This window comes from Etheostoma spectabile, chromosome 7, assembly GCF_008692095.1.
Source record: "Etheostoma spectabile isolate EspeVRDwgs_2016 chromosome 7, UIUC_Espe_1.0, whole genome shotgun sequence".
Taxonomy (NCBI): domain Eukaryota; kingdom Metazoa; phylum Chordata; class Actinopteri; order Perciformes; family Percidae; genus Etheostoma; species Etheostoma spectabile.
In genome coordinates, this window is record NC_045739.1 from 29,402,858 (window position 1) to 29,690,077 (window position 287,220).

At 40.7% G+C, this 287,220-nt stretch overlaps 11 protein-coding genes, 6 long non-coding RNA genes and 1 pseudogene across 21 annotated transcripts; 11 read left to right on the forward strand and 7 right to left on the reverse strand.

Annotated features, from left to right (window-relative positions):
- Positions 1-7,303: 7,303 nt before the first annotated feature.
- Positions 7,304-11,016, reverse strand: LOC116692836 (uncharacterized). The gene is made up of 5 exons (XR_004332795.1): positions 10,914-11,016; positions 10,461-10,507; positions 9,996-10,027; positions 9,718-9,744; positions 7,304-8,006 (listed from the first exon to the last, which is right to left on the reverse strand). It is a non-coding gene; the product is annotated as an uncharacterized LOC116692836 (long non-coding RNA).
- A 12,208-nt stretch (positions 11,017-23,224) lies between these two features.
- Positions 23,225-33,729, forward strand: LOC116693120 (uncharacterized). Its single transcript, XR_004332853.1, has 3 exons — positions 23,225-23,351; positions 33,348-33,431; positions 33,600-33,729. It is a non-coding gene; the product is annotated as an uncharacterized LOC116693120 (long non-coding RNA).
- LOC116693118 (uncharacterized) lies at positions 24,106-28,272 on the reverse strand. Its single transcript, XR_004332851.1, has 3 exons — positions 27,872-28,272; positions 27,714-27,777; positions 24,106-24,327 (listed from the first exon to the last, which is right to left on the reverse strand). It is a non-coding gene; the product is annotated as an uncharacterized LOC116693118 (long non-coding RNA).
- A 4,733-nt stretch (positions 33,730-38,462) lies between the features above and the next one.
- Positions 38,463-44,566, forward strand: LOC116693121 (uncharacterized). Its single transcript, XR_004332854.1, has 4 exons — positions 38,463-38,730; positions 39,552-39,678; positions 39,769-39,902; positions 44,256-44,566. It is a non-coding gene; the product is annotated as an uncharacterized LOC116693121 (long non-coding RNA).
- Positions 44,567-45,465: 899 nt separating this feature from the next.
- LOC116693137 (zinc finger protein 436-like) lies at positions 45,466-46,755 on the forward strand. Its single transcript, XM_032521848.1, has one exon. The coding sequence runs from the start codon at positions 45,481-45,483 to the stop codon at positions 46,753-46,755; it is 1,275 nt and encodes a 424-aa protein (XP_032377739.1). The 5' UTR covers positions 45,466-45,480.
- An 8,693-nt stretch (positions 46,756-55,448) lies between these two features.
- Positions 55,449-94,890, forward strand: LOC116693138 (mucin-5AC). The gene is made up of 53 exons (XM_032521849.1): positions 55,449-55,509; positions 55,622-55,696; positions 56,135-56,396; positions 57,106-57,220; positions 58,292-58,382; positions 58,463-58,569; positions 59,269-59,497; positions 60,470-60,595; positions 60,687-60,804; positions 61,397-61,535; positions 62,028-62,138; positions 63,480-63,549; positions 64,373-64,510; positions 65,253-65,417; positions 65,497-65,591; positions 65,703-65,829; positions 67,996-68,251; positions 69,527-69,579; positions 71,210-71,310; positions 71,484-71,635; positions 71,792-71,930; positions 72,199-72,309; positions 72,413-72,592; positions 72,711-72,950; positions 73,313-73,469; positions 74,388-74,516; positions 74,708-74,858; positions 74,957-75,050; positions 75,082-75,307; positions 75,402-77,893; positions 78,262-79,223; positions 79,556-79,662; positions 80,408-80,736; positions 81,553-81,702; positions 82,516-82,918; positions 83,831-83,967; positions 84,163-84,334; positions 84,521-84,768; positions 85,070-85,253; positions 85,444-85,660; positions 86,413-86,591; positions 86,713-86,782; positions 86,894-87,024; positions 88,035-88,069; positions 88,171-88,339; positions 89,273-89,455; positions 89,754-89,830; positions 89,917-90,102; positions 90,847-90,942; positions 91,861-91,989; positions 92,091-92,130; positions 93,893-94,016; positions 94,419-94,890. Exons 1-53 carry the CDS (start codon positions 55,449-55,451, stop codon positions 94,642-94,644), a joined length of 11,064 nt encoding a protein of 3,687 aa, XP_032377740.1. The 3' UTR covers positions 94,645-94,890.
- A 2,875-nt stretch (positions 94,891-97,765) lies between these two features.
- On the forward strand, positions 97,766-102,585 carry LOC116693113 (zinc finger protein 135-like; annotated as a pseudogene).
- Positions 98,107-116,503, reverse strand: LOC116693117 (uncharacterized). Its single transcript, XR_004332850.1, has 3 exons — positions 116,493-116,503; positions 115,574-115,584; positions 98,107-98,515 (listed from the first exon to the last, which is right to left on the reverse strand). It is a non-coding gene; the product is annotated as an uncharacterized LOC116693117 (long non-coding RNA).
- On the forward strand, positions 113,758-130,726 carry LOC116693112 (zinc finger protein 599). Of its 2 annotated transcripts, XM_032521829.1 has the most exons (3): positions 113,758-114,007; positions 120,616-121,161; positions 129,747-130,726. In XM_032521829.1, the coding sequence occupies exons 1-3, from the start codon at positions 113,815-113,817 to the stop codon at positions 129,968-129,970; spliced, it is 963 nt and encodes a 320-aa protein (XP_032377720.1). In that variant the 5' UTR covers positions 113,758-113,814; the 3' UTR covers positions 129,971-130,726. The 2 variants fall into 2 exon arrangements, with proteins under 2 accessions (XP_032377720.1, XP_032377719.1); XM_032521828.1 differs by lacking the exon at positions 129,747-130,726 and having other exon boundaries at positions 120,616-121,794.
- LOC116693119 (uncharacterized) lies at positions 123,356-156,348 on the reverse strand. The gene is made up of 5 exons (XR_004332852.1): positions 156,241-156,348; positions 142,021-142,104; positions 129,672-129,755; positions 123,688-123,724; positions 123,356-123,435 (listed from the first exon to the last, which is right to left on the reverse strand). It is a non-coding gene; the product is annotated as an uncharacterized LOC116693119 (long non-coding RNA).
- LOC116693109 (zinc finger protein 70) lies at positions 134,253-160,837 on the forward strand. Its single transcript, XM_032521825.1, has 4 exons — positions 134,253-134,585; positions 141,121-141,507; positions 155,377-156,945; positions 160,318-160,837. The coding sequence occupies exons 1-3, from the start codon at positions 134,393-134,395 to the stop codon at positions 156,636-156,638; spliced, it is 1,842 nt and encodes a 613-aa protein (XP_032377716.1). The 5' UTR covers positions 134,253-134,392; the 3' UTR covers positions 156,639-156,945; positions 160,318-160,837.
- A 9,107-nt stretch (positions 160,838-169,944) lies between these two features.
- On the reverse strand, positions 169,945-178,790 carry LOC116693145 (neoverrucotoxin subunit beta). Its single transcript, XM_032521869.1, has 6 exons — positions 178,779-178,790; positions 178,047-178,206; positions 177,806-177,854; positions 177,339-177,512; positions 171,556-171,602; positions 169,945-171,052 (listed from the first exon to the last, which is right to left on the reverse strand). Exons 1-6 carry the CDS (start codon positions 178,788-178,790, stop codon positions 170,520-170,522), a joined length of 975 nt encoding a protein of 324 aa, XP_032377760.1. The 3' UTR covers positions 169,945-170,519.
- A 275-nt stretch (positions 178,791-179,065) lies between these two features.
- Positions 179,066-180,932, reverse strand: LOC116693146 (protein NLRC3-like). The gene is made up of 3 exons (XM_032521870.1): positions 180,837-180,932; positions 180,498-180,726; positions 179,066-180,344 (listed from the first exon to the last, which is right to left on the reverse strand). Exons 1-3 carry the CDS (start codon positions 180,930-180,932, stop codon positions 179,092-179,094), a joined length of 1,578 nt encoding a protein of 525 aa, XP_032377761.1. The 3' UTR covers positions 179,066-179,091.
- A 9,652-nt stretch (positions 180,933-190,584) lies between these two features.
- Positions 190,585-192,663, forward strand: LOC116693115 (uncharacterized). The gene is made up of 6 exons (XM_032521832.1): positions 190,585-190,774; positions 191,216-191,403; positions 191,494-191,781; positions 191,864-192,022; positions 192,119-192,199; positions 192,439-192,663. Exons 1-6 carry the CDS (start codon positions 190,733-190,735, stop codon positions 192,608-192,610), a joined length of 930 nt encoding a protein of 309 aa, XP_032377723.1. The 5' UTR covers positions 190,585-190,732; the 3' UTR covers positions 192,611-192,663.
- A 4,106-nt stretch (positions 192,664-196,769) lies between these two features.
- Positions 196,770-199,389, forward strand: LOC116693114 (uncharacterized). Of its 2 annotated transcripts, none has more exons than XM_032521830.1 (2): positions 196,770-196,863; positions 197,540-199,388. In XM_032521830.1, the coding sequence occupies exon 2, from the start codon at positions 197,589-197,591 to the stop codon at positions 198,525-198,527; it is 939 nt and encodes a 312-aa protein (XP_032377721.1). In that variant the 5' UTR covers positions 196,770-196,863; positions 197,540-197,588; the 3' UTR covers positions 198,528-199,388. The 2 variants fall into 2 exon arrangements, with proteins under 2 accessions (XP_032377721.1, XP_032377722.1); XM_032521831.1 differs by having other exon boundaries at positions 196,784-196,886; positions 197,542-199,389.
- A 1,865-nt stretch (positions 199,390-201,254) lies between these two features.
- On the forward strand, positions 201,255-206,533 carry LOC116693110 (gastrula zinc finger protein XlCGF57.1). Of its 2 annotated transcripts, XM_032521827.1 has the most exons (3): positions 201,255-201,760; positions 201,855-201,903; positions 204,979-206,533. In XM_032521827.1, the coding sequence occupies exons 2-3, from the start codon at positions 201,864-201,866 to the stop codon at positions 206,316-206,318; spliced, it is 1,380 nt and encodes a 459-aa protein (XP_032377718.1). In that variant the 5' UTR covers positions 201,255-201,760; positions 201,855-201,863; the 3' UTR covers positions 206,319-206,533. The 2 variants fall into 2 exon arrangements, with proteins under 2 accessions (XP_032377718.1, XP_032377717.1); XM_032521826.1 differs by having other exon boundaries at positions 201,255-201,903.
- Positions 206,534-255,049: 48,516 nt separating this feature from the next.
- fam43b (family with sequence similarity 43 member B) lies at positions 255,050-257,319 on the reverse strand. Its single transcript, XM_032521572.1, has one exon. The coding sequence runs from the start codon at positions 257,098-257,100 to the stop codon at positions 256,120-256,122; it is 981 nt and encodes a 326-aa protein (XP_032377463.1). The 5' UTR covers positions 257,101-257,319; the 3' UTR covers positions 255,050-256,119.
- A 15,592-nt stretch (positions 257,320-272,911) lies between these two features.
- mul1 (mitochondrial E3 ubiquitin protein ligase 1) lies at positions 272,912-279,126 on the forward strand. 2 transcript variants are annotated; one of them, XR_004332805.1, is made up of 6 exons: positions 272,912-273,142; positions 274,880-275,025; positions 276,057-276,144; positions 276,317-276,437; positions 277,465-278,304; positions 278,365-279,126. XR_004332805.1 is itself a non-coding variant. In XM_032521442.1 (5 exons), exons 2-5 carry the CDS (start codon positions 274,906-274,908, stop codon positions 278,192-278,194), a joined length of 1,059 nt encoding a protein of 352 aa, XP_032377333.1. In that variant the 5' UTR covers positions 272,912-273,142; positions 274,880-274,905; the 3' UTR covers positions 278,195-279,126. The 2 variants fall into 2 exon arrangements, 1 of the variants encoding a protein (XP_032377333.1); XM_032521442.1 differs by having other exon boundaries at positions 277,465-279,126.
- The last annotated feature ends 8,094 nt before the right edge of the window (positions 279,127-287,220 follow it).

The following is a 287,220-nucleotide window of genomic DNA, read 5'->3' on the forward strand; positions in this document are numbered from 1 at the left end:
TTTGGGTTTTTTAAAACTTGGTTCGGGATCTACTTGGTCGAAAAAAACAGGATTATCCTGATCCGATTAGAAGGGTGGATCCAGTGATATTTTGAACCAGTTAACATCAGAGAGGTTTATTTTAAGTGAATCATCATGAGATAAAGGTTTAGAGATGATATATAAATGTCTTTATATTTGAAGCATATATGAAGCATGTCACATCTAATGAGGTTGTATTGTATTATTATTATTATTTTATTATTAATCCTTTATTTAACCAGGAAGTCCCATTGAGATTCAGAATCTCTTTTACAAGAGAGACCTGGCCAAGGTAGCAGCCAAATCACAACACATACATAAACACCAAGTTACATTTTCAAGGTAAAAAAGAACAAAATGTTAAAAAACACAATTAGACTCTCAAGAAAAACAAGAACATGTCTCCATCACAACCTTCCTTACAATAGTTTTAAATTCATTAATGGACATAAGGGTTTCTAACTTTAGTACTTTCTGTAGATTATTCCACCCCCAAGGTGCTGAATAATAGAAAGCAGTTCTTCCTAATTCGGTTGCAACTCGTGGCACGTTAAACAGCAACCACTTTGAAGAGCGTAGCTGATAGGTACCAGAGCAGACAGAGAGAGATTACAGAGGTACAGTGGAAGTTTGCCAAGTATAGCTTTATAAATAAAGATATACCAGTGTTGTTGTCTACGAATAGTATTGTTTTTGTTTTGTTATTTCACGTTATAACAAAATAAGGAATGTAAAATGTTTCTGATCATTACAGTGTTTCTGTTTCTTGATGATGGCGGCGGTGGTGGGTGCCGCTGGTGGAGGCTCAGTTTGGCCCCGTACAAAACCTGCAATCTACAAAACTGGTAACGGGAAGGTCATAGTGGAAGATGAACTGTTAAACTTTATCGTGATTAAAATGAAGACACTTTGCCATCATGAAATTGTTTTGTTGGCAGCAAACAACTTTTCATCTGAGTGGATTGAGGAATCGAAGCAGCTCTTGTTTGATGTATGCCTGAAGGTTGGGTTGGCGAATTCCAGGAGGGGTAGCCACTAAGTGGGATAAAAAATATGACCAGTTGGTTAATGTTATAATATTGGGAGTTGACTGGGCTATTGGGCTTGAGCTGTGTTGTAATGATAGGAAGATAATCAATTTGAATGTATATATGCCATATGAGTGCATACAAAATGAAGATGAGTAGCTCAATAGATTGGCATTTATCATGTCTTTTATACAGGACCATTCTTCTACCTGCATCTATGTTGGGCATTTTGGGCTCATCTGTTGACATTTCCAAATGCCTTATTACAGTTGCTTAGTAAAAGCGTTCCACACAAACAAAGGTACATATGTGTCATTAGTATGAAAATTGAGATATGAGATTTGAACTGTGTCGGGCTTGGACATAAACATCCTAAGGCATCCAGCTGCATGTTTGGTTAAAGACCAGATTTGATGGGCAGTTTTGGAGGTAGGTCCTTCCATCCCAACAATTGTAAAAAAAGAAAGAAAATACAGGTGAGCAGGGTTGGGGAATTCCTGCGACTGTGATTGTCTACCCCGCCCCTAATTGGTTTCACCCGTTTCCCCCCCACCTCTTGTATAAATAGTCCTTGTCTCCCTTTGTCTTGTGCCAGGTCGTCTTGTTCTGTCCATGTGATAGTGTCAAGAGTTTTATACCAGCTCTTTAAGAAACCAGGTTTTGTTCTTTGATTTTGTACAATTGTTTGATCCTTCATGTGAACGCTTTTCTTTGTTTAAACCTTTGCAAAGTAAACTTTTTGTTAAACTTTCCTCTGTTTTATGAGTTGTGCATTTGAGTCCACCAGTGTTGCGTCTAAGGTCGTTACAAGTGCAACGATCAATGGACATCAAACCCTCACTCAGTCTCACAACAGGTGAACATTATTTTTTTAACATTGCAGAGTAGTTCATCTTATAATACAGTAGGTGGCTCTAACGTCAAATGTTTGAAAAATAAATTTTTCTCCTTTGTCTTCAAATTTTTAACTTTGTTTGCAGAGATGGGAAGTAACAAAGTGCAAAGACTTTGTTACTGTATTTAAGTAGATTTTTCAGATATTTTTACTTTACTATTTATTTTTGTGCCGACTTATGCTTTTCTGTTGTTCAGACATGGCTACATTCCCTTAAAGTATCCAAAGTGCACAATACTCCACTCTACTCCGTTCAGTTGTTTACACCAAGTACCTCCATTGTGGCCGCACATCTGGGTTACTGCCCAGAACGTCACGTCGGTGAAAACCCTCTATAACTGATGTTGTCAGTTCATTTAAGCCTTTTGTTGTATTGGTCTATAGTTCTTGGACATTTAAAGTAAGTTAGCTAGAGATTCTGTCTGTGTTCTTCACCTGTTACCTAGGTTACACGTTGCATCAACAGAGAGAAGTTGTCTCCGTCTGTGTTTTAACAAACACACCTGGGGCGAAGATAGAAACCAGAATTTGTTAGCGTCATCAATACGGAATTACACTTAACGCACCACTAATACGACTCAACAGATTCGGTAGCATTCAATTGATGTTAACATATAGTAGTATGCACGGTGACTTGATTGAAAATGAAGAAAACAGAGATCCCAGAGATTCAGCAGACAAGCCGCAAGACAATCCCGATCACCCTTGGCCTTATCTCAGAGAGATGTTTGAGACAGTAGGCATCAGGAATGACTCCTGGCCAATGTGCTGGGGAACTTCTTCATTAGTGTCTGTTCAGCAATTCATAATTTATCCTTTATTTTCTTTCCAAAAGCTATATTTGAGTACACACACATAGATTCCTTTTAATGTTAAGGGGAAGATTAAAAAAGAGAAACTGGATCTGTGAATTCTCACACAATCACAACGGAATTCATATCTTGCTGCTCAGTCCGAATCTTATGTTATCTTATATCTCATATTGTCTCTGTCACAATAATCATATATGGGATGTTTTAGGCCTATTGGCAGACAACCATTTCAAGTGTAGGTAATGCCATATAAAGAGCCTTTTTACAAACCGATTCCAAAAAAGTTGGGACCCCTGTACAAATTGTGAATAAAACAGAATGCAATGATGTGGAAGTTTCAAATTTCAATATTTTATTTAGAATACACATAATGACATATCAAATGTTTACACTGAGAAAAGCATAATTTTAAGGGGAAAAATAATTTGATTCTAAATTTCATGCACAACACTGTCGAAAAAGTTGGGACAAGGCCATTTTTACCACTGTGTGGCTCCCCTCTTCTTTTAATAACAGTCTGCAAACGTCTGGGGACTGAGGAGACAAATTTCTCAAGTTTAGGAATAGAATGTTGTCCCATTCTTTTCTGATACAGGCTTCTAGCTGCTCAACTGTCTTAGGTCTTCTTTGTTGCATCTTCCTCTTTATGATGCGCCAATGTTTTCTATGGGTGAAAGATCTGGACTGCAGGCTGGCCATTTTAGTACCCGGATCCTTCTTCTACGCAGCCATGATGTTGTAATTGATGCAGTATGTGGTTTGGCATTGTCTTGTTGGAAATGCAAGGTCTTCCCTGAAAGAGACGACGTCTGGATGGGAGCATATGTTGTTCTAGAACTTGGATATACCTTTCAGCGTTGATGGTGCCTTTCCAGATGTGCAAGCTGCCCATGCCACACGCGCTCATGCAACCCCATACCATCAGAGATGAGGGCTTCTGAACTGAGCGCTGATAACAACTTGGGTTGTCCTTGTCCTCTTTAGTCCGGATGACATGGCGTCCCAGTTTTCCAAAATGAACTTCAAATTTTGATTCGTCTGACCACAGAACAGTTTTCCACTTTGCTACAGTCCACTTTAAATGAGCCTTGGCCCAGAGAAAATGCCCGGCTTCTGGTTCCCGTTTAGATATGGCTTCTTTTTTGACCAATAGAGTTTTAGCCGGCAACGGCGAATGGCACGGTGGATTGTGTTCACTGACAATGTTTTTTGGAAGTATTCTTGAGCCCATGTTGTGATTTCCATTACAGTAGCATTCCTGTGTGTGATGCAATGCCGTCTAAGGGCCCGAAGATCACGGGCATTCAGTATGGTTTTCCGGCCTTGACCCTTACGCACAGAGATTGTTCCAGATTCTCTGAATCTTTGGATAATATTATGCACTGTAGATGATGAGAACTTCAAACTCTTGGCAATTTTTCTCTGAGAAACTCCTTTTTGATATTGCTCCACTATTTTTTGTCGCAGCATTGGGGGAATTGGTGATCCTCTGCCCATCTTGACTTCTGAGAGACACTGCCACTCTGAGAGGCTCTTTTTATACCCAATGATGTTGCCAATTGACCCAATAAGTTGCAAATTGGTCCTCAAGCTGTTCCTTATTTGTACATTTAACTTTTCTGGCCTCTTATTGCTACCTGTCCCAACTTTTTGGGAATTTGTAGCTCTCATGAAATCAAAAAGGAGCCAATATTTGGCATTGCAATTCAATATGTCTCACTTTCAACATTTGATATGTCATTTATATTCTATTGTGAATAAAATATATGTTTATGAGATTTCTAAATTATTCCATTCCTTTTTTACTCACAATTTGTACAGTGTCCCAACTTTTTTGGAATCGGGTTTGTGTATGTCCACTAAAGTTTATCAGTGTGTACTCTAGTAACGTGTGTGGTACAGGTAGCTTTGCATAAAAAATAGGCTACTTTTACTTGTATACTTAAAGTACCATTTCCAAGCCTGTACTTTGTTAAATTTATTTAAGTAAAGAAGTTAAATCAGTACTTCTACTTGTACCAGAGTATTCTTTTAGTATCTGTACTTCTACTTAAGTACGGGAGGTGAGTACTTTTGCCATCTCTGTTTATTTGAATCACTTTTTTGCAGCTTTTACCCCCACCTGATATACAAAGATAAAATCATAAAACAACAACAACAAAATAATGTGCCAACATGTATCAGGTAAAATTATAGTATTTTATTGATACATCATTTCATTTTTATTAACTAATTCATTTTTGTAGTGTGTATTTACATTTAGACACACAGCATATACATGTATGAAATATACAATATCTGTGTCATAATGTAAGTTCAATCATGCAATAATTAAATATAAACCAATAAGAACACACCCATACAATATAGTGAGATTCAATGAATTGTGTGTAGCGTACACCCCTATGTTCAACGTATAACTCAAAAGGGAAAAATCCAAAGAAACTGTATCGTCACCTTAGACAATGAAATTATTCCTGTTTACAATTGTTAACTGTATGCATTTGTTTTGAAGACTAAATGTGAAAGGTGTTTTTTAAAGGCAAAACATGATGTAGCCTAATATTTAATTTTAGTGATGGAATATGCTATTCCATCAATAAAATTGTGTGATTAATGTGGGTCATCAGCATTAGTGTATTGCCCATTGCTCCTTCCACTGCAGGACTTTCTGGTATCTGTCTGATTGTTTTTTGTGGGCTAGTCACAGTAGCTGCGTTTTTATTGAAAGATCCGATATGACGGGCATTTTTCAATGGTTCCTCTGCGATGTGTACCCTTGTAAAAAGAATTGTACAAAGGTACATGGGTCATTAGTTTGAGTAAAAATGTTGATTAACTAGGATAACTAATTTAACCAATTAACTGTGTCGGGAGAGGGTCAGGCTCGGACATGACTATCTTATTTCGTACTCTAGGGTTAGTCACAGCAGCTGCATTGTTGGTTGAAGACCAGATTATTTTGGCAGTTTTGGATGTAGGTTCTTCCCTCCCAACAATTGTAAAAAGAATGTGGGTCAGCAGGGTTGGTGTATTGCCCATTGCTCTTTCCCTTACAGAAGTTATCACTTCGTGTTGGAATTGCAGTTGTAGTAGGTGGAGTTATAGTTGTGGCAGGGGCAGATGTGGTTGTGCTAGGGGGAGTTGTGGTAGTAGTAGTGAGAGTTGTAGTAGCTGGAGTTATAGTTGTGGTAGGGGCAGATGTGGTTGTGCTAGGAGGAGTTGTGGTAGTTGTAGTGAGAGTTGTAGTAGTTGGAGTTGCAGTTGTGGTGGGGGGATGATCATAATGCTTACAGATGTTTGGTGTAGTTGTAGTAGGAGGAGTTGTAGTTTTGGTAGAGGTATGTCTTCTAGTTGTGGTAGTTTTGGTAGGGAGATGTTTTCTAGTTGTGGTAGTTTTGGTAGGGATATGTTTTCTAGTTGTGGTAGGGGGAGTGGTAGTTGTGGTAGGGGGATTTTGGGTTGCGGTAGATGGAGTTACATCATAGTCACAGCAGCTGCATTGTTGGTTAAAGACCAGATTGTTTTGGCAGTTTTGGATGTAGGTTCTTCCTTCCCAACAATTGTAAAAAGAATGTGGGTCAGCAGGGTAAGTGTATTGCCCATTGCTCTTTCCATTACAGAAGTTATCAGTTGGATTGGTCACAGGATAGTCACAGCAGCTGCATTTTGGGTTAAAGACCAGATTTGGTGGGCAGTATTGGAGGTGGGCTATCCCATTACCACAATTGTAAAAAGAATTTGGGTCAGCACGGTTGGGGAATAGCCCACTTATCCTTCCCTTACAGATGTCTGGTGTAGTTGTAATAGGTGGCGTTGTAGTTTTGGTAGTTCTGGTATGGATGTGTTTTCTAGTGGTAGGGGGAGTTGTAGGTTTGGTAGGGGGAGTTTTGGTGGTGGTAGTTGTAGTACGAGGAGTTGTAGTTTTGGTAGGGATATGTTTTGTGGTAGTTTTGGTAGGGATATGTTTTCTAGTTGTAGTAGGGGGAGTTGTAGTTTTGGTAGTTTTGGTAGGGATGGGTTTTCTAGTTGTAGAAGGGGGAATTGTAGTTTTGGTAGGGATACATTTTCTAGTTGTAGTAGGGGGAGTTGTAGTTTTGGTAGTTTTGGTAGTGATATGTTTTCTAGTTGTAGTATGGGGAGTTGTAGTTTTGGTAGTTTTGGTAGGGATATGTTTTCTAATTGTAGTATGGGGAGTTGTAGTTTTGGTAGGGATGTGTTTTCTAGTTGTAGTAGGGGGAGTTGTAGTTTTGGTAGTTTTGGTAGGGATATGTTTTCTAGTTGTAGTAGGAGGAGTTGTAGTTTTGGTAGTTTTTGTAGGGATATGTTTTCTAGTTGTAGTATGGGGAGTGGTAGTTTTGGTAGGGATACGTTTTCTAGTTGTAGTAGGGGGAGTTGTAGTTTTGGTAGTTTTGGTAGGGATAGATTTTCTAGTTGTAGTAGGGGGAGTTGTAGTTTTGGTAGTTTTGATAGGGATATGTTTTCTAGTTGTAGTAGGGGGAGTTGTAGTTTTGGAAGTTCTGGTATGGATATGTTTTCTAGTTGTGGTAGGGGGAGTTGTAGGTTTGGTAGGGGGAGTTTTGGTTGTGGTAGATGGAGTTAAATCATAGTTACAGCAGTTACATTGTTGGTTAAAGACCAGATTATTTTGGCAGATTTGGAGGTAGGTTCTTCCATCCCAACAATTGTAAAAAGAATGTGGGTCAGCAGGGTTGGTGTATTGCCCATTGCTCTTTCCATTACAGAAGTTATCAGTTGGTGATGGAATTGCAGTTGTAGTAGGTGGAGATGTGGTTGTGGTAGGTGGAGTTGAGGTTGTGGTAGGTGGAGTCACAGGATCTTCACAGCAGCTGCATTGTTGGTTAAATACCAGATTATTTTGGCAGTTTTGGAGGTAGGTTCTTCCATCCCCACAATTGTAAAAAGAATGTGGGTCAGCAGGGTTGGTGTATTGCCCATTGCTCTTTCCATTACAGAAGTTATCAGTTGGTGTTGGAATTGCAGTTGTAGTAGGTGGAGATGTAGTTATAGTAGGGGGAGTTGAGGTTAGGGTAGGTGGAGTTACAGGACCTTCACAGCAGCTGCATTGTTGGTTAAACACCAGATTATTTTGGCAGTTTTGGATGTAGGTTCTTCCATCCCCACAATTGTAAAAAGAATGTGGGTCAGCAGGGTTGGTGTATTGCCCATTGCTCTTTCCATCACAGGGGTTTGGTGGCATTGCAGCTGTATCCGTGAGGCCAGGATATCCTGAAGGAATCAGATCAGAGAGTCATATTGCTGAGATTTCTAAACAGAAAGAGCATACATTTTCAATCGGCAAAATAAGATGTAACAAAGTCAATAAGAAGCAGTCCCTCCAGGATGCCGCGATCGTGCCAATTCACACAAATTCAACCAATCACTGTGACTTTGGTGCAACACGCAATTTTGACCAAGCAAAGGGGGGGCTGGTGCTTGACTAACATGCACACACACAAACACATGGTGGATGCTGGATAAACCAGAGATGAGGACAGTTACGTTCGTTATTGTAAGTGCAATGAGGAGTTATCGCCTGAAGCACCAAACCCCCAACTGCTCGGGGCGCCTTTCAATGGGCGGCCCCCCCACTCTGACATCTCTCCATTAGTGCATGTATAGGTACTGAGCATGAGTGTGTAATTCAGGCCTGTAATAACAACAGAGTGATGAGAGAAAGAGAATGCCGCCAAATCTGTTGAGTTGTATTTGTGGTGCGTCAAGTGTAACGTACAGTATAGTCCCATCCAATTTTATTGAATTAGGTATTGATGATGTGAACAATAATAATGACAACTCCAGTGAAATTAATTTAAACTTGTTAGTGAGGACCAGTGTTGGGCAAGTTACTTTTAAAAAGTAATTAGCTACAGTTACTTCTTCCAAAAAGTTACAAGTTACTTCAGAAAGTAAATAGTGTGTTACTTTCAAGTAGGGATGAGCCGAGTACCCGGCTGAAACGAGTTTCCGGTACGGATAAAGCACTTTTGCCGAGTAGAAGTATTATACGAGTAATGCGAGAGTGGTATCTGTGGTTGGATTGAATACAAATTCTCAGCTGGCAGCGCAGCGTTCTGTGATAGTCACAGCGCCCCCCCGCCTACACACACACGCTCGGCTCACACACACACACAGAACGCGGAGAATAGCAGCGCTCTCTCTCTCTCGTTCGGTTTAGTTTGTTTGTTACCATGACAACACCATTGATCTGAAGCTTGATGCTCTCATGTAAATAGTTTTCTAATCAGCAATAAATATAACAATTTCTGATCAACCCATGTCAATGGCATGCTTAAAATAACATATTGTTAAAGCCCCGCCCATTTGAAGACAACCCAACCCACTTCCGGGTTAAATTATGTCCACTTCCGGGTTAGGTCTCGCCCAGTCCGAGTACAGATATGGATACAGATAATTCATGTGGTAAACAGATACAGATACAGATAATGCTGTACTCGCTCATCCCTACTTTCAAGTACATTTTTAAATGCTCAAATGTGACCCCCCCTTTCCCCCCCCCCTCTTTAACAAAACATAAGAATACATGTGCATGTTATGGTACATCTGAATATTAATAATGAAATGGATACTTAATACATTATTAACATAAACTGTACACACATATCGTTTAATGTTGCTGTGGGACAAAGTGAGACTAGCCTCCAATCAGATGCCATGTACGAAGATAGTAGTCTACAGTAACAAAGTATTTGTACTTTGTTACTTCCCATCTCTAATTAATATGAATGACATTAAATTAAATACACACTAAGAACAACCACGGCATGACAGGATAAGATATGAAGTTTTGAATTTTGGTTACCAAGAACCAGAAGATTTTGCAGGAGGCTGAAAAATGAGTTGCCCTGTTTACATAACTGTCCACCTTCATTTATCTGCTTGTGCTATTAATTATGTTTAAAGCATGTTATGAACTTACCCAAGCTGGCGATGATCAAACAGAGACCTTCAAAATGACAGACTGGTTATTATTTGGTTAAAAAAACAAAGCTTTGAAGATCAGTTTACCTAAATTAATGGTAAGAGTGACACTGTTTTCTGTAAAGAGCTGAACTAAATGCAACTTTTCATAAAAGCCACTGTAATCTCAAAGAGATAAAAGATTGTTAAACAAAACCAAAACTATCTGCATGGCTAGATACCACTGGAGGTAAGTGAGAAAATATGCATTACAATAACTTGTCCAGTGTGCCTTACCTGCCGTTAGAGGGAGTTTGCACATGTTGCCACTATGTAGAGAAGCAGATATAAAACGAATTGTATTAACATGCAGCTGAAAAGTATAAACATGACTCAAAAAAAAATTCTTACCCTCAGCTAATACTATTATTATTATCATCATCAAAACTGTTGCCACACAAATTGCAATTCATGTTGGAAAACTGCACATCTTTCCTGTTCAAAATGGTCTTAGAAAGTAGGTCAGTTTCAGATTCTGTGGTGTGTCTATCAGTGCCACTTAGCACTTAGCACAGTTTGTGGGTTTACTTAGTATTGGAACTCTTATTTTCATACACGTTACATACACAGCTGATGTGGTTTTCGTTTAAGACGTAGGTAGGAGTAACTGACGAAAACGCAACTGTACCATCACATAGTCAGACCCAGGCTGCTGCTTGAGAAATTAGACTGTTTTACAGCACCAATTATATTTTCACTTACCTTTATCAGGATGGTGGGTAAAGATTCAATCAGTGATTAAACAGCACCTGTAATCATTAAAGAACACAATCAAAACTCTTAATACACAAATGTAATTGAAACGGAAAGAAATTAGTGATCAAAATTTTGATAAAATATGAATTAAAACATTATCAAAGGTATAGGGAGCAGAAAGGACATGGCGCTCAGATCAGGAGGGATTTGACTGAACAGGTTGGTGACTGTATGATTATAATCAATCAAGTTTGATTAATAATTCCCTGCATCATGTATGACTGAAAATGATCACATGTACATTATTGGGACCACAAACTATAATAATAATAATAATAATAACATTAGAAAGCTACAACAAAATACAAAGAGAAAGCAAGATATAGCACTACATATAGCAACAACAAGGAAATCAAATGAAATGTAGTTTGTCAAAATCAGAGTAAAAGGGATACTTACAAATGTAGTGGTGAAAGAAGCGTATAATGTCTGATGGATGGCTGATGGATGTCTGGTGGATGTGTGGCGGAGCAGTTTATATTGGGTTGACAGCTGAGGAAGCTGGAAACAGGGTGTGGATAATTACTCCATGTTCCAGTAGTTCTTGGCCAGTTGCTAATAGAATTCCTTTGATCTATAAATATTGTTTAAACAATATATGTACAATGTCAGCACGTGGCAGTTATATAGGGAGGGGTAATGGCTGCATTGTTGCAATGTCCTAAGTCTAATTTTACTGAATCTTGGTCTGTATCAGGCTGATGCTGTCTGCAAGGCAAGGGGGGGTCACACCAAATATTGATTTGATTCAGATTCCTCTTCTTTTCATTCACTGCATTTTGTTAATTAACAGAAATAAACTATTAACACTTCCATTTTTTCAAAGGATTCTTGTTACACGGAGTGACTGAACGGACTCAAACGGCAGGCTCAAAATACTTTTATTATGGATTAAAACGGGGGAAAGGGAAGTGGGGAGGCAGACGCCAGGGACAGGGAGGCTGTAAGCAGGCGGTGGGGGAAACTTGAGGGCAAGGGTGCTCGGGGGAACACGAGGGAGCCGGGACAGGGGAGCCGAGGGGGAGACACTGGGACTGGAGAGCAGGGGAAGACAGGAGATGGGAGCGGAGATGGAGACAAGTAGAAGCAGGATGCCGTGAGAGGGGGTCCGAGTGGTGGATCCAGCTGACGGAGATGATGGCTGGAAGTGGAGGTGATGACTTCAGGGAAGAAACCAAAAAAGGGTAAGTAGTACAGGAGAAGGACAACACGCATGTTTACCAGGGTGACTGGAGCAACGATCAAGCAAAGACGGTCTGAAGAGCCAGGGTTGAAATACTGATCTTGATTGTAGAGGGGAGGCAGGTGTGAGCGGCGGGAGAAGGTGATAGAGGTATGTGCTAAATGTTGAATCTAAATATTAAATCTAAAACAACGCAGTGTATCATCCAGAAGAACATCAGCTGCCATTGTGAACTAACGTGCTATCGCAGCCGAGTAACGTTCGTAAAAGAAGATCTCTTGTCATGCGTCTCAACAGACCCACGCACCTCCATCCCACCGCAAGGTCAAGCACGACAATACTATAAATGTTTAGAGATGGAGTGTATGAGATCACACCTAGAGTGGGGGGGGGGGGGGGGGGGGCTGTATTATCCACTCAAACACATCTCAACAAATAACTCTGTCCGCCCCAATTTTCCCTTTTCATACATCATTTTAGGTCAAAATGTAGGAAAGCGGACAGACATGTTGAAATTACAGCGCTGTGGCAACTACTATAGAATCGACCAGCTATAAATATATTTATATATGTATATAAATATAAGGAGGCAGACAGTGCCATTTTCTACCCTGCTGTGTTGCATATCGATACCACACACCACAACAATGTGTTTAGCAAATACCTTTCTCTCTGGTTAAGCAATTAAGGAAGGCATTTGAGATGCATTGTTTAATCTCAATAAATAACTTTTTGATCAGTCAAAGATGTTGTCGGCTACTCCCTCCTCCACTCCCTCACTGAGCCCCAATTTCCATAACAACCAGCGCTACTCCACACACACACACAGCCTCTGAATCTCATAAACAAGAACACAGTAAACATTATATATCAGCGTCTTCAATGCAGCCATGTGAAGTTCATGGAAAAACAGATTTTTCAAAATGACTTTCAGTTTTGAGTAGTTTGGATGAGTGCCAGATTTGTGCTACTTAGACTGCTTAACTCTGAGTCTATTATCCATTACTAAAGACTTTACTACTACTACTACTTCTATTAGTACTACTAATACTACTACTACTTATGTAGGCCATTCTGTTCATGTTTGACATTTCAAACAGCAGCTCTGAGGTGTACAGTAGCTCAGCACAGGTGTTACTAATACTAATCTCACGCTGAAAACCAGATTAACTGGACAAAGCTGGAGGTATTTGTTTTCTTGGGAGCACTGATAAATGGAGTTGGAAGTTATAGGAGAACTGGCAATAGCAGTGGCAGCAGGACTCGTACTGCGGGCTGAGCCAACAGGTTTTACTTAATAAAACAGTGTAATGTAAATATTTTACAATATAATTCCTGGCTGTTCATGCACATCCCAATGCTAATATCAGCAGGTAATGTACTGGTAATTCATATTGGGTTCTTGACTATGTCTACTTCTTTCTTTTCATTTCATCTATACAGTAGAGCAAAAGTGCAAGTGCACTTTCTCCAGAAATGCTCATCCAAACAACTTCAACTCAACACTGCTCTTCCTTGGCTCCTGAGCAATACACCCACCATGACTACAGGGATTAAGTGCATTTTTTAGCGAATGTATGATTCCAGTGAATAATTCCCAGTGAGAAACATGCTGTCTTCACTTAGCAACTTTATTTTACAGAGTAGCACAGAGGAAAGCTTTGTCATATGTTGCAACGGCAATCACCTGAAGCTCAAGAACAAGATACAATCACCCCAGTTTTAAGATTAGTGTCACCAATTCATTATCCAACCAAATATGAAATATGATTACAATTTCCCCTTCTGTTTCTGAGTTATGATGCTGGATATAGACCAGAAACACATTTTTTTGTAGAACATAAATGTGTCATGGTAAAGTTGACCTTTAATCTTCTGGATATAAAATGTCATCACTTTGTCAATTTTTCCTATCAGACACTTTTATAATTAACGTAGAAACACCTGAGTAATGGTCAAAAACATGTTTTGTGAGGTCACAGTGACATTGACCTATGAACCCTAAAATATATCCACTTCATTCATGAGTTTAAGTGGACGTTTGTGCCAAATTTGAAGTCAATCATTCAAGGCGTTCTTGAGCTATCACATTCACGAGAATGGGATGGACATATGGACGAATGGACAGATGTGCAGAAAACCCCAAAACATAATGCCTTCAGTCACGCTGTTGCAGGTATAAAAACAAAGTTAAGCCGCTGTGTTGTGTGCCGCTGTTTTGATGTTCTTAACCTACTACATACATTAGCTACATACTTTGCTAAATTTATCAATTTCAAGTTTTTATAAGTGGTCTGACTCAGTCTCTAGTACACATTAGTAATGATGACTGCAGGGTTCTCAGTCCCCCAAAAGAAAACTTTCAACAGACAGAAATTTAAACATGATGCTATCATATTTTTCCTTTTACAATTTGAAATCAAAGTAACAAGAACATGGCATGAAGTGACTCTGGTCTTTTGTATACAATTATACAAGAGTACAATTAGAACAATTCCATGCATCAATGTATCAATTACCCTTCCCTAGATAATTGCCACATGCAGTCAGCTTACTATGAGTAATAACTATGCTATAAAACCTTTTTTAAGAAACAATCTGCAGAATGCTTGTGGTATATCTTGGACAACATTGTTTAAGTTGGTGCGGACTACATCAATTACTCCTACCTACGTCTTAAATGCAAAAACACAGCCGTGTATGTAACGCGTACAAAAATAACCCCCAAATTCCACAGGATGCGGAACGGCTGTGGCTCGGCTCCGCTCCGTGCTCCGCCGTCCGTCAGCACCCACCAGGTCCGGATTGGTTGAGGAACGGCCGTGGCCGTGACTGACAGCCGAAGTCACGAGATCTCGCAAATTCACGTAGAATAGAACCACAAAACCAATTTTGAAAATGAACCAGATGTTTTGTTTCTGTGCTCAACTTCCTGTCCCGCACTATCTGCCATGTGCTTAATGACTGCGGGGCTCTACAGAAAACAATAGTTCTGCGTATCTGCTTCGGATCGCCGGAGGGGTCAGTTTAAGGCCCGAAATGGTTCATTCTTTACGTAAATGACATTTGCAAATTATCTAATACTAAAATTTACTGTTTTTGCAGATGACACAAACATTTTTTGTTGTCGGGATAACTTGCCGCTGATGCTGGAAATGGTCACTAATTAAATTAATAAATTAAACCTTGATTAAAATAAATTATCTTTAAAATTCATGACATTTGGAAATCATACTATAAATACAGATGTTAAAATAGTAATTTATAACAAAACAATTGAAAGAGTCTATGAAAGTAAATTTCTGTGTGGAAACTGTGCTGGAAGCCCTACATTTAACATCTGTGCATGAAGATGGCCAGGAGTACATAGTAAACTAGAAACATATTAAATACAAAATACATCACTCTTATTTTATCATACAGGTTATATTGTGTGGAGGTTTGGGGAAATACCTACAAAAGCAACTTACTAAATATTTGCTCATTGCAAAAAAGAGCAATCAGGATAATAAATCACACCGGGTATTATGAGCACAGTAATCATCTGTTGTTTAATTCACATTTGCTGAAATTTATGGACATTGTTACATTCCAACCTGCTCAATTTATGTAAAAAGTAACATACGCACAATGTTTAATGAACAAGACGGGGATTATAATTTAAAGGGGACAGTGTATGTTCAAACAAGCTTGTGTGAATTACTGTTAAAAACATGTGTTTCAGTTTGTGGGGTGACCTTATGGAATGGACTGAACAATGACATCAAACAGAGTAATATCGTAATATCGCCGTAATATCGTTCATTTCAAAAATAGATTAAAGAAATCACAACTTGAACAATACAGAAAAGAACAGACCAAAACATAGGATGGGAAATGTAATGTAAAGGTATTGTTGTATATTATTGTATTGGAAGTTATTGGAAGATCTGAAATATTGTATGCTGTATTTGCATATGTACTTACTTTTTAATAAGATGATTTTGTGAAATAGGGGCAGGACCAAGTAAGCTTCCGCCTGCGCCTTCTTGAACTAATCTTTATATATATATATATATTTTGTGTGTGTGTATATATATATATATATATATTATATTATTATATTTTTAAATTTATATGGGTTTTTGTTATTGTTGTTAAATTTTAATTTACCATTTCATTTAGTGGTTTTAATTTATTTTTTTTGCCTTGCAACACTGTTAAATAAAAATAAATAAAGCCCTTGAAGAAATTGTTGAGTTAAAACCAATCAAAGTGCTAGATAGATGATTAATATGAATGTCAGACAGGCCAAATAGTGAGAAATTATAAGCAAAAGAATGGGTTGGTGTCATGGGAAAATTACATTCTAATACTGATCTTCTTTTTTTTGTCTCTCTTTATGGTTGATTCTCACATGCTGAAATGAAAAAGGAAGCTTGAACCTTTTGTGTGACTTTTGTTTTCCGTACAGGACTAGATAAGGTACAAGGTCTCCGTAAACTATCTCTCCCTGCACATTCTTTCGCTCCTTGGCAGTTGAGATAAACAGGATTGGTAACCTTGGGCTGAATGGTGTGCAGGGGGTGGGGGGGGGAGAACTGGTGGCACCAGACTGTCTAATGTGTTTAGATTGTCTGTCAGAAATGCTGAGTCATGTTAACAAAGGGGTGCTCTTTGACTCTGGGATGTACATAAGACAGTTTTTTCGTCTACCTTGAAGACTTTTCCACATTGTGCTGCTGTGCTGTGTGAAATAGTTATCCCTATACCTGCAGCTGAAAATAAAATACAAAGACCAAACTCGGTTTCAGTTCTTTCTCTCTCTTCACTCTCTTATTCTGGTTTCACTCTCAAAAACACTCTGTTGCAACAGAAACTTTCACAACAGTAAGGTCATGATTAACTTCCTAAATGCTGATTTAATCCTATCAATAAGTTGTAAAATAACCCCCCCCCCCCCCCCCCCCCAAAAAAAATAATATAGACCTGAAATTGGCAGACGTTCAGATCGAGATTATGAGAAGCCGCCAAATTTGCATTGATAGCCCAAAGAAGAACACTACTAATTGCATGTGGATTTTCAACGTCCATTGCTACACAACCAGGCAGGCGTTCTTACTGGCTGCGGGGTAATCTCGCCCATGGTCGGGGGCAGAAAGATTTGCTTTTCCAGTTGCTGTTTCAACCAGGTAACTTTGGGCTGCTGCCCCTTTTTGCTGCCCCGTGTCAAATCTTGATCACAGACCTATTTTGAGTGTTATAATAATGATAATATAATGGGTGATCTTACATTCTTAGTTTGGAAGTGTGGTGGTCTCAATGCACCTCACAAGCGAGACAGCACCCTAGCCTTACTTAAAAAGAGAAATGTTGACATTGCATTATTACAGAAGACCCAATTGCTACAGACTGATCCCAGCCGTTTAGCCAACAGATTTTATCATACAATTGTATCTTCCTCAACAAGCTCAAAAACAAGGAGTGGCAATAATTGTCAAATGGAATCTTCCGCGTAAAGTTTTGTTGCCTTAGTCAGACAATACAGGCAGAATTGTGATTTATACAATAGAGTATAGTTTTAGGAAAATTGCACTTTTGTTATGCACCTAATATTTTTTATGGCCGTTTCTATGGTACTCTCACCAATCAAATGCAGAAGTTCTTTTGTTGTTAGTGCGGACTTTCAACGCTGTGTGGGACCCAAATAGTGATTGGTCGAACGCAAAAGTCACTGGGGTTCAGGGGAAACCCACAAATATTCTGAAATCATGGGCTAGCAACTTGGTTCTTATAGATATTTGGCATGTAGTTAATCCCAACTGTAAGGATTATGCCTTTTTTTCAGGTAGGCATATATCTTTTTTCCAGAATAGATTGAAGAATAGATTATTTTTGCATCCATTTAATTCATTCTATTCGAAAGCATTGTTACTCCCTATGGCATTTTCTGACCATAAAGGGGTCCTCTGCGTCACCACCAGGGCATGAATTTAACACCCGCCCACCTGCCAAATGTGGGTGAATTTTGCAATTGGCGGGTAACACTGTCAATCTACTTGCCATGTTGGCTGGTAGCCAATGAGAATTGAGTGATTCAGACGCTTAACCATCAGTAAGCAGGGTACACAGTTGCTTAGGGGACCAGCATCACTGGCAGCCATTGATTGACAGCCAGTCTCCCCATCGCATTTTCATTACTCGCAACAATCCCACCAATATGCATTTGTAATACACAGCATCGTTGCTCATATTTTTAGAAAACCTCTCTCAGTCTTCTCCTCACCTTCGATCATTATGCGAGGAAGCTTATCAGGCTTTAAAATTAACTGGTCAAAGTCTGCACTGCTTCATGTAAATGATCCTGATGATTCAATCATCCCTGCTAACATCCCCAATGTTAAGCATAAACATACTGGTGCTCAATTTTTTTGAAAGACATGGAAAAATGGATGGTTCTTCTGATGTCTATTCAAACCTGTATCTCAGTGGTTAAAATGAATGTTTTACCCAGAATTAATTTTGTGTGCTCTATTCTACCTCTCACTCCTGCTGGTTTTTAGCATAAATTACAATCAGCTGTATCTAAGTGAATCAGGAAAGGAAATGGCTAAAGAAAAAAGAGATTGGCTGAAACATACTGCCATATAACTATTAACTGGCAGAAAATTCCCTTTTATTCATTAATACAGAACTCATGATTGGTGGGAGGCCTATAACAATTCCACAGTGTGAACAGAGGGGGGTTAATTGTCTAAAAGGCATATTTAGCAAGGTTGGATTGCTACCCTTTTCTGATTTACAAAAATGCACAACCTACCACGTTAGGGTATCCTATCCGGACTATGCAGCCAAAAACCTGTGGTATGGTATCAAGGCTTTATCAGTTCTTGGTGATATCTGGCCACTCTGCCCTTCCTATTGAGAGGATATGGGTATGTGATTTCCCAGGACTGAGTATCAATCTCGACTGATATAAAGTATGGTCTAGCATCCCACAAGTATCACGCAATCCAGACCATCAGCAGATTCACCACAATTTCATTCATAGAACACATAACGTACGCGTTACGGTCAATGTTTTGATTTGTAATGGTCTGTCAGCTGTCATAAACTTCAAAAACGTTCTGTTTTTGCTGGCCAAGAGAATGATTGCAACCCGTTAAACACCACCTCATGACTTGTCTATTCATACTTGGACCCTTTCCTTGCTGGATGTTGTGGATATGGATCTCTCCACGGCTCGCATAGGTGGAGCCCCGGGAAGGACTTTGGGCCCTTGGATCACCATTGCTGTGTCCTTGAAGGCCGTGCTATAGATTTTTACTACGTCCTTCTCACTTCGGTCTCTGTGTTTGTGTTTGGTCCCTTTTGACTTGTGCCAGTCTCCCTGTCAATGCCTCTTGTTGGTTTGCTGTATTTGTCTGTTTCTGTGTGTCTTGTTTGTGAGCAGCGGGCATCGTTCTTGCTGTTGTGTTTTTGTGTCTCCCTCCTTCCCGCATTTCCTCTCTTTGTTTTAGAGTGAAACATTTGTTCGCAAAGAACGATTGTGGAAAAGGTGAACTGTGCCTTCTTCTCTGTGTGTAATGTACTTTTCTATATGTTGTCATCTGGACCAAAGTTCTGCACTTTTGTTTGGCTCTTTAAATAAAAAAGAATTTGATCACAAAAAAATCAGTCTCAGGATCAGAAGAGTCTCATGCCTGGTCTTCAGTCTCTGGTTGTAAAAGTGGATGTGAGTTCCTCGCTGGTTCTGGTCTCCACACTCCTCTCCATCAGCTTCTATCTCCATCGGACCAACACATTTATGTGTTTTGAACTGAGATCGCCAGGCAAATCTTTTGTTACAAACACTGCAGCTGAATCTTTTCTCTCTTGTGTGGACAGCCATGTGTGACCATAAATCTCCACTCCGTGCAAAAGATTTCTTACAGACTGAGCAGCTGAAAGGTTTTTCTCCTGTGTGAGTTATCATGTGGTTCTTCAGGGTTCCACTATCACTGAAAGTTTTACCACACTCAGAGCAGCTAAAAGGCTTCTCTCCTGTGTGGATCCTCATGTGTTTTTGTAAATTTCCATTCTGTGTAAAATATTTCATACAGACTGAGCAGCTGAATAGTTTTTCTCTAGAATGAGTCATCATGTGGGTCTTCAAGGTTCCACGTTCAGTGAAAGCTCTACCACACTCAGAGCAGCTAAAAGGTTTTTCTCCTGTGTGGATTCTCATGTGTTTCTGTACACTACCTCTCTGTGTAAAAGATTTATTACAAACACTGCAGCTGAAAGGTTTTTGTCCTGTGTGAGTTATCATGTGATCTTCCAGATCTGACTTACGGCCAAATTTCCTTTGACACTCAGAGCAGCTAAAAGGTTTTTCTCCTGTGTGGATTATCATGTGTCTCTTCAGATGTGACTTGAAGTCAAATCTTTTCCCACATTCTAAGCAGCTGAATCGTTTCTTACATCTTGAATCATGTTTCAGAGAGTTTAAAGCTGACTGGGGTTCTCTGGTCTCCTTCCAATCAGCACTGTCATCAGTCTCAGGATCAGAAGAGTCTCCAGTCTGGTCTTCAGTCTCTGGTTGTAGAAGTGGATGTGAGTTCCTGGCTGGTTCTGGTTCTCCACAGTCCTCTCTGTCAGCTCCTGTTTTCATGTGCTGAGTTTGTCTTTGATGAAGCTGTGAGATCTGAGCATCCTCTTCATCATCTTCACTCTTCACAGGGACAGGATTGAATGGGAACTTGGTGATATCAGCCTCCTTCAGCCCGTGAATCTGCTCTCCCTCCTGATGGCTCCACAGTTCCTCCTGTTCCTCTTTAATGTGTGGGGGGGGCTCTGGTTCCTGCTGGTCCATACTGGCGCTACACACCAGCAGCTCCTCTTCACCAACAATCACTTCCAGAACATCTGGAGGTAAAGCTGAAACAGAGTGAATATTTGTACAAGTTAACATCTACAATTCCATTAAACGTGGCAATTATTCAGCAACAATTTTAAGAATACGGTTCCTCAAATTTAAGGATATGTTGGTTTTGTTTGTCTTCAGTGACCACAGACAGACAGACAGATATATATGGGGTTTTGTTAGCAGTTAACCAGTTTTTGTTGTTAGTCCGAAGGAAGCGTAGCTCTAAGACAAAACCCACATTTCACCACAAACCTGTTTCTAAAGGCTGCTTTAGGTTTCAATCACACGTCCTGTATTGCTGCTTCGGAGTAGATTTAACACCAGGACCGGTTCTAGCCTGCTATATTAGGGTGGGAAGGTAGAAGAAATAGGTGGGCTGAATGCTTATTAGCTAAATGCAGGGGTTTCCCTGCTAGTATATGACTTAGGCGCAACGCCTAACTTGTGTTGTGCACCGCCTACGCTTATGAATGTAAAAACAATGGGAGAGCATTTGGAGAATGAGCCTGGCATCATAATGGTACCCCTACAGCGGGCCGGTGGTTCAGCAGCCAGTTTTTACAAACCTATGGCCTATATAATAAACACAGTTACACTTTTTGGAACTACTTCAGCTTGTGTAGGCCTATTAGTGCTTTCTGAACATACTGAACACACCGTGATTACACAGAAAAACATGTAATTTTGGTCAAAATAATCGTGAGGTTACATTTTCACAACATTAAACAATTGACATACGTAATGCAAATGGAAAGTGTGTGTAATATCTTTTTTTTTTTTTTGTAAGAATGCCTAAACCTTATTATTCGCATTAAATAACTACTGACTATTTTACACCCCAATGGTATCCTGAAGTTTGTGTTAAATTGTGTTGGGGTGGTTACTGAAACTGAAACTGACTGATTATGGCACAACCCAACCTAGGATATTTTTCACCATGCGCCACATCAAAGCTTTGTATAAGTGGAACATTCCCTTTTACCAGCCACGGAAACAGCTTCTATATGTACATAGCTTCTATATCCATGTATACACAGATATCTTATATATGTAAATTACATCTGAAATATATAAAAAGGTGTGCCACCTGTCCCCTGGTCCGCTGCCAGCTTCCTCTCTGACTTCATGTTAAAGTTCCTCTTCTCCCCGACCTGTTTTAGAAAATACAACACGTTAGCAGGAACTAGCTGCGGCTAACCTTAGCTTTAGCACCGACTCCCTGCGACATTAAAAAAGAAACCTAACCTGCTCTGTGTAGCTTAGTTTCAGCTTTTAAAACCACATCCAGCAGTTGGGACGTTTCTTTCTTCTTAAGAAACTAAACACTGACGCGTTTTACTCCGCCGTCCTCAACACGATGTGACAGTTAACCAGCTAACGTTAGTTCCGGAGACGGACGCTATTACGCGTCGTACCAACAACGCTTTCCTCCAACAACAAATCTTAGTTTACTAATGTAACCGAGGGTTTCTGACGTTACCTAGACTTCAGAGGTTCGACTGTAAAGTAAAGAAACACGGGCGTCCAATGACGGAGACTGCACGTCTCACTTTATTCAACCACAACACAGGCAATTCAACACTTTGTCCACTTCCGCTTGTCCCTTCACAATAAAAGCTCTACTGTTTACTGTAACTTCTTACCACTCCTGATGTCGAGAACGTCTCTTTAGGTGTTACATCTTTAGATGGAGCTGAACTGGTGATATTTTTACTTCTAACAGTCCTCTCATCTTACCTTTCTTAAGTACACCGAGGTTGTTTTGATCCAGACAATAACTACTAATGTACATGCTAGTCAACAGATGGTTTACTTCAAATTATTTCATCCTAGTAGGGAATTAGCATGGCCTGGGGTACCACACCAGTCATCTCAAACGTTTTTATTTCTTTACTTTATTAGCTTTACCATGGCCTAATTACTGGCATAGGATACACTATATATGTCATTAATCATTTTTGGTGTTTTACCTTGGAACATAGCAATGAACAAGTGAGTTTTTATAGTTTTATACAGATCATAATATGGCCATCACAGCTTTGTTCAAAAAAAAAACTTGTCCACTCCCTGACAGAAACACCTTGCTAGGCTAACTTCCCTATGCTACCTCCCTCACGTCTCCCCTGTTTAAACTAAAGATAGCTTTCATCCTGCACTCTCTGTCTCCGACACAGAGAGACTGCTGGGCCTAATGAGTAAATCTTGCTAAACATACGTTCCTTGGAATAAAGTAAATATACCGTATGTGTTGTTTTGTGCCCTATAAAATATTGGATATTCACATTTGTCTGATTTCTTAGTTATAATTGATTGCATGACAGACATAAGACAAAACAATATCTAATAAAATATTTAAAATAAGACTGTATTTTTTCCTACCCCACAATATATGTTCTATCTGGATGTTGATACATATACAGTAGATTATTGTTTGATACTTAAGAAGTATTGCTTGGACTTCAAAGGCACTTAAAACATTAATCCATGTCGTCAGTCTCAGGATCAGAAGAGTCTCCAGTCGGGTCTTCAGCCTCTGGTTGTAAACGTGGATGTGAGTTCCTGGCTGGTTCTGGTCCTCCACAGTCCTCTCCATCAGCTTCTGTTTCCATCGGACCGACACATTTATGTGTTTTGACATACGAGCGCCAGGCAAATCTTTTGTTACAAACACTGCAGCTGAATCTTTTCTCTCCTGTGTGGACCGCCATGTGTGACCATAAACCTTCTCTCTGTGTAAAAGATTTCTTACAGACTGAGCAGCTGAAAGGTTTTTCTCCAGAATGAGTCATCATGTGTTTCTTCAAGTGTCCACGTTCAGTGAAAGCTCTACCACAGTCAGAGCAGTTAAAAAGTTTCTCTCCGGTGTGGATTCTCATGTGTTTCTGTAAACTTCCTGTCTGTGTAAAAGATTTCATACAAACTGAGCAGCTAAAAGGCTTCTCTCCTGTGTGAGTTATCATGTGTCTCTTTAGGTGTTGACTTTCAGTGAAAGCTTTACCACACTCAGAGCAGCTAAAAGGTTTTTCTCCTGTGTGGATTCTCATGTGTGCTTGTAAATGTCCACCTTGTGTAAAAGATTTCTCACAGACTGAGCAGCTAAAACGTTTTCTCTTCTCTCCTGTGTGAGTTCTCATGTGTTTCTTCAGGGTCCCACTATAAGTGAAAGCTTTACCGCACTCAGAGCAGCTAAAAGGTTTTTCTCCTGTGTGAGTCATTATGTGTCTCTTCAGATGTGACTTGAAGCCAAATCTTTTCCCACACTCAGAACAGCTGAATGTTTTCTCACGTCTTGAATCATGTTTCAGAGAGTTTAAAGCTGACTGGGGTTCTCTGGTCTCCTTCCAATCAGCACTGTCATCAGTCTCAGGATCAGATGAGTCTCCAGTCTGGTCTTCGGTTTCTGGTTGTAAAAGTGTATGTAAGTTCCTGGCTGGTTCTGGTTCTCCATAGTCCTCTCCATCAGCTTCTGTTTTCATGTGCTGAGATTGTCTTTGATAAAGCTGTGAGGTCGGACCTTCCTCTTCCTCATCTTCAATCTTCACAGGGACAGGAGTCAATGGGAACTTGGTGATATCAGCCTCCTCCAGCCTTTGAAGCTGCTCTCCTTCCTGACTCTTCTCACAGTGCCTCCTGTTCCTTTTCAATGTGTGTGGGGGGCTCTTGCTCCTCCTGCTTGACACTAGGGCTACACTCCTGCTGCTCCTCTTCACCAATGATCACTTCCAGAACATCTGGAGGTAAATCTGAAACACAGACAGACATTTATTAATATGCATCTAAATGATAACCTTAAAAAAACCATGGCTCCACTCTGCTGAGAAAATCTCCAAGCTGGAAGGTGAGATAACTTGCTGCACCATTTAGAAGGTATGAGGCCTTGCTCAGTTTCATGCTAGGCTTGGGCTGGTATAAACTTGTTCTAACCAATTTGATATCAAGCCAAACACCGGACCACTTGGTGTTGCACTTGTCTCAGTTTCTCCCGAGTGAGACTGATGAGAGAGTTCATAATGAAGTGTAGCATCTCCAGACCACATGGTGGCAGCAATGCGCCTCTGAGCCAAGACTTTTACTGGCAGTGAGCTTTAATCACCACTATATCTGTGTATCAACAATCCCACAGTCTTTTAGCGGTTTGTCTCAAGTGTGAAAATAAGGGATATACAGTCCTGTTTTAGCTTGTCTGCATTGGCTTCCTGTAAAATCCAGAATATAATTTAAAATCCTTCTTCTCACCTACAAAGCTCTTCATGGTCAGGCACCATCTTATCTTAAAGAGCTCATACTACCCCACCAGAGCACTGCGCTCCCAGAATGTAGGGTTACTTGTGGTTCCTAGAGTCTCCAAAAGTAGAATAAAAAAAGGCTCCTCTCTTGTGGAACCAGGTTCCAGTTTGGGTTCAGGAAGCAGACACCGTCTCCACATTTAAGAGTAGGCTTAAGACTTTCCTCTTTGATAAAGCTTATAGTTAAGGCTGGCTCAGGCTCAGAGTCCTGAACCATCCTTTAGTTATGCTGCTATAAGCCTAGACTACTGGGGGACTTCCCATGATGCACTGAGCACCTCTCTTCTCCTCCTTCTCCCCATCTGGATGCAACCTCATCCCATTAATGCATGTTACTAACTCGACTTCTTCCCTTTCCCGTAGTCTTGTGCTCTCTCGCCCCCGTAGTTGCCCCTCTCCTCTCATCACTTCCTGCAGGTGTTTCTGGCTCTGGATCTGTGGTTGGAGTCACCTGCTGCCTCCATGTTCCTGTACAACACCCTCTGCTACAATTCTCCATGTCTCTCTGTCTGTCTCTTCTCTGTCTGGCTGTCTCTCTCTCTCTCTCTCTCTGTCTGTCTCTTTCTCTCACCCCCAACCGGTCGAGGTAGATGACCCCCCCACCCTGAGCCATGGTTCTGCTCGAGGTTTCTGCCTCTTAAAGGAAGTTTTTCCTTGCCTCTGTCGCCTAGTGCTTGCTCTCGATGGGAATTGTTGGGTTTCTGTAAATAACATCACAGAGTACGGTCTACACCTGCTCTTTTATGAAAAGCGCTGAGATAACTGTTGTTGTGATTTGGCGTTATATAAATAAAATTTAATTGAATGTAGATACAGTCCTACAAAACCGATATGACTATCTAGTGATATTGTAAGTGCTGTGAAAGTGCAGCTGGCTTCTAGGGACAGCATTGATTCAGCAAGAGTGGGGGGCGGGAGATGGCTTCTCAGTAGACAACTCGTTATCGACATGGGAACGTATGATGACCAGAATACCTGAGACTGCAGCAGCTGCAGCAAGGCACAAGCTGCATATGTGGCTGGGAAAAGGTTACCTCCCCCACTGGTTTAAAGATACATCAGGGCAGGAAAGGGTATCTAAAAAAAGGGTAACAGGGTATTCTCATGAACCACTACTTTCTGAGAAGCAGCTCGAGTCAGTCAACTAAAGTTCAGCAGCTTTGGCTCAGTCCCCCACTGCAAATGGTAAAACCGGTATTGGGGGAGAGTAGTTAGGAGAAATGTTTAGAAGTGGACTATTCCTATAACTACGTTCCTGTAACTACATGGTCGGAAAGCGGCCATTGAACAGTCGATAAGTTCAGGAATGAGATAGTCACCGGCCTGGAGAACATGAAGCAAAAAGCGACAGAAAAAGCGGTTGAAAAATGGGTTGATTTCCAGGATTTTTATCCAGGAGGAAAACACAAGGAATAACAATGATTTCAATATTGACCCAAATAACTGAAAATGTAAATGGACTCACTCACACACATTTCCTCTCCGATAACGCAGCAACTCGTATATATAAACACAAACATAGCTTCTATATACAGTACATGTACACAAATATAGCTTCCATGTACATGTACACACATAGCATCTATATACATGTACACACACATAGCTTCCATGTACATGTACACACATAGCTTCTATATACATGTACACACACATAGCTTATGTACATGTACACACATAGCTTCTATGTACATGTACACACACATAGCTTCTATGTACATGTACACACATAGCTTCTATGTACATGTACACACATAGCTTCTATGTACATGTACACACATAGTCTATACTAATAGCCAGTACATGTACACACATAGCTTCCATTACATGTACACACATAGCTCTATATACATACATGTACACACACATAGCTTCCATGTACATGTACACACATAGCATCTATATACATGTACACACACATAGCTATATGTACATGTACACACATAGCTTCTATGTACATGTACACACACATAGCTTCTATGTACATGTACGCACACATAGCTTCTATGTACATGTACCCAGCAGCCACATAGCTTCTATATACATGTACACACACATAGCTTCCATGTACATGTACACACATAGCTTCTATATACATGTACACACACATAGCTTCTATGTACATGTACACACATAGCTTCTATGTACATGTACACACACGAAGCTTCTATGTACATGTACACACATAGCTTCTATGTACATGTACACACACATAGCTTCTATATACATGTACACATAGCTTCTATATACATGTACACACACATAGCTTCTATACATGTATACACATAGCTTCTATATACATGTACACACACATAGCTTCTATACATGTATACACATAGCTTCTATGTACATGTACACACATAGCTTCTATATACATGTACACACACATAGCTTCTATACATGTATACACATAGCTTCTATATACATGTACACACATATCTTCTATATACATGTACACACACATAGCTTCTATACATGTATACACATAGCTTCTATATACATGTACACACACATAGCTTCTATACATGTACCACACATAGCTTCTATGTACATGTACACACACATAGCTTATATACATGTACACACACACATAGCGTCTATAGGCATGTACACACACATATCTTCTATACATGTACACATACATAGCTTCTATATGCATGTACACACAGCTTCTATATGCATGTACACACACACATAGCTCATACATGTACACACACACATACTTTATATATAGATGTACACACACAGCTTCTATATATGTACACACACAGCTTCTATATCCATGTATACACAGATATCTTCTATATATTTCTATATATATTTCAGATGTAAAGATGTCCCACCTGTCCCCTGGTCCGCTGCCAGCTTCCTCTCTGACTTCATGTTAAAGTTCCTCTTCTCCCCGACCTGTTTTAGAAAATACAACACGTTAGCAGGAGCTAGCTGCGGCTAACCTTAGCTTTAGCACCGACTCCCTGCGACATTAAAAAAGAAACCTAACCTGCTCTGTGTATCTTTGTTTCAGCTTTTAAAACCACATCCAGCAGTTTGGGACGTTTATATCTTTTAAGAAACTAAACACTGGCGCGTTTTACTCCGCCGTCCTCATCACGAAGTGACACACAAACAGTTAACGTTAGTTCCGGAGACGGACGCTATTACGGGTCGTACCAACAACTTGCTAGCAACTGTGTCACACTCTAAGCCTTTGTCCAAAGTCCCATTCTAACATGTTTTGATTAAGTAGTAATTTATTTAGTAGTAGTCCCACACTAACATGTTATTAAGTAGTATTTTTAGTAGTAGCCTCACACTGACATGTTATTGATTAAGTAGTAGTGAAAGAGACAGAAGATGCTGCTGAAGAGAGAGAGAAAGAGATGGAAGATAAATGAAGATAAATATGGTGCAAAAAGGTGACAGGTTTTTATCTTTGTGTGACTTCAAATTCAGATCATATGTATGAATATTTTTTGCAAGTGCAAATTTTTATGTCTACAAGTGCACATTTTAACATGCAAGTTCAGATTTTTTGTTCTGCCAATTTTCATATCATATTCTACAAGCTTTCACCTTTTGCACCATATTTACCTTCATACTAACTTCAGCCTGTCAATACCAGAGAAGCTACTGCATACTACTGTAGTAAACCGGCAAAACGTCCCTGAAAGAAATGCTCCCGTGTTGTTAATTGAGTTATTTTCTTTGCATGACCAACATGTACCTCCAGAGAAAACCCTATATTAGGATATTATATTTAAAATAATTTGAGCCGATTTATATTTTGGCGGTTTAGGATGCAAATGAGCGTTTGTCCCCTGATTTATGCATCAAACTATATTACACGTGACTGTAGTGCAACTTAGCATTTAAACAACAATAGATTAGCTCAACTAAACTAAACTAGGATTAATTAAAGAAAACCACAAACAAGGTCCTGGTTTTATACTCACGGCAAACAAGCCACCAACCTGCTAAAACCGGCTCACAGGCCACAACAAAAGATGGAGATGCACAGCAACGTGACAATAATAAAGTGACATTTATTAAATAATGATGCAAACGAGAGAACAATGAGCATCAGTGATGAATGAAGGTGGATGGATGTAATGGAGAATGTGAGGTGCATGTTGTCAGTAGTTAACAAAGGGAAAACTCAGAGAGAAAAGATGTTGGTGCGCCGTCGGGAGGATGCAGCCGCCTGGTCCCGGGGCAGGCGGGATTAAATAGTCTGGAAGGACCGGCCAGGTGATCACAGTCATCTCATTATCGCCTCCGCTACAACTGCAAGTTAACAAGACAAGCGACAGTACACATGTAGGACAGGCCCAAGGCCATCACACCAACAAACATGACATCATTTTTAGAGCTAGTGTTTGCGTGTATGCAGTAGTTATTATATAGTTGTGAGGAATAGTTTGTTTTCTTACATCACCACAGGTTTGTTCCCCCTAGTTATAGTACCCCCCACGTGGCTGTGGGGTTGCCTTCTTTCTCCTTCCCAAACGTCTTCTGCCTACGCCGCTGTTGGGGTCTTCACTATTTACCCACAGCTGGGGCTATTTACCCATAACTGGGACAGTGGTTGACGGTGCATGCCACGTCTCTGGGGCCCACTGCTGCTCCGAGATCCTGTACAACTTAGCCTGGAACCACAAGGGACCAGTTACCATGTGTGCCACAAGGAGGCGTGTACGAGGTCTTGGCAGTGGAGAGGCTATGTACCGGCGGAGGAGGCTTACACACTCGGCTCCTCTTTCCTCTGTCCCGTGGCAGTAGCTGGAAGCAGAGAGTGGCGAGCAGAAGCAGCAAGCAGCATGTAGCATGTAGCACTCACTGACTACACGCACTATTCCAACACTACTGCACTGACGCATCACACGCCCTGTTAGCAAACGCGCACGCACACACCCACACAGACAGACAGACAGGCAGGCAAACACACACACACAAATAGACAGACAGACAGACACACACACGAGATAGACAGACCAACACACACAGACAGACAGACCCCCCCCCCCCCCCCAAAAACACACACACAACACACACTAAAGGCCAACAGTACCCAACCCTACAGACAACACAGTCCGATTGAATCATTAAGATAAGCTAACTGTTCATGTTAGCCTATCTTACCTGGAGACTCAATCAGGTAGCTAAACAAAAAAGTCGGGAAACGACACCTCTGGTTGTTTTGTTGAATTGTTTGTCTCGTCACTTATAACGTACGGACAATCCAACCCAATACCGCTCACTTTGTTTCACGTATCTTACTCTGTCAAGCTATAAAAGTGATTTAGAGTAGCCATACTAGGTTAACGTCATGTTATCCAGTCTGGGGTAAAGGACTGTTTCCCCCCACGGAGATTACGCCACAAACCCCGCCCCCAGCGATGACAAGTCACCGACCAATTTCAAACCTTTGGTCACAAACACTGCAGCTCAATCTTTTGTCTTCCGTGTGCATTGCCATGTGTTAGGTCATATATACATACATACATACATACATACATAATGTATATTATTCACTTTATTTGATCAGTACATCACATTGAGATCAAGATCTTATTTACAAGAGAGACCTGAGTACAGAGTGAAATATCAAACACGAATCAATCAAATGAAAATACGAGACAACAGTATGCACGTGTAACTGGAAAAAATGTATAAACCTATTCACACAAATAAGTTAAGAAAGTGACACCCCATTTATAAAAAGAATTGTGTAAAATGATGTATGACTATACTATGTCAAACAGTCAATTAAAATGAACGAGGTCCCTCATCAGAATGTTGAGTCGACCCATCAGTATCAGTGCATCCAACTTTAGATTATTTTTAAATTATTCCAGAGGAACGGGGCAAAATATCTAAAGTCTGTCTTGTCCAAGACTACTTTTAATTGCATGGACTGGAAGCAGCAGCAAGGAATAAATGGAATTTTGAATTGAACCTTGCCGTTTACCCGTTAACATTTCTGGTAAAGGTACTTGATTGTCACTTACACACACATGTAGCCAAATCCATTGTCTGAATAGACAAACAGGAGTTGAACCATCCCTTAGTTACGCTGCTCTATGCCTAGACTGCTGGGGGACTTCCCATGATGCACTGAGCACCTCTCTCTTCCTCCTCCTCTCCATCTGTATGCAACCTCATTCCATTAATGTATGTTACTAACTCAACTTCTTCCCTTTCCCGGAGTTTTGTGCTCTCTTACCCCACCTTCCTGCAGGTGTTTCTGGCTCTGGATCTGTGGTTGGAGTCACCTGCTTCCCCCAAGTTCCTGCTCAACACCCTCTGCTACAATTCTCCAAGTCTCTCTCTCTGTCTGTCCATGGTTCTGCTCGAGGTTTCTGCCTCTTAAAGGAAGTTTTTCCTTGACTCTGTCGCCTAGTGCTTGCTCTTGGTGGGAACTGTTGGGTTTCTGTAAATAACATCACAGAGTACGGTCTAGACCTGCTCTTTTATGAAAACGCAATGAGACAACTGTTGTGATTTAGCGCTATATAATTAAATTGAATTGAATTGAATTTCACCTATCCCTCAAGGGAGCAGTGGGCAGCCAATCACAGCACCTAGGGTCCAACTCCAGATCTGAGCCAGTGCCTTGATCAAGCTGACTGGAGAACCTAGTACAAGTTTTTTGATGGTGGGAGAAACCGAAGTACCCGGATGAAACCCTCACAAACATGGGAAGAACATACCAACTCCACACAGAAAGGCCCGGAACGACCTGGATTAGAACCCAGAACCTTCTAGGAAATTGGCCCACCATGTGCACTTTTGGATTTAGCTCCTTTTTGATAATCTTTTCATCGTCTATACCTCGATTGATTCGCACCCTTTCCTGCTTTGCATTTCAACTGCTATAAAGACACATGAAAGGAAGGCAGAACACCGGATAAGTGGGTAATTAGCACTGCATGATGGGAAATATTTAAGTATACGGGAGACTTGAAATTTCTCTTTGTAACTTTCAGTTTGTGTTGACTTTAGGTGCCAAAGCGTCTTACCACACCTGTTGTCGTAATGGTGTTTCTTTATTAGGCTTTTCCTAAATCTGTGACCAGTCAGAATAGACTTGGTCGGCATTACCGGGAACGCCGGCTTAAACCTACTTTCCATTAATGCCGTGGGGGAAAAAAACATTCTCAGTAAAAGGTGCTCTTTGCAATGTGGTGCGTTTAAAGGCTACAACATTTTTTTGCTACAGAGAGCAAATATCTCCACTCTCCACTAGCTGCTGTCCCCAGAACACTGTAAAACTGCGGTCTCTGTAGACAGCCCAGGCTCCACAAACAGCAACAAAAACAAACTGCGCCAACCTGCACCGCCAAACATAACGAATAGTTTTCCAGCCAATACCTGACCAGAAGGATTTGGGGGAGGGGGTTGGGGGGTTAGTGCACGGAAGGGAGGGGAAGTGGATGGGATGGGGCTTTAGTTCGGTTTAATCGAACTAAAGCGTTTGTTTGCCCCGCTGATGCAGTTTGTTTTGGCAGTTGGCAATCAAACTCTGGTGTGAACCAAAAGCGGTCCAAACAAGCGTACCGAGACCTGCTTGAAGAGGTGGTCTCGGTACGCTTTCAGCCCAACTCTGGAGCAGTTCAATTGTGGTGATCTGTACTCAAACCGCACCAACTATACAAACTCCTCTGATCATTTGTCTGATCATTTTTAATGAAATAAGCTGGTTTGACCACTAGACCACAACACAGGACCTTCTTTCTGTATTTACTTTCTTGTTTCTGCCCCCAGACATATCCAGCCAATAAGAGGGCTGGACGTTTTTTGCCTGATTTGTGATGACACAATTTGGTACGCATGGATTTTTCCAGGTGTGAAACTAAACCAAACCAAACCGACCGAAGGCAAATCGCTCCAAGTTTACTAACTCACCAACTGATTCGGACCAAGGCATAGAGATGTGAAAACGCCCTTAAAGCACCTTTAAAGAGCATGGACCTTGTTAGCTGTTAGTCTTTGTCATAGGATTATTCTTTTGTTTGGTACAATGCTGAAAAGTAGCTGTGTTGGCTGTGAAAAATCCTGATCTCAAGTTGTATATACTGCTGAATAGACAAACAGGAGTTAATGCCACTACTGTCTAATGGACACACTCTTATGGGAGGGGCTAGGTATTCTAGAGTTTACCTCCTATTACTGACAATACGTTTCATCCAGAAGTGGTCCATCTAAATGGTATCACACAGTGGGGGGGGGGGGGGGGGTTACTTAATCAGTTAGCTAAGGTTAACAAGTAATGTTGGGAAATGACACCTCACCAGTTGAATCTTTGGTCACAAACACTGCAGTATGAGTTCTCATGTGTGTCTTCAAATGTCCATTTTCAGTGAAAGCTTCACCACAGTCAGAACAGTGGAAAGGTTTGTCTCCTGTGTGGATTCTCATATGTTTCTTCAAAGCTGACTTGTAGCCAAATCGCTTATTACAAACTGAGCAGCTGAAAGGTTTTTCTCCTGTGTGAGTTATCATGTGTTTCTTCAGGGTTCCATTTTCAGTAAAAGCTCTACCACACTCAGAGCAGCTAAAAGGTTTCTCTCCTGTATGATTTCTCATGTGCGACCGTAAATTTTCACTCTGTGTAAAAGATTTATTACAAACCGAGCAGCTAAAAGGCTTCTCTCCTGTGTGAGTTCTCATGTGTTTTTGTAAATGTCCACTCTGTGTAAAATATTTCATACAAACTGAGCAGCTAAAAGGTTTTTTTCCTGTGTGACTTATCATGTGTGTCTTCAGATGTGACTTGAAGCCAAATCTTTTCCCACACTCAGAGCAGCTGAATGGTTTCTTACATCTTGAATCATGTTTCAGAGAGTTTAAAGCTGACTGGGTTCTCTGGTCTCCTTCCAATCAGCACTGTCATCAGTCTCAGGATCAGAAGAGTCTCCAGTCTGGTCTTCTGTCCCTGGTTGTAAAAGTGGATGCGAGTTCCTGGCTGGTTGTGGTCCTCCACAGTCCTCTCCATCAGCTTCTGTTTCCATGTGTTGAGCTTGTCTCTGATGAAGCTGTGAGGACCGACGATCAACACAATGATGAACTTTGAGGCTGGTGGACCAGGGAAATCTTTTCTCACAAACACCACAGCTGTATGGTTTCTCTCCTGAGTGGTGGGCCATGTGTATCTGTAAACGTAGTTTCTGCGTAAAAGCTTTACCACACTCAGAGCAGCTAAATGGTTTCTCTCCTGTGTGAACTCTCATGTGTTTCTGTAAACACCAACTCTGCGTAAAAGATTTCTTACAAACTGAGCAGCTGTAAGTTTTTTCTCCTGTGTGACATTTCATGTGTGTCTTCAGATCTGCCTTGCAGGCAAATGTTTTCCCACAGTTAGAGCAACTAAATGATCGCTGTCTTGTCTCCTTCCAAAAATCACTATCAACACTGTCATCAGTCTCTGGTTGTAAAAGTGGATGTGAGTTCCTGGCTGGTTCAGGTCCTCCACAGTCCTCTCCATCAGCTTCTGTTTCCATGTGTTGATTTTGTCTTTGATGAAGCTGTGAGAACTGAGCTTCCTCTTCATCATCTTCACTCTTCACAGGGACAGGAGTGAATGGGAACTTGGTGATTTCAGCCTCCTTCAGCCCTTGAATCTGCACTCCCTCCTTACTGCTCCACAGGTCCTCCGGTTCCTCTTTAATGTGTAGGGGGGGCTCTGGCTTCTGCTGGTCCACACTGGAACTATACTCCTGAGGCTCCTCTTTACCAACAATCACTTTTAGAACGTCTGGAGGTAAAGCTGAAAGAGAATGAATATTTGTACAAGTTAACATCTACAATTTCATTAAACATGGGATATGTTGGTTTTGTTTGTCTTCAGTGACCACAGACAGACAGATATATATGGGGTTTCAACAGTGTCAACAGTACTTTCCTAATTAGCTGATTTCACTGTGATAAGGATGCATCTTCATAACGAAATCATCGGATTTATCCCAGGTCCCCAAAGGTCATCATACAAGACTGTTCTGTTAGAATACTCCCCCTAAAATAAACTAATTCTTTCACTCTGCTCCGCCTGGTGCCTGAGCTGAAGAAAACATTTGAATGCTTAGAGCCAAACTCAAGGCATGTGGGCTAAATCTGGCCCCTCGAAAATTTTGATCCTAGCCAAATACAAAATTAGGTTCACATTTAATTTTGGCAAAACTAGTTGTGTGCCAAACCAAAAAGACAGGTTTTTTACACTGTAATTATGCGACACTTTGAGTGGATTTACGCAGATTTGCCGACTTTAAGACTGAAAAATCCGCAAGAAGCAGAAAGTTTCCTATTTAGGCTGTGAAACAGGCTGCTAAGAGTTAGCTCTGTTGTAGCTGCTTATCAAAAGAAATCTTTGCTTTGCTTGATTTACTGAATTCTACAATGGCTAAGAAACCTTTTTGCTAACTTTTTTAGGGCTTTAAGTAAACCAAACTGTAAGTGAGAAGACTATATGAGACATACGATAACATGTTAATAAGCTATACATATCTGGCCCTTGATGTGATTCTCGTTTCCTGTGAGACAACCCTGGCTTAGAGTATGTGTCAACTAGGGAAGTCACAAGAACCAACGCTACCGATACCTTCTGGTTCTAAAATTACAAAATACCAACGATGCCCTTGATTTTGAAGCACCGTAAGCACTGTTAGCGACAATGCTAGTGTTAGCAGCATCGGTGCTGCGCCTATTCCGGGATTGATACAGCAGTAGTAGTGTTCTAGTCCATACATTCAGAGGAAGGACTAATGAGAGTCAACTCTACTCCAGCTAAAAAACAGCATGTTCACTGCAAACTCACGGTCTTCAAATGTAGCTTGCACAGTGATAGCGTTAGAGAATGTAGCTGTAGTCTCGCGCTGAAGTCCCGTTGTAGCAGGAAAAGGGAAAGCGCTACTTTTTTTTAGGAGGGAACAAACTTTAAGACGTGACATGACCTGTCCTCTGGAAGACATGGCCACACCACCGCCATTCCGGGATTGTCGTCGGGATGATTATCCAAAAAGCCTGGCTGAACACACTCACCGGACGGCACTTAGCGTAGCTGCTAGCAGCTACAAGCTACCAGCTACCGGCAGGATGGAGAGACACCAGGGTAGGATAATATAAACAGTGTCTGACTTCAAAACGCATATTGTTGTCACGTTCATGTTGCACAGACATTTTAATTGCATTTTATGCCTGTTTTTCACGGTTATACCATGATACCTTTTACCATATAAGCTCTTTTCCGGTGATGGCTGAGCGTTACTGCTTAGCATCCAACTGAGCTTGAAGACGTAGATGTGACGTGAGCAACCTGTCTGAAAGTAGTAAATCTTCTAATAGCTGTGCCAAGAGAAATCTCAATCATTCCCAATCAGCAGAGACGGAGAGCGGAGGTATATGTAAGGAGAGAACATTGGCACAGGCTAATTACTGCTAACTAACATGCTAGTTAACATTAACATAGGCACAGACTAATTACTGCTAACTAGCAGGCTAGTTAACATTAACGTTAATTAAACCTAAACAGCTGATGGAAGTCCAAGCTGTCTGCGTGCTTCTCCTGACAATACGGTAATTTGTCGACTACGCAAAGGTAAGTCGAGTGGTTATGATGCAATCATTAGACTATTTTTACAAAAACATCTGCTACAGAGCCAAAGGGGGAGGTACAAGGTAATGGAGCCTTTTATACGTTGTTGTGTTTCCTTAAAAAATAAACAACGGACAAATAGAGTCTTTAAACGCTTCAGAAGTACAGTTATTTGCTGTCAAAGTGGCACCAAAATAAATGGGAGTCAATAGGATGCTTAATGCAGGTGATGGCTTCGTAACATTAAAATGGCGGCATGGGAGCTACACTAAGAGAGGAGAGGCTTGCCCCCTTGAGGCAGCCCGGTTGCTTTTCACATATTGCAAGACCCACAGAGACACAGAGCATGCTGGGAAACGTCGCCCTCTCATGGCCCACATGTTGTGTGGCATAGTGACGTTTAGAGACTAAATCTGATCATCCTAAGGATCCAGTGTTGCCAAGTCCGCTTATTATAAGCGACTTTGGGCTTGTTTTTTTGTAAAGTCGCTTACAAATATTGGTAGTCGCGGGTTGCGTTTTTTTTGGGCTTGTCACTAAAGTGTAGTTGCTTATTTGGGCTTGTTCCCACCTTGTTCTTGCTGGTTCGCTCGATCCCGCCCCTTTCCCCATAAACACTATTGACAGCAGCGTTATTTCCCACCCACTTCCTGCTTCTAATTGGCTCTGACCCAGATGGAAACGAGTACCAGCCAATCAGAGGCAGAGCAGGGCAGTCTGTTGTTTTCTGGTTAGGAAAATGCTCGAGTAGCGACCGATGGTGAGTGGACTGTAGGAGAGTTTTTGGAGGAATAAATGCCCGGGATAAAGTGGGTGAAATACGGGAAGAAGTATAACAAAGACTGGGAGAAAGAGAAAGGAGGAAAAGAATGGATCCAACCCGTCGTGGGGAACAAGAACAACTCAAAATCACTGTGAAAAAGTGTCTATATTTCAAATCCCATCAGTTTTCTAATGTTAAATAATGTTAAAAGGTGGTTTAACTCCCTCCTGTGGTCATTGTCCTGAAGCTCAGGGGGAGAAAATAAATAAACTCTAGCCTACCGTGTGTACAGTTTACCAATCTGTCCCCACAGATTGGAAAACCGTGCACACCGTTTGATTTATTTTTCTCTTCCAGTATCTTAGGGGGGCTCCGTAGAAAAAGTCGCTTATTTTGGGCTTGTTTTCACAGGCCTGGTTGCGTATTTGTCTCGCAAGATCTGGCAACACTGTAAGGATCATCTACAGTCTGTTGTTAATAAACATCAGCAACAGATCACATGAAGAGCATTTTGACAGCTACTTTGTCATAATAAAAACTGGAGACTGTGTATCAGCTGATATGTGGGTCTGGTCACATTTTATTAAATCGGAATCAGACTTCAGTGTTTCTGTGACTTCTTGTTCAGCCTGAAGGCTGCTGGACTCGGCTGGAAACCGTCCGACTTTACCGCAGATCTTTGACACCGCCCCCGGATGCTGCCGCTGACTTAGCTCATCTCAAACGAGCCTGTTAGCTTCAGGAGCTAGCTACATGCGGCTAACATGCTAACGTTTGCTTAGCGTGATTAAGGGAGGAGTTGGACTCTCAGACTAACCTTCTCCCCGCGGCTTGGTCTCCTCCAGCGGTCTCCGGTGTCGCTCCATCTCGGATGAACAAACTAAGGACCGCTGTTTGGGAATTCTCTGATTCGGATTCAGCTAACGGCGTCTCTCCTCACTGCTCCAGCTTGTCAGCACGGCGAAACAACAACAACACCACTTCCGGGCGACCGCTGTCAAAATAAAAGCCTTCTTCATTCTCTTAATTTCTTTCATGAGTGTATATTTAGTTACAATTAAGAATTATGTTTTACTGTTGTTAAATCAAGAGTTCTGAAAATGTATTAAAGTATTCTTTCAAAGTGTATTTTAATCATTAATCTTCTTTGACTGTATTTCTCAGGAAGCCTTGAACACCTCCGGACCTTTATTTTGTAGCTCAGCAACCTCACCGGAAGCTATAGTATTTACCGCGGCTAACTTCCCTTTGACCAAGACAGCGGCTAGCAGAAACGTGTGTTAGCAGACCGTCGTAGTTGTGTTGAGAAGGAGGTAAAATGTGTAAAGTCCAGTGCTGAGAGCGTTGGTGGAGCAGCGACTAACTGCGGCTGCTGAAGAGATATTTGGGCTGTTTGAAAGAACGATAGCAGAGTACGAGGAGGAACTTTGTCGTTCAAAAGAGGAGAACGTGCGCCAACGGGCACAGCTGGACGCTATTTTCAAACCTCAGCTCCGGTTACACAGAGCAGGTTTGGTCCATTTACTTCTAGAAACTCAGCATGTTTGCATTTAATTTATTGTTTCGTTTATTACACATTGGAAAAAACTGACCGGTAGATTTGGTATTAATAATATTAATGCCGTAAATCGTAACACCGGTGTTACGGTTTAACTGTTTTTGAATTAACTCGTGGTCCTCCAGATGTGACGTGGGCGTGCCATGAGAAACTTTCTAGGTAGTTGTACAGATGCCTGTTTTTAAATACGCAAACGTCAAAAAATAGCCAAAATGTTAATGTTGTCATTCTTATTTCTGTCATAATCCTTTTTAATGTGTTTGTAATAGGCTGAAATAAGCAGAATAGATTAACTTGTGTCACAACGGGTATTACCATCGGTCATAACGCTCATATCGTTCATTTACACCTACAAAGATCTAATATTTAACATGGGCAACACAACAGCTGTGGTGTAGAAAACCAAAAACAGAGTTTTCACACGTCAACATGGCGCTCCAATTCAAACTCCACCGGGAGGTTTGTTGGAGTCTCAGGTGGGATTTTGGAGCAAGGACCATGTGAGACTGATAACCGATGCTGTTTGTCCGGTGCACTCGATAGTATCAATTCCACCAACATCCGAGTTTTCTCCTGAATCTGGCGCGGGCAGGACAGGAGGACCAAGTGCTAACACAAGCAGTGTGTTAGTGTTTAATAATTTTCAGAATAGAGAAGCGATTTCAGTGTGTGTGTATTGGGCAATCCGCCATCTAACAAGGTAGCTAGTAACATACATACATACATTGGTTTAGTTGTGGTACCTAATACTCAATTCTACTATTTTCCTACAGACTTCTCATAGCGGCTCTCCACTTCACTAACAATGGAGACAGAGACGTAACCCGAACAATCAGTGGTGAGGCAGTCCGTTACCCCCGGTTACGTAAGGGTTCGACCCATAAAAGAAAACATCATACGGTGAGTCATTTCATTTTGTTTCAAAAGATAAATTTGTGGGTGACTCAGTCAATGAATGTGATCTCAATATTTGTTTCCCTTGTCGAGAAGATGCATCGGCCCTGATGGTCTCACTGAGAGAGGGATACATAAGGTCACCACAGGAAATCAAAGAAGACAGCCCCATCCTGTCCTCGGCTGGACCTGCCCCTCTTTCCACGCATCACAAGGTCGCCAAGGATGAGGTAGACGGCCACCAACTTGAAGCAGCAGTAGTAGTAATATAACACATTACTCATAAAATATCAGTAATGTACCTGTTACAGTCTCAGTAATGCAAGTTTCAACGCATTTCAACTCAACATTTAGTGGTGTTTTTGTTTTTTAACCCTTGTGTTATCCTTGGGTCCAATTTGACCCATTTTCTTTTTATATCAGAAATATGGGTTTCTTACAACCATATTACCCAAAATAACATGGATGCATGCACGTTGTATGGAAGCCATACAACATTTTTTGCAGGTACAATTGATGAATACTTTCATTGAATTTTGAGGTGTTTTAGTCAATTTCATAGCATTTGAAAAAAAGAAAAAAGAAATGGTTTCAAAACATATCCTGACAAACTTTGACAGATACCAGTCTGATTCACTCAACATCCTTTGATCTATATTATTCAAAACAATTCATAATGTCTACTTTTTTTTTCTAAACTCAAATGAGGTATTTCATATGAATTAGGTGCATGGAGCATGAATTTAAAAAAACAAAACGTTGAAAAGTGACAAAAACGTTTTGGAAAAGTGTCAAGAACAATTCATTTTCAAATTTTGAGCCAGAAGGACAACAAATTCCTGGTGGACGGGAAGACAACACAGGGGTTAAGAATTCCCCAACACTGCAAAACATTTCGGCACCAAAAAAAAAAATGATATTAAATTATTTCCTGCTGCTGTATTTGAGGATTGAGGTGACTGTAGAGACGGATACATTTGTGAGATGGATATTATTTTGCAGAGGTACTTTTAATTATGTGTTATTTTCTCCTACTTGCTATTTGTACGTTTTACTTCTTTGTATAGATTTAGTTACTTTGCAGATTTATAATAATTATACAAAATATTACAAATAATCTATGATGTAATAAAGTGGATAAAGAGGAGAAATTCACACGCTAGCTGCCAAGTCAAACCGCCGTTATTTAGGTGAAAGAAACTCAAAAGTAATGCAAAAGTAGTGTAACGCATTACAATCCATAGACAGTATTATTGTAATATAACTAATTACTCTCAAATGGCCATAACTTGCTACAGACATTTCTATAAATTTGTTTAATTTTATGAATTACTTTCTGCTTCTGGATGTCAAAAGTTAAATTATGTTTTTCTTTTCTATACATATTATTAAAAGGGAATGGACATTGGACATCTATTGATGCAAACCTTTGGTTCTGTACAATTCTGATGCTAACAACTGTAATTCCATTTGTACTTGTTAATTGATGTGAAATTTCCCATTAAAAAGATAATTATATATATATATATATATATATATATATATGTGTATATATATATAAAAAAAACAACTAGTAATCTATGATCTGTTACATTTTGGAAGTAGCTTGCACACTTAACACTGCTAGTTACCATCAATTAAATGAAAAATACATTTTAATTAGACACTTTGTGTGATCATGTGTTCATTTTGTAAAAAAACAAAACAGTTTATCTATTGCCTCCCATATGGGGGCCAATGGAAGCCTCTGTAGGTCCCTCCTTCCTCTGGAAGCCGCCTCCTGATTGTGGCCACAACACAAGCTGGTCTCGCCTTCCTGATCTCCCACATGCCCATCGGACCACCTGTCTGGGGGCTGTTGCCTAGAGTAATGAAAGGGGTGCAATGTTAATATTGATAATCCTGTTAACATAGTCAATACGATCAAGAGTGATAGAAGTATGTGATGTAACATTTTCTGTTATTCTATTCCATAAATGTATGCATGCGCATCTGAGTTTAAAGATCTGCTAAACCCTCAACATCAATAATACACGTTAGATTAGATTCTACTTTATTGTCATTGTGTAAAGTACAAATGAGCTACAAAGACGACGAAATGCAAAAAAGCATAACTATGGCTATGTAATATTAACAACTTGTACAGATACGTGCAATGTAGTAGCAGTAACATGATAGCTAAGAATAATATAGATATATGCATTGTATGAATGGAATATATAACAGGATAAATATGGATATTCAGCATGAACCATATAGACAGATACGTACAAATATGTGCAGTGAGGTAACAGTACCATGGTAGTGCAGAAACTAACATAAGAATAGTAAGGATAAGTGTACTGTATGTGCAGGATGAGTAATATGAAGAGCAGTAGAATATGGCTATAAGTGTAGTTAACTGCCCCTAACTCCCTCCCTCTAGCAGGCAATACCACATACTGGAATTTAATAGACATTGTGAGATGATTGTTAGACTGTAGCTAGTGCTAACCCGCTTGGGTAGACTGCACAGTCCCTATATGTATATATGTGTATGTATATATGTGTATATATATATATATATATATATATATATATACACACAAGGATGGATACCCGACCCGAGCCCGACAGGACCCGACGGTACCCGACGGGCCGGGCCGGGTTCAAACAGATTTTTAGAAAGGATGCTCGGGTTCGGGTCGGGCTCGGTCACATCAGCGCGATAAGGCATTGAACATTTTGAATTTAAAACACCTTATTATGTAGGTAATGGCGCTTGTTGCCCCGTGTGCATTGATGCGCTCATCTGTTGACATTTCCGAATGCCTTCCTACAATTGCTTAATAAAAGCGGGCTTTCCACACAAACAAACGTACATGTGTCATTAGTATGAGAAACAAATGCGATTTTAAGTGTGTCGGGCTCGGGTCGGGCTCGGACATAAATATCTTAATGCCTGTCGGGCTCGGGTCGGGCTCGGACATAAATATCTTAATGCCTGTCGGGCTCGGGTCGGGTTCGGTTACTGCTCTGTCGGACGCGGGCCGGGCTCGGACAGAAAGATCCGGCCCGATCCGCACTCTAATACACACACACACTTGCCTCATAATGGTTTGGTCCACTACCTGATTTACGCCCATGATGTTTTTTCCTCCAACTTACAGGTTGTGGTTGACTAGCTGGACCTGCTTTGGTTGTTAGATAAATTAATCAACATGGATTGTGATTGGTGGTTGGCCACACTAGCAACAAATTGGGTATCCAAGATCCCTTAAATCAGAGAGACCCTGTAGGCTACTACATTTAAAAATTATTTATTAAACACTAAATGTTAAATATAATTAATTATATCTATATGGCCATCAGCCACATGGCGAGAAAATGTTTGTTCCAAAATAGTTCTGTTTCTTCTGCTCCTCTGCAGGTCGGAGGTTGGCGGGTGCGGGCCGACACACTCGCACACAAACACTGGCGCACACACACTAGACACTATATCACTTCTGTTTACTGATCGGTAGCGTTTAACTCAGGCTAATTAATTGACTAGTAAGTGGCGATTTTTGGCAGCGAGCTTTCCAAAGGAAAGTACAATTAAATTAAATGTTAACCGATCATTAACTGTTGACCACAAGCAGGAAACAGAGTCTCAGTTCACCATCCCGGAAGGCTCTGACACAATTTCCGCACTCCGTGTCCGCAGACAGCTGTAGGCTTGACCGGTTAAAGTTCTGTGCATTGTCAGACACATGCAGTCACTTTCCTGAAACCGCTTGCAAGACTGACACAAGTCTACAGTGGAGCGTATGTCCGAGCCTGCCTACAACCGCCTTCACCTGCCGGTTGTCAGCTTTGTTGTTTGGAATGAAAGGGAGAAAACCGAATCCCGAGTAACATGGTAGATATCGCTAAGGCGGCAGGCGTGTCTTGCTAAGGCGGCCGCTTTAACTGCAAAGTGCTGCGGGAAAAGTAATGAAATAACTTCATGTCATAGCTATTTTAACTTTTATGTCAAGAACTTAAGTAAAAATATTGATTCTCCAAAGTTTAGTTAAAAAATACTTTAGAATAATATGCAATTTTTTTAGCTTTAAAGTCTCTGAAACAAGATTCGAGATGTAAGAAAACATTCAGCTGCTCTGAGTAATGGCTAGCAGTGGAAATAGTTGGATAAAAGTACTGTCAAAACAGTTGAAAAGGTTAGCTAAAAGTACTGACTAAAGCAGCTGTCTGTACTTCATTCTGTTTTATGTGTTCCTGCGTTCCTTTTCTATAAAGCAGAAAATAATTGACTTAACAATGCATGTCCTGAGATGTTGCTTTAAAAAAGAGGGAGGCTCAGGACTGTATTGTAAATTATTGTAAATGATATACTGCGTGTAAAACAAAACAAACAGACACAACCTAACTTTCAGGTTGTGGTCGACTAGCTGGACCTGCTTTGGTTGTTAGATAAATTGATGAAGATTTGTACATACAGTATGCCCATCGCGATGTCAATGCGGAAGCAATTTTATCAGCCCTTGAAAAACCACACATTGTCACAACCCTAGTTACCATGAAGTCGCAGCTTTCCTCAATGTGTTTCCTGTTTCCTTCAGATGTTCAGCAGTTGTTGATGGTTAAAGAAGAGGTTCCCCCTGAGCAGCAGGAGTGTAGCTCCAGTTTGGACCATCAGGAGCCAGAGTCCCCCTCACACATTAGAGAGGAACAGGAGGAACTGTGGAGCAGTCAGGAGGGAGAGCAGCTTCAAGGGCTGGAGGAGGCTTATTTCCCCAAGTTCCCATTCACTCCTGTCCCTGTGAAGAGTGAAGATGATGAAGAGGAAGCTCAGTCCTCACAGCTTCATCAAAGACAAACTCAACACATGGAAACCGAAGCTGATGGAGAGGACGGTGGAGGACCAGACCGAGCCAGGAACTCACATCCACTTTTACAACCTGAGACTGAAGACCAGACTGGAGACTCTTCTGATCCTGAGACTGATGACAGTGCTGATTGGAAGAAGACCAGTGAACCTCAGTCAGCTTTAAACTCTCTGAAACATGATTCAAGATGTAAGAAAACATCCAGCCTCTTTGAGTAATGGCTAGCAGTTGAAATAGTTAGCTAAATGTACTGACTAAACATTTGAAATAGTTAGCTTAAAGTACTGACTAAACAGTTAAAATAGGTAGCTAAAAGTACTGACTAAACAGTTCAGTTCATTCTGTTTTGTGTTTCCACTTTTTTTTTTTCTATGAAGCAGAAAAGAAATTGACTCAACAACGCACGTCCTGTGTTGCTTTTGCACCAATGCACATTGCAATGTCCATGCTGAAGCGATTTTATCAGCCCTAGAACACAACTAAACAGAAGAAATAGTTAACTGAAAGTATTGTCTAAATAGTTGAATAACAGTACCGTCCAAACAGTTGAAATTGTTAGCTAAAGGACTAACTACTGACTAACAGCAATGTCAATGCTGAAGCGATTTTATCAGCCCTAGAACACACACACTGTCACAACCCTAGTTAGCATGAAGTCCCAGCTTTCCTCAAGTGTTTCCTATTTTTTGCAGATGTTCAGCAGCTGTCAGTGGTTACAGACGAGGTTCCCCCTGAGCAGCAGGAGTTTAACTCCAGTTTGGACCAACAGGAGCCAGAACCCCCCACACACATTAGAGAGGAACAGGAGGAACTGTGGAGCCATCAAGAAGGAGAGCAACTTCAAGGGCTGGTGGAGACTAAAATCACCAAGTTCCCATTCACTCATGTCCCTGTGAAGAGTGAAGATGATGAAGAGGAAGCTCAGACCTCACAGCTTCATCAAAGACAAACTCAACACATGGAAACAGAAGCTGATGGAGAGGACTGTAGAGGACCAGAACCAGCCAGGAACTCACATCCACAAACACTTTTACAACCTGAGACTGGAGACTCTTCTGATCCTGAGACTGATGACAGTGCTGATTGGAAGGAGACCAGAGAACCTCAGTCAGCTTTAAACTCTCTGAACCATGATTCAGGATGTAAGGAAACATTCAGCTGTTCTGAGTGTGGGAAAAGATTTGGCACCAGAGGACATCTGTATGATCACATGAGAATGCACCCAGGAGAGAAAAAATACAGCTGCAGTGTTTGTAACAAGAGATTTATCTGGCGACAACAGGTCAGAAAACATAAATGCGTCAACCATCAGTCCTCGCAGCTTCATCAGAGTCAAACAGAGGAGAACAGAGAGGCAGCCAGCAGAGAGACTCAACACATGAAAACAGAAGCTGATGGAGAGGACGGTGGAGAACCAGAACCAGCCAGGAACTCACATCCACGTTTACAACAACGTTTACAAGACGAGACTGGAGACTCTTCTGATCCTGAGACTGATGACAGTGCGGATTGTAAGGAGACCAGAGAACCTCAGTCAGCTTTAAACTCTCTGAAACATGATTCAAGACGTAAGAAACCATTTAGCTGCTTTGAGTGTGGGAAAAGATTTGGCTGCGAGGGAAGTCTGACTAGACATATGAGAATCCACACAGGAGAGAAACCTTTCAGCTGCTCTCAGTGTGGGAAAAGATTTGGCACCAGAGGACATCTGTATTATCACATGAGAATGCACCCAGGAGAGAAAAAATACAGCTGCAGTGTTTGTAACAAGAGATTTATCTGGCGACAACAGGTCAGAAAACATAAATGCGTCAACCATCAGTCCTCGCAGCTTCATCAGAGTCAAACAGAGGAGAACAGAGAGGCAGAGCCCTCAACCAGTAGAGCCACTCAACACATGGACCAGACTGGAGACTCTTCTGAACCTGAGACAGACGAGTGTGGGAGAAGATTTGGCTTCAAGTCCGATCTGAAGAAACAGAGAGCTTACACAAGAGAGAAACCTTTTAGCTGCTTAGTTTGTAAGAAATATTTTACACAGCGTGATCATTTACGGTCACACATGAGTACTCACAGAGAAGAGCAGCCTTTTAGCTGCTCAGTTTGTAATAAATCTTTTACACAGAGAGGAAGTTTACAGAAACACATTACAATCCACACAGAAGGAAAATGTTTTAGCTCTCAGTTTGTAAGATATATTTTAAAAAGAGATGACAGTAACAGTCACACATGATAGCCCACACAGGAGAGAAAAGATTCAGCTGCAGTGTTAATAACAAAAGATTTGCCTGGTGTCCTGATGTCAAAATACATAAATGTGTTGGTCCGATGGAAACAGAAGCTGATGTAGGGGACTGTCGAGGACCAGAACCAGCGAGGAACTCACATCCACTTTTACAACCAGAGACTGAAGACCAGACTGGAGACTCTGAGACTGATAACATGAATACTGTTTGTGCCTTTAAGTTCAAACCAAACTTCAAACAAAAATCTTTATGCATCAAAATCTATATAGAATACATTATATTGTGTGGTGGGAAAAAGTACACTCTTGTTTTAAATATTTTATTAGATATTGTTTTGTCTTGAAATGTCTGTCATGTAATCCATTAAAATCAAGAAATTAGACAAATGTAACCACCCGATCGTTTATAGGGCCAACACATACAGTATATTAACTTCTTTCCAAGGAACATATTCAATATTAAGATGGGATTTTATTCCATACACATTGGGTTCATGTTTTAAATGGTGAATCGTGTTTAAGAACAAGTTAGGCCCAGCAGTCTCGCTGTGTCAGGGAGACAGGAAGTGCAGGTTGAAAGTTATCTTTAGTTTAAACAAGGGAGACGTGAGGGAGGTAGCATAGGGAAGTTAGTCTAGCAAGGTGTTTCCTGTCAGGGAGTGGGGGAGTTTTTTCTTTGAAGCAAATCTGAGATGGACATATTATGATCTGTATAAAACTATAAAAACTCACTTGTTCATTGAATAGTCATATCTCACTAATTAGGCCATGGTAACGCTATAAAGTAAAGAAATCTAATCGTTTGATATGACCGGTGTGGTACACCAGGACAGGCTGAGTACGCTCCAGGAAGAAATAATTTGAAGTAAACCATCTGTTGCCCAGTGATTGGAATAACGGCGTTGCTGAATAACGGCTAGAGCAATCAAGCAGCTACCACCGAAGTCCTCTGTTCACAGTCTTGAATCTTTTTTTTGAGGGCCAAATCAAATGTTTTATGGTCAAGATTCATCTCATAGGCGGTGGCCTTGGTTTCAGACTTAAAACTCTTTATATCAGCAGTTTAATGAAACAACAACAGAGATATTGAATGGGGGAAGTCACTCCAGAAACAGAGCTGTTGAAAAATGGTGACATAGAAATTGGCCCTGATTCTCTTTAAATCAACATCATTGTGTTTAAAAAGATGTTAACATGTTTGCCAAACAATATTTTCAAACATGTTCAATGTCATACATTTTCTTAGGGTTAAAAAGGGTTGTAAAGTATTTCTATTTGTTTGAATAACTATTGACCCTTCATTAATACTGAAAAAATAACCCCTTTGATGCAAAAAACACATTAAGTCATTTTACGGTGCGATTTTGAATGATGATCATTCACCGTAAATAAGGTGAACAAAAGCCAATTTAACCACTGACTAGAGGTGTTGTTTCATGACATTTTTTGTCAACCTGTGTGACTCTCCAACTAAGAGACTCATTTATTAATTACTCAGCATCATTTATATTTGAGAAAAGAACAACTTCATTTGATATTTAATGTGAATAAAATAGCCTTGAACAGCCTACTACATTCCAAAACTAATGTTACTGTAGTGAACTACCGGTATGTTCTTCTCTCCCGCGGTCCGCCCAAGCAGGCAGTGGGCCAAAGCATTGTGAGGTAAGGGGGGGGGGGGGACTCTGGGATGTTTCTAAACTTAAACAGCATTTTTGGGGGATTTGTATTGTTTTACCACTACTTTTTACTACACAGATATCATCCCCATCCTCATCAGGCTCCACCAGCCCTTGAATCTGCTCTCCCTCCTGACTGCTCCACAGTTCCTTTCTGTTCCTCTCTAATGTGTGGGGGGGGGGGGCTCTGGCTGCTGCTGGTCCTAACTGTTTTTTCAGTGTCAATCTTCAGGTAACACGCAAACATGTGATAAGAGAATGACTATTGAGTTTGCTTTGTTATAGCGAGTTACACAAGCGTTTTACAAGCCAATTACAATTCACGCATACAAGATTCACGCTAAAAAAAGACACGTTTTAAGTTTTTGATTTTTGCTCTCTAAAATAGCTTTATATTTTGCTTGTGAATTAAATGTAAAAAAAAGTCTCTCGTCTCCTCGTCTGTCCACTTCCATCTGTCTTTGTTGACACCTGCCATGTGTGCAAACAGAGCGGAAATACTGGAAATGAACTAAAACTTCTTTGTTTTGTAAAACTTAATTGCAATTCATTATTTAATCAGCAAATAAGGTTTCCATCAGCGTTTATCGCATAAGCCGAATATCAGTAAAGATAAAATCTGATGAGACTGAACGTATTTACTTTGAGTCAATATTCACGAAATTCAATTGAATTTAACTGTTTCCATAAGGCATTTTTCATTCGATATCACTTAATTTGGATAAAAAACGCGTAGATGGAAACATAGCTACTGAAAAGACACAGACATCAAGAAAAAATGTAGATTGACATTGAAAAAATCACAATGCAAACAAAAGTTAAAGTGAAATAAAATAATAGGAATGTGAGATTATAACTTTTTCACATAAGTGATTTTGATATATTATAACTTTGTGTTTTATATATCAGTTCAACATTTTTCAGTGCCAGTATTTGTTTCAATGCCAAATTTAATTTTCAATACCACAGGTTACTGTCACTGTTCTAACTCCACAAGTTAAGAATTTTTTCCTATAAGCTTTTTCCAGCAAACAACTTCAGAAGCATGTTTTTCATAGACGCATTTTAATAAAAGTCACAACATGGGCACTTTAAATGCGGCCAGTTTTAAGATGGCTGAAAAAGTTACTCCGTTTGCTCACTAATCTAATGCTAAACAACAACACAATTGCTTGAAATTCTACCTGTTTGATGTATGTTTCTATAGATCTTCAGTTGCTGCGAAGTGTGTTTTGTGCTCATTAGGTTTGACCTAATGCACACAAATGTTGAATGAGTGGAATACTCGAGATGGAACATCATAATGCTTTTTTTATTTTTTATTAATTCTCACTCAGAGCTGATTTCTGAAATACCCCTCTGCTATGGAGTAAGGTCTGGTCACATTGCAGATACATTCCAACATAGGAGTACTCTGGAATAGTCGCAATAAGGAAATCGTTCTGGTGGAACATTCGCAGCCCACTAAAGAAAGCACCACATAAAATATTAAATGAAATTAAGTATTTGCACAACGATCATCCCCCCAAAAGATTCTTCAAAACTTGAATCTTGTATGCGTGAATTGTAATTGGCTTGTAAAAAAACTTTTAAAAAGTATAACCTGTGATGCTTGTGTAACTCACTATAACTAAGCCAACTCACTAGTCACGCTCCTTAACAATGATATCAAAAGATAAATTTTGATGATAAATATGGGAGTCTCCACTGATTTTTTTAAATATGTACACAGGATTTGGGCATGCTAACTTTATTTTCTTCTTATCACATGTTTGCCGTGTGACCCTGTTCTGATAAAATAAAGAAAAATACTTTCAGTTTCCTCCAAAATAATCAAGGACAAACCACAGGTGCTGTTTTTTTTATGATTGGGCCCAAACCATGAATGTCTCTGCCCAGTTATCACTGTTGGTTAAAGGAGGCAAACACTGTCCCACCCAATGTTGTCACATTTCAGGTTGACTCAGAAAAACCCAATATTGTGCAACATTTTTACTTTACAGGTCCATGGTTACCACTAAAGATACAGGTTATGTTTTCTTAGCTCTTTTCAAAGCCCTCTGCTACTATTAGACTTGGTAGATATTGTGAGACAAATATATGCCAAAACATGCCAATGGGCTAATCCAAAGAATTTCTTAAAACTACATTATTTGTCTTGTCATTCAGCACAACTTGTCAAGTTTAGCATCTACTTTGTCTATATCCACGACGTTGCACGTCCGCGATTGTTCAGGTGCTGCCGGAAATGTCTGTCCCCTTCTTCTGTCTCTGTGCTGGTGTTCTAACCTCTGGTGGATTTCTGAGGACTATGGTTACCTGGTCCTCAGATCTCTGCAGGGTAAATCCAGACAGCTAGCTAGACTATCTGTCCAATCTGAGTTTTCTGTTGCACAACTAAAACAACCTTTTAATGTACTCATATTATTTGTTATAGGCTTACTATTCATTTGATTAGGACAATGCAAGAGAATCAACATTTCTGTAAATGCGCCAGTGTTAGCCAGTCGGTTAATTTTCAACTGTGTTTTTATGTCGGGAGGAAAACCATGCAAACATGGAGAGAACATGCAAACATTACACAGACAGGCTCTGCCCAGACAAGTGATTGACCTCCGCAGAGCCAGCTTGTTGTGAGGCTGAAGTGCTAACCATTGAACCACCGTGCTGTCACACACCAAAACAAGATTGTGATTGGTTTGAAGAAATACCAAAAAATCAGAGCACGTTTTTTCTCCTCTGCAGTGCTGTGAAGGAAGGTCTGGCAATGCAAGACTTGCATCCACTTACTTTGTTTCTATATATATTTTCTCATCCTCCATGCATTCCCCCCGTTCTGACTCTGCTCTTTTTTCAAACCTCCTGGCCAGCAGTAGACCTGACTCCCTCCTGCTATTCCCCAGTCACCTGTCCATACACCTGCCCCTCATCCTATCATAATGTATGGGCTATCACCTGCAAAACAGGCCTAAATCCCTGGCTATGTTTTTTGTCAATCTGTAAACTTTGAGCAGAGTAAGGGTAAAAACCCCTACTATAATGAAGAGAGGGAAAGCTTCTCTTGCCAGAACAAAGTTGCAGATCAGAGGAATAACAATTTATTTTCCAATTGTTTCACAGCACACCTCAGATACCTCACACATCTCCACACAACCGTGAGGGAAGGTGCCACATTGCTGATTTATGTGTAATTGCAAAGCTTTATACTGTCGCTGAATGTGTGTGTCAGTCAAACAGAAACACCGACAGCACACAGCAGCGCTCCACACACAGCGAGAAGCAGGGCAATTGTTGGTTACGTACTGTAATCCCGGATTCTATACATATAGGCTTTCCCTCCAAGAGCTGTAGCTGTTGGGTTAAGGGCTAAGTTGATGTGGTCAATGCCCAACTGTGCCACCATAGTACACAGGCATTCAAGGCAAGTCATTGAGGCACACAGAAAGTTAGCTAACACCAAAAACTACAGGTCAACTGTGTACCGTAATGACGATTACTGATTAGAAAAGTAACGCCGCTCCTTGGCTGGGTCTCCATGTTCTATAGGGCCAAACCAACCAATCAGATATTAGTAAAACATATTGTTTTGATGTGGCATTGGCTGAACGACAAGGACAAAATAAAATACTTCTTATTTTTTAAATATAGGGTGAAGGAAGGACACTGGCGTTAGTTGGGGCAGAAGGAGCATTTTTCTTTTTTTACATATACATCTATTTCATTCTATATCATTTCATACACAACGTTGCACTTTACTGCTTTTTACACTTCTGCAGTAACAATAAAGTTGAATCTGATCTGATCTGATCTCATGAACTGTGTTGTGGGTTCGGTTTGCTGAGCCTCTTATGAAACAACAGGATTCAAATAGCTTGACTGAAAACAACTGCTGATAAGTGTTGCTGTGTAGATGGCAGGGCCACACCTGTGCTGCCGTGCAGTAAACAGCAGGCCATGTCACCCAGCCACAAAATCTCCTTTGGGTGCAGTAAAACAATACTAATGGATCTATGATGAATTGAGGTGAATTGAAGTACTCTCTGCTTTCCATTCATATTGAGTCACTGTTAAGTCTTGCTATTGTCAAGGATGACTGCTGTTGATAAGAAAACAAAAGACAAAAGTGTTAATCTCTCAGATATCTGAACACACCTCGAATAGGTTTAAGATTGTATTGCTTGAGTCAAAATTCATAAGGGTGATCCATTATCCCCACAGGCCCAAATCAGATTTGGTAGTAGTGGGTGTTTCCTACTTGAACACTGAACAATTGCCTAAGCTGCATCCTGTATTGTCTGAGCCTGAAAAGAAAAGACCTTTACCTTTATTTTCTTTTTCACTGGTCATTGCCACAGGTGAACCAACATAATACATCTACTCAAATACAATATGTTTGGGTTTGAGTTTTAAGCAATGGTCATGCCCAGCCCTTAAAGTTTCTTTAAAACTCAATGGTACTGTTTTGAATTGCTCTAGACCTACGCTATCTGTAAAGTGTCTTGAGATAACTGATGTTATGATTTGATACTATAAATAAAATGGAATTGAATTTAAATCCTACAAGGTGAAATTACTGTATATTGTCATCACATAAGGTCCTTGAACTTGTGCTCAATTCATGGCTATGAGATTGGCACACAGAAAAAGAGTCACCCGGAATGGTACTGGGAATCCAGCATCCAGCTGGGTCTGTGCAATTAGACACCACAGCTCCTGACATCTCGTTGGAAAACAACACCGCACACTGACACGGCATACTAGCCAACAGAAGTGTCAGTCGGTGTTCAAGTCCTCCACACTTATTTGATGTAGAGATGGAGATGGACGCCGAGATGATCTTGCTTGTCCACGTCGAAAACATTGCCATAGGTCGTTGCTGATAGCCAAATTTACCTTTTACTCCGAGGTTTACGTTTGAAAATTTGACTAGCCAGCTGGTTAGCTAGATTAAGCTGGGGATTTCCCAATCCCTATAGCCACATGTTATGACCTTCCAACATCAACCACATAAAGCACAAGTAATATTTAGTATAGAGCACTTCTAGAGTCTGTATTCATGCAAAGGAAAACACTAAACTAAGGCGGCAGGTGACAATTCAAAAATATTAAAACGTAATGAAAATAAAATATTTATACATGAAGTCACCATGAACATTATCTCTGGCTGAGTCACGTCAGATTTTCATCGGCAATGGTGGTTGTTTAACAATAAAGACAACAACTCCCATGATCCCACTGTCCCTAAAGATGCCATCAAAACCTCAGTGCGGACCTTACTTGAGTAGTCTATAATAATTTAATGTGAATACTGTACTATGAAAATTTCTTATAATGGCAACTCCTAATACGTAGCCTACCTATCGTTTTTCCGGTTTGAGTCCCTCCAAATGACATTAAAAGAATCCGCATTGGATTCACTTTTCAGACCAGGAAGTTGCCGATTGGTTAATTTGGCCATCATTGCGGACATGGATTCCACGCTAGCAGATTGGCTCTTTGTTGAAAAAAATGTTTTGGACTTACAGACATGCATACACTTAAGACCTAAGATTTCCTTTGCAATGTGAACATGACATAAACAATCAATTCATAAAAGAAATAAGTTGGCCAAATGGCTGAGATAAAAGTATGAAAATAGTAACAATTAGAAGATCTCTTAAACAGACATTGTAAAAACAACTAAAGAGATATCGGAAATTGTAAATTAGAACTCGCTCATTGGTGCAGAAAGCGAGATAGATAGATAGATAGATAGATAGATAGATAGATAGATAGATAGATAGATAGATAGATAGATAGATAGATAGATAGATAGATATTTATTGATCCAAAAAAATGGGAAATTATGATGTCATGGCAGCAAAATATCAGTCACACACCACGGCGACAGCTGCAACCAAGACCTTGTTGTCATCCTAATCCAAGGAAATATGCTGGGTGAAAAGAAACAAGGACTCTGGGGAGTTTACTAACTAGGTTAGTAGCAAGGATTTATGGGACAGGATGCACACAAATGGAAAGGGAGAGGAGAAAAGGATATCCCCTAGCAGTCTAGAACTATTACAGCATAACTAAGAGAGACAGATTAAGGAGAGGCAGGCTAGAACTCTGTAGTAATATGATGTCAAAAGGAAAAATGTTGAGAGATTTCTACATTTGCCCAGTTGTTTTTTTGTTTTTGTTTTTTTTCATTACATTGTGTGATCAATATGCAAGGGTAAAGTCACAGGGGTGCGTATAGAATACATTGATATTTGTACCAGACCGGATATTAATTGAACACATTGTATCCACCAGGGTACAAATAGCATACACTGCTAATTGCACCAGGGGTGCAAATAGCCTCACCCTAAAAGATCTCTGAAAAGGTTTCCCGTTACAGTGGGTACACTATATCGCCTTAAGATTGTATTTGGGCTCTTCTGCGTTTAATGAACAGGACAGGTAGAAGAGAAAAGGGAAAGAGGGGGAAGACATCCAGGAAATCGTAACAGGTCTGACTCGAACCCTGGACCTCTGCGCCGAGGCATTAACCTCTGTGTAAATGTGCGCCTGAACTGGCGCACATTTACTAAACTGAGCCATCCTGGGCACTGAAGGGAGTTTTTCAAGTCCATTAAACAAAGAAGAAAAGGTCTTGAACTATTTCTGTTGCTTTCCTACTGGTTTCTGTGGTGTCCCAGCTGCCTGTCTCTTAAGGTCTGCATAATCATGCTTGCGGTGTTAACTATTTTGTGAGCTTACTTTTTGTTTCAATCACAGCTTTATGGGTGGGTTTATGTGTGTGCGTGCTCTGTGACCTCACCCTTCACATTAGTTGTTTAACCAGGAGTGAACCAGGGACCATGGAAATAAATGGGACAAGCAGTCCAGCATGAATCACCATGTCAAGCTATGTGACTGCCACTCCCTCACCTGCCACATTAAGACCTTGCCCTCTGCTATAAAGAGCTGGGCTGCCCTCCCATCTTCCTCAGAGTTTCTGTCGATCAGCCAGTAGTTATGGCCAACGAGTGGCTGCTGTGGCTGACCCTGTCTGCCATCATAGCTGCTTGGCACAGCGGTACGTATATATATCATTTCAGCCAGAAAAATATAACAACTGGGATTGTCAACTAGTAACATTGTGCTCCAACCGTATTGTGTTTAATGTAATTTGAGATTTAATTACGGATAACTTGACTTTTTTTCAACAGAGGCAAAGTCTGCTGTGAACACCTTCTCCTCCCAGATTTCAGAAAAACTAACAGGTGAGTTTGTTGTTGGTTAATAACTGCAATAACTGTGTTCTTATTCAATTCAATTTTATTTATAGTGACAAATCATAATCAAATATCTCGAGACACTTTACAAATAGAGTAGGTCTAGACCACACACTAAAATTTACAAGAACCCAACAGTTCTGGTAATTCCCCCAATTAATGTGACAGTGGTAAGGAAAAACTCCTTTTAGGAAGAAACCTGGGACAGACCCAGGGTCTTGGTAGGCGGTGTCTGACGGCCGGTTGGGGGGGTGATGCTCAGTGGCAATAACACTTACATTAAAGAAAATGGAACTATGACTATGAAATAGTAGTTGTAGTATGTGTGTAGTCAATATGCATGACAATTTATTCTTGTAAGTAAATATCTGGGTAAAACATGGCTGCTGTTGTATTGTTGTGTCTCATCTGTTGTTTTTTTTGCAGGTGTTAGTCCCATCCACAATGACCAGGTTTGCAGTACATGGGGTAACTTCCACTTCAAGACCTTTGACGGAGATGTTTTCCAGTTGCACTCGACTTGCAACTACGTCCTGACCTCATCATGCAGGAGCAGTTACAAGGACTTCAACATCCAGATAAGACGACAGGGTGCTGGCAACAATCCCACCATCAGCAACATCATCATGAAGCTGGAGGGTTCAGTGGTGGAGCTCTCTGAGGGCTCCGTGGTTGTCAATGGAAAATCGTAAGTTTTTGCAAAAAAACCCTAACCCTTTCCTCTCTGCCTGCACAAAATAGAGATTCATCCTGGATGGTACACGGCCATATGAGGAAAAGTTTCTCTTTTAATAACTTTTCATGATGGCACAGTCCAAATTTAAAGTCGATCGGATAAAATCTCTAGATTGTGTTCATTAAAGTACGACATGTTGAAATGGTCAAAATCACAATAATTTTGTCAATGCTAATTTAAGGGTATGTGTACCACGTTTCATTAGTCAATGTTTAACATACTGCGGGGGCTCAATTTTTTTTAATTTTGTAGGGGGCGCTAGCGAGCCATTTTATTGGGCCTATTCCCGAAACCCTTAAAATATGTTTATACCTTCATGCACCATACATTTTGGGACATCCTGTAGCTCACCCAGTAAGAGCGTGCGCCCCATGTAGGCTGAGTTCCTTACAGCGGCCCGGGTTTGAAGCTCTCCTTCTTTCCTGTTTATCCACTGTCCCTGTTGAATAAAGGGAAAAGCTGCAAAAAAGAATCTTAAAAAATAAAAAACGATACATTTTCACCAGGCTTGATAACAACCACCAACCGCTCTCAAATAGGCGATTAAGTTGCTGGAAAAGAAGGAATATTAATTCCTTTAGTTTTAGTATGGCATTTGCCGCTGTTGGTGCACAGGGCCAAATAATGGCCAAAATAACGTGACTTCTTTTTGTTTTTGCAGAGCCACCCTACCATTCAGTCAAGCAGGAGTGCTCATTGAGAAAACTCCCACCTACATCAAAATCAAAGCAAAGCTGGGTTTGGTTGCTATCTGGAACGAGAAGGATGCTTTTATGGTAGGACTGTAGCTTCATAAAAAAACACTGTATTTGAGTTGAATAGAAGTATAAGAGGGTTATATTAATGCTTTGTAATGTAGCAATTGGTGGGTTTGACTGCAAAATAACTGACTGAGGATATAAATACAGTGGCTTGACCCCCATGCTAAAGTTGATTAAAAATAGGAATAAAAAAAGCATCTTTTAGAAATTGATCTTAATACCTTAATTAAAAAAATGTAGGAAAATTCAATCTTTTAAGGACACAAATTTCTTTGAATAATGTATCATTAATAAATAAACGTTCTCCCTTAAAATACAGGGGGCTTAAGTATACACCCCCCTATGTTAAATTCCCATAGAGGCGGGCACATTTTTATTTTTAAAGGCCAGTTATTTCATGGATCAGGATACTATGCATCCTGATAAAGTTCCCTTGGCCTTTGGAATTAAAATATTCCTCCAGCATCATCACATACTCTTCTCCATATCTAGAGAGTGGCACGGGGAACTTTCCATAAGATCATCTCTCAAGGCAAATCAAACCAGCTATTAAGCTTTCCGAAATAAAACCATGCCAATCTCTATGTATGGGGAAGGGTATGTGATGATGTGGGGGGGGGCTATTCTAATTCCAAAGGCCAAGGGAACTTTATCTCGATGCATAGTATCTTGGATCCATGAAATAACTGGCCTTTAATAATAAAAATCTGCCTGCCTCTATGGGAATTTAACAAAGGGGGGTGTATACTTAGGCCCCCTGTATTTTAAGGAAGAACATTTATTTATTTACAATACATTATTCATTCACAAAGAAAATGAATGTTGGATTTTCCTACATTTTTTTAATTAAGGCGTTAAGATCAATTTCCAAAAGATTTTTTTTTGTTCCTCTTTTTAATCAACCTTAGCATTTGTGTGTAAACTTTCTCAAGCCACTGTATATGTATAATTTGAATTTCCGAATGGAGTTTTGTGATCGGAATTATCATTTGGAAACAGTGGAAACTGTGGTAAAGTCAGCAAGTGTATCCAAGGCTGTGCTGCAGAGTCGCGCTCCGGCTTAAATTATTGGTTTTGTCCTCCCAGGTGGAACTAGACCCTAAGTACAAGAACCAAACCTGTGGTCTTTGTGGAGACTTCAATGGTGTCCAGGTCTATGATGAGTTCTACAGCCATGGTACACTTTACCCACTTTGACAGTTGTGTCAGTTTAGGTGTGGGCACAGAACTAAAATGTTTCTTCATCATTATCCACAGGTGTAAAAATATCCCCTATGGATTTTGCTAACTTCTGGAAAATGGATGGTCCAACTGAAAGCTGCTCTGACTACAAGCTGGAATCAACACAAAGCTGCAACAACATGGTAAGGTTTGAACAAGAAACCATATTGGAAAAAACATTCTAACAATGTTCAGACTCCAACCAGCGCATATCCGAGAAGTATTGAGGTTATTTTTACATTCAGTGGTACTTAACATAACACATTGTGTGTATCCTTGACGTGTCAGATGCATTATCTACTCATAAAACATTAGCAAAGCCGACTTTAAATCCAGTACTGTTTACATCCATGTTTATCATTTCAGCATCCTGCATATTTTCATGTTATCGCCACCTGTAGGCCAATGTATTCTGAAACTCTCCATCAAATTCATGGATAGAAAGCTTTCTTTGTCTTAATCTTTTAAATGTGTTTGTTTTATTTTAGTTATATTTGCCGTTTTAACTGTATTTTTGCTTGTTTTAACTGTAAGGGGTCCTTGAGTGCTATGAAAGGCGCCCATAAATAAAATGTATCATTATTATTATTATTATTATGACATTATTAACATTATTAACAGAAGCAAGAGTATAGAGCATACTGGAGTGGATGATAAATGTGTAGCCTTTGTTACAAATTAGACAGACTCAATGCAGAAATGATGCATCTTCTTGGCTTTGCATACCTATAACTTGCTCTCTTCCTGTCTTTTCCTCTGGTTCCATTCCTGTCTGTCTGTCTGTCTGTCTGTCTGTCTGTCTGTCTGTCTGTCTGTTTGTCTGTCTGTCTGTCTGTCTGTAGAAGCCTCTGTGTGAGCAAATCCTCACAGGACCAGCCTTCAACAGCTGTCACAGTCTGCTGGACGTCGCCTCCTTTACTTCGGCCTGTGTTGCAGATCTCTGCAACTGTGACAATGGCATGAATGAACACGTTGAATCCCTCTGCCTGTGCAACACTGTTTCAGAGTTCTCCAGACAGTGTGGACATGCGGGTGGCAAACCCCAAAACTGGAGAATGAAAGAACTCTGCTGTGAGTACCCTCAACAGACACTATGTTACAGTACATTGGAAGGAGAGGCTGTCTGCCCTGTCGGATTCTGGCTTTTGCCCAAATAAAATATCTCAGCCATATGGGTTTACTGACTCAAAACAAAGACCAAAAATCTCATGAGGATATATAAATCCAAGAATAGGGCAAATTAGAAAAAAATCCTACAACTGAGATATGTATTTTGTGAACTAAAAGTCCTCCATAAGACGATATTGGTCGTTTATTCCTAGCCTCCAACACATTAGTCACAATCGTGGTTGGACAAAAAACCCATGCAGGTGTTTTTTGGGCGGTGGACAGTCTCTTTTTGGATGTAACAAAAAGTGAAAGACGGATATGAAAGCAAGAGTAATTCCAGGTCATTCTGAAGTTTATAATAATTTGAGAAAGCTGATCAAGAACAATGGTCAGTATTAGGAGGAGACTGTCCAAAGGGTGTACCCGTGCTATTGGGTTAGGGTCATATTTCGGTTCATATATTACATTTTAGCAGATTCTAAGCAGATTCTAAGCAGATAAAGAATACAGTCTACATGTAACAGCATCACACAATTAAGAAAGTTATTTCTTTACAATTCCAGTGAAATGTTGCACCTGTAAGACTCTAGGCCTCTGGAAAAATGCAGTATCTATTGAATTTGTTTTGTACTCTTAGACATTATATTAATCTTATTTATCTCACATTCACCTACACAGACCAGTCCCTCATTAAGCAAACACTGAGTTAATGCGCTGATTCATGTATTAGTTATCTCATTTATCACATGAGGTCAACCCCACCCCTTCTCAAAGCTTAGGAGTTCTGGGAGGAGACTTTTAAAGTGTCGGTAGGCCATTGAGGGGCTGGAACCAGGCTGCGATAGGGTAGTTTGTGTACACAAATGTTCAGAGTTTGAATCCGAGAGGAAAGACAAGTCAAGTGCTGAAAAAAAACAACTGGTGTAATCACAGGGAAGTCATGTCCCAACAAAATGGAGTACAAGGAATGTGGGAGTCCCTGTGCTGATACCTGCTCCAACCCAGAGGCCAGCCACACCTGTGATCACCACTGTATCGATGGATGCTTCTGCCCTGCAGGTACAGCATAGTCATGGCACACAGATACACACACACACACACACACATGTACACACCTGTTACAGTGCAGTAATTCTTTGATCACTTTTAGGCACTGTGCTGGAGGATTTGAACGGATCGGGTTGTGTCCCATTAAACGAGTGCTCCTGCAGCTACAACAACAAGATCTATGGCCCCGGAGAGTCCTACTCCAGTAACTGCAAAAAATGGTATGATATAGGCTAAAGTATGTCAGTCCGTCTGCATGTAGCAGAACACTCCACATAATTACACATGTTTTACATGTATGACAGGGTGGATACGGTAGACCTACGTACCTTAGTGGGATTATAAGTGATTATGAGTGCATGTAAGTGAATATGCTATATGAATGTGCAAATGTCCCATTCCTTGTCTCAGTGCCATGTATACATGGACATGCATCAATTTGGCTGCAAAGGAGAGTAGAAATGTTGACCGAAGTGGGTGTTTTTGTAAAAAGTCTACGCTGTAAATAGTCGAGCCAGAACAGCTGAATTCAAAACCAGAAAACCTCTTCTCCATAAGATATGATCCAGTTTCATTTCTTCTGTTGGCCCAATAGTCAGTTCAGAGAGTATTAAAGACTATATTTACTCACCTTTTTTGGGGGATCCTTGATTTGCAATCCAAATTACCATGGGACGATTCAGGGGCGCAGTGGGGGAATGACGGAGGCAAAGTTCTCCTTGTTACTAGTCAGTGTAGCATCAACATGCTGTCATTTAAGGTTAAATAGTTACATAAGGTTGCTTCAAGACTTGTTTGTGTGTGTGCCGGCAGTGTGTGTGCAAGTGGCCAGTGGACGTGTACGGAGGAGAACTGTCCAGGAACCTGCTCTGTGGAGGGAGGAGCCCACATCAACACCTTCGATGAAAAAGTCTACACCTTCCATGGGGACTGCTCTTATGTGCTGGCTAAGGTAATACACATCATCATCTGTGCTGTCATACCACTTACACATACACACACACCTGTGATTAGTGTTGGAAAAAAAAGAGTAGAGGTATGAGTGTCATCTCTGTGCCATCCCATATAATAATTCAGTTCTGTCAGGTCCTTTAAGTCAAGAACAACACAGACAACAAAGAACTGAACCAATCACATCGGTGTATCTGATGTAGGCGGGGCGAGCTGAAGCAATCACATCGGTGTATATGATGTAGGCGGGGCAAGCTGAACGAATCACATCGGCGTATCTGATGTAGGCGGGGCCAGAGGCGAGCTGAACAGATGTGACAGTTTAATCTACCAGTTAGCTCTGCTGGTATCTAATGGGGCGTATTAGATTTTAGTTTAAAAATAAAAATGCTACTGGTATACTGGTATTCTTTACCCTTTACACTGTTATCTGCAGGTATGTTGTTTCAGTTCAGAAGTAGTTAAACAGTTCTGTTTGTGTATACCTTCATAGGACTGCAATGGATCCCAGTTCGAGGTTCAAGGAGAACTGGAGCAGTGTGGACTGACTGAGAGTGAGACCTGCCTCAAGTCTGTTACCTTGGGTTTGTCTGGAGGGCTTAATGTGAGGACCACACAAACACACACACACAAAGACACACACACACACGCACACATTGTTTTTGTGGACCTTATTAATTGGAAAATATAGAATAATTCAGTATTTATATATATATATATATATATATGATATATATATATATATATATATATATATATATATATATATATATATATATACACACACACACATACACAGTGGCTTGCATAAGTTGATTAAAAAGAGGAATAAAAAAACTTCTTTTGGAAATTGATCTTTATGCCTTGATTAAAAAAAATTAGGAAAATCCAACCTTTTAAGGACACCAATTTTCTTTGTGAATGAATAATATATTGTAAATAAATAAATGTTCTTCCTTAAAATACAGGGGGCATAAGTATACACCCCTCTATGTTAAATTCCCATAGAGGCAGGCATATTTTTATTATTAAAGGCCAGTTATTTCATGGATCAGTACACTATGTATCCTGATAAAGTTTCCTTGGCTTTTGGAATTAAAATTGCCCCCCCTCACATGATCACATACTCTTCACTAAACATAGAGATAGGCATGGGGAGCTTCCATAAGATCTCTCAGTTCAAATCAAACCAGCTATTAAGCTAACTGAAATAACACCATGCCAATATGTAGGTATGGTGAAGGGTATGTGATGATGTGGGGGGGGGGGGGGGGACTATTTTAATTCCAAAGACCAAGGGAACTTTATCAGGATGCATAGTATCCTGATCCATGTAATAACTGGCCTTTAATAATAAACATTGTCCCGCCTCAATGTGAATTTAACATAGGGGGTGTATACTTAGGCCCCCTGTATTTTAAGGAAGAACATTTATTTATTAAACAATACATTATTCATTCACAAAGAAAATTGGTGTCCTTAAAAGGTTGGATTTTCCTAAATGTTTTAAATCAAGGCATTAAGATCAATTTCCAAAAGATGTTTTTTGATTCCTCTTTTTAATCAACTTTAGCATGGGGGTGTAAACTTATGCAAGCCACTGTATATATGTATATATATGTATATATGAGGAAAACATGATAGTTTTGTTTTTCTTGTCTTGAAATCATTTTGAATCATCATACATGACTGTCAGAATTTGTTTTTGTTTTATATTTTATTTCAGTATGCGATAATAATAAAAAATCTTGCAATTTGGAACTAGATTGCATCCCTCACAGTGAATATCCTTTCCACTTTTATTTTTTCATCCAAGTATATGGATTCTTCCATTTTTAAGCAGGGCAATCAGAATTTGTTGATTTATTTTTATTTATTTTTATCATTGAATACACTCAGATTGGGAAGTTTTGAATAATAACATCTTGTCTCCTTTCACATAAAGGTGATCAAAATCCAGTCCAATGGCAAGGTTTTTGTGAATGGCATATACGCTCAGTTACCCTTCTCTGCTGGTGAGAGACACTCCACTGTACACTATTCATCTTACAACTTCTCTTTGTCTGTCTGTATGAAGAAAAAGACATTATAAGCAACAGAATAGATTTCTATGTAATGAATACCACAAACAATTACCCCGAGTTAGTGAATAAGGAGTGCAGAAACACTTCACTTCTCAGTTCCTAAAGGTTTCATTGTGAGACCCAAAGATATCTGATCCCTTCCTAGTATTCTTCTTAAACTACTAAATAATGCCTAAATACAAAATCTTTATCACATTGTGGTTGTTGCCACTGCTTTACAATCAAAGGCATCCTTTTGGGACATTGGTATTTTGGTATAATGTATTTGAGCATTATAAAGAAGGACCCATAGACTAATTAGGCTATTAATATCTCTAAATGAGTATTATCTCAGAATAGATGCTTTGATTCTTTAATGGAATTACCGCCCATGAACAGCTTTATATGCCTTCAACATGCGGTATACATTTTGACAGAGAGAGATTGGCACTATGTTAGTAATTCCAGGCACTGATTTAAACAGCATGAGCTCAGTAATATCCCATTTCATGAGAGTCATTAGCCAACTTCTAAAGAAGCGGATTTTAATAAACATCCAGTGGCTGTTTCCACATAATCCAAAAACCTGACCATCCTAACTCCATATCTAGCATTATTTGATTGACCTGGATAAAAATTAGAAAATTAGATATTTCACTTTTAATATGCTTAGCGGAACTGAACTGTTTTCCTGTCTGACGAATAGTATTTCATTGTCTCCACCCTTCCACTCTTTTATCAAACTCCCATCCTCAACTTTTCTCTTAACCCCCAGCTGGGATCTCCGCCTTCAGAGGGTCCTCTTACTACGTGCTGGTGCAAACGTCTGTTGGTGTTCTGTTGGAGGTGCAGCTCCAGCCAGTGATGCAGCTCTACGTCAAAGTGACCAGTGGCTACCAGGCCAAGACCTGTGGTATGTCTATAAAAAAGATCTCTATGTGCCCTCAGACATGTAAGCATTCCACAGAACTCAAACAGTGATGGCGTTATTGATCCTAATTGGTTTGTTGCAAAATCTGTTAAGCATGGCCATATCATGTATGCTTGTTAAATTGTAAAAGAAAGTCAGCATTACAACAAAAACACATGTAAATATGCATTGAATGTAATTGTATCCAACAATGTAGTACTGGTTGTGTCTTTGAAGCTACACTAGACCAACAGGAGGGTATAATAGGGTGTAATATTCCATTTTCATAGAGAAGTTACTTCTTCGAAAATGCTTTATAACGTTTTTATTACTTTTATTGATCATAAATATGTCATTGGTGGACTTCATGATTGGCGGTAATTAATAAAAGAACTGCATGTAAGGGAAAGTTGCAAATCCCAAGCGCATTGAGCAGATTTCTTTTAAGGGAATAGTTGCTAGTGGCACAATGTGGATCACTTTCCCCATTTGGAATATTAATGTTTTGGAATATGGCATGATTGATTCATATTCAATTGTCAATAGGGTACCGCTGAAATATCAAGAGATTCCATTTGGGTCTGCTTATCAGTCGGTTGTGGTAGAAGAAGCTATAGAAAGACAAAGAGATGATGCAGCCATGGTGACAAGATTTGATTCTTCTGCCCTGTGGGGGAAAAGTACCCACAGAATAAATCCAACATGCCGCTTATGTGTTGGAATTGTTATGCTTGTCTGCCTGCAGGTCTGTGTGGGAACTTCAACGGTAACCAAGCTGATGACTTCCTAAAGCTCAGTGGCGTTCCAGATGCCACAGCACCCGGTTTTGTCAACAGCTGGAAGACACATGCTGCTTGCCCTGACGTTAAGAGCAACTTCGAGAACCCCTGCAGTCTTAGTCTGGATAATGGTAGGTTTGATTTTGATTGTCTGCAACCGCTGTATGTTCTTCAGACTGATTAATGTCGTTCCCGGTTTGTCAATAACAGAGAAGTACGCCCAGCACTGGTGCTCCATGCTGAGTGACCCTCAGGGAGTGTTTGCCTCCTGTCACTCCGAGATTAGCCCTGACTCCTACAAAGAGGTAAGACTCATAGCTACAGATTTGATGTGGCTTTTACCTGGACCATTCTTCAGACCTGTGACATTACCTCACACTGCATTGCCTTTTTATTTTCATTTTGTCTCCTCACAGAACTGCATGTATGACAGCTGTAACTGTGAGAAAAGTGAGGACTGTATGTGTTCCGCGGTCTCCTCCTATGTCCACGCCTGTGCCGCTGCAGGAATCCAGCTCCCCGGCTGGAGGGCGACCCTCTGTGGTGAGTAATGAGTTCTTCAAATCACACCGTTGGTATGCTATTCATATGGAAGCAATGTGAGACCATGATACATTTGTTTTTATACAGTCCTTCCAGAAAAATGCGTTTGAAAATTAGTTTTTTTTTTATTGTTGCGGACAAAAATCCTTGATTATACGTTATCTTAAAAAATGCAATGGAATATGCAGGATATTTATGCATTTTTATGCAATGAAATTGCGGGAACTTGCAAAAACTGCAGTTTGATGAAAAAGAGTCTTGTCTTGGTCTTGTCACATGATTACGTCACTTCATAACATTCCCATGGCAACAGGGGAATATGGCTGCTCTTGTGTCAAGTAAACACAACATTTTTCAACTTTCTGCTAAGTATTTGTGACTTTTTTATGATGATGAAATCATGCAAACCCTACATTATTTTGCACGGAAATCGGCAATTCGTTTGGCAAAAGTGTGGCGTATTTGAAAAAAATGCGGCCCCAGCATAAATATGCGGACTTTGGTTGATTATGCATTGAATTATGTGATCACATAATCACATTTTTCTGGACGGACTGGTTGTAGAAACATCTCGCAAACTTGTGCTTTAGCAGGTTGATACTGTGTTGAGTAGCCCGCTTTGAGTATAATAATAATTATACCAATAATAATACATTTAATTTATTTAGCACTTTTCATAGTACTCTGATATCGTATGATATCTGGAAATGAGACTTGACCCCAAGAAACTTGTATATTATGGCAGCTTTAAGCTATAAAACAAAGAGATAACCATGGGTATAGACATAAGAGTGCGTACCCAAAGTGTCTCTCAGAACATCAGAAACCCTCATTTTTTTTACACTTTGCTTCATACACATAGAGAAGTCCACTTTCATGATCTCCCCCGCTCTATCACCCACTCCCCCCCCCCCCCCACACACACACACACACCACAACACACATGCCTGCTCGAGGCACACACCAACTCAGTAAGAAACCCTGACCCAGAACTCGATTTATGATTTTTTAACCATAAAACGGCCTCTAGACCATCTGCAGTGTTCCATTCCAGTGTTGGCTGCACAACCGATTTACCATGTTCAGAAGTTGAAACACTATGATGAAAATATCTCTACCAAACAGCAATTGAACCATTAACCAGAACATTGAGTAGGAGTTCATCTAACCACTGTGCTATTGAGGCCACCGTTATTAGTACAGATGGGGAGGCAGAGAATAGACAGGGTTGAAAAGCTCCACAGATAAAAGACAATCCTGGCATAGGCAGAGAGATCTCAACACTGCAAGTATGCTATTACTCTGAGAGTCCACTGGGGAGCGGTATGTTGCCATGGGACCATGTCAATGAGCCCTTATCATATCATATCCCACGGCAACATAGCGCTCCCCAGTGGACTGTTTCAGTCATACTTCAACTAGAAAAAAACCTAATGTTTCTACTAAAGTAGCCTAAAGTGGTGGAATTTCAAATTGTGTTACATTTCAAGCTACCCTTGTACCATCTTAGCTCCCACTGTGTGTGACATGTAGTTGGGACCATTGTCCATTTGTCTACAGAGGACACTACACTCCATGAAGATAGTGAGAAACTAAAGTGTGAGTTGAGACAAGTCCAACAGTCTCTCAACAAATCTCTTTTAGCTGACACTTCTTTTCCAACAATGTTTTCCTTGCCCTGGCACTTAAGGAATGCCGTTTCATTCAACCTCAAATAAATGAATAAATACCGGAAGAAATGAATGTGCCTTTGAAATCATCATAAAATAAATATATTAGGCAATAACTTCATAAATAATTAAATAAACGTCACTATTCATATAGAAATGAATCAATTTGTTAAATAAATATATTGAAAGTTGGTACTTTTATTTCATAAGTTCACCTTTATTAATTTCCATGGACTTTTATTTCATAAATTCACATTTATTGAGTTCCCTCTCTTTATATTTCCAATTCTTATATGCAAAGAAGGGGGCGTGGCTATCTCTTACATTCAGCACACAGAAGAGTAAGAAAAACAAATTCAACAACCTATAACACTACAGCAAGACTATTAAACGACGTCTTGCTGTAAAATTGTAGCACAATTACACTGGTATGGTCCTATGGCAGGATTGCGCAACAATGTCACAGTTTTTGGACTGATTTTGTGCTCTTCCTCAGGGAAGTATGCTAGCTCGTGCCCCAGCAGCATGGTCTACTCCTACACCATCACTTCCAGCAGTCGCACCTGCCGCTGCATCAGCACCACAGACCCCAGCTGTCACTTCTCTTTCCCGCCAATCGATGGTTGCGTCTGTGCAGAGGGAACCTACATGGATGACACTGGGAAGTGTGTCCCATCTCAGGCTTGTCCTTGTTATCACAAAGGCTCAGTGGTGCCTCCTGGACAGGTCGTCAACAAGGATGGGGTCATGTGGTAGGACTTTTTTTTTGTGTAATTGTGTAATGGAATTTGGTAGGTTTGAATGTTACACCCCCTTCTTATTTTTAAAGTCACATCCATAATGCTGTAATGGAGAAGGTGTCAGGGCCGGGGAGGCCAGGTACAAGATTGTGGAACCAAAAAACTCAAGAGGTAGAGAGCGGATTATTATTTAACTAAGAAAACTCAGGAATAGGCAGTCAGGCAGAGCAACTTGATAGGCAATGTAAACTCCAAAAAGTCAAAAAACACGGCAGAGGTAACAGGCAGGCAGAGTTTGGTACACGGGATAGGGTAGGCAGGGAAAAAAGGAAGGCAAGGCCCAAAACAAAGGTTTCCAAGAAGGTAAGTCCAATATCCAAGTCCAAAAAAGACCCCACATGCTTAGGTCAAAAAACAGTACATCTACTAGAACAAGCGCAAACGCTAGAATCCACACTGAAAGACTTGACAATCTAGCAAAGAGCGCTCCTCCTGGGACTGCTTAAAAAACTCTGGTTGACGAGAAGGTGGCAACAGGTGTGGCAGTGCAAATACTGCTGATTGGCAACTCACTAGTAGTCAACCAGGAGGATGGAGGGAAAGAGGGAAAACCTGGACCCAAGGACAGGAACAGCAGAGGAATGACAGGTCACAGGCTAAGAAGAGGGGATTCTGGGCCGACCTGTGACAGTAGGCCTGGATTAATATGTAGAAAATGAAGATTTTTACTCATACATTAAAAGGCATTTTGTGTGTTTCTAAACTGATCATAATTACAGACATTACAGAAGAATTACATTCTAGTCCATTGGTGCCTTTCCATGCAGATTAAAAACCCAATTACATTTGGATTAAGGCAATACCCTGGTTTCTTAAAAGGGATTACATTTTTACATTTCATTTAGCTGGTGCTTTTATCCAAGGCAACTTCCATTTACACACTGATGGTGCAGCATAGGGTGGATTCAAGGTTCGATGTCTTGCCCAAGGGCACTCTGATCTTACGATTGGTAGACGACCGCTCAACCACCTGAGCCACAGCCGCACCGAGACACAGTTTTTCTTGGGATTTGTTGTTGTGATTTTGACAACCGGAAGAGACGGGGAGAACTGGCATAACCCTGTTATCAAAGACCTGCCAATCAATTTAAGAGTGACCTCCAGAAATAAGGGCCTTTAGAAAAACAAGTGAATATTTGTAATTTGACCTATTTGTGATATAGTGAACGGTTCCTGCAAGGTTTTATATGTATGCATATTAACAATGTGTTTATATTTCTCCACTAGCACATGTAAGGAGGGCAAACTCAGCTGCATTGGAGAGGTTATTACACCGTCAAGTAAGTTTCATAATCCAGAATAATCTGATATATAACAGCCTAAAAGAAAGTGCTACATTACTTCATGATTTACTGTATATTTACTCTTTTATATAGACCTTAGTGGTCCCCTAATACTGTATCTGAAGTGCTCTTTTATATAGACCTTAGTGGTCCCTAATACTGTACTGAAGTCTCTTTGATATAGACCTTAGTGGTCCCTAATACTGTATCTGAAGTCTCTTTGATATAGACCTTAGTGGTCCTCTAATGCTGTATCTGAAGTCTCTTTTATATAGACCTTAGTGGTCCTCTAATGCTGTATATGAAGTCTCTTTTATATAGACCTTAGTGGTCCCTAATACTGTATCTGAAGTCTCTTTTATATAGACCTTAGTGGTCCCCTAATACCGTATCTGAAGTCTCTTTTATATTGACCTTAGTGGACCCCTAATACTGTATCTGAAGTCTCTTTTATATAGACCTTAGTGGTCCCCTAATACCGTATCTGAAGTCTCTTTTATATTGACCTTAGTGGACCCCTAATACTGTATCTGAAGTCTCTTTTATATAGACATTAATTTGACTAAAAAGACAAATAAAAAAATCCTCTTTTGGTAATTGTTCCTAATGCCTTAATTAAAAAATTAGGAAACATACAACCTTTAAGGACACCAATTTTCTTTGTGAATGAATAATATATTGTAAATAAATAAATCTTCTTCCTTTAAATACAGGGGGGACAAGTAAACAACCCCCTATGTTTAATTCCTATAGAGGCAGGCACATTTTTATTTTTAAAGGCCACTTATTAAATGGATCAGGATACCATGGATCTTGATAAAGTTCCCTTGGCCTTTGGAATTATAATAACCCCCCCCCCACATCATCACATTCGCTTCACCATACCTACAGATTGGCATGGTGTTATTTCAGTTAGCTTAATAGCTGGTTTGATTTGCATTGAGAGATGATTATATAGAAAGTACCCCATGCCAATTGTGAGATATGGTTATAGGTATGTGATGATGGTTATTAGAATTCCAAAGACCAAGGGAACCTTATCAGGATGCAAAGTATCCTGATCCATGAATCAGTCCTTTAAAAATAAAAATCTGCCAGGTTTTATGGGAATTTAACATAGGGGGTTGTATACTTATACGCCCTGTATTTTAAGGAACAACATTGATTTATTTATGATACATAATTCATTCACAAAGACAATTATTGTCCTTAAAGGTTGGATTTTCCTCATTTTTAAGTTAAGGCAATTAGGTCAATTTTCAAAAGATGTTTTTTTTATTCCTCTTTTTACTCAACTTAAGCATGGGTTCCTACACTCATGAGCAGCACTGTAGGTTTATGCTTTAGTTCTACATCAGTTTTTTTGCATGCTTCTGCCTTTAGCCTCCAAAAGCTGTGGTGTTTTTTGTTGCCAGGGGTATGTTTACTTCACTTTACGGCAAATGTGCTCCTCTGAAGACTTTGACTATTCCTCTGGAAAGCCCGGGAATAAAAAACTGAAGAGTGAAATTGACAGAAGAAATCCAAAAGAGACACACTCATGCATCATCGTGATTGTCAGGCTGTGTGAACAAGATGCCTTTTAGAAATACATGAAAGTAATTTCAGATATGTCTCTTCTCTGTAGCCTGTGCTCCACCCATGGTGGCCTTCAACTGCTCCGCTAATGACCCAGTTGCAAGAGGAACTGAGTGTGAGAAGAGCTGCAACACATTAGACATGGCCTGTGTGAGTCACCTTTAGCCCAAGATAAAGGAACATTTACCTACAAATACAGATTTCAAGATTATGTCTAGGTCAAATATTCGGATAATCTAAGCTCTTAGGTAGGTAATTATTTACTCTGCTGGTGCAGAAATAAAACCCATGACTGTGGATTGTACATTTGATCTCTTCTGCAGATGGCGACAGGGTGTGTCTCTGGCTGCATGTGTCCATCTGGGATGGTGTCTGATGGTAAAGGAGGCTGCATTAAGCCAGAAGCCTGTCCTTGTGTCCACAACGGTGTCTCCTACCCGCCTGGAGAGACCACCAAGGTGGACTGCAACACCTGGTAAGTTACTGGAAACCCAAGTGGAGTGAAATGCTGTAACGGTAAACTTTCACGCGTGCTATATGATGCTAAAGGAGCCTTTTAGCACCTGACCAAGCGTCCATGTTTTACGAGAGGGAAATGAGAATGTGTTGTCTAATCAGTCTCTGTTTACAGCACTTGTAAAGACAGGAAGTGGCACTGCACTACCAACCAGTGTGATGCAACCTGCTCTGTATATGGCGATGGACACTACATGACTTTTGATCAGAAGCGCTTCACCTTTGATGGCAACTGTGAATACATTCTCGCTCAGGTATAAACGCACACGTAATACTAAATAACTTATAATAAAACCAAAATCATTAACTCTCACCATGTATGCAAAAGGTCTGGTTTGCTGCACAAAATCAATGGGATGCCATACTCTTGGATGTTGCATGCAAGCAGAGACAGACAATAAGCATTTGAAATGTAAACTGTGTGTGTGTGTGTGTGTGTGTGTGTGTGTGTGTGTGTGTGTGTGTGTGTGTGTGTGTGTGTGTGTGTGTGTGTGTGTGTGTGTGTGGTGTGTTTGGTGTCAGGACTACTGTGGCAGTGCTCAGAGTAATGGGACGTTCAGAGTGGTCACTGAGAATGTTCCCTGTGGAACCACAGGAACCACCTGCTCCAAGAGCATCAAGATCTTCCTGGGGGTAAACAGTCAATATAACATGTTTCCAAAAAAAACAACTTCAGTTTTCTGAGATGTTGAGATGAATAAAATTACAATACATTTTTGTTCATTTTTTTTTTTAGAATGCAGAACTGACTCTAGCAGAGGGAAGCTACCAGCTGATTTTGAGTAGAAATGAAGAAACAGCTCCATTCAGTTACAGCACTATGGGCAGTTACCTGGTAATTGAAGCCAACAATGGACTCATTTTCATGTGGGATAGGAAGACCACCTTGTTCATCAAGCTCAGCCCAAAATATAAGGTAACACTGCAATATGTGAAAGTTGGTGACTACAACTGTTCTGTTCGGACAACGAAAGGCAATCTTTGTTTTGATATTGAAGTTGAGCGATGTATTAAAAGGAACTCTACTTTTACAGGGTCGTGTGTGTGGGCTGTGTGGCAACTATGACGACAATGCAAATAATGACTTCACCACAAGGTCCCATGCCGTGGTGGTCAACCCACTGGTGTTTGGGAACACCTGGAAGGATTCACCCAGCTGCCCCGACGCTCACAGCCTCACCAGCCCCTGCACAGCCAACCCATACAGACAGGCGTGGGCCCAGAAACAGTGCAGCATTATCCAGAGTGACGTCTTCTCTCCCTGCCACTCCATTGTAGGTTGTTGTTGAAGTGGAGACCATATTAAACTAATACTAGGGTCAAGTTTAAAAAAAAAAAACTGAATAAGTTAAAGGAGTAATGCCACGTTGTAGAAATATTCCATCACAAGAAAATTCACTGCATTCAAAATCATTTATCATGGCTCCTTTCAGAGTGTTAAGTTATATATTACTGTATATAATTTGATAATTATTTGCATTAACATTCATGCAGTCTAATGTGGTGAGGAAGTATTTTATATTCTTATATTTTGCGTGGTTTAATGTCTGACAATTTTCTCTATGTTGTCAGAGCCTTTCCTGCTCTTTCATGCCCGTTTATAACTCATTCATTTATCATCCTACACGTGTCTTAGGTGGATCCTGCTCCATACTATGAAGCTTGTGTATCTGACTCCTGTGCTTGTGACACGGGTGGAGACTGCGAGTGTTTCTGCACTGCTGTGGCCGCTTACGCCGAATCCTGTAATCAAGCTGGCGCCTGTATACGATGGAGAACCCCAAAGATTTGTCGTGAGTAACCAAAATGAGAAGAAAGACAAGTTTTACTGGGTGGCATCAAGAAGCAAGCAAAACCATTAATTATTTTAGCTAATCACTACTAGTACAGTACTATAATATAAATATAAATACAAAAGCATGATATAATAGTGAATATATTTGTACAATGTTAGTATACTATTAATATGTCATACAAGCTTTAGTATGTTCATAACATTTCATAAAATAGTGTACTATATGGCACTGGTATAATATTAATTACACAATTCAGCACCAACCACAACCATTTATATTTTTGGTAGATGTTGTTCTTTCATGAAATCCTTGTGCAAGAAAAATGCTCCACATTGGTTCTTAGTCTCTTATTTTTTAAATGCTAAGTACTCACTTGCAAATAATCATCACCATTAGCGTCTAACACTAAGTTCAATATTTCAAAAGTCTGCTACATCACATCAACCTTTTTTAAAGTCCCACCCCATCCAGGCTGTGATTGGGTGGTTCAATGATGTTTTGGTCACTATGCAGTCATTCATTAAAGCTCTTAAAGTGGCTGCCATGCACTGCTCTTGGTAATAGGGTATTGGCACTCAGCTGCTTCATCAAGCATGTCCATGCCCTCTAAGGGCCAGTCTGAAATCTTTTTTTCATTTTCTTTTATAACTAGGGCAGTGGATACCTAACGGGAACAGGATTACCATCAGACACCACAGGCCACTTTATTTTAACCATTTTCCAAGAAAGATAAAATTGAAATAGAAAAGTATGGAGTATTACTATGCTCTTGTTTCAGGTCAATATGCCATGTACTCCTAGTATAAAGGTTAAAAAATAAGCATGTGAACAACCACAAAACCACAAAAATCCTGATTGGATTTGAATAACCCAGTCTGGAAAGTGTCTATACTACGTTTATTTTTTTTTTCCTAGCTATCTTCTGTGATTACTACAACCCCCCTGGTGAATGTGAATGGCACTACATGCCATGTGGATCTCCGTGTATGAAAACCTGCAGGAACCCATCCGGCAGCTGTTCGCCACAGATGCCTCCTCTTGAAGGTAAATCACCTTTTCATAATTTAACATTAATTGTCTTTTTTACATTGGCTGTGTTAAAAGTTAAGACGAATAATATCAATACCAATGCAAGGTGATCATAAAGAAACGGTGGAATCAATGTCAATAATGCCAACAAGTAATAAATATCCAATTTCTCACATTGTATAAACAGCCGTTTGCTTTTTAATCAGGTTGCTATCCAAAATGTCCTCCTACTCAGCCATACTTTGATGAGGATACAATGACATGTGTGTTAAAAGAACAATGTGGCTGCTACGATAAAGAGGGGAAACACTACAATAATAATGACAAAGTGCCAACAACCGAAAACTGTCATACATGGTAGGTCTACATTACATGTCCAAATAAAGGTTATTTGTGGTAAGTTAAAATAAAAACAAATCAAAATTGACATGTATTTCATGTTTTCTTTTTTGAAGTACATGCAGTTCAATGACTATCCAATGCCAGTATGATGCCCAAGGTATGCAACATTTTGGAGAGATTGATGGTTGTAAAAATATGTATTTATGTTAGGTTTATGTGTTAATAATGCATATCCTCTTTTACAGCCTGTACTTGCACATATAATGGAAACAAATATCCCCCTGGCCATCTAATTTATAACACAACCGATGGATATGGTAACTGCATCACAGCAGTTTGTGGAAATAATGGTTCCATTGACCACAAGTCATATCGATGCCCAGTATCCATAACGACAACACATATGCCTACTACTGCACCCAGCCAGTCTACAACCACCTTTGTTTTTTCATCAACCACACCAGGTATGTACAAGGTATTCATTTTGGAAAGTGAAGACATAGTAAGCTGTATAATGTTTCACCACATGACCAACACCTGCATTATGTATGTCCACAGAGCCACACACAGTGCCAGTCCCATGTACTCCTTGTAATTGGTCGCCATGGTATGATACCAGCTTCCCGACACTGGGAACACAAGGAGGAGACATGGAAACATACAAAAAGATTAGAGAGGCAGGGCACAATATATGTGCCAATCCAAGCCAGATCCAATGCAGAGCTGAGAAATTCCCAAATGTCACCATTGAAAATGTGGGACAAGTGGTGGAATGTAATCTGGCTAAGGGGCTGACTTGCAGAAATGAAGACCAGTCAGGACCACTGGCCTTGTGCTTTAACTACCAAGTCAGAGTTCAGTGTTGTGACTACAGTGCATGTCCAACCGAGCATCCTCCTACAACATCTTCAATACCTACAACGACTAAAGATGTTACCAAAACACCTTGTCAGGAAACATTATGCAACTGGTCACACTGGATAAATTCAGACTATCCTGAATACGGTAATGGAGGTGGCGACAATGAAACCATCAAACACATTATCCAGAAAGGATTTCACATCTGTGAGAAACCAGTGGCGGTGGAATGTCGGTCAGAGCACTATCCGCTGACTCCCCTAAATCAATTGGCACAAAAAGTGACATGTAATAACAAAGGACTTCTGTGTGAGAACAGGTTACAGGATCCTCCCATATGTTTAGATTATGAAATAAAGGTAAAGTGTTGCAAGACAGTGATGTGCAGCACATTACCAAAACCTACTACTTCTATCACAGCCATACCGACTAAACCCCCTTCTACTACGACCGCCAGACCCTCTACCACAACTGAAACAACAACTCAGCCACCCACAACTACTGGCACAACCACTACACCGTCTACCACAGCTCCAGCTACAACACCTTCAACTCCCTTAACTACTGTTCCAATAACAACACCTTCAACTACGATATCCACTACACCTTCTACTACAACTGAAACAACAACTCAGCCACCTACAACTACTTTTACAACACCAACACCATCAACCACATCTGAAACACCAACCACTAGTCAGCCACCAACACCTACAACTTGCCCAGGGGGACATGATGTGACATGTGGCTGGTCGGAATGGATCAATAATGGGAAGCCCACAACAGGCCCTGATGGGGGGGACAATGAATCCATCAAGAACCTAATCTCTGCTGGTTATCATATATGTTCGGCTCCTGAAGAAGTCCAATGTAGAGCTACCCTTTACCCAGGACTTCCCATGTCACTGGTGGGACAAAATGTGATTTGCAAGAAAGATGTTGGTCTCATATGCTCCAACAAACAACAAGGGCTCCAGCAAGAGTGTTTTGATTACGAGATCAGATTTAAATGCTGTGGGTGTCCAACACAAACTCCTTCTACTACACTTCCAACACCAACACTTTCAACTCCCTCAACTACAGTTACAACTCCTAAAGCTTCAACTCCCTCAACAACAGTTACAACTACAACACCTTCAACTCCCTCAACTACAGTTACAACTCCTACAGCTTCAACTCCCTCAACTACATTTCCAACTACAACCCCTTCAACTTCGACATCCACTACACCTTCTACTACAACTGAAACAACTCAGCCACCAACACCTACACCTTGCCCAGGGGGACATGATGTGACATGTGGCTGGTCGGAATGGATCAATAATGGGAAGCCCACAACAGGCCCTGATGGGGGGGACAATGAATCCATCAAGAACCTAATCTCTGCTGGTTATCATATATGCTCGGCTCCTGAAGAAGTCCAATGTAGAGCTACCCTTTACCCAGGACTTCCCATGTCACTGATGGGACAAAATGTGATTTGCAAGAAAGATGTTGGTCTCATATGCTACAACAAACAACAAGGACTCCAGCAAGAGTGTTTTGATTACGAGATCAGATTTAAATGCTGTGGGTGTCCAACACAACCTCCATCTACTACACTTCCAACACCAACACCTTCAACTCCCTCAACTACAGTTACAACTCCTAAACCTTCAACTCCCTCAACTACATTTCCAACTACAACCCCTTCAACTTCGACATCCACTACACCTTCCACTACAACTGAAACAACTCAGCCACCAACACCTACACCTTGCCCAGGGGGACATGATATGACATGTGGCTGGTCGGAATGGATCAATAATGGGAAGCCCACAACAGGCCCTGATGGGGGGGACAATGAATCCATCAAGAACCTAATCTCTGCTGGTTATCATATATGCCCGGCTCCTGAAGAAGTCCAATGTAGAGCTACCCTTTACCCAGGACTTCCCATGTCACTGGTGGGACAAAATGTGATTTGCAAGAAAGATGTTGGTCTCATATGCTACAACAAACAACAAGGGCTCCAGCAAGAGTGTTTTGATTACGAGATCAGATTTAAATGCTGTGGGTGTCCAACACAACCTCCTTCTACTACACTTCCATCACCAACACCTTCAACTCCCTCAACAACAGTTACAACTACCACACCTTCAACTCCCTCAACTACAGTTACAACTCCTACACCTTCAACTCCCTCAACTACAGTTACAACTCCTAAAGCTTCAACTCCCTCAACAACAGTTACAACTACAACACCTACAACTCCCTCAACTACAGTTACAACTCCTACAGCTTCAACTCCCTCAACTACAGTTACAACTCCTAAACCTTCAACTCCCTCAACTACATTTCCAACTACAACCCCTTCAACTTCGACATCCACTACACCTTCTACTACAACTGAAACAACTCAGCCACCAACACCTACACCTTGCCCAGGGGGACATGATGTGACATGTGCTGGTCGGAATGGATCAATAATGGGAAGCCCACAACAGGCCCTGATGGGGGGACAATGAATCCATCAAGAACCTAATCTCTGCTGGTTATCATATATGCTCGGCTCCTGAAGAAGTCCAATGTAAGCTACCCTTTACCCAGGACTTCCCATGTCACTGGTGGGACAAATGTGATTTGCAAGAAAGATGTTGGTCTCATATGCTACAACAAACAACAAGGACTCCAGCAAGAGTGTTTTGATTACGAGATCAGATTTAAATGCTGTGGGTGTCCAACACAACCTCCATCTACTACACTTCCAACACCAACACCTTCAACTCCCTCAACTACAGTTACAACTCCTACACCTTCAACTCCCTCAACTACAGTTACAACTACAACACCTTCAACTCCCTCCACTACACTTCCAACATCAACACCTTCAACTCCCTCAACTACAGTTACAACTCCTAAACCTTCAACTCCCTCAACTACATTTCCAACTACAACCCCTTCAACTTCGACATCCACTACACCTTCCACTACAACTGAAACAACTCAGCCACCAACACCTACACCTTGCCCAGGGGGACATGATATGACATGTGGCTGGTCGGAATGGATCAATAATGGGAAGCCCACAACAGGCCCTGATGGGGGGGACAATGAATCCATCAAGAACCTAATCTCTGCTGGTTATCATATATGCCCGGCTCCTGAAGAAGTCCAATGTAGAGCTACCCTTTACCCAGGACTTCCCATGTCACTGGTGGGACAAAATGTGATTTGCAAGAAAGATGTTGGTCTCATATGCTACAACAAACAACAAGGGCTCCAGCAAGAGTGTTTTGATTACGAGATCAGATTTAAATGCTGTGGGTGTCCAACACAACCTCCTTCTACTACACTTCCATCACCAACACCTTCAACTCCCTCAACAACAGTTACAACTCCTAAACCTTCAACTCCCTCAACTACATTTCCAACTACAACCCCTTCAACTTCGACATCCACTACACCTTCTACTACAACTGAAACAACTCAGCCACCAACACCTACACCTTGCCCAGGGGGACATGATATGACATGTGGCTGGTCTGAATGGATCAATAATGGGAAGCCCACAACAGGCCCTGATGGGGGGGACAATGAATCCATCAAGAACCTAATCTCTGCTGGTTATCATATATGCTCGGCTCCTGAAGAAGTCCAATGTAGAGCTACCCTTTACCCAGGACTTCCCATGTCACTGGTGGGACAAAATGTGATTTGCAAGAAAGATGTTGGTCTCATATGCTCCAACAAACAACAAGGGCTCCAGCAAGAGTGTTTTGATTACGAGATCAGATTTAAATGCTGTGGGTGTCCAACACAACCTCCATCTACTACACTTCCAACACCAACACCTTCAACTCCCTCAACTACAGTTACAACTCCTACACCTTCAACTCCCTCAACAACAGTTACAACTACAACACCTTCAACTCCCTCAACTACAGGTACAACTCCTACAGCTTCAACTCCCTCAACTACAGTTACAACTCCTAAACCTTCAACTCCCTCAACTACATTTCCAACTACAACCCCTTCAACTTCGACATCCACTACACCTTCCACTACAACTGAAACAACTCATCCACCAACACCTACACCTTGCCCAGGGGGACATGATATGACATGTGGCTGGTCGGAATGGATCAATAATGGGAAGCCCACAGCAGGCCCTGATGGGGGGGACAATGAATCCATCAAGAACCTAATCTCTGCTGGTTATCATATATGCCCGGCTCCTGAAGAAGTCCAATGTAGAGCTACCCTTTACCCAGGACTTCCCATGTCACTGGTGGGACAAAATGTGATTTGCAAGAAAGATGTTGGTCTCATATGCTACAACAAACAACAAGGACTCCAGCAAGAGTGTTTTGATTACGAGATCAGATTTAAATGCTGTGGGTGTCCAACACAACCTCCTTCTACTACACTTCCAACTCCTACAGCTTCAACTCCCTCAACTACAGTTACAACTCCTAAACCTTCAACTCCCTCAACTACATTTCCAACTACAACCCCTTCAACTTCGACATCCACTACACCTTCCACTACAACTGAAACAACTCAGCCACCAACACCTACACCTTGCCCAGGGGGACATGATATGACATGTGGCTGGTCGGAATGGATCAATAATGGGAAGCCCACAGCAGGCCCTGATGGGGGGGACAATGAATCCATCAAGAACCTAATCTCTGCTGGTTATCATATATGCTCGGCTCCTGAAGAAGTCCAATGTAGAGCTACACTTTACCCAGGACTTCCCATGTCACTGGTGGGACAAAATGTGATTTGCAAGAAAGATGTTGGTCTCATATGCTACAACAAACAACAAGGACTCCAGCAAGAGTGTTTTGATTACGAGATCAGATTTAAATGCTGTGGGTGTCCAACACAACCTCCATCTCCTACACTTCCAACACCAACACCTTCAACTCCCTCAACTACAGTTACAACTCCTACACCTTCAACTCCCTCAACAACAGTTACAACTACAACACCTTCAACTCCCTCAACTACAGTTACAACTCCTACAGCTTCAACTCCCTCAACTACAGTTACAACTCCTAAACCTTCAACTCCCTCAACTACAATTCCAACTACAATCCCTTCAACTTCGACATCCACTACACCTTCCACTACAACTGAAACAACTCAGCCACCAACACCTACACCTTGCCCAGGGGGACATGATATGACATGTGGCTGGTCGGAATGGATCAATAATGGGAAGCCCACAGCAGGCCCTGATGGGGGGGACAATGAATCCATCAAGAACCTAATCTCTGCTGGTTATCATATATGCCCGGCTCCTGAAGAAGTCCAATGTAGAGCTACCCTTTACCCAGGACTTCCCATGTCCCTGGTGGGACAAAATGTGATTTGCAAGAAAGATGTTGGTCTCATATGCTACAACAAACAACAAGGACTCCAGCAAGAGTGTTTTGATTACGAGATCAGATTTAAATGCTGTGGGTGTCCAACACAACCTCCTTCTACTACACTTCCAACACCAACACCTTCAACTCCCTCAACCACAGTTACAACTCCTAAACCTTCAACTCCCTCAACTACACTTCCAACTACAACACCTTCAAATACGACATCACCAACACCTTCTACTACAACTGAAACAACTCAGCCACCAACACCAACTCCTTGCCCAGGGGGACATGATGTGACATGTGGCTGGTCGGAATGGTTCAATTATGGGAAGCCCACAAAAGGCCCTGATGGGGGGGACAATGAATCCATCAAGAACCTAATCTCTGCAGGTTATCATATATGCTCGGCTCCTGAAGAAGTCCAATGTAGAGCTACCCTTTACCCAGGACTTCCCATGTCACTGGTGGGACAAAATGTGATTTGTAAGAAAGATGTTGGTCTCATATGCTACAACAAACAACAAGGGCTCCAGCAAGAGTGTTTTGATTACGAGATCAGATTTAAATGCTGTGGGTGTCCAACACAACCTCCTTCTACTACACTTCCAACATCAACACTTTCAACTCCCTCAACTACAGTTACAACTCCTAAACCTTCAACTCCCTCAACTACATTTCCAACTACAACCCCTTCAACTTTGACATCCACTACACCTTCTACTACAACTGAAACAACTCAGCCACCAACACCTACACCTTGCCCAGGGGGACATGATATGACATGTGGCTGGTCGGAATGGATCAATAATGGGAAGCCCACAACAGGCCCTGATGGGGGGGACAATGAATCCATCAAGAACCTAATCTCTGCTGGTTATCATATATGCCCGGCTCCTGAAGAAGTCCAATGTAGAGCTACCCTTTACCCTGGACTTCCCATGTCACTGGTGGGACAAAATGTGATTTGTAAGAAAGATGTTGGTCTCATATGCTACAACAAACAACAAGGGCTCCAGCAAGAGTGTTTTGATTACGAGATCAGATTTAAATGCTGTGGGTGTCCAACACAACCTCCTTCTACTACACTTCCAACATCAACACCTTCAACTCCCTCAACTACAGTTACAACTCCTAAACCTTCAACTCCCTCAACTACATTTCCAACTACAACCCCTTCACTTTGACATCCACTACACCTTCTACTACAACTGAAACAACTCAGCCACCAACACCTACACCTTGCCCAGGGGGACATGATATGACATGTGGCTGGTCGGAATGGATCAATAATGGGAAGCCCACAACAGGCCCTGATGGGGGGACATGAATCCATCAAGAACCTAATCTCTGCTGGTTATCATATATGCCCGGCTCCTGAAGAAGTCCAATGTAGAGCTACCCTTTACCCTGGACTTCCCATGTCACTGGTGGGACAAAATGTGATTTGTAAGAAAGATGTTGGTCTCATATGCTACAACAAACAACAAGGGCTCCAGCAAGAGTGTTTTGATTACGAGATCAGATTTAAATGCTGTGGGTGTCCAACACAACCTCCTTCTACTACACTTCCAACATCAACACCTTCAACTCCCTCAACTACAGTTACAACTCCTAAACCTTCAACTCCCTCAACTACATTTCCAACTACAACCCCTTCAACTACGACATCCACTACACCTTCTACCACAACTGAAACAACAACTCAGCCACCTACAACTACCATTACATCCACTACACCTTCTACTACAACTGAGTTACATATAGTCACAGGAACACCCTCTCGACCAACTACTGCGCCATCTACTGCACAACAAATTTGCCATTGCCTTTATAATGGTATCCTGTTCCCCCCTGGTAAGTTCTGCTTATAAAGACACACATTTTAACATGTATCTATCTATTTCAGACACCATTGTGATCAAGAAAGCTATGTTGGCATTTTGCAAAATTCTTTTCACCATTCAAATTTAACATTTCTAGTCAAAATAATGAAATCCCTACATAACACATTTAAACGTTGGCCAACTAGCTTAACTTTTCTACATTAAACTTATTGCAAACCATCTTTAGTAGACATACTTTTATTGAACAATTAATGGGTTTTTCATTTTTTTCAAATTGGACAACCGTGTATTGGTGTCTAACTGGCTAATGTCAACAAAGATCTTTAATATTAGTCTAGTATTGTGTACAATACGCTGTAATTGGCAGCTGAAACCAGGCTGCAATGCAATCACGTAGAGCAATTGTGCATCTTTGACAAGTTCAGACCTTTTGGTTTAAGAGTAATATCATTTTTGTTTAATCCAAAAAAGCTCAATAATTGCTCTCGCCATGTTAAAAGTATTGTTTATTTAAATTAAGTCTTGTATTTAAATAAACAATATTTTAAAGAGCCAACATATTTTCTGATGTTAATGGGTAAATTATGTATTTTGAGCAAAACAGAGGTTTGATCGTTGGAACTGTGGAAAGACAAACTAGGTTTATAAGATAAAGGTTACCCAAAACGTCATCACAACTGTTAAGCCCCTCTTTGGAATGGCTTTGTAGAGAGAGTGTACAGCTGCTCCTTCATTTGTCAAAGAGACACCTGAAACTATTGATTGATTCATTTGTTGATTGACAGACTGATTGATCTATGTAATGGACAGTATATAGTGCATACATGTTATATATGATAACCTCTGTAACACTGCATACAGTTTATAACATGAGATATGTGACAGACCCCTTTTCAACAATCTGCCTGTGCCTCATTTTCAGACTCCATAGTCTACAATATGTCGGACCACGATGGCTACTGCTACATAGGGTACTGCAATGAAAACTGTCATATAGTACTCAAAGACCACCATCCGTGTAATAATACGAGGAAAGAGTGTGTAAACCCTCCAAGAAAGGTACTTCTTTTTTTTCTATTGCATAATTGTTTAACTTTATTTGTCAACGGAATTGTTAAGCAGTAGATTACCGCTTAATCCTTAAAATGTTATGATTAAATTTGCTAATGATTTTGTATGACAATTTCATGTTTTTTTACGACAATACCAGCCCTCTCTGTTTTTAATGATTTCAATCTATGATTGTCCCCATAGGATGGTGAAATTTGGAAGGAGAGTAACTGTCTTGTTGGGACATGTGACAATGGCAAGGTGACCTATAACCAAACACAATGTCCAACTCCAAAGCCTGTAGTATGTGCAAATAACTTCCCTGCTGTTAAAGTGATGGATGATGACGGATGCTGCTTCCACTATGAATGCCAATGTAAGTCTGACCCTCGAAAATTACGCTTGGTTGGAGAACCCTAAGGTTAAACAATGTGAAAGAATTTTACCTCTTATATTACATTATTTTACTTATATTTGATTTAACACTGGATTGCATGTCTTAAATGATACCCAGATTACTTGAAATGTCATTTTAAAAATGAAATATGCATTTTGTTTGAAGGTATCTGCTATGGTTGGGGAGACCCCCATTATGTCACCTTCGATGGAACCTACTATGGTTTTCAAGGCAACTGTTCGTACTGGCTGATGAAGGAGATATTGCCCAAATACAACTTCAGTGTTATGATCGATAACTACTACTGTAATTCTGATGAGGGCTTGGCCTGTCCTCAGTCCATCACTGTCTTCTACAAAAGCTACACAATCTTTATAATGCAGAAGGAGGTCAATGGCGTTTACACAAATCAGGTAATTACATGGCACAATTACCTTTCTCTGTTTTTAATTCAAACTCCAACGTTTTATTATCCTGTGCAAATGCAACCACTGGTTTGGACTCCATACCTCACAACCCAACTCATCGACTCACGACCAATTGACCAAGCCTTGGTTCTTGACAGGTTGGGAGTGAGACTGTGTTGTACCTGACCTGAATCTTATTTGTAAAACCTGTCCAAAGAAGGGCTTACTGTTGGTGGATTGAACCTTACAAAGACTTGCATCAAGGGTTATTTCTGACATTTGTATTATAATGCTTTTTTTGTTTTAGACCACTGTGAATGGCAAGCATGTGACTCCTGCATACCAGAACGGTGACTTCCGTATAACCTCCACCGGTATAGAGACAGTGCTTGTCATCCCTGCAATCCATGCCAAGATCACCTTCTCAGGACTCATATTTGGCATCTACCTGCCCTATAGTAAATTTGCCGGCAACACAGAGGGACAGTGTGGTGAGTCCTGCAGTAGAAATGAATAGTCTCTTACTCAATGTAGAGTTCGGACAGCAGTTGATAAATGACACGTTCATGTATAGATGTTTATTTATTTTGTGAACCTGTTACTCACAACAGATATAACTTTTTGTACCTATTTAACACATTCTGCATTCCATATGATTCATAATGCTGTGGGGTTTTTTAGGCACATGTGACAACAACCGGACAGATGACTGCATGTTGCCAAATGGCAAAATTGATCCTTCATGTCCTAACATGGCACATCATTGGCATGCGGAAAACTGTGAACATACTAAGCCCACAGTTGCACCTACACCTACGCCTCTGCCTACGACTACTTCTGCGCCTACAACTCCGCACAGCACCTGCGATACAACCATCTGTGAGATCATTAAGGGCAGGTAGGAGGAAAAATCTGTAACATCAGATTCAAATGTTTTAGTGTGAATAATACATTGCCGCTGTGGATTTACAAATTCATCAAATAACATGTTATTTAATAGGTTTTAATTCAAACAATAGTAAGGGACTGTTTTTATAAACAATTTGTATGAGCAGTGGACATTACCTTGACTACTTTAACTTTGAACACATCTCAAATCTGACATAATAATGTCCAATTAATCAGAACAAGGAGCCCATGAATTGTTAACCCACGTTTTATTTATCACTGCACATGAATAAGATCCCCTCTTTGGGGATAAAGGTTGGGTGAAAAATGAATGACGGGCGCAAAGAGACCCCCCACAACCGTCACTGCTTTTATCCATGCAAACTGACAAATATCCAGCTAAAAACCTGACATACAGCATGTGAGAAAATAGAAATAAAAAATGAAGTTCAAGCTTAACATCTTGTCGTGCCAGACACTAAAGTAGAGTAGCAGAATTGTCAGGTAAATATAGTATTGTGGCTCTTTCTATCACCTTCATGTCATGCCTGAATATGCCATAGCATAAATTAAGACAGCTGTCCAAACGACAAAAGGTTATTACTTTGACAGATTAATGAAGGCATCCATGTTACGGATTCCATCTTTAAAATAATAATATTAAAGACATTACAGCGTTCAAACACACCTGACAAGCTTATTGATAATGTTCAATGATGCATTCAGTTTGTCCATACTGACTATAAATTCAATTTTCCCCAGTGTGTTTGAAGCTTGCCACAAGGTTATTGACTACATTCCATTTGTCGAGGCCTGTGAGTTTGACGTTTGCCACATGCACATAAAGCTTGTTGGCTGCACCAGCTTACAAACCTATGCCGACGCCTGTGCTGAGTCTGGACTGTGTATTGACTGGAGAAATGCCACCGACGGACTCTGTGGTATGCAACCTGAATATGTCATGTTATAATCAAGCACTACCACTATTACCTTTTATAACAACATTACAGCAGTCACCTTACCTAAATGATAATGTGTTCATCTCTTTTCATCTCTTAATAGAATATGACTGTCCAAGTCCCAAAGTCTATCGGGCATGTGGTCCTCAGGTGGAGCCTACCTGTGATTCCTGGTACAGCAATTTACCAAAATATTGTTGTTGCTCATCAAACTCGATCCATTTGCATTCATTTATGCTTTGACCACACACAACCTTCACATAATATGCTGTTGCTCCTTTTAGGTACAACCAGAAATTCGTCTACGCCGTCAATGAGTTCAGTGCCATGACAAATGTGAAGCTGGAGGGTTGTTTCTGTCCAGATGACCACTTCCTCCTCTCTTCCAGCTCTAATGAATGTGTGCACAACTGTGGTAAGAGCAGACGGCACTACTATATGGCAACAGCTATGGAAGCTATGGAAAAGAATGTATTGCACTTTTTAATGGCCTTTTGTGACTAAGTACAGCAACTGATGAGAATGATTCAACAAACATTCCAAAATGTCATGATTTGAGCCACTGTTTTGCAGAACTACCAACTTGTTCTGATGGTCTGCACAGGATACAAGTTTCAGCTTCACCTGTTTAGTCTCTTTTTGTCTACCTCTTAAAACAAAATGGATTTAGCTTAAGCAGGGATTTAAGAAAGCTGAGATTCAAGCCATCAAAGCCGTAGGTATTGCTGGAATCTGAGCCTTTTCCGTCAATTAAAATACAGACCATGCACCTGACTACCTTACCTGCAGCTGAGCAAGTGCCATGACCCCTCGCTATTACACAGAGCCTGAGTTAAGGACGGTCAATCCAGTTTTTAGAACCAATATTTAGAATAAGAAGTGGGACAATAAAAAATAGAAAAAGATTTTATTACCCTAGCAAGGGAAAATTTAATTTTTTTAATAATGGAAAGGAAATGTTTTTTTAACTGGGATTTCAGAGAGAAAACATGGAGGATTTTCAAGCCTTAGCTCCTGAAGCAGGCTGAACCAAGATAGATAGATAGATAGATAGATAGATAGATAGATAGATAGATAGATAGATAGATAGATAGATAGATAGATAGATAGATAGATAGATAGATAGATTTGTATTGATCCTAAAAAAAGCAGCAAATATCAGACACACAGCCCACATACAGAATATGCATGAAATACCAGGAGACAATATACATGAAATAATAATAGGATAGAATATAAGAACAAATAATTTAAAATATGTACAAGTTGTGAATTAAAATAGAAATGTGCAACCACTTAACTAGTATGGATAAAGCTGTAGATAAACCTATTGTGCAAGTTGTGATGTGATGAGTCTTATCTACGACTCTGTGATGAAAAAGTCTCAATGAATGCAAATGACTGTTCATATTTTTCTCCAAATAGAAATTTGTCGGCTGTCAAATGGAAGTTGGACACGGGTAAGTGATTTGTTTACAATGCCAGTGCCTGTTTACTATCCTTTGGAAAGGCCCAAAGAGTTTATAATGCCATAACTCTGCAATAAACATTGTTCCCTCAGGCCAATTCGACGTGGAAAGAAAACTGTAATGAGTGTAGATGTGAGGAGGACACACTGCAGGTCAGCTGCCATCCCGTGTCCTGTCCGGCACAGCCCCCCCTCAGCTGTGACGAAGAAGGCCAGGTCAAGGTCACTGAAACGGTTGGCTGCTGTCAAGAGGAGATTTGTGGTAAGTGTGCACCAAGAAGGTGAATTGTAATGGACAACCAAAAATGACCGTGTGTTCTCTTCTTGCTTGTTCTGAAAACCAAGGTTTATTTTAAAGGTTTTTTAAAGGTCCCATGACATGGTGCTCTTTGGATGCTTTAATAAAGACCTTAGTGGTCCCCTAACATTGTATCTGAAGTCTCTTTTATATACCCCTTAGTGGTCCCCTAATACTGTATCTGAAGTCTCTTTTACATAGGCCTTAGTGGTCCCCTAATACTGTATCTGAAGTTACTTTTATGTAGACCTTAGTGGTCTCCTAATACTGTATCTGAAGTCTCTTTTGCATAGACCTTAGTGGTCCCCTAATACTGTATCTGAAGTCTCTTTCCAAATATTCAGCCTTGGTGCAGAATTCCAGCCTCCAGAGCCAGTCCCACAATGAGCTTTCCTTAGTATGTGCCCTTTCTGAGCTTTTGAGGAGGAGAGAGGGGGGGGGGGGGCAACGTGGAGGCTGGGGGTGTGGCCTTGACCACCTGCCTCTTTGCTCATTTGAAAGCCATGATGTCTCTCTCTCATGGGTGGGCCAAATTCTCTGGGCGAGCAAAGCAGAAAAAGGGGAGATAACCTTGCTCCTTATGACCTCATAAGGGGCAAGATTCCAGATTGGCCCATCTGAGCTTTCATTTTCTCAAAGGCAGAGCAGGATACCCAGGGCTCGGTTTACCCCTTTCACCATTACTAGCCACTAGGGGACCATAGGCAGGCTGGGGGGACTCATATTATTGTTTAAAAAAAACTCATAAAGTGACATTTTCTTTCCACGGGACCTTTAAGGTCTTGCATCTCAGTTAAATAGCTCTTTTTTAAATATTTGTATAATACATGTTTATCTTGTGATATTTGGTGGTGTGAGCATCCCCTCCTTCATTCACCCACTTTTGCCTCTGAACAGTTTGTAATGGGACGCTGTGCCCTGGTCTTGTGCCATCCTGTCCTCTTGGTTTTATTCCGAACAAAGCTAAGGGAGTCTGCTGTTGGAAATACTCCTGCGGTAAGTGTGCTATGCTAGTGCATACTGGAACTGCATTGCCACGTTACATTTTTACCATAGCGATTGTTGCATCACATTTAAAATGCCTTTCTTGATTGGTTTCCTTAACAGTGCCTAAAAAGGATGTGTGTGTTTTCAACAACCATGAGTACCAGGTGAGATCTCACGTCTTACTACCACCCTCACCTGAAACTGATGGGAATTGCCTACAGCATAAAAGAATACATATCGCTTTGCTAGCTCAAAGTTTGTTGTTTCCCAAAGTGAAGTGAGTTTGAGAATGGTGACACATAGAGCGGAACGTGAGGGACATCCGGATGTCAAGCAATTATCCTGGAAATGTACTTCCGTTGATCCAGACTAATTATGAACACACACTCAGTGATCACTTTAGCCACACTTGTAAAACCTAATGCGATCCATTACAGCAGCTCAGCCATGAATTCTCCCTCTACAAAGGTAGCTCACTCTCAGATGTATTAATGTATATCTATTTATTGGTGAGGTTTACAGTGGTGTTGTACTGGACTGCATTATACTGAAAGGAAGTAATGTTTCCAAGCGTGAGTATGTTTATCTGTGCTGACCTTCTTACCTTGTCCGTCCAGGTCGGAGAACCGGTGCCCATGAAGCCATGTGAGAAGTGCATTTGTAGTAACAAGGTCAATGCCAGCAGCCATCTGAACATTATAGACTGTGAGCCTATACCCTGCGACACCAACTGCCCTGTGGTAGGTATTCTCGCTCGCTCTTTCCCTCCCCCCTCACTTTCATTTTTAATTTCGTTATCATTATGTTCTTTGAGCACACTCATTTGCCACATGCTCTTCCAAACATGCATTGAATTTTCAACATTTGAAGATAGCATGAGTATCATTGTAATTTTTCTAGTTGGTGTTAATGCCCATAAAAACTGACCGGATTTGCCGTTATAAGAATGGAAATTAAGCAAAATTACAAAAGAGCACGACACAGATTCGGACAGGGATTATTATAAGGGAGCATGCTGCTGAAATCAGTTTGAGAGCACCTTCCTATATTCTACAGAGCTGAGAACGAGTAGAAGTCATCTATTGGAAAAAGTCAAGGCAGATTCATACTGAACATGGCTCAGTTCACCATCTCAAAAGACCCCCTTCAGACTCTAAAATTCGGACCTACAGAATGTTTTAGAATTTGATTTGATTTTGGTTTTATCCAAGCACTAGTGCTTGGATTAACTGTGTCTTTCAACCGCACACATTGTTTGTCAAAGACTGTGTGACACATTTGGTTCTTTCTGTGTTTGCCTCAGCTTTAGTTTTGCCTCTTAATTAATTTAAGTCATCCCGTAAAACCGACACAATACTCATTTCAACCGTGAATCCAAATTCTGACATCCTGTACATTTCAAAAGAACCCAGGTGTTGTGCTGGTTTTACATTTTGATGTGCATTGTTTGGATGCTGAGTTTGTGTCTTTGTGTCTCTGTTCAGGGTTATGAGTACCACATCAGCGCTAACCAGTGCTGCGGGACATGTGTCCAAACAAGCTGCATTGTCGTGCTGTTGAATGCCACATACTCATTAAAGGTTGGTCCAAAATTGTGTGTGCATGCAGAATGTGTTTTAGGTGTGAGAGAATGAAAGAAATTTGATTTGATAGATGTGTAAGGTTACTTAGGTCTCCACCATCTCTTCTTTCTTTTAAAGATAATGATGCTATCAGATCACATTGCTTTCATTTGTTGTTACTTTTTGGCTGTTTCAGCATAACATGACACATGAAGCCCACACGGAACACGACACCTCTACAGATTTTGTAACGAATTGGATTAAAAAAATTGGAACACATTAACACATAGGTCACAAATTTAAACAAATGTGAAATTACAACGATCCACTCTTTGTGCAGTTGAAAAAAGGTTTTCCGTTTCTTTTGGTGTTCCTCCATCAGGAGGTGTGGTGTCTCATAAGGCAAAAGAGAGAATAAAATCAAACAGTATTACCACGTTAGAACTATCATTCTTAGGGCACCTGGGTAGCTCAGTTGGTAAAACGGGCGCCCATATATAGAGATTACTCAACCCCAACGTGCGGCCCTTTGCTGCATGTCATCCCCCCTCTCTTTCCCCTTTCATGTCTTCTGCTGTCCTGTCAATTAAAGGCCTAAAAATGACCCCCCAAAAAAACTTAAAATAGCAATTATCTTTATTAATCAAGTTTGAAATTTACAAACTGCGCTGTGTAGTAATATACTATTTGTAATTGACTAAAACATACAAAAGCTCTGCTATGTCCCTCTATCTTTCTTCAAGTCCAACTTGCCATGTCTGTTATCAAAACCACATATCAGATGATAAGGCCACAGGGAGACAAAAAGGGCTCAGAGTCAAAGCCTGTAAAAAACAGCACAAGAACAGTCAACAGATGACGACACGGAGATGATAGTGACTCTGATCCAGCCTTGTCTGCACGACTGTTTCAAAATTCTGTTGTGTTTTTATTTAGCCTGGCTCCATTTGGAGTCCTGCCGGGAACGCCTGTGTGAAGTTTGAGTGTGTGAAGATCGCTAATCAGTTCATCACCATAGAAGCTAAGACAACCTGTCCCCTCTACGACCCTAATGAATGCATACCGGTGAGTGCACACACACACATCTATACACATATAATTTGAGGTTGGAAACTAATACATCATTGATGATGGGATTTTGATGTAAATGTTTTTGGCTCCTGCAGGGCACAGAGACCATAGCTCCAGACGGATGCTGCCCCATCTGTATGTATTGCGTCCAGCATATTAATTACACTCCTCCTCCACACTCTCCTCTTACTCTAGCACACAAAGCCACGTGATGTCCATCCGAGATTCTAAGATTTCAAGCTAAATGAGCAGGACCATTGTGAGCAGCTCTTACTAAGTCATATACAAGCCATTCATGGCTGTGTTGGGCAAGTTACTTCTAAAACGTAACACGTTATAGATTACTAGTTACAGTCATTTGAGAGTAATTGGTTATATTACAATATTACTGTCACTCTACGTTTGCATTACTTTTTGAGTTACTTTCACCAAAATAACAGCGGAAGTTTGACTAGGCAGCTAGCGCGTGAATTTCACCACCGAATCAATGAAGTCTCCTCTTCATCCACTTTAAAACATCAAAGATTATTCAATATATTTATATGATTAATATGAATATGAGAAGTAACTTAAGCTATAAAAATAGATTAGTAAAATGTACAATAGGCAAGTAGGAGAAAATGAAAATACTCAATTAAAAGTACCTTACAGTTGTATTGAAGTAGGCATTGTTGTAAAATGTTTGGTTAAAGCACTTGAATAAGACATTCATGTTCAGTTTAAAACTAAGGTCATTTATAGTGTGATTATATTTCAATATCTACATTATTTACAGTACTTGATTTACAGTTCATATGTGAAAAGGTACACAACTTTATTTGTTACAGTAATGTGGTTTTACTGCGAACCGTCACAGGAAGTGCTTTAATTTTGTAGTAGCCTACCCATAACTCAATATCTACATTATTTACAGTACTTGATTTACAGCTGATATGTAAAAAGGTACACAACTTTATTTGTTACAGTAATGTGGTTTTACTGCGAACCGTCACAGGAAGTGCTTTTATTTTGTAGTAGCCTACCCATAACTCAATATCTCCAATATTTACAGTACTAGATTTACAGCTGATATGTGAAAAGGCTTTATTTGTTACAGTAATGTGGTTTTACTGCAAACCGTCACAGGAAGAGCTTTTATTTTGTAGTAGCCTACACAGAAGTTGTCTGTTGTGTACTCTTGCTAGATTACTGAGATGAACATGAGAAGCTAAAGCTTAAGTTGCTCACGTTCAAAAACTGCAACATATTGAACAAATGGTCCCAATGATCCCATTGGAAACCATTCCACTGCAGGCAGAGTCACTCTCCACGGCTGATAAAATCCTATGATATTATTATATTAAGCCTCAACGTTAATTCCTGACATGTGACATGACATCTGAACCAGTCATCTCAACCAGCAACAGGAAATAAAACTCACCGCTTTTTATCCGCGTTAAAATGCGTGTTAACTCCCGTTAGTGAGATTGTAAACATTACAAAATGTAACTAGACTAGAAATGGAATTAGTAATGCGTTATATTGCTGCATTACTGCCAAAAGGAATACACTACTGACACTGTTTACGGGACTTAAACAAGGTTATCACCAAATATCTTATGGTTAACTAGATGAGAGTACATTCAAGACGTCATTGGTTTATTGAGCCTCTTCATATATTCAGCAATGCATTTGTTTTGTATTGGTATTGATCTGGTGCAGTAGTTCATTGCAGTTAAATTAGTTTTACTTCTCAAAACAAACACAAAAACGCAGAAAGTAACCAGTTATGGTTTCCACCCTGGAAGACCAAGTGCAGTTGTCTTCACTCATACTTTTGTCCCCAGATGCTATGATCTGTGAATCGGGTCAAATGAGATGTTATCTCCTCTCATCTTGTTTCTCTTGCCTGCGCCAGGTATTCCGAAGGGTGAGCCATGCGGTGTGTCCACTACACCTGTGTACCTGGAGAGCCAGGGCTGCCATGCCAAAGACCTGGTCAATGTCACATCCTGTAATGGAGCATGTGGCACCTTCACCTTGTGAGTCCCCCTCATGCCATTTACCTTATCATTAGTTTAATGGAAAATTACATAACATGCCAAATAAATGTTTCTGTTTCTGTACTTTCTGTCACATTCAAATAGGTATTTACATTATGTAAGTTGTAGGAATTTTAAGAGCTCAAAGGTCTGTGCAACAAAGACCTGAGATATCATGACTTATAGTTCAAGGATCCAAGGATGTTCTAGGGTCATTGTACAATATAATGTTGTTTTTTTTCTCATTTTTGTATAAATGTGATTTATTGGGTTTATGTCATATAATGATCATATTGAGTAGCTTTCTAAATGTTTCAGCTCTGTAGTTTTAATTACATTTTTACCCATTTCCTTGCTTGATCTTTTCCCATTCGGCTCACCATCTTTTCTCTCTTCTCTCAGCTATTCTACCAAAACAAGATCCTTGCAGCACACCTGCTCCTGTTGCCAGGAGTTGGCAACATCTGAGCGCCGGGTCCAGCTCTCCTGCCCTGACAACACAGAGATCACTTACACCTACACCCACATCGACACCTGCGGGTGCCTCAAGACAGAGTGCTCTGTGCCTGGCCAGAGGGAATCGGCAACCATTACCTCCAGTGTCAAATCACGTCGACGCAGGAGATAAGGCAAAAAACCAGGACAAGCATATGCATTTGGCGCATTAATTTATAGTACCGTAAATTAAATTATACTGGAATCAGCATGCATAGTTCCTCTATTTATGTCTCATGTATCAGTTTACTTAGTTTTAGCTTGATAAGAAACCCACATGGATCTCATCAATAAAGATTATACTGCAGCTTAAATACTGTCTTTGTCCTGTTTTTTTTTATTGGGAGCTTTGGAGAACCAGAATGAAGACACAAGGCTCTATTCTAGGGCCTCTTCTCTTTTACATTTACATGCTACCACTGGCTCAGATTACAGAAAGCAACCAAATAAGTCATTGTTATGCAGATGACACATTTACACGATCATATTAACCAGGGACTACAGTCCAATACAAACACAGATTTTGAGCAATGAACAAATCAACGATAGGATTTTCCAGAATTGCCTTAGATTGCCCATATTATGAAAAAAAAAACAATTCTGGGATTTGAGGGGTTATTTTGTGTCTCTGGTGCTTCCACATGCAAACAAACTTGGGAAAAAACAAACATCAATGCTGTTTTGAGTGAGATCCGGTTTCAGAATGTCCTCTGTCTTCAGTCTCCGGGTGAGCTGTTCAACATCTGCATGGCTTTATACATCATTAGCCGAGACGAGGGGGCTAACCGTAGCATGCTAGCTCGTTCTCAATGGCAAAACCCTGTTCCAACAGCCACTAGTTGACCCTAATCTCCAAAAGAACTACTTCCTGTCCCTGTTATGGCCCTCGTCTAGAAGAAGTCTCCCAGCTAATCCTGCCTTGGACTGACCAAAGCTGGAGAAAGACTTATCTAGCTGATGAGATCTTTCTTAGCTACTGAGCATGTGCAGCTCCCAACAAAGATAGGATAGAAGTGAGATGTCTCACTCTGTAGCTAAAACAGAGACCTAAACACACAGGGTGAAAAGAGGATCTGCAGCAATGTGCAGTACAAAAAAAAATTGAAATCATGTAAACCTATTGTGGTACAACTTCAAAATACAATTATGAACCTGAAAATGAGCAGAATATGGGCACTCTAAATTTTAAAAAGATAAACCTGAGGTAGTTGTTTCTGCAGCCAAAGAGGAATGACTAAAAGTCAAAGACAAAATATGCTTCATAACAATTTAATGAGCATCACTTTTAAAGTGACTGTATTGTGCTTTTCCTCATTTTCTGTCATATCTACAATGTTATAATTTCCAACTGTTCTGAATGCTCCTGTTTCAACAGTTTTGGCTATTCTCTGCTAAGTGTTACGCAACTCCAAGCCTGCCTTCTCCGGCCTTCTATAGCTAAGTTTCAATCCGCTTGTCAATCAAATTATCTGAAGTTTGGTAAAAAAATGAATAAAACCTGTGGTGATGACATCACATGCTGTTTTGCAATCAAATTGGTATATGGAATTGATTTGAGACATTTTAAGGTGTTTCCATTCATTTTTGCACTGAATCGCACAACATTCAAGCAAACTTTTGCAAACAAAGTATTAATACATCGCTCTGATGATCCAGGTTCAACTTGTCTTTTATGTCCCTCCAGCACTACTGCAAGACTCTTTTTTGAGACATGTCTCGCTGTTTGAGCGTCTTCCATTGACTCCGCAGGACGTCCTACAGCTTGTTCTAACCTTTGTCGGCCATTTCCTTCGAGTTAAACTAAATTCAGAAAGTCTCTCGTCTCCTCCTTGTTGATGTATGTGTATGCATGTGTGCAGACAGAGAGGAAATACTGGGGGAAATGAACTGCAACTTCTTCTTCTTCGTTTTGTTGCGGGTTGCAACCATAAAATGACCTAAAACTTAATCGCAAATCATTATTTATTCAGCAAATAATGCTTCCATCAGCGTTTATAGCATGAGCTGAATATTGATAAAGATGAAAACCGAACGTATTTACTTTGAGTCAATATTCATGAAATTCCATTGTTTCCATAAGGCCTTTTTCATTCAATATCACATAATTAGGATAAAAACGTGTGGATGGAAACATATCTTGTGATTGGTCATCTGCTCCAGCCTGGCAGGAGGACTTTTTGTAATGTGTTAATATTGTTGCATGTGGCAAAGTTGTCATCTTGGCTGCCAATGTTGCTAAATTTTCCCTAATTCCCCCACTTTTTATGAAATATTTTTGGTTGTGTAGTATTTGTTTAAAAGCCATGTATCCAGCCGCGCAGGAACGTATTTTGACCAGGGGGGGGCTGCCTTATGAGACCAGCTTATGAGGCCATTGTAACCAGTGCCTGTGTTAATAACACTCATTTTGATTAAAGTGTCAGAAAAAAACCTAGGTAACAGAGTGGACGTCTCTATCGCGTCGTTCTTCTTTTTTTATACAGTCTATATGATTGCCCCACAGACCAACATACGTGAGAATACTTCACTGTCCCGTTTAATTGCAGTAATTTTGCTTTTTGCTGCTCTCCAGGGTTTGGAAAAAATGTAGGCCTACTTAAATGCAGTTTCTATAAACATTTTAGTCTTTCCATTTTCTTTAGTACTGCATCCAATATTAAGGGTATATATGGTTTTACATTAGTCCATTTTTTTTATAAAAGGTAAGTTTTTAGGCTAAGGCCTAAAAAAATACTATGTGACAGTTTGTCTTTATCCGTCTTATGTTCTCTTTATTTGGTCATGGGGTACCAGCCAGGTTTCTCTCCTGACATCTAACATAGTCTTAGTTGGGTAAAGTTTTTTGTCAGTTATATTTTTTTAGGATCTAGACCAAACCACACAAGAGTGCACATATAAAATACATAACTTGAACAAGTTGTCCTTTGCAAAGCGTGTAGATGTTTCTTCGTCATTGTCCTGTTGCTTATTATCAGTGCATTAACTGTTGTGAGTTAAACGGCCGAATAAACAAAAGAAAACAATAAATAAATCATCAATCACCTTTAGACAAACAACAAAATCAGATGAAATTACACTGCAAGACCAAAGGTTGTATCTTCTGTTTGACACATTAAAAAAAGGGAAACAAACTACCATCATATTTGGTTCACTGTCTTCTCGGAGCTCTGACAATTTAATAAAGTATTTGTCTTTCTTCAAAATTGTGTTTTAATCATTCACATTCCTGCGTTTTTTTCAGTGAAAGCTGTAACATTTACGGACTTTTATTTTGAAGCTCAGCAACCAATCTGCACCGGAAGCTGTGGTCTTCACTGCGGCTAACTTCCCCCTTTGAGCTAAACAGCGGCTATCCGAAACGTGTGTTAGCAGAGCGTCTTAGTTGTGTTGAGAAAGAGGTAAAATGTGTAAAGTCCAGATGCTGAGAGCGTTGGTGGAGCAGCGACTAACTGCGGCTGCTGAAGAGATATTTGGGCTGTTTGAAAGAACGATAGCAGAGTACGAGGAGGAACTTTGTCGTTCAAAAGAAGAGAACGTGCGCCAACGGGAACTACTGGACGTTGTTTTCAAGCCTCAGCTTCGGTTACACAGAGCAGGTTAGTTCATTAAACCTTCAGTTGATCTTTCTCTCCTTCCTGTGATGTTTTCTCGCAGCAACGATACGACAGGAAGTATTTCAATAAACATTTGTTCATAAGATCTATTGTAATCTTCGCTCTTTAACAGGCCTCCGCCAAACCCACCAGGCTCCATGTAAATAATCACTACTTTTATCATCGTCAAACACATTGCATTCAAAGTGGACATAAAAACAATAAAAACTTCCAAAAGCCGTTTTGGTTTGTCTTTCCACTGTTCTAACAATCAGGACTCTGGTTCGGGTGAAATTAACCCTTAATTCACCGATTTACATGTGGAAATACGCTGGTTCTGTACTCGCTAAAAGTACAGATTATTTACATGGAGTCTGGTGGGTTTGGTGATGGGGATTTCGGGGCTGTTTTCTAGATAATCAAAGGTTCTTATTTAATAGGTAAGGACTAGGACTGTATAGGTGATTTAAAAAATGCTGATGGTGTTGGTTCACTGAACATCTGATGTGGTGTGCACATTTTAACACGGGATCCAGTACAATTTTAATGTTGTCAAGGCAGGGACAAGTTTTGAACTGGTTAGAGGTGAATAATGGATGATTCTGATTCAGTAATGCATCCACAGTCTGCACTGCATCCACGATCTGTACTTGCGCTTTTCCTCTTAAATTCAAATAGAATTTCACCCTGCAATATCACTCCTTAATTGTTCTGCCTGGTTTGTTTGGAGGGAAAAAAAGTGTCACATGCCTGAAGGGCGGAGTTATATAAGCTTGGAAAATCGTGTGGTTTTAGTGGTGATTGCAGTCCACAATTTAGGCAGGTCAAGGGGAAACTTAATATTGGACAGCCGCCTTTTCAAATGGTACATTTGAAATTGCAAAACAAATAATAAGTTGGTCTTTATCATCCTGTTTAACTGGTGAAAGTATGACCAGTCGGGCCACAAGTCTTGTTAACCTCCTCATCTTCAGATGTGACCTCCACCGTTCGGATCCTTCCATCCTGACTGGGTATGAGGCGGGACACTTTACCTACCGTCCATAGTCCTCTAGGTAGTTTGGGGTCCATTATCAGTGGAACAGTTCCTTCCTTAAGATTTTGAGCGTCCTTATGCCATTCATTCAGACGGTAGTTTTTGATGAATCAGGACCAAAAGCAATCGGCATAGTATTTGAGCAAGTTGGTATTTGCATAAACAGCCTGTGGAAGAGAAGCATCTTGCCGCCCCATGAGAAGGAGGTCTGGAGTTATGGGGTCAGGATGTGCTATGTCAGAAGATGCAGATCCAAGTGGTTCGTAATTTAGGATTCCCTTTATCTCCACTAGCACGGTGTGTAAAACTTCCTCAAAACCAGTCTGACTTCCCACTGTCACCCTTAGAGCAGCCTTAAAGGACCTGATTTCTCCCCCCCCCCCCACCCCCCCGCCAGTGAGGGGCATTTGGAGGATTAAAATGGAACGTTATTTGGGATTTAATTAGCTGTTCTCTTAGGTACGGATTCATGGTTTCAAATGCAGCTCTCGGTCTCCTCCTTTTGAAGTTAGTGCCACCGTCAGAAATTAAAGTTTTTATTGCAAAATAAAAGCTTGCATCTGGAATATTTAAGCTTGTGTCAACTATCATGTTATGAATAAAACACTTTAAAAATATGTCTACAAGATAAATGCCATACTGATGAATAAAAACACTTAAAATATGTCTGTCTATAAAATAATGGCATATTATAGGAAAACTAATGCCATCCCGCCAAGTGAATCCCAGAGCTTCTACTTTTCACAATAAAAGCTTGTATCTGGAATAAAATACTTTAAACAATATGCTCTCTCTTGCTCTTACTTACTTACTTTCAAAGTAAAAGCTTGCATCAACTGTTATGCTAATGAATAAAACACTTGAAACATTTGGTGTTTTTTTCAAATATTTAAAAATATACAGTATGTCCGTCTCTAAATAAATGCAGATTATAGGCAAACTAAAAGATTCCTTCTATGGCTGCAACTTGGAGCCTCTCCCGTCTCATGCCCTCTCGCCATGTCGATAGGTATATTGTATATAAGTACATTGTATTTGCAGCAATGTCCCAGTGAAGTGTGAAAACAATATAGAATATAAAATTAAAAAGGAGTCTTGGGAAGGGTGTAACATGTTTATTTTTGTATTCTTGTTCATGTGTGTGCAGATCATTGTTATCCCTCCTCAGGAAATCCTGCCGTTAGTTGGCAGAAATGGCTGCGTCGTTGAAGCAGGTTTCATCAGATGTAGGCTACGTTAATATCAGGGCACAACACAACATTAACATTCAGAAATGAGAAAACTATATGGATGGCAAAATTGCTACTTTAACAGTTTTTAACGTTTTTCAGTTGATTGCAACAAATGTGGTCACAAATTTACCCGTGACTCTATCTGGAAATTTTTTTGATTTCGTACTTTTGACCCTCTGAATGTACAGTTGGACACACCTCGGCATGAGATGGGACGGCATGACATGGGATGCTCCAGGCTGCAGCCATACCCGTCTCGTTTTTTTTTTGCGCCACTTTGTGCTCAACAGCGCAATTGCATTATTTCACCACGAGTGCACTAACATGTCAGACAACATCCTTTCCAACAGTTTTCCAAGTCTGAAAAGGAAGACTAGTAGTATAGATTTAACCTAAATAACTGACTGAACAAACAGTATTTCTTTTTAACAATCACAATCCAAGCAAAAAGATACAACTCCACAACATTTCTCTGTATGTGTATCCTGCAGATGTTAAGCAGCTGTTGGTGGTAAAAAAAGAGGTTCCCCCTGAGCAGCAGGAGTGTAGGTCCAGTGTGGACCAGCGGGAGCCAGAGCCCCCCCTACACATTAAAGAGGAACAGGAGGAACTGTGGAGCAGTCAGGAGGGAGAGCAGCTTCAAGGGCTGGAGGAGGCTGATATCACCAAGTTCCCATTCACTCCTGTCCCTGTGAAGAGTGAAGATGATGAAGAGGAAGCTCAGACCTCACAGCTTCATCAAAGACAAACTCATTCACAACACATGGAAACAGAAGCTGATGGAGAGGGCTATGGAGGACCAGAACCAGCCAGCAACACACATCCACTTTTACAACCAGAGACTGAAGACCAGACTGGAGACTCTTCTGATCCTGAGACTGATGACAGTGCTGATTGGAAGGAGACCAGAGAACCTCAGTCAGCTTTAAACTCTCTGAAACATGATTCAAGATGTAACAAAACAATCAGCTGCTCGGAATGTGGGAAAAGATTTGGCTTCGAGTCACATCTGAAGAGACACATGATAATCCACACAGGAGAAAAACCTTTTAGTTGCTCTGAGTGTGGTAAAGCTTTCACTGAACGTGGACACATAAAGAAACACGTGATGACTCATTCTGTAGAAAAAACTTTCAGCTGCTCAGTCTGTATGAAATATTTTGAACAAAGTGGACATTTACAACAACACATGAGAATCCACACAGGAGAGAAGCCTTTTACCTGCTCTGAATGTGGTAGCGCTTTCATTGAACGTGGAAACCTGAACGACCACATGATGACTCATTCTGGAGAAAAACCTTTCAGCTGCTTTGTTTGTAAGAAAACTTTTGCAAAGAATGGAAGTTTACGGAAACACATGGCCATAGTCCACAGAGGAGAGAAAAGATTCAGCTGCAGTGTTTGTAACAAAAGATTTGCACGGTATTCTCATGTCAAAACACATAAATGTGTTGGTCCGATTGAGGCAGAAGCTGATGGAGAGGACTGTGGAGGACCAGAACCAGCCAGGAACTAACATCCACTTTTACAACCAGAGACTGAAGACCAGACTGGAGACTCTTCTGAACCTGAGACTGATGACATGGTTTAATGTTTATGCCTTTCGAGTCCAAGCAAGACTTATTAAGTATCAAACCAAAAATCTTTTTGTATCAACATCTAGATAGAAGACAGTATATTGGGTGGTAGGAAAAAGTACATTCTTATTTTAAATATTTTATTAGATATTGTTTTGTGTTATGTTTGTGATATAATCAAGAAATCAGACAAATGTAACCACCCCCTAGTTTATAGGCCTACGCATATTTTCACTTCTTTCTAAGTAACATGTTTAGCAAAATTCATTATAAATAATTTATCAATATGATTAATGTATAAATGTGGGAAACCTGTGTGAGCAGAACACAAGCAAAGGTGTGCCTGCCGCACTTAATAGCAAGAATACTGTCTTATCTTTTGTGGGTGAAGATACTGCTACTTAAATTTTTGTTTAATTATTCTATGTAATTTGCACTTTCATGAATAAGAGAGGCTGTATTTTCCGTTTTATAGTGGATTGTCTTATCTTGTTTACAAGTTCCAGATTGATCTGGAGGTGATGTGGGGTACTTATTGTTTACTGTTCACATCTTACTTTACACACTTCAGGCTATTCCAGCTAGCTCAGGGGAGAGACTGTATGACACTAGGTGGTACAGCCTGAGACATGCGCAGTAAAAAAATAAAAAAATTGACTTCTGCATTTTTGTTTCGCTTTTTCCTCCATTGCTTTTCCCTTTACCAGCCATGACTTCTGTGTACCGTTCCACCCTTGATATATTTAGAATTATAATTGTTAGTCTTGTTTGCTGTTAAAGCTAATTTATTATCATAATATGAAAAATGACACTTACTGAAACACTAAAAAGTTACATACAGTCACTTTAATCATCGACTGCGCCACTTTGTGCTCAACAGCGTAGTTGCATTATTTCACCAGAAGAGGGCCCTAATAACAGGCTGAAAAAGGAAGACTAGTAGTAAAGATATAACCTAAGTAACTGACTGAACAAACCGTATTTCTTTACAACAATCACGCTCCAGGTGATAAAATACAGCTCCACAACATTTCTCTGTATGTGTATCCTGCAGATGTTGAGCAGTTGTTGGTGGTAAAAGAAGAGGTCCCCCCTGAGCAGCAGGAGTGTAGCTCCAGTGTGGACCAGCAGGAGCCAGAGCCCCCCCCACACATTAAAGAGGATCAGGAGGAACTGTGTAGCAGTCAGGAGGGAGGGCAGCTTCAAGGGCTGGAGGAGGCTGATATCACCAAGTTCACTCCTGTTCCTGTGAAGAGTGAAGATGATGTAGAGGAAGCTCAGACCTCACAGCTTCATCAAAGACAAACTCAACACATGGAAACAGAAGCTGAGGGAGAGGACTGTGGAGGACCAGAACCAGGCAGCAACGCACATCCACTTTTACAACCAGAGACTAAAAACCAGACTGGAGACTCTTCTGATCCTGAGACTGATGACCATGCTGTTTGGAAGGAGACCAGAGAACCCCAGTCAGTTGTAAACTCTCTGCAACAGGATTCAAGATTTAACAAAACATTCTGCTGCTCAGAATGTGGGAAAAGATGTGTCTTCAAGTCAGATCTGAAGAAACACATGAGAATCCACACAGGAGAAAAACCTTTTAGCTGCTCTGAGTGTGGTAGAGCTTTCTCTGATAGTGGAAACCTGAAGAAACACATAAGAATTCACACAGATGAAAAACCTTTCAGTTGTTTAGTTTGTAAGAAAACGTTTTTAATGTCTAGAAATTTACGGTTTCACACGATGATCCACTCAGGGGAAAAGCCTTTCAACTGCAGTGTTTGTGATAAATCTTTTATACAGAGAGGAAGTTTAAAGAAACACATGAGAATCCACACAGGAGAGAAGCCTTTTAGCTGCTCTGAGTGTGGTAGAGCTTTCATTGAAAGTGGACACCTGAAGAACCACATGATGACTCATTCTGGAGAAAAACCTTTTGGCTGCTCAGTCTGTAAGAAATCTTTTACAAAGAATGGAAGTTTAAAAAAACACATTGCCATAGTCCACAAAGGAGAGAAAAGATTCAGTTGCAGTGTTTGTAACAAAAGATTTGCTCGGCGTGATGATATCAAAAGACATAAATGTGTTGGTCCGATGGAAACAAGTTAATGGAGAGGACTGTGGAGGACCAGAACCAGCCAGGAACTCACATCCACTTTAACAACCAGAGACTGAAGACCAGACTGGAGACTCTTCTGAACCTGAGACCGGTGACATGGTTTAAAGTTTGTGCCTTTCAAGTCCAAGCAAGACTTATTAAGTATCAAACTAAAATCTAGATAGAAGACATTATATTTTGAGGTAGGAAAAAGTACAGTCTTGTTTTAAATATATTATTAAATATTTTTTTGTCTAGTAATGTCTGTCATTTAATCAAATATAATCAAGAAATCAGACAAATGTAACCACCCAATAGCTCATAGGGCCAGCACATATTCACTTCTTTACATGTTTAGCAAAATTCATTATAAATCATTTATCAATATGAATAATATATATTCAATATTCTATATATATGTATATATACTGTAAGGCAAGGCAGCTTTATTTGTGTAGCACATTTCAGCAACAGGGCAATTCAAAGTGCTTTACATAAAATCAGTTAAACAGATAAAACACAAGTATAAACAGGTAAAAGTAAAAACATTAAGACAGATAAAACCCTAACCCTATTCCTTTTTGTCATAACAAATTCATAAAACAGATGAAACACAAGTACATAAAGTTGTGTTCAGAATAATAGCATTGTGTTTAAAAAAGTGAATAATTCTTAAAATTCTTAGAATAGCTTTAAATTCCATAATATCAATGCATTGGGGACACTGCACATTCAATTCCACATCAAAACACGACCAAAATTGATGAAGTTTGTGTTATACCTTTACACAAAGTGAAGAAAAAGTAATATTAGGCTGTTCAAAAAAATAGTGTTTTTTCTTTACAAACTCAAACATTTACTGTAAAAACTAAAAAATGTCTCAAGGGTCTGCTTTACTTTGAATCACTGCACTAATATTTAGTTGCATAACCATTATTTCTGAGACCTGCTTCACATCTGTGTTGCATGGAGTCAACCAACTTCTAGCACCTGTGAACAGGTATTCCAGCCCAGGACCGTTGAACTACAATCCACAGTTCCTCTGCATTACTGGGTTTGGCCTCGGAAACAGCATTTATGATGTCACCCCGTAAGTGTTCTATGGGACTGAGGTCCAGGGATTGGGCTGGCCACTCAATCACATCAATCTGGTTCATCTGGAATCAAGACTTTGTTTGCTCACTGGTGTTTTGGGTCATGGTCTTGTTGAAAGACCCATTTCAAAGGCATTTCCTCTTCAGCATAAGGCAACATGACCTCTTCAAGTGTTTTGACTTATTGAAACTGATCCATGATCCTTGGTATGTGATAAATAGGCCCAACACCACAGTATGAGAAACATCCCACTCTTTACTGTCTTAACAGTGGGTTTAATTCAGTGCATGGGGGGTCGTCGGTCAAACTGTCTGCGGCCCCTGGACCCAAAAAGAACAATTTTGTCCACAGAATGTTGCGCCATTTCTCAATCATTTTGGCTGAGCAACATTTCACTGGGGGATCCTGAGGCCTCCCCAGGCTTCTCACCCTATCTCTAAGGGAGACGCCAGGCACCCTCCTGAGGAAACCCATTTCGGCCGCTTCTACCCTTTATGTCGTACTTTTGGTCATGACCCAGCCTTCATGACCATAGGTGAGGGTAGGAACAAAAAATGGCCGGTAGATTGAGAGCTCTGCCTCTGGCTCAGCTCTCTTTTTGTCTATGGTGTGGTAAATTGAATGTAATACTGCACCCGTTGCGCCGATTCTCCGACCAATCTCCTGCTCCATTGTCCCTTCACTTGTGAACAAGACCCCAAGGTATTTAAACTCCTGCACTTTGGGTAAGGACTCATTCCTTACCTGAAGAAGGCTCTCGATCGGTGTCCTGCTGAGAACCATGGCCTCAGATTTAGAGGTCCTGATCGTCATCCCAGCCGCTTCACAGTCCGCTGCGAACTGATTCAGTGAGTGCTGAAGGTCACAGACTGATGATGCCATCAGGACCACATCATCTGCAAAAAGCAACGATGACATCCCCAGCCCACCGAACTGCAACCCCTCCCCACCGTGACTATGCCTCAATATTCTGTCCATAAATATTAACATAAATATAAAACAGGATTGGTGACAAAGCGCAGCCCTGGCGGAGGCCAGCGCTCACCTAAAACAAGTCCGACTTACTGCCAAAAACCCGGACACTGTTCTTAGATTGGATTGGATGGCCCTGAGAAGGGACCCCCTCACCCCATACTCGTGTAGTATCTCCCACAGTATCTCCTGGGGGACCTGGTCTTATGCCTTCTTCCGATCCCAGATCCACAAAACACATGTAGACCGGTTGGCCACACTCCCAGGCTCCCTCCAGGATCATGGCGAGAGTGAAGATCTAATCTGTTGTTCTGCTGTAATTGTTCCTTTTCAACCCAAGGTTTGACTATCTGCCGAACCCTCCTTTCCAGCACCTTGAAGTAGACTTTACCAGGGAGGCTGAGAAGTGTGATTCCCCTGTAATTGGCACACACCCTCTGGTCCCCCTTTTTGAACAGGGAAACCACCACCCCAGTCTGCCACTCCTTAAGCACGGTCCCAGACTTCTAGACAATGTTGAAGAGGCGTGTCAACCAAGACAGCCCCTCCACACCCAGAGCTTTCAGCATTTCTGGACGGATCTCATCAATCCCTGGGGCTTTGCCACTTTGGAGTTGTTTAACTACCTCAGCAACTTCCACCAGGGAAATTGACAACAATCCCCCATCATCCTCCAGCTCTGTCTCTACCATAGAGGGCGTATTAGCTGGATTTAGCAGTTCCTCAAAGTGCTCCTTCCACTGCCCTATTACCTCCTTAGTTGAAGTCAACAGCGCCCCATCCTTACTATACACAGCTTGGATGGTTCCCCGCTTCCCCCTCCTGAGACGGTTTTCCAGAAGCACCTTGGTGCCGACTGAAAGTCCTTCTCCATGTCTTCTCCAAACTTCTCCCACACCCGCTGCTTTGCTTCTTTCACGGCAGAGGCCGCAGCCTTTCAGGCCCTTTGGTACCTTGCAACTCCCTCTGGATCCCTCCGGGAAAGACTCCTTTATCAGTCGGACGGCTTCTCTGACCACCGATGTCCAGCAGGGAGTTTGTGGGTTACCGCCTTTTGTGGCACCTAAGACCCTAAGACCACAGCTCTCCATCGCAGCTTTAGCAATTGAAACTTTGACCATTGTCCCCTCAGGTTCAATGGCGCCAGCCTCCACAGGGATACACAAAAAGCTCAGCCGGAGGTGTGAGTTGAAAGTCTGTCAGACAGGGGCCTCCTTCAAACGTTTCCAATTTACCCGCTCTACCGTTTGGACTTACCAGGTCTGTCCAGAGTCTTCCCCCTGACCCAAGTGACCACCAGATGGGGATCAGTTGACTGCCCCACTCTTCACCCGAGTGTTCAAAACATACAACCACAGATGAGATTAAACAATTATAAAATTGATCATTGACCTTTGGCCTAGGGTGCTCTGGTACTACGTACACTTATGAGCATCCCTGTGAGCATGAGCATATGCATGTCCATGTTTGTTGAATTCCAGCAGAACTATGGAGTCCCCCACTGGAGTACGAGACAGGACTCCATTCAAGGTCTCCAAGAAGGCAGAGTACTCCAAACTCTTGTTTGGTGCATATGTTCAAACAACAGTCAAAGTTCCCCCCCACCACCCACAGGCGTAGGGAGGCGACCCTCTCCTCTACCGGGGTAAACTCCAATGTAGCGGCGCTCAGTCGAGGGCTTGTGAGTATCCCCACACAAGCACTCAGCTAGCTGAGAAGCTACAGGAGGTTGTAGCCAGTTGGCAAAGGTATGCCTTTTGCACATAATAGCAATAATACAGTCTTTTATCTCCTGTGGGGGAAGGTCCTGCTAAGTAGAATTTTTGTTTTTTTATAATTCTATGTAATTTGCACTTTCATAAATCTTTCAGTTTTATAGGTGATTGTCTTATGTTGTTTACAAGTTCCAGATGGAGTCTGGAGATGATGTGGGGTACTTATTGTTGTTCACATCTGACTTTACACACTTCAGGCTGTTATAGCTAGCTCAGGGCAGAGACTTTATGACACTAGGTGGTACAGCTTGAGACAGTCACAATTAAAAAATTGCTTTCTGCATTTTTGATTTGCTTTTCCCTCTATTGTGCTTAACGTGATGTCTGAACTGAACCGTGACATCTGTGTACTGTTTCACCCCTGACATAAATATTTTGTTAGTTTTCTTTGCTGTCACAGCTCATTTATCATAAAATGACAGTTACAGAAACACTAAAAAGTTACATAAAGTCGCTATAATTACCGACTGCGCCACTTTGTCTTTCACCAAAAGAAGGCCCAAATCTGTTGATCAACAACTTTTCAGACAGTTTACCAAGGCTGAATAGGAAGACTAGTAGTAGCGATGTAAACTAAGTAACTAACTGAACAAACAGTATTTCTTTATAACAATCACAATCCAAGTGATAAGATACAGCTCCACAACATTTCTCTGTATGTGTATCCTGCAGATGTTGAGCAGCTGTCGGTGGTTAAAGTAGAGGGCCCCCCTGAGCAGCAGGAGTGTAGCACCAGTGTGGACCAGCAGAAGCCAGAGCCCCCCCCACACATTAAAGAGGAACAGGAGGAACTGTGGAGCAGTCAGAAAGGAGAGCAGCTTCAAGGGCTGGAGGAGGCTGATATCACCAAGTTCCCATTCACTCCTGTCCCTGTGAAGAGTGAAGATGATGAAGAGAAAGCTCAGACCTCACAGCTTCATCAAAGACAAACTCAACACATGGAAACAGAAGCTGATGGAGAGGACTGTGGCGGACCAGAACCAGCCAGGAACTCACATCCACTTTTAAACTCTCTGAAACATGATTTAACATGTAAGAAACCATTCAGCTGCTCTGAGTGTTGGAAAAGATTTGGCCTCAAGTCAAATCTGAAGAGACACATGAGAACTCACACAGGAGAAAAACCTTTCAACTGCTCAGTCTGTAAGAAATATGTTACACGGAGAGGAGATTTACAGAAACACATGAGAATCCACACAGGAGAAAAACCTTTCAGCTGCTCTGAGTGTGGTAAAACTTTCAACGACAATGGAAACCTGAAGAAACACATGAGAACTCACACTGGAGAAAAACCTTTCAGCTGCTCAGTCTGTAAGAAATCCTTTACACGGAGAGGAAATGTACGGTCACACATGAGAATCCACACAGGAGAGAAAAGACTAGAGGGCATTAGGGATGGTCTTCTCAAAGCCCAGGTACATTAAATGTCCAAAATCAGGTGCAAATTTTGTCAAAAGGGAGGTTACCAAATAATATATCTTAATTTATTGTTCCTGGGGGTCTTGTAAAGTCTAATATCCAATGTCTTAAATGTCATTTTTTTATGTCTTAAAAAGGTTTACCCTCGTTCATTTGCAGAAACGCTAGCCCCAGAAAACAAAAGTATCAAGTCATAGCCTTCAAAGTGGAGCTCAAGAGCAGAATGCTTCCTTCAGAATGTAAGTTGTGGTGAGTTGCTGGGCTATATTGGTGTTGGTACACAGTGATACAACTTCTAATTCTGTGATAAATGCAATACCTGTCGGCATAATACGTCTGCATCTCCTCAGAGTTTAAGGTTTGGCTAGGGCCAGGCCTGCGTGAGGAGAAAATGTACTGTTAATAATGTGGGCTAATTAAAAACTGTCGTTGGACGCACTGGAGGACAGAGGGACAAAGTAAGCACGCCTCTCTGACCGGTACCGGGAGGTTAGCGGTAAAACTGAGCGGAGGATGTGGGAATGTGTCGCTGTGTTTAGGAGCCTGGCTAGCCGCTCTGTGCCTTCAGACAAAGCTCAAGCTAACAGACTAACAACTTATTAGCTAGCCAAGCACCAAGCGGTAACATCTGCAAAGATTGGATCTGTGAACTCATTAATCTGCTGCGGTGTGCTTCTTAAAACAAACAGAGCGAGCAGCCACACATGTTAACACATGTTGATCTGTGCAGGAATAGAATTCCTTATCTATCTATCTATCTATCTATCTATCTATCTATCTATCTATCTATCTATCTATCTATCTATCTATCTATGTATATATCTATCTATCTATCTAAATAGCCTACTTGTAGATAATTATTTTCAAGGATTTAAAAGTTATACAGATTTGGCCTTTTTTCCCTCATACTTCTGTCGGAATGGGTACAAAGTTGGCATTGACTTAAAGTAGAAATGGTATTAAAAAGGTCTTAAAAAGCCTTGAATTTAAGTATCCAGCTCCAGGTACAAGGCTTGCTGCAAAATGCGTTGTGAAGGTCTTACTTTTTAATCTTTATGGTCTTAAAAGGTAACTTCAGTCAGTGAGCTGGATTACCTTTTCTCTTTTGCCCAAGTAAAGTATATTTGTAATTTATTTTCACCATATGACCTGTCAGGTATCATCCAGGAGAAAGTATTTTAATTCAATAGCTGTTAATTTATTTGATCTGCTGCAGTTTGAAACAATAGACCGAGATTTAAAATCATGTGTAATGGATGTTTGTTAGGTTTAAGTGATGCTTTTGACTTGAGCTGCAGATCATCTTGCCATTGCTGTCTCACTGTACGGCCTAATAACGTGAGAATGAAATGCTCGTTATCGTTCAGAATGAGATATTCATCTTTCTTCAATTTATTTTATCTGCTTCACTTATATATTTGTACGTGGTATACCACGTATATATTGTTTGTCTTTTGTTGTCTGTTCATTTTGTGTTTTGTTTGTGGAAGTAAAAGCAACAACTTCTGGTTTGTTTTTTGCTTATTATTATGACTGTTGTGAGTTACAGATGGTCGAAAAAAACAAAACAATAAATAAATAAAAAATAACAATAAAAGGATCACCTCAGACATATAACAAAATCAGATGAAAATACACTGCAAGAGCAAAACTTGTATCTTCTCTTTGACACATTCAAAAAAATAACAAACTACCATCATATTTGGTTCATTTTTTTCTCGAAGCTATGACAATTTAATAAAGTATTTGTCTTTCTTCAAACATGTGCTGTAATCATTTATATTCCTGCGTGTTTTTCAGAGGAAATCTGTAACATTTACGGACTTTTATTTTGAAGCTAAGCAACCAATCTGCACCGGAAGCTGTAGTCTTCACTGCGGCTAACTTCCCCCTTTGACCAAAACAGCGGAGAAGCCCCTGACTGCAGACCCGCAGACACGTTGAGGGGCGGGGTTAAACGTTTAACCCCGCCCCTCAACGTTTAACCCCTTTAAACTCTCCAGCATTTGACCCTGTCATTTCATCGCAATATCAGAGTGAATTTAGCAGTATGCACCCACGCTTCGGACAGCCCTTTTTAGTCAATAAATAATGGAAGTAAGTGTGACTTTTATAGTTGTTTAGTTTTCAAAAACAATTAAAAAAAGCTTGTTATGTCTATTTTAATGTTTCTGCACAAGTTGAGCAGGCTGAGGTTCGGATTGGAAGGCTAACTCCCTTCTTTAACTGCTAGCCTCAAGTAATCTGAAAGTGTGGAAATTATTTCCATTGAAGGACAATGTTCCAGTCGTTATGTGCATGGACGGTCTCTGAATCGTCTGCAACCAGGAGATGAAGGAGAGCTCAGATCCACAACACCCAGCACATCTTGTCTCTGCCCCCCCAGGCATAGCGCGGTTAGCGCGACCAGTGCAGGGGCTAGCGCCCATGACTCGCGTGTGGATGATAGCCTGTAGATCTGTCTTTAGTGTAGATCTGTCTTTAGTGTAGATCTGTCTTCAGTGTAGATCTGTCTTCAGTGTAGATATGTCTTTAGTGTAGATCTGTCTTTAGTGTAGATCTGTCTTCAGTGTAGATCTGTCTTCAGTGTAGATATGTCTTCAGTGTAGATCTGTCTTTAGTGTAGATCTGTCTTTAGTGTAGATCTGTCTTCAGTGTAGATCTGTCTTTAGTGTAGATATGTCTTTAGTGTAGATATGTCTTTAGTGTAGATCTGTCTTTAGTGTAGATATGTCTTCAGTGTAGATATGTCTTCAGTGTAGATATGTCTTCAGTGTAGATATGTCTTCAGTGTAGATATGTCTTTAGTGTAGATATGTCTTCAGTGTAGATATGTCTTCAGTGTAGATCTGTCTTTAGTGTAGATATGTCTTTAGTGTAGATCTGTCTTCAGTGTAGATCTGTCTTTAGTGTGGATATGTCTTCAGTGTAGATATGTCTTCAGTGTAGATCTGTCTTTAGTGTAGATATGTCTTCAGTGTAGATTTGTCTTTAGTGTAGATCTGTCTTTAGTGTAGATATGTCTTCAGTGTAGATATGTCTTCAGTGTATATATCTTTAGTGTAGATATGTCTTCAGTGTAGATATGTCTTCAGTGTAGATCTGTCTTTAGTGTAGATATGTCTTTAGTGTAGATCTGTCTTCAGTGTAGATCTGTCTTTAGTGTAGATATGTCTTCAGTGTAGATATGTCTTCAGTGTAGATCTGTCTTTAGTGTAGATATGTCTTCAGTGTAGATATGTCTTTAGTGTAGATCTGTCTTTAGTGTAGATCTGTCTTTAGTGTAGATCTGTCTTTAGTGTAGATATGTCTTCAGTGTAGATCTGTCTTTAGTGTAGATCTGTCTTTAGTGTAGATATGTCTTCAGTGTAGATATGTCTTCAGTGTAGATCTGTCTTCAGTGTAGATATGTCTTCAGTGTAGATATGTCTTCAGTGTAGATATGTCTTCAGTGTAGATCTGTCTTCAGTGTAGATCTGTCTTTAGTGTAGATATGTCTTCAGTGTAGATATGTCTTTAGTGTAGATATGTCTTCAGTGTAGATCTGTCTTTAGTGTAGATCTGTCTTTAGTGTAGATATGTCTTTAGTGTAGATCTGTCTTTAGTGTAGATATGTCTTCAGTGTAGATCTGTCTTTAGTGTAGATCTGTCTTTAGTGTAGATATGTCTTCAGTGTAGATATGTCTTCAGTGTAGATATGTCTTCAGTGTAGATATGTCTTCAGTGAATGAGCCCACAACTCAACCAGTGGTCTCCTTCTTAAGCGAGTTTTATTGTGTAAGACCGCCAGAGGATAACAGGTGTGTGAAGGCGATCTGCCGTTATATGAGATATATGGATTAAAATAATTTTCTTTTGTGTTACTCATCTGTTTGTTTTGCTTTTTTGCTGCTGTAACAAGGAAATTCCCCCGCTGTGGGATGAATAAAGTATCTAATCTAATTATTGTTGTTGTTATTATGGTTGTATATATGTTATTAAACTTATTTTCATAATTATTGGTGTTATATTATATATATATAATATATATATATATATATATATTTATAGTGTATATATATAAATATACACATACTATATACATTATATAATATCTGATATATATTATAGTGTCACGATCGTTTGATTTTGATAACATTAAGAAAGTATTAGGTTGCAATTGATTATGATAAATATACATTCAAATATTCTACTTTTTTATCATTTAATTTATTATTGAAGTATTTAATGTTTTGTGAAATGTGTCAATATTGTATTTCATAATTAGTAAAACCAAAGATTAAGTTCATTATGTTTAAATCGTTGCATTTCGCCACATCCAGTAAGGTTTCTAGTCCCACATGTATTAAATGAGTTGGGTAGTGGACGGTTGGAGACTGGGCGGAGTTAAACGTTTGACCCCGCCCCTCAACGTGTCTGCGGGTCTGCAGTCAGGGGTACATGAAACAGCGGCTAGCAGAAACGTGTGTTAGCAGACCGTCTTAGTTGTGTTGAGAAAGAGGTAAAATGTGTAAAGTCCAGATGCTGAGAGCGTTGGTGGAGCAGCGACTAACTGCGGCTGCTGAAGAGATATTTGGGCTGTTTGAAAGAACGATAGCAGAGTACGAGGAGGAACTTTGTCGTTCAAAAGAAGAGAACGAGCGCCAACGGGAACTACTGGATGTTGTTTTCAAGCCTCAGCTTCGGTTACATAGAGCAGGTTAGTTCATTAAACCTTCAGTTGATCTTTCTCACCTTCCTGTGATCTTTTCTCGCTGAAACGATACGACAGGAAGTATATTAATACACATTTGTTCGTAAGATCTATTGCAATCTTCGCTCTTTAACAGGCCTCCGCCAAACCCACCAGACTCCATGTAAATAATCACTACTTTTATCATGGTAAAACACATTGCATTCAAAGTGGACATAAAAACAATAAAACTTTCAAAAGACGTCTTGGTTTGTCTTTCCACTGTTCTAACAATCAGGACTCTGTTTCGGGTGAAATTAACTCTTAATTCACTGATTTACATGTGGAAATACGCTGGTTCTATACTCGCTAAAAGTACAGATTATTTACATGGAGTCTGGTGGGTTTGGTGACCGGGATTTCGGGGCTGTTTTCTAGATAATCAAAGGTTCTTATTAAATAGGTAAGGACTAGGACTGTATAGGTGATTAAAAAAATGCTGATGGTGTTGGTTCACTGAACATCCGATGTGGTGTGCACATTTAAACACGGGATCCAGTACCGTTCCAAGGTTTTAATGTTGTCAAGGCAGTGAAAAGGTTTACACTGGTTGCAGGTGAATAATGGATGATTCTGATTCAGTAATGCATCCACAGTCTGCTCTGCATCCACAATCTGTACTTGGGCTTTTCCTCTTAAATTCAAATAGAATTTCACCCTGCAATATCACTCCTTAATTGTTCTGCCTGGTTTGTTTGGAGGGAAAAAGAGTGTCACATGCCTGAAGGGCGGAGTTATATAAGCTTGGAAAATGGTATGGTTAAGGGGAAACTTGATATTCAACAGCCGTCCCTTCAAATGGTACATTTGAAATTGCAAAACACAGGGTGTCCGCAGGGTTTTAAAAAGTATTAAAACGTGATAAATCAAAATTGTCAAATTTAAGGCCATTAAAAGTGTTAAATTTAGTCTCAGAGGTATTATTTTTTTTAAATTAGGTATTATTTTTTTCAGACTATCAGGTGTCCTATTCTGATTGAAATTCTATCCTGCGTTTGCGTTAGTCCGTTTAAATATATGGGCTTTGGCGTGTCTGGGCACATAATCGATCTTTCGTCTCCGTCTATGTTTGATGCTGACGTCATATTCAGTGGTCGTTCGACATCATCTCAGAACACTGCGCGCTCAGCAGAAGTGGCTGGCTTACGTTTTATTTTAGACTTGCTTCAAGCCATATCTTACACGACTGGACAACCATCGTCGTCTTTTAATGGGCAAATGCAAGTTTTCTGATAGCTGGGTGAACAACCCAGAGTTTAGGACTGGCTCAGGCCTGTAGTAGGGGGGCCATGGGCGCCACACCAACACTGCGCGCGGAGGCTCTGTGGTGTCTGAACACTGCAGTTAAACACCACTCATTTAACTCAAATAAAGGAATTTCAGAGCTGTTTAAAGAAATACTTCCCGACTCCAGGGCTACCAACTCTCACGCATTGGCCGCATTTGACTGGTTTCACACGCTCACACGCCACACCCCCGATTTCTCACGCTGTCGGTCAAATTTCTTAAAGATGAGTTTATCTATAGATCTACTTGTTGAGCCACTTATGATCGACTAGATGTGCTTTCAGAGACTGTGGGGGGGGGTCAAGAGCGCTCCCTGTCTGCGGAATTTTCAAATTGTCACAAACTGATAATTTTTTTTTACCTGAAGCCGGGCATTTCCCCGGCTTCAGGTATGAGCTCTGAGTATCACAGACCCGTCCGTCGCTTCGTGTCCACTCTCTCTGTAAAAATAGAGGTGAGCAGCGCGGCTGGTGGACCCGCTCGGCTGTGGGCAGTTCCGCGTCGCATCCGCGCGTAGACCTCCGATAATGAGCAGCGTACAGCCTCCTCGTAACTTGTTTGTCAAATGGGCCTCTGTGTCTGTCAAACGGTCTGAGTGAGATCCACCATATGAACGGAGCAATGACATGCACAGCAGACTATATTACAACTCTCCAAATCTCGGACAACAGAGATGGGAGGAGTTATATTTTGAATGTGCACAAAGTTGTAAACATGAGCAAAAATCTGATGATCTCTAAATATCTAAATGTAACTGTAAATAATTCATTCAATGTTTCATAAAATGAACAAAAAGTATTTATTTTCCCAAAAACGTAAATACAGTAAGTGCTGCAGAGAGGATGAGGGCCAAACATTACTGAGCCTTGGCACAAAGGCTAAAGGATTAGAAATTATGTAAATCAGTGGTTCTCATTCTTTAGAATTTCAGTGGTCTTAGTTGATCCCTCAACATTAATTTAACTTTGGTTCCCTGGTCCCTACACCAGGGACCCCTGGACCTGTTCACCACAGACCCAAATCTTCTCAGCTGTTGCTGACATATAAACTGTCTCTTCATGTGGTTCATTATGTTTGGCACATTGTCTGGGTCAGTTCTTATATCATGAAAAGTTAATAATGTAAATGCTGAATGCCCTAATACCTGTTGATACTACAACAACACAAAGGCTCTTAACCCTACAGTTTTGCACATATTATGCAAGACTTAATTTCTCAATTTCTTTAAACAAAACTCTCCAGAAAGTGCCATTTAATGGTTCATTTAAAAAAAAAAACTGGGGGGCATACCCCCAGACCCTCCCTACTTTGGATCTCAGTTCTCAACTATCCATTCTCTTCATTGCACATTTATGTAGTTTGTTTTACTTTTATTTACTAAGTGAAATAAATATGTGCAAGATGTTGTTAATGTTATGTTGTCTCTAAATCCATTCATTTCTGTATGTTATAAATGTCAAAATCTGTGTAAATAATAGAAAGGTTGATGATTAACACTTGCAATTCATTGTCGTGATGGTTTTAAAAAAAATTCTGAAGGTATTAAAAAGTAGTAAATTTAACAAAAGGATTGCTGTACATACCCTGAAAACAAATAATAAGTGTGTCTTTATCATCCAGTTAAACTGGTGAAATAATGACCAGTCGGGCCACAGAAATTTTAAATTAGTAAATATTTCTCATGGTTAAGGTTTGTTAGGAAACAGGTCTATATCTAGAGTCCAAAGTATCAGAGACACAACGCCATCTTAGCCCTAATGCACCCTCCACAGGATCTGTATGGGTTTGATTCAGCCAGAGTTCAGCGCTATGTGATCTGGCGGCTGATAGTAGGAGGTCAACCTCCTACTATCAGAAAGTTACTTGCCCATTGCCTAATGTCAAATCCGCCGGTGGACAACAGAGCCCTTATCTTGAGAGGGAGTTCCTTTGCGTTGTCGGGGCAATTATCCACATAAAATGACTCAAGAACAGTTCAAACCACATCCTTATTGTCTTTACTATGATCCTGCACATGTTTTTGGACAGCATTTGTTGCGCAACAGGGGCTACATGTGGTACCAAATGGGAGCACTGGCCATTCATAGACAGTTGGTGTCTCATGTCAAGCCCAAGAACCTGAGAAGCGGTTTGTCCTTATGGTACGAGCCTCACTTGATGGAACATTCCTTTTATATCTCCACTCATAGCAACTGTGTGTTGGCGGAAGCAGAGCAGAACACCAAGCAGTGATGGAAAGGAAGGAGCTGGTCGTTGAGTGATTGGTCTTGATAGGTGAAGGAGCAGTTGAATACAACTCGATGTTTGCCATTATGCTCGACTAGGTGATGGGAAAGATAATTCTTGGGACTCAGCAATTTGTCCTGCATTCATTTCCCCGACATAACCAGCATGCTGTAGTTTCTTTATGTCATTTGTGTATATGTCAGCCAATCTAGGGGTTTTCTCCAGTTTACGTTCAGATCTACGGAGAAGGGGCATTACAGATTCAAGTGATGCATTTAGTTCAGGTGCAGCTTTCTTTCTTAACACATAACGTTCAGTTCTATCTGTGTTTACTCGTACAGTCTTTGCCTTCAAAAGGTCCATTCCCACCTTATCTTGCTTTGATCTAATGCTGAATTTCTCATTTCTCAAGAGCACAAAGCCACAATTTCTTGGTGTTTCAGCTCAGTGTAGCAGTGAGCTTGTGATGTGAAGAGGCAGTGAGCAGAATCACATAACTCGCCAAGGGAAGAAGGTCCTTGTAGAGCCCATCCGAGCCTTGTCCTCACTGCAGCTGGTGATCCCTTTGGACCCTTTTGGACTCTCTCTATAGGTGTGATGATGAATGGACTGTCTGATCCGATCAGGATGTGTGGCTGAACTTTAGAGCCACTTAGAGCTCAATGGGAGACCATGTAGGTGTAGATAGCGTTTTTTTGAGTTTATCAATAGGATAACTCTGCTCAACAGACATGATCTTGTCAGAAGTGAAAGCACTGTCAATTGCAAATTTTCTCTCTGGAAGTGAGGCAACAGATACTTTGAGGTTTACAGTTCTTCCTTCTAATGTTTCTGTATGCTGTCTCACTGTGCGCAGCTCAAGGTTTTGTGTCTCTCCCTCCAAGCCAAGGTACTTAGCAGCACCTGGTAGCAGCATTGTACGTTCTGAACCATCATCTAAAATGGCACGCGTATCAAATGTCTCATTTTTGTTGCAAAGTCTAACTTTAACTACTTTAAGTAGTCATTTGGGTGACATACTCTGTGGGTTCATGTACAACACTAGATGCGCTTTTGTCTCTATACATATGTGTATATATATATATGTCATACGTCGGTCACAAGGTTTACCAGTTTACTAGTTAACGCAACATATTGTCCCGTCTGTGTTGTTTTTCAGACAGCAGTGACCAGTGCTAGTTAGTGTCTGTTAGCTCACAGGGCTGTAGGGCGCGAGTAATATTTTTCCTCTAGGTCGCACCGGTGCACCTAATGTCCCCGCAGCCGCTGTAGTGTTGTTTATATATCAATATGGTTTAATTTTGCGTCAAGTGACTCATTTCTTCTGTAAAGCCGGTCTACACTTTTAATTATTAACACAGCTGTATATTGTTAAGCACGAGAGGCAAACCTGTATTTGTACCTGTGTTTCTGCAGGTAACTCTGCTATCGCGGCCGCCACAGCAAAAAACACAGAGGAAGTTATCGAATGTAACTACTTCAGTTCGTAGAGTAATAGCGTGTGAGACGGAGCTGCTGGACCTGGGCCAGAGATGTGACCCATGGCCAGAATATCATAGTTCCTAAAAATGCAGCGCAGTGAGGATACAGACATTTCATATGCACGACATGTGTAACTCCGCTGACCCGCCATTCATAATGAGTCAGCCGTCTCTCTGTGAGACAGTCCATCGCACCCCCTCTCTCTCTCCCTAGCTCTTTTAATCAGTTATTGTTGAAAACAAGTGAAGGAGCTTTCTCAGAGATATAAAAAAAAAAAAAAATCCTACGCCATTTATTTCAGATGACTAATTTAATTTAAATGCGTTGCAGCTGTATGTCTATACAACATACAACTTCAACATAAGAAGAATGTAGCATATATATATATATATAAATAAATAAATAAATAAATAAATAGCCTATGTGACAATAAAATATGTTTGGTTAAAATCAACAAATCTTGATCATTAATCGTGATCACAATATTGATCAAAAATAATCGTGATTATCATTTTGGCCATAATCGTGCAGCCCTACTACATACTATGCATATACATGGTTTTTTAACATTAACATGAGTTCCCCTAGCCTGCCTATGGTCCCCCAGTAACTAGAACTGGCGAGAGGTGTAAACTGAGCCCTGGGTATGACCTCATAAGAGGCAAGATTTCCTCCACTTTCTCTGCTTTGCCTGCCCAGAGAATTTGGGCCACCCATGAGAGAGAGACATCATGGCTTTCAAACAAGCAAAGTGGCAGTTGGTCATGGGCACACCCCCAGCCTCCACCTTGCCCCCCCTCTCTCCTCCTCAAAAGCTACAGTCTCAGAAATGGCACATACTAAGGAAAGCTCATTGTGGGACTGGCTCTAGTGGCTGGAATTCTGCACCAAGGCTGAATTTTGGAAAAGAGACTTAAAATCCAGTATTAGGGGACCACTAAGGTCTATATGTAAAAGAGACTTCAGATACAGTATTAGGGACCACTAAGGTCTATATAAAAGAGACTTTAGATACATTATTAGGAGACCACTAAGGTCTATACAAAAGAGATTTCAGATACAGTATTAGGGACCACTAAGGTCTATATAAAAGAGACTTCAGATACAGTATTAGGGACCACTAAGGTCTATACAAAAGAGATTTCAGAGACAGTATTAGTGGACCACTAAGGCCTACAGTATAGAAAAGACTTCAGATATAGGATTAGGGACCACTATGGTCTATATAAAAGAGACTTCAGATACAGTTTTAGGGACCACTATGGTCTATATAAAAGAGACTTTAGATACAGTATTAGGGGACCACTAATGTCTGTATAAAAGAGATTTTAGATACGTTATTAGGAGACCACTAATATATATACGCCACTTTGTGCTCAACAGCGCAATTGCATTATTTCACCACAAGTGCACTAACATGTCAGACAGCAGCCTTTCCAACAGTTTTCCAAGTCTGAAAAGGAAGACTAGTAGTATAGATGTAACCTAACTGACTGAACAAACAGTATTTCTTTTTAACAATCACGCTCCAAGTAATAAGATACAACTCCACAACATTTCTCTGTATGTGTATCCTGCAGATGTTAAGCAGCTGTTGGTGGTAAAAGGAGAGGTCCCCCTTGAGCAGCAGAAGTGTAGGTCCAGTGTGGACCAGCGGGAGCCAGAGCCCCCCCTACACATTAAAGAGGAACAGGAGGAACTGTGTAGCAGCCAGGAGGGAGAGCAGCTTCAAGGGCTGGAGGAGGCTGATATCACCAAGTTCCCATTCACTCCTGTCCCTGTGAAGAGTGAAGATGATGTAGAGGAAGCAAAGACCTCACAGCTTCATCAAAGACAAACTCATTCACAACACATGGAAACAGAAGCTGATGGAGAGGACTGTGGAGGACCAGAACCAGCCAGCAACACACATCCACGTTTACAACCAGAGACTGTAGACCAGACTGGAGACTCGTCTGATCCTGAGACTGATGACAGTGCTGATTGGAAGGAGACCAGAGAACCCCAGTCAGCTTTAAACTCTCTGAAACATGATTCAAGATGTAACAAAACATACAGCTGCTCGGAATGTGGGAAAAGATTGGGCTTTAAGTCACATCTGAAGACACACATGATAATCCACACAGGACAAAAACCGTTCAGCTGCAGTGTTTGTAATAACTCTTTTACACAGAGTGGAAGTTTACAAAGACACATGAGAATCCACACAGGAGAAAAACCTTTTAGCTGCTCTGAGTGTGATAGAGCTTTCACTGAACGTGGACACATAAAGAAACACATGATGGCTCATTCTGTAGAAAAAACTTTCAGCTGCTCAGTCTGTATGAAATATTTTGAACAAAGGGGACATTTACAACAACACATGAGAATCCACACAGGAGAGAAGCCTTTTACCTGCTCTGAGTGTGGTAGAGCTTTCATTGAACGTGGAAACCTGAACGAACACATGATGACTCATTCTGAAGAAAAACCTTTCAGCTGCTTTGTTTGTAAGAAAACTTTTGCAAAGAATGGAAGTTTACGAAAACACATGGCCATAGTCCACAGAGGAGAGAAAAGATTCAGCTGCAGTGTTTGTAACAAAAGATTTGCTCGGTATTCTCATGTCAAAACACATAAATGTGTTGGTCCAATGGAGGCAGAAGCTGATGGAGAGGACTGTGGAGGACCAGAACCAGCCAGGAACTAACATCCACTTTTACAACCAGAGACTGAAGACCAGACTGGAGACTCTTCTTAACCTGAGACTGGTGACATGGTTTAATGTTTGTGCCTTGTAAGACTTATTAAGTATCAAACTAAAATCTTTTTGTATCAACATCTAGATAGAAGACAGTATATTGGGTGGTAGGAAAAAGTACATTCTTATTTTAAATATTTTATTAGAGATTGTTTTGTGTTGTAATCTTTGTGATATAATCATTTATGATCAAGAAATCAGACAAATGTAACCACCCCATAGTTTATAGGGCTTACGCATATTTTCACTTCTTTCTAAGTAATATGTTTAGTAAATTCATTGTAAATAATTTATCAATATGATTAATGTATAAATGTGGGAAACCTGTGTGAGCAGCACACAAGGAAAGGTGTGCCTGCCGCACTTAATAGCAAGAATACTGTCTTATCTTTTGTGGGTGAAGATACTGCTACTTAAATTTTTGTTTAATTATTCTATGTAATTTACACTTTCATAAGTAAGAGAGACTGTATTTTCAGTTTTATAGTTGATTGTCTTATCTTGTTTACAAGTTCCAGATTGAGCATGGAGGTGACGTGGGGTACTTGTTTACTGTTCACATCTTACTTTACACACTTCAGGTTGTTGCAGCTAGCTCAGGGGAGAGACTGTGTGACACTAGGTGGTACAGCCTGAGACATGCACAATAAAAAAATTAAAAATCGGCTTCTACATTTTTTGTTTCACTTTTTCCTCCATTGCTTTTCCCTTTACTAGCCATGACTTCTGTGTACCGTTCCACCCTTGATATAGTTAGAATTATAATATGTTAGTCTTGTTTGCTGTTACAGCAAATTATGATCATAATATGAAAAATGACACTTACTGAAACTCTAAAAAGTTACATACAGTCACTTTAATCATCGACTGCGCCACTTTGTGCTCAACAGTGCGGTTGCATTATTTCACCAGAAGAGGGCCCTAATAACAGGTTGAAAAAGGAAGACTAGTAGTAAAGACATAACCTAAGTAACTGACTGAACAATCCGTATTTCTTTATAACAATCAGGCTCCAGGTGATAAGATACAGCTCCACAACATTTCTCTGTATGTGTATCCTGCAGATGTTGAACAGCTGTCGGTGGTTAAAGAAGAGGTCCCCCCTGAGCAGCAGGAGTGTAGCTCCAGTATGGACCATCAGGAGCCAGAGCCCCCCCCACACATTAAAGAGGAACAGGAGGAACTGTGGAGCAGTCAGGAGGGAGAGCAGCTTCAAGGGCTGGAGGAGGCTAATATCACCAAGTTCCCATTGACTCCTGTCCCTGTGAAGAGTGAAGATGATGAAGAGGAAGCTCAGACCTCACAGCTTCATCAAAGACAAACTCAACACATAAAAACAGAAGCTGATGTCGAGGATTGTGGAGTACCAGAACCAGGCAGCAACGCACATCCACTTTTACAACCAGAGACTAAAAACCAGACTGGAGACTCTTCTGAACCTGAGACTGATGACCATGCTGTTTGGAAGGAGACTAGAGAACCTCAGTCAGTTGTAAACTCTCTGCAACAGGATTCAAGATTTAACAAAACATTCAGCTGCTCGGTATGTGGGAAAAGATGTGTCTTCAAGTCAGATCTGAAGAAACACATGAGAATCCACACAGGAGAGAAGCCTTTTAGCTGCTCTGAGTGTGGTAGAGCTTTCTCTGACAGTGGAAACCTGAAGAAACACATAAGAATTCACACAGATGAAAAACCTTTCAGTTGTTTAGTTTGTAAGAAAACGTTTTAATGTCTAGAAATTTACGGTTTCACACGATGATGCACACAGGGGAAAAGCCTTTCAGCTGCAGTGTTTTGTGATAAATCTTTTATACAGAGAGGAAGTTTAAAAAAACACATGAGAATCCACACAGGAGAGAAGCCTTTTAGCTGCTCTGAGTGTGGTAGAGCTTTCATTGAAAGTGGACACCTGAAGAACCACATGATGACTCATTCTGGAGAAAAACCTTTGGCTGCTCAGTCTGTAAGAAATCTTTTACAAGAATGGAAGTTTAAAAAACACATTGCCATAGTCCACAAAGGAGAGAAAAGATTCAGTTGCAGTGTTTGTAACAAAAGATTTGCTCGGCGTGATGATATCAAAAGACATAAATGTGTTGGTCCGATGGAAACAGAAGCTGATGGAGAGGACTGTGGAGAACCAGAACCAGCCAGGAACTCACATCCACTTCTACAACCAGAGACTGAAGACAAGACTGGAGACTCTTCTGAACCTGAGACTGGTGACATGGTTTAATGTTTGTGCCTTTCAAGTCCAAGCAAGACTTTTTAAGTATCAAACAAAAATCTTTATGTGTCATCTAGATAGAAGACATAATATTCTGTGGAAGGAAAAAGTACAATCTTGTTTTAAATATATATGATTAAATATTGTTTTGTCTAGTAATGTCTGTCATGTAATCGATTATAATCAAGAAATCAGACAAATGTAACCACCCAATAGCTCATAGGGCCCACACATATTCACTTCTTTACATGTTTAGCAAAATTCATAATAAATAATTCATCAATATGATTAATATAGTATATACAATATTCTATAAATATGTATATATACTGTAAGGCAAGGCAGCTTTATTTGTGTAGCACATTTCAGCAACCGGGCAATTCAAAGTGCTTTACACAAAATCAGTTAAACAGATAAAACAAGTATAAACAGGTAAAAGTAAAAACATCAAGACAGATAAAACCCTAACCCTATTCCTTTTCCTCAAAACAAATTCATAAAACAGATAAAACACAAGTACATACAGTTGTGTTCAGAATAATAGCATTGTGTTTAAAAAAGTGAATAATTCTCATCATTCTTAGAATAACTTTAAATTCCATAATGCATTGGGGGAAAAAATAGTAGTTTTTCTTTACAAACTCAAACATTTTCTGTAAAAACTGAAAAAAGTCTCAAGGGTCTGCTTTACTTTGAATCACTGCACTAATATTTAGTTGCATAACCATTATTTCTGAGAACTGCTTCACATCTGTGTTGCATGGAGTCAACCAACTTCTGGCACCTGTGAACAGGTATTCCAGCCCGGGACCATTGAACTACATCCCACAATTCCTCTGCATTACTGGGTTTGGCCTCGGAAACAGCATTTATGATGTCACCCCGTAAGTGTTCAATGGGACTGAGGTCCAGGGATTTGGCTGGCCACTCAATCACATCAATCTGGTTCATCTGGAACCAAGACTTTGTTTGCTTACTTGTGTGTTTTGGGTCATGGTCTTGTTGAAAGACCCATTTCAAAGGCATGTCCTCTTCAGCATAAGGCAACATGACCTCTTCAAGCATTTACTTATTGAAACTGATCCATGATCTTTGGTATGCAATAAATAGGCCCAACACCACAGTATGAGAAACATCCCATGCTTTACTGTCTTCACAGTGGCTTGAATTCAGTGCATGAGGGGTCGTCGGCCAAACTGTCTTCGGCCCCTAGACCCAAAAAGAATTTTTTTTTTCTCATCAGTCCACAGAATGTTGCACCATTTCTCCTTTGGCCAGTGAATGCCCTCATTGATAAAACATGCGTACGACCTAAAACGGACGTAGGACAGGTTTTCTACGCAAATTAAGGCATTTATCAGTTATAACGTGAGGGTAGGCTGCGATCAAATCTTGCATCTGGTCTGAACTTGTGTACGCAAGTTTTGAGTCAGTGTGGACTTGCGCTGCAGAATATAATTTGTTAACAGGAGAAGGAGAAGTCATCAGTTGATAATTTTTGGCAATGGCATTTCTGGCTCTTTTAGAAGACCACGAAGTTCGTAATAAATAATGTTGTCAGAAACTATACGCCGGTACAACAGTGCACACACACACACATGAGCCCCAGTGGAGTGCTCTATTGGATTGATTAAGGGCAGATGGCTCTGTCTTGTGTTAGCGGGGGAGGCCCTACTATACACACCAGAAAAAGTCTGCAACATTGTTTTTGCCTGTGGGGTTCTGCACAACATTGCGCAGGGTGCCATAAATGTAGTGATGGAGCTGCTGACCTGATGCCCAGAGAGCCGAGTCCAGCACAGCCCCAACTGGGGGCTATACCAAGGAGACAGGATATTGCTCCTCTCTTTCAGAAGGTATAGTGTTATGTTTGGCAATGATATTCAAAACATGAAACGTGACAATGTACAACATTCTTATTTATTCTTCTGGTTTTTGTTAGTTTTTTAAAGTGCTGTTAGTGGCCACAAGTAAACAAGTTCTTTTTTCTTGCCCTTGACCAACATACAGTATTTCAGCTTGTTTTACCAGCCCTCTGCTGTCAGGAGACAGGTTGATAAATGAGGGCCAATGTGTCCTTTGCCAAATGTCAACCTATTCAGAACATGTCTTTTTTTCAGCAATGGGACTTTGCGGAGGCTTCTAGCTGATAGCATTGCTTCACATAGCCTTCCTCTGATCGTAACAGTACTCACAGGTAACTTTAAGTCTTCTTTGATTTTCCTGGAGCTGATCATTGGTTGAACCTTTGCCATTTTGGCTTTACTTCCATCCATCCAAATGGTACCATTTTTTTCCCACATCGTTCAGGCTTTGGATGCCATTTCTTGGCATTTGAAATCATTTTGGCTGAGCAGCATTTCACTGGGGGATCCTGAGGCATCCCCAGGCTTCTCACCCTATCTCTAAGGGAGACGCCAGCCACCCTCCTGAGGAAACCCATTTCGGCCGCTTGTACATTTGATGTCGTACTTTTGGACATGACCCAGCCTTCATGACCATAGGTGAGGGTTGGAACAAAAACTGACTGGTAGATTGAGAGCTTTGCCTTCTGGCTCAACTCTCTTTTCGTTACTATGGTGTGGTAAATTGAATGTAATACTGCACCCTTTGCGCCGATTCTCCGACCAATCTCCTGCTCCATTGTCCCTTTACTTGTGAACAAGACCCCAAGGTATTTAAACTCCTGCACTTTGGGTAAGGACTCATTCCTTACCTGAAAAAGGCACTCCATCGGTGTCCTGCTGAGAACCATGGCCTCAGATTTAGAGGTCCTGATCGTCATCCCAGCCGCTTCACACTCTGCTGCGAACCAATCCAGTGAGTGCTGAAGGTCACAGGCTGATGATGCCATCAGGACCACATCATCTGCAAAAAGCAGCAATGACATCCCCAGCCCACCGAACTGCAACCCCTCCCCACCGCGACTATGCCTCAATATTCTGTCCATAAAAATTACAAACCGGACACAGTTCTTGGATTGGATTGGATGGCCCTGAGAAGGGACCCCTCACCCCATACTCCTGTAGCATCTTTACTAGGGAAGCTGAGAAGTGTGATCCCCCTGTAATTTGCAAACACCCTCTGGTCCCCCTTTTTGAACAGGGGAACCACCACCCCAGTCTGCCACTCCTTAAGCATGGTCCCAGACTTCCACACAATGTTGAAGAGGCGTGTCAACCAAGACAGCCCCTCCACACCCAGAGCTTTCAGAATTTCTGGACGGATCTCATCAATCCCTGGGGCTTTGCCACTTTGGAGTTGTTTAACTACCTCAGCAACTTCCACCAGGGAAATTGACAACAATCCCCCATCATCCTCCTGCTCTGCCTCTACCATAGAGGGTGTATTAGCTGGATTTAGGAGTTCCTCGAAGTGCTCTTTCCACTGCCCTATTACCTCCTCAGTTGAAGTCAACAGCGTCCTATCCTTACTGTACACAGCTTGGATGGTTCCCCGCTTCCCCCTCCTGCGATGGCAAATGGTTGTCCAGAAGCAGCTTGGTGCCGACTGAAAGTCCTTCTCCATGTCTCCTCTAAACTTCTCCCACACCTGCTGATTTGCTCCTTTCACAGCAGAGGCTGCAGCCCCTCAGGCCTGTTGGTAAATTGCAACTGTTTCTGGATCCCTCTGGGATAGCATATCCGGGAAAGACTCTTTTTTCAGTCGGACGGCTTCTCTGACTACCGGTGTCCACCAGGGAGTTTGTTGGTTACCGCCCCTTGAGGCACCTAAGACCACAGCTCTCCATCGCAGCTTTAGCAATGGAAACTTTGAACATTGTCCACTCATGTTCAATGCCTCCGGTCTCCACAGGGATGCACGAAAAGCTTCGCCGGAAGTGTGAGCTGAAAGTGTGTCGGACAGGGGCCTCCTTCAAACGTTCCTATTTTACCCGCGCTACCCGTTTGGGCTTACAAGGTCTGTCCAGAGTCTTCCACCTGACCCAACTGACCACCAGATGGGGATCAGTTGACTTCTCCACTCTTCACTGAGTGTCCAAAACGACCTCAGATCAGATTAAATAATTATAAAATCGATCATTGACCTTCGGCCTATGGTGCTCTAGTACTACGTACACTTATGAGCATCCCTGTGTTTGAACATGGTGTTTGTGATAGAATAGCCCAGAAGTCCAACAACAGACAACCCCTCTGGTTAAGACCAGGGAGGCCGTTCCTCCAAATCACGCCTCTCTATGTATCTCCATCATTGCCACATGTTCGTTGAATTCCCCCAGCAGAACTATGGAGTCCCACACTGTAGTCCGATATAGGACTCCATTAAAGGTCTCCAAGAAGGCAGAGTACTCTAAACTCTTGTTTGGTGCATATGCACAAACAACAGTCAAGGTTTTCCCCCCCACCACCCGCAGGCGTAGGGAGGCGACCCTCTCGTCTACCGTTGTAAACTCCAATGTAGCAGTGCGCAGCCGGGGGCTCTGAGTATCCCCACACAAGCACTCACCTAACTGAGAAGCTACAGGAGGTTGAGGCCAGTTGGCAAAGGTATGCCTGTCGCACATAATGGCAAGAATACTGTCTTTTATCTTTTGTGGGGGAAGGTCCTGCTAAGTAGAATTTTTGTTTTGTTATTATTCTATGTAATTTGCACTTTTATATATTTTCAGTTTTATAGCTGATTGTCTTATGTTGTTTACAAGTTCCAGATGGAGTCTGGAGATGATGTGGGGTGCTTATTGTTGTTCACATCTGATTTTACACACTTTAGGCTGTTGCAGATAGCTCAGGGCAAAGACTGCATGACACTAGGTGTTCCAGCTTGTGACATGCACAATAAAACAATTGCTTTCTGCATTTTTGTTTTGCTTTTCACTCCATTGTACTGAACATGATGTCTGAACTGAACCGTGACTTCTGTGTACTGTTTCACCCCTGACATATATATAATGTTAGTCTTCTTTGATGTCACAGCTCATTTATCATAAAATGAAAAATGACAGTTACAGAAACACTAAAAAGTTACATATAGTTGCTATAATTAACGACTGCGCCACTTTGTCTTTCACCAAAAGACGGCTCTGATATGTTGATTAACAGCCTTTCCAACAGCTTTCCAAGGCTGAATAGGAAGACTAGTAGTATAAATGCAACCTAAGTAACTGACTGAACAAACAGTATTTCTTTTTAACAATCACAATCCGGGTGATAAGATAAAGCTCCACAACATTTCTCTGTATGTGTTTCCTGCAGATGGTAAGCAGCTGTCGGTGGTTAAAGAAGAGGTTCCCCCTGAGCAGCAAGAGTGTAGCTCCAGTGTGGACCAGCAGAAGCCAGAGGCCCCCCCACACATTAAAGAGGAACAGGAGGAACTGTGGAGCAGTCAGAAAGAAGAGCAGCTTCAAGGGCTGGAGGAGGCTGATATCACCAAGTTCCCATTCACTCCTGTCCCTGTGAAGAGTGAAGATGATGAAGAGGAAGCTCAGACCTCACAGCTTTATCAAAGACAATCTCAGCACATGGAAACAGAAGCTGATGGAGAGGACTGTGGCGGACCAGAACCAGCCAGGAACTCACATCCACTTTTAAACTCTCTGAAACCTGATTTAACATGTAAGAAACCATTCAGCTGCTCTGAATGTTGGAAAAGATTTGGCCTCAAGTCCAGTCTGAAGAGACACATGAGAACTCACACAGGAGAAAAACCTTTCAACTGCTCAGTCTGTAAGAAATATTTTTCACGGAGAGGAGATTTACAGAAACACATGAGAATCCACACAGGAGAAAAACCTTTCAGCTGCTCTGAGTGTGGTAAAGCTTTCAACGACAGTGGAAACTTGAAGACTCACATTATGACTCACACAGGAGAAAAACCTTTCAGCTGCTCAGTCTGTAAGAAATCCTTTACACGGAGAGGAAATGTACGGTCACACATGAGAATCCACACAGGAGAGAAAAGACTAGAGGGCATTAGAGATGGTCTTCTCAAAGCCCAGGTACATTAAATGTCCAAAGTCAGGTGCAGATTTTGTCAAAAGGGAGGTTAGAAAATAAGATATCTTAATTTATTGTTCCCGGGGGATCTTGTAAAGTCTAACATCCAATGTCTTGAGTGTCATTTTGTCATGTCTTAAAAAGGTTTTACCCTCGTTCATTTGCAGAAACGCTAGCCCCAGAAAACAAAAGTATCAAGTCATAGCCTTCAAAGTGGAGCTCAAGAGCAGAATGCTTCCTTCAGAATGTAAGTTGTGGTGAGTTGCTGGGCTATATTGGTGTTGGTACACAGTGATACAACTTCTAATTCTGTGATAAATGCAATACCTGTCGGCATAATACGTCTGCATCTCCTCAGAGTTTAAGGTTTGGCTAGGGCCAGGCCTGCGTGAGGAGAAAATGTACTGTTAATAATGTGGGCTAATTAAAAACTGTCGTTGGACGCACTGGAGGACAGAGGGACAAAGTAAGCACGCCTCCCTGACCGGTACCGGGGCGTTAGCGGTAAAACTGAGCGGAGGATGTGGGAATGTGTCGCTGTGTGTCGGAGCCTGGCTAGCCGCTCTGTGCCTTCAGACAAAGCTCAAGCTAACAGACTAACAACTTATTAGCTAGCCAAGCACCAAGCGGTAACATCTGCAAAGATTGGATCTGTGAGCTCATTAATCTGCTGCGGTGTGCTTCTTAAAACAAACAGAGCGAGCCGCCGCCGGAATCTAACATCTGTTGATCTGTGTAGGAATTGAATTCCTTATCTATCTATCTATCTATTAAGGGTGTGACGAGATCTCGTTTTACGAGATCTCGCGAGATTAAAACGTGACGAGATTTCTCGTCGAGGTGAAAAGTTGTCTCGTGAGGCGATGTGATTAAAAATTGTTTCTGTTTGCACTTGTAGTTTTGAGAGAGCAGTACTTTGGTTATTGATACACTTAGGCTGTGTCTCAAATCGCGCACTTCCCTTAGTGCACTTACAGAAGTACACTTCGTGCACTACGTACTATCTTGCATAGTGCGTAAATTTTGACAGAGGAGTGTTGTCTCAAATCGCGCACTTCCATGTGCACTTACCGGAAATGACGATCACATTTCATCCCTTCTTCTTCTGTACAATTGGGAATTTCACCAGGGAGAGCATTCCAGTATGCTATTGTGTTTCGCGAAAAATTATTCCTGCTTTGTTTTTGATATTTTAACAAAAATAAATGTGATGTTTATATTTGCTCCGTGTCACGCCAGGATGATTGCGACACCGCAGTCATGTCACCCCCCCCCCCCCAATTGGCTGAAAACTGTACACACAACTGTATCGTAATATTCGTTCTTGTTACTGCACTCTTAATTCATTAATTATACCCATTCTTTGCAGTCCACTCTTTTATGTATATGCTTATGTTTCTGCTCTAAAAAATAAGTAAAGTAAATATTCATTCATTACGTTACTGTTCATTTTAATGCTCAACGGTTTCATGAGGACATTGTTGCCCATAGATAAGACTGTTGTTAACACTCAACACCTTTAAAGGTATTATAATGATAATAATAATAATAATAATAATAACAAGCATTACCCCTTACAACTTACCTAATAGACAAACCATCATTACATCTTTTATATAAGTTGTATTTTTGTTCTAAATGGTCTTCATACAGTGACAATACAATAGTGAAAGCAGAGGGAACAGACCTGACATTTAAATAGACCCATTCCTTTATATTATTTATATGTTTGCTACAGTCATGCAACGTGTAATACAAAAGATAACAAAGTTATACTTTTAATATAATTTTATTTAAAAATGTGCTTGTAGTTCTGCAGGCTCGCCCCAGGCCGTAGCTAGTCTGATGGGGACAGGGACATGAGGGGGGGACTTCAGACTCTCCAGGGGATCCTTCTACGGTCTGATGGCCATCGTCACCCCTAAATGACGGCCCTCTATTCCTCGTTGGTCCCTGAAGAGACGGGTTATACAGGATAATCATCAGGGGGAGGCAATATATACAGGATATACATCAGGTGGAGGCAGTATATACACATCAGGTGGAGGCAGTAACAGCAGATACGTTTTAACATGAGCGTTACGCTACTGTTAAAGTTCCCGGCAGACAATCAGCTGATCGCTATTTTGCTGAGCTAACGCTCACATCAGATTATGTACAACTTGTTAAGATCATACATCTAACACTAAAATCGTCTACAATGGGACGAAAGTTTAACACAAACAACAGTATACTACAACACATGTAACGTTAGCTTATAACTTATTTGCCAATATGGTTAAAGTGCAGCTGTTAGCTAGCTAAGGTTGGCTTGCTAGCACGTCAAATTATGGTACTAATAAACGTTAATTCGTGGTACAAAAATTATTATCGACTGTAAAATTAACCAAATATACATTTACAAGGGGCTTATATGTATAGCAAAAAGACTCACGTTCAACTTTGTATTGCTCCGTCGGTCTCGCTATCGCGTCTTCGGCCGCTATCTAGTTTTTCAACGGTTGTTAGCTCCGCCCCTTCCGCTACGTAGCCAAGATGGCGACCGTTGAGTGTGGAAAGTGTCCATCGGTCCGCACTCAACTGTCTGGACGTTTTGAGTGCACCATCCGGGTACTTTAAGTGCACTGCATTTGACGCACTTCGACAATGTGAACGCACTATGTACTCAAATAGTTAGTATTTAGTACAGAAGTGCGCGATTTGAGACACAGCCTTACTGTTTGCATTTAAAGTGTTATTTTTCTGTTATTTACACATTTATTTTATTTATTCTGTTTCTTTTTTTATGTTCGGTTTGTGGAAAGGAGTTAGATTTCTCGTGTGAAATTGTACAGGGCAGAAGCCAGTTGGTAGAGTTTATACAAAACATTTTGCAGTGTTAATAACTACACAGATTTTTTTAATTCATTAAAATAGTTTAAAAAAAAAGTTAAATAACATTCATCATTAATAGTTGATTTCAAAATGCACCTAAATTGTTTTGTATTTTGTGATTTTTCAGTTGAATAAAAAAACTATTTTCCATTCATATATTTCATCGAGGATTTCTTTAATTTTTTTTTTAAAATCTCGTCTCGTCTCGTTCTCGTGGAGTAAGCGTCTCGTCACACCCCTACTATCTATCTATCTATCTATCTATGTATATATCTATCTATCTATCTATGTATATATCTATCTATCTATCTATGTATATATCTATCTATCTATCTATCCATCCATCCATCATCTATCTATCTATCTATCTATCTATCTATCTATCTATCTATCTATCTATCTATCTATCTATCTATCTATCTATCTATCTATCTATCTATCTATCTATCTATCTATGTATATATCTAGCCTACTTGTACATACTCATTTTCAAGGATGTAAAAGTTATACAGATTTGGCCTTTTTTCCCTCATACTTCTGTCGGAATGGGTACGAAGTTGGCATTGACTTAAAGTTGAAATGGTATTAAAAAGGTCTTAAAGGTCTTAAAAAGCCTTGAATTTAAGTATCCAGCTCCAGGTACAATGCTTGCTGCAAAATGCGTTGTGAAGGTCTTACTTTTTAATCTTTATGGTCTTAAAAGGTAACTTCAGTCAGTGAGCTGGATTACCTTTTCTCTTTTGCCCAAGTAAAGTATATTTGTAATTTATTTTCACCATATAACCTGTCAGGTATCATCCAGGAGATTAAATTCAATAGCTGTTAATTTATTTGACCTGCTGCAATTTAAAAAAATAGACTGAGATCTAAAATGATGTCTAATGGATGTTTGTTAGGTTTAAGTGATGCGTTTGACTTGAGCAGCAGATCATCTTGCCATTGCTGTCTCACTGTACGGCCTAATATAGTGAGAATGAAATGCTTTCCTTCAGAATGAGATTTTCATCTTTCTTCAATTTATTTGATCTGCTTCACTTATTGTTTGTCTTTTGTTGTCTGTTCAGTTTGTGTTTTGTTTGTAGAAGTAAAAGCAACAACTTTTGGTTTGTATTTTGCTTGTTATTATGACTGTTGTGAGTTACGGATGGCCGAAAAAAACTAAACAATAAGTAAATAAAAAATAACAATAAAAGGATCACCTTCAGACATATAACAAAATCAGATGAAAATACACTGCAAGAGCAAAACTTGTAACTTCTCTTTGACACATTCAAAAAAATAACAAACTACCATCATATTTGGTTCATCTTTTTCTCGGAGCTTTGACAATTTAATAAAGTATTTGTCTTTCTTCAACCGTGTGCTGTAATCATTTGTATTCCTGCGGGTTTTTCAGAGGAAATCTGTAACACTTACGGACTTTTATTTTGAAGCTAAGCAAACAATCTGCACCGGAAGCTGTAGTCTTCACTGCGGCTAACTTTCCCTTTCGACCAAGACAGCGGCTAGCAGAAACGTGTGTTAGCAGAGTGTCTTTGTTGTGTTCATAAACAGGTAAAATGTGTAAAGTCCAGGTGCTGAGAGCGTTGGTGGAGCAGCGACTAACTGCGGCTGCTGAAGAGATATTTGGGCTGTTTGAAAGAACGATAGCAGAGTACGAGGAGGAACTGTGTCGTTCAAAAGAGGACAACGAGCGACAACGGGAACTACTGGACGCTATTTTCAAGCCTCAGCTTCGATTACACAGAGCAGGTTAGTTCATTAAACCTTCAGTTGATCTTTATCTCCTTCCTGTGCTCTCTTCTCTCAGCAACAGCACGACAGGAAGTATTTCAATAAACATTTGTTCATAAGATCTATTGCAATCTTTGCTCTTTAACAGGCCTCCTCCAAACCCACCAGACTCCATGTAAATAATCACTACTTTTATCATCGTAAAACACACTGTAGTCAAAGTAGACATAAAAACAATAATACTAAGAAAAGCCGTCTTAGTTCGTCTTTCCACTGTTCTAACAATCAGGACTCTGGTTCGGATTAAATTAACCCTTAATTCACCGATTTACATGTGAAAATATGGTGGTTCTATACTCGCTAAAAGTACAGATTATTTACATGGAGTCTGGTGGGTTTGGTGATGGGGATTTCTGGGCTGTTTTATAGATAATCAAAGGTTCTTATTGAATAGGTATTTCCTTAGGACTGTATAGGTGATTGAAAAAACTCTTAAATGATGTTCATTCATAGTTTTGATGCCTTCAGTGATAATCTACAATGTAAATAGTCATGAAAATAAAGAAAACGCATTGAATGAGAAGGTGGTTCCAAACTTTTGGCCTGTACTGTACCTTTGCTTATTCTGGCCAAAATCTTTCATTTTCATTCATTGGTCCACAGAACTTGTTCCCACAATGCATCAGGCTTGTCAATATGTTCATTTGCAAACTTCAAATGCTGATTTTTCTTCTGATGACTCTTCCATGAAAACCATGTTTGTACAAGCATCTCTTTACAGCGGAATGTTGTAGCACAACTCCATTGTCTGCCAGGTCTTTCTTGATGGATTGTGCAGTCAAACATGAGTTTTGACTTGCTTTTCTCACAATCCTGTGACCTGTTCTGTCCGATATTTGTCTTGGTCTTCCCGATCTTGCTTTAACTTCCACTGTTCCTGATGACGGCCATTTCTTAATTACATTCCGAGCAGAGGATATTGGCATCTGAAAACGCTTTTCTATCTTCTTATAACCTTCTCCTGCTTTGTGAGCGTCAACTATTTTCAGTTTCAGTTTTCTAGACAACTGCTTAGAAGAACCCATGGTGCTGATTGTTGTGGCAAGGCCAGATGAGTCTGGGCATTTAAAACCTTAAGATTGACATCACCTGGTCTTTCCAGACGATGATTGAGAACAATCCAAGACACCGTCAGGTCTCAGCTTCCGAACCCCACTGTACATGGGTACCTCATTTGGGATTGCGACTGATGTCCGGAAAAAATATTGCGTAATAACTCAACAAAAACATCATTCAATTTTAGAAATATGTATTAAACAACAACACCAGTACAAACAATGTACATATGACGATATTTAAACAGTCAACACAAGACGCCACAGTAAGTGCAGAATGTGTGGCGTGTGGCTGGGTTGGCTCAGGGTAGAGCAGGCACACACATACCGAGAGGTTTATGCCTCGACGCAGAGGTTCGAAACAGACCTGTGACATTATCCTGCATGTTTTCCCCTTCTCTCTATACTTGCATTCTACAAGGAAAGAGGCCTTAGGGACATAAGGAAAAATAGGGCTGATTGGGAAACTTTTCCAGGGTTTAAAGCAGGTACTGCATCAGACAGGTTAGGCTCCGCTCTGTTCTGCGTCTCTGTGCCAATCAGTGCCTCCTACTCCGAGGCTAACTGTGATTAACCTTGTTCAGTGTGCCGATGTGCTGCAATAGCAGCAATCGGCGCAATGACTATTCTTGCCCATACTTATTATTAGGCTGAATCCCATTTCTCCATCTTACCCCTACCCCTTGTCTGTCTGTCGATTGTGTGGGTTTTGACAACAGTGTCATATGCATTTATATATTCATATATTTTATAGTTATTTTATGTTCACTTTGGTGGTGCAGAGGCAGATGTTCTTATCTGTGTAGTACTTAAGTCTGTTTGCAATACATATTTGTAAACACATGTATCATGTACATATGGATATGGATCAGCTGCTGTGTCCTCCTGCGTGATACAGGACGGTATATGTAAAGCACATAGCGATGTATCATAGACCGTTTATATATATATATATATATATATATATATACTATGCAATGTATACAGTCCATTCTAGGCAGAGAAATGCGGGACTGTTAACGGTTAACGTTAGCATTGCAAGCTAGCAAGTTTCAGTTAGGAACATGGTTGCAAGAATGTATGCACAGGACTGTATAGACCACAAATCAAGACTGTCGTAACTTTTAAATCAATTATTTAAGCCAAAAATACTTACATTTATGTGTCTCTCTGGTCAATGCGGCAGCCATTGTTGCCTGTTGCACAATGTATATCGCTACCCCTCGGTTTCAAGTTGGCTCCCGTCCGCACTCCCGTCTTTCACTGTCTATGGTTCCTAGGGCCATACACCCCTTACCCCTCGATCACAAAAAGAAATGGGACACCATTGGGTTCCGCGTGAACGCGCCAATACGAGGAGAAGGGGTAAGGGGTATGGGTAAGACAGAGAAATGAGATTCAGCCTTATTCTTCCACCAGGTTTTTGTCCCGCTACTAGTCCCAGAGCGTTGCCAACACGCCCACACACATCGAAACGTGTACAATGATCGGGAATGGTGTGCTATGACTTTTCTAAGAGATTTGCCGCGTGGTTTTCACGAAATTGTAAGAATTTCTCATAGACTTGAATAAGAAATGTTCGGGAAATCGCTCAACATCGCTCAAAACGCCCCCTCTTTCGGACCGTGCTGTATCGCCATACTTTAACGTAGAAACATGATTAAAAGTTCAAACTGAAGACAAGACTCATCACCACAAGCCTGTAAACATAGAGGCCTCAATGAAGAGAAGGGACTGCATGCAGCGCTTGGAGCACTTTAAAATCTATATCATACAGTCAATGTTTAAAACTCACTGACAAAAGTAGTAGCGTTTGCGATGCAGTCGGCTCGTAAAATTAAATGAGAATCAAAGTTTACAGCTTGCGTGGCAAGTTCTCATTGTAGTTCCAGTGAGACAACCTGTAGGGGGGCCGAAGAGGGGAAAGTTGCATAGTATTATGGTGTTTTGTGGCGAAAGGAAAAGTCCCGGCCCCGACGGTATTGGATGCCGTATTTTAAAGAACTGTGCCGAACAGCTGGCAGACATTTTTTGTTTTATTTACAAAAATGTCTTTACATCTCTACACTGTTCCTCGCCTTTGGAAAGACTCAATTATTGTTCCAATCACTAAAAAAAAGGCTCCAGAGTCTCTTAATGACTTTAGGCCTGTGGCACTCACGTCTAGGGCTGGGCGATATATCGATATAAAAAATACATCAATATATTTTTTAATGAGATATGGAATTAGACCATATCGCATATATCGATATAGTTTAAATTTACGCTGTGATCCTCCAAGCAAGCTACTGCCCTGGCGCTCTCTGCACTGCTCCCCACGCCCCCGCCCCTCCTCTTTCATACACAGAGGGGGGAGGGGCAGGAACAGACACTCTTTAACAAACATGGAGGAAGCAACGATGTCTGCGGAGCGTACGGAGGATGAATCGGTTAGTAAAAGAATAAGCAGTGGCTCAGTAAATTGGAGATGGTTCGGATTCAAAGAATCAGATGAGCAACAAATGCACGTTATATGTAAGGAGTGCCATAAACAAATTACAGCCAGGGGTCGAAGCACTACAAATCTTTTTCACCACCTAAAACAGTGACACAAAATGCAATACGAAGTGTGTGTGAAACTGCGCGCTGCAGAAGCCCCAGCCGCAAGCCATCGACAACCCCAAAAAGCTCCAGCCCCGAAACAAAGTTCACTGCAAACTTCATTTACCCGGCGTGTGCCTTATGAAAAGAAAAGTGACAAGCGGTGTACTATAACTAAAGCCGTGTCCTATCACATCGCTAAAGATATGGCCCCTATTGCAATTGTGGAACAAGTCGGATTAAAGAAGCTACTGAAAATGATGGACCCGAGATATGAGCTTCCCAGTCGCAACTACTTTGCACGAGAAGCACTGCCACTAACGTACACTGAAGTCAGGCAGAGCCTTGCTGACCGGCTCGCTAACGTCACTCATTTTGCGTTGACCAGCGATATGTGGTCGAGCAGGACATGTGAGTCTTACATGTGCGTGACAGTTCACTTCATTCAAGAGGGGAGATGAAATGGGAGATGAAAACAGCGTGTCTTCAAACAAGTTATTTCCCCAGGATCACACCGGTGAGCATATCAAAAAGGTACTCCTGTTGTATACAGTATTTATGTTTTACATTTTATTTTATTTAAACAGCTGAGCTTTTATTTATGAAGCAGGTGAAGAAACTTGTTAATTATTTATTCATTGATTTTGCAACTGTTCAATGAAATTGCTGGTTTCAATAAAACTACTTTTGACATGCCATATTTGGCTTTGACTTTGACTAAACATTTGCGGAAAAAATATCGGGATATATATCGTATATCGATATTCATCCTAAATATATCGGGATATGACTTTTGGTCCATATCGCCCAGCCCTACTCACGTCCCTCACTATGAAGACGTTAGAGAAGCTCGTGAAGGGTGAACTTTTGAACTCTGTCCAGGATCTACTGGATCCGTTTCAATTTGGCTACAGACCAAACCGGGGGAGTGGAAGATGCAGCATGTTTTTAACTTGATCCATACCCATCTTGAGAGTGCTAAGAGCTTTGTGCGGCTGCTTTTTATTGACTTTTTTTCAGCTTTTAATTGCATCCAAGCACACATTTTAGCGGGGATTTTAAAGAGTACTTTTAATATCGATCCTTGTCTTATCTCTTGATTGATGAACTTTTTAACTAACGGGTCTCAACGCGTGAGAGTGAATAGCATTTTATCTGATGTCCTCTTTTCCTCCACTGGTTCCCCCCAGGGCGGCGTCCTCTCAGCGATTTTAATTATTTTATATACAAATGCATGCCAAAGCCAGCACACCAGGCGTCATATCATTAAGTTTGCTGACAACTCGGTAATAGTGTCGCTGCTGACACACAACGCCCCCGAGCATGGCGCTATTTTAAATGATTTTACAGAGTGGTGCAAGTCGACTTTTATTAACATTAACGTGGCAAAAACTAAAGAAATGCTAATCGATTTTAGAAAGAACCCCCCCCCCCCCCCCACCCTCTCTTCTACTCTCATTAATAATCAAGCTATAGAAATGGTGAAGCAATACAAATACCTTGGTATTATAATCAATGACATACTCACCTTCGAGCCACAAGATTACGCTGTCTGTAAGAAATCACATCAACGCATGTTTTTTATCGTAAACTTCACAATTTAAATGTCAAAAATACTTTTATGAGTGTGTTTTATTGTTGTTGTTTTATTGAATCTATTCTTTCTTTTGCCTTTTGTGAGTTGGTTTGGGTCCCTCACGCTTAAAAACAAGAACAGGCTGCAATAAATAGTTAAAGTGTGTGGCAAGATTTTTTTTAATTTTTGGAGCCCACTAGATGGCGCTCTATGTTCAACAAAGGAAATTGAATTGCAATGCCTTTCTTTCTTAAAACCAAGAGCACCATCTAGTGGGCTCAGAAAATAAAGATACTGGTTCACAAAGCTTCAATTGGCCGTCACTACATACTATCTATACATAGTTTTTAAACATGAGTTCCCCAAGCCTGCCTATGGTCCCCCAGTAACTAGAAACGGCGATAGATGTGAACCGAGCCCTGGGTACCCTGCTCTGCCTTTGAGAAAATGATAGCTCAGATAGTCCAATCTGGAATTTTTGCCCCTTTATAGGTCATAAGGCTCATTGTGCTCATTGTGGGACTGGCTCTAGTGGCTGTAATTCTGCCACAAGGCTGAATTTTGGGAAAGAGACTTCAGATACAGTATTAGGGGACCACTAAGGTCTATATAAAAGAGACTTCAGATACAGTATTAAGGGACCACTAAGGTCTATATAAAAGAGACTTCAGATACAGTATTAGGGGACCACTAAGGTCTATAGAAAAGAGACTTCAGATACAGTATTAGGGGACCACTAAGGTCTATATAAAAGAGACTTCAGATACAGTATTAAGGGACCACTAAGGTCTATATAAAAGAGACTTCAGATACAGTATTAGGGGACCACTAAGGTCTATAGAAAAGAGACTTCAGATACAGTATTAGGGGACCACTAAAGTCTATATAAAAGAGACTTCAGATACAGTATTAGGGGACCACTAAGGTCTATATAAAAGAGACTTCAGATACTGTATTAGGGGACAACTAAGGCCTATGTATAAAGTAGACTTCAGATACTGTATTAGGGGAGCACTAATATATAAAAAGCATCCAAAGAGCACCATGGGACCTTTAATTACCGATTGTGCCACTTTGTGCTCAACAGCGCAATTGCATTATTTCAGCACGAGTGCCCTAACACCAGACAACAGCCTTTCCAACAGTTTTCCAAGTCTGAAAAGGAAGACTAGTAGTATAGATGTAACCTAACTGACTGAATAAACAGCATTTATTTCTAACAATCACAATCCAAGTAATAAGATACAGTTCCACAACATTTCTCTGTATGTGTATCCTGCAGATGTTGTGCAGCGGTTGGTGGTTAAAGAAGAGGTTCCCCCTGAGCAGCAGCAGTGTAGGTCCAGTGTGGACCAGTGGGAGCCAGACCCCCCCCTACACATTAAAGAGGAACAGGAGGAACTGTGGAGCAGTCAGGAGGGAGAGCAGCTTCAAGGGCTGGAGGAGGCTGATATCACCAAGTTCCCATTCACTCATGTCCCTGTGAAGAGTGAAGATGATGAAGAGGAAGCTCATTCCTCACAGCTTCATCAAAGACAAACTCAACACATGGAAACAGAAGCTGATGGAGAGGACTGTGGAGGACCAGAACCAGCCAAGAACTTTGCTGATTGGAAGGAGACCAGAGAACCTCAGTCAACTTTAAACTCTCTGAAATATAATTCAAGACGTAACAAAAGATTCAGCTGCTCGGAATGTGGGAAAAGATATCGCTTCAAGTCACATCTGAAGAAACACATGAGATTCCACACAGGAAAGAAGCCTTTTAGCTGCTCTGAGTGTGGTAGAGCTTTCAAGGAACGTGGAACTCTGAAGAAACACATGATGACTCATTCTGGAGAAAAACCTTTCAGCTGCTCAGTCTGTAAGAAATATTTTACACAGAGTGGACATTTACAAACACACATGAGAATACACACAGGAGAGAGGCCTTTTAGCTGCTCTGAGTGTGGTAGAGCTTTCTCTGATAGCGGAAACCTGAAGAAACACATGATGACTCACACAGGACAAAAACCTTTCAGCTGCAGTGTTTGTAATAACTCTTTTACACAGAGTGGAAGTTTACAGAAACACATGAAAATCCACACAGGAGAGAAGCCTTTTAGCTGCTCTGAGTGTGGTAAAGCTTTCAGTGAAAGGGGAACTCTGAAGAAACACATGATGACTCATTCTGGTGAAAAACCTTTCAGATGCTCAGTCTGTAAGAAATATTTTACACAGAGTGGAAGTTTACAGAAACACATGAGAATCCACACAGGAGAGAAGCCTTTTAGCTGCTCTGAGTGTGGTAGAGCTTTCACTGAACGTGGACACTTGAAGAGACACATAATGACTCATTCTGGAGAAAACCATTACAGCTGCTCAGTCTGTAAGAAATATTTTACACTGAGGGGAAATTTACGGACACACATGGCCAAAGTCCACAAAAGAGAGAAAAAATTCTGTTGCAATGTTTGTAAGAAAAGATTTGCACGGCGTTCTGATATCAAAAGACATAAATGTGTTGGTCCGATGGAAACAGGAGCTGATGGAGAGGACTGTGGAGGACCAGAACCAGCCAGGAACTCACATCCACTTTAACAACCAGAGACTGAAGACCAGACTGGAGACTCTTCTGATCCTGAGACTGGTGAGATGGTTTAATGTGTATGCCTTTTAAGTCCAAGCATAACTTCTCAAGTATCAAACAAAAATCTTTACATATTAACACCTTGATAGAAGACATTATATTGTGTGGTAGGAAAAAGTACATTCTTATTTAAGATATTTTATTAGATATTGTTCTGTCTTGTAATCCTATAATCAAGAAATCAGACAAATTTAACCACCCCATAGTTTATAGGGCCCACACATATATTCACTTCTTAAGTAACAAATGTTTAGCAAGATTCATTATTAATCATGTATCAATGTGTGTGTGTATATATATATATATATATATATATATATATACTCACACACACACACACACACACACAGTGGGGTTCGAAATTTTGGGCACTCAAGTAAGAATTTGTATTAATGTGCATAAAGAAGCCAAGAAAGGATGGAAAAAATCTCCAAAAGGCATCAAATGATGGATTAGACATTTGTATTATATGTCACAAAAGTTAGATTTAATTGTAATCATTTACACTTTCAAAATAACAAAACAAAAACATGGCGTTTGCAAACGCTTGGAAACGCTTCTTGTAGCCAGCCAAGAGTCTTTCCATTCTTGTTTGAGGTATCTTCGCCCATTCGTCCTCCCAAAAGTCTTCCAGTTCTTTGAGATTTCTGAGCTGTTTGTCACGCACTGCTCTTTTAAGGTCTATCCATAGAGTTTCAATTATGTTGAGGTCAGGAGATTGTGAAGGCCATAGCAAAACCTTCAGTTTACGCCTCGTGATGTAATCCACTGTGGATTTTAAGGTGTGTTTAGGATCATTATCTATCTGTAGAAGCCATCCTCTCTTTAATTCAGCTTTTTCACAGATGGCATCAAGTTAGCGGCCAAAATTTGCTGAAATTTTATGGAATCTATTTTTCCTTCTACTCGTGAAATGTTCCCTGGGCTACAATACAACCCCAAAGCATGATTGATTCCCCCCCCCCCCCCATGCTTAACAGTTGAACAGAGGTTCTTTTCATTAAATTCTGGGCCCTTTCTTCTCCAAATGTACCTTTGCTCATTCCGGCCAAAAAGTTCTATTTTAACCTCATTGGTCCACAGAGCTTGTTCCCACAATGCATCAGGCTTGTCTATATGTTCATTTGCAAACTTCAAACACTGATTTTTGTGGTGAGGACGTAGAAGAAGTTTTCTTCTGATGACTCTTCCATGAAGACCATGTTTGTACAAGTATCTCTTTACAGTGGAATGGTGTACTACAACTCCAGTGTCTGCCAGGTCTTTCTGGATGGATCGTGCAGTCAAACGTGGGTTTGGACTCCTGATGACGGCTATTTCTTAATTACATTGTCCAAATACTGCCCAAACTTTTGCAGACACCATTTTTTTGTTTTCTGTTATTTTGAAGGTGTAAATGATCGAAATAAAATCTAACTTTTTGTGACATATGATACGAATGTCTAATCTGTCATTTGATGCCTTTTGGACAATTTTCCATCTTTTTTTGGCTTCTTTATGCACAATAATACAAATTTTTACCTAGGGTGCCCAAACTTTCAAACCGTGTGCGTGTGCGTGTGCGTGTGTGTGTGTGTGTGTGTGTGTGTGTGTGTGTGTGTGTGTGTGTGTGTGTGTGTGTGTGTGTGTGTGTGTGTGTGTGTGTGTGAGAGGTGGATAGATTAGCCAAAAATTGTACTCAAGTAAAAGTACTGTTACTTCAGAATAATTTGACAAAAGTAAAAGTAGTCATCCAAATAATTACTTGAGTAAGAGTAAAAAAAAATAGTGCTTGATGAAAAAAACTACTCAAGTAGTGAGTAACGTCTGATTTATTTCTTAACACAAGCATCAATCAGACAGACAAAAATACAAAATAATCATCTTTAGGCAACTTATAGTTCATCCAATCAATAAAATAAATTTTAAAAAAATGATTAATTACAAAATAGCTTAAGTGAGAGACTTGTCACATCAAATTTGGATGGATACTGCATGTGCAAAACATACTATATGTAACCTAAAAGACAAAGATTCACCTTTCCACAGCAAAAACTAAAACTACCGCTACGTTTCCTCAAGTTAGATCAGTGGTTCCCAAACTTTTTCAGCTCAAGACCCAAAAGAGAAATTTGGTGTCTCCTCGGGACCCGAATTTACAAAAATGCACCATGAATCATTTTAACATCTACATTTTTAAACTGTGGACAAAAGACGGAACAAACCATGAATTTAAATGTATATGAAGTATATTAATTCCATTATAAAAGTAAACAAAAACAGAAAAGGTCTCTATTCTCCTTTCTGTGTCTCACCCCTTTCTCAACTCATGTTCTTATCCTCTCCTAGGATAAGAGAAGAGAGAGAAAAAACCCCAAAGCATCTGACCTGCACAGACAAGTGTAGCAAATAACAATGCTCATTCACATAAGATTGATATGCATTTTTTTGGTGCATTGGCTTGTAATGTGTGCAATACTCAACTGCTACTACTACTATTATTATTATTATTATTATTATTATTATTATTATTATTGTTATTATTATTAATAATACTTTTCACAATTGCAACACTTTAACCCTCTGAGCCCGAGACACTCGCCCACGAGTAAAAAAGTACCTCTGATTCATAGTTTAATAACTTTTGAACCATACAAGGGATTTACTTACTTTCGGTTTCGTTTGAATCCTGACGATTTCATCTTTACGGCGGTCTTTTCCCTGTCTTTCTAGCCTCTACAGGGGATTTTCTATCCAGCCTGGAACTTCCAGTCTCTTTGGGCTTTAAATCCATACTGTTATATCCAAGATTGGTCCACTTTATGTCCATAATTCATCGCGTTTTGGCTCATTTCTGCCGCTGAATCGTTCGTCTAATCTCTGGTCTCTCGCTCTGTGTCTGTACTGTCTACTTATCAGGAAGTTCATGCCCATATATGGGAGATAAAGTCACCCCTCTTGTATGGAAGGCCAGAGGGGACAAAAATGCCTATAGACTCTATGGAAGGCCAAATGTTGCACTATTTAGACACATATTTGCTTGTATAACATTGCTGTGGGTGTAATATCAATAAATATGACATTATTATGTTATTATTGGCATAAGTAAATGTCATAAGAGCAAAACGTCTTGACTTTTTGGGAAAAAATGCATGTATTTTGTCAACTGTATAAGTTATAATGATTATTTCTTCACAGTGACTCTATCCACAGTGAAGTGTTTCAGAGGTTTTACTTATATGTCTGTGATATCAATACATATCTGGAAGATTCATTTATTTATTAATTATTTATCTTAAAGGCCCTACAACCATTTTTAACATTCAAGTGACCTCACTGCAACCCAAATATTCTAATAGCCCAGTTTGTCCTAAAAAAAATGATGTTCATATCTTGACTGTAGACAACAGGGTTGATGTTTTACAAGCTTTTATAGAAAATAAATCCAGACGGAAATTAAACTGTAAAAATGGCCTCAGGGCCCTGAGGGTTAATTATGTTATTTATGTAAATACTGTATCATAATATTCCTTTAACTATGTAAATATCCACACTCCTTATATTTGTGCAACTGTAACACAGAGTTTCCCTTCGGGGATCAATAAAGTATTTCTGATTCTGATTCTGATTTGACATTGAGTTAGATGTTGAGTTTTTGAATGCTCACATGTCCGTTTGTTTTGGTCGACACAGAAGACGCCGCATAATGTAGCTGCTGTTTCGCACTTTTTCTATAAAGGTAACCATGCTTTCACTATGAGGCCGGGGGGGGGGGGGGCTGTGATTCTGACATCTTTGTTTTGCTACGACTGTAAGGCTAACCTGTCCCGCCGCTGAGATCAAGTATGGTCACATGACTGCACAACAACGTTTGATTGGTGAAACACAGTCACGTGGTAGAGCCTTCAGCGGAAGACTCTCTCTCTCTGCCAAAATAAAACATTAAAATGAGATGCACGCTGGGAGAAAAAACAATGACGCGTAGAATACCAAAATATAGAAACATTCAGCTGCTGAGTGTTGGAAAAGAGTCTGAAGAGACACATGAGAACTCACACAGGAGAAAAAAGACTAGAGGGCATTAGAGATGGTCTTCTCAAAGCCCAGGTACATTAAATGTCCAAAGTCGGGTACAAATTTTGTCAAAAGGGAGGTTAGAAAATAAGATATCTTAATGCACTTTTCCTGGGGCTCTTGTAAAGTCTAACATCCGATGTCTTGAATGTCATTTTGTCATGTCTTAAAAAGGTTTTACCCTCGTTCATTTGCAGAAACGCTAGCCCCAGAAAACAAAAGTATCAAGTCCTAGCCTTCAAAGTGGACCTCTAGAGCAGAATTCTGCCTTCTGAATGTAAGTTTGTTGGGTTGTAGTTCTTTCTGGGGTATAATGGTGTTGGTACACGGTGATAAAACTACAAATTCTGTGATAAATGCAATACCTGTCGGCATAATACGTCTGCACCTCCTCAGAGTTTAAGGTTTGGCTAGGGCCAGGCCTGCGTGAGGAGAAAATGTACTGTTAATAATGTAGGCTAATTAAAAACTGTTGTTGGACGCACTGGAGGACAGAGGGACAAAGTAAGCACGCCTCTCTGACCGGTACCGGGGCGTTAGCGGTAAAACTGAGCGGAGGATGTGGGAATGTGTCGCTGTGTGTCGGAGCCTGGCTGGCCGCTCTGTGCCTTCAGACAAAGCTCAAGCTAACAGGCTAACGGCTTATTAGCTAGCCAACATCTGCAAAGATTGGATCTGTGAGCTCATTAATCTGCTGCGGTGTGCGTCTTAAAACAACCGTCTGACTTCCTCGGCCTCTTTTTGTTAGTATTTCCCATCCTCCCGAGTCACCACAAAAATTCCTTCACGTATCCACATGTACCGTGTGTAGTCTTGTGCGTTTTGTTGTTATGTATTGTACTCTGTCTTGCTGTAATGCTGATTCTGATGTTTCTGATGCATCTGAAGTGAAGAGTGTGCATGCGCTAACGTGCAAGCTGCCTGTTGCCGTGCTCCGTCTCTGTCTTCTTACTACTGGTGCTACTGTGACACAGAGTTTCCCTTTGGGGATCAATAAAGTATTTCTGAATCTGAATCAAATTTCCCTCTATCTATCTATCTATCTATCTATCTATCTATCTATCTATCTATCTATCTATCAGAGCTGCAAGTAAACGCTGAACTGAGCTGTGTGTTTCAGGGACTGCACAAATCTACATATTTATCATGCTATTTAAACAGCTTCCATCTTGTATATATTCAAATATTGTTCTTATATTTTATTCCAATTATTTCATGTATATTGTATGTATGTATGTATATTGTATCCTAGTATTTAATTTAGGACATAATTTTATTATAATTTTAATTTTTGACTTGAGCTGCAGATCATCTTGCCATTGCTGTCTCACTGAACGGCCTAATAACGTGAGAATGAAATGCATTCCTTCAGAATGAGATATTCATCCTTTGACACCTGTTGTGTTCTTTTCAAAGAATGAGTGCTCAAGGTCCTTATTTCACAAAATTATTATTAAAGTTACAGATTGGAAGGTTAATATGTAGTAAGTATTTATGAAATGAAATGTCCAAATTAAGCATGCAAAAACCTGTCCTTTTTATGACTCAAATGTATACTATCCCAAAATGTGTTTATGGTTTAACTGTTTACAAGCGAACAGATTCTACATAGATCTAGCTCTCCAAGTTCACCAGATTGATGCAATAAACTTACAACAACACTTACAAACAACAAAATCACATGAAATTACACTGCAAGAGCAAAACTTGTGTCTACTGTTTGACACATAAAAAAAAAACTACCATCATATTTGGTTCATTGTTTTGTCGGAGCTCTGACAATGTAATAAAGTATTTGTCTTTCTTCAAAATTGTGTTTTAATCATTTATATTCCTGCGTGTTTTCAGAGGAAATCTGTAACATTTACGGACTTTTATTTTGAAGCTCAGCAACCAATCTGCACCGGAAGCTGTAATCTTCACTGCGACTAACTTCCCCTTTCGACCAAGACAGCGGCTAGCAGAAACGTGTGTTAGCAGACCGTCTTTGTTGTGTTGAGAAGGAGGTAAAATGTGTAAAGTCCAGATGCTGAGAGCGTTGGTGGAGCAGCGACTAACTGCGGCTGCTGAAGAGATATTTGGGCTGTTTGAAAGAACGATAGCAGAGTACGAGGCGGAACTTTGTCGTTCAAAAGAAGAGAACGTGCGCCAACGGGAACAGTTGGACGCTATTTTCAAGCCTCAGCTTCGGTTGCACAGAGCAGGTTAGTTCATTAAACCTTCAGTTTATCTTTCTATCCTTCCTGTGATCTCTTCTCTCAGCAAAAGTACGACAGGAAGTATTTCAATAAACATTTGTTCATAAGATCTATTGCAATCTTTGCTCTTAAACAGGCCTCCGCCGAACCCACCAGACTCCATGTAAATAATCACTACTTTTTTCATCGTAAAACACACTGCATTCAAAGTGGACATAAACACAGTAAAACTATCAAAAGCCGTCTTAGTTAGTTTTTCCACTGTTCTAACAATCAGGGCTCTGGTTCGAGTGAAATTAACCCTTCATTCACCGATTTACATGTGGAAATATCCTGGCTCTATACTCGCTAAAAGTACAGATTATTTACATGGAGTTTGGTGATGGGGATTTCGGGGCTGTTTTCTAGATAATCAAAAGTTCTTATTGAATAGGTATTCTCCTAGGACTGTATAGGTGATTGAGAAGACTTTTAAATGCTGATGGTGTTGGTTCACTGAACATCTGATGTGGTGTGCACATTTAAACACGGGATCTAGTGCTGTTCCAAGGTTTTATTATTAAGGCAGGGAAAAGGTTTACCCTGGTTGCAGGTGAGTAATGGATTGATGGATGGATTATTCTGTATCAGTAATGCATCCACAGTCTGCACTGCATCCACGATATGTACTTGGGTTGTTCCTCTTAAATTCAAATAGTTTGGTTTCCTCTTAAATATAAATATACTGGTTTTGCCCACCATCCTATACACTCGCCCTGCAATATCACTCCTTCCTTTGTTCTGCCTGGTTTTTTTGGAGGGAAAATGTGTGTCTGATGCCTGAAGGGTGGAGTTATATAAGCTTGGAAAAGGGTGTGGTTTTAGTGCTGATTGACAGTCCATAATTGAGGCAGGTCAAGGGGAAACTTGATATTTAACGGCTATTAAAAAAGCTAAGGGTGGCTACTTTGAAGCTACTACTTTTTTTGTTCCACAGAACTTGTTCCCACAATGCATCAGGCTTGTCTATATGTTCATTTGCAAGTTTCAAACGCTGATTGTTCTTCTGGTGACTCTTCCATGAAGACCATGTTTGTACAATTATCTCTTTACAGTGGAATGATGTAGCACAACTCCAGTGTCTCTAGGTCTTTCTGGATGGATCGTGCAGTCAAACGTGGGTTTGGACCTGCCATTTCTTAATTGCATTCCAAACAGAGGATATTGGCATCTGAAAACGCTTTGCTATCTTCTTATAGCCTTCTCCTGCTTTGTGAGCGTCAACTATTTTCAGTTATCTAGACCAGGGGTTCCCAAAACTTTCAGCCCACGACCCCCAAAGTAACGGTGCAAGTGACTTGCGACCCCCTCCCCCCCCCACTATAAACGTATATAAACATTTTGGGCAACCGCGCACGCACTATTGGCGTAACCAAACACGAGCATATTGACAACCCAAAATGAATGTCGCAATGACCTCAGGGGTCAGAGTGGTCAAAGAAAATCAAAAGAGCTGTTCCCTTTTTACTTATTTGCTTGGTTTTATTTTAAATTTTGCCACTAGTTTTATCTTGTGTTAAAATCATGGCTAACATATGCTATTTCTAATCGTTTTTAAATGTTTATTTTATTTCTGTAAATCAACTTCCAACCCCCCCCTCTCTGGCTCGCGACTCCCACTTTTGGAATCACTGATCTAGACAACTGCTTAGAAGAAGCCATGGTGCTGATTGCTGGGGCAATTTCAGATGAGTATGGGCATTTAAAATCTTTTGACATCACCTGGTCTTTCCAGACGATTGAGAACAATCCAAGACACCGTCAGGTCTCAGCTTTCAAACCCCACTGTACATGGGTACCTCATTTGGGATTGCGGCCGATGTCCGGGAAAAGTATTGCATAATAACTCAACAAAAACATCATTCAATTTTTGAAATATGTTTTAAACAATAACAACAGTACAAACAATGTACATGTTATGATATTTAAACAGTCAACACAAGACGCCGCAGTAAGTGCAGAATGTGTGGCTGGGTTGGCTCAGGGTAGAGCAGGCACACACATACTGAGAGGTTTACGCCTCGACGCAGAGGTTCAGAGTTTGAATCCGACCTGTGACAATTTCCTGCATGTTTTCCCCCTCTCTCTCCCCTTTCTCAACCTGGCTGTCCTATCAAATTAAAGGCGGAAAAGCCCCAAAATATTGAAGAATGTGGGGAAAAAAACACAAGGAGAGAAACCTAAAGTAGACAGACATATCCTATTTATCTGGTACAAACGTGGTGTTCTGTGTTGGCCCGAGTTGCAGTTCTCATGCCTCTATATTGTTTCTGTTTAGAGTATGTATATATTAGTGTGTGTGTGTGTGTGTTTTTTGTTTTGGATGTGTAAGCACAGTGTGAGTAACAATGCTCCAAAGAAAAATTCCTCGTATGTGTCCTCATACCTGGAGAATAAAGCTGATTCTGATGCTGGCTGAGTTGGCCGTGTTGTGCTCGCTTGGTTGCCTGCTGGCTGCGTTGCCGGGCGAGTTGCCATACCGGCTGCGTTGCCGTGTTGTGCTGGCTTTGTTGCCGGCCAAGTTGTATACTGGCTGCGTTGCCGTGTTATGCTGAAAAGGCAAGGCAAGGCAGCTTTATTTGTATAGCACATTTAAGCAACAGGGCAATTCAAAGTGCTTTACACAAAATCAGACAAACAGTTTAAAATCATAAGCATTAAAAACCGATAAAACACATGAATAGACAGTTTAAAACAAAATAGAAACATTAGGAAAACACAAGAATAAAAGTTACACTGCAGCATAAGCATATAAAACACATGAATAGACAGTTTAAAACAAAATAGAAACATTAGGACACATAAAACACAAGAATAAAAGTTACAGTGCAGCATAAGAAATTTAACACATCTACTGTTCCCCGCTTGGGGAAATTATGTCACTCAGTTCTGTCCCTGACAGAAGGAAAATATCAAAGATATTTTTACTTTTAGCTTTTATCTGGCTGTGAAAGGTGACTGACTGTGAGGGCCGAAGCCTACTGGAGCTGTGCTTACCCCCTGTGATGGTACTGGGATGAGGCATGGGCAGTAGAGATCTGTGGCATATGGACTGGTTGCCTTTGAATAGGACTCTGAGGTATTAGTGGAGATAAAGGAGGCTGAATTGCAGGCACATGCACATGAGCTGATAAGGTTGAAGGTAACAGACCTGAGTGTTCCTGCAGTTGAAGCCCTAGATTGTCTTGCATAGGAGGTTGAAGCAGGTCTGGTATGCTTGCATTCTACAAGGAAAGAGGCCTTAGGGACATAAGGAAAAATGGGGCTGATTGGGAAGCAGGTACTGCATCAGACAGGTTAGGCTCCGCCTGTTCGCGTCTCTGTGCCCAATCAGTGGCTCCTGCTCCAAGTCTAAGGCTGAATCCCATTCCTTCCCCTTTCCCCTACCCCTTGGGGCCCCTTACCCCTACCCCTTGGCCCCTTTAACCAAGGGGTTTGGGAAAGGGGGGAAAACATACCCTATGAATTGGGACACCACTTGGTGACATCACCATACAGTATTGACACAAACTTCCAAGATGCCGTTTGGGCTGTGATTGTGTGGGTTTGGACAACGTGTGTGTTAATATTTTATAGTTATTTTAGGTTCACTTTGGTAGTGCAGAGTACTTATCTGTGTAGTACTTAGGTCTGTTTGCAATACAAATGTGGTATACACATGCATCATGTGTACATATACATACTATACACCCTGTATACATGGTGTGTTGTATATCTGTTTCAGTTATCATCGTTTTGAATGTCATTGATGTTCACCAAAACATTTTGTTGACAAAAATCTGTCTTTATTGGTGATAAATTGAACATAAAAGGCAAAAACGTTACATAAAATAATGTTACAGAACCATTGTCAACTATTAGAACCATAACTAACATGTCGCACACAATAAAAGGCACTCATATGTGTAAAACTAAAAAAATACACACAAGACCACAAACAAACTACACACACACTACACTGTTGTAACTACAGCTGCTCTGATATTCCAGACCAGTCTGGAGCCTTTTGGCCAGTAACCCCCCCCCCCCCTCACATATCATCAGTGTCCCATATCAAAACCAACAACAATATAACAAGTGCATGAACAATGAACAGGAATTAATTACAGATTATTACAATAATAGTAGGCTACCAATGCAATAATGAATGGGTACAACATGAACATATGAATTAGGAAACGTCTGCTCGTTTTCAGCCCCAACCTGGATCAGCTGCTGTGTCCTCCTGTGTGAGACAGGGCGGTATATGTTAAGCACGTAGCGATGTATCATAGACCGTTAATATATATCTAGCTATACAATCTATGCGATCTATACAGTCCATTCAAGGCAGAAATATGTGGGACTGTTCAACGTTAGCGTTAGCGATTAGCGTTAGCATTGCAAGCTAGCGATTTTTAAAAAGTTTCAGTTAGGAACATGGTTGCAAGTATACATGTACAGGACTGCATAGACCACAAAACAAGACTGTCGTAACTTTTTAATCAATTATGTAAGCCGAAAGTACTTACATTCATGTGTCTCTCTGGTCGATGCAGCAGCCACACACTGCCTGTGTGTTTTCTAGTGAGGTCGCGTCCACACTAGGTCCCAAGGGCTATACAGCCCTTGATCTATGCCCTACCCCTAGCTCGTAATACGTATTGGACCGGCACTAGGTGCCGCGTGAACGCGCAAAAGCTAGGGGAAGGGGGAAGGGGAAGGAATGGGATTCAGCCTAACTGTGAGTAGCCTTGTTGTTCATACTGTTCAACTCTTCCGACTAATTTTTTAACCATAGCCTTTAATTTTGATACCTGCTGTCTTAATAGAACTGTCTCTGAAGTTGCTGAAGAAACATGTTCTTCACACTCTGTTAAAGGTCTGGATGGCCTGCCATAGGACTCGGTTGGTAGTCTTGTAGCTATGTTGGAGGCTCACTCTCTCTGTATGACCTTCTTCCTCCTCCAAGGTGTCCCTCTTCACCAGCTGAAATGGCTTCTGGGTCCATACTCCTACATGGTTGTTCTTCTTCTTGAAGGACCATGAAAAACAAAATGACCTGTACCAAACATAGTTTCTTTTTTTTTTTTGGCATCTATAGCACATTGCGCATCACCACAAGCCTGTAAACATAGAGGCCTCAATGAAGCGAAGGGAGAGCACGCAGCATTTGTGAGCAAAACTATGTTATACAGTCTGTTTGAAACTCACTGACAAAAGTAGTAGCGTTTGTGATGCTGTCGGCTCGTAAAATTAAATGAGAATCAAAGTTAACAGCTTGCGGGGCTGTAGTTCCAAGGAGACAACCTGTAGGGGGGCCGAAGAGGGAAAAGTTGCATAGTATTATGGCGTTTTTCCACTGCGTGGTATCTACTCGACTGTTACCAGCAGTGAAAAAACGCCATTAGTGATGGCCAAACAAAGCTTCGTGAACCAGTGTCTTTTATTTTCCCAGCCCACTAGATGGCGCTCTCTGTTCAACAAAGGAAATTGAATTGCAATGCCTTTCTTTCTTAAAACCAAAAGCACCATCTAGTGGGCTCAGAAAATAAAGACACTGGTTCACAAAGCTTCATTTGGCCATCACTACATACTATGCAGACATAGTTTTTTAACCCTTGTGTTGTCCTTGGGTCAAATTGACCCCTTTCACAGTGTTTTATATCGGAAATATGGATTTCTTTCTACCAAATTGCCCAAAAATAACATGGATGATTCCTTACAACATTTTTCAGGTGACATTAATGATTACTTTCATTGAATTTTTGAGGTGTTTTAATAATCTTATAGCATTTGAATTCTTTTTTTTTTAATGGTTTCAAAACAGTATCTGGACTCAACTTTGACATGTACCCATCTGTGATCCACTCAACATCCTCTAATCCAAAATAATTCATAATGTCTGCCTTTTTAACAAAAACGTAAGTATAATTGGATATAAATGAGCTTTATTGACCGTGAATTCCAAGAATAAGTGTGAAATCTATCGTTCAACCAGCTCAGGTTTTTTTATACCATGGAAAAAGTGATAAAGAAATCAGAAAAAATGGCAAAAACATTGGAAAAGCACAAAATTTTGGCCTGGAAGGACAAGTTCATGGTTAACGGGAAGACAACATAAGGGTTAACATGAGTTCCCCCAGCCTGCCTATGGTCCCCCAGTAACTAGAAACGGCGATAGGTATGAACCGAGCCCTGGGTACCCTGCTCTGCCTTTGAGAAAATTAAAGGCTACATTTTGGGAACAAGACTTCAGATACAGTATTAGGGGACAGCTAAGGTCTATATAAAAGAGACTTCACATACAGTATTAGGGGACAACTAAGGCCTATATATAAAAAAGACTTCAGATACAGTATTAGGGGAGCACTAATATATAAAAAGCATCCAAAGAGCACCGTGGGACCTTTAATTACCAATTGTGCCACTTTGTGCTCAACAGCGCAGTTGCATTATTTCAGCACAAGTGCCCTAACACCAGACAGCAGCCTTTCCAACAGTTTTCCAAGTCTGAAAAGGAAGACTAGTAGTATAGATGTAACCTAACTGACTGAACAAACAGTATTCCTTTTTAACAATCACAATCCAAGTAATAAGATACAGTTCCACAACATTTCTCTGTATGTGTTTCCTGCAGATGTTCAGCAGCTGTCGGTGGTTAAAGAAGAGGTTCCCCCTGAGCAGCAGGAGTGTAGGTCCAGTGTGGACCAGCAGAAGCCAGAGCCCCCCCCACACATTAAAGAGGAACAGGAGGAACTGTGGAGCAGTCAGGAGGGAGAGCAGCTTCAAGCGCTGGAGGAGGCTGATATCACCAAGTTCCCATTCACTCCTGTCCCTGTGAAGAGGGAAGATGATGAAGAGGAAGCTCAGACCTCACAGCTTCATCAAAGACAAACTCAACACATGGAAACAGAAGCTGAGGGAGAGGACTGTGGAGGACCAGAACCAGCCAGGAACTTGCATCCATGTTTGCAACCAGAGACTGAAGACCAGACTGGAGACTCTTCTGATCCTGAGACTGATGACAATGCTGATTTGAAGGAGACCAGAGAACCTCAGTCAGCTTTAAACTCTCTGAAACATGATTTGAGATGTAAGAAAACATTCAGCTGCTCAGAATGTGGTAAAAGATTTGGCTTCAAGTCACATCTGAAGACACACATGATAATCCACACAGGAGAAAAACCCTTTAGCTGCTCTGACAGTGGAACCCTGAAGAAACACATGAGATCTCACACTGGACAAAAACCGTTCAGCTGCAGTGTTTGTAATAAATCTTTTACACGTAGTGGGAGTTTACAGAATCACATGAGAATCCACACCAGAGAAAAACTTTTCAGCTGCTCAGTCTGTAACAAATCTTTTATACAGAGAGGGCATTTACAACTACACATGAGAATCCACACAGGAGAGAGGCCTTTTAGCTGCTCTGAGTGTGGTAAAGCTTTCACTGAACGTGGAACTCTGAAGAAACACGTGATGACTCATTCTGGAGAAAAACCTTTCAGCTGCTCAGTCTGTAAGAAATCTTTTACACAGAGGGGAAGTTTACGGGCACACATGAGAATCCACACAGGAGAGAAGCCTTTTAGCTGCTCTGAGTGTGGTAGAGCCTTCATTGAACGTGGACACCTGAAGAACCACATGAGGACTCATTCTGGAGAAAAACCTTTTGGCTGCTCAGTCTGTAAGAAATCTTTTAAACAGAGGGGAAGTTTACGGGCACACATTGCCACAGTCCACAAAGGAGAGAAATTCAGTTGCAATGTTTGTAAGAAAAGATTTGCTCGGCGTTCTGTCAAAAGACATAAATGTGTTGGTCCGATGGAAACAGAAGCTAATGGAGAGGACTGTGGAGAACCAGAACCAGCCAGGAACTCACATACAACCAGAGACTGAAGACCAGACTGGAGACTCTTCTGAACCTGAGACTGATGACTTAGATTGTGCCTTTCAAGTCCAAGCAAAACTTCTCAAGTACCAAACAAAACTCTTTATGTAATGTGTTGCAGCAAAAAGTACACTCTTATTTTAAATATTGTATTAGATATTGATAGATTGATTGGATAAGATAGTTGGACTTCTCGTGCTACTGAAATCTATCTCATGGTGACTGCTCATTTTATTGAGTGGGAAACCTGTATGAGCAGCACACAAGCACCCACCTAGCTGAGAAGCTACAGGAGGTCATAGCCAGATGGCAAAGGTATGCCAGCCGCACTAAATAGCAATACTGTCTTATATCTTTTGTTGGCAAAGGCATTGCTATTTAGATTTTTTTGTCATTCTATGTAATTTGCACTTTCATCAATAAGAGATGCTGTATTTTCAGTTTTTTAGCTGATTGGCTTTTTTGTTTACAAGTTCCAGATTGAGCCTGGAGGTGATGTGTGGTACTTATTGTTTACTGTTCACATCTTACTTTACACACTTCAAGTTGTTGCAGCTAGCTCAGGGGATTGACTGTATGACACTAGGTGGTACAGCCTGAGACATGCACAATAAAAACTAAAAATTGCCTTCTGCGGTTTTGTTTTGCTTTTCCCTCCATTGTACCAACCGTGACTTCTGTGTACCGTTCCACCCCTGAGATACAGTGGTGTGAAAAAGTGTTTGCCCCCTTCCTCATTCCTGTTCCTTTGCATGTTTGTCACACTTAATTGTTTCGGAACATCAAACCAATTTAAACAATAGTCAAGGGACAACACAAGTAAACACAAAAAGCAATTTGTAAATGAAGGTGTTTATTTTAAAGGTGAAAAAAAATCCAAACCATCATGGCCCTGTGTGAAAAAGTGATTGCCCCTAGACCAAAACTGGGGTTTGGGGCCCCCTTAGCGCAACAACGCAACCAAGCGTTTGGGGGAAAAGTGCCCAAAGAGGCTTTTTCAGCGCCTGGGGAATTTTGGCCCCAACCCTTTTTTGCAGAAGGGGCCAATTCAGTTCCTTAGAGGGGTTTTTGAGAGAAAGGCCTTTTTTAAAGGGCATACCAAAAACATCCAATAGGGTTAGGCCGGACTTGGGGGGCCACTCCCAAAACTTCATTTTTTTTTTTTTCAGCCATTTTGGGGGTGGACTTGCTGGGTTGGGTTTGGTCAGTGTCTGCTTTCCGAAAACCCAAATTGTTTAAACGGGGGTTTCACGAAAAAGGTGGTCGGACATTCTCCTTAAAGGGTCTCTTGGGAGACAGCAGAATTAAAAGTTCCTTTTTTAAAGGAAAATCGTCAGGTCATGAAGGGAGCAAAACAGCCTTTTGAACCCCCACAACCACCCCCATATTTTACTGTTGGTATAAAGTTCTTTTAGAAAGCAGGGGGGCCTTCTCGCCAGAATACTTGGAACACAACTTCCCAAAAAGTTTCCCCTTTTTTTCATTTGGGCCACAGAAGGGTCCCCAAAAATCTTGGGGGTATCAAGATGGTTGTGGAGAAATTGAGACGGGGCTTTTATGTTCTTTTGTCCGCAGTGGGTTTCTCCTTGGAACTTGCCATGCAGGGGAAATTTTTGGGCCCGTCTTTTCCCGATGGGGGAAGCAAAGAAAAAAAGAAATTTAAAGAGGCAAATGGGGGGGAAGGATTTTTTGGGCGTGTTGTGGGGTCTTTTTTGGGCCTTTGGGTGAGTCGTCGCTGCGCTTTGGGGTAATTTTTGGGGGCCCGGGCCCCCCGGGAAGGTTCACCACTTTTCCCCGTCTTGCCCTTTGTTTAAAGGCTCTCACTGTGGTTTGTGGATTCCCAAAGCTTTGGAAATGGTTTAAAACCCTTTCCCGGAGTAGATCCAATTTGTTCTTTCTCAATTGTTCGGGAATTTTTTGGGTTCGGCCCTGAGGTTTTGCTTTTTAAGGGTTTCTGGTGGGGCCTTTTGTGTCAAGCAGCCCTATTTTAAATGATTTATGTTTTTGGGGAAAAGGTGTGTCAATAATAAAGGCCGGGGGTTTGGGTAGAGAAATGAATCAGGTGTGGACAACCACAGTTATGGGATGTTTTTTCAAGGGGGGCAATCACTTTTTCACACAGGGCCATGATGTTTTGGATTTTTTTTCACCTTTTAAATAAGAAACACCTTCATTTACAAATTGCATTTTGTGTTTACTTGTGTTGTCCTTGACTATTGTTTAAATTGGTTTGATGTTCCGAAACACTTAAGTGTGACAAACATGCAAAGGAACAGGAAATGAGGAAGGGGGCAAACACTTTTTCACACCACTGTAGATAGATAGATAGATAGATAGATAGATATTGTGTGTATATAAACTGTTAGTATAGTTTGCTGTTCAACTAATTTATGATCATAATATGAAAAAGGACAGTTAAAGAAACTAAAAAGACACAGTCACTTTAATTATCGACTTTGTCACTTTGTGTTCAACAGCACAGTTGCATTATTTCAGCAGACAAGAGTCCTAATGTCAGACAACAGCCTTTCCAACCGGCCTTTTCCCGGGCTGAAAAGGAAGACTAGTACTGAAAACACCAGTGAAACTTTTATTCAACTTTTCTCCTCCACACCCGCCCTCTGGGCTCTCAGTCACTAGGCGTGTAGATAATTCAAACTGTAAAATTCCAAATGTTATTGATGCCATTGCTCCCACTAAGGTCAAAGTTGTCTCTGGTAAGAAAAGATCTCCATGGAGAAATGTCCTACTGGTGAGAACTGAAAGAGTGTCGAAAAGCTGAATGAAGGTGGCAAAAAACAAATCTCCTGGTCCATTATAACACCTATAAAGAGAGACTTCGCATTTATAATTTGGAACTGAGGAATGCAAGAAGGTCCTTCTTCTCTGATATCTCTAGAAACAATAATAATTCAGGTGCTTAGTTTGCTACTGTCGAGAGGTTAACAAACCCTCCAGTACCAGTAGCATCTGAACGTTTATCTACCAAGGCCTGCAATGACTTGGCCTCCTTCTTCAAAGACAAAATTCAGAAGATTAGACAAACAGTCAGTGACTGTCAGACATTATACAACATCTGAAATCCTCCTCCTGTGAGGTGACCTGAGTTTTAACAGCCACATTAAGACAATTACAAAGTCAGCCTATTACCACCTTAAACTTAAGCTTCCTGTGCCTCAAAGAATTGATTTCAAAGTACTTTTGCTAGTTTATAAATCACTAAACGGTTTAGGGCCAAAATACATTTCTGATCTGCTACTACACTACCTCTCATCTGGGACAGGTCTACTGTTTGTCCCCAGAGTCGGAACTAAACAGGGGGAGGCAGCGTTCAGTTTCCATGCTCCATATATCTGGAACAAACTCCCAAAACTGTAGGTCCGCTGCAACTCTGTTCTTTTAAATTAAGACTGAAGACCTTTCTTTTTGATGCTGCCTTTTTTTTTTTTAAATTAGGTTAATTTCTTTAATGTTTAATTTCTTATACTGCATTGTAATTTTTATTCTTGTGTTTTAACCTGTTTCTATTTTTTAACTGATTTTGTGTAAAGCACTTTGAATTGCCCTGTTGCTGAAATGTGCTATACAGATAAAGCTGCCTTGCCTAGAGACGTAACCTAAGTAACTGACTGAACAAACAGTATTTCTTTATAACAATCAATATTTCTCTGTATGTCTATCCTGCAGATGTTGAGCAGCTGTCGGTGGTTAAAGAAGAGGTCCCCCTTGAGCAGCAGGCGTGTAGCTCCAGTGTGCCCCAGCAGGAGCAAGAGCCCCCCCTACACATTAAAGAGGAACAGGAGGAACTGTGTAGCAGTCAGGAGGGAGGGCAGCTTCAAGGGCTGGAGGAGGCTGATATCACCAAGTTCCCATTCACTCATGTCCCTGTGAAGAGTGAAGATGATGAAGAGGAAGGTCAGACCTCACAGCTTCATCAAAGACAAACTCATTCACAACACATGAAAACAGAAGCTGATGGAGAGGACTGTGGAGAACCAGAACCAGCCAGGAACTCACATCCACTTTTACAACCAGAGACTGAAGACCAGACTGGACACTCTTCTGATCCTGAGACTGATGACAGTGCTGATTGGAAGGAGACCAGAGAACCTCAGTCAGCTTTAAACTCTCTGAAACGTGATTCAAGATGTAAGAAAACATTCAGCTGCTCAGAATGTGGGAAAAGATTTGGCTTCAAGTCACATCTGAAGAGACACATGAAAATCCATGCAGGAGAAAAACCCTTTAGCTGCTCTGTCTGTAACAAATCTTTTATACAGAGAGGGCATTTACAACTACACATGAGAATCCACACAGGAGAGAAGCCTTTTAGCTGCTCTGAGTGTGGTAGAGCATTCATTGAAAGTGGACACCTGAAGACCCACATGATGACTCATTCTGGAGAAAAACCTTTCAGCTGCAGTGTTTGTAATAAATCTTTTACACGTAGTGGGAGTTTACAGAAACACATGAGAATCCACACAGGAGAGAGGCCTTTTAGCTGCTCTGAGTGTGGTAGAGCTTTCACTGAACGTGGACACCTGAAGATCCACGTGATGACTCATTCTGGAGAAAAACCTTTCAGCTGCTCAGTCTGTAAGAAATATTTTACACAGAATGGAAATTTACAAACACACATGGCCAAAGTCCACAAAGGAGAGAAAAAAATTCAGTTGCTATGTTTGTAACAAAAGTTTTGCTCGGCGTTCTGATGTCAAAAGACATGAATGTGTTGGTCCGATGGAGACAGAAGCTGATGGAGAGGACTGTGGAGGACCAGAACCAGAGACTGAAGACAAGACTGGAGACTCTTCTGAACCTGACACTGGTGACATGGATTAAAGTGTGTGCCTTTTTAAGTCTAAGTAAAACTTCAGTATCAAACAAAAAACTTTATGTATCAACATCTAGATAGAAGGTGGTAGGAAAAAGTACACCCTTATTTGAAATATTTTATTAGATATTGTTTTTGCCTTGTAATGTCTGTCATATAATCAAGGAATCAGACAAACAATATTGTATAGGGCTCACACCATATATTCACTTCTTTCTAAGTTATGTTTAGCAAGATTCATTATTGATCGTGTATTTTATGATAATTTACTAGTAAGGATGGATGTTGTTAGGTCTATTTTAGGGGTGCAAAATGTTCACAAGCCCCCCAAATAATAGAAATTGTAATTAGATTTTATTTTTATTTTTTTACCGTGCAGTCTGTATCACTCACAACGTGGAATCAATCTTCCTTCACCATCTGTTGGTGTCGTCGTGCACTGCAGTCTGTTTCATTTTTATTTTTACGAACTGTCAACTGGTTGAAATAACGGGTTTCAGAGACAGGCTGACGAGCAGCCGTTTGCACGGTAACGGAATGTGGACAATCGGGCAAGAGAGAGAGAGCCCCAGGCAGCGATAAAATAAAGAAGTAAATCAGGGAAATGAAGTGTTTTTGTTGATTTATCACTCGAAATGCAACTATAGCAAGTATGTCATTATCATTAAAGTTATCCTAATTCATAATTGGAAACAACAACTATGTCCGGCTATTAAAAATCCTGAGTTGGGTTAGGAACCGGAGGGTCACTGGTTCAAGTCCCCGTATGGACCAAAAGTAGGGAGTGTGGATTGGTGGTTGGAGAGATGCCACTTCACCTCCTGGGCACTGCCAGGTGCTGTTGAGCAAGGCACCGAACCCCCCCACCCACTCAGGGTGCTGGTTCGGCTGGCAGCCCACTCACTCTGACATCTCTCCAGTAGTGCATGTATAGATCCTGAGCGTGTGTGTGTAGTTCAGGACTGTGTGTAAACTAACCAAGTGTGGACACATAGTATAAATTGTAATTTCCCCATAGGGGATCAATAAACAGATTAAATTAAATTAAACTGGCAGCAGACTACTACTTGCAACCGTAGACTGTTAATAAACAGTCTATGGTTGCAAGTAGCTGCAGGATTTATTGCAAATCTTTGGTCTGGACTTGCTACATATAGTCTATGTACCGCTCACACAGTGGGTGTTACAGAGCAATTGCGATTCTGGGGGGTGTCCTAGGCACCCCTGAAAGTTCATTGGCCACCCCAGATCTGATAGGTAGTTGGTCAAGTTCGTCAACACAAGAAACAAGAGAAATGCTGTCAATCAATGATGACAGCTGATCAACTGATCTAGGGCCAGATTTACATTTTTAACTAACTCGGTAATGGTTGTACTGAGGCTGTGAGAGCTGATTTCTGCTCAGCGGACGTTTGGCCATGCAGGTCAGGTGACCCATGAGATGAGCACGCTGAACCTGCTGCTGGTCCGCGAAACAGGAGGACGGTCCCAGTTACAACAGGAACAATACAGCAAGGATAAAACCGCTGGAATCTGTCGATTGAGAGTTATGGAAATTTAATGTTTAGTTGTATCGTATTTCCCCTTGAATGTGTAGGAAAACTTTAGCTAGCACTAGCTAAGTAGCAGCCAAACGTAGAACTACACTGCACTAGCTCGCTTAGCAGCCTGCAAACCAAGTTAAGCCTTGAACGTTAGCATTTTGTTTTTTTAATTATTTGAATATCGCCATGAAATATGAAACGCTATTTTCTGAAATCAAGACTAAGGGTGTTTTTTGCAGATGTGTGTGTTCAATAGATCTAATGTTATATGTGAAATATAGTGTGACAGTCTAGATTTAAGTAGCTATAACACAAGTTGTGACATTTATTTGCTCTGGGATTTGAAGGCTGTTTAAAGACTTTTTAATAGGCTGTGGCAGAGCAAATTGCATTCAAATTCCACAAATGCTTGAGATGCAATATGTGTTATTAAAGGTGAGTGGTAGTTATGTAAAATAAACCTTTGTAGATCCTATAAATAGACATAATTAGGCACATTGTCAACACCTCTCTTTTTGACATTTTAATGGAATCAGTGCTGTTTAAAGGGGTTCCAGAGCCCCACAAACACCTGTATTTTGCACACTGATTCTAACCCAATTTGACAATGGTTCTGCTTGACGTTTGTAGTTACAGCTACTACTTAAAAATGAATTGACTGACTGAGTGAGTGACTGAATTGCATTTCCCCCAGGGTTAGGCTTAAGAAAATAGTTATGAAGAACAGCAGAGATATTCAGAGCTTCTTCTACGGCTTCTACCAGCAACAGTGAAAAGGCTCAGTCAAGTCAGCGGCCTAGGTACAGCAGTAGTGATGAAGACCAGTCAGCTTATCCTGCACAGCATGGTAAGTCATGCTTGGATAGTTAGAATTTACCATGTGGGCTCACATTCAAGTTGTTTGTCACTCCAGTTATACAATTACAACTGTCTGAAACATCACTACACAAGAACAATAGTTAAAACAGTTGTAAAAGACAGAAGCATAATAAAAATATCTGTGCATTCCCACAGCTGACCAGCCACACCCATAGGAGGATCCATCAGTGTCTGGAGCTCCACCTGCTAAGCATGTTATGTCAAGTTCTGTTAGGTCCAGATATGTCATTCATGAACCGTTACCTCATACTGGATTTAATTTTAAAAGGACGGTCCAGTTTTGCCCAAAGTGTATTCTATTCATTTGCAAATACACAGCAGACCCCACACTTAAACTATTCTTTAAATCTTAATACAAAACATTATGAAAAGACAATGGAAAATGTCTGACACCAATCTGTCCTTATACATTATGGGTGTAATGGTTATTGATTTCACTACTTCAGGTACTTCATCTAGTGAGCAAAGGGATTCAGAGGGCACGTCAATAGGTGATGGTGACACCAATGACAGGCTCCTCATGCCACCCCACCTGGACCTCACGGTGTGTTGTGATGCTCTATTTTTCAGTTTACCCAACATTATGAGTGCCTTCCATTTAAATAACATGGAAGTTGTAATACTGGCCATAAATTCACTTTGTAACTGATCATTTTGAATGAACCTTCGTAGAAACGGAAGCAAGGACTGATCACGATTATTTATAATTTACTGACATATTACAGTCCAGAGCAGCAGGTCCTACACATCCTCAACTTAAGGTATTTCCACGAACCGTGCAAGGCATCAGGAAGAAGTCCGTCAACGGCGAGTGGTATAAACAACACCCACGGCTTGAGCTCTCCCAAAGCCAAAACTCTGCCTTCTGTTTTGCATGTCAACACTTCTTTTTGCCAGACACCCCAGCATCTGTATTCACGTCACAGCTGGGATTCTCTCATTGGAAAAAGGCAATGTCTAGTGGTGTTATGGCCTATGTGAAAGCATTTTGTAGCAGAAGAATGAGCAAAAGTAAGAACTAGCAACCTCTATGGCACTTTGTTACTATTTTGGAATCCTCTTTTTTTCATGAGAGTTTGAAGGTTTACACAACATTATTTTATAGGATATACTTTGTTTGGAGTTAACATTTGAGTAATGTTACAATAATAAGTTAATGTATGAAGAAGCATCTCACCCATTTATGATTGAAATAAACTTAATGTATGCTGAATCAAAGCCAAATGTTCAATTTATACCATCATCAAGGCCTTGGACATGAATACCGCCTTGGTTAAAATCATGTTTCTGTGTTACCTGTATTGTTACCTCTGTTTGCTTTACTAATTTAATTGCCATCTTGTGCTTAAATAAAAACACACCTGGCAAAGACAAACAGCTCTCCAACAAATTATATCTAAGCTAAATAGTAACAAACTAAGCATGTAAAGAACACAAAATGTTTTTTCTTTTTTTTCCTACAAGCTTAGATTATCTTTGCTTAGAGATACACTTTTTAATAAGGTCCTATCTTTAAGCATTTTGGCTTGTTCCGTTGCCTTGATGGTTGTATTTTTAAGTAACCACAAGATGGCACCTGAATTAGTAAAGCAAACACAGGTAGCATGATGATGTTATTCTATAGGATAAGTTAAGATCAGTTGAATTTTGCTACTCTAACTTGAGAAGAGACAAGGACTTTAATTTACTACAAGGAAATCGCTCTTAGAATATTTATACCCTGTCCTGAACATGTTATAATAACCAGAGATACTTGAGGACTATGATTGGTGGAAATAGAATAAAAATGACTTAACAGAATAGACACCTTTTTATTTGACAGTTACGAGACAGGAAATCATGCAAAGGACCAGGAATCGAACCGTGGTCGGCTCCGTACGTATACGCGTTAATCTTTGCTATGCTGTGGCCCCCCCACATTAGAGTTTTATATATTTGGGTGCCTTTTTTCATTTTTTTTATTTATGTTTACTTTATTTGGCAGTAAAGAACATCAATCACAGTCAAAACGGTGATAAAATTCGAGTATATAATACTTTATTCATCCCCCAAATTCCCTTATTACAGCAGCAGTGGTTTTCTACAATAAAAGCAAAAAAAAAAAACAGGTAAACAACAGACAATGAGCAGAAGGTGTAGACTGAGTGTAAAGTGGCGTCAAATAAAGTTATTGTAAAGCGCTCTAGCCATAGTACAAAAAAACAATATTGCAGTGTAAAAAGTTATGTTAAAATAAATTGAATATGTAATTAAAACAATATAGCAAAAGTAATTGAAAAAAGTAATTACTTGTAATGGAAAAATATAAATACAGATAATAAAGATATACAGAGTGTGTGGAGTAAATGAAAAACAGGAACAGAAACTACAACACTATCAGGTAGTGCAGGTGTTGTAGAGTCTGACAGCGGCCTAGATGAAGGACCTGCGGGACCTCTCCTTCTTACACCGGGGGGGTATCAGTCTGCAGCTGAAGGAGCTGCTCAGGGACCCCCCAGTGTCGTGCTGGGGGTGAGAGGTGTTGTCCATGATGGATGTCAGCTTAGCTAACAACATCCTGTCCCCTACTTTCTCTATGGGGTCCAGAGGACAGTCCAGGACAGAGCTCGCTCTCCTGATTAGTCTATTGAGTCTGCTCCTGTCCCGGTCCGAGCTGCCCCCCCTCCAGCAGACCACAGCATAAAGGATGGCAGAGGCCACCACAGAGTCATAGAAAGTCCTGAGGAGAGTCCTGCACACTCCAAAGGACCTGAGTCTCCTCAACAGATGGAGGCGACTCTGGCCCTTCTTGTAGAGTGCATGGTGTTGTCCGTCCAGTTCAGTTTATTGTTCAGGTGAACACCCAGGAATTTGTGGCTCTCCACTACCTCAATGTCCGATCCCTGGATGCTCACTGGTGAGAAATGGGATGTATTCCTCGTTAAGTCGACGATCATCTCCTTTGTCTTGCTGATGTTAAGCTGAAGCTGGTTGAGCTCACACCAGCTGACAAAGTCTCTGGTGTTCCCCTCAGAAACACATCCAACAACGGCTGTGTCATCGGAAAACTTCTGGATGTGGCAGTGGGTGGTGTTGTGTGTGAAGTCCGAGGTGTAGAGGGTGAAAAGGAAGGGTGAGAGCACCGGACTCTGAGGGGCACCTCTGCTGCAGTGCACCACGTCAGACACACAGTGATGGAGCCTCACATACTGTGGTCTGTTGGTGAGATAGTTAAGCAAACTGCAGGGGGTCCAGCTGTGTCCCCCCACCAGGGGTTGAAGGTAACATAGGATGATCCTCTCCATGGTCTTCATCAGGTGAGAAGTCAAGGCAACAGGACTGAAGTGGTTTGGCTCTTTTGGGCGCGGCGACTTCAGTACCAGGACCACACAGGAGGTCTTCCACAGGGCTGGGACTTTCTCCAGGCTCAGGTTAAATAAATCTTGATCACACCACAGAGCTGGTCAGCACAATCCCTGAGGAGACTTGGGTTGATGCCGTCCGGGCCCGGGGCCTTCCTGGCCTACATCTTCTTAAGTTGACTTCTCACCTGATCATCTGTTATGGAGAAGGGGGTGGAGAATGACACGGGTGTGGGTGTGGGGATGGTTGAAGGTGAGCGTCTCAGAGAAGGAGGTGTTGAACTGATGAGCGGGGCAAGGGTGGAAAGAGCGAGCTGGTGGACTTATTGTTGTTGATGGTCGTTGAAGGTGGCAGGCTGAGGAAGGGAGGGGGAGTAGACAAGGGGAGGTGTGAAAGAGGGGGCTGGGGGGTGTGAAGAGGCCAAGGAGGCACAGTCAAATCTGTTAAAAAACTGTTCCATACTCTTTTCTAATTTCCTCCCGTAGATGACCTTCCCCCTCTTGATCCTGAGCTGGAATTCCGAGGTGTATGCATATTTGATGTTTGCATACAATAAATCCAAAGTTGTGACTGAAACAGAGTAGAGGAGAGATCCAACACAAGCACAGCTTTACAGAAGAAATGGGTCATGTAACGCAAAATTAAACCATATCCATATAAACAGCATTGCAGCGGATGCGAGGACATTAGCACCGGTGCGTCTTAGAGGAAAAATGTTACTCGCGCCGTATAACCCTGTGAGCTAACAAACGCTAACTTGCACCGCCACCGACTAGCACTGCTCACTGCTGTTGTCTGAATAACGACACAGACGGGACAAAATGTTGCGTTTACTGGTAAACCTTGAGACCAACGTATAAACGACTGCTATCTGTTGAGTTTTCCTCCCGTTACTCTGTCCTCTGTGACTGTCTACATCTAGAAACTAAGCTGCACGGTGCAGGGAACAACTCTGACTGGCTCATGATCAGACAGCGGTTTACGGAGCGGTAGAAGCGCTATGCAAAAAAAACCAGGAGCGTTCTATGAAATGACGAATTTAAAAGAAAAATGCTCGATAACGCTGATTTGAGCGTGGGAAGTCAAAATCGTGATCGTGATTAAAATTCCATTAATTGTGCAGCCCTAATACACTCATATGAAAATGTTGTCAAAACCCACACAATCGACATAGAGACACTTCCAAGACAGCATCTTGGAAGTTCAAGACAAGGGTTATGGGTTATACAAAGGGATGGGCTGGTATTATATGAGCTGATGGTTTTTCATGCTTGGTTAAAGCTGCGGGCAGGTTGTTCAGATCCCAGGACCCCGTTGAAGTCCAGCCACTGACTGTTAGCACAGCCACATAGCCAATCTTTTCTTCCATGCCAGTCAGTTTGAAAAGATCCAACAAGTTTTTGTCTCTTTTGATGCAGTAGTCCATCTAAGGCTGGTGTAGACCTCCCTCTTGCCATTAGTTCTTTTTTTGAATTGACGTTAGCTACGCAAAGGTCCAGTAATATCTCGATTTTAATTGGTCCATGTTTGATATGGAGATGATTACTGGCATAACACATTTACGTGCGAAGGCACAGCAAGGTTGTGCTTTTTGCCGTACAGGTTGAAGAATACATGCGCAACATTTGTTGGTCGCTTGAATGGAAAGTAAAAGCACAGCTTATTCTACCATTTGTTTCTATTTGATTATGCCTAAATGCAACATTTGTCATTGTACCGTCTAAATAATTAGAATAACACACATATAAATCACAAGAATAAACAGTAAGAACACTAATTATAAATGAACAGGATTTTATTTTCATCAACACAAACTAATTCCAGGGATTAAAAGTGATTGAAAATGGTGTGTGTGGTTTGAAGAATGCTTGCAGCCAGAAGCAATTCTTTTCTCTGGACCGCAATTCAGATGCTTCCTGTTGATAGTGGAGTTAGACTTTAGGTAAGCTGCACCTGCAGTAAAGCTGCTGGCTGAATGAGAAACTGCAGAGCGGCATGAGGACATTTAACCAATCAGCAGGACAGGGGATAGTTGGACTCACCTGACTGCAGACAGGACACCGTGTGGAAGAAGGGGATGAATAATCCTGCCAGCTGTCTGAGATCTCCATGCATCCTCTTTCATTTAAGGCCCGATGTGCAGAATCAGCACTGCTCTCCTCTCACCAACACTGGGATTAACACACACTTCCTGTCTGAAACATTGGAATAAAACTACTATTCACCATTACAGGTTGCAACATGTTTTAGAACTACAACTTCATATACACAGCCAGCAGTTACACAGCACCAGAGCAATAGATTTATTTCCACCAAATCCTCTCGTCTTGTCAATAAAAATAATTCCAGTCTTTATTTAACGTCTGCAATGGGCAATGACAATTTTTTCAGGACTTTTGGAAAGATTTCTGTTAAGTCACCCCCCCCCCCCAAACCAAACTCCATTTCAAATTTAACAGTATGATGTTGCTGGAGTTATAGGCATGGCTAAATATTGTTAAACATATATTAAACAAAGGAAGAAGAATTATAACCAAGAACGTCATTAATAAATTGAGGTTGGTTACAAAAAGTGATGAAAAGGCTTTTATTAAATGATTCAAGACACAAAGGGAACATCAGAGTGATTAGAGCTTGCAGGTGTGTAACAGTGAGAGCATAACATGTTCACCCTGGCCTCCAGGGACACAACACCCCCCCCCCCCCCCCACCCCACCCCATTTTCAATCAAGCAAAATGCAGAGTACAGCCAGCAAAACATGGCAACATATACTTCAGTGTTTTTAGAAACATATAAAGAGGATGATGAATTATAAAACAATTGTTAAACATAAATTTAAGTTTTTCTACTGAATCATTGCGGCTTTAAGATTAATTCTGCATAACTTTAGTTAAAGATCACATTTCACAGGTAGAATCATAATGTGCTTCACATAGAAAGATACAAGATAAGATCTAATGGATCCATACCCATATTGTTGTGTGACAGTATGAATAGAGATGGATGTCTGAGAGAATCTATTGATTGCATTAAATGAAAGTCATTTTACCGGTTGGCTTGTTTTTAAATCTGCAGAAAACTAACCAGTTGTAGACCACTAAACAAGTGAAAGTTTGGGATTGGGTGGGAAAAGGAGCGTAGAGATAGATGGACTCCAAGGGTTGAACTAACATGTGATTTATAGGCACAAATTCTTCATGTTTGGTCTGGAGTGTGTGATGGTGAACAGACTGAACTTTGATTTCAGCAGCTGATCTTCAGTCAGGGTTTCTGTCCACAGGAGAGACTCTTAGTCTTGCAGAGGAAACAGAGACACTGAGGAACCAGGCCAGACCGTAAACCCAGGATAGAGTGGCTGAGTGAATGTGGTGTAGAAGGTGTGGAGGTGGATCAGTGAGTCAGAGGAGACTGTGTAGAAGGACAGATAGCCAGCAGGACAGTCCACATACACTGCTACTCTGTTAGAGACAGAGGAGGACGTGAGGTCTATTCTTCTGTCATTGTGCCAGACAGAGTATCCACGATCAGAGCGGACCAGACTCCAGGACTGATCATTTCCTCCAAACACACAGTCTTTACTACTTCCTTTCCTTCTGATTCCTCTGTAACTCACTGATATATGAACCACTCCTCTCCTCTCGACCTCCCAGTAACATCGACCAGTCAGACCATCTCTACACAGCAGCTGAGACCAGGAGTCAAACCTGTCTGGATGATCAGGATATGACTGATCCTCTACCACACATGTCACCTTTCTGTTGCTGTCAGACAGTTTGAGTTTTCTGTGTACTGTGTTTGTGTCCAGTTCCAGTTCACAGACATCTGATGGAGAGAACAAGACACAATACAGCTGCAGGTTATCATCTGATGATTTATTAACAACTCATTAAATTAAAAAAATGATCGTGATAATTAATCATGATCTGAATAAAGTAAAGTGACTGCCGGGTTAAAGGAGGTTTGACAGCTATGTCCATCAAGGGAGAAAGTAACGCCCCCACTGATTTGCCTAAATACAGATCTTCTCTAAAATACTGTTGGATCTGTGGTGTTGGCGCTTCAAATCTGGTGCCTGGAGAGCACCAAAAAAGCATCAATTGAGGAGCGTCAATTAACGCTTTTAGTGTGTTCCGGCCTTAACCCCACACCAAAGAGCTGACATTTAGCACAAAGTTCAGACCTTTGAACATCAAATCTCAAAGTAAACTGAGTGTGAATGAACATCAGAGGGTTGTGGGTCCACCAACTGGCTTTAAGCGGGTTTTCATTGACCAGGGCCAGATGTGAAAAACTCTACCTGGCTCTCAAACTTTTAACACACTCACACTTCCTCACACCAGGTCTCAGTCTCTGTGGTCCACCATGGTCCGTCCTGCAGAAAGAAACAAAGTCAGAATCAACTTTATACACCTTCACTCACTGTGTGACGCCTTACACCCCCACCCACACTCACACTATGAATAACAACAATATGTAATTTCTACGTTCTTCTATGCAGCACAATATGTATTACTTTTATTTGGGCGATATAACGGTGACTTGTCCCTCTATGGGATGACCAAATCACTTAAGTAATCACTTGCTTCCTGCTTCTTACAGTGCAGACGCTTTTGCTGCTTGCTCCTGCCTCTGCTTGCATATTTTTGCTGATATTCTTGCTTTTCCTCTGAGAGAAACTATGAGCAGCGGCTCTTGGATACTTATAAATAACTGGACTATACATTTTTTGTAGACACAGTAGGCTATTGCCATATTTTAACATTTTCCTGCGTGAGTGTGGCCTACCAATAGCTCAAGCCTGTCCTACAGTGACTGTAGCTAAAGCTAATTAGCAGCAAGATGCCTCCTTTCTCCGTGGATGACTACTACAAACTCCTTCAGAAGATTGCACTTCTGGAAACCAAGGTTCACCTTCTAGAAGTGAACGTGGAAGTTAACGGATCTTGTGGAAATGACACCACTTTACCATGGACCCATAACAATGGACAAAAGCATGCTAACACACGGCTAATTAGCACCAACAAAGCTACAAAGAAACAGGAGGGCTGTAGAACGGGTAACAAATCAACAAGTGGCAGTCCTCCCTGGAACTCTTGTGGTGCGAAACCTAAGACTAAATCATTTTCCTGGGAAATGGGAGGACGACTAACGGGCAGGGCACAGCGCCCTGAGATTTGTGATATGACCGGCTGGCCTGCATTATCTTACTGGCAGAGCGCCTCTTCAACCCCTCTACCTAGTAGGACACAGCCGTGGACAGCTGCAAAAGGGAAAATAAACAACAAAATGCCCCCCCAACAACCTGGTGTGCAACTGGATAACAGATTTGCTCCTCTGCTGCAAGACGCTGGACAGTCATCTGATGACCGGGACTGCGTTTCATCGCCACACAGCAGGGTAAGGACTGAGAGCAATTCAAAAAGTAAAAAGCTAACAACTGGGCCTCAAACCCTGATTGTGGGTGACTCTGCTGTAAAAGATTTAAAAAACAGTAAAAACACCAAAATACTCTGTTTTCCCAAAGACATGGTGTCTGACTTTACCCAAAAAATCCCAGCTATCATAGCAGAACACCCAACTGTGAAGAACATTATTCTGCATATAGGGTCAAATGATGTTGTAAAGCAACAGTCTGAATTGCAGAGACTGGACTTTAAGGAACTGCTGGACACCGTCAGCTCTCTAAACGCAAATGTGTTTATCAGTGGCCCTGTACCGTCAGTCAGAAGAGGAGATGAGAGATTCAGCCGACTGTTGGCACTAAACAAATGGCTTTCAACTGAATGTACCGTCCACTCTCTGCAGTTCATTGACAATTTAAACATTTTCTGGGAGCGCAGACGAATCAAAACAAAAGGAAGACACAACAAAGTGTGGCAGTGATCACCACAGCCCCACCTGAGCAAAGATTGACCCTGGGGACACCACAGAGCACAGATACAAACCTCAACTCCTCTTTCACCCGTCCAGCACCCCTTAACACTCTTACCAACCCCGAATCCTTTGAGGAGCCATCGCTGTCTCCACTCACTTTTCCCTCTTTCCCCTACCCCCATGTTGGAGTTCACTGACCACATGAATCACCTGGTAGATGCTGGAACCAAATTTACACCCTTCCTTCCCCCATCTCTCAACCCTGGCAAAAATTAAAACGCCGGGTTCAACCCCGGTTAATAGTAAAACGCCGGGCTCCTCTGCCAGGAGGTAAACAAACTCTTTCCACTCAGACTGATAAGGACGCTTGTGTGCAAAATCCAGTAAGCATGACCTGATATGTGCCGGGCCTTGGCTCCAGGCCTAGAGACACTCATGACTTTTTCCAAGACAAGCCCGGGCCCTGTGGATTCAACTCTTCCTCAATTTATGTTGTGATAGGTAATAGGAAAAGAATGGTGAATAAGCACTTAACTGCAAACTTAGCAAATTTAGCATCCATTCCTCGTCAGCTACAGCCTGTCCCAAAAAATGAAAACACACTAACACTAGCCTTACTAAACGTCAGGTCTTTGGCAGGAAAATCCTTTTTAATCAATGATTTTATTATCAAACACAATCTAGATTTTATGTTTTTAACTGAAACCTGGTTAGACCATAACAACAGCGTGCTGTTTTTCATCGAGTCAGCTCCCCTAACTTCAGTTTTATGAGTGAGAATAGAGTGAATAAGAAAGGAGGTGGAGTCGCCATTTTGTTTAAGACTCTTTTACTGTACGCAAAATTTTAGGGAAATTTTGCTTCTTTTGAAATTTTGCTCTTCAATTAAGTTTCCCCTCAAGCGTTTTTTAAATATTACGGGCCACCTAAATATGGCCCCCTTCACTGAGACTCATGAATGCTGTCTATAACTGTTTTAATTTTATTGTGAATCATGCGGGGATTTAACTTCATTGAACCCCCCCAGGACAGGGGGACAAAAAAACGGTTGTGTTTTTGGAAATATGAGATCAGCATGGACGGACCCCCATCACATAGGGGAAAACCCCCTTGGATGATTGTTAAAAGGGTTGAAATTTCCAAAGGTTGGGTGTTTTGACGTGCTCTCTATATTCCGGTGTTTCTTTAACGGCATTTCTGTGCCAAAAGGTCCAAAAAAAGTAACAGAAAAGGATATACGAAAACCAGTGAAACATTTATCGTTTTTTCCCTCCACACCCGCCCTCTGGGTATAGCAGTGAGTTGAGACTTTTTTTAATGAAAAATTACAAATTTTTGTGCCATTGCCCCCACTAAGGCAAAGGTCTTGGTAAGAAAAGATCTCCAGGAAAAAAAAGTCTACGGGTGAGAAAAAAAAAAGAGAGGTAGGAAGTGAACGAAGGTGGCGAAAAAAAAAATTCCTGGGGCCATTATAAAACCATAAAGAGAGACTTCGCATTTAAATTGGAAAGGGGGAATAAGAAAGGGCCTCTTCTTGAAATTTTTCAGAAACAATAATAATTACGTGCTTGTTGTATGTTTATTAACAAACCCCAGTACAGTAGCTCTGAATTTTTTACCAAGGCCCGCAAAGAAAATTGCCCTTTTCAAAAACAAAATTGAAGATTAGAATCGTGCCTCATATGAAGTTAGGATATGGTTGCACAGTGTTCAAAAAACTGTTCCCCTATGACAGAATTCACCATCAACCCAAAAAATGGGGGACATTTTCAACATCAGAAAACCTGACCTGTTGCCTTTATATTTACCAAAAGGGCTTTCAAAAATGTTTCCAATGTTTGCTTCGATTTTACAGATGTGAACACATCTCTTTTTCGGTTTTTCCACAGGCCCCGAAAACGCAGTAATCAAACACTTTAAAAAAAAAACAACCTAGAAAGTCATAAAGAGCAATATAGGCCAATTTAAAACCTTCCCTTTTTAAGGAAAAACTTGAAAAAGTAGTTTCAAAACTCCCCATTTTTTGTATAAGCAACAGTTTGAACCTTTCAGTGGGTTTCGACCACACCAAGCACTGAAAGGGTTTGTCAAAATCTTAATGACACACCCAACAAGATAGTGGCAAAATTTAAACTTGTATTACTTTATTCAGGCTGCATTGACACGGCGACCAGACATTTACTAGACGATTTAAAAAATGGGTAGGTTTTGGTTGTACTAAAAGGTTTGAACCTACCCAAAAAATGGATTCTTTTTGCAATAGGTAATTATACATCTGAGCGTACAAATATGACGTGCGGAGTTCCGCAAGGCTCCATTCGGGGGCCCTCTTCTGTTTAACATCTACATGTTCCATTGGCTCAGATTATGGAGAAAAACAAAATAATTTACCATAGTTAATAATAATAATAATAATAATACATTTATTTAAAGACGCTTTCATGGCATCAAGGACGCCGCACAGGGAATTCATAAATTAAGAACAGCAAAAAAAATACTATACAACAGCAAAACAAATATATACAACAGAAAACAAATACTATACAAACAGAAAAACAAAACTATAAAACAGCAAACAAATAATACAGCAAAACAAAACCAAAAAACTAACAACAGCAAAACAATACTATACAACAGAAAAAAAAAATACTATACAGCATATATATATATAGTTATGCGGATGACACACAAATTTACATAACCTTATCGCCGGGGGGACTATAGTCAAATACAAAAACTGACAAACTGCATCAAACAAATAACGACTGGATGTGCCAGAACTTTCTGAAATTAAATGAAGGAAAAACGAGGTAGTTTTTTTGGAAAAAAAGGGAAAACGATTAAAAGTCTGGGGCTCAGCTTCAAACAACAATATTAAAAAACAACAGACAAAGCCAGAATCTTGGTGTAGTCATGGACTCAGACCAAACTTAACAGCCACATTAAGACAATTACAAAGTCAGCAAATATCACCTAAAGAACTATCAAGGGTTAAAGGACTTATGTGTCAACAGGACTTGGAAAAAATGGTCCTGCTTTCATCTCAGTAGATTTAAATACTGTAACGGGTCTTACGGTCTCCCTAAAAAATCAATCAGGACAGCTGCAGTGATTCAGAACGTGCTGCTCGGGTCCTCACTAAGACCAAGGGGACTGGATCACATCACTCAGTTCTGAAGTCTTACACTGGCTTCCTGTGTCTCAAAGAATTGTTTTCAAAGTATCTGCTAGTTTTAAACCCCTTTAACGGTTAGGTCCAAAATACTTTTGATCTGCTACTACACTATGACCCCCCCAGACCTCTCGGTCATCGGGGGACAGGTTACTTTCTGTCCCAGAATCAGAATAAACAGGGTGAAGCAGCTTTCAGTTTCTATGCTCCCCATATCTGGAATAAACCCCCAGAAACTGTAGTTTCCGCGCTACTCTCAGTTCTTTAAATCAAGGTTGAAGCCCTTTTCTTTTGATGCTCCCTTTTCTTTAAATTAATGCTCATTTCTTTCTTATGCTGCACGAAAACTTTTATTTTGGTTTTAGGTGTCCAAATTTGTTTCTATTTTGTTTTAACTGTCTATTCATGTGTCTTATTGATTTTTAATGCTTATGTTTTTTAAAATGTTTGTACTTGTGTTTTTCTTTTTTAATGATTTGTGTAAAGCATTTGAATTGCCTGTTGCGGGAAATGTGCTATACAAATAAAGCTGCCTTGCCTTGCCTTGCCTTAAGTCTACTTGACCCATGAACACAAAAGTCAGTCTAATAACTAATAACCAGTACTTCATAATCAAAACGATGAGGAAGTTACAAAAATGTATGGTGAAAATATTATCATTAATTTAAAGGAAACATGTGACAATTCAAAATATAAAAAGGTCTCAAAATTATTCCCTATGTAGATTAATTTATCATTTAATATTATCTCTGCTCAGCCAACACATATCTCTCTCTCCTCTTTCAATGTACTATATGTGGCACTTATTCACCTCACTTAAACCTACTTGGGTCTGTCAGAGTGTAAGTGGTTTAGGCTGCCCACCCAATCACAAGTTAATTTTCATCATTGGTTATCCACATTTTCTTATCTCTTATTTGGGTTGGCTGAGCCCATTCTTGTTCCTTGCTATCACTGGTTTAAGAAACAACCCCAAAAAATTCTCAAACCATCCATGATAGATGAACCAGCCAGAATTCATCAGTTAGAGACGGAGGAACGGTGTTGTTCATCTGTCCATACCTGAGAGTGTCCAGTCTCCAGTGTGGATCTTTAAGTCCAGCTGAAAGCAGCTTCACTCCTGACTCTCCTGGATGATTGTAGCTCAAGTCCAGCACTCTTAGATGGGAGGGGTTGGAGCTCAGAGCGGACACCAGAGAAGTACAGCCTTCTTCTGAGACCAGACACGCTGACAGACTACACACACACACACACACACACACTCAGTAATTCCTGCATAGTCTATTCAACATAGTTGGCATAACCCTCATATTGAACTGGATATAATTTCAAGAGAGGTAAAGATTCAAAATAATCAATAATTGTATCATTGACCAAAATGGTATGTTCAAGTCAAGTTTTTGTGCCGTGAACCAAGATATACTGTTGACAAGCTGCTGAGTCGTAATCCTTTCATACAATATTGTTACCACATTTAATAAAACATCATGAAAATGTTAAATTTGCATTGTTAAACACAGTAGACTAACCTGAGAGTTTCCAGTCTGCGTATGGACTCTTCAGTCAGTGCACCAGTCACTCCGAATCCGCAGGCGTTGTTTCAGGCCGTCTCTCCCCCAAGGGTGGGAGCTGAGAACTGAGGACAGAGCTTCACAGCTTCTCTCTGACAGTTACAGCCACTCAGTCTGAAGTAAACATTCAAGCCCGTCAATTTAATATAAAAAAAATAATACAAAAAAACAAGTAAGAGGGCACATTTTAAAAACAAACATGACCGAGAGTTTCCAGTGTCGTGTGGACCTTTTAGCCCCCGGGGGACACCAGCCACTCCCCAATCCAGAGGGTTGGGACTGTCAAATCTCTCGACTAAGGACTGGGGGTGTAACTGGGACAGAGCTTCACAGTTCTCTTGACAGTTTCGACAGTTAACCTAAAAAAAAGAAATAAAAATTACTTGGGAAAATTCAATCGATGATTTAAAAATTTTTACGAAAAGATTACAGTTTTAAAAAGTGGAAATAACCTGGGTTTTTGGATTTTCGCAGGCAGAACTAAAATGCAAATCAAATAACTGAGAGTTTCAGGTACAGTTTGGATGTTTGTCCAGAGACCCAGCTCCACTCGAATCCGCAGTAGTTTTTATCAGGTCCCCTTTTCTAAAGTAGAGGACGGGGAGTGAGAACGGGACAGAGTTTACGCTTTTTTTTGACAGGTTACACCCACTCATTGAAGAAAAAAAAAAAAAATTGAGAAAACAATTAAGCAATTTTTTCAAATAAAAAAAAACCCCTTTTTAAATCTGCAAGCTGTTGCACGTAAGAGCTTTGTTGGAGGCTTTGACCATGGCAGAAGCCGAAGGGAAACCCTCCTCGAAGCGAGTTTTTTCCGGGTCAAACACGATAGTCGTTTTTTTGATACAGTAAGTGAAGACCAGAGTGACCAGTGGCAGGGAAAGTTTATTGTGGAGAGACTCCTGAATCAGGGATTTTGGATCTGCTCCACAGAGAACGACATTCTTTCATTCAGACAGGGAACAGATTTATGTTTCTCTTGCGAAAATTTTCTCAGTTTTTTTGAGTACTCCACGTTTTCTGTTAATTTGGGGATTTCCTGTCTGGCAGCAGACTCGTGGGGAGAGTTGAGGGTTGCAGTGAAAGCCCCAGGGGGGAAGGGGGGGAGCAAGCCCGGTGCCCTTTTAAAACTCTGTAAGGCCTTGTCCACAGCATTGGAGAAATGTTGGTTCGGTTTTTTAAATAGAAACCACTTTCGTGATCTTGTTTTTTCTTCTGCCCGCAGGTGATCAGAGTAGGGAAGGTCAGATGTCATGAAAGGGAGCCAGAAAATCCCGAAAACTCAGATGGACGAAGCAGAACATCTTGTCCTGGTACAGTCCTCTCTCCTCTTTAAAGATCTGTGTGAACACTCCTGAGTACAATGAGGCTGCTCTGATATCGATGCCACACTCTGTCAGGTCTGATTCATAGAAGATCAGGTTGCCTTTCTGCAGCTGCTCAAAAGCCAGTTTTCCCAGAGACTCCATCATCTTCCTGCTCTCTGGACTCCAGTGTGGATCTGTCTCAGCTCCTCCATCATACTTGATGTTCTTCCCTTTGGACTGAACCACTAGGAAGTGGATGTACATCTCAGTCAGGGTCTTGGGCAACTCTTCTCCTTCTTTGATCTTCAACACGTTCTCCAGAACTGTAGCAGTGATCCAGCAGAAGACTGGGATGTGGCACATGATGTGGAGGCTTCGTGAGCTCTTGATGTGGGAGATGATTCTGCTGGCCTGCTCCTCATCTCTGAATCTCTTCCTGAAGTACTCCTCCTTCTGGTTATCAGTGAACCCTCTGATCTCTGTCACCATGTCAACACACCCAAGAGGGATCTGACTGGCTGCTGCAGGTCGTGTGGTTATCCAGATGCGAGCAGAGGGAAGCAGTTTCCCCCTGATAAGGTTAGTCAGCAGCACATCCACTGAAGTGGACTCTGTAACATCAGTCAGGATCTCAGTGTTGAGGAAGTCCAGAGGAAGTCGACACTCATCCAGACCGTCAAAGATGAACACAACCTCTTCAAACCGGTAGACTCCTGCTTCTTTTGTTTCACTAAAGAAGTAATCAACAAGTTCCACCAAGCTGAACTTTCTGTCTTTCAGCACATTCAGCTCTCTGAAGGTGAATGGGAATGTGAACTGGATGTTCTGGTTGGCTTTGTCTTCAGCCCAGTCCAGAGTGAACTTCTGTGTTAAGACTGTTTTCCCGATGCCAGCCACTCCCTTTGTCATCACTTTTCTTATTGGTTCATCTCGTCCAGGTGGGGTTTTAAAGATGTCTTCTTGTCTGATTGTTGTTTCTGGTCTGTCTCTTTTTCTGGATTCTGTTTCAATCTGTCTGACCTCATGTTCATCATTGACTTCTGCAGCTCCTCCCTCCATGAGGTAGATCTCTGTGAACATCTGATTCAGAAGGGTTGGGTTTCCTGCTTTAGCAGTCCCCTCAAACACACACTTGAACGTCTTCTGCTGGTTAGATTTGAGTTTATGCTTACAAACACCACAATAGCTTCCTGAATGAACACAACAAAGATCATTGCAACAAAGAACATGATTCAACATTTCCTCATAGAATGAGTACATGAATATATTTTGTTAACTATTTTGAGACAAATATCCCATTCATCCAGCATGTTAACTTAACTAAGTAAGAGAAATCCTCTTACTGCTCTGCAGATGGTCAGCCAGCTCCTCCTGCTTCATTCTCCTCAGGAAGTGCAGTGTGATCTTCAGAAATGCCTCTCTGTTGCTCCTCCTCTGCTCTTCATCCTCACCGTCCAACACCTCCTCATCCTTTCGCTGACTCCCTAAGCATTCTGGGTAATCTGGAATCAGAACCTTCTGGATCTTCTTCAGCTCGTTCTTCACAAAAGTGATGATGTCTTCCTCCAGCAGCTGGAACAGAAGATTATATGAATGACCAATCAAAGTGAAATCATGGAAGTAAATATCAGATCCATGTTGGACAGAATAGCTGTAAAAGTAGTTGTTGTACATGTACAGACCATAAAGATGGAGTCCAGGTGTGTTTGATGCTGCTGGGCAGACTGACCACTGGGAACCTCTAAACTCTCCTGGTCCACTCTGGAAAGAAACATCATGTTTAAAGACATTTAATATCTCAAACCTCAATTCTAGCCCCTGTAACTCTGTCAGTAAGGCCTAGAACACTTGTAACAGAGACTTGCGAGTGTTACCTTTCCAATGATATCAGGCACAGCCCAGAGGGCCAAAGTAAATGGGAGCTGTATCACTTTTAATTTGGGAATGATGTTTAGACCAAAAAGCATGGAATTTCAACCGTTTCGTAAGAAGATGAAGGTGTTAAGGCGTTAAGATGAAGACATCTTAACGCGCGGGCTTAGTTTTACTGGGAAAGAACAGATTACTAAGGAATCCCTCAAGTCAGAAAAGGCAGAAAACAGAACAGAAGTTTTAGAAGTGGTCCTGTCCCAAACCCTATTAGTACTTAGGAAAGAAAAGCATGAGTAGAGTTGGGTCGTATCCAAATGTTGATAGCGTCAAACCTCTTCCCTGTTCTACCTGCGGTATACAGTATTACCAAGAGTAATTAAAAAAGATGACTTAAGGTTCAGACGGCGTCTCCAAACTGTTGGCGTGTGCCTCCAATGTTCAGAAAGTGAAAACCAAACACTGATACTGAAACACTTTTCTCTTCTCATTAGGGAGCAACCTCAAATGCTGCCACACTGCAGAAGTCCTGTTCTTCTTCCAGACCAGGTCACTCGGTGAAAGAGTTGGCATCTCCCCCCCAATCCCCCCACCACCCCACTCTCCTCCACACTGTCAAGTGATAACAACCACACATAAGCATTTTAGGCATTAAATAAATTATTGAAAAAGCTAAAATAAATGAAAAAAATGTATTATTTAATATTCTTCTCCTATATAAGTGCATTGCATTGTTTTATGATAGTATTGAAACTGATACAGTTGACCCTGCGGTATACTGTATTACCACCTAACCCTAATAATGAAGCAACAGAGATAAATAAGAACTTGTATTAACACCTTGTCCAGGACAGCAAGAACAAAGTATAATTGACATAGTTGGTCACTGGATATTGCGGAATCTCAGCCCAACTCGTGCGGAACCTGATAAAAAAAGTAGGAGTGAGCAGCCAAGAAAAAAACAGCTAGTCAAAGGCTTGTCCCAGCGGAGAAAGGAGGCTCTCATTGGCTTTGGCATAAGAGAGAGGACAAAAGCTGGAGCCTTGAAGGAAAGGGACTGTGACTTGAAAATGCGTGGTTGAAACACTCTGTGAAGTTTGGATACCACCTGATGGTCTCTCCTCTTGGCAAAGGCTAGTTCCATTTGAAATGGATCCAAGCAGGCATTGTTGATGTAATGAAACGTCATGAGATGTTGTCAGAGAAAGGGATGGCAAACTCGTTGTGTGACTGTGAATGTAGGATGAAGATGCTTTAATGGCTGGCTGCTGTTCAAAGCAGCCACTCTGCAGAGCAACACCAGTCTTCAGGATCACATCAGAGTCAGCTGAAAGATCCAGATGCTGGTGGATCAGAAGGGAGTTATCTAAGAGGTCTGATCAAGGTTGTCTGGGCCACCTGAACAAAGGTCCACACCAAAACACATTAAGGATGATGTCATATATTGTCCTGTAGGGTAAGGCTTAAAACAACAAGTCTGCCTTGACCACAACAATGGAATTGATCATCTGAGCTTCCAGATGGGTCATTGGACATGAACTGCTGCGGTTTGAACAGCAGCTACCTCCCATACACGTCTACATGACACTACCACCCTGACCTCAGCCATCACATTACCAAGCATCTGCTGGAAAAGCTTTATGCCAACATGACATGGTAAAAAATGAAGTTAAACAGAAAATCCATCAAGAGTCACATAGTGAACTTCAGTTTTAAATATTAACCTTCTGTCAGCAGGTTGTCCAACTTTAAAGTTAATATAATCACTCATAGACCAGTCACTCTTTATGGACGCACAGCTGGGTCCAGGTCCAGGAGAGACTGGTTTCTGCTGGTACATCCTGAAAGCAGTTTAAAACTGAGAAACTGACACAAAATGGTTGGCTTTTCCCTGTTTTCCCTCTGCACACAACAGGTCAGTGCTACAACCAATTACAACGCTGGTTGTTAGATTCAACTTTAACCTCCGAACACATCTTCATTTTTTAAGAATGACTTCAGATCTTAACTCCAAGTCTTCCAGAGTCGCGGCCAAAGACCGCTGTTTTCCAGCAGCAATAATCTTATTTGTTTTCAAGCAGCAAGAAAATTATGTTGTAATATGTTAAACCCGCCCACCAACTCTATACACGATGTGATTGGCCTGACCAGAATTTGGGTTTTCCAGCTTGCGAGCCAATGGAGAGTTGCTAGGCGACCCTGGCTGCAGCCACTAGGGTGAGTCTAGATTTCTAGGCTCTGCTGCTTGATCTTACCACAGGAAATTAACAGAGCAAACAGAAAATGGTTTTAATGCATCACGTTTCAGAAACTTGATCCAAAATTACGTCAGTATCGGTGCTGAAAACTTTCCATTGATTAAATCATCTTTAGTGCTTGCAGTTCATTAATCTGCTCACTGAAATTATTTTTTAACCAACGTGTTCCATCTTTCACGTTAACTCAAAAAAACGTCTCCAAGTTAGCTACTGCTCAGTAACTATATCGGATACAGATACTGTATCTTTATCAGATACGCCTTTTAAAAGACCCAAACATTTTAACATGTAGAGCTTGAACGTGTTTCAGCCTTGTGGCACCCAGAACGTCTGGGCACTGCCAACATTGGTGCAAACCGTCTAGTTGCTTTTACTGATTGCCATCAAAGAGGTCTGAGCGGCTCAAAGAACAGACGTTTGCATCATATCACCAAACCCACTAAAAGCAAGAAGCATGGCAGTATTTCTGTTTTGTCTGCTAAATGTAGCTAAATATTAAGACGGCTAAAAGCGCCGCACTGGTAACGGAGGAGTACCATTATGAACCGCTGTTGTGACTCGTGTGCCCGGTTCGGTTTCAGAATGGTTCAGTAAACTGCCGTTGGCATTCATAGCACCAGAGTTAGCTTAGTGCTGACCGGGCTAGCTAGCTGGTTGCTAGCTGGCTGGTGGCTGACTTTGGATGTGTCAGCTCTCATCCCAACGCTGCGAAAGCTTCAGCGCCTGAGTCTGAGGCAGAAGACAAGGGTGTGCTAGTTAGTTGGCTAAATTGCCATTAGATTAGTCATCTATCTACACAGTTAACGTTAGCCCAGAGTTGTTAACCATCAATCATACTAAAAATAAATAAGCGCGTTGAACGGTTTTGTTATCTTACATTACCCACCAAGAATTACATTAGCATTAGCTACTTGTCAACCAGCACCTTTACTGTAGGCACCAAGGCACCTTTCCTCTCCGGTCCCCCTACAAGTTGGGAGGGTAATATTCCGAATGTCTCATTCCAATGAGTCAATGGACCACTGAAACAATTTTTGGAACATTATTTTAAAGGTACAAAAGAATCGTTGCTGTTGGATTGATCAATATTGAAATCAATAAATATCAATGAATAAGCTATCTATTGTATAACTGTTGCAAAGTTGTAATCAATGACAAAACAATGCCATGTGGCAGAAGAAAATTGTATTACGTTTACTGAGGACCCCAAAAAAAAGATTCAAGGTTTGAATCGAATTGTGGGTCAAAAATCGTGATGCAAACCAAATCCTGGTTGGGTTTATTGTTACAGCCCTACTAACCTTCCATCAGCAGATTGTCCAACTTTAAAGTCCGTAATATCATACATAGACTGGTCACTCTTCATCGACACACAGCTGGGTCCAGGTCCAGATCCAGGATCAGGATCAGGTCCAATGGTTTTAGGGAGAGGGACTTCCTCCCCTCTTTCCTCACACTGACTCATAGCAGAGTCCACACCTTCACCTGGAGAGGAAACACTGAGAGCAACAGTCCAAGCATTCATCAGCACATCGTCACTCATTGTGGAATCATCTGGAAAGCGTACCTCCTATGAGGAGATTCTGAGGCTAACAAACAATCACCTGCCATTAGCAACCCATTGACTCCCATTCATTTTGGTGTCACTTTGACAGCAAATAACTTTACATCTGAAGCGTTTAAAGACTCTTTTTTGCCATTGTCTATTTCTAATTAAACACAACAATGTGTAAAAGGCCCCATTACCTTGTAATTGCGCTGTAGCAGACATTTTTGTAAAAATGTATCGACTGATAAATTACCATATAATTAGGAAAAGCTTGCAGGCAATCGGGGCGACGTGCCTACAGTTAAGGGGGAAGGCCATAGAGAGTCCATGAAAAGCATCTGAACAAAATATTTCAGCAATGTTTTGCTCCTTCTCTACGCTCATGGACAGCTCCTACTCATGCTCTCCGTCTCTGCTGATTGGGAATTATTGAGATTTCTCTTGCACAGCTACCAAAAGAATTACATCTTGCAGACAGGTTGCTCACGTCACATCTACGTCTTCAAGCTCAGTTGGAGGCTGGGCAGCCATTAACTCATAGAACTCATAAAGTGTAAGGGATCATTCACCTATTTGGATAATTCTGTGAGGAAATGGATGACATCGGAGTACTTCACTGACTTCACTGGTCTCTTCGTCTGTGTCCATTTCTTTCACTGTCTATTGATGGCTACTTTGGCGGCCATCTTTTATCTTAACGTGGATGAATTAAAAGAATTAAATCAAATGAAAAAAAGGGGCCTCAGAAATCACCTGGAGGTGGTCGGGTTAGCTTCGTTGGTAAAGTTCCTCGGATGGTTGAGATATCATGTCTGCTGATCTAAATCCTTACAGAGAACATTAATGGGAATTTCACTTCAGGAATCACATTGTTGACACGTGAACTAACCGCAGACAGTTGCCTAATGCCGTGGTTCCCAAACATTTTTACATGAAGGACCCTTAAACTAACGTCATTCAGACCACTGACTGATAGGATTTTAGCTTTTAGGTGTTAAATTACAGAACGTGTATTAAACCTATAACCACAATAGTCATACATTCGGTCATTGTCTTACTTATGGATAGAGTTATAGATATAATTAATTCTTATTGCCACTGAGAATGACTAAACTAAATAACTATATTACAACTAAATTACATTTTGTTGAAGAACAACAACAACGTGTATAGTAATGTAACAGAAAAGGTGAGAAGAAGTACTTACAGTTAACAGCCGTCTCTCCGTTGTTTTAAGGTGTGTCGTGTTTCCCTCTGTGATCCAAATGGAGTTTTTATTCTCAGTTCCCTCTTTGCATCTGTGGCACGCCCACTAACACATGATTAAAGCAGAAGGAGACTCGGAGAGCTCAGACCTCTGCCAAGCCGTGATCTATTTCATAATATAAACCCACTTGAGTGGAAGTTCACATGATTTCCCCAGTAGGGGCACTTTTTTGATTACTCCCACACCACATGAATGCAGCACAAATGCTCTCTCATCTCGCAATGTTATTGAAAGTAAAAAATTGCTCCCTGTTATTTGGTAAATGCTCATATTCTGCTCATTTACAGGTTTATAATTTTATTTAGAGGTTATATCAGAATAGGTTTACATGGTTTAATTTTCAGAAAACACCATATATATATATATATATATATATATATATATATATATATATATATATATATAAAGCTCCTCCTTTCTCCCTGTGTGTTGAGCTGGATTATTAAGGAATGTACCAGAACATCTTATGTTATAGAACAGAGTATTGCAAAACAACTTAATGCAACAAACAACAGACTATATACTTATAACAACAAAGTTAATGCATGACCAACATGTCTTCATTTATGTTGAAACAATGCTTTTGCCTTTTAGCTTAAATGTATAATGCAAATCACACACAATGTTTAAGCACATATAACATTTTAAATTCTAACAGCGGGAAAACGCAAAAAATATAATAAACAAAAACTCACGGCCAGCTGGACCTCAACTATAACACTGTTCATGTTGTACAGATATATTAATTGCATTGCGTGTCTGTTAAGAGGAACAAAGGAACTCTAAAACTTGCCCCGTTAACTGCTGTTTTAGCTCAGTGGAAGCTTGTACACATAGCTGCAGCTACTCAGAGTTGCCTGCACCAATTCAGGTCGGGGGATTTTCAATCAAAAGTACTCCCATATTTATAGCGATCAAGAATAACATAAAAATTGGCCAAATTCTCTTTTAAAACCTAACTGACCTACTTATGCCTAAAAGAAAGCCTCCTCCCTGGCCTGTCTGTGGTATGATCTCTGCAAAAACCAGCCTCATGTATGTGACCTCCTTCACCTGTATACACCCATATTGCTGCATATTTGGCACGCTGGAATCTCTCTCTCTCTCTTTCTCTCTCTCTCTCACACACACAGAATAATGTTGAGAGTCTGTACATCGGACGCCCTTCAATATCCTAATGAGCAAGACAACACCACCATCTAGTGTATATACTGGCACAATGCAAAATGCAGAACATGCTTACTCTATTCACACAGACATAAAATCAAATTCACTGCTCTTTACAGTCGTGTTTGTCGGTTTTTTTTCAACACATTTTGAGAAACTATTCCCTTATTATTTGTTCAGGACAAACTGTATGTTACAGTGTTTCTACAGCAAGCTGCAGAGATTCTACAGCATCTGAGCTGCAGTGCACACTAATATGAGGGGCCCCAGGGTGGAATATGATTAATGACCTTCTTATTAACAATGTTTTATATATAATCTTTTTATCTTCTCCTATTTATCTTGTCATATGATCAAATAGAAAAATACCAAAGATAATAAGCAACATTTAAGTAGTTGAATAGTTTTATAGTTTGTGTAGAATAAGCATATAGTTGTGTTATTGATTGCTATTGACAAGTGTACCACAAAAAAATTAAAAATAATGTGTTTGCCTCCTCATGGGCATCTGTAGTAAATGGCACCATTTTTAAGTTAACACAAGTCCTTTGAAAACAGTCATATTTCTAAGGTGGCAATCTAAATGATTCACAAGGGCCTATTTTTTTTTACTATTTGCAAAAAATACTAATGTAACTGAACAATAACAGGTTACCAAAAGTGTCTATTCAACAAGCTGCTTGTGAGTCCCTTTGACTTCGCAAAACAAATTATTATCAAGAAAAGTTCAGGCCAAAGAAAATCAACCGTACACCTGACATCTTCCCACTTTTATATCATTGCCTTATTTCCCCTAATTACACTTCCACAGATGTTCACACAATTCCTAGCACCCCTAGGTGTTCTCTTTAAAGAACAGTCTCCTGCCATCTGTAATGCTCCATTAGAGGTATGGAGGACACATTTAGCCATAATAACACACCCTGACCATGCATGTTCACTAGCGCATCTTTCACTTTGAAATATATTTTTATAATCAAAGTAATTCTCTCTGTATTTTCAGACACATTATTGATGCAGTGAAGTTAATATTATGGAGGATAGGAAACATTTGCTCTAGCCAATGAGTGTGAGGCCCCGTTACTTCAGTGTATGTTTGTATGTATGTATGTATGTATGTACATGTAAATATACCATTCTTTGACAGTTATTACAGAGGAAAAAGTGAGAGATAGGAGGAGGAGGATGAACAGAGGGATCAACCAAGATGGTCTCTGTCACAACATGAAGGCGTTGCTGGGCTTTCCTCAATGGAGGAAAGCCAAATATAAAACACGTGACTCATTTTTTGTTTTAAAGATTATTTCTTTGGAAATTTTAGGCCTGTCTTTGTAAAGGACAGCTTAGAGATGAAAGGGGAGAGAGAAGGGGACTGACGTGCAACAAAGGGCCGCAGGTTGGAGACAAACCGGCAGTTGCTGCGTCAAGGCGTAAACCTCTATATATGGGCGCCTGCTCTACCAAGTGAGCTAACCAGGCAACCACCTGACCCATTTACTGCTGCCGCTGTCTCTGATGGCTGTCCCCGCCAACCATCACATGTGTCTACTCTGGAGGTCTTTTTGTCCTCCAATATGTCAAATCCTCATGTTCATCAACCTGTATGTGTATATGAAATAGAAAACAGCATGACTTGAAAGCTCTTGGTGTCATGCTTGAAATTAAGGCTTAGGATCAAAAAGGCAATATATTTCATCTTAACATATAGAAGAAACAGACAGCTTCTAGTTACCCTCTATTGCATGTTTCTTTTTCTTAGTGTTTTTCACAATAAACCATGTGAAATGCATTGTTTTTTGTTTAATTGTGTAAATAGGTCTTTTATTTTGAAGTTGGACTCATTTGATGACTTCACATACCCACAGAGTCCCCCCCCCCCCCCCCCCCCTTTTAACGGACATGTGCCACACAAAAGATCAAGCTCCAGGATCAGCCAAAATGTAGTTGTTTTTCTCAATTTTAGAAGCATTTCTTTGTAAAAAAAAAAAAAATTCAACTATTATCTGGAATAAGTAAACTTTAATTTTTCATCATTTAAACCAGTTAAAATGTTGTATTTTTTCTGTAAAAGGCTAAAATTAATTTGTTGCCATATGGCAACATTATGCAAATATTGACGTGAAATGTGTACATTTTGCCTAATGGGCTCAATTGAATTACTATAACTTTAGGCTACTCTAACACTATGTTTGCAATTATTTATAGTATTTCCAAAGAAAAACATAAAATGTATTTATATTATGTTATTCCAGCCATTTTGTAATTAACATATTTTCTAAATTATTAATTACACACTAATGTAAATGAATTGCTCACCAATAAAAATGAGTTATTCCAAAGGAAATCGTGTTGGCGCACTCAAATTATCTGTTTGTCCAATGACATTTATAGTCAAATAACCCTTCTGGTTTAAATAAGGAGTTCCTTAAGGAAGATTATGTATCAGAAATATGTTTTCAGTGGCCATATAGTTGAGTAACTGTAAGTTTAGTCAGTGTGTTGTGCTTACTTTGGCCCTAATCAAGTACATTGTATCCGTGTGTCTTCTTTCAGGTGTGTATGACAGACTTATTACAGTGTTAGTATTAATAATTATCAAATGCATTATTTAAGCATCCTGGAGTACTAAAAACACATCAAGACATTTTTACCATGTTTAAAAAATAATTCATGCAATAGAGCAGGGGTCTTCTACGTTTTCCAGGCCAAGGACCCCCAAACTAATGGCGAGATGGAGCGGGGACCCCCTAATTATATATATTGTATAAAATTGTGTTATATGAAACTGGTCCTATAGTGCCATGTGTGCATTGATGACTGAAAGACATCTTCTGCCTCCACTTATCTGTTTACTACAGTGTGTTGAATTCATGTTAATGTGGATTTAAAGACATTTCAATTAGTGGAAAAATTTGCAGGGGGGAATATAAAAAAAAAGTCTAATCAACCAAAACTTTCGCGACCCCCATGCAGTACCTCCGCGACCCCTAGGGGGTCCGCGGACCCCCTGTTGAAGACCCCTGCAATAGAGGGTTAACATTTATGAACCAGTCCTTCTCAGAGGCCGATTTCTTTTATTTTCTCAGCCTGACTGGGAGGTATAATTACGGGTGGTCAGCATATAGGAGAATACAAAGAGACGTTACAGTGATGTGTCATGAAGGTTGGATGTGGATGTGAGTTTGCGTTTGTGGTTTTCTCTTTTTAACTGAATATGAGGAATCACAGGACACGTTTGAACACCTTCTACTTTGAACTTGATGAGTCATAAAGCTGAAGTTGTCATGTTGTTCCGAAGGTTCCGTGGTCCATTGTGACCCCATAATGGTTCTGGAATCCTACATCACAAAGGTCTACAGGAGAGAACATTTCAGGTCTGATTGTCATTCCAGTATCTTCACGCGTTGAGTACAGACACAGAGAGAGACATCCCGTTTTGAACTGTTTTACTCAACAAGTAATTCAAAGATGTTTGGAAAAAGCCACTTGCGGAGGCCAAGTCACCGCACGGTAAGCTGATTTGAATCTATTTTTATCTAGTACACACTGATTTGAGGCTTTTCTCTTCTTTTCCAATTTTAAAATAATAACATTTTCAAGTTAATTAATGTGCTCACATGTAATGTAGAGCCCGCTGATCTTTTATTCTAAGCAGAGAAAACAGATTAACACCAGTAAGCTGATAGATAGTTGCCATTTCTTCATGACTATATGTATCAATGTAGTTATTTACAGTCTGCTAAAAATCAAAGGTTTGAAGTTGTCTGACGGGCAGGAATGTGAACAGGATTTTAATTGAATTAAATAAGATGCTATTTAATTGAAATCAATAGGAGTGACATATCTATAAATGACTATTTTTACCAAGTACCACTTATTTCATTTGAGTTCTATTTAGTTTTATGTCTTGTGTTTAGTTGACGAAACGTGTATCCAAATATTCTCTGTTAGTGTGATGTAGGTGACGAGGATCCTCACGTTAAAGAGATCAGTACAGCAATGGCCAGACTTTCCCTAAGTGGACAGACTGAGCTAGAGTCCAGGTCCTCCAACAGCCGCATATCTAATAATGAGGCCCAGGACAAAACCAGTACCCCAAAAAGGAGATGGGAGGATCTGGAATCGGGCGGTATCAGACGGTACGGGTTATATCACGTCCCTGTGTTAATGATTTACTGTTGCTGTTAAGATTCTGGAGATTCAAACAACTTGTTGTCTTTATGCAAAAGGCCAGACAGCCTCGGCCCAGAGACCAAGAGAAAAAGAGAGGACACAACGGCGATAAACAAGTCTTCCTGGGTGAGTATTGGTTGCACCATAGCTTTTCAAAGGAAATATGTGAGTGCTTTTCAGTACAGGGCCCTTGAAGAAGAAGTCAAGCAGACTTTGCCACGTGATGCACAGAAGAAGATGGCTACACCCAAAATGAGTCCCAGTCCCACCCGATATTTAAAGGACAAAGACAAACTGTCCTATAAAAGGAAAAGGGAAGATTTGGATTCAGCCGGTATCAGAAGGTACATGTTGCATCACTTTCCTGTATTGAGGATTTACTGTAGTCGTTCAGATTCATTCAACTTTTTTATCTTTTTGCAAAAGGCCAGACAACCTCGGTCCGCAAAAAAAGAGGAGAAGAGTGGTCCGGAGACGTGTCCAGGCAGACGCTGACATTGTCATGGTTGCCATGCCAAAAAAGAGAAATAGAAGAAGAAACAGGAGAAGACATGTGAGGCCTGTACAGAGCGCAAAGGAATGGCGGTAAGTCCTCTAATGGCAACACAAAGGCCGTGGTTACATTTTTTATAATTTTACTTCTTATATCAAAGAGATTGAAACAATTTATAATCTATGCAGACACCCAGAATGCTCGGGTCGAAATGGACCTGGAGAAAAGACCTGGAGAGGAGGGCGCAAGAAGGCAAAGCATGACGTGAGGTACGTCATTTTATAAGGACACACACGCACTTGGGAATCGCTTTTTTTCTTCTTTTTTTTGCAGCACGTCACACCATCCTTAGATCTGGTGCCTCTGCTATCATCAGGAAACTACAGTTTCAGTTTAACACTTTGATGTGTGTTACATGAAATTGAATCTCGGATGTCTTCATACTTGTATATTTTGTTCCTTGATTCTTTTTATATTTACATTTGTGGAATAATTTCTCGTTACACAGGTCATGCTTTGATGAAAGCCGTCCCAGGCCTTTTCGCCAAAATAAGCAATATGGACCACCAGGCAGAAGGAACGCAGAAAACATGCGTCACCAGGGCCGCCGTCAGTGGGAAACACCTGGTCCGATGCGCCAAGGGAGGGCCCAAAGGGTCCCTTGGCCAAAAAAGTCCTAGGCACAAATACTACTATTTTTTCTATTTTTGTTAATACCACTCTTCATTCTAACCCCAACCGGCCCGTCAGACACCGCCTACCAAGAGCCTGGGTCTGTCCGAGGTTTCTTTCCAAAAGGGAGTTTTTCCTCGCCACTGTCGCACTGTTGCTTGCTCTGGAGGAAACTACTAGAACTGTTGGGTCCTTGTAAATTCTGGAGTGTGGTCTAGACCTACGCTATCTGTAAATTGTCTTGAGATAACTCATTATGAATTCATACTATAAATAAAATTTAATTGAATTGAATTGAAGGAAGACACAAGGACCTGTGTGTCACTGTCACTTTCTAAATCAGTGAAATAAATGTAATTGGTTGTCTTGCCATCTCCTATTCATTTTCATCTTTTGTCCATTTACAGTATATAATATGCCCCATTTTAAATATACTTCTATTTAATTTTTCTGCAATTTAAAGATAGTTAGAAAATTAACCCCGCGTCAGCCAAACCCCATCACACTGAAGTAACGGGGGCTCACACTTATTGGCCAGAGCAAGTGTTTTCTAGCCTTCATAATAATTTGATTATAAAAATATATTTCAAAGTGAAAGATTCACTAGTGAACAACTCAGAATAGCGCTGCAAGGATCCTGATGAGAGTGCGAAAGCACGACCACATCACGCCCATTCTCCACTCGCTTCCCTGGCTTGCCGTTTCTGCTAGGTTTGAATACAAGGTCTCAATTCTCACCCACCAGTGCATCTATGGAATGCCCCCCCCCCCCCCCCCCCCCCCCCACCTGAAAGATCTACTCACCCCTCTCACTACAACACAATCCCTCCGCTCAAAAAACTCCAACCGCCTCTTACTCCCCAGAACAAAGCTTAGCACCATGGGTGATTGAGCCTTCCGCTCTGCCGCTCCTCGGACTTGGAATGCCCCCCCCCCCTGACCATCTGAGGGCACCACAAACTATTGAGACCTTTAAAAAAGGACTAAAAACATTTCTTTTTAGCAGAACCTATGAGTTTTAACCTTGCACAATGATCTTTGTGCACTATTTATATGTATTTTAAACTGATGTTTTTTATCTTGCTTTTATGATCTCACCTGTAGCACTTTGAGGTTTGTCTTAAATGTAAAGTGCATTACAAATCAAATGTATTATTATTATTATTATTATTATTAACATGCATGGGCAGGGTGTGTCATTGTAGCTAAATGTGTCCTCCATTTGTTGCAAATAGTAACAAAAATAGGCCCTTCAATCATTCAGATTGCCACTTTAGAAATATGACTGTTTTCAAAGGACTTGTGTTAACTTAAAAATGGTGCCATTTACTACAGATGCCCATGAGGAGGCAAACACATTGTTTTTCTTAATGTTTTTGTGGTAAACTAGTCAGTAGCAATCAATAACACAACTGTATGCTTATTCTACACAAACTATAAAACTATTCAATTATTGAAATATTGCTTACTTCCTCTTTGATTACATTTGATTATGTGACAACAGCATGCTGTAGAAACACTGTAACTGTAAAAAAACTCATAAGGGAATATTTTCTCAAAATGTGTTGAACAAAGAACGACAAACAGGACTGTTAAGAGCAGTGATTGTGATTTTCTGTCTGTGTGAATAGAGTAAGCATTTTCTGCATTTTGCACTGTGCCAGTATATACACTAGATGGTGGTGTCTTGCTCATTAGCATATTTAAGTGCATCACAGTGTACTCTCAACATTATTCGGTGTGTGTGTGCGTGTGTGTGTGTGTGTGCGTGCGTGCGTGCTTGCGTGCGTGCGTGTGTGTGTGTGTGTGATAGAGAGAGAGAGAGAGAGAGAGAGAGAGATAAATGCCTGCCAAACATGCAGCAGTATGGGTGTATACAGGTTGAAGGAGGTCACATACATGAGGCTGGTTTTTGCAGAGATCAGATTTTCTTTTAGGCACAAGTAGGTCAGCTAGGTTTTAAAGGAGAATTTTGGCCAATTTTTATGTTAATCTTGATCGCTATAAATATGCAACTACTTTTGATTGAAAATCCCCCGACCTGAATCAACACTGCAGGCAACACTGAGTGGCTGCAGCTACGTGTACAAGCTTCCACTGAGCTAAAATGTCTCTCCAACCTGCTGACTACAATCTCATAACCACTCTATGTGTATGACATGATTCCCTGAATTTAAAGGAGAATTTCGGCCAATTTTGATGTTAATCTTGATCATTATAAATATGCAAGTACTTTTGATTGAAAATCCCCCTACCTGAATCAGTGCAGGCAACTCTGAGTAGCTGCAGCTACGTGCACAAGCTTCCACTGAGCTAAAAAGGCCGTTAACGGGGCCAGTTTTAGAGTTCCTTTGTTCCTCTTAACAGACACACAATTAATATGTCTGTATAACATGAACAGGGCCCTTACATAACATCAAGATGTGTTTTCAAGTCAGACATTGTTTAATTCACCTACCCTGTCTGGTTCTTGCCGGTGGGTAGCTTGCTTGCCTGGTTAGCTGCTAGAGCTAGCTAGCGGTTAGCTGCTATTGATAAGTGTGTTCAGCCAGGCTTTGTGAAAATCATAACAAGTTATCGACACTGCCAGGCCTACTACTCAATATAATCATTTATAATTAATTCCTGTTCATGCACTTATATATTGTTGTTGGTTTTGATACCGGGATACTGATTATGAAATATGAGGGGGGGGGGGGGGGGGGGGTTACTTGCCAACAGGCATCAGACTGGTCTGGAATATCAGAATAGCTGTAGTTTATTTGCTTGTTTGTGGTCTTGTGTGTCTTTTTTTAGTTTTATACAGTTGACTGCCTTTTTATGTGTGTGACATGTAAGTTATGGTTCTAAAAGTTGATAATGGTTCTGTAACATAAATTTCTGTAGTGTTTTCACCTGTTATGTTTAATTTATTGGGCAATAAAGACAGATTTTTGTTAAGAAAATGTTTTTCTGAACATCAATGACATTCGAAAAAGATACACAGCACAACATGTGTTTGTATGCACATATGTATTGCAAACAGACGTAAATACTACACATATGAGAACATCTGCCTCTGCACCACCAAAGTGAACATAAAAAAAATATAAAATATATAAATACATAAATCCATTTGACACTGTTGTCAAAACCCACACAATCAACAGACAGAGAAGGCATCTAAGAAGTGTGTGATCAATACTGTATGGTGATGTAAACAAGTAGTGTCCCATTTCATAGGGGTATGTTTTCACCCCTAGCCCTTACCCCTTGGTTTCAAGGGCCAAGGGGTAGGGGTAAGGGGTGAGGGGTAGGGGTAAGATGGAGAAATGGGATTCAGCCTAAAGACTAAGTTTTGGGGCCCATAAAAGAGGTCAAAATAAACAGACGGTGACTAAAGCTCTGAACATAACAGACAAAAAAATACAAATGACCTCCTACAAAAGACACAAAGGGGACTTATATATTGGTCTTATACAGTATATTCATATATATTTATATTATATATAGACTTAGATATGGGCTTATCAGACCGATTTTGACACACAAGGTGAGACTAACAATAACACTACTACATAAACTGCAAATAACGTCAAAACCTAACTAAAAACTGATTCCAAAAGAAATGAACTTTCACTTAAAGTTAACTAAACAAAAATACTCAATATAATATAAATCTAAACTCCAAAATATCTAAAGAGAGAATAAAGCTACCCCCGGACATAACAAGCAGTGGTAGTGTCCAATTAGGCCACCTCCCCTATAAAGCTGCACCTGTTCCAAGTGCCCCACCCTTTTAAGCAGAAGACTTCATGGATCCCTGCTGGTTGTGGACTCCACCACAGGTAAGTGCTCTTAGACTGGTTGTGTGGCCATCACAAGATGTCTGAAGGGAATGTTAGGGTTAGGATGTCTCCTGATGGGACATGGGTGATTTCAGATGTCTGAAGGTAGCAGCAGGCTTAGGGTTAGGATGTCTCCTGATGGGACATGGTGGATTTCAGATGTCTGAAGGGACCAGCAGGCTTAGGGTTCGGATGTCTCCTGATGGGACATGGTGGATTTCAGATGTCTGAAGGGACCAGCAGGCTTAGGGTTCGGATGTCTCCTGATGGGACCTGGTGGATTTCAGATGTCTGACAGGGAGCAGCAGGGGGCTCCATCAGCCTTTTTATGCTGATCTGAATGTACTTTCACTTTCAAAGGTCAGTTCTAATTTGGGACAGAAAATATCTCCAGGAGACGGAGACTGAACTGGAGCTGAGAGACGTCTGAGCTGAGTAAAAACTTTACTGTCTGGAGGTTTGTGAGGATTAGTCACTGATCTGTTGATCAAGAACTAGAATTATCTTCCACAGCTGATCTGTAGTCTGGGACCTGTTTGATATATCGTGCTAAAAGGCGGAGGCTAAAGCTATCAAACCCCAGGCCATGATATCATGCTAACCGACTGAAGTTATGCTATAATGCTAACAGACTGAGGCTAAAGCTAACAGCCCCCAGGCTGTGATATAATGCTAACAGGCTGAGGCTAAAGCTAACAGGCCCCAGGCCATGATATAATGCTAACAGACTGAGGCTAAAGCTAAAAAGCCCCAGGCCATGATATCATGCTAACAGACTGAGGCTATGATATAATACTAACGGACTGAGGCTAAAGCTAAAAGGCTCCAGTACACAATATCATGCTAACAGACTGAGGCTTAAGCTAAAAGGCCATTGTATGCTAACCATTATGTCTATTTTAAATCATGAACGGAACATCCATACAGTTTATTTTAATTACGGTTTCACTAGAAACCAACACAAATATTATCGGGCATTCCAGGCATGGGAATAGTTTCCTTCTTAGTCCCTCTCAGTCCAGGTATTAGTTTGCATCACTTTCTCCAGTATCTTGGTCCATTTTGTCCAGTTGAACATACATGTTCACTGTATGTATATTTGTGTGTTGCAGTGGTACAGAGTACAACAATCTCCATCTTTGATCCTGAAAACAAAAAGATGGGTGCTGTGGTGAGCAGTCTGGAGGAGCATGGGAGAAAGATGCGCGAAAAAGACATGGAAGACTTTTTGGAACGACTCAACGACGGAATGGCTCCAGATCTGAGGGTCGACAAGCGCATTGTGATGTTCTCAGGTCTTTGGTCTTCAGACAATCTGAGAAAACACTACGAGAAGAGGAAAAGGGAGGCGGGTGGCTCCGCTGAGGACTTGATAAAGACCATAGCAGGTAAGCTGGGTGAATATATACCAGCTTCTGCACTGGGGGGCCTCGGGCCGCTTGCCATCGCCGTCCTCATCGACTTGGCTTCCTTCAGTCCGCCTGAGGAAAGCACCAAGGACGCTCTGCGGAGCGTGTTTGCCGAGGAGAAGGCCTCCGATGTCTGGGATCAGATCGACGAGTGCCTGAAAAGATGTGTGATGCACATCAACAACGACCACGATCTGGCGACTGACATCAGACGGATCGAGTGCCGGCTGAGCGCCGCCATCACCAAGCTGAAGAACTCCATGGTGAGGGACGGCCACATGTCGTCTCTGGCTCTGAAGGCCTGGGTGAACGGGGCAGCCTTCCACATCCAGATGCTGATTCATCTGGTGAGACTGGGAGGGACTCAAACCTGCGACCCTGTGGAGACACTCCTCTCGACTTACCTGAGAGACCTGGACACGCTGTTCATCAAGCACAGGGAAATGGTCGAGGCTAAATGCAGTATGAACCCGATAGTTGTATATCAAACACTGGCGGCTAAAATTCTGAGGGATGAGGATTTAAACCTCGGTTATAAGATGTCTACTGATGGCGACTTTGACGAATACTTTGAGGCTTATTATGATCACAGATACAACAGGCAGAAGACTGACATCAAGCGTTACTTTTGCGACGTAAGGGACAACTTGCAGACGCTGGTTGATCAAAGAGGGTACTTTAATGTCTAAAATACCAAAACACATAATGTTGCTTACCAAGTATCTATATCACTTGTATAGTATTATTGCTAGCATATTTTATTTACTCAAAAAATAAAGTCTTGACTTGTTGGTTCAATAAACATCTCAACTTCTCTCAGTATGTTTGAATAGGACTTGTCTCAGCATGGTCAGACTAGGACTTGTCTCAGCATGGTCAGACTAGACTGTAGCAGAAAACACCGTCAAAATCAATCAGTGGATCAAGTTATTCCATCATTTCCTAATGAAATAATTTGTTCAAGTATGCATTCTGTTACTGACATTTCAACTAGAAATCTGATTCTAGCAGCATTACAGCTGTAACATTTATTTAAACAAAGAGCTTAAAAGTTGTTTAAAGCACCCATATTCTGCTCATTTTCAGGTTCATAATTGTCCTCTAAGGTGTAAATAGGTTTACATGGTTTCATGTTCAAAAAACACCAGATTTTTGTTGTTCCTCCTTTTTTACCCTGTGTTTAGGTCTCTATTTTAGCTACAGAGTGAGACATCTCACTTCCGGGAGACCGCTGTCAAAGTAAAAGCCTTGTTTATCTACTTTCACTTTTTTGGGTTCTTTCACAAAAATACATCTTACATTTAGAGACCCTGTTTTACTGGTTTACATATGTCATATGGTTCGTACTAAATATCCATATTTTGTTTTTCTCATAATATACAGTATTCTTAATACGCTGCATATATCTATATTCTTACTAATAGTATATATAGTTTGTTCATACATTCATGTTACAGTCATCTTTATTCTGCTCTCATAAGGTAACTGCTAATACACTGCATATATTTTACTCTAAACATCCTCTGTACGCCAACTGTACACTACTGTCTACATTGCACTTTTCTGCTCTTTTTGCACTTCTGTGTGTGGTTGCTGCTGTTTTATTGCTGTATGAAGACTACTGTTCATATTAGAAGTTTGGAATAAATTTACAAACACAACACATGTTAAGTTTATTTTCATCAATTTACAAAATGCAAATGTCAAAAAACCGAAGAGAAATCAAATCAAAATCTGGTGTCAATATCCTTTGTCTTCCAGACAGCATCAGTTCTTCTGAAGGAACTCTGCTGGTAGGTTGTTCCAAACGTCTTGGAGAACTAACCCCAGACCTTCTGTGTGTGTGTGTGTGTAGGCTTCCTCAAATCCTTCTGTCTCTTCATGTAATCCTAGACCCACTCGATGTTGAGATCAAGGCTCTGTGGGGGGGGGCCATGCCATCACCTCCAGGACTACTACTACTTTACATTGAAGATAGTTCTTAATGGCCTTGGCTGTATGTTTGGGGTCATTATCCAGCTGCAGAATACATTTGGGGCCAATCCTATGCCTACTTGATGGTATTGCATGATGGGTAAGTACCCATCATGAGGACCCCGTTAATCCGGTCAAAATCTCCAACTCTATTTGCAGAAATGCAGCCCCAGACTTGCAAGGAACCTCCAGCATGCTTCCCTGTTGCCTGCAGACACTTATTACTGTACCGCGGCCCTTTGGCCAACAAACGGCCTTCTGCTACAGCCAAATATTTTAAGCGTTTCCTCATCAGTCCAGAGCACCTGCTGCCATTTTTCTGCATCCTAGTTCCTATGTTTTCGTGCATAGTTAAGTCGCTTGGCCTTGTTTCCAAGCTAATGTACTTGCACCTTAGTGCAATACAATACACATTTTGTAATCACACTTCATAATCTCCAAAAGAACTACTTCCTGTCCCTGTTGTGCAGGTATTTCTCAAGTGGTCCTGGTCTAGAAGTCTCCCAGCTAATCCTGCCTTGGACTGACCAAAGCTGGAGAAAGAGTTATCCAGCTGATAGGATCTTACCGAGCTACTGAGCATGTGCAGCTCCCAACAAAGATAGGATAGAAGGGACATGTCTCACTCTGGAGCTAAAACAAGTGAGATGTCTCACTCTGTAGCTAAAAAAAGAGACTTAAACACACAGGGTGTTTTTTTTTTTTTTTTTTTTTTTTTTATAAATGAAGCCATGTAAACCTAACACCTCAGAATACAATTTTAAATCCTGAAAATTAGACTATGGGTGCTTAAAACAACATCTGAGCTCTTTGTTTAAATGAATAATGTTACAGCTATAACGCTGCTAGAATCATTCATCATCAGATTTCTAGTTTGAAATATTAGTAACTAAGTAATGTAGTAAGAATGAATACTTGAACAGATTATTTCATTAGGAAAGGAAGGAATAGTAACTTGACCCATTGATTGATTTGACCATGTTTTCTGCTATAGGGTTGTGTGGTTGCATATAGAGAAACGACAGATTCACAACACTTTGACAATTGTAATTAAAGATGTAGAAACAATGATCCTCTAAGAAGCGCATTTCAAGCAGCGCCAGTGGTATGAGATCACTCCATTCATGCTGCATTTTTATTGTGGTGGTGCACACGCTCAACTCTGAGTCAGCCTACTCCGAGTTGATTGAACCAACTGAAATCAGCTGTTCTGGAACCAAAAACTCAGAGTTTCTCATCTCCGGGTAAATAAACTTAGAGATCGGGGATAGACTCAGAGTTTGTTAAACCTCCTTCCTGAAACGGACCCCTAAAGCTATACCTTAAGCCACTCTCTCTGTTGAGCCAATCACGTGACTATTCTCAAAGGCTATAAAGTTGAATAAACTCAGTGAGAGTAATGATCCAATCCTTCATTTTACTTGCAAAGTAGCCTATGTATAGAACCATTCATGTTATTTTTGAGGCAATTTGGTTTTAGGTAACCTATATTTCTGATACAGAAACTTTGAAAAAAGGTCAAATTTGACCCGAGGAAATCAGGAGGGGTAAGAGGAAATTACAGTAAACCATAGAGCTTTTATTGTGAAGGGACAAGCGGAAGTGGATGAAGTGTTGCATTAGCTGTGTTGTGGTTGAATAAAGTGAGACGTGCAGTCTCCGGCATTGGACGCCCCTGTTTCTTTATTTTACAGTCGAACCTCTGAAGTCTAGGTAACGTCAGAAACCCTCGGTTACATTAGTAAACTAAGATTCGTTGTTGGAGGAAATAGTTGTTGGTACGACGCGTAATAGCGTCCGTCTCCGGAACTAACGTTAGCTGTTTGTGTGTCACATCGTGATGAGGACGGCGGAGTAAAACGCGCCAGTGTTTAGTTTTTTAAGAAGAAATAAACGTCCCAACTGCTGGATGTGGTTTTAAAAGCTGAAACAAAGATACACAGAGCAGGTTAGGTTTCTTTTTTAATGTCGCAGGGAGTCGGTGCTAAAGCTAAGGTTAGCCGCAGCTAGCTCCTGCTAACGTGTTGTATTTCCTGAAACAGTTCGGGGACATGAAGTCAGAGAGGACGCTGGCAACGGACCAAGGGACAGGTGGGACACTTTTGCATCTGATATATATAGAAAATATGTGTGTATGGATATAGAAGCTGTTTCCATGGCTGGTAAAAGGGAATATTTCACTCATACAATGTATCTCTTTCTCTCTTTTGCAACAGAACTAAACGGAAAAGAAAAATAAAAGATTTCAAAAACAATATTGTGTTAAAATACCTCGAAAGAAGTGCCAAAAAATAAGGGAAAAACCAGACAAAAGTTGAAAACAACAACAAACGTTGAAAAAGAGACAGAAACGTCCTAGTAAGCGACAAAAACTTAGAAAAGAAGGTCGAAGAAAAAAAGGTGACAGTTGCTGAAACCGACAAAATGTTGAATATCTAAAAATATCAATGCGGAAAAAAAGAAACAGCTGGAATCATCTCGAGGGCATTATTTTTTTGTCATGAAAGTATTTATTTTTCAACAAATGATACAAAACAGCTTACAAATAACAAAAAAACACAAAGATATTCAAAACTAAACTTAAAGGACACCACTCTGTACCACTATATCAATTGCAGTCGATTACAGCAACTGCAATCGCAGCACGGTGGCTAAGTGGTTAGCACTTCTGCCTCACAGCAAGAAGGTTCTTGGTTCGAATCCAGGTCGTTCCGGGCCTTTCTGTGTGGAGTTTGTATGTTTTCCCCGTGTTTTTTTTCCACCATAAAAGACAAGCATCCTAGGTAGGAGTACAGTTGAAAAATAGCCAATTGGCTAACACTGTCGCGTTTGCAGAAATGTTCATCAATTGTTCATGTTCATTGTCCTGATCAAATAAATAAGATAAAATAAAAAAATGTGTTCCAACACATGCCCTTAATATATGAAAAGAAATGGTCCCATTCTATATGGAACTCCCTTCTAACATAGTTACTCCTGGCAGTCAAATATTTGTGACATGCCGTCATCAGTTGAGTCCAGTCTGTGAGCCCCCGGGTATGTATGTGCTGGGTATGTATGTGCTCTTCCACTTCCTCAGTATCAGCCTTGCTGCAGTGATGAGGCCTGCGGTTATTAGCGCATACTGTCCTTTGTTGACTCTTCCTTTGTTGTGGTAACAGTGTGCTATCTCCCAGGATACAGAACAGTGGAGATTCCAGTAACCTTTGTCCCAGCCAATGTGTTTGTGTTGGTGTTGCATAGTCTGTCCACCAGAGGACGCTCTACAACGTCCCTGTTAGTGTTGGCGTTGCATGGTCTGTCCACCAGAGGACGCTCTACAACGTCCCTGTTAGTGTTGGCGTTGCATGGTCTGTCCACCAGAGGACGCTCTACAACGTCCCCGTTAGTGTTGGCGTTGCATGGTCTGTCCACCAGAGGACGCTCTACAACGTCCCTGTTAGTGTTGGCGTTGCATGGTCTGTCCACCAGAGGACGCTCTACAACGTCCCCGTTAGTGTTGGCGTTGCATGGTCTGTCCACCACTGGAGCTAAGCTAATCAGAGCTAATCGTTGCTAACTGAGCCTTCAGTTCTCCGTGCCTGGATCAGTTAACTGTATTTATGTACGCAAGCCAGAATAAAATATGTAATTCTATTAAATTGTGTGTAACGTTACAAGTTTTAAACTAAAACTGAGTTGTTTGCATGACAGAAATCTGCTCAGATGAGATCTTAATGAGTGTAACGTCCTATTACACAACAGCATGTTTAGGATCACCAAAGCTTAAAACACTTCAAACTAAGGAGCAAAGATCTAACAAACAAAATGAACAAGAATTCACTTTAGAAAGCCATAGTCATATATGATTAAACAGGATTTAGAAGGAAACTGTGTTGAAATAAATAACGTAATTTTCTTTATGGAGCATAGTACAGTATTATGGGTATTTTATCTGCTGAACCGTTAATATTTGGCAAAACAAACTGATTTAATTGACAAATCACATCATGGCTACACAGTCCTATCATTTGTTTTAATTTCAAAGAGCAATTTGTTGTATTTTAGCAGAATACAAAGCAGGAGAAAGATAGAAATGAGTAGATTTTAATCTGTTTATGGCAAGTAATTATCACTATCGCGATATTCAACAATGTATTTCAACAATTTTCTCATATCCTTCAGCCCTAATAAATGTGCTGAAATTGTGTCAAAAGCAGCATAGTCCAACAATATTTTCTTTTTTATCTGTGCCATCTTTTGGTCTAATTTGTTTAAGATGTAAATAGTTATTTAATTTCAAAATGATCTGATAATGTTATCTGCTCAGTTTTACACTTTCATTGGAGTAATTCAGGGGTCCTCAACGTTTTCCAGGCCAAGGACCCCCAAACTGATGGCGAGATGGAGCGGGGACCCCCGAATTATATATATTGTATCAAACTGGTCCTATAGTGCCATGTGTGCATTGATGACTGAAAGACATCTTCTGCCTCCATTTATCTGTTTACTACAGTGTGTTGAATTCATGTTAATGTGTATTTAAAGACATTTCAATTAGTGGAAAAAATTGCAGGGGGGGGATATAAAAAAAAAAGTCTAATCAACCAAAACTTTTGCGACCCCCATGCAGTACCTCCGCAGACCCCCTAGGGGTCGCGGACCCCCTTTTGAAGACACCTGGACTAGTTTATTACAGAACCCAGCCATCACATCCTGCGCCACCCACCACCACAAGTACATGCTCCACCTTTTGGAAACACTGAATACCTATAATATATAAGAATTCTTTGCATTTAGGGTTTTTGCTGATTTTTAGAGCGCTTAAGTGCACATGATGTAATATGCTCATTTGCATATTAGTGATGTCATCATGCAATTAATTGCCTACAGTGGTTTAGTGGTTGTTGGTTGCAGAGAGAGACAGATTACTAAAACAAAATTAGGAGGACGCAGCATATCACTAAAATGAGAATAGCCAGTCCACCTTAAGTTAGTGAGCCTGTGTTGAAGTTGTCGCTAGCTCCGTGGCCCTAACCCGATCACGTTAACCATCAGCTAGCAAGCAAGACACAGGAATTTTGATCGGGTCTTTAGGAGTTTTAGCATTTATTCACCAATAGACAAACTGTAAACAGACAGCTGCTACGTTCACAGCACATCACAAATATTCACTCTGTGTTTCAGCTTTACCTCAAGATGTTCTGGAAGTGATTGTTGGTGAAGAGGAGCTACAGGAGGATAGCACCAGTATGGACCTGCAGGAGCCAGATCCCCCCCCACACATTAAAGAGGAACAGGAGGAACTATGGAGCAGTCAGGAGGGAGAGCAGCTTCAAGGGCTGGAGGAGGCTGATATCACCAAGTTCCCATTCACTCCTGTCCCTGTGAAGTGTGAAGATGATGAAGAAGAAGCTCAGACCTCACAGCTTCATCAAAGACAAACTCAACACATGGAAAAAGAAGCTGATGGAGAGGACTGTGGAGGACCAGAACCAGCCAGGAACTCACATCCACTTCTACAACCAGAGACTGAAGACCAGACTGGAGACTCTTCTGATCCTGAGACTGATGATAGTGCTGATTGGAAGGAGACCAGAGAACCTCAGTCAGCTTTAAACTCTCTGAAACATGATTCAAGATGTAAGAAACCATTCAGCTGCTCTGAGTGTGGGAAAAGATTTGGAACAAAGCAATACCTAAAGAGACACATGATGACTCACACAGGAGAGAAGCCTTTCAGCTGCTCTGAGTGTGGGAAAGGTTTCTCTGATAATGGAAACCTGAAGAAACACATGAGAACTCACACAGGAGAAAAACCTTTCAGCTGCTCAGTCTGTAAGAAATCTTTTACACAGAATGGAGATTTACGGTCACACATGATAACTCACACAGGAGAGAAGCCTTTTAGCTGCTCAGTTTGTATGACATCTTTTACACGGAGAGGAGATTTACAGAAACACATCAGAATCCACACCGGAGAAAAACCGTTCAGCTGCTCTGTCTGTAAGAAGTATTTTACACAGAGTGGACATTTACAACAACACATGATAACTCACACAGGAGAGAAGCCTTTCAGCTGCTCAGTTTGTAATAAATCTTGTTCACGGAGAGGAGATCTGCAGAAACACATGAGAATCCACACAGGAGACAAACCGTTGAGCTGCTCAGTCTGTAAGAAGTATTTCACACGGAGTGGACATTTACAGAAACACATGACAATCCACACAGGAGAGAAACCTTTCAGCTGCTCAGTCTGTAAGAAATATGTTACACAGCTTGGAGATTTACAAAGACACATGAGAATCCACACAGGTGAGAAGCCTTTTAGCTGCTCTGAGTGTGGTAGAGCTTTCTCTGACAGTGGAAACCTGAAGACTCACATGAGAATCCACACAGGAGAGAAGCCTTTTAGCTGCTCTGAGTGTGGTAGAGCTTTCTCTGACCGTGGAAACCTGAACAAACACATGAGAACTCACACAGGTGACTCATTCAGGAGGCAACACTTTCAGCTGCTCAGTTTGTAGCAGAAGATTTGGAGTCCAGCAGTCTAAACTCAAAAGACATAAATGTGTTTGTCCAATGGAAACAGAAGCTGATGGAGAGGACTGTGGAGGACCAGAACCAGCCAGGAACTCGCATCCACTTTACCAACCAGAGACTGAAGACCAGACTGGATACTCTTCTGAACCTGAGATCGGTGACATGGATTAATGTTTGTGCCTTTTAAAGATCCAGTGTCTAATGTGTTTAGTTTTTCATTTTCAAAATCTGTGTTGCCTGTTCAGACATGTCCGTTGTCATCAGTATTTACCACCATCAATTCCAAGTGTTCCTATTGGCTTGAAATTTTACATTTGCATTTGCATGAATTGGGGTAGAAGCTCCATATTCATGCGCCATCAGCAAAACCTTTAAAGTATAAAACAAAAATCTTTAAGTATCAACGTCTAGATAGAAGACATTATATTGTGTGGTAGGGAAAAAAATACACTCTTATTTTAAATGTTTGATTACACATTGTTTTGTAATGTCTGTCATATAATCAAGAAGTCAGACAAATGTAACTACCTACACATATATCCATTTCTTTCTAAGTAATGTATGTTTAGCAAGATTCACTATTGATTTGGGAGTTTATTCCATACACATTGGGTTCATGTTTTAATTGTGGGTATCCTGTTTAAGCACAAGTTAGGCCCAGCAGTCTTGCTGTGTCAGGGAGACAGGAAGTGTAGGTTGAAAGCTATCTTTAGTTTAAACAAGGGAGACGTGAGGGAGGCAGCATAGGGAAGTTAGTCTAGCAAGGTGTTTCCTGTCAGGGAGTGGGGGAGTTTTCTCCTTGAAGCAATGCTGAGATGGACATATTATGATCTGTATAAAACTATAAAAACTCACTTGTTCATTGCTATGTTCCAAGGTAAAATGATCAGTGACACCAAAATGATTAATGAAGATGAGAGGACTGTTAGAAGTAAAAATATCACCAGTTCAGGTCCGTCTAAAGATGCAAGATGAGGTAACTGGGCGTGGATGTGTCCACCTGACACCACCCAAAACGCTGTATAAGAAGAGTCATATGAAACTTAGATTCAGTTGTCTATTTGACAATCAGCTGTGGTCCGTTGATGTGTCCTACACAGCTTAGTTTGTTTGTTAAAATGTAACAAATACATTTGATTGGAGGGAATATCAACTGTCCTTGGGGTCTTCATGGTGTCCTCTCATAGAAATAAAATGGACAGGCCATGGGACTATTTGCTGGGGACATTTGAAGGGTACTGTCGGTACACGATTCGTCCTGTGCATGCGCAAGCTGTTCGCGCACGTGCAGATGATAGTCTAATCTTAGTAACATTTAGTCTTCCCAGGCAGCCAAGTTGGAGCTGTTACGTCCTTTGCATCTGTCCTTTGTGTGTCAAGTTTATTTACCGGTCATTCTATCTTAACAGGAAAAAGAACATCTTGTAAGTTTCTCTAGATAGACCTATGGCCCTGACCTGGGACCTGGGACCAGGTAGCATAGACACATCTCCTGAGACAACGGTTTTGTGGCATTTGTCCTTTGGGGAAAATGCAAAGACAGTCTTCTACTTCAGGGAGGACACACAAAGAGATTCAAAAGTCTTACATCCTGAAAAGCATTGTGAATAATTAGAATAATCAACACATGCATGTATGCATGTGTTGGCCGTAACACATGTAGGCCGTATGCAATCATGCTTAAAAGTAGTTTTCCCATTACAATATGTATATGTAGCACAAAATTTGGTGAAAAAACACCAAGCTTAGTTATGCATTTCTTATGTAGATTTTGTTTTATGCAGACAATGTCCTGGCTCAATCCCTTATCCTGGTTTTGTGCATTAGACCTTGTTAAGGTCCTGCCAATATCCAGCAACGTTATTTTTTTTATTTGTTATTTTTTTTAACTGACGGGTTTTTGGACCCCCACCGGACCCACCAAATGAGTAAAACTGCACATTTTAGAGTGGCCTTTTATTGTGGCCAGCCTAGAGCACACCTGTGCAACGTTCATGCTGTCATATCAGCATCTTGATATGCCACAGCTGAGAGGCGGATGGATTATATCGGCAAAGGAGAAGTGCTCACTAACACAGATTTGAGAGAAATAAGCCTTTTGTGTACATAGAAAAAGTACTAGATCTTTGAGTTCAACTCATGGAACATGGGGTCAAAGTGTTGCTTTATAATTTTGTTCAGTGTATATATATATATATATATATATATATATATATAAATAAAGTGGTGAATGTAGGCTACAGCTCACAGCAACTTAATTCTATATAGTATCTGGCTTTTGTTTGATAGTGAGTTAGTGTTGGCAAATGTTTTTGTTGAGTTTCCTCTTAGCGAAAAGAAATAGACATAGAAAAGCGTAGGGCTTTTTTTTTTGCCTTTCTTATTCCAGGCAACAGTAGCTATCCGCTCAAGCTCCAGGAAAGTGAAGACGAGTTAAGTTTGGTATTTCCTGCAATCATGTAGCTACTTCCCACTACTGCACTGGGCTGAATAACATGTTGCTGACAAATAGTGTTTTTAATATTCAGGCAACTTTTTGATGATGAAAGCTTTGTTAATAAATAGATAAATGACGGTTCCTAAAATGACAAGAAAAATGTAGTGGCTGCTAGGAGAGGATAAAAATACTCATGACTTATTTGAACCACCAGGGGGCATTTGGTCATTAAAGCATGAGGAGCAGGAAAACAACAGATGAGACTCAGCCCTGCTGGCACTTCCTCCTCTTTGATTATAATAAGCCCTTCTTCTCTTAGTGTTGTGTCTGCACATATAAAGTTTACATCATACTGTCAAGTTGCAGTGATTAAGAATGTAAAAAGTTTGTTTAAAATCTCCTGGAGAAGCTTTATTAGAGGCATAATGAGAAAGATGGAGGGAGCCCATCTGTTGAGAAGCAGAATGTGCCTGGGTTTCGACACTTGTTCAAGTCCTGGAGGTGAGACAACTGCTCCGGTTCAGTGGGATGCCACAAAGCTCCGAGGCATCACAGAAGCTGAGAAGAAACCGAACTTACGTGCTGTCCTTTCTTCAAAACCAACCAGCCATTCAACTTAACAGCCTCCCCCCTTTTTCCTCTCCATTTAGGCCCTGCAAATCCACTTTCTATGTATTCATTTACAGTTTCTCCAATTCTTTGACATGGCTTCAGCCAGGAGGCTTTTTTTCCATGAATCTGGGACAAACAGCCATGTGTTAAATATGCAGAAGATGGACTAATTGGCTCAGAGGCAAGGGCTGAATATGATTTAAAAATACAGGATTATAAAAAGTAATCGTTGCCCCGTTGCAATAGATTTTTTTTAAAGAAAGAAATGGACAGAGGGGATGACAGAATAGTCCAATGTTGTATTGTGACTGTGCAGTCAAGCTTTATTTTTAGTTGCTTTTCATGGTAAAAGCTGTCGCGACGGCTGCATTGGACACCCAAAAATAGACAGATACACAGGATAATGAGTAGACTGCATGACTGAATCAGCCGCTCGAGTTAAGACTACTTCCCTTCAATGAAAATAGTCGTCATGGTGAGCCTCATACAAAGCGAATCATTAGCTAATACAGAAAAGTCATAGATCCTGCTTGTAGATGACAGGAACCTCCATTCAATAGTTCTCATAAAAATAAGCCAACACTTAAAACCAGTCAGGACTACATACTCAATGTCTAAAATGGGCCATTTGTTTCCTGTTCATTGAGTTTGTGGCTAAAGGGGAATGAATGGAAGAGTTACGTCTTAACAGCACACCTGGGAGAGCACAGCTGAATATTAAAAACCATAGAAAAAGCAGGATATACGTACATCCTCTAGCTTACACAAAAAGTGCAACACATGCCTACTTTATATAATCAGACTTGGTGTGTGAATGTGTTGAATCGCAGTACAGGTCTGCTGAATGGTCTCAGGATGGAACTTGTTTTGGTGGAACATTTGCACCCTAAATAAGAAAATGCCACATACAATATTAAATTAAGTTGTTTTTGACACAATACAATAACATGCGCTTTTAAAATTAGCTGATACATGATTAAACCTCATTATCTCTTACCAGTGTATCTCCGTGTGAACGTCCTCCACAGCAATCCCACCAAACGGTCCCAAAACGTCCCCATTAGAGGAAATGCTGTAAATATATTCTTTGTAAATCTCAGTGATTCAATGTCAGACAGTTATACTGGAAAATGTTGATCCAGACTACATTGCATGCACCTCCTTAGACATCTGCTCTGCAACATCAATCATTAGTTAACTTTGAAAAAGCTGTTAACAATTAGAAAAAGAGCTTGGGGCTTCGTTCATGTAAAAACGTCCGACTGAGAGCTTGAAATGGCTTGAGGCACAGGAAAATAGAGTGTAAGTATTGAGAAGCAGAATGGAGGATAAAATTGCAAATTACAGCACTTCAGTTTCCATGAAAGTGATCTCTTATCTACAGGGAAGGGAGACTGGAAGGAATCATTTTTGGGTTCACATATAAAAAACATTTCACTGAAGGTATTTGTTCATTAATTGATAAATATAGACAAGAAAAGGCATCTTTGGTTTTGTTGTTTCGCATATACAGTATAAAGACTGAATGACAGGACACATTCTGACACGCTGCTTCCATCCTCTGCTCCCTTCCACTTCCGTTTTTGCTGCTCAGTAGATTTATCAAATTTCCCCTCAGAGAATTAGCAGAAAGTAGAGCACATTAATCAGGTTTCCTAACTTGACCCAAAAGGGAGGCAGTGTTTTGATCTGTTGCAAAGATATTGCTGATAACCCCCTCGAAGCCTCAGATCAGAGCCCACTGACTTATTATATATCACCAATATTTTGATTCATTAGTACATTATAGCTCATTATGTTTTGGGTTAATAAAATGAGGCACAACAGTTTTGAATGTTTATTGGAAAACATTAACAACTGTTTTGTGAGGGTTGCGGCTGGTGTTGATTGGACGTCAGCCCTGTCAAGAGAAACACATGGACTCAGTTTGCCAGTCTGGTTAACTACACATGTGCAGTGTGGTATAGTCTTTGGTTACCCCCACATGTGCAGTGTGGTATAGTCTTTGGTTACCCCCACATGTGCAGTGTGGTCTAGTCTTTGGTTACCCCCCATGTGCAGTGTGGTCTAGTCTTTGGTTACCCCCACATGTGCAGTGTGGTATAGTCTTTGGTTACCTACACATGTGCAGTATGGTATAGTCTTTGGTTACCCCCACATGTGCAGTGTGGTCTAGTCTTTGGTTACCTACACATGTGCAGTGTGGTCTAGTCTTTGGTTACCTACACATGTGCAGTGTAGTCTAGTCTTTGGTTACCTGCACATGTGCAGTATGGTATAGTCTTTGGTTATCTACACATGTGCAGTATGGTATAAGGCTCGTTCGAGATGAGCCAGGTCTGCGCAGAGTCGATCACCAGCGATCGGCGCCCGTTGCATGCCGGTTAGATTGTGTAATACTTGATCCCGACTTGCTCTGACGTCATGCACACGTGGGCAACGGAAATCGGAAACGCCGGCTTCTCAGCTGATTTAACACCTGATTGGTTTAAAACATGATGACGTTTTATATAAACTTTTTATTGTTTTTGAATCGGAGGGATTTTGATAGCTATTTGTCTGATTTAAAGACTTATTCTGTACAGACCACGTGTTGTGTGGCTGATAGTTACGTTTAGAAGTCAGAGAAACTAAATCTGATCAGATCACGGATCATATCCAGTGTGTTGTTCATTAAAATCAGCAACAGATCGCATGTAGAGCACTTTGCCAGCTACTCTATCATAATTAAAACAACTGGAGACTGTGTACAAGCTGATATGTGGGTCTGATTATATTTTATTAAATCGGAATCACACCACAGTGTTTTTGTCACTTCCTGTCCAGCCTGAAGGCGGCTGGAATCGGATGGAAACTGTCCGACTTTACCGCAGTTTTTTGTCACCGCCCCCGGCTGCTGCCGCCTGCTCTCGTCCACTTTCCACGCGAGGCGCAGTTCATCTCGAACGGGCCTAATGTCTTTGGTTACCTGCACATGTGCAGTAGGGTATAGTCTTTGGTTACCTGCACATGTGCAGTAGGGTATAGTCTTTAGTTACCTACACATGTGCAGTAGGGTATAGTCTTTAGTTACCTACACATGTGCAGTAGGGTATAGTCTTTGCCTGATTAATTGAACGCATGTTAACATTTGCCGTTTGTACAATGGTAAAGTTTGTGTTCAAGTAACTCACCTCTGTTGTTTCTCCTCTCTAGAGTGTTCAGGCTAAAAGAGTCCCCAGCATATTTCAAAGGTTCCAGGAGATACCATGTTTCATGTAGCGAAGGGGTGTTGGCGGACTTTAATTGACTGTATTTGCTAACTACTAAACTAACTGTTTGATTGTATTAGGTAACATAATGCAAGCAAATTGAGATAACTGTAGAAATGTATTTGATGTGGTTGTTGTAATTTGTATAATTGTAAGTACATTTCAGACTTGACTTGTATTGTGGTAGGGTCGAGATAAGGTCAGTGGCAGGCTATAAAAGACTGCCAGTTTTCATCTAGCGTGGCTGCTGTCTGGACCACATGCTGCCTGTGGTGTTCAGTTTGCTGGGTTTGATCATGGCGTCCATGTTTGTGTTCATTGTTGGGGGAAGAAACCACCTGTTGAGCTGCACTGTCTCCCTGCCTCAAGCTTCTTGCTGTAATTATCCAACCGCTATGCAGCCATCCCACTTGAGTAAGGTAAATAAAGTACATTTACTAAAGTATTGTAAATGAGTGCAGTTTTGAGGTACTTGTACTTCCATTTTATGCCACTTTACACTTCTAATGTAAATACAGACACATGCTACAACAGAAAACACAACCAAATACAAAAACCTGCTAAACAAACCCAGCACCTAAAACCAAAGGAAATTCAAATACAAAAACGCACAACAAATACAAGAAACCAAACAGATATACAATGAAAAACAAAAGAATGCGACAAATAGTAAACATTCAAACCCAATTAGAGCTTTAATTCTCTGCCAGAACCCAATTGGGCCAGATTCGGGCCGGGCTGTAATATTCCTCGGGCTTGAACAGGGTGAGGTTTGCACAAATTGCCTGGTGTTTTTCCTTTTTGTTTGTGTTTTTAAATGCAGACGGTATAGTCTGTGTAATGTCATGAATAATGTATGGGCCGTGGACCGCTTTGTGTGACCGCCATCTTTTGGAAATCTATTAAATTCATATGCATGGATACAATTTTTTCAGTGGAAATTCAGGTTTTTAAAATCATGCTCGAGCCCATAACTGCTACCGTGTTTTGGGGCTATGGTCGGGCTTGGACAGAAACTAGGTGGGTTCATGTAGGATCTGGCCTGATTTTCTTTGGGCCCCAAGCCAGATAGACATTCTGTCAGATATAGACGAAAGGAAGAATAAGGCACCTTAAGTAAGATTGAATCAAAAAGATTGTGTTGCTATTCTATGGATTGTATACATACTATTAGAGTACAGTGTGAACATAAATAATGTACAGTGTGAACATAAGCAGCAGTGGCTAAAACAGGTGAAACTACAGGCAGATATTAGGCCTACACATGCAACTAATAAATTATTGGACCGAGTAATTATTGCACATATTTGTCCAAGAATATTCACATCATAGAGATGTGATATGGAAATATGTGTTGTGAGTCAGAAGGAGGAGTTGTATAGTTTGATGGCCAAAGGCAGGAAGGACCTCCTGGGGTGCATTGTGGGTGTCTGAGTCTGTGGCACAGACTGACCAGTGTGTTGTGGAGTGGGTCGGAGTTATGTATATATATGTATGTATGTGTATGTATATATATATATATATATATATATATATATATATATATATATATATATATATATATATATATATATGAAATCCCCTTTTTTATTATATAGATAAATATTGTATCTTGACTTAAAAAGGACACTTCTTGAATATATCAGAGTCTGAACACAGCAGATAACAAAAGGCAAAAAACTAGATAAAGCAGCAATCACCAGGCAATAATAGATTATGGTCTGTCAATGCATCGATGCAGAATCGTCCTTAATTTCAACACCCCTAGTGTTTTCCCTTTGTTTGTGGAAGACTCAAGCTGCGGGCGCCAATGTGACTCCAAAATGACAGAGATCTCACTGGCGTGCCAGGATTTTGAGTGCGTGAACACAGGGCGCTCACCACTTTAGTAAACTGGTAACCTTACTGGGTTAAGATGAGTTCTCTCATGGTGAATGAACGGCTTGATCCAATGAAGTAGGTCATCAAATCAAAGCATTGACATCAATGCTGCTGCTAGTTCTGCTGGTTTTGTTCTTCTTCTTCTAGGCCGTAGAAATAGCCAAGTTGGTAGCCTTTGCTCATTAGCGCCACCTCTGTTCAGGAGAATACTGCAGCTAGTGTTGAGACCACTGTCCCTCCCCGATGTAAGTCGAGTGCAGATTTGAGTCACTTTGCGACAAGCAGCATATAAGATGCTAACAAGACACTTCTGTAATGTCAATACAGTCAAAAATGGACTTACTTAACCAAGTTGGTTCACTGCTGGCTAAGTAACCAAAGACTAGACTACACTGCACATGTGTAGGTAACCAAAGACTAGACCACACTGCACATGTGTAGGTAACCAAAGACTAGACCACACTGCACATGTGACAAGTAAGCGTCAAACACGACAAAGGTTGTCAGTTGAATGGCGTTATGAGCTAACGTAAGCAATCAAACAATCATAGATAGCTAAAATGGTTTTGAAGTGATTCCCATCTTCTGTTATTGTTTGTAATGAGAAACGCAACTGACATCTGCACTTGACCAGAGCCAGTCTGGCTGTATTGTCATCGGGTATGACGCGTTAGGCCGTAAACCGTTTACATCTGAGCATGCACAAATATATAAAAAAAACTTTTAAGACCGCACAGGTACACTGGATTTTGTCATTTAGGACCATTATTATCACCAGATGTGTCTAAATTGTTAGAAAAGCTAGACCAGATAATAAATAAATAACATTCGTAAAGCTTTAAGACAAAAATCCCTAAAGAAGTCCACTGGGGACCAACTACAATCATTAAAGTTTAGTTTTGAATTACATTGATTTTACTTTTATTGGTGTTAGGTGCTGCCCAAAGCAGCTTTGTTATGGTCGGGATAACCAGTATGCCACTCTCGGCCATGCAAGAGCATTCACGAGAGCACTAGCCACCAGACTCATGAACCATCCTCAGCATTGTCCAACAGATGTGATGGGATGTTAATGCATATGTAACGATAATCCAATGTCCCAGTAAAACACAGTGAATGGGGCCATTCTCCATAAAGCTAATCTGAATGCAGGACTCCATTGGTCTGAGGTGGAAAAAGTACTAAAATATTGTGCTCAAGTAAAAGTACTAATACATTGATGAAATATTACTCAAGTACAAGTAATAAGTAGTTAATTTATAATGTACTTTAAGTTAAATTTCCTTTTCTGATATCAGCTGTTTCTTGTTGTTTGGCTGGCTGTCTCTTTGTCATTCTTTTGTCTGTCTGTCTGTCTGTCTGTCTGTCTGTCTGCCTGTCTCTCTGTCTCTCTGTCTCTCTGTCTGTCTGTCTGTCTGTCTGTCTGTCTGTCTGTCTGTCTGTCTGTCTGTCTGTCTGTCTCTCTGTCTCTCTGTCTGTCTTTCTCCGCTCCAAGTCCCCATCCTCTTGCAGCTTTCATTGCTTTGTGCAATTGTTGTTTTCTCTGTTATCCCCACCCCCCATCCCTTTTCTCTTGCAGGTATGGTCCCTTCTCTATGGTGTCTGCCCCCCCCATCTCCATTTCTGTCCCCCTGTCCCAAATCAGAAATAAATAAAAAAACAGACAGGAGTATATTAAAACTCTCTTGTTAAAAGTAAAATCTGTCTGGCACAACAAGGTATTCACCTCCTCATACTGTATACCAAGCTGCGAGGCAGGACAGGTTAAAAAAAGTTACTTAGTGGGGCAGGGGGATTTAGCCAATGTCCTACATACGTTGTCCTACGGTTTTCTAGCGCTAGACAAAAATTAGCAATGCCACAAAACATGTTGCTTTGCTAATTGGCAATTTGCTATTAGTCATGAAAACTTTGTTTAAAGTACCAATACACAAATACTTACCAAAACATGCTTCTGCAGATTAGATGCTGCCAGTTCAGTCACCTATGGCAGGCACATCTGGCGTTGCATGATTATACTATTGGCCTTCTTGAATTTAATAAATGTGGCAAAGGATTTTTGTTGTTTTGGGCAGCAGAATTTGACGTTTGAGCTAGTATTTCTACTGAAATCTCTGAACCTTCTTCTCCCTGATCCCCCTCCATCTCGTTCTCAATCTCCTACAGAAAGACTTGGCGCCTGGTAGGCAGCCTAGATGCTCATCATTCCTCCTTGTAGTGGTTCCAGGCGCTGATTTCTCAGTAACGGATGGGATTTGTAGTGTAATGAAATACAATATTTCACTCAAAACATAATCAAGTACATTTTAAATTATCGATTTTAAAAGCTACTTAGTAGTAAAAACTACAACAAGACCACTCAATACAGTAACCTGAGTAAATGTATTTTGTGACTGTCCACCTCTGGATTGGAGTACTTTCTTTTAAATGCATAATGTGCAGTTAATCTGACTGTTGGTGCAAAACAATTGTTCTAATATAAAACCTGACTACGCAGAAGGGGCACTTATGTCTTGCTTGTGTTGTGTGTTACTGCCAGATGTTGGGAAAGAGGTGGGGTCCAAATTGAGGATTTGGGAGCAAGTTAGTGACAGAGGGGGCAATGTGAGGTGATTAAAGGAAATATCTGATCCCATCAGAGTTGACAGCCTGGTTTAAGCCATGAGGCTTGCTGTGATTGGATGTGAACACACATCCACTGTCTTCTGTCTAATCTTGTAAAAAGATGCAGTCACACATAAACTACAGAGCCGACGTCATTGCTCTACATCTTGCTCTCGGCGTGCGCTTTCCATGCCTCCAGTGTACATGTCACATCGCATGGAAGACAAAAAAAAAACTCCGCACTGCATAATGCAGCACAGTTAGGTGTTCAGACAGCTACTGTGATTAAACCAGCTACAACGCTACAGAGAGAGAGAGAGAGAGACGAGAGAAATGTCCTGTGCTACCAGTGCCGAGAGACTTTGTTCCGACACATGAAACTAGACAAAGTTAGAATTGTGTAAGGAAAAAGGTAATAATAGGACAACGTGGAGCAATTAATCATGTGCTCTGAAGCTCTGTTGTGTAAAGTGCGTGCTGCCGTTCAGAAGAGCCCACAATCCCACTTCCATCCAAATCTAGCAGGGAGACAGGGACGAGATCTCCAAAGCTGTCGCGCATAGAGAAGCAAGGGACTTTGAGAGTGATTGGTGGGCATGCTATGGACTGCCTCTGAATTTCTTTTTGAAGATGAACCATTCAGACAGAATGATAAATGCACTTGGCAAACAGTCTGAATCTTCAATGGATATATGGATGGATGGATGGATAAATCCCCCCCAAGGAATAGCTACTTTAATAAGCTTTGTTTAGGCTCACATTTGATCCTGTGTCAGGCAGCGGTGTCACGTCGGAGCCTCGGCTGCTTTCATCACACGACTCTCTGCAGATTAGAAATCTGAGAGGACGACAAGCTCACTCTCTGCAGAACTTGAAATTAATAACATCATCTGTCACTTGAGAAAGAAGAGCCGGACCAGAGATGGACACGAAGAGGTCAGCAGTCGCACACTGTCGTCTAGAAACTACAGTGTATGCTATAAATGCATACTGCTCATCAAAGGGACAGTACCCTCCGTGTGTGTGTATGTGTAAGCTAAATCTTTTAGCTTTCAACTATGTCCAAGACACCCAGTTCAAAAGAGAACAATGATTGAACAGAACAAAGTCATTTCCGCTCCTGTGCCCCGCGGCCTCCCGATAGCACTTCCAGTCGGGAGACGGCAGACAAATTACATCTCATCCGTATGCAGAATGCAAGAACCACTGTCATTCCCCCTTCGCTGCCAGCCGGTGATTACTCGCAGAGAAGAACGAGGGCTGGAGATCAATATGAAGAAAAAGAGACTGATGGGATATGAGAGTACACCGTCCGGATCTTAAGAGATCCACGTTTTTGCCTGGGCAATTCCAAATAGAGACAGGTGTTAAGAAGTTGTACAAGCTATTGTTTGATGTAGTGTCTTTGAGCATTCGGGCAGGAAGAGAACAATCTCCGTGCAAGTCATAATACTCCTCGTGAGACCTGAGCAACAAATACCGTACACGTATTTTAAAAGAACACAAAATGCAAATGAGTTAAAAACTCATGAAACGCAACCAAATACAGAAAAGGCTGCCATTTGCACAGAACTCATAAAAATATAAACCATTGGGCAACATGGTGGTCCAAGGGTTAGCACTGTGGCCTCACAGCAAGAAGGTCCAGGGGTCGAATCCAGGTCGTTCTGGGCCTTTCTGTGTGAAGTTTGCATGATCTCCCCATGTTTGCGTGGGTTTCCTCCCTCCCCCACCATCAGAAACACAAGCTAGTCACTGTCCTTGATCAAGGCCTCAGATCTGGAATTGGGGGCAGTCGGGAGGAGTGGGCAGCCAATCTGGGGACCAACTCCCGATCTAAACCACCGCCCTTGATCAAGGCACTGGCTTAGATCTGGAGTTAGTCCCTGGATGCTGGGATTGGTTATCCACTGTTCCCTTGAGGGATGGCTTAAATGTAGAGAATGAATCTTACTACATGTATGTGAAAATAAAGTACCTTTTACTGGATAATAAAACAAAAGAAGTTGCGAGAGTATCAGAAATGTGAATTGGTGCCGTGGCTTATGGATTTACTGAAGTCAACAAGTGGAAAATAGGACAACGATATGGTAAATAAGTCTACTTTAGTATTCTAATTGCATGATTCCCAATTCAAATAGACATACAAGATACACAAATTAATGACATAATCCGCTCACATAGCCTGTAGCTGAAGTCGTTATTTTGTATGTCAGCTTTTAGTGTCCTCGGTAAACTTATTTTTCTGTATTTAGTTGTGTTTTCTGTAATATTAGTACATTAGTATTGATATATTTTATTTACATGTCATGCCACTAAGTGGCCTATTCCACAGGAAGTACATGACACCAATCCAAAAGTAATTTCATCCATTCCAGTCCAATGTCCACACACAACAAACTCTACTCTGCACAAAATTAAGAATTATTATTGTTAAGAGTGGTTTTTAATATAGTGCAGATGCACTAAAGGGGACATTGATAGCAGATCCTGCTTTTGCTACACACAGTATTTAAATGCTTTTCATTTAGAAGTAGTGGGAACATCATTAGGTTATATAACAAATGATTTCATTATTTATTGATGAATTATTTGACTTTGTTGTTGTGCCGTCGGTTTCCATCACGATGCTTAATTAACAAATAATTAATTCAGTAACTTTCCAGCCACATGCAGCATGGGCAAATTCACTACAACAGATAATACTTTATCCATTTGCATTTCAGCTCCCCCTAGAATAATAAATATTCAGCCTGAGGGCCAACTGTCACCCGTCCTCACAAGTACAAACGTCCTTGCAAACCGCAGCTACAGAAGTCTAATTCAGAGGTCTAACTCAAGAATCAATTTCTGGCTTTTGTGTGCAATTTTAAAATGTACCATGACGTACTGTGTATGTGAAATTCGATCCATTGAATTGTGTAATGAGGCTCAATTCTAATGACAAACATAAAACTGAATGTAAATATAACGTGTAACAGTTTCTAAAACACAAGCCTTATTTGCCAAATTAAAGCGCATAGTAGTGAGATTTATAGTCTATTAGAGGCCATGTGTGAAGGCAAAACAGAACAACATGAAAACAAGTGCATATGTACCAGCAGGAGCCATACACCAGGAGGGCTTATGGCTTCATGAGCAAAGGGCACTAATTAGGATTAATGAGTCTTCCCCACAACAAGACCACATGTCTGCACTTAAACCGCCATCTGTGTCAGCTTTCGATACGTTCCCTGCATTCATTCTTTCAGGGGGTAGACAAGTGGCTAGGTAAGGCAGAGGGCCCTGACAGTAGCTAGGTAAGGACTACTAGCCAGTCAGAAGCAGAGTATAAGGACGTGCCCTGACAGTACCTAGGTAAGGACTACTAGCCAGTCAGAAGCAGAGTATGAGGGCCCTGACAGTACCTAGGTAAGGACTACAGCCAGTCAGAAGCAGAGTATAAGGACGTGCCCTGACAGTATCTAGGTACGACTTTGGAATTTTTCACTATGTAAACATATAACATGCAGAAAAATGTATATATTGCAATAAAGGAAAGGGGAAAGCAGTGTTAGATTAAAAGATCAGTAACGATGTCTGTATGCCGAATATAAAGCTACGGCCAACAGCTAATTAGCTTAGCATAATGCCTTTAAGCAGGGGAAACAGTTAGCTTGGCTCTGTCCAAAAAAAGTAAACCTCTAAAGCTCACTAATTAGGATGTTATATGTTGTTTGTTCAATCCGTACAAAAGCAAAAATAAGTGTTAAAAAGCTACGTTAACCTGGGCTCGTAGAACAAAGGAACACAGCTAAGGGCTAACCTAGCTCTTAACATAAATGGTATTGGTCTCCTCTCCCTGCGTGCCTGCTTGCTTTGCTGACCACGTTGCCGGGAGCGACCTCCGCTCCAGGTCTGCTTTCCAGTGTCTGTCTTTCATCGGCGTTGGGACTCCTTGAGTCTTTTCAATAAGAATCAAAAATCTTGTCTCCAGTGTGTGTGTGGCCTGTAGTGTCTGTCCGCTTGAGACTCCCCACCTCTGCTTTCCGAATCAAAAGTACACACACCTGCAATGGCTGTGTTAATTCAGATCAACACCACACCCCCCCTGATGTAATGTTTCAGTCTGACCCTTTCCATCAACTAACCACGGACACTTACAATAACTTTAACCCATTAGGTGCAGGCAATATTCCATGCACACAAGCTGAATATGACTACGGGTACCATGTGGTCTTGATTTTATCTGCTGTGGATGCTGTAATTTGTGCCAAGGCTTTACCACCAGCTGCTATTATACCATTATTAAGTGGAAAAGTGTGTCCCCCTTGGGAATTATCTATGAATCCATCATATCCTTTCATCATACTCTGTGGTAGCTGTGAAGTTAATGTGTTTACTATAAGGTCTTTCTTCCCATGTGAAAGCCCTGAGAGAGAAGTAGCATCTGTTACTACAAACAAACGGCCTGTAAACCTATGAATCATACAGAGAGGCCACTGACAACTTCATTTATCCGAGCCCCAAGCAAACCAGCTCACGCTGGTCTCAGTCTTTTTAATTTGAAAAGCTGTCTTGATAGGCCAGAGCTACAGTAGTCTTTTAAAATGCCGCACACTGTGCTGATATATGAACTTGGGGAAATATTGCTGGTTCAACTTAAAATCCACAGTGAATAAGCTCTAAAGCCTTGATACTTTCTTAATCTGCTGTGGTATAAATGTGGTGAAACAGAACATAAGGGTATGGATTGAATGTAAGTTAAATGCTCAGAATGTAATGTCTTCAGTGAGATAGTCTTCAGTGATTCCAATTGCTGGACATTGACACCTGGACATTTACATTGATTTCTATTCATGGACAAAAGGTCTGTCGTGTCAGCTCAAAATGAGCTTGAGTTTATGGTCCAAAACTCCCAGATCGATGCGTTTCATTTCATCAAATGGATGTTTTCTGGCAGTAACAGTTCATGTCCTGAACTCTGAATGAAGACAGCTGGATTTGCACTCAATGACCGTTCAAAGTAACCTCCTCTCTCGCCATTCTTTTGAAAGTTCTTTTTGTCTGCGGGACCTTCCTCGCTTTTACTCCATAGAAATATTACCCTCAGAAAGATAAAGCCAGTCTCGTCTGGCCATATTCCCATTCTCCATTATAATTATCCTTTATTGTTTGGGTCAGAGAGACTATAAATCAACACTGCAACCTGAGTTCCATTACGAAGGCACATTGTAAAACAGCTTCTCTCTTTTGAACTTGGTTACAAATTTACACTGTGGTTTCTGGCACGTCTGCGTCATTGTCAGAATGACAACAAATGTGTTATGTTCTTCTACTAATAAATACAATAGCAGTGTTCCAATTCCATACCACATGATGCAATTGCATACAGTTACTTAACCCTTGTGTTGTCCTTTGGGTCACGGGGACCCGTTCAGTGTATTTGACTTTTGAATTGGCCTGGCATTGAGCTTTACGGGGCCTCGGCATGAGGGGTTCCAGAGACACATCCTACACTTGAACGCGAATCACACTAGCCCTCATCTCGTACTTTGGGTCCCAGAGACCCATCCTGCACTCAAGCGCATATCCCACTAGCCATCATCTCTTTCTCCAGGGTCCCAGAGACCCAGTCTGCACACAAGCGCGTATCCAACTAGCCAATATCCCGTCATTTGGGTCCCCGAGACCCATCCTGTACTCAACCGCGTATCCAACAAGCCATCATCCCGTCATTTGGGTCCCTGAGACCCATCCTGTACTCAACCGCGTATCCAACTAGCCATCATCCCGTCATTTGGTTCCCCGAGAAATATCCTGTATCCAGTTGTATTTTTCTGCAACCGTGCTAGAACGAATAACTCATTTCATCAAGAACAGTCTCAATATTTTTGCAGATAGTCCCCTACTGGCGTTGCTGGTTGTAATCTCTTCACTGTCAGCATTAGCTAACACGAACAAAAAACAACCTTTTCTGTACTTTATCCATCCCATATGATAATAATAATTTTCTTAACAGTGTTGCTGTATCTAACTTATCTTCAGTGACATAGCAAATAGAACCAATAGATCAGAAAGTTTGCGAGGTAGCTTTTTCTTTCCCCCTCTGGAAGCCTAATATCTGTTTAATAGCTGTTGTATTTATGTGGTGTCTCTATGGTTCAACTGCTATAGATTGAAACACAAGTTATGGGCTTCTGCACAGAGAGAATGTGCAGTGTGGTTGCTCGTGTACTTAAGCATGTGCACGTGTCTTAGGTAGGAGAGGTAAATTGGGAGCCATATCTCTTCCCCCCCCCTCCACAATAATGTGCCACTTGGGCTCCCTCACTCAGATTGCTCATTTTCCAGCTGCTGCGTTTTAATAGGAAGTCTGTCCTGTGAAACCGGACAATTGGTAGAAATCCACAGAGGGTCATAAAGTACTCTTTTATTGACATACTGTTCTTAAACCCTATATATCCTATAAAGTTAATACCAAATAACATTGTTTAAGTGTTTCAATGTACATCAGACAGTGTTGGAAAGGATAAGAAGAACCTGCATAAAAACAAAGGGGCTTAGTTTGTGGGGATGTGTTACTTTAGGTACAGGTAAGACGGAGAAATAAGGATCCAGGGTAGCCAGTTTAAGTAGTAGATCTGTGACTTAGAAGGTTTATCAGAAACCAGAACACTGCACAGCCAGTCTATTACACTCTGGGACAGGATTAAACAACTCTGGGAAACAGTGGTGGGCTGCTTTCTCTGTCCACCAGTGACTTGTAGTGTTATTTTGGACATTTTAAGGAGTGTTCTCTTAAAAACTGAATCAATGTTGTTACTATACTATTATATGGTACTTTTGGTAAATTTTATAGTGTCTTGCGTGCCCTTCCTCTGGAGAAAATGTGATGCTGTGCCATAAAGACTGCCCTACATGCTAGAAAACCTTCTACGCACCGGTGCCTTTTATTTCCCCCCCGACCCCTACCCCAGCCCCTCAGACAACATGAGTCCACCACTGCGTGTCACACTGTTTTTGGAGGACTCATGCTTATGAAAATGAGTTCACTTTCCCATTTTGGGCCATATAAATAAATAATAAACTGTCATCAACCAGCATGGTGCATAGTGTTCATCAAGAGAAATGATTGGATCGACAGGATTCACCACAGTCACAAACTGCTGCTGTTCCCCCTCGCTAACTTGCCCTCATCATGCAGCTGTCACTTCATGACTTCAGGGTCGCAAAACAAAAGCACGCCACGCAGGATGATGCTCTCTGAACACAAAATCACGGCTGCCATTAATATTTCATCAGCAACTTTTCCTTCTTTTGGAATCAAATGGGGAGGGGAGTTTTAGGGTCCACTTACGTGAGCGCATTTATTTTCCAATCTGCAATTAAGTTGAGTCAGACTTTACGGAGGAGCTTCGCTGCGTAGCTTAATTGCCAGCTGCTACATTGAACTGTACATTTGGTCTTTCTTCCTCCCACTAAGGGAGAACACTTCAACAGTTTGCAGTGCAAGCACCCACTTCAGGGTGGGATGTCACATTCAGAGCACATGGGACGATGGGATGCAAAATGCAAAGCGATACTTAAAATCTGGGGTGTCCAAACCTTTTTATCGCCTCACTTCAACTTAACCCCTGTGTTGTCTCCCCGTCAAAATTGAAAATCAACACTTTTGTTGAGGCTTTTTATCGATGTTTTCAACTTTTTCTAACTTTTTTGTCCCCTTTTTTTTAACACTTTTGACGCTTTTTTTTAATGTTTTCAACACTACATGACACTAACTTATTAACTTTAGTTTTTCAGTTATTTTTAGAATTTATGGTCTAAACCTAATTTTTCCGGAAATTATACCTAATGTTTGAGTCAGAAAAGCAGAAATTAGGAATTATTTTGACTAAAATCAAAGGGATGTATGTTGATGGATCACAGACTGGAACATGTCAACTTTTACTCAATATTATTTCAAAAACAGTTCAATTTTTTTTTTTAAAGACCCCCCAAAATGAATGAAAGTAGAGATTTGTACTTGCCAAAGAGCGTTGTGTGGAATCAATCATGTTATGGGTAATTACAATTGGCTAATTAAATAGAACATTGATATAGGAAAACAGGTCAATTTGACCCGAGGACAACATGAGGGTTAACAAAATCAGTCGAATGTCGGTAAATTGTCCTTGATAATTGAATATGCTCAAATAAAAGAAAAACGGCTTACATTTGAAGCTTTAGATGCAAATAAATGATTGACCGTGGCTTAGAAAATGTGATCAACTTTAATTGACTTCCTTTATTAACCCTCATGTTGTCCTCGGGTCAAATTGACCCGTTTTCCTATATCAATGCTCTTTTTAACTACCCAAAATAACATGATTGATTCCACACAACGCTCTTTGGCAAGTACAAATCTCTACTTTCAATAATTTTGGGGCGTCTTATTTATTTTATAGCGTTTGAAAAAACAATTGAAGTGGTTTTGAAATAGTATTGAGTAAAAGTTGACATATTCCAGTCTGTGATTATCCATCAACATCCATTCCTTTCATTTTAGTCTAAATAATTCCTAATTTCTTTAGGTATTATTTCCTATAAATGAGGTTTATTGGCCATAAATTCCAAAAGTAGCTGTACAACTAATCAGAATCAGAAATACTTTATCGATCCCCGAAGGGAAATTCTGTGTTGGAGTTGCAAATAGTAGTTTGTATCAAGTAGAAATATTAATAAAGAAATATAAGGAGTGTGGCTATGTACGGTATTTAAATAGTTAAAGGAATGTGATGATACGGTATTTACATAATTAAGGAGTCGTAATGGTGAACGGTAATACTAATAATGATAGCAGTAGAGTATTGCACACATTTCAAGCCAGTGTTTTTGCACAAAACAGATAATATTGTCCAGTTTCAATCTCACGACGTGTGTGTGTGTGTCAGAAACTTGGAGGGAGGAGTTATAAAGTTTGATGGCCACAGGCAGGAATGACTTCCTGTGGTGCATTTTGGGAGAATGAGTCTTTCACCGAAAGTGCTCCTGTGATTGAGCAGCAAGTCACGGAGTGGGTGCGAGACATTGTCCAAGAAGACATGTAGTTTGGACAGCGTCCTCTTCTCTGCCACCAAAGTTAATAATTCAGTGTGACGTAGTGTTGAAAACGTCAAAAAAGTGACTGACATTCAAAAAAATGTCAAAAGTGTTGAAAAAAAGGGACAAAAACATAAGAAAGTTTTTAAAAAACGATAAACAATTGTTGATTTTCAATTTTGACGGGAAGACAACACAAGGGTTAAGTAATTTGAACACATGAATGAAAATATTTTGAACTCACCTATAATTGGACCAGTGTTTCGTTACCTGGGAGCAGTGATGCTGTGATTTGGACTGAAGAATAGTCAATATATCAATATATGATGCTAGATATCATCTTACATATTGGCCATCGTAATATCATGATATGACAGTGTTGTCTTTTCCTGGTTTTAAAGGCTGGATTACAGCAAAGTGATGGACTTTTCTAAAATACCAGACTGTTCTATCTAAGCTGTTTTATTATTAGTCTTTACCCACTTAGTCAGGATATCCACTGAGGGATGATTTTTTTTTTTTTTAAAAACCTTCATTGTCTAAATATTGCCACAATATCGACATATCGTTGTATTTGGTCAAAAAATATTGATTTTCTCCATCCTGCCCCCACCCGTCCTCCTAGCAGTTGCTAGTAGCTCAAAGACCAAATGGTGGATAAAAAAAACAAGATGTTTCTAATTCCAGACTCTCTTCCACTTCTCCTGCATCCATCAGGAAGGGCGTTGAGATCCGCCAAAATTCTTTCACAACAACAGAAAAAAATCTCGTAAGCGTTGACTGAATTCTCTCATGAGGGTGATGGGATGAATGTTATACTATGCAAATATAACAAAACGCCTGTGTTAACCTCCTTTAAGACTGACAGATATGCATGTGGCTGCACAACGTTTGTCGGCATGCAATGCCCGATGAAGAAAAAGTACTTTCTGTCGTAGTTTGGCTGAAGAAAGCTGATGTGACTACTTTTGAATATTTATTGCAATTTAAGGTCTCCTCTGTGCTTTTGTGAGTGTTCCCATTCAGAGGCGTAGCACAACAGTCTGGGCCCTATAGAAAGGCATTCTCCACATCTACAGCTAGTCATTCTAGCATATTTATGGGCCCTTATGGGTACTCAGTTCCCTTTCCATCCCCAGTCCAACAATGCTCACACTTATTATCTATAAATGTGATGTTAGTTATCTGCAGAATGTGTCAGTCAGTCGCTCATCCATGAGGTTCATGAATTCATAATTCCGCTCTGGGAATCTTCCTTTTGATATTTCCGCATGCATGTTCCGAGGAGAGATTCCCACTTCTGAGTCCCCTTTTCCCGACCTATTTCTTTTTTATGTAACAACGGGGCTCTTTAAAGTGCCCCTATTATGAAAAAAAAAATCGCTTTTTTTCTGGGATTCGGGGTGTTATTTTGTGTCTCTGGTGCTTCCACATGCATAAAAACCTGGAATAAAAAACCCATCCATGCTGTTTTGAGTGAGATCCGGTTGAATTTCCTCTGCCTTCAGTCTCCAGGTGAGCTGTTGGTGGCTAACCGTAGCATGCTAATTCGTTCTCAATGGCAAAACACTGCTCCAACAGCCACTAGTTGACCATAATCTCCAAAAGAACTACTTCCTGTCCCTGTTGTGCAGGTATTCCACAAGTGGCCCTCGTCTAGAAGAAGTCTCCCAGCTAATCCTGCCTTGGACTGACCAAAGCTGGAGAAAGAGTTATCTAGCTGATGGGCTCTTACCGAGCTACTGAGCATGTGCAGCTCCCAAAAAAGATAGGATAGAAGTGAGATGTCTCACTCTGGAGCTAAAACAGAGACCTAAACACACAGGGTGAAAACAGGACCTGCAGCAATGTGCAGTGCAACTAAAATCTGGTGTTTTTTGAAAATGAAACCTATTCTGGTTTAACCTCAAAATACAATTATGAACCTGAATATGAGCAGAATATGGGCGCTTTAAGCCCTCTTTTTCAAATCTACCCTTGTCTGTCCATTTCCTTTTCATCATAATAGCACATGAGTGCTATTATTGTTTCCTTCATACCAGCAGTGAGATTAAGACCTCATTCAGTCAAAATAGGAAAGGAAGCTTATCCCCAAATGTTTTTCTATGCCTTCATTTTTCGCTCTTCCGTCAGGGGAGCCTCTCTGCAGAGATCCGTGATTCATGCGGTTGGATAAATATTTACCGGTTGAAATTTAAATAAAGGAGACCAGTCAGAGTGTTCCGGGGGGAAGATGTGTTGAAATAACTCGGTTTATGGTGTGATTTTCAGAGAGGCTTTCATCATGGGGTGGACTGTCACTACAGTAATGATGAAACATCTCCCCGTGAAGTCTTTTTAAATGTCATAAGTCACACAGTCAAACGTTGCAGTATAGAAAACTTTCAACCCCCTGTGACTAATTGCATTTCTTGCAAATGTCAGATATTACAAAAGGGATAGAAAGTGATATAAGGAGGTGGCTCTGGTCTAAAATCATCTAGCCAAAGGACCACAGTTGAAAAACACTGGCACATTTACAGAAATGTTAATTAATGTTTGTCCTTTATAAAATTAAGAATAATTAAAATGGGCAGCTGTATTGTGCTCATAAGGTGCACTTATAGATTGTACTTTAAAAGGACCTTCACTTGTAATTTAAAGTGCAAACTCAGGGAGTTGCTCCACATTTAGGGATGTTCATGTTGATTAATTGATAAATAAATGGATAACAATTGATGAAATGGTCATGTTTTTACCTTGAAAACCTTTTTTAGCTTTCTTTTAACTTGAAACAATCCTACCTTTCCTATTTAGGGTATATTAATGGATCATGCATGGTCTACTGTTTAAAAGGGATAACAATATCTTAAAGATTCCTTTATGGAACAGCCTTCTGACGGAAAGAAAACATAACCAATCCATGTGGGATTCAAACCCACAACCTTCAAATGAGAAAGCACTTTCTCAACCAGATTAGCTATAGGGTCCCCCTGAGGAGATCTGACTCTGAGGGTTTCAGCCCAAGGTTGTGTTCCAGGATAAATAAATAATCCCCTTTTGTCCAAAAGATCTTCAAATATGTTCATTTTCATCAGCGGCTGGTGACAGGTTGAAGCTCCTCTGCAGCTCTACAACATTTCAGCAGAGATTTGCGTCACTTCACAATTTAGCTAAATGTTTTGCTCCTCGTACTAAAAGAAGAACCAAATACGTGTCAATCGCTTAATAAGACAGACTGATTCTGGTGCAGTTTGGCTTTTCACAATAAGAGAAACCTTTATGAAACAGTTCTCTAAAGGGTTGACAGAAGGAAAACATAAGCCCTTTCTCAACCAGCTGAACCAGCAGGATTCTGTGAGGTGACCTGAATTTCACACGGAGAAGAGTAAAAAATAAAAAAAATAGTTTGTCAATGTGAATCTGTTTCAGTGTGAAGTCTTTAAACGTAGTTTCTTTGCAACGTGAAGATGAAGGTGAGAAATCTCTTAAAGGTGCTCTAAGAGATGTCACGCTTTTTTACATCTCCTCACCATCTGCTAGCTGCCTGTCCCCTGAACACACCGTAAAAAAACATTTCACTATCTGCTAGCTGCCTGTCCCCTGAACACACTGTAGAAACATCTCCTCACTATCTGCTAGCTGCCTGTCCCCTGAACACACTGTAAAAAACATCTCCTCACTATCTGCTAGCTGCCTGTCCCCTGAACACACTGTAAAAAACATCTCCTCACTATCTGCTAGCTGCCTGTCCCCTGAACACACTGTAGAAACATCTCCTCACTATCTGCTAGCTGCCTGTCCCCTGAACACACTGTAAAAAACATCTCACTATCTACTAGCTGCCTGTTCCCAGAACACACTGTAAAAAACATCTCACTATCTGCTAGCTGCCTGTTCCCTGAACACACTGTAAAATAAATTTCACTATCTGCTAGCTGCCTGTTCCCTGAACACACTACAAAAAACATGTCCTCACTATCTGCTAGCTGCCGGTCCCCAGAACACTGTAAATATTACAGTGATGGACTGTGCTGTACAAGAGCGCTTCACTTCCTGTTTTTGTTGCATCTTAATAATGTAAGCATGCTCTGGCCCTGTGAATGCTTTATTGTCATTGTTTATTATGCTTAATTATCATATTTTTTGGGCAGAAAATGTGTCTGTGTAGGATCCTATTGCTCACACCAACAGAGAGCATGATTCCGGGGCCTCAGAGGCTGGATGTAAATCTGAGGTTTAAAGTGGTGATGGTACAAAGCTTTATTATAATGCATGAAGTCACAAAGCATTCTGCTATATATTATTCCAAGCAGCCGTGCTCTCGGTGGATGAGAAACACTGCAGGCTTGCCTGGACTGAAACTGTGTGTCTGATCTCCAACAGATGTGTTTTGTAGAGGCGGATTTTTAAGCACTTTGGGGTTTGAGCTGCTCTGAGGTAACAAGGGTTCATAAAACCTGACTGTGTATGAAACAATTAGAGCTTTGCTTACTTATTACTTTCCAGTCCAGGCTTCCCCATGAGGACTCTTCTGTGAGGAGAATTTTAAGTCTCAGCTCCGACAGGCAATATCTAACTGACATTTGCACAGCCGCCATCCATCCGTCCTCTCATAGGTGATTACTGTACCTCGGCACCGAGATGTCAATCACCTTAACACCCAGCGGAAAATGAATGACATTTCATCATTGCAAGACATTATTCAACTCTAAAACCTATAACAGTGATGAAGCAAGTTTTCCAATCAGATTAAGTTGAAATATGAAGGTACCGTGCGTAAAATGATGCTGTTTCACAGGTTTAATGACATGAAGAAAGAAAAAGCGATTAGGGATAAATAGCACTGGGAAATATAAAAATTATGTTTTTCTGGTGGAAACATATGATTGGTCAACTTTGGTTTGTAGCGCATCAAGCCGTAGCAGCAACAGTAAGTGTGTCATGTCACCGGCTCCCATTGAAAATGAGTTGTAGCCCATTGCTTTGTCGCTTGTAGTGTGAACATAGCGTTACAGATCACCATAAAAGCTACTGTATGTATACAAGATATTATCTGTCGTCTTATATATATATATATTTACAGTGGGGTTCAAAAGTTTGGGCACCCCAGGTTAAAAATTTGTATAAATGTGCATAAAGAAGCCAAAAAAGGTTGGAAAAATATCCAAAAGGCATCATATGACAGATTAGACATTTGTGTTAGATGTCACAAAAAAGTTTTATTTCCATCATTTACACCTTCAAAATAACAAACAAAAAAATGGCATCTGCAAAAGTTTGGGCACCCTGCAGAGTTAATACCTTGTACCCCCCCCCCCTTTTGGCAAGTATCAAAGCTTGGAAATGCTTCTTGTAGCCAGCCAAGAGTCTTTCCATTCCTGTTTGAGGTATCTTCGCCCATTCGTCCTCCCAAAAGTCTTCCAGTTCTTTGAGATTTCTGGGCTGTCTGTCATGCACTGCTCTTTTAAGGTCTATCCATAGACTTTCAATTATGTTGAGGTCAGGAGATTGTGAAGGCCATGGCAAAACCTTCAGTTTACGCCTTGAGATGTAATCCACTGTGGATTTTGAGGTGTGTTTAGGATCATTCTCCATTTATATAAGCCATCCTCTCTTTAACTTCAGCTTTTTCACAGATGGCATCAAGTCAGCGTCCAAAATTTGCTGAAATTTTATTGAATCCATTTTTCCTTCTACTCGTAAAATGTTCCCGTTGCCACTGGCTGCAATACAACCCCAAAGCATGAGTGATCCACCCCCCCCATGCTTAACAGTTGAACAGAGGTTCTTTTCATTAAATTCTGGGCCCTTTCTTCTCCAAATGTACCTTTGCTCATTCTGGCCAGAGTTCTATTTTAACCTCATTGGTCCACAGAGCTTGTTCCCACAATGCATCAGGCTTGTCCATATGCTCATTTACAAACTTCAAACGCTGATTTTTGTGGTGAGGATGTAGAAGAGGTTTTCTTCTGATGACTCTTCCATGTAGACCATATCTGTACGAGTATCTCTTTATAGTGGAATGGTGTAGCACAACTCCAGTGTCTGCCAAGTCTTTCTGGATGCATCGTGCAGTCAAAGTGGGCTTTGACTTGCTTTTTTCACAATCCTGCGAATTGTTCTGTCTGATATTTTTCTTGGTCTTCCAGATCTTGCTTTACCTTCCACTGTTCCTGATGACGGCCATTTCTTAGTTACATTCCAAACAGAGGATATTGGCATCTGAAAACGCTTTGCTATCTTCTCATAACCTTCTCCTGCTTTGTGAGCGTCAACTGTTTTCAGTTTCAGTTTTCTAGACAACTGCTTAGAAGAACCCATGGTGCTGATTGTTGGAGCAAGGCCAGATGAGTCTGAGCATTTAAAACCTTAAGATTGACATCACCTGGTCTTTACAGACGATGATTGAGAACAATCCATGACACTGTCAGGTCTCAGCTTTCCAAAGGGGGCGGTGCATGCTAAAAACTCTGCAGGGTGCCCAGGCTTTTGCAGACGCCTTTTTTTTTTGTTTTCTGTTATTTTTAAAGTGTAAATGATGGAAATAAAATCTTACTTTTTTGGGACATATTATACAAATGTCTTATCTGTCATTTGATGCCTTTTGGAAATTTTTCCATCTTTTCTTGGCTTCTTTATGCACTTTAATACAAAGTTTTATCTGGGTGCCCAAACTTTCAAATCCCACTGTATGTGAATACAGAGGGTCAGAATGTGAGGCGGCCCTCTACAACAGCATTCAGAAATAGAACATGCCTAATTCAGTGTAGTTTGACCATGTGGCCAGTTTGGCCATTACCACTCCTACGTTTTATTATGAAGTCACAGTAGTGTTGTCCACATGCATCTCATGCAGAATGCTGAGGCAGTGTAAACTGACTAATATGGGGCTATTTATGGACGTCAGTGAGAGCATCCTGATTAACTGTGTCACAAGTGTGGGAGGCAATGCTTTCACACCGGAAAATTTACACCATAGCCATCTACTGATCCTGCCCACGTGATTTATAATGGCTTTGGTATCTAATCTGCTGCCTGCCTCCCCAATGCCCTTCACTGTCTTGATATAGAAGATAGAAAGGAAGAGGGGGGAAAACATGTGGTTCATATTCAAGGAGGAACAACGCATGAATTACAATGCGGCTTGATAAATACGTGCATACATTTTTGAAACAACACTACAGCCATGCTTGCAGCTCTGTGAGGCGGTACGAAAGCACAGTGGGCCTTTGGGCTAAATGCTTCTTAGAAGTTCCCAGAGACAATATTAACATTCTGATGCTTTGCAGGGTTTCCATATTCAACATGCGTGCAGTATGTCTGAACTAGATTTCATGTTAATCCATGCAATAGTTGTTGAGATATTTTACTTAAAACCTCAACCTGCTGCCAGTGCTATAGAAAAATTCAGGGGATTATTAAAATCGTTAGGATACATCCTCCGGGAACCATGAATCCCTGCACAACACGTTGTGCCAAACTTTATGGCAACTGTTGGGATATTCCACTGGATAAGTCAGAACGTTGACCTCATGATAGTTCTAGATGAAAAGTCAATGTATCCCTGAAGTCATCAAGATTCATCCACTGGGGATCATGAATAATTGCACTAAATATCATGGCAATCCACTTAATGATTATGGAGCCATTTCACATAACACTATAAATATCAACCTCATGGTGGTCTGTACAAGAATTCATGGCAATCCATTCATAGTTGTTGAGATAATTCTGTCCACACCAAAAGGTTGGACTGACTGACAGACCATCCCTCAAGCCACACAGCTCTGGCTAAGAGATGAAGGAATGAGGTTTTGTTTGATGCAGTTGACCTGCTTCAAGCATTTCTGCACTGCACATCTGGCTGCCACACAGCAAAACAGAAAGACGAGTTCTGCTGGGGATCGTTTGCCACTCCGAGGCTCAGCTTAGCTGAGGGGCTTGGCAGGGCCGGCCTCTGACAACCACATTGTTTAAAGCTTCAGGAGATTAGCTGAGCCACAGCCGCTGTCAGGCGCTGATATGACTGCTGCCGAATTTACAGTATGGAAGTCAGGTCTGGGTCTCGCTCTCTGGGTGGCCCTGACAGGCATCTGTGCTTATTCCAGCTAAAGAGTGGGAGCAGGAAAACATCTGCAGTGTTGTTAAAGATGCATGGGGGATGGGGGCAGAGGTTAAGGCCCTCCAGCGATGCCCTCACCCAAAGGCAATCTCATTTTAAAAGGTTCTCATTACCCCCAAGTCACTGCAATCAGGTATGCCGTAAATCCTTCGGATCCAATTTATTCTGGAGTGGGCTGACATAGAGCCTCCATGCTAAGTAATAGCTTTCCAGGACTCCCAACCTCAGACTAGCACACACAGGCTAATCCACTCATTATACTAGCTGACAAGGGCAAAGTATGGCTAATCAAATTAAATAATATTAACTGGGTGTCCTGTTCATTATCTGGACAGTAAATTAATCTTTTCATCTCCACTAAAGCACCAAATGACATCTTCAGATGTGTTTTAAAAATGTATCGATATCCACTGAAGTGTAATTGTCTGTCAAATTATAGGTTTTTTTGTATCTCTGTTTAAATGATCAATTTTATAGTTTTAGTTAGTTTTAGTTTTCTTTTCTTTCTGTGTCATGCCAAACATTTGACCCATCCCACATGGGATTACAAGACACCACTTTTGACAGACATCTTCCAGTCTTGCATATACAAATCCTGTAGAGAAATGCATGAATAACAGAAAACAAAACAAAGTAAATTAAAATAAAAGACTACACACAAACTAACATCTACCAAACATCTTGGTAAAGAGCTTTTTTTCTTCTTTTCCCAGGCTTTATCTCAAGACAACTGGCTAATATATACATTTCACATGTAAACATCAAATTAACATTCATGTATATGTTCTATGTTATATACAGCTACAGTATTGCAGTGTTTGGCACTCTTAGTTTCTATGTCTATTCCCTTAACTGACATCCGTGTTGCGACTAAGGCAGTTTCTTATTTGACATGTATGGCTCCCTCTGGCTTCTCTTTACATATTAAAGCCAATCAAGTTCAAGGAAGGACTGCCTTCATTGACGTTGCCTTGTGGGAATAGCCAAACCTCAAAGTCAGATTACAAACAAATCTCACTAACTATAACTAAAGGAGCCCCTAAATTATCTCAGCATATGCTCAGAGAGCTCTTAGCATATGGTGTGGAGACTCAGAGCCATGTAGCTTGCCTCCTGAGTAAGCATTCATGTTTTTGGGAGTTGAGACAAAAGCAAAATGAAAGCAAATAACCATGACAATCAACTTCAAATCCAACCAAAACTTGAGTATGTCATTTCGGATTCTTGTTTATGTTGATTTAGGATTATTCCTGAGGGTGAGGGTTTGTGGTTTTTGAACATGAAAAGTTTGCATATATGTGGTGGAGGTAACTATGTTTTTCCCTTAGTTCAAAGCCTCTAGCACTATAGTAAAAACACATAATAATTTGAATGTAAGACACAGCTAAAGTCCCCGAAGAAAATCCATCTGGGCATTAAATATTAATGAAATAGCTCCGAGTTTGGTCTCTTGATTATTTCAAAGATGGAGGCTTTGGCTTTTTAGTTTTTTCCGCATTTTACATTCAAATAAGATTTAAGAAATGATTGAGCCTGTGTCCAAAACTATAGGCAAAATGCATAAATGCTAATTTATGTATCTATGTAATGAGTACAGCAATCCACAGTGGTGTAGATGAGTTGTTATTGCCAGGTCATTACAGTGCCGTGCTATTTCCTCCATTTTTCGTCAAATAGGGTTCATGAATGAGTAATGAAGACTTGAGGAGACTCACTGTGTGCACTGTGCATTCATTTGCTGCTGTTAAACGCCTTGTTAGCAGCACATCCTACTACTCTCTTTTTCTCTCTCTCCCCAGCATGATTGGGAGGTAATTGTCTTCGATATGCATCATTGAAATTCTCCCAGAAAGCACTAAACTGCCAGAAAAACACAGCAGCGCAACAGTGGAGACCACGGCGTCTCCGCCTATCTCTCTCTGTCAGATTTGTTGTTCCTAACAATTAGTGGGGTTGTTTTTTCTTTCTGTATACATTATGATCAGTGGAAGAAGGTTTGTGGTGAGATTTACCCATCAATTCGGATTTTCCTTCAGGCAGACATGCTATTGAACACAGCATGAACAGATGTTGCTACGTACCTTTTTTCAGTTGCAGATTAAGGTCATGTGTTTCACATGGCAAGTTTCCACATCCTTTGCCAAACAAACTGTCTGCATCACAGCTTTGTGCTTTTTGTATTTTACCATATTTTTCCACATATTGAGAGTCAGACAAATCTATGTTGAAGTGGGCTAAAATGAATGTCGCCGGAATCAAAAGGAGGAACTTCTCCACAGAGGGCTTGAGTGTGGCCATTCAAATCAGGTATAAACACACATATTTTCCTGTGTAATCTGCCCGTACACCTGCGAAATATCAGCATGTTAGCCTTGTGAATATGTTAGCACTGGGCCTACTTCCTGTGCAGCCTCACAGAGCTGCTAGCAGTCTTTTCTGCATGGGTGAGTAGTATAGCTAGTATCCTTCTAAAAATCTAACTTTCCCTTTTAAATGAGACTCGTAATGAGTCCTTCTATCTTTAGATAATAATATGTCTGTCTGGTACAGAAAGTGAGCTCTGTTGTGGTGCACAGGGTCCCAGCTCTATAGCAGCTGTCTTGGCCTGAAGAGTCCCTGGGACGCTGAATCCTGCAGAGCAAAGCCTGGTTCATGGATAAATGGATATGATCCTCAGCCATGCTAAACTTCCTCACAAATCTGCTTGGCCAACAGTCCTGTCTGCTTGGCTCATATCTACAGATGGCATTTCATCTGTATCCATTGGGAAGAAAAAGGAAGAAGGAAAAAGGATTGCACCACATTGTGAGATGCAGAATCAAATAGGAAGAAATAGGAAGATATACAGAAAAAAACAAGACTGTGTGTATCTTGAATGATTATTTAAATTCCCCACAGAAGTTGGTAGAGACCAAAACATAGCTAAAGGGAGAGTGGATATTGGACTTGCATTCACTAGGTCAGTGGTTCTCAGACATGTATCAATAATGTACCCCCATTTGAATTTATTTTTTATAAGTACCCCCTGACCAGCATAACCCATTTTCAGTAGTAAATAAACCTTGCTATATAAAAAGACAAAATACAGCGCTGTCAGTGTCTAAACAACAACATTTAAATGCTATATTTTCAATGTTTAGAAGTACTATATCCATTCATTATTATAGTATTTCATTATTTAAGGACTTATACATTGACTGAAATGTAATAAAGCTTTGCACGTGCCCCCTAGGGGGTACTTAGAAGTAAGCCAATGATGCTCCAAAACTGCTGGATGTGCAAACAGGCAACTGTTTGGTGGCTATCAGCTTCAAAGGTCACACAGGTCAGTGTGGCGTTTGGCCAACTACCTCCATAAATATAGTTAAAGGGATTCTGTCAGGTAGCAAATATCTATCAGAATGGCCTACTTCCTCTAGAAATGTAGTTAAAAGTAGGGTAGCTCATTCTGTCAGGTAGGACATTTTATCATGATGCCCTAATTCTTTTTTAAATGTAGTTAAAAGGAGGGTAGCTCATTCTGTCAGGGGTGAAAATATCTATAAGAATGGCGTACTTCCTCTATAGATGTAGTTAAATGTAGGTAAGGTCATTATGAAAGGTGGGAAATATTTATCAGCGTGGCCTACTTCCTCTATAAATGTAGTTAAATGTAGGTTAGCTCATTCTGCCAGGTAGGAAATAGCTATCAGAATGGCCTACTATGGCTTATAAATGCCGTTAAGAGTAGGGTTGCTTAATTTGTCAAGTATTGTTAGAAGTATACAGGAATGGCCTACTTCCTTTATACATGTAGTAAAAACTAGGGTAGCTCATTCTGTCAGGTAGGGAATATCTATCAGACTGTCCTACTTCCTCTAGAAATGTAGTTAAATGTAGGTTAGCTCATTCTGCCAGGTGGGAAATATCTTTCAGAATGGCCTTCTATGGCTTGTAAATGCCGTTAAAAGTAGGGTAGCTCATTCTGTCCGGTATAGTTTAAAGAATCTCAGAATGGCCTAGGTCCACTATAAATGTAGTTAAAAGTAGGGTAGCTCATTCTGACAAGTAGGTAATATATATAAAAATTACCTTTTGCCTATGGTAAGTCATTCTATCAGTTAGGAAATATCTATCAGAATGGATTATTTCCTCTATAAATGAAGTAATAAGTAGGGTAGGTCATTCTATCAGTTGGGAAATATCTATCTGAATGTCATACTTCCTCTATAAGTGTAGTTAAAGTAGGGTAGTTCTTTCAGAATGGCCTACTTCCTCCATAAATGTAGTTATAAGTCTATAATTCTGTCAAGTAGAAATTATCTTTCAAAATGGCGTCCTGCCTCCAAAACATTTAGTTACAAGTAGGTCAGCTCATTCTGTGAGGTTAGAAATATCTATCAGAATGGATTACTTCCTCTATAAATGGAGCTCAAAGTAGAGCAGCTCATTCTGTCAGTATTATTATTAGAATGGATTTCGACCTGTATACATTTATTTAAAAGCAGGGTAGCTCATTCTGACAAAAATGTAACTGGAAAACACTTAAATGCTACATTTTAAATGCATTTATGAATATAGTGTTTCCTTATTTTAGGAGTTATGCCTGACTGATCTACCTAGGGGTAGTTTAGGAGGAGGCTAATATTTCTCTAACTGCTGGATGTGCAAACTGTCGGTTGACTGGGCGACAGTACCTTATGTAACGAATTTTATTGAATGACGGATTAAAAAAAAACCTCATAAAAAATTACTCGAATTTAATCTTTCTTTTTTTTTTTGCAGATTAAACATTTTTCTCCAAACATTATGTATATAATTAATTTGCTTGCAAACCAGAACTAAAACATAGATATAATTACAGTCAATGTGATCATCTTGTAAAACTGTATTTACTTTGAGTGTATTTCATAATCCAGACATTTACACACTCGAATGAGCACAGTGAATGATTGCTAGTGATGAATATTACACAAGTGACCTGGATATGTTTCTGGATTTTGATTAGCAGGGATAAATCACCATAAAACCCACTATATCAATCAGTTTACCAGCCAGTGTGGGGCCGAGCCATTTGACATTGTGCATAAACAGAAGCTTACAGTAGCACTCGCAGATCAAAGGCCAGAACCTGTCTGCTATAAAAAGCATAGCCGAAGGACAGACTTTGACATCTGGGGCTGACAATGTGGGCTTTGAATTTCACAGAAATGTGATTACAATGAGATATGAAAATGGATCTTTGCGTATATGAAGCTGCAGCCTTGTACCATAATGGCCAAGCTAAAGAAAACTATGAATTAAAACCTATACATTTGAAATGACAGTAATCTTGAGTTTTTGTGTATGTACTTTTAAATGTTTCTCACTTGCTATTTTGTGCAAAAAAAAGCATTAACAGGATACTTACCTTTAGAAAACAGCAAGAATTCAGAGAGAAAACAATGTGCATCAAGTCTGTGGTAAACAGCTTTTTTAATTGGATGTTTTTTCCCACTCGGCTACATAACCAAGATATTTGACGCCTTACTGTGTTTGACATGTGAGAAGCAGCTCTGAGCTGTGAAGAACTTTTTTTTTATTCCCCTCAAAAAACCTTGAGTCTGGCTTTTCGAGTTGTTATTTTGATCATTCTACGTTACCTGTGAAGATGAAACGTTGTACCACGGTCATTTGGAAACTCCACTTTGGCAGTTTTCTCCCAAAATGGCTGCTCCATTCATACGTTCCTACACATCTCAACTCAGGAAGTCAACTTTAGCAGGGATTACAGCTTTTTTCAGTCTTGTTTCTACAGTACTAAACCATTTAACGTTAACGTTCTGTAGAGTTTGACAAGAGAAGTTAAAGTGAACCGACATCAAAATTTATTTTGGTTAAGAAATCAGTATATGTATTTGGTGTTTGTTTCAACAGGTACTTATGTAGTCAAACTGGCAATAACCAGAACATTTTTTTTAATTTTTTTTTAAGGTAATATACAGTATGTCTGTGTGTACTAAAATAGTTTGTAGTTCAAACAGCCACACAGGCAGTTAACCAGCCACCATTGCTTAGTCCCATCCGTGATTTGATTACTCTCTACGTAACTCCCTGTAACGTACAGATGCTGCTTTCAAGTGAGTTTGTGTTTTCCGTGTCCATGAGAAGAGTCCATATTCACCACTCCATATTCATTGTGACATATTCAGAACTAAAATGACCAACATTAGGCTTGCTGAAAAACAGATTAAATGTTATCAATGTTCATCCCGAGGTAAGTTCAGACAAAGTTACAGCTGGATCCGTTGTGTAGCCGATATACCGACTCGTCAGCCCAGCTAGCATAACAAGTAATGAAGTATGTGTATTAAAGACTACTCAACTAAAGTAAAATACCGTATGTGAAGTCAGGAATCATTAGAGTAGTGTGGATGCTGCATGCTTTGGAAGTGTAAATGTTAAGTTAGTCTTGCTTTGCCAGACCTTCCTCCACAGCGCTGCAAAGGAGGGTCTGGCTAGTCCACACAGCATTCTGGGACGGTAGAAAAAAGTGTTCTGTAAACCAATCGCAATCTTCTTTGCCAAACAGGCCAACTGTTTGAATATTCAGAAAGGCATTTTTGTGCTGATTGTTTTTATTATTATTACTCTCCTGTGTAGCACTTTGAGATTCCTTGGAATGAAAAGTGCATTATAAATAAAATATATTATTATTATTATTATTAACTGCAAAAATATCCTTGGGAAGGAACATGTAGCTAGCTGTGTGGATTTACCCTGCAGAGATCTGAGGACCAGGTAACCATAGTCCTCAGATTGGACAGATAGTCTAGCTAGCTGTCTGGACTTACCCTGCAGAGATCTGAGGACCAGGTAACCATAGTCTCATTGGACAGATAGTCTAGCTAGCTGTCTGGATTTACCCTGCAGATATCTGAAGACCCGGTAACCATAGTCCTCAGATTGGACAGATAGTCTAGCTAGCTGTCTGGATTAACCTGAAAAGATCTGAGGACAGGTAACCATAGTCCTCAGATGGACAGATAGTCTAGCTAGCTGTCTGGATTTACCTTGCAGGATCTGAGGGCCAGTAACCATAGTCCTCAGATGGACAGATAGTCTAGAGCTGTCTGGATTTACCTGCAGAGATTGAGGACCAGGTACCAAGTCCTCAGATGGGAAGATAGTCTAGCTAGCTGTCTGGATTTATCCTGCAGGATCTAGGACCAGGTAACCATAGGCCTCAGATTGGACAGATAGTCAGCTAGCTGTCTGGGCTTACCCTTTCAGAGATCTGAGGGCCAGGTAACCATAGTTCCCCCAGGGTTGGAGATGGTCTAGCTAGCTGTTTCCCGGATTTACCCTGCAGAGATCTGAGGACCAGGTAACCATAGTCCTCAATTGGACAGATAGTCTAGCTACTGTCTGGATTTACCCTGCGAGATCTGAGGACCAGGTAACCATAGTCCTCAGATTTGGGCAGATAGTCTAGCTAGCTGTCTGGATTTACCCTGCAGAGATCTGAGGACCAGGGAACCATAGTCCTCAGATTGGGCAGATAGTCTAGCTAGCTGTGTGGATTTACCCTGCAGAGATCTGAGGACCAGGTAACCATAGTCCTCAGATTGGACAGATAGTCTAGCTAGCTGTCTGGATTTACCCTGCAGAGATCTGAGGACCAGTAACCATAGTCCTCAGATTGGACAGATAGTCTAGCTAGCTGTCTGGATTAACCCTGAAGAGATCTGAGGACCATAACCATAGTCCTCAGATTGGACAGATAGTCTAGCTAGCTGTCTGGATTTACCTTGCAGAGATCTGAGGACCAGGTAACCATAGTCCTCAGATGGGACAGATAGTCTAGCTAGCTGTCTGGATTTACCCTGCAGAGACCTGAGGACCAGGTAACCATAGTCCTCAGATTGAACAGATAGTCTAGCTAGCTGTCTGGATTTACCCTGCAGAGATCTGAAGACCAGGTAACCATAGCCCTCAGGTATTGACATGAGAAAGCGAAAGGTAACGGACATCCCCCGGCACCTGAACAACCCCGGAAGTGGAACATTGTGGTTATTGAATACTGTTAAGTAAGCCATCTTTAACACAAGCAAAGGATTAATTAAACACAATGAAACCAAACAAAACCAAGTTGGGTACCAGGAAGGCGTCTTCCAGGAGAGAGAGGCAGAAAAGGCATCACGGAATCACACAACTCATATAGACTCCCAGCAGGTGAGGCCAATCCCTATATGAGATGGGATGACCCAAACAATCAGAACCAACTGAAAGACGGGCCGAAACAGGCATATGGTCATTAGGCCCAGGGCCAACACAATGCACAGATGTTGGCTGTAAGATAGCTACCAAAACATGTAGTGACAGTGTGTGCCTTTGTGTGTGTTGTATGGCAGCTCAGACTCTGACTTAACTCAGAAACTATAGTTCTTCAGTTCAGTTATTTCCCTCCAGTCTCTCTCCTTCTTCTTCTTCTCCTCATCTTTATGTATATTTATAGATCCATTCAGCCCCAAGTCATGTGCACGTTTTGAAAAAGTTGAAATATTTTGAGCGTCCATGGACACGCATCTTTGCTGCAGTTTGCACCGCTCTGGGCAAATTTATGTCTAATCATCTCTTTCCATTGACTTTGAATGCAGTATTCTGTCAGAACACACAGTTAGACACAAATATACTTAAAACTGTTTTCTTTTGAAGAATATGCTCAACAAATGTGCTTTCATATGAAGTTAGCTTATTCAGTAGTTTACATTTTCTCTCCCAAAGTTGGATACAGATACAGATAAGCAGACAGCATACGGTAACTCTTTGAAAGCTGATGAAGACTCTTGATGAAAGAAATCAAGCACAGCATGAGCAGGAGGATATTCAGAGATCTTTGGCGATGGCTGTCTGATTTACTAATTCACACCCAGCAGATGAGTTTCTAAATTAATTTGCATTACAGTGTGTGTGTGTTTATGGGGACCCCATCAATAGTCCCCTCCAGCTCTTGTCGACATTTACAGAGTTGGCGTGTCATGCACTGGTGGATACAAGGACACTCACCTCAAGTGAAAAGATGGAGAAAACTGTGAATAAAGGAGAGGGAGCTGCTTAATGCAGACACGATAAATTTATAGATGCTTATATGTTCGAGCAGTTCTGTGTCATGCACTGCTGTTGAAAAAATAAACAAAGCTAATGTACAGTATGTCTTTTTCGGCCTGACATAACCCTCCATGTGATCTAACGCGTTGCATCTTTAATTTGTCTCATCTTTTATTGAAGAACTTCACAGATAAGGATGACAACGCACTTAACCTCAGCCTCAAGGTTACACCCTGTGGAGTGTTACTCCCAAATGAACATGGGCACTGTCTGAGAGAGAGAGAGAGAGAGGGGGGGATTTGTCATGCATGTAAATCGCCCAATGGGGTAATCTCAGGGAAACACATAGGGATAGGGAAAAATTTGACTCAAGAAAATAGAAAAGTCCTAAATAATAAATTGTCTTATTTTGCATGGGTTTAATTCAATGTAGCTCTATAAAAAAAACTACCTTGAGAGTCGGTTTACCACTTTGATCCAGACTAAAATATCTCAACAACTGTTTGATGGGTTTTTGTCCAGATGCTTTTCTGGTTTTAGCGAGCACTCAAAGCACTTTACACACTGCAGGCACCATTTACCCCATTTTCATTCATTCACTGGCGGCTGACGCTGCCATACAAGGTGCCACCTGCTCATCAGCCAAACATTTACACACATTTACACACATTCACACACCGATGGAACAGCTCCTCCAACAACAGCAACAATAGGAGAAAGACCTTAATTGGACTAGTCCTGACGCCACCTGGGAACTAGTCATCGGTTCTGTCACTCGTCAGGAAAATTGGACAAAAATGATTCCAATTGTGATTCCAGCATGGTGGCCCAATGATTAGCGCTGTGGCCTCACAGCAAGAAGGTTCAAATCCAGGTTGTTTCTTTTCTGTGTGGAGTTTGTATGTCCTCCCCATGTTTGTGTGGGATTCTCCGGTTTTGCCCTTGATCAAGGCACTGGCTAAGATCTGGAGTTGGTCCCCGGGCGCTGTAAATGGCTGCCCACTGCTTCTTTGAGGGATGGGTTAAATGCGAAGAATGAATTTTGTTACATGTATATGTATGTGACAATAAAGTACTGTACCTATACCTACCAGCTGTCCTAGATATCACCAGCAAAGATGGGCCAAATGATCATGCATGCATCTCTTCCTCAGTATCTGAAGTGTTCTCACATATCTGCAAACGAAGACCCAAAAGAAGTTATGGCTGTTGCAGCTTTAAATGTCCCCTGACAAGTCCCCTCTAATAGGCTGTAGAGGTCCAGCCTGCTTGTTTTTGTGCAACCTTGTTTATTCAGGTGCTGTGGCCATGGCTCGTGTCCACACACGTGGCCTCCTCTGTGCCATTTGCCAACCCACTATCATGCCGGCCAAGTCCACCCACTCCATTGCCCCTGTTGTCCACCTGCCATTCTCTGTAGCTCATCAAAGGCAGAAAAAAGGTTTATCTTATCCTCAAACAGTCTACCTAAATGAAATGCCCCCAGCTTTGCATGTGCATGTGCACGTGTCCTGGCCTAGTTTGCTTTATCACTTTTGCTTTTGTGTGTGCGTGTGTGTGTGTGTGTGTGTGTGCGCGTGAGTATCTGTGTGTGATGGCTCTCTGGTACCTTGTTTCTCCGTTCCCCGGGTAATAGGAAACTCAGAGACGGATACTGGACTGATTGCCTCTATGCAGTCAGGAAAAAAAAATGCTTTAGGGGTAAATAGGGATTTTTTTTCTCTCTGTGATGGAGCTTTGTTTTCTTCTACTTCACAAAACTTTCTCCAAAGTGCTTCATCATGATATTAGTCATGCCTTCTACTCAGACATCAAAGAGCTAACAATGCTGCATTAGACTGAACCCAGAGACCCACAGGTATAATGACAAGTACACCTCCACTGCTTCTGCAAATAGCAGCAAATGTGATGATAATTGCAGCCAATTACTTTCCTGTTGCCCCCCCCAGTGTTTCGTAAGAGATAAATATGCGACGTCTTTAGCAAGGAGGCAAATTATATGACTAATGTCCTTCCTCTCTACTTCTGCAGTAGTGGTTTAAAAGTTGAAGTCACAAACAAAAAAGACGTCTAATGGGTACATTATCTTTATTGCATCCAAGTGAATATTAATAACCTGAGATAGCCGTGTTAGAAGTAGAGTAGAAGGTGAAATATGAGGTATAAAAGAAAACCTTGCCATATTTGAAAGACTTGATCCAGTCGTTTACGGATCTCATTTATCTTGTGTCTCAAGTTTCTTAAAGGAGTAGACATTTTGGCAAATGAGCTTATTAAGCTGAAATTTACATGAAAAGACTGATACTATTATAATGTGTGAGGGGGAATCATTGGTTCAAATCCCCACACTGACCAAGTACAAAGTGGGGGCTGGTAGCTGGAGAAGTGCCAGTCTCCTGGGTGAGGTGCCCTTGAGCAAGGCACCGAGCTGCTTGGGGCGCCATCCCGTGAGGCAGTCCCCTCGCACTGACATTTTTGTGAGTTTAGGTGAGCTTTAGAGGTTTTGGTAGCCATATTTGTTTTTACCTTCGCACAGAACCAGGCTTGCTGTCTTCCCCCCTTTTTTTCCAGTCTTTATGCTATGCTATGCTATGTTTAGCTAACCGTGTTTAACTGCATTTAGACAGCCAAAGTCCTGATGACATGTCCATAACATCCTCTGTTTCATTAGCTCCTGTAACTCAGTGCGGGGTCCATTTTAAATTCATATAAAACCTGAAAAAGTTCACATTAAAGTTTTCTATGTATTGATGAAAAAACAAATGTAATGAAGTGTAATAAAAACAATAGACTTAGATAATACATTCTAAAGTACATGAAACAAGTGACTTCAAGGTGAGTCTGGGATTCTAATCCAATGCACTTTGTCAAATTTAGTGAATAGCTCCTCACAGTCTCGCCCTTGATTATGTCAATGGGAAACAAACAAAGCAGCATACAACACTATTCTGTTGGAGGTCATGCACAGGACAGGGGGAAAATGGATGGATGTGTAAAGAGAAAGGCCGTGGAAACAAGAGGGATGTAACTCTGGCACATGCTAACGTTCTGAAGGAGCTTTGACGATAGGGGTGTATTAGTTTGGGTGTCGAGTTCAAATATCATCTTTGTCGCAGACTTCCCCTTTAAATATCCCTCAAGCTTCACCTGTAACCTTCCTGAAATTAACATGAAATATGTACTTTCTCCATGGTGTTTTTACTTGGTTGGGTATCAGAGGTGGGTAGTAACGAGTTACATTCACTCCGTTACATTTACTTGAGTAGGTTTTTTGAAAAAATTGTACTTCTAGGAGTAGTTTTAAATCACTATACTTTTACTTGTACTTGAGTAGATTAGTGAAGAAGAAACTGTACTCTTACTCCGCTACATCAGGCTACAATGAGCTCGTTGCTTTTCTTTTTACCTCTTTGGTATTCTACGCGTCGTTGTTTTCACCCCAACGTACGTCTCATTTTAATGTTTTATTTTGGCAGAGAGAGAGTCTTCCACTGAAGACTTTACCACGTGACTCTGTTTCACCAATTAAACGTTGTTGTGCAGTCACGTGACCATCCTCGATCTCAGAGGCGGGACAGGTTAGCCTTACAGTCGTAGCAAAATAAAGTCAGAACCAACCGTTGCCAAGGCCACACAGACGAGGAGGAACCCCCTGGCAGTGAAAGCATGGTTACCTTAGGAAAAGTGCGAAACAGCAGCTACATTATGCGGCGTCTTCTGTGTCGACCAAAACAAACGGACATGTGAGCATTCAAAAACTCAACATCTAACCTGAGGAAACATGAAGCTGTAATTTTAGTTTTTGCTGTGGAAAGGTGGATGTTTGTCTTTTAGGTTACATACAGTATGTTTTGCACATGCAGTATCCATCCAAATTTGATGTGACAAGTCTCTCACTTAAGCTATTTTGTAATTAATAAATACATTTAAATTTTTGTTATTGTTTGGATGACCTATAATTTACCTAAATTTGATTATTTTGTATTTTTGTCAGTCAGATTGATGCTTGTGTTAAGAAACAAATCAGACGTTACTCAACAGTTACTCACTACTTGAGTAGTTTTTTCATCAAGTACTTTTTTACTCTTACTCAAGTAATTATTTGGATGACTACTTTTATTTTTACTTGAGTCATATTAGTCTGAAGTAACAGTACTTTTACTTGAGTACAATTTTTGGCTACTCTACCCACCTCTGTTGGGTATGGACTGCTGCTCATGTGATGAAGTCATCTTGTTGCATTCCTCTTTTTCTGCAATGGTTTCTTTCATAGCACCCAACTGGAAAATTGACTGCAACTCCTAATATTCTAATAACAGTAGTGGATGGAAACATACATTCTTTCAAATTTTCTTTTGCTGATTTTCTGGAAATTCGGTTAAACCCTTAATTTGACAGGAGTGTCCCTCATTCCCCTAACCAGCCTCAGTGCTGTGCATTCCAGGCATGTTTATGTGCCTGTTACACTACTTTATGACCACAACTTGTTTTTGGACCTTCGATGCCTTCTTAGTTTGGTGGTGGTGATGGCGCAGTGGATTAGACACATTCCTTTCATATATCAACCCATGTGTCCCTGAGCAAGACATTTAACCCCTAGTTGCTCCAGAGGCGTGCGACCTCTGATTTATAGCAAATGGAGGTCACTTTGGATAAAAGCGTCAGCTAAAGGACGTGTGATGCAGTTTCTTTTGCCTGTCTTGTGTAATCTGAATCTCCTTGTTCTGAGTCTGCTTTTAGATTCATCTATTGTTAGTAAGGGGGTAAGTATGATCTTCTACTCGCACTCACATTAGCATATTAGCAATACTGTCCTCCCCCCAAAACAATTTGTTTGTTCAAGCAGGAAAACACGACCTATATTCAGTCACTATGAAGGGAGCAAAGCAGGAAGCAAGATGACGAAATAGAAAATTGGCAAATATCCACATAAGGAGGTAGTTAAGGTTGGTGGATGGGTGAAACGAACGCAGGACTTAAACCCAAGAGAGCAGGTGTTAAAGGAGAATTCTGGTCAATTTCAATATGTAGCTCTTTTGTTTGTAAATGTGGAGGTCTGTCAGTACAGAGAAAAACTAAACCAATTGGTGCTGTCTACACCGTGTTATCCTCCTGCTAGAGTTAACACCCAACCGGCTTAAACAGGGCAAGTTTTAAATTTGTTTTTAGCCTCTAAACATCTTCAAAATGTCATTGTGCCATGTGCAATGATTCCTTCTGAGTGAACACAGTTAATCTGACTGCTGGAGATGTGACAGAAATGCTTGAAAGTTGTGTTAATTCAACTTAGTTCCTGTGTTGAAAGGCAGTTTGAGAGCTTAGGGACCGTCTACAAAGTACAACACAGAAAAGAGATAAAACTAAAACATTTAATGATTAAATAAGGTAGTGTCTCCAAACTTACCTCAATTATAACTTGTCTCCGGCTAGTTGTACTACAGCACTCACTGTTAAAAAATAAGCATATGCTTATTTTTGAAAATATGTTTGTATTTCTCTTCGGTGTGGGGGTTTGTAGACGGTCCCTATGCTCTCTAACTGCCTCTCAACACAGGAACTAAACAGCTGAATTAGCACAACTTTCAATCTCAAGCAGTCAGATTCACTGTGTTCACTCAGAATTAATCACTTCACATTGAGGGACACTTTGAATGACATTTTGAACTTGTTTAGTGGCTCAAAACACGTTTAAAACTTGCCCTGTTTAAGCCTGTTGGGTGCTAACGCTAGCAGGAGGATAACACGGTGTAGGCAGCACCGATTGGTTAGTTTTTCTCTCTACTGACAGACCTCCACATTTACAAACTACAGAGCCATGTGTCGAAATAAATCGGTGTTCTCCTTTAAAACTAAAAGTAAACAATGAGGTTGAAAGTCACATTCACCATCACCTGTGTAACCTCTGTAAGTAACGTTTGATTTAAACTCAAACCAAAATCTTTTTCTAAACTTAACCAAATAGTTTTGGTGCCTAAACATGACCAAACTGCGACTATATCACAATTTTAAGGATGTGTTTAAAATTGCAACCTTTAAGTTCAAAACCGCGACCGATCCATTCTCTGGTTTAGATATGAGGTTGTCTTTCCCGCCACCACCACCAGGGAAGCTTTTTACGAAATGCTCCTGTGGGTCGTATGAGAGGGTTAGAGGGAACAATCCAATCCAATCCACTTTATTGCTATAGCACATTTTACAAACACAAAGTTCCCAAAGGGCTGCACAGAAAAGTCAAACATACAAAACAATTAATATATAATATTGTAAAATCAAAATAAGAGCATCGGGTTTAAAAAATAAAAAAATAGCTAAAATGAATAAATACTAAAATACAGTAAAACAACAAGAGACAACAGAGGACCACACAACTCACATGGAGTTAAAAGCCAAAGAATAAAAATGGGTCTTTAGACGAGACTTTAAACACTCAACTGTTGGGGCTGTTCGGACATGGAGGGACAGAGCCTTCCAGATTTTAGGTCCAACCACAGAAAAGGCCCTGTCCCCCTGAGTTTTAAGTCTTGTCTTGGGGACCACAAGCTGGAGCTGGCTCTCTGACCTCAGTGACCGCGCTGGCCTATAAATTAGGATGAGGTCCGAGATATATGTTGGGGCCAGTCTATTCACAGCTTTAAAAAAAAAAAGATAAAATCTTAAAATCAATCCTGAAACGTACAGGAAGCCAGTGCAATGAGGCAAGAATTGGAGTTATATGAGCGCGCTTTTTGGTTCCAGTTCAAAGACGTGCTGCAGAATTTTGGACTAACAAACGACCCATATCGTTGACTTGTTGTTATTAGCATATTTCTCAAATACATTGAACTTTTCCTCCAAATTCCCATGTGATCATAAGAACAAATGCAAAAGCTCTCTTTATATTTGACTCTTTCAATCCAAACCTGTTTTCTGTGAGCACTGCTGATGTCAGAATGTAGTTACAACAGCGTCTGTCGGAGGGGGGGATGGGGGATGGATGCAGAGCGTAACCAGACCCCACCATCACAAGCAGTAAAGCGGCTGACGCACAACAAACAAAAAAACAATGAAAGCAGACCCCGCGAGGACATGAGCAGCACTGTATCCAATTGGGTGCAATAAAATTGCACTACAGTGCTCCCAGGTTATTGATTTCATAATCAGTCTGTCTAATGGCTCTCTGGTGACGTCAGGGGACGAAAGATACGTGCAACCTTCCTGCAATCCTCTTGTTTTGTAGCCTGTGGTGAAAAAGACATCAGCTGGTGTGTGAAAGGGTCATTATGTTTCCTCTTGTAGGTTTCATCAAAATTACCTTTTCTCATTTGCGCAACAATATTACAAAAAAATTGTTCGAGAGGCTTTTTCCAATTTTGCAAAGAGTGATATAAACGGGTGTAATAGTGGAACCGTGGTGGAAAGAGCAGGTAACGTCTTCGGCGGCTCATTTTCAATAAAGTAAGCGGCAAAAAGCGAGTGAACGGATGTGCAGTGAAGCTGACTGAAACACTATCTAAGGCTGTAGGATTCAGTTGTTTCGCTACAATAAATTTATCTGCAGCTTTGGCCTTGGTACAAAAAAAACATGCACTGTTCCTGGCAGAAATGAGACAGCAGAGATATTATTCACTTTCCTGGACATTTTCAGTAAACAAGATGCACACACCTTTCCAGAAGCATGATTTTTCATCTCAGACTTCTTCCCAGACAGTGTTGGCGTTACTTATTATGTTTTTATGGGATGAAACCATTAATATTTTATGGCAGTAACTTATTCCTGATTCTCATGAATTACTCAGTTGTATAGTTATGCTCACTGGCACTCAAGATTTTTTTTTTTTTTTATGAGTCTTTACACTCAACAGAAACAATAGTGGCCTTAGGAGACTACTTGACAACTTAGTATAATGAGTTTTCGCTCACTGGAAGACCGTGCGGAGAATGTGTTGTGTAATATGCCATGTTTTTTCAGTCAAGCTTAAAAGGAAATCCTGAATGTGCATGTTTGTACCAACAGAAATCCTCCGTCTCAGTACGGTTTTGACAGTGTTGCTGAGCAGAAAAATGCAGGGCATCTCGTTTGCAAAGTGCAAAGCGTGCAACTCCTTTTCTTAGAATACGCTATAAGATATGCATGAGATGGAAAACGATGCTTGTTAGCTTTGATAGTGTGATCATTTGAACTCTAACTCAAGTATTCTCCTACCATTGTAAAATGATAGCAACCTCAAAATAACGCAAGAAATGGAGACTGTCCTCCCCAAAAGAATAACAGCATCGATCGTTTCGGTGCCCCAAAACGGCATACGTAGTGTCAACCGATAGTATTATATAGCCTTGTTTGAGTCTGTCTCGTCCACAGTATGTGAGAGACTCTCTGTCCACTGTGTCTTGTCCACTGTGTGAAAAACACTTCCAGAAGGTCCCATCTGTACTGTTATTTAACAGAAGGGGTAGGGAAGTTAACTAGACAATTTGCAAAAGCAACCAGTCAGTCTTCATCCTTGAAATCTTCTCTGTTGTAACCAAATAATACAGTTGGAAAACACTACACATAATATATAAATCTCACCTTTGCATGCGCTTATTGTTTCTGTGTGGCTGTTTTGGGGGGGGGGAGGACATCTCATATAACTGCAGTTCTCACCAAGCGTCAAGTACCAGTGGGTAGTTCCAAGGGGCAGAAATGAGCCCATTACAGTTTAACGCATCACAATAAAGATGCTGTACCAGGGAACTTACTTTTACAAAATGTATGCTTTATCATATGAAGTGTTTTTTTGGTTTTATAAGAGAAAAGACTTCTTTGATGAAGACTGACTAGTGGGTTTGACAAATGCACAGGGTAGAGACGCTTCCCTGAGCTTCTGTATGGGACCTTCAGTGACAGGACTAGGAATTATCGAGTGACAAAGTTCACGTGGGTGTATGGGTAAACAAAATATTAGACAAACACTGCTGTTCGTTTCCAATTTTCAACTGATCATTCCCTCACTTAAAGCTCTAGTGCCTATTTTCTGTCTCCCCCATGAGGAATTCTAAGTAAGGACAGCAACACTGTACAATGATACAATGATCGCACACGCGCCACCCCCCCCCCCCCCCCCCCCCCCTCCACCGCGTTGTTGCTAGTAGCCATGGAAGAAACGGAGTGTTAAAAACCCGATGGACTCTTCAGAAGAGGTCATTATCTTCACTCGCGGGAAAGTTGACGAACGCCATAATCTTCTGAGCATGGAGATCCAGAGAGTTTTATGGAGCTGATCTTAACTGGAGCCCCAGTCCGAGGGAGATTGACAGTCATGTTTACCTTCTTCCATTTTCTAACGATTGCTCCAACAGTGGACTTTTTTTCACCCAGCTGCTTGGCAATTTCCCCGTAGCCCTTTCCAGCCTTGTGGAGGTGTACAATTTTGTCTCTAGTGTCTTTGGACAGCTCTTTGGTCTTGGCCATGTTAGTAGTTGGATTCTTACAGATTGTATGGGGTGGACAGATGTCTTTATGCAGCTAACGACCTCAAACAGATGCATCTAATTTAGGATAATAAATGGAGTGGAGGTGGACATTTTGAAGGCAGACTAACAGGTCTTTGAGGGTCAGAATTCTAGCTGACAGACAGGTGTTCAAATACTTATTTGCAGCTGTGTCATACAAATAAATAGTTAAAAAATCAGACGTTATGATTTCTGGATTTTTTTTTTAGATTATACCTCTCACAGTGGACATACACCTAGGATGACAATTTCAGACCCCTCGATGATTTCTAAGTGGGAGAACTTGCAAAATAGCAGGGTGTTTAAATACTTTTTTCCTAACTGTACGTGTCATTCTAGGGGACAGACACAAACTACGTATATTGTCTAAAATTGACTTTTTGGGAGAAGTAAAGTCAGTGTTATGTGGAACAAAATGTCTGTAGTCAGTTGCATAAACTCTAAAACAAGATTATTTTTTTTACACTGTTCTTCTGTGTGTACTGAGTACTGAGCGGAGTGTCGCCGGTCCACAGTGTCCTTCCTCTCTGCCATCCTCACACAAAAGCTGCTCAACACTTTTTTTTTATAATTATCACTGGAACAAAACGGACCACCGCCTGCTGCCAGCTGCCCTCGGCTATAACACTGTGTTCCTCCTCTTCTCCTGGCCGCGATGGAGGCGAGTCGTCCCCGCGGTGCCGTCACTCATCTCCCAGTGTTTTGCCTCGCAGACTCTGCAACGAGGATGAGAAAAGCCTTTGAACAGCTGTGTGCAGGCACAAGCAGCTTTTTGGGTCTCCACAGACACCCCTGCTGTAAACAGGCACAGCATGACTATATGTGATACTTGCCAGGCCCGCGCTGTGACACATTTCATTTGATTCTGTGTCAGTTAAGAGTATCTCCTGTGTCTGACGCTGTGGCCAACCACAACAACCTTCGGATCCGGCCTTGAGTCCTTTCCTATTTGGGAAGATGGCTGTGATACAGCCCGGTGTGCGCCTTGCTGCTGCCATCTGCTCCCTCTCTTCTGCTTGCCTGACAAAGAGTCATGTTTACATAAAAGCACTGTTGTTCCTCTAACCACTCCATGTTTACATGACGCTGGCAGCGTGTCGGACACAATGCATTCTGCATTAACGTCCGTGAGAAAACAGTGTTACTTTATCACCTACTTTTCCTTATAGATATACATGACTTTATATATGCAGCCTGTCGAACTGGCTGGAGATTAGAATGCAAGTCAAGTATAATAAAGCAATAAAAATGGTTCCTCTTAGGATTCACAATGTGCAGCTATAGCTATGAGTTGTGTGGCAAGGACACAGGAATCCTTCATCATCTATCTTCTGACTTCAGGTCCATTTAGGTTTTCAGAGGTAGCTTATTCCTGGAGAAGAAAACTATTGATTTTAAAGGTTCCAGCTGAAAGTATTCCTTCAGAAGAACCCATCTTAGTTATATAAACCAACTCTAAATTATTCGGTTTTCTGATACAAGTCTCCCCACTGTCAAATCAAACAGCTTTTGATGTTGTTATGTAAAACAATTAAACTTAATTTATGAGCAGTTTGGCTTTCAATAACTCCCCAGATCATCACTATATTGATGATTCAGTTCTGCTAGGTTATATTTGTGAAATAACATGGACTATATTAATTCAGAGTTGTTCAAAAACAGAGATGCTGATGATTGTAAATCTCCAGGCTACTGGTTCATTGTCGTCACTTGCTGATTCCAGTAAAAGATTTTAAAGACTCTGTCGTCACTGAAATGGCTGATGTTTGCAGTAAAGTGGTTGATGGGGTGAGTCAACTTCCCGGTCCCCGTTTTGGATCACTTCGCTTCTGTCAGAGCCTGACAGCTGTCCTGCCGAGCCAGGTGCTTTATGTTCATTTCCTGGACAATTCAATCTGCTGATTAATTGCTCCCCTCAGATTAAGAAAAGGCTGAGAACCCAGTACAAGGCCTGCAGAAAGGTATCAAACCACATTACCATCTAATTGGACTGACTGCCAGTGTAAAGGTGTCTTTTCTTGTGACAAAAAAACATCTTTTTCAGACAGTTTTATAGCTCAGGAAGCAGATTATGCTGGTGTGAATATGTTTTTTCCCTTTTGGAAGTGTAGGTCAGGCATATTTTTACATCAGAAATATGCAAATGCACACTAGTGGTTGGATTTAAATCTCTGAAAACATCTAGAAATACCCTCCCTCCGTGATTCAAGAAGTAAACCCAAGTAATGGTAATTTTTATTCATCATATTGGGAAAATAGCTTCATCTCATAATAATCACAATGCATCTTTGACAGTAGGACACAAATTATCAACAGGAAATTAGCTAAAGTCATATTCAAAACAGTTTTTGTTAAATTGTAAGGGACCATCTGCATTTGTAAGGGCATTGTAATGTGTAAAATCTGCATTAGCAAAACTTGGCTAAAAAGCAAAGGCAAATTGAAATCTGTTTTTGCTGTTGTTTTGCCAAACCAGGTGACAAAGCAATAGGTATGGGAAAAGACATTGCTACATGAACAGTTGTGTATTTTATCCTCAGCCACACATTATTCACAGTGCTCGTTTTGAAAGCCCCCGAGGATCAAAGATGTCACATGAGAATAGACAGAAGCTCAGCACGAAAAGGTTACTGCTGACATGTCATGCATAAATGATAAGAGCCATAACAAATGACAGCAAAAAACATGTCGACTCAATGGCTTGCTTCCTAAATAACAGCCTTATTCAATAATTGGCCGTGGTGATAACTTCTTGCGATTGTAAGCAATCGGAAAAGATCAGTCTGAACAATTTCAGCGAGGATTGTCATATTAGAAAAATTACAGAAATTTACAAAGAACCTTCCTTAAAAAAAGTCGATCCGAAAAATGTTCCCGCTGGCAAACATGGCATAAATTATACTCACGAATAGAGGATAGAGGACTAATAAAACCCATCCTGCTTGGTGCTGTGATCAATATGTGACCCAGTGATCTCTCATTTTTTTTCCTGAAACCATAGTCCTCATTTGTCATTGTGCTATCGTCAGTCTGTGCATCCCCCGGCCGTCTTTGTAAACACGCAGTTACCCAAACTGCAATCGTCAAAACCAGCATCTGAGCCATCTGGCCTGCATGGAAACTGCTCCCGCAGAAAGATCCTCTGCCTTTTCTCCACCACCCGGTAGTAGGAGAAGTTTCTAGTAAACACTTCACATTACATGGAACGGGGCAGGAGGGAGCCTGAGTGGGGGTACCAGAGAAGGGCCAAGAGAGGAATGTGTTACTGTAGTGTTGCAGAATTCTTTCAACTGTCACACCAGAGAGGTTATGAATGTAAACGTGTTGTTGTTGCTGTCACTGACAAAGTTGATTTGGCACTGCTCCAGTCTGGCAATATCCCCAATGTCCAGCTCTGATAATAACTGAGTCGGGTCTGTTTTTGTTGTAAAAACCTGCTTCTTCTGCTCATCTGGTTCCTCCATCTCTTGCCTCTCATCTTCCATGTCCTCCTCGTCTTCTTCTTCTTCCTCCGTGATGGAGCAGAGGCGGGTGGCGCTGCCAGGGTTGTCGGCCGGCGGTCTGTAATGGCACTGCCCGTTCAGCAGCCTCCTCAGTGGCATCAGGGGCACCGCCTCGTCCCCCAGCAGCTGCTGCTGGCAGTGCCGGAAATCGCTCTGACGCTTCAGTCGCTTGAACTCGCTGAAGGCGGAGGTGGCGTTCTGGTAGAGGCTGCGACCGATGGCCTGGGCCTTCTCCGACTTGCTAACCAGGACAGCGTGGCACTGGAGCACCACGGCCATGTTCTTGACCTGGTGCCTGTAGATCCAAGCCAGGATCTTGGGCCGGCACGGGTCAGCGCCGCAGTACGTGATTCTGTTCAGTGAGTAAAGATGGATGGGTTTCTTTTTCCCAGATTTGTCAGCGCTCATCCGGATGCCCTGCGGCCCCACGGTTAGCCTCATCTTGACACTCTGCTCCCCGTAGTTGCTCCTCGCCCAGATCTTGGCCACCGCCTCCTGGGTGCAGCCGTCTCCCTTCGCCGTGATGGTGACCACGCTCCCCAGGTAGCGCACGTTGTAAACAGGCTCCTCTTTGTTCAGTTCCACCTTTTGCCGTTTGGTGTGGAAGATGTTGCCCACCCAGTCGAAGGGGCACTCGGGCAGCAAGTCCGGACAGGAGCGCAGAAGAGAGGAGAGGATGGAGTGGTAGGTCAGCCCTGTCCCCAGGCTCTTGGGTTTACTCTTGGCCTCATCCTCCACCAGAACAAACTTATTCCTCCTCCAGGGCAGCATGGCACATGGAGAGTTGGAGCGAGTGAGCCCCTGTTTTTTGCTGCTGCGTTTGCTCTTGTCAGCTCAGGCAAAAGTGTAGGAGAGGCAGGGTTGTGAGAGAGGGAAAGCAAAAAGAAGCTGCTTCACTAAGCACAGAGGAGAGACTGAGAGCTGTGAGCTTCAGCCAGTCTGTTCCCCCACTCACTCGCTCCTCCTTCCTCCTCCTCCTCCTCCTCCTCCTCGTCTTTTTCCTCTGTTGTCTGCATCATGCAGCCCTGATCAGCGCAGGAGCCTCAGCCTGGCGCTCAGGCAGCCTCATCCCCCTCCCTGCTTCGTTGTTTTGCTTCCAAATGGCTCCCTTCCAAAGCATTGTTTATCCGTCCAGCTTTGCACTGAGGTATCGCTATATTTATGTTTGTTGTAAACCCGAGGAAAAGGGTACATCGCCTACTCAGTGTCTCTCAGGGGACATATGTGACTTGTTGTTTTGGCTGTTAAAGTCAATCAAGTTCCTAGAATGTCATGAGCTATTCATGTTTAGTGTGATAATTGAATGAGTATGTCAACGGATTCATCTTGTGAGCATGATGATAAAAACCTGTTCGGATTGAAAACACAAAATCCATCCATCAGTCTGTTAAAACAAGGACTAACATTGTGTAACAACTAAAGTGAAGTATGTACTGTCCTCTATAGGCTGTAAAACGTCTGGTGACATCAGCAATTTTGAAGTACGACTACCTCAAAACTTCAGAATTTCCATCTTTAACAAACTCTATGAATATATGTAAATGAATTGGACTTCCATTAGAGTGGTGTTGCTAATTAATTCCAGAGAAACTCAAAGAAAAGAGCAAGTTTCTTGGACTAAGAATAGTCTTCACATGTCTGAAGATTCCGATAAAGAAACATAAAATATGTATTTGAAATAAGGAGTCCCAGTTTATTTGTACCTGTAAATGTGATTTATATTCTACACAGTGCAATTTGTTACTAATTGCATTTCATCTCTTGAAACGAGGCCATTACGCTAAATACTGTCTAAACTCAACTCTGTCTCCCAAAAAAGGTTTTATACTAATTTGTTTAGCCAATAACATGATTTCAGTTAATTGGTGATAATGTGAGGACATCCTGCCTTGTGCTTCAGGTCAAACTGACCTTTTGGACAGCTGGCAGCATTGCTCTAGGGACGGCAATGTTCGTCTGACAGTTGGTCTCTCGGGCCAGTCCAGACTGAAATATCTTCAATTATTGAATGGATGGCCATGAAACTTTGTACATTGGCATTCATTGTCCCCAGAGGCTGAAGCCTACTGAGTTTGAATCCCAAACTTTTCCTATAGTGCGACTAGTCTATATTGACGAGGTTTCGTTATCAGGTGCCGCAAGAAATTCCGCCCGATGTCCTTCAATTCGGCCGGACGTCCGTCCCCTTCCTTTGTGTTGGCGTTCTAACCTTTGGTGGAGTTCTGAGGACTTTGGTTACCTGGTCCTCAGATCTCTGCAGGGTAAACCCAGACAGCTAGCTAGACTATCTGTCCAATCTGAGTTTTCTGTTGAAGACCAAAACCACTTCTTCAAAGCTTTCACTTATTCTGTGAAATATCTCAACATCTACCAGGTAAATTAGCCCATTATCTAAAGATATTCATGGTTCCTATACAGTACATTGCAGCATGCTGATGTTACCTCACCATGCTAGCATGGCTGTAGAATCTAAGTCTTGTCTAATATTTAACTAAACCACCATCTTTCTCAAAATGCAACAAAGTGCTGCAACTGCCTAAATATAACCATTCAAAAGTTCGAACTGGATAACGAGCAGATACTGTAGAAAAATAAATACATTGAGTGGTTTTGCATATACAATCAGTATCGACATTTTGTAACTTTACAGATGCAATCATTTAAAACGTTTCCTTAGGCTGATAAAACATCTGGATGCCATTATGTTTTCCCGTAAATCATATTTGCTGTTCAAATTAGTAGAACTATGTAAAGGAGGTCTGAATGAGCAACATCTGTCCTACAATGATGCAGTGTGTCCAAACATCTGTGTCACTGGCTAAAGCCGTGTAATAAGGAAAAGAAAAGTGGCTGCTCCCTTTGGAGGAGGATTCTCATGCAATGAATCAAAAGAAGTATCATCTGTGCCTGCCGCCGAGCAACACAGACTGAATTGTCAAGTGTAGATGGTGGATGAAGTTCTCTGCTGAGAGGTTACTGTGGCAACACTGAAAAATGTCTTTTTTTCCCACTGTGTGTGTGTGCTGTGAAATAATGAAAACCATGCATGGAAAGATAGATTGATTGTCTTTGATTGGCTTTAGAGGCACGATCTCACATGAAGATGTGAAAGAGCACTATTTGGAATTCTGTTTCTGTTCCTATCTTTTCATTTCTCTTTATTAAGCCTGGTTATTCTCAGTGGCCCATGAGCTGCTTTGTAAACCACACACACAGCCAGAGAGTGTGTGGCCAACCTTAAGACATAAGGAAATGATAAAAAATAAGATTTAATGGTTGGGGCAGTCGCCATAAAGAAGGACCAGCCTGTGGAAATGATTCAGAGACTTTTATTCTCAGTCTGAGTTGGATGTTCAGGAAATAGTGGGACCATGATTTGACCCAGGATGGTATCAGAATTCTTTAGTCTCTAAAGTACAGTGAGATTGATGTCAGATAGCGTCAAATTGTAGTATTGCAGTAACACAAATGCACACTGTTAAATTCCATTGAAACAGGATGACTCTTAAATAATGTATTTATAATGAAACAGGTTATTTACTGCAAAGCATAAAACCAACACTCTTAACCAGCCAGTCACACCCTTGATTCTTTTCCTTTGTCCCCCCCCCCCCGCACCTGCTTTTCATCACCCCTTGCAATATGCATTGGCCAATCCTGAGCTGTGGAGGTGGGTTGTGGTCTAGCCAATCACAGCTGCTTCTCATCACCTTGAACCTCAGTGCACACGTACATGGTTATTTTGACAAACTGAGTCATTTCCCTTCGTTTGGGCCCTTCGTTTACACACAAACGGACAATTCACCTCAGAAAACAAGTCTTTGTAAAAAACTCGGGCCAGAGTGGAGATTGTGGAAATCTTGGCGGTTTAGGCAGCCAAAGAAGAAAAGCGAGAGGAAGTGATTTGTTGCTGTTGTTGCCATTTTGGGGATTCTGATTGGCTGACGTGGGCTTGAGCTTCTTGTTGCACTGCCACCTACAGGTTTGGCATGCTCTTGACGGCATATATACACTTTATAGAAAACTTACAGCTGTGCACGTTGTTGTTTTTGAAAACGGAGAGGTTGAAATATCCGTTTTTGAAAATAGCCGCATTGTCCACAGCCATCAACAAAACCATGCAAAAAAAATAACTGTTAAAACATAGAACAGATCTACCAATAAAACAAAATGCACAAACACTGATAAAACTGGACAATAAAACAAGACATGCAATGTTGGGATCATGATCAAATGCTACTTACAACTGAGACATTTGAGTATATTTGTTTTCTGAAAGTGTGGTGCATATTAATATGTTTCTGTGTGCGAACCATTTTTTTTTTACATATGCACATATTGCAATATCATCAATATCATCATCACAATTAAGTATATTTAACCTTGTTGGTAGCAGTTTATTTCCACTGTAAAATACTCATACAGTCAATGGTTGTGAATTACTTTTGCCTTGTGTTTATTATGCTTTTCCAATGGAACTTATGTTGCTATAACACAGTAAACGCATCAGTGCTTCACTATTAACTCAGCTGTTGTTCTGTGAGGCTTTACTTACAGTAACCACAGCAGTGCTTTCAGCTAAAAAGTTGAAAGCAAAAGTTCAGCATGCTAAAATGCGCATTGACAATTGCCAAAATGCTGATGTTAAGTAAGGGGTAAAGTAGAGCGAGCAGGTGGTTATTGTAAACAACTACACGGCATTGTTGAATATTTGATTCTGATTGGCCAATAAAAGGCATTCCCCTGTCTGTTATTTTCTGTATAACAGACTGCTATGTATAAAGGCTTGTTGCTGAGTATAACAAACCTGCTCAGAGCCCCCAGGAGGATGATGCAGGACCACGACACAAAGTGGGTTCAATTCGCAATAGTCTCGCATTGCAAGACGTTCGTCCACTGAGCTCCGGAGGAGGGTCTGGCTAGTCCACACAGCATTCCGGGATGGGAAAAATACGTGATCTGGCGTACTGGCATTTCTGTAAACCAATCACAATTGCCTTGGTCGGCGCTAAGCGCTGGATGTGCCTCCGCAAAACAGCCTCAGGAAGGAACTTGTTTGGGTGGAACATGTGTACTGTACGTTCAAAGGTTTTTTGTCTTGCAACAGAAAACTCAGATTGTTCAGAGATCAATCTCCTGCAGAGATCTGAGGAGCAGGTAACCATAGTCCTCAGAAATCAGCCGGAGGTTAGAACGCCAACACAGAGAAAGCAGAAGGTGGACATCCGGTGCCTGAACCATAGAGTAGAACATTGTGGAACATTAACATAAGTAGAACATTGTGGATACAGACTAAATTCCCAGTAGTTCTTCTACATCCCTGGCCATACCTGAACTATAGGAGGTTGGAAGCCAGGAAGACCAGCCAATTCTTTTACATCCCTGGCCTTACCTGGACCAGGAGGTTGGTAGCCAGGAAGACCAGCCAATTCTTCTACATCCCTGGCCGTACCTGGACCAGGAGGTTGGTAGCAGCTAGACCAGCCAACCCTTCTACATCCCTGGCCTTACCTGGACCAGGAGGTTGGTAGCCAGGAAGACCAGCCAACCCTTCTATATCCCTGGCCGTACGTGGACCAGGAGGTTGGTAGCCAGGAAGACCAGCCAACCCTTCTATATCCCTGGCCGTACCTGGACCAGGAGGTTGGTAGCCAGGAAGACCAGCCAACCCTTCTACATCCCTGGCCGTACCTGAAAGATTTTTTTGAAATGCTTGGATGCAACAACAACTCCTTTGGAATTCTCTGCACACCCAAGTACCACTAGCTAATTGTTTCTAAAACTCACTGTCTGATTTGAAAAAGCTTATTGATTTACTTTCCCCCCCTTACATTGCATTTACTTTTATACTTGCATAGTAGTTTTGAAGCCAGTTGAGTTGATACTTCAACTTCTACAAAAGTCTTTTTAAACCTTAGTATCTATACTTCTACTTGAGTAATGGAAGTGAATACTTTTGACACCTCTGAACTCTACTAAAAACTCTAAAACATACTACACTTAGCAACAGTCTTTTATACATAGCAATGGTCTTTTATACTTTGCATACAGAAAAAAACAGACAATAGAATGCTTAATGTGATTAACCAGTCAGAATCAAGTATTCACCAATGTTAATTGTTGTAATAAGTAGGTTTCATGTTAACCCATGGAATGTTTTTCAGGCATTTTTAGGCTTTTATTTGTATAGGACAGCTGAAGACAGGAGAGGGGAGTGAGAGGGGGAATTACATGCAGCAAAGGGCCACGGGTCGGAGTCTATATATATGGGCGCGCGCTCCATCAGGTGAGCTACCCAGCCGTTGTTTGTTTTTACTATGTTCACAATCCTAGTTCATCCCTACATCTGCTAATTAGCACTAAAAACATAGCACAGCAGTTTTACAACTATTTACTAAATCAAATAATTAGGAAAATTGTGATTATAACCCTGTGATGGCGCTAAAGGAAAAGTCTTTTGGATTAGGAAATTGATTACAGAGTAGAGGATGAATGTTTTTACCAAATTCCATCAAAATCCTTTCAATAGTTGTTGAGAAATGTCCCTCAAAACCCCAAATAGGATGACCCAAGTCATCCCAATACATCTTTTAAGAACCATAAATGTCTGTACAAAATGTTAATGTGCCAATCAATTTAGTAAATTTGCCTCATTAAGTGAAAACTAGGACTTGCTGGTGGCATTAGAGGAAGTCAGATCACCAAAGACGTAGGGATTCATCCTCTGAGCATCATGAATGCAATATCTGCACTAAATGTAATTACAATACATCCAATATTTGTGTGGAAATTAAAAAAAAAATACATAAAATGTCAACCTGCGGTGATGCTTGAGGAAAAAACAGGGTATCAGAGTCAGGACGCTTCATCCTCTGGGGACTGTGAATGTTTGGACACACTTTCATTGCAATCTATCCAACAGTTGTTGAGCTATTTCAGTCCAAACCCAATTTGGGTTTAAAGTTGAGCTGCACATTTGAAAATGGTTACAAACTGATCTCCAGCACAGCCCTGCCTCCTGAGACGTCCTCATTCCCTTTAACTCTAACACCCTCTCTCGCTCTCCTTCGGTGGAACATCCATTAGCAACTCACACAAGCAATCCAGGGTGCAGAATGTTATCATGGCAATCCAATTACTTTTATCAGTGTCACCCCTCCCTCACTTCCCAAATCCTCCTCCCTTTATCCTGTTCTTTTTTCGCTGCTCCTGAAGACATGCTTTGATCCAGGGCGGCAATGCTACATATTTCTGTCTAGAAGGCAGCCTAATTGATTTGGGCTTTCTCTTAATCACACTACACTTACCCAGCGTGGGGTAATCAATTAGAGGGGCCTGGCAGAGAGGAGCCCGGCTCTTAGATGGCTGATTTATGGCTGCATGTACGTGAGGGCATCAGCAACACAGGGCAGTGAAGAATGAGAGAGAGGGAATTATGACAGAAAGGAAGGGCTTCTTCTTATACATATCAGACTGCTGCCATAAAAAAACATGTCTACACACAATCAACAACAAAAATTATACAAGTCTCACAAATATGATAAATGCTGAGGTAATGCCTTTGTTTACAAAAAAGAAGCGGTATAAGCCTCAAGGGATGATAATCAATCTCCTCTCATTTCCACACTATAGATTCCTATTGGCTCGGCTGAATACATGATGCAGTTTAAGGGAATCACGGTTTAATGAACAGGGAGAAGTGCAGGACGTTGGACGCAGGAGGCTCATTCCCGCCTTTAATCAGGAGAGGGGTCCATTCACAGGAGACCTGCTGCAGGTCAACTCCCCCTCGTTTGCTCCTATACTGTAGCACCACAGGAAGTGATGTATTAGGAAGGGATTTATTAGCTTGCATGTAAGGTCAAAGAAGACAAGTATGGCAAAATCAGAAATAAAATCCAATTAGTGCCTGTTGATTTGAATTATACATAGCTTCAGTTTTGGACCAGGATCTGGATTAAAGAATTCAAAGGATATAATACAAAATAAAAAACATCCGTGGTGGTTCTAGGGGGGCCGAGGGTGACCAATGCCCCCATAATATTAAGCCTCGATCGCTTTCTGGCCCCCCTTGCTGTGGAAAATATTTTTATACATTTTTAACCCCACTTTTACTCTCAAAGAGGGGATATTATTCATGGGCAGGGATTAATAAAATGTAGATTATCACTCAATCTGTGTTCTTGTGTTATTGTTACGTGTAGTTTGTCATTTGTAGCACAAAACCTATGGAGATTTGGTGGTATGCAACACTTATACACTTATATTTGTAACCCCTAAAACTGCATGTGGCCCCAGGTTGGTCTAGAATCGTCACTGAAAGCCATTGTTGTCATTTTATTGAGTACAATGAAATGAGGAGTGCTACTCCCGAGGCCTGATGCACGGAAGTAGAATGAAGAGATCCAGGATAGGTGAAAAAGCGCAGCTTGACTTGGTGTGATCTGCTCATCGCGGCTTAATCGGTTGCACGTTTGCCGAGCCAGGATGAACAGGTGGAGCTATGTCCAGCCAGGTGTAGATAGCTGGGGTAAGTGCACGATCACTGCTTTCTTAAATAGACCACGGTATGGATCGCAGATTTACTGATGCAGGAATGAAGACGCACGTTTCACCCACTGAGCAGCAGCTTCTAATGGAAAGTAACGAGGAGGGGAATCATATGATATGCAAGAAGGGAAATACGGCTGTTGTCAAACAGAGAGAAAAAGCCCAACAGACTATAGCGGACCGACTGACTGTGGAAGGATGTAAAAATATCTACTTAGTCTACTAGTCACTCCACATTTTTACAAAGTTGTATGCTACACTGTGTTATAATTGCTTTTAAGTTGCTTGTTTCATGTGTTGGTTTTATTGCTGTTTCTGTTTTTATGTGCTAAATGTGCTGGTTTTACTGTAAAGTGTCTTTGACTAGCCTACCATGTAAAATACTATATAAGTAAAATGTATTATTCAGCCTACTTTGCTTTAACCTAACCTTAATCTGGGTTTTTGAAATTTGGGTTTCTTTCAAACAAAATGTCCAAAAAAAATAACATGAATGGTTCCGTACAACGTTCTTTAGGAGTAATATAAATGATCAGTTCACTAGATTTTTAAATTTGGGTGTTTATTTACTTTTATGGCATTTGAAGAATTCTTTTTTTTTTAAAGAACGTTGAGAGAAGTGACAAAAATGTCGGAAAAAGCGCAGAAAACAATCGACTAAAACATTGGAAAAAGTGAAAAAGAACTTTGGGAAAAGTGACAAAAACACAGGGGAAAGCGGTAAAAGTGTCTTTAGGTTTCAATTCTAAATTTTGACCCAGAATAACTAAAGGATGCGTGGTCAACAGGAAGACAACACAAGGGTTAAAAGTGAGCAGAAGGAATTAATGTTCCTCTGGAAATGGACCCTAAGGACTCTAGGCTTCATTTCAAACCCTTATTCATAACGCGAGAACATATTTTACAACCATATGCACAAATCTCTAAAGCTATGTCTAATTCTGAATATCTTTGTACAATTAATGTTCATACAGAACAATCAGAACGGGACAAAAAAAGAAGTAAGTGACTTCAACATGCACTGTAAGCATATCTGTAAAACAATATTCATGTTTTTTTTTTCTTCTCCAAGCCATAAGCTGACAAGTGACAGCACCAAAATAAAAAGATTATGAAGTATTGTGGTGTTCCCAGCGTGATGAATGTACACTACACTACATACGTATGTAGGCCAAGGTATTGGTCCGGTGATGTAAGACTAAATGAGAAGGTTATGAAACCAAGAATACCTCATAAAAGACATTACGCCTACATGAGAAGCAACACAAACTTTCCTTTAGTAGAGAAGGACAAGCAACAAGAAAATGAAATCATGAATGTATTGTAACCAGTCTGCCATCAATGTCATCTGGGAATATATCGCTGCATTGTCCCACTTAATCTCCGGAGCGTCCTTTATAAACCTGAAGCTGCACAGACCACGGGCGCCGTGCTGCTCATCTCTATTTTTAACAGAGAGAGTGCATTCTCCTTCAATGTCCAGTGTGCACAGGTCTGTCCGCGGGCGGCGCCCTCACACCAGGCAGCCGGGTGGTGTTGCTAAGAACTTGCAATGTATAACTATTATCAGACCGGCCATCGCGGCCTCGAAACACTACCGGCTCCCCGGAAAAGGTCCCGACTCTACTGATTGCCAATCCGCATCTGGGTGCCAGTGCACCCATTTTCAACCATCTAAACAACTGCAATTGTAGGGTTTCAATCAAACAATAATGACAAGTAATGCATGGTAATAAAAAAGAAGCAGAACACATTCAGAAGACAACGGAATACCTGTAAAACTCGTTTATTCGGGATCAGGGTGGCAACTGATTTGACACGAGACTCCCGGATTAATCTTAGCCCAACTGTTAGCCCGACTGTTAGCCCGACTGTTAGCTCTGCTGTTGGCCCGGCTGTTGGCCCGGCTGTTGGCCCGGCGGTTGGCCCGGCGGTTGGCCCGGCGGTTAGCCCGGTGGTTAGCCCGGCGGTTAGCCCGGCGGTTAGCCCGACTGTTAGCCCGACTGTTAGCCCGGCTGTTAGCCCGGCTGTTAGCCCGCTCTGGACCAGGCTAGTCGCAAAGAATAAATCTCCATGGTTACTCGGCTGGGTTCAATTCAACCTGCTTTCGTGCAACCAAGTCAAAGCTAAATTCATCCAGGGTAATTTTGAATATCCCGGCTTAATCCCTTATTCTGGTTTCGTGCAACTGGCCCCTGAAGCGAGTCATTTGGCTGCATAACAAATATGAAAAACATTTTTTTTCCAAACTTCACTAAATGACTGGAATTTTCTTTTAAGATTATTTTTTGGGGGGCTTTTCCCTTTATTTTAGAGTGACAGTTGAAAGACAGGAAAGGTGGGAAAGAGATGGGGGATGACAGGCAGCAAAGGGCCACAGGTCGGATTCCAACCCGGGCCGCTGTAGGACTACAGCCAACATGGGGGGCACGCTCTTATTGGGTGAGCTAGAGGCCTTTTTCTTTATGCTATAGTGTGTAGTTTAGTGGCTACAGTGCACCGCCATGAGTAAATACAACACTGTCTGCGCATCCACATCATGCAAGCCTTCGGTAATGCTGCCCCCACCCCCCCTCCACGTGGTTGCTAGTAGCGTTTAAATCGTCAAGTCAAGTACCTCCGGCATTTTTTTATTTTTTTAAGTTTTGTAATTCCAAATCCAACGAATTATTACATGAAATGAAATGACTTTTGTGTGTGTTGGTTCTTAGTGTATAATTGCATATACTCTATAGGAGGGGAGTGTGTCAGGAGGTTTCACAGGTCGGCAAGTTGCCAGGATTATCTGAACCAGTCAAAGCAAATTCATCCTTTCAACACTAGTAGCACTAAGAGGACACACATGATGTTCTTCTCGCCTCTTGTACTCCTCCCATGAAGCTGTTGCGTCCATCTGCTGTCGCTATTTCTGTCAGAAATCCACATGAATGCATGTCAGGCCCTTTAAATGGAAATCATTCTGTGACACACACACTCGAAGAAAGTAAGGATGTGGGAGTTGTTTTTTTATATGTGGGCAGAGGTGGCACTGGATCTGCAAGGTAGACTCTGTCCTCAACACAAGGTGACTAATGTTGAACAGAAGCCCGGAGGGCATTTATGTTGTTTTTCTGGGGTTGAAAACAAGGTTGTACCTTGTTGTACCAAAACACAAAATTCTCACAGGCTAATCATTCACACGTCAAAATGATTATGTCAGACTAATTCAGCCAGAGGGGTTTTCTGGGGCAACTACTGTTATTTCCCAAAGTTTGCAAAGGGTAGTTCAGAGAGGCCATTGAACTTAAAGTTACAATTGATGTTTTGTTCACATAAAACATTTCAGTGGTAATTCATTCATTCATTCCAACCTTTATTTAACCAGGATAAAAAAACTCCTTGAGATTAAAAATCTCTTTTACAAGAGTGTCCTGGCAAGTGGCAGCAGCACGTTTCAGATAGACAGAGACACTTACATGTAAATACATAAACACACTTTCACTCATATTCAAACAAGTAATCTAATTTATTATGTTAAAGGCATAGTTTGGATCTCTTGAAGTGGGGTTATGAGGTACTATATGAGGTACTTATCCATAGTCAGTGTATTACCTACAGTAGATCATGGTCGCCATGCCCTCAATTTGGAAAAAAAGGCGGGACTATCAACACAGAAGCAAAGCAATGTACTGCTGTAAACAGGGCAAGCAGCAAAAATGTATATTATCCCCATAAAGCTATACAGCGCAACAATTTTGTATTAAGGAACATCCGTCACATTCAAGCCAATGCCAAATGAGTCAATACAAAGCTAACTATATCAGCTCTACAAAACTTTCTGTATTTCTCAGTATGGCTATGTCTACAAAATGGTGTAGTCCGGCCACTTCGGCATGCAGCAGCTCGAGTGATGCGTTTGATGTCACCGCTGAAAATTGGCAACAGCAGCGTTCAGCTTTAGAGACCAAGAGCACATAGAAATTGCAAGATAATTACCTCTTCTAAAGAGTCACTCAAAAGCCTCTGTGTACTTGACTTGACGAGATAAACGCTACTAGCAACCGCGTGGAGGGGGGGTGGGGGCGGCATTACCGAAGGCTTGCGTAATGTGGATGCGCAGACCGTGTTGTCATTAATCATGGAGGTGCACTATAGCCATAAACTACACACTATAGCATAAAGAAAAAGGCCCACCTAAAATAAAAAATCAGTTTAAGTGTACACTATACAATATTTAGAATATTCCTACTGCATTACTGTGCCTTGCAGTAAGACATCTCTATTTTACATATATACATACAAAGTTATTCATTTGTAACCTATACTCATAAAAGGTATACTCTTGTCTCTATGCAGTGAATACCATTGTGTCATTGCTCTCATAATCACTCATTTTTATTTCCATGTATTGAACTGGGGGACTATACAACTGAAGTTATACACTGACTAGTGTCAAATTGAAAATGTAATTATTGCATTATTTATCCCGATACCAAAAAAAACAATGGACATTGTGAGACCTGTAATTTGACATCAAATTGTTTGACTATTTGATGATTTGATGTTTGACGAATGGGTTGAAAATGTCACCAGAGCAGCACAGCGAGGGTTGGTTATGAAATAAGTGTCAATCTACGCTCATTCAGATGTGTGGTCCACCGGCAAAAAGCACTAATACAGAGACATTATTTTAACCCGGAGCAGTTCTGCTCGCTCACTGACTGGAACTGGCTGCTGGTTATTTGCTCCACAGTTCACTTTCGGGTAATTGGCTCAGAACACTGTGCACTGTGCACTACCTTGTTTTAATGGATTGCAACAGAGCTTTTTTGACAGCTGGAGAACCTAGAGCAAATAAAGAATCAGAAGTGGATTGGTGTGTGTGTGTGTGTGTGTGTGTGTGTGTCAGGCAGCAAATACAATCCATCATCTGAATGACCCTAGTGAGTGTATTTACAATTACCTGAAACAATAGCATAGTTTTTTAATTATTATTATTGCACTTAACTCAAACTCCAAAAATCTGTACATTCCAAATGTGTGATCTATCTGTCTTTTAAAATACTTTCTTTACCTGACGTTATGGACAGGTTCAGTCAATCTTAGCAGTGCAAAAATTCTGTTGAGACCTTAACATTTCTGCAGAAATACACACATAATGCAATGAGAATGTGCAAAGAAGCAATATATTAAAAGGCATATTTAGCGATGGTTGTTCCAGTTGAATTATGGTTCTTGTCAGAGATGAATCGCAATCCATCAAAACAAAAGGCTTTCTGCTCTCATTGTTATAAATCTACTCCCTCACACTCTGACAACATCCAATCTATTTCTGGGATTTTTTTTACCTTCCTTTTTTAATCTAAATGTAACTGAATGCAATGTTGGAGGAATTTTAAGCAGACCCAAAGTCATGGTTAAGGTTGGAGTCTGCCGCTGATACGAGTGAAGAAAGCATAATCTGGATGCAGCCTGCGGGGATGAAGCACTAGCTCAGGAGGGTCAACTCAGGGCAAGAAAGTTTTCAAACCCTCCAGGTGGCATGTGGGCGCCGATGCTCCTTCATAACTTAATTTTATGGGTTAGAATCTGCAATACTTTCAATATCGCTGACTTTATGTTGTCTGCAGTGACACGAGAAGAATGTGTAAACGATGCAAGAGATGACTAAAATTCGAGATTTAAAACATTCAACTTAGAGCTATGGACAAAATTTAAATATCACACAATAGTTTTACCAAATACATCGACCAAAATATTAAAACACAGTTATCATCAGTTATGTGGCAATGACAAAGTAGGTAAAGGAAGATCATAAAACAGGTATGAGTTCAAAAGATGACTTCGCTTTACTGCAATGGAGCCTTTAAAACCAGGAGAAGACATTTCACGATATAACAATATCCAAAATCTAAGTTGGTATCTAGCCTCATATGTCAATGTTGACATTAAAATCCATATTTTGCCCAGCCCTACTCTCAACGCCAACTGAGTAACAGAGAATCAAGTTGTTTGAAATCTCCTGTTGCATCATTCATTGCTTAGATATAATAATAACATTAATGAAATGATGAAAATTTGACCAGTTACTCACTATATGAATGGGAGTTGTCCATTAATTAATGAAGAACATTTTGGACTTTACAATGGACCTTTTTCACAGCAGACATTTTGACTTGTCATAGTAGGAACGATGGTTCCATCAAGTGTCCCAATAAACCATTTCAGTGAGTCAGCATACACAATAACAGGGTCTGTGCTAAGTGGAATGCAGCCATCATCTATGGTTATGAATACACCTGTGCTTTTCCTACTATGACATGTCAACATGTCTGCCGTGAAAATGGTCTGTTCTATTACTTTGGGCACAGACAGTCTGTAGTCCTGGCTTCCACATGTGAAACTAATATAACACTGATGATGAACAGACCATTTATTAATGGTAGTTAACCTGTGTTTGTCCTGCTATGAAACCAGTAACAGTGTCCCAATCCATACTACACATTCATTTTATTGTGTTTTTGGAGTCAATTTATATACATGTATATCTTTAAAACAGAAAATAATGAAGTATGCGCACCAACAGCAATCAAACTGTGAACTAACACAATGACAATTGAACTTCACAAAGATATGGCACAATGATTCTCTAAAGCTGGATTCATATTTTGTCAATGGGAAAACACCAGCATTCTGTACATCACCAAAGAAATGTGACATGGTTTCATCCTCAACCAGACGCAGAGGTTGTTTTTTATTCAGAAAAGCTGTGGAGATTTTTAAAGTCTGCACACCAATTATGGACCGTCATTCCCAACCTGCAAGAAGATGTGTGCTCAGTATAACAAGTGTGCAGTTTAAGCCAGACATCATCTAGTGCTACAATTTCTCCAGCCTGGGTCAAAGGCACACTTACTCTATATCTTGAGGGTACCAGTTGTTGCGTTTTGTTAAATCTGCTTTGTATTGAAATGTGATGGCATATTCCATCATAATATAACACTGTGAATGGAGCCATTCTGCATAGTAAGTCATCTTCAACCCTCCTGTTGTCCTGGGGTCAAATTTGCCCCGTTTTTAAAAGTTTCTACATCAGAAATTTGGGATTCTTTCATCCACATTATCCAAATATCACATGGATGGTTTCATATAACGCTTCCTGCAAGTTAAACAAAGGATTGGTTCACTACTTTATAGATTTCCCCCCAAAAAACAACTTTTATAATTTCATATAAATAAGGTTTCTTGACCATGAATTTGAAAAAGAAAACCGTGTAAAACTAGTGGTGATATATTGGTGTTAGTGATGTGAACAGTATACTGATGGTAGTGTTACAAAAATGAAGAATATTTTGAAAAAAAAGCGTCAAAAAGGGATTATAAAAAGTATCTCAAACGCATCAAAAAAAGTAATAAAAAGTGTCAGAAAAGCATAAAATATATTGTTCTTTTTCAGTTTGGACCTGGGAAGACAACACAAGGGTGAAGTAAATTTTGCTGCTAGTAGGTACTGAAGTCACATTTTGAATTTAGCACTTTTACTTGTAATTGAGTTTGCAGGTGGAAAGTAACTATGTACAATATCTTTAGTCAAGTACTGTACTTATGTACAATTTTGAGGTACTTATACTTGAGTGTGACAAGGGATTTGAAAAATAATAGAATTCTCCACCTTCACCAGCTGCAACATTAAATTAATGTAGGATAAATATGAATGCATCATAACCTCCATCCAATAAAATCATTTGCATTATTCTGAAATGGGCCATTCTGCTGAAAAATTTGCATGCAGGACTTTTACTTGAAACATAGTTTTTCTACACTGTGGTACTGCTACTTTTACTTAAGCAAGCTAGCTACAAGTACAGTGTACTTCTTCCACCTCTGGTGTTTTTAGACTATGGTAACCTATTTCTACTTTTACTTAAGTAGTATAGTAGGCTATGATTTAAGTGTTACTGAGTGAGTACTGCTTGCACCACTGGTAAACAAACACACACACACACACACACACACACACACACACACACACACACACACACACACACACACACACACACACACACACAAAACAGGTGTTACTAATTGCAATAATGATAGATTTATTAAAGTACCCCAGATTTTTATTGTCTACACCTGTGTATATTTATCATACTTGACTCGACACTGACATCTGCTGGCAGGGAGGAACATTACATTTCAAGAGCTTTTATTTTGAAGTGTTGTGACCCGCAGCTGTTGCTAAACCTCTGTTGACAGTGGAACGAGTGTGAAGGGAACACAGGTTAGAGAAACCCTTTCGACAGCCGCGGTTCATACAAGCTATCAATGATAAAAAACTAAAAAAAATGCTTTGCAACATGATGGCTATAATATCTCTTAAACGGGCGGTTTAGTCGTGTTAATTTAGCTGGAGCGTCTCGAGCTAGCAAACCGCTAGCTAGCTAGTTTAGCAGGTTAGCATACATTAGTGAACTCAATCAAGGAAGTGTGTGACGCTTCTAGAAATGTAACTGTTAGCTACGCAAGTTTGTACTTAAACTAACGACGCTAAACGCTATGATTTCAGGATTTTAGAGGCTTTAGACAAAAGGTAATATCATCACCAAGCTCGTGATTTGTTGTCTTAGCATTAGCTAAGTTATCTTATGTTAATTTTAGCTTGTCGAGTGGTGAATGTGCAGCTCAAATCGTCTCACGTTCTGGACTCAAATGAATGTACAATTGAAGGAAGTCATGGCTAATATTAGCTAAATAAGCTAGCAAAATGATGCATTGTGGTCCTCGCTTTGAACTATCATCAATTTAGTATTTACCCTAGAGTGAAATGAGTAAGCTCAGTTCCCTTTGGGCTAATTTACGGTCAGTTTATCAGAATGAGATTTATATCCTTGCTAAGTAAGTTTTACTTGAATGGAATTTGCCTTGAGTGTGTTATACAATAAACATGTAAAAGGGGATAGGTTCACAGTAGCCTATGTGTCATGTTACGTGTAGTGACTGTGGGTGGGGCGTTCAAGGTCTGTCAAAGGACCTCGGTCATGTTGATGACGCCCATAGTCAGTTTGTGTGCTCAGTTTTGTTGAGTGATGGAGGAATATTCAGACCCTTTTACTAAAGTACAACTAGTAATACCATATAAAACATACTGTTACAAATTGAGGGTCAGGATGTGTTTAATATTTTGTATGTGTGTATTTTTTCTTAAATATCTTGCTAATTTTAGTATATTCTCTGGTATTTCGTTTGTTTAACTTTAATATCTTGTAACATTAATTGAAGTGTGCACTGCCTGTGAGTTTGGCGCAACAGTTCACTACTACTTGTATGTATGTGTATGTGACAAATAAAATCTCTTGAATCTTAAATGATTTAAATGTTTACGGAAGTAAAAGTAGATAAAACTATACTTGTTAAGCATCCAAAGTGAAAGTAGTCATGCAGAAATACCACTTTGTGAGCACCATATCAAATATATTATAGGCTTATTATTATGTGGTAGCTGGTTGAGAGTCAGGTAACTTTATCTACGTCTCTTCAACAATGCATCATATTGAGTAGGATGATCATTTGTGAGATCTTCATATACAAAGTAACTGTCAAATGATTGTAGTGGAGTAAAATGTTTCCTTCTGAAATGCAACTATTTTGATAATTGAGTCGTTTTATATTGAAAGTAATCCAAAACATCTGGTTTCATCTTTAATTATGTGAGGATGTGCTTCTTTTCTGTTTCATAGCAATTGAACTGATTGTCTTTGTGTGTTGAACTTCATTTTGAATGAATAAAACATTTGAATATGTCACATTAGACTGTGGGAAGTTGATATTATGAATGAATATAATTATAAGAAGCAACTGTAGAATAAAAGAGGAAAGCCGCAGAAAATGACAGTACTCAAGTTAGTTAAGTACACAGAGCTCCAAATTGTATACCACTGGTTTTGTGCACAACAAGAAACGTAAATTTGAGTGACAGGTAACATCTTAATCTCTCTGCTCATCATCTATCTTGCAACAGCAGTGAATGCTGCATATCACAGGAGGATGGACTCCAGTGGGAAACCCTCAACTGCACAGATCGTGGTTTTAGCCACCAGCTCAGCTCTGACTGCAGTCTTCTATTCCATTTACAAGAGCCGAGCTACAACAGTTGCCAGATTAAAGGTCAGTCACAGTTAATCACACTCTGTCTATGTCGTGTGAATGTCAGCAGCGTGTTAAAGGGATGGCTTGTATGTTACGAAGTGGTTTTTTTTTAAGGTACGTTTTAGGTATCTATCCATAGTCCGTGTTTTACCTACTGTAGATGGCAATTGGCACGGCCCCAGTTTGACTGTATTTAGAATATTTTCACAGCTTTACTTTGCCGTGACATTGCCCTGTTTAAGTTTACGCGGGAACTGAAGCCTTTAGGCTCGTTCGAGATGAACTGCACCTCGCCTGTAACGTGGACGAGAGCAGGCGGCAGCAGCGGGGGCGGGGACAAAAAAGCTGCGGTAAAGTCGGACAGTTTCCAGCAGATTCCAGCCGCCTTCAGACTGAACCGGAAGTGACAAAAACACTGTGGTGCGATTCCGATTTAATTAAGTATAATCAGACCCACATGTCAGCTGGTACACAGTCTCCAGTTGTTTTAACTATGACAGAGTAGCTCTCAAAATCCTCTACATGCTGATCTTAATTAACAACAGACTGTAGATGACCAGTGATCTGAACGGATTTAGTTTCTCTGACTTCAAAATCTAACTATCAGCCACACAACGTGTGTTTTGTACAGAATAAGTCTTCAAATCAGACAAATGGCAATTAAAATCCCTCCGATTCAAAAACAATGTTGATATAAAACGTCATCGTGTTAAGTCGATTGTGAACCAATCCGCTTTTAATCGATTCTGCGCAGACCTGGCTCATCTCAAACGAGCCTTCTGTCTCCACTCTCGTCAAAGCCACCAGACTCCATTGACATAAACAGTCATTTTACCTTGCTGAAGATGGGAGTTGCTGATCTACCGCTGCGTTGGTTGGTTAGTGTGTTGGTTAGTTTTGTTGGTTCCAAAACTTGCTTCTTAAACCCCCAAAATCACACAATAACCCAAACTAACTAATTGAAACTACACCACAACCCAAAATCCAAACTATCCTTTTTCATTCATTGCCTGTTATATTCCATTTATTAATCGTGTTTCTTTCCACAGGAAGCAAAGAAAGTCTCCATTGATCAGGATTTGAAAAACATCCTGTCGGAAACTCCTGGCCGATGTGTCCCATACGCTGTCATAGAAGGTCTGTTGGGTCCCCTTGAAAGCCTACATGACGCTTCAGTGTTGTGCAGTGCAGATTTACTTTGGAAAAAAATGACCAACATCTACTAATTATTTGTTTATGTAGACTTAAAATGTACAATGCATAATTACAACATTAGTTTCACACTGTGTCCTGTCTATGCCCACTGCAGGTGTAGTGAGATCTGTGAAGGAAACTCTGAGCAGCCAGTTCGTTGATAACTGCAAAGGCGTGATTGAAAGACTGACCTTGAAGGAGGAAAAGATGGTGTGGAATCGCACCACTCATCTCTGGTGAGTCACTGACGGGGTTGAAATCTTGTTAAGAGTATTCTCAGACCGTCAGAAGGCACGATGAAGCTGAAATGGCAGTTCTGTGCTATTGTGTATATAAGTCCAACTGAAAATAAATAGCATTGTTGAGCCATAGTCTATGCAGCAAATATATTAGCTCTGCAAATCACAGCATGTGTTCTCCTCTGGGTAAAAAACCCCATCAGAAACCAAAAGGAAGAACTTTATACATTATGGTTTCATGATGGATTCCTTTTGTTTTCATTGATTCGTCGGAATATTGTTGGTTCTCGGTCTACGGAGATGGTTGCTCTTGTTTTCATGCAGCCAATCAAATCTTGCATACACAGTAACATCAGTGTTCTACAATAGGCCGAGCACGCTGTCCCACTGGGCCAGACAGCAGCCTGCTGAACAGCAGCCCACATTAGCCTTCCTGCTAGAGTCCCCTTCTTATCGCACTCACAAACATGGACGCAGTCTTGTTCTGCACCTTGAACGTTCACAGTGGATAGGTGCACTGCTAACTTCAGTCTGCGGGCTAGACGGCTAATTAACTGCTCAGCTGCAGCACATTAAACAGCATTCAATGCAATGTCGCGTCGGTCGTCAATTTGCCCAAAGACCTTATTTTCTTGTTTTTTTAATAATAAAAAACAACAACTATGTGTGATTAAAGTGACAGACATAATCTAACAAAACTGGATCTGAAACGATTTCACATTGCAACTATTTTAGTATTCTTTTAATCCTTTGAGTGATTTCCAAATAAGCAGAAAGGCCGCATTGCTCCTCCAATATGAGGATTTCCATTTTATGTCATAACAAACTGAATATCTATTGGACTATTGGTCTGACTAAACAAGAAATTTGAAGATGTTATCGTGGACTTTTTTTGTACACCAAGCAACTACTCTATTGATCGAGAGAGTAATCTGCAGATAAATTTAAAAAAGTAATGAAATAATCATTAGTTGCAGCCGTACAACAACAGAACAGAACATTAATAACTGATATTTGTGAACAGGAACAACACCGAGAAAATCATCCACCAGCGCACCAACACAGTTCCCTTTGCCCTCGGCTCTCACAACGACGATATCGCCATCACAGTACGGGTTATACGTCCGCTAGACGCGGCCGAGTTGAACCTGGAGACCACGTACGAGAACTTCCACCCCACGGTCCAGTCCCTGTCCAACGTTATCGGCCACTTCATCAGTGGGGAGCGCCCCAAGGGCATCCACGAGACGGAGGAGATGCTACGGCTGGAAGACAGCGTCACAGGCGTGGGCGAACTGGTCCTGGATAACAACCTGGTCAAGCTCCAGCCCCCCAAACAGGGCTTCCGCTTCTTCCTCACTCGGCTGGACTACGAGTCTCTGCTCAGGAAGCAGGGGAATAGCGTCCGACTGTGGAAGATCTTGACCGTCGTCTTCGGCATCGCCGCATGCTCCACGCTCCTCTTCATCCTGTGGAAGCGGTACGAGCACCACAGAAAGGGCAAGAAGGAGCGAAGCATGCTCAAGGAGTTCAAGGAGCAGCAGAGGAAACGCATGCGTGAGCTCAACGTGGAAGAAAGCAGCGTGTCGCCCAGCAGCTGCACCGTCTGCCTGAGCCGGGAACGCTCCTGCGTGTTCCTCGACTGCGGCCATGTGTGTGCCTGTGCCCAGTGCTACAGCGTCCTGCCAGAGCCAAAGAAATGCCCCATCTGCCGGGCGACAATAGACAGGGTGGTACCTCTTTACAACAGCTAATGTACTGAAATGTGAGTAGGAGGTCCACTCAGTCATAACACTGGAGATACCGTATTTCATACCAAAGCTGCCTTAGGTAATATTGGTATTTTGTTGCACTTTTTTTGCATGTAGGTAGGTAGTTAGCTAGCTAGCTAGGTAGGTAGGTAGCTAGCTAGCTAGGTAGGTAGGTAGCTAGATAGATAGGTAGCTGTGCTGAATCACATTTCCCATTCAATGTTCAAATTCACTTTGAAACCTGTGAAAGGAAAACAGAGATGACTCTTGAGAGAGGAAATTGGATTCTTAGCATAGGCTTACTTTTTTTAAGGTGACATAGGTTGATCGATAGAACATTCACTAATTGTTTTTCCACGAACGTGCTTCAATTTTTATACACCTGATTCCTAAAAGCAGCACTTAAGACCTTCACTTGGAAGGGAAGTCAAATGTTGTAAATGTCACAATATAAATGTTTTATTAAAACAGAACTGTTTAATGTGCAGCCAAAAGGTTACAGCTATTATCTTGTTCCCTCTTAGATTCATAATACTGGATGAAAATAAGTTCAGGAAAGTAAATTTCAGAAAATTGGCATTTGCATTTCAGTTACTGTATAAGGCATATAATACAATGAACAAAAACAGGAAGAAGATTATGACATTAACTGTCAAATGTGTTTTGAGCACTCTTCGTATTATAATTTTTAACAAAGACTTAACATTTGCGTAATTTGGTAAACTCCTCATTTTAAAATGGGATTTGACTTAAACTTAGCCTGAGAGCATTTGGTGCTTATCGTCATTCTTTATATTTGATTTAAGAGTGTCTGCAGACTTTGTTTTTTCCTGATTTTCTTTTAAATGTCTGTACTTGGGATGTAGCTTGTGGTTCATTAAAGGTTATGTTTTGTGCAGTACAGACGGGCCAGATGAAAAGGTTGTGGTTTACACAAAATAAAAATGTCTGTGTCGATCACGTTGGACCGATACTACTACAGTACAAGCATCTGTCGAGTTGTTGGGGAGAAAGTGAGCAGGCTGACCTTGTCCTGATCTTTTCTTGATTTTGCTCTTATAAAGACGTGCAGCAGATGCTCAGGCACTAGACATTCACCACAGAGTGCACGTGTTAAAGTGGACAGTGTACCATCACAGCTGCTGATTGTTGGGATATTTCCTGGGACATTGAAGAAAAAAAACTTGTCTATTTGCAATTGAAAACCTATTAAAGACCAATACAATGTAGACTGAATATACTCAATCATTGTGTAAAATAAAGACACCAGAAGAGAGCTGGTTAAAGAAGATGGAAATTTCTGCCAGGAGAGGGGGGTGTCTGCCTGCGAGGAAAACCAGTGATTCAGGATTTGGAGTCGGAGAGCATGTATGGACACACAAATATGATGACACATGTTCCCCAATGCCAGCAGCTGTTTTCACCTCCTGAGGTTATTTTAGTGCTGTCAAATGATTAAAATATTATATATCATAATATCGCAAATAATCTCAATCGCCCATTTTTATTATATTTGAAATGTCCATTTATTTCTTTTGTTTTCTCATTTTAATTCTCTTATCAACATGGAAAAGTGGATCAGCTTTCTTAGTGCATTTTTTTTTTTTATTGAAAACATCGGCATATAGCCTAATGTAGTGTTCAAGACCCCCCCCCCCCCCCCCCCCTCCGCATATAGTCTAATGTAGTGTTCAAGACCCCCCTCAGCATATAGTCTAATGTAGTGTTCAAGACCCCCCTCAGCATATAGTCTAATGTAGTGTTCAAGACCCCCCCCTCAGCATATAGTCTAATGTAGTGTTCAAGACCCCCCCCTCCGCATATAGTCTAATGTAGTGTTCAAGACCCCCCCCTCAGCATATAGTCTAATGTAGTGTTCAAGACCCCCCCCCCTCAGCATATAGTCTAATGTAGTGTTCAAGACCCCCCCCCTCAGCATATAGTCTAATGTAGTGTTCAAGACCCCCCCCCTCCGCATATAGTCTAATGTAGTGTTCAAGACCCCCCCCCCCCCTCAGCATATAGTCTAATGTAGTGTTCAAGACCCCCCCCCCTCAGCATATAGTCTAATGTAGTGTTCAAGACCCCCCCCCCTCAGCATATAGTCTAATGTAGTGTTCAAGACCCCCCCCCCCCTCAGCATATAGTCTAATGTAGTGTTCAGGACCACCCCCTCAGCATATAGTCTAATGTAGTGTTCAGGACCACCCCCTCAACATATAGTCTAATGTAGTGTTCAGGACCCCCCCTCAGCATATAGTCTAATGTAGTGTTCAAGACCCCCCCCCTCAGCATATAGTCTAATGTAGTGTTCAGGACCACCCCCTCAACATATAGTCTAATGTAGTGTTCAGGACCCCCCCTCAGCATATAGTCTAATGTAGTGTTCAGGACCACCCCCTCAGCATATAGTCTAATGTAGTGTTCATTTTCCCACTGACATTCTCGCTTGGAGCATATAATCTCTCACACAATGTAACATTGTCCATCAATAAAAGGGGGAAAATAATACTTTTACGAGGGGGGGGATTGGCATCAGCTGTGTGCTTGGCCATCAAGTGGTAATTCAGACTGGGGGGGGGGTATTTCAGACTGGCCGTGCTGCGATGATAGCTCAGTTCACAACAATCAAACACAGATCACTTTGGTCTCGTCAGTGGAACATTTGGCAACTTTTAAAATAGAAACTTTCCATCCAGAAACTTATCGCCGTCCATTTTGGCGTCTCGCGCTCGCCATCCACTCAAAACGTAGCGTTACTACTCTTTGCCCGGCTCGCAAACCCAAACGGCGTGTGTGCGGCGTACCTGTTGTTGTGTTTTGGGTCTAGCTACATCCGGCGGGAGTTTTTCTAACGTTACTAGTTGTTGCAACAGCATGTAAAAAAAATACAAAGTTTGCTAAGCACCAAAAAAAAATTGACGCCGTTAAAATGGGTTTGCGTTAAACTGACAGCGCTAGTTTATTTAATTTTTTGCTCCATTTCAAACTGCATGTACTTTGAAATATGCAGAACAGAAGATTATTTAAATGCCTTTTACCCAAAGGCGACTTACATGCATATATGGCTCCAGACTTAAGGCAGTTTGAGCACCGAAGAATGCCCTTTATACTTTAAAATGATTCTGTATTATTCAAACAAAATGCCATTTTATCCGCCCACATTATGCCAGGGAGATCTCCGATGTATTATTTAACATTGGGATGTTGGGGCATTATTAGTATTCAGCGGCTTGCCCACAGATCTCTATTCTCCAGGAGTAAGCTGATACCGGTTGGTCCCTGAAGGAACCTGAGCTAAATGTCAGATGTAAAGTGTAATCAAGCAGGAAGAGCATTATGCACTCCCTCCCGTTGGAAGTACTGTATTGATGACACTAAAAGCCTCTTCATGCCCACTTCACCATCATAACTGACCCTGAGCTACTTACAAATATAAATGCCTTTTCTTGATTTCCGTTCCATCATTTTTAACATCTGTATTGTTTGTTAAATGTGTGTTTTTTTGCAAGGCAGCAGTGGGGGCTTTACAGGGATGGTGCATCTCTAGTGACCTTTGTTTGGATTTTCAATTTGCTCATTTAACCCTTGTGTTGTCTTCCCATTATCCATGAACTTGTCCTTCCTGGTCAAAATTGAAAATGAACATTTGTTTGTGTGCTTTTCCGATGTTTTTTGTCGCTTTTTCTGATTTATTTGTCACTTTTTCCAGGTTTTGGCGTTTTTTTAAAACCTGAGCTGGTTTAATAATTGGTTTTACACTTATTCTTGGAATTCATGGTCAACAAACCTCATTTATATCAAATTATACATACGTTTTTAGATAAAGAGGCAGAATTTATGAATTGTTTTGACTAATAGTTAAGATCAGAGGATGTTGAGTGGATCACAGATGGGCAGATGTCAAAGTTTAGTCTGGATACTGTTTTGAAACCATAAAAAAAAAAAAAGAATTCAAATGCTATAAGATTAAATAAAACATCCAAAAAATTTAATGAAAGTAATCAAAAATGTTGTATGGAATCATCCATGTTATTTCTGGGCAATTTGGTTGAAAGAAATCCATATTTCTGATTAAAATACAGTTTGAAACGGGTCAGTTTGACCCGAGGACAACACGAGGGTTAAAACCAGAGTGGAACACAGTCGAATCAATCATGACGTCCTGTACATTAACTTAAATGTCCACGGCAGCTTCAGTTGGAGAGACAAAGACAATCTGTGCAAACCGATGAGACTGTAACCTTTTTTAAAGTCTTGCAAATTTGCGTCACATTTCTGCATCATTCTCCGCTTTTAATTACATAATCTTCTTGTGCCTACTTCTTCTGCAACGGTTAATTAGAAAGCCGAGACCCTGACGCCGTGTCCGGGCCCCGTCCTCTGGTCCTCTAGCTTCTGTAACTCCACGCAATCGCTCATTCAGCGTTTCTTTCACTGCTCTCTCTAAAAGAAACTAAGCATGTGGTTTACTGTCTATAGTTTAAGACACATTTGCGTCAACTTGTGCAGGTGGTAGGGATTTTAACAAACTCTTTTCAACTTTCTAGATGGAATTTCCGCAGTGTTCAGTCCTCTTTGTCCTGCTCTTGAGTTCTGACATTCAGCCTGTGAGGGTCTCTAGGGTTTATGGGAAATGATGTTCGTGGAAGGCGGGTAAAAGCCACATGTTGTGAATAAACGAGATTAGAAAGGCATTTAATTTTCATACAACAAACTCTTTTTTTTATTTTTTTTTATAATATACTCTTTATCAAACAATGTGAACAGACAGATTTTCAGCAGGTCACGGAAATTGTTATGTAATTAAAGATTCCACTGTGTATAAAAGTAAATGAAAACTATATAAATTTAAAAAAAAATAAGGTATCTAAACCTAAAAAATAAAAACATCATTGAAGTTAATATTAGTAAGCTTAATTGGGCGGCTACAGAAAATAATTCTTAAAAATGTAACATTGTCTGTCCAAATTGAATTCAACCAGACAAATGTTAAGGTTAGGCAATGGACTTACAGAATCTTGTCTTTTTTTTATGCATGTGAAATTTACTAACTACAAGTATCCAGTAAGGTTTGTTGTGAAACTCAAAAATGTATTACAACACATTTAGTGATAACGTCTTTAGACATAATCATCAGTAAGTCTCAAGTCAACAGATGTCCCTCCACACGGATAAAGAGGGGCAGGAAGACAACAAACCCATTACTGTTTCCGGCTCAGCGCCACAAAAGGTGCATTTAACATCTACAGTCTGCAGCGAGGACGTTCCTGGCTGCAGACTTAACCGTTTCAAAAACTCATTTATTCCACTGTCTGTTAAAGGAACGCACCAGCTTATTGGGACTTTAGCTTATTCACAGTGTCCCCCAGAGTTAGACAAGTCCATACATCCCCTTCTCATCTCCGTGCGTGCTGTAACTCCGTCTGACGCCCTTAGCGTTAGCTTAGCCTAGCAACGCTCCTGCAAGTAACTGTTTCCAACTAGCTACTGCTCCCAATAAGTGACAAAATAAAGCCAACATGCTCCTATTAACATGATCTGTATGGTCACAAGGTGTACAAATAACAAGGTCAGATGAGACACAGTGTCGCTAGAAAACAAGCAATGTTACCGAAAGATCTCTCACGGTAAAACATCACTTGTCGGGCATTACCATTCTACTCTTTCTCATTGTGCTCCAAACATAAAAGCAGCAGTTCTGGTCCAACACCATGGAAACCTCCAATCTAGTTTTAGCAGCATGAGCTGATGAACCATCAAAGACGTTGCCTCCATTATTCCCCACTTTAGAGTCTTGAATTTCAATGCCACACACGGACTGTGCAAGAACTGCACGATAAGAGCGACGCACAGGCTCGGTGACGGAGATGAGATGTGTACAGAATTTACTCTTGGATTAACTCTATTTGTGATTTCAGAAGAGACATTTTCCTGCACATGCACCAGTTGGCCCTGGTTCAAATCCTCGGAATTCACACAGCAGCCAGGCACGCTGGTCTGACACCCAACACGTCAAATGTGTTTTCCCTCAAAGAAAGACAGATGATCTCAGACAGGAAGATGAATCAGGCAAAAATAAAACTGAGACAAGACATGCATCTGAAAAGCACATGGGGGGGTTTAATCTGCTCCGACAAAGCTCGGAGACTGGCTGCTAAATCTTTAAATTAATAATCAGAATAGTGTTTACAAATTATTAAAATGTATAATTCACTGCTCTCAGCCCTGTAATTTAATTAATTGCCATAAAAATGGCACCAAAAGCGTTAATCCAGGCCAATTGGTTCATATTCTGTTGTGTTCTTTTATACTGCAGTCTAACTGGAATTGGCACTTTCTAATATTGACCCAAAAAGGCTGCCTTTTGAGAGAGAGTGGTACCCGTGAATCACTACGGTTTTTCTTTTATGTGAAAAAAGATGTGCGCTGTCAAGCCTGCGGCTTGATCTTTCAATTTAAATAGGCTCCAGTTATAGTAGCAACCCAAAATATTTAAGTGTTTCTCAACAAAAGAATACAGTTATGTTCACAGTACACATCGATGTGGCAATGAATAGGCTACTTGTTAAAGCCAAACAATCCATTAAATGAACTTCCACATGAGAGTGATTTTCTAATCATTTGAACAAAATTGACTCTTTGAAAAGCTATTCATGAAATCCTTTAATATTTTTTTATTAACACTTCCTATTTCATAGTTTTAGTAGGTTTCTACTGAATGATAAGAATTCCACTTATCCTAATTCACATCAAAAAATCCGTAGGACCACTAAAAGTTCAACACAAGAAAAAGTAATACAAAGCATTGTCCATTGTCCACAGAACACACTGTGAAAACATCTCCTCCCTATCTGCCAGCTGCCTGTCTCCAGAGCACACTGTAAAAAACATCTATCTGCTAGCTGCCTGTCCCCTGAACACACTGTAAAAAACATCTCACTATCTGCTAGCTGCCTGTCCCCTGAACACACTGTAAAAAACATCTCACTATCTGCTAGCTGCCTGTCCCCTGAACACACTGTAAAAAACATCTCCTCATATCTGCTAGCTGCCTGTCTCCTGAACACACTGTAAAAAACATCTCACTATCTGCTAGCTGCCTGTCCCCAGAACACACTGTAAAAACATCTATCTGCTAGCTGCCTGTCTCCTGAACACACTGTAAAAAACATCTCACTATCTGCTAGCTGCCTGTCCCCTGAACACACTGTAAAAAACATCTCCTCACTATCTGCTAGCTGCCTGTCTCCTGAACACACTGTAAAAAACATCTCCTCACCATCTGCTAGCTGCCTGTCCCCAGAACACACTGTAAAAGATATCTCCTCACTATCTGCTAGCTGCCTGTCCCCTGAACACACTGTAAAAAACATCTCCTCATATCTGCTAGCTGCCTGTCCCCTGAACACACTGTAAAAAACATCTCCTCAATATCTGCTAGCTGCCTGTCCCCTGAACACACTGTAAAAAACATCTCACTATCTGCTAGCTGTCTGTCCCCAGAACACACTGTAAAAAACATATTACCATCTGCTAGCTGCCTGTCCCCAGAACACACTGTAAAAAACATCTCCTCACTATCTGCTAGCTGCCTGTCTCCAGAACACACTGTAAAAAACATCTCCTTACTATCTGCTAGCTGCCTGTCCCCTGAACACACTGTAAAAAACATCTCACTATCATCACTTGAGTTAATATACTTAATTACATTCCACCACTGTTGACAAGGATCAAATATTACTATTTTATATTCTGTTTGGTGGCTCAATGTATAAATGTATCGTATTTTATAAGTTTTTGAATGCAAAATTAAGCACAGCTGTACTGTATGAATGTAGAGTGCAATATCTCCCTCTGAAATGTTGTGAATTCTAGCAAATGAAAATACAAAAATTAGTTCAAGTACATCCAAACTGTACTTATGTTTACTACTTGAGTGGAATTTCTCAGTGAGACTATCTCCATCACTGCACACATGTAAAGTGTGAGTTTGGCTAATGGATTATAAATTATCTGATATATTAAAAGCAATTGTTTTATCAGCGGAACTAGAGATTATTCCCCCCTTCTTTCTTTAGCTCTTTTAATTAGACTCTGTCTCTCTTGATTGCAAGTACCTTGTGACATACAGAAATGCAATCATTAAATTAGCCAAGCACATGGCGTTAGTACAATGTGTTTTTCACTCAAACATAAGATTCATTTAGTATTTGAGTGAGTTTTATTACAGGCTGTAAACATTGCCTGTGGGCACAATAATAACTTTTTTTTTATTATAAAATATTTTCTATGTAAGTGAAACTACCAACAGATAAAGTATCAATAAGTCGATGGATGGATGGATAGATGATGGATGGATAGATGGATAGAGGATGGATGGATGGATAGATGGATGGATAGATGATAGATGATGGAAGGATGGATGGATGGATGGATGGATGGATAGATGATAGATAGATAGATGATGAATAGATGGATGGATAGATGATAGATGGATGGATGGATAGATGATAGATGGATGGATGGATGGATGGATGGATAGATAGATGGATGATAGATGATAAATGGATGGATGGCTAGATGATTGATGGATAGATGGATGGATAGATGGATGGATACATGATAGATAGATAGATGATGAATAGATGGATGGATAGATGATAGATGGATGAATGGATAGATGATGGATGGATAGATGGATGGATGGATAGATGGATAGATAGATTGATCATATAGTTGGAGACACTTTGGACAAAAGCAAACTAAACATCATTGTTGAGATAATTTTCCTTGCAGTACTCTTGATAGATCATGTTAGGAAAATAACACCAATGGTTTCCATGGGAACTGCTAATCATCCCTAAAGTTGAGAAAAGATTCATTTATTTTACTCCTACTGGTCTAGCTTTCAAGCACACAGTGTAATGACATATGTTCTGTGCGCTATTTATGTGCACATTAAACTGTGAGATACAGAGAACAGCATAAAGGAGTTTAAGTAGCTTTATTGTAAGGAAATGATTGGC

Bases quoted from the DNA above. Each gene is read 5' to 3' on its own strand.
- LOC116693112 (XM_032521828.1), top strand. From the start codon at position 113,815: ATGTGTAAAGTCCAGATGCTGAGAGCGTTGGTGGAGCAGCGACTAACT. The intron at 114,008-120,615 runs GTTAGTTCATTA...TGTATCCTGCAG, and splicing joins GCTTCGGTTACATAGAGCAG to ATGTTAAGCAGCTGTTGGTG.
- LOC116693114 (XM_032521830.1), top strand. From the start codon at position 197,589: ATGGGTGCTGTGGTGAGCAGTCTGGAGGAGCATGGGAGAAAGATGCGC.
- LOC116693138 (XM_032521849.1), top strand. From the start codon at position 55,449: ATGGCCAACGAGTGGCTGCTGTGGCTGACCCTGTCTGCCATCATAGCT. The intron at 68,252-69,526 runs GTAGGACTTTTT...TTTCTCCACTAG, and splicing joins AACAAGGATGGGGTCATGTG to CACATGTAAGGAGGGCAAAC. The intron at 84,335-84,520 runs GTAAGTCTGACC...TTTTGTTTGAAG, and splicing joins CTTCCACTATGAATGCCAAT to GTATCTGCTATGGTTGGGGA.
- mul1 (XM_032521442.1), top strand. From the start codon at position 274,906: ATGGACTCCAGTGGGAAACCCTCAACTGCACAGATCGTGGTTTTAGCC. The intron at 276,145-276,316 runs GTCTGTTGGGTC...TGCCCACTGCAG, and splicing joins CCCATACGCTGTCATAGAAG to GTGTAGTGAGATCTGTGAAG. The intron at 276,438-277,464 runs GTGAGTCACTGA...ATTTGTGAACAG, and splicing joins AATCGCACCACTCATCTCTG to GAACAACACCGAGAAAATCA.
- LOC116693110 (XM_032521826.1), top strand. From the start codon at position 201,864: ATGAAGTCAGAGAGGACGCTGGCAACGGACCAAGGGACAG. The intron at 201,904-204,978 runs GTGGGACACTTT...TCTGTGTTTCAG, and splicing joins GGCAACGGACCAAGGGACAG to CTTTACCTCAAGATGTTCTG.
- LOC116693137 (XM_032521848.1), top strand. From the start codon at position 45,481: ATGGAAACAGAAGCTGATGGAGAGGACTGTAGAGGACCAGAACCAGCC.
- LOC116693146 (XM_032521870.1), bottom strand. From the start codon at position 180,932: ATGATGTTTCTTTCCAGAGTGGACCAGGAGAGTTTAGAGGTTCCCAGT. The intron at 180,727-180,836 runs GTCTGTACATGT...CTTCTGTTCCAG, and splicing joins ACCTGGACTCCATCTTTATG to CTGCTGGAGGAAGACATCAT. The intron at 180,345-180,497 runs GTAAGAGGATTT...GTGTTCATTCAG, and splicing joins GGCTGACCATCTGCAGAGCA to GAAGCTATTGTGGTGTTTGT.
- fam43b (XM_032521572.1), bottom strand. From the start codon at position 257,100: ATGCTGCCCTGGAGGAGGAATAAGTTTGTTCTGGTGGAGGATGAGGCC.
- LOC116693109 (XM_032521825.1), top strand. From the start codon at position 134,393: ATGTGTAAAGTCCAGGTGCTGAGAGCGTTGGTGGAGCAGCGACTAACT. The intron at 134,586-141,120 runs GTTAGTTCATTA...TGTATCCTGCAG, and splicing joins GCTTCGATTACACAGAGCAG to ATGTTGTGCAGCGGTTGGTG. The intron at 141,508-155,376 runs GTAACAAAAGAT...TGTTTCCTGCAG, and splicing joins TCTGAAATATAATTCAAGAC to ATGTTCAGCAGCTGTCGGTG.
- LOC116693115 (XM_032521832.1), top strand. From the start codon at position 190,733: ATGTTTGGAAAAAGCCACTTGCGGAGGCCAAGTCACCGCACG. The intron at 190,775-191,215 runs GTAAGCTGATTT...ATTCTCTGTTAG, and splicing joins GGAGGCCAAGTCACCGCACG to TGTGATGTAGGTGACGAGGA. The intron at 191,404-191,493 runs GTACGGGTTATA...TTTATGCAAAAG, and splicing joins GAATCGGGCGGTATCAGACG to GCCAGACAGCCTCGGCCCAG.
- LOC116693145 (XM_032521869.1), bottom strand. The intron at 177,855-178,046 runs GTTTGTTTTTAA...GCGGATTCGGAG, and splicing joins CACTGGAAACTCTCGGTCAT to TGACTGGTGCACTGACTGAA. The intron at 171,053-171,555 runs GTGAGTGTGTTA...TCTCTCCATCAG, and splicing joins GAGACCTGGTGTGAGGAAGT to ATGTCTGTGAACTGGAACTG.